At 38.0% G+C, this 260,188-nt stretch overlaps 10 protein-coding genes and 2 non-coding genes across 25 annotated transcripts; 7 read left to right on the top strand and 5 right to left on the bottom strand.

The window, feature by feature from the left end:
- Positions 1-35,213: 35,213 nt before the first annotated feature.
- Positions 35,214-36,059, bottom strand: LOC133531849 (uncharacterized). Its single transcript, XM_061870243.1, has 2 exons — positions 35,495-36,059; positions 35,214-35,419 (listed from the first exon to the last, which is right to left on the bottom strand). Exons 1-2 carry the CDS (start codon positions 36,057-36,059, stop codon positions 35,337-35,339), a joined length of 648 nt encoding a protein of 215 aa, XP_061726227.1. The 3' UTR covers positions 35,214-35,336.
- Positions 36,060-42,936: 6,877 nt separating this feature from the next.
- Positions 42,937-179,652, top strand: LOC133531916 (protein daughterless). Of its 13 annotated transcripts, none has more exons than XM_061870341.1 (16): positions 42,937-42,989; positions 56,443-56,538; positions 151,311-151,476; positions 152,703-152,827; positions 154,527-154,685; positions 155,362-155,481; positions 157,224-157,292; positions 158,199-158,301; positions 159,357-159,455; positions 159,906-160,005; positions 165,514-165,576; positions 166,616-166,705; positions 172,312-172,407; positions 173,291-173,436; positions 173,918-174,027; positions 176,294-179,652. In XM_061870341.1, the coding sequence occupies exons 1-16, from the start codon at positions 42,975-42,977 to the stop codon at positions 176,342-176,344; spliced, it is 1,608 nt and encodes a 535-aa protein (XP_061726325.1). In that variant the 5' UTR covers positions 42,937-42,974; the 3' UTR covers positions 176,345-179,652. The 13 variants fall into 13 exon arrangements, with proteins under 13 accessions (XP_061726325.1, XP_061726317.1, XP_061726319.1 ...); XM_061870333.1 differs by lacking the exons at positions 42,937-42,989; positions 56,443-56,538 and adding exons at positions 112,872-113,109; positions 136,105-136,622 and having other exon boundaries at positions 159,357-159,443; XM_061870331.1 differs by lacking the exons at positions 42,937-42,989; positions 56,443-56,538 and adding exons at positions 112,876-113,072; positions 136,105-136,622.
- A 1,404-nt stretch (positions 179,653-181,056) lies between these two features.
- LOC133531935 (KRAB-A domain-containing protein 2-like) lies at positions 181,057-183,581 on the top strand. Its single transcript, XM_061870372.1, has 2 exons — positions 181,057-182,615; positions 183,465-183,581. Exon 1 carries the CDS (start codon positions 181,078-181,080, stop codon positions 182,023-182,025), a length of 948 nt encoding a protein of 315 aa, XP_061726356.1. The 5' UTR covers positions 181,057-181,077; the 3' UTR covers positions 182,026-182,615; positions 183,465-183,581.
- A 1,509-nt stretch (positions 183,582-185,090) lies between these two features.
- LOC133531934 (zinc finger protein 121-like) lies at positions 185,091-188,109 on the bottom strand. The gene has a single exon (XM_061870371.1). The coding sequence runs from the start codon at positions 187,984-187,986 to the stop codon at positions 186,364-186,366; it is 1,623 nt and encodes a 540-aa protein (XP_061726355.1). The 5' UTR covers positions 187,987-188,109; the 3' UTR covers positions 185,091-186,363.
- A 164-nt stretch (positions 188,110-188,273) lies between these two features.
- On the top strand, positions 188,274-190,198 carry LOC133532224 (gastrula zinc finger protein XlCGF46.1-like). The gene has a single exon (XM_061870798.1). The coding sequence runs from the start codon at positions 188,483-188,485 to the stop codon at positions 189,896-189,898; it is 1,416 nt and encodes a 471-aa protein (XP_061726782.1). The 5' UTR covers positions 188,274-188,482; the 3' UTR covers positions 189,899-190,198.
- On the bottom strand, positions 190,148-192,026 carry LOC133532225 (uncharacterized). 2 transcript variants are annotated; one of them, XM_061870799.1, is made up of 3 exons: positions 191,880-192,026; positions 191,072-191,197; positions 190,148-190,568 (listed from the first exon to the last, which is right to left on the bottom strand). In XM_061870799.1, the coding sequence occupies exons 1-3, from the start codon at positions 191,911-191,913 to the stop codon at positions 190,165-190,167; spliced, it is 564 nt and encodes a 187-aa protein (XP_061726783.1). In that variant the 5' UTR covers positions 191,914-192,026; the 3' UTR covers positions 190,148-190,164. The 2 variants fall into 2 exon arrangements, with proteins under 2 accessions (XP_061726783.1, XP_061726784.1); XM_061870800.1 differs by lacking the exon at positions 191,880-192,026 and having other exon boundaries at positions 190,666-191,209.
- Positions 192,027-192,937: 911 nt separating this feature from the next.
- LOC133532222 (presequence protease, mitochondrial) lies at positions 192,938-196,849 on the bottom strand. The gene is made up of 2 exons (XM_061870796.1): positions 196,676-196,849; positions 192,938-196,423 (listed from the first exon to the last, which is right to left on the bottom strand). The coding sequence occupies exon 2, from the start codon at positions 196,387-196,389 to the stop codon at positions 193,345-193,347; it is 3,045 nt and encodes a 1,014-aa protein (XP_061726780.1). The 5' UTR covers positions 196,390-196,423; positions 196,676-196,849; the 3' UTR covers positions 192,938-193,344.
- A 431-nt stretch (positions 196,850-197,280) lies between these two features.
- Positions 197,281-220,406, top strand: LOC133532223 (nucleolar GTP-binding protein 1). The gene is made up of 14 exons (XM_061870797.1): positions 197,281-197,434; positions 197,521-197,673; positions 198,606-198,727; positions 200,523-200,658; positions 201,854-201,955; positions 203,435-203,527; positions 205,948-206,097; positions 207,552-207,706; positions 210,598-210,739; positions 211,305-211,485; positions 213,716-213,944; positions 217,957-218,090; positions 218,649-218,821; positions 219,785-220,406. The coding sequence occupies exons 1-14, from the start codon at positions 197,387-197,389 to the stop codon at positions 219,938-219,940; spliced, it is 1,974 nt and encodes a 657-aa protein (XP_061726781.1). The 5' UTR covers positions 197,281-197,386; the 3' UTR covers positions 219,941-220,406.
- Positions 205,719-205,853, top strand: LOC133532319 (small nucleolar RNA SNORA16B/SNORA16A family). The gene has a single exon (XR_009801679.1). It is a non-coding gene; the product is annotated as a small nucleolar RNA SNORA16B/SNORA16A family (small nucleolar RNA).
- Positions 212,890-213,023, top strand: LOC133532320 (small nucleolar RNA SNORA16B/SNORA16A family). The gene has a single exon (XR_009801680.1). It is a non-coding gene; the product is annotated as a small nucleolar RNA SNORA16B/SNORA16A family (small nucleolar RNA).
- A 434-nt stretch (positions 220,407-220,840) lies between the features above and the next one.
- On the top strand, positions 220,841-223,365 carry LOC133531957 (KRAB-A domain-containing protein 2-like). The gene is made up of 2 exons (XM_061870410.1): positions 220,841-222,399; positions 223,249-223,365. The coding sequence occupies exon 1, from the start codon at positions 220,862-220,864 to the stop codon at positions 221,807-221,809; it is 948 nt and encodes a 315-aa protein (XP_061726394.1). The 5' UTR covers positions 220,841-220,861; the 3' UTR covers positions 221,810-222,399; positions 223,249-223,365.
- Positions 223,366-235,516: 12,151 nt separating this feature from the next.
- On the bottom strand, positions 235,517-242,052 carry LOC133531945 (zinc finger and SCAN domain-containing protein 12-like). The gene is made up of 2 exons (XM_061870383.1): positions 240,323-242,052; positions 235,517-237,013 (listed from the first exon to the last, which is right to left on the bottom strand). Exons 1-2 carry the CDS (start codon positions 241,117-241,119, stop codon positions 236,023-236,025), a joined length of 1,788 nt encoding a protein of 595 aa, XP_061726367.1. The 5' UTR covers positions 241,120-242,052; the 3' UTR covers positions 235,517-236,022.
- Positions 242,053-260,188: the final 18,136 nt, after the last annotated feature.

Here is a 260,188-nt window from a genome sequence, read left to right as displayed (position 1 = left end):
TATGAAACGAAACTTTTTGAATGGGTAATTAACCTCTACATTGTCTGTGATATATTTGGCAGTAAAATCCAAAATGGCGACGAGCGATGACGAGCCTATGCATTTATATGAAGTTTTTTCAAAACTGTTTCAATAAAATAGCGAATAAACACAAGGTGAGTGAAAAAATGCATACCGTGGATCGTCTCGCGTTTCTCGATTGAACTTTCGCGATCAAGTGAAGTGTTTCATTGTGAAATTGGACCAAAGTGTTTGCGTGTTATGCCATTTTCAGTGTTGAAACGCAACAGCATTTTTTCAAAATACGCCCAAAATCTTCACCTCACGTGGTTGAAACGAATAATTTTTGTATATGCATTAGTCAATGTAGGTGATATGATCATCAAAAACGTTTCTACACGGGTTTGTAAGCCTGAAAAGGCTATGTTTTGATCACAGAGTGTATTGTCAAAATGTGCCTTACCATTGTGTCTCAGTTGGTTTTCAGAGCAAAGCTGAATTGTTTCGCGAGTTTTATTTACTTTGACGTAAACTCTGACGCTCCGACCAGGTAAACTAGGCTTTATTCACCGGCAGTATTGTTAAAACCGCCGAAAATTCGTGTTTAAAATGATGTATTCTCTCTATGTATTCTTGCTTCGGATGGAGACGATGGAGTCGTTTCTAGGGTATATTGATACATAGATGGCGAATTGCCGTTTTTATGTTCTCTTTATGCCCATGTTTACAGTATGAATTTGTTTATTTACTCATCGTACGCTCGGACTAGAGACGCGAATGTCGGACGCTATGTATGCATAGACTTAGTTACGTACTAAGAGTCGAGTCATAAACAAACTTTAAAAAAATATACAAGCGGTTTCATTATTCTAATGCCGAACAAAAATATCGAAACTTTATTTATGGATACTTATCTACTTGTTTGATTTATTGTTCCTGGCTGGGCAGAGATAAACAATGGATTTGTTTTATGGATCATAATTTTTAAATAGGCTGAATCATTTCACAACCTTTGCCAGATGAATCTACATTTTAAAATTTATTTAATTGTTCTAAATAATTTCTGTCTATTCTGTCTCTTTCATACAAAAGTATTATCACTTCAGTAAATTGACAGATAAAGTATTTTTTTATGGTTACTGACAGATTTTGTCTATTTTATAGCATGAATTTTTTTTTCAATTTGCCTTAAGTTCAATTGTTTGTTTTTTATGGATTTCCTAATATTATGTTGTTTTCTTACTTTGTCACATGTACACACATCAATCCTAAAATAGCTTTTAATACAATGTGTTAAGGCTTATTTTAATTTTACCAATTAACCAGCAAAGAAATATTAATTAATTATTAATTAATTAAATTAATTAATTTAATTAATTACACAGTCTAGCCCTACTTATTGTATAGTTTTGGTGGGCTCCAATCCAATGCTCTCAAGTGCAGTATAAAGTTACTGCTCACTACGTAAAACTGAAACACCTTGTTAAACTACTTTTCCACTAATAACATATTTTTTTAGTACTGTCAGTGGCAAACAAGCATATGGCCTGCCTGATGGTAAGCAGCCTCCACAGCCTGTGTATGCCTGCAATTCCAGAGGTGTTACATGCGCATTGCCAACCCTAACACTCAACACTCTTTTCAGCTCTGGCAACCTTTCTTAGTGGAGGAACACTACACTAACTATAACACCACAACAATAACATTGGTTGTAATCAAACTCCGCTGAGAAAAGTGTGCAATGCTGTTGGTTGATTCCCACACTTATTTCATCTCCACTCATCTCTGCCTTAGTGTAGTTAAATCCACAACCATTGTGCAGCTCCTCTACGAAGCCTAGCAATGTTTTCAGGTTGCACAGTGTGACAAGAAGCCTCATTTTTGGAGATGTTCTGTTGATGGTAAAAACTGGTAGCCTAGACCAAAACAATGCTACGGCAAAAGTTCCTGATTGCCAAATGGTACTACTTTTTGAATAAAAAAATATTGAAAATCATCTTTTTTTAACCGGGTTTTATTACAAATATAAAAACGAGTAAATTATAAGTTTTAGGTATATATTTTAAAATAACTCAAATACAACTGCGGCTTGCTAACTGCCTGCCTGCTAACCTCATATATTGTCTCCATAGGCATCCTAGTTGTTTGAGACTTAATGGCCAAAGGCTATGATCTCTTAAATTAAATATGATATGTCATTGTTAACATTGAAAATCCAAAGGATTAAGACTAACATGGTCTCTCTGAAATAATTACACTACCCTTTGTACCTTTTCCATTACTCCTGTCTACTGTGTCACATACTACAGTCCCTTTCTGCCTTGCACGCTTAACTGTGGAGTTAACTTTCGCCCGCAGTGTTTACAGACTGATATAACCTTCAAGAAAAGAGTGTACTCCCATCTTAATGTCCGACAACACATTTACAATAAAATAAAAAACTAAAATAAAACGAATTATAATAAAAAATAAACGAATTGTACTGTTCATCCATGTCAGTAGGCGGGTCCACACAGAGCGAGCATACGCTCAAGACAATTCCCTCGAGCACAAACAGGCCAGAGTAGACGTGCCTCGGCCGAGGCGGCGCGCGCGTTTTCTCCACTAGATGAGTTGTGTACCCGCCTAATGGGTATGTTTTCATAAAATAGGATTGCCATTACAATTAAACAACAAGCGTTTTTCGTATTGGCTTGACCCCTTGGCGGTGCGTAGAGATGTGGCGTGCGTAGAATTGTTAGGATTAACCCCTGCCGCTTTTCGCCATCATAGATCTTAGATGGTTCAGTCCTTTTCTGTGTGTTTCTCCAGAAACTTCCTGCCTCGCACAGCTAAACTGTGGAATGAACTGTCGCTGGCGGTATTTCCGAACCGATACGACCTTCAAACCTTGAAGAGAAGAGCGTACACCCATCTTAAAGGCCGGCAACAAAATTCAAAATTCAAAAATTTATTCTGCAAGTAGGCCTCAAGGGCTCTTTTACAAGTCAATACAACATCATATAACATCATAACATCATATAGTGACATGAAAAATACATAACAACATTTATAAATACAACAGCCAATACCTGGGTAAACATTACATTATAATAATCTTAAAATAAATAATTACTACAATACAATAGAGATGTATAGTCTCTATGGTTAAAAACACATTAAATCTGGAGATGTAAAAGGTCCCCAATGTCAGAGTACTAATACTAATAAGATTTGGAAGTGTAAAGTCTCTCCAAGTGTCAAAATAAAATTTGTACTGAATAAATAAATCGCGTCTGGTCTGGACTGTTAAGCAAGCAGTCTCATAAGCGAATGCTACAGAATACATAACTAGTATGTACCAAGTTAAGTATATTATACAATATGACAGAGACGTATAGTCTCCACGGTTAATACATTAAGTTTGGAGATGTATAAGGTCCCCACGGTCTGAGAAAAACTTACAACTCCTCTGGTGTTGCGGGTGTCCATGGGCGGCGGTAATCTCTTACTGTTAGATCACTTAACATTACCATCTGCTCGTTTGACTCCTATATCATAAAAAAAAAACAAGGAATATGATTTTTTCCTCGGTTTTTTTATACCTATTGTAATAACCTCTTAAGGCCCAGCCATAGAAATGAAAAATCCAAAATTTGCCACTGGAATTTGAACCTATAGTGCACGGAATACAGTAGATTTTATTTTGTTTGAAAATAGCACGAAACAAAAGAAATGCAACTGTGTCCTAATTGAATATGATTTAAATTTCATCGAACTGAATATGTCCTATAGGTAGGACCTTGGGCCTTACGAGGATAAGATATGGAATCTGCAATTTAGCGTGATCTAACCAATTTTTTTCTGATATTTGTATCATTCATATACTAGTCCATTAAAGCTTAAAGTTACTGTAAAAACGAGAACAAGGACATATGACTGATTGTCAGCTCATATTGATTTCAATAGGCTAGCTCTACGACAATTATAACATGCGCTGATGACCTTAATAAGACCTTATTATATCTGGTTAAGGTATATTGTAGAATGATGGCTGTAACATATAAAATTTTATTTATTTTAGCCACGTCGGAAGAGACGGTTTATGCGTTTAGGATTTAAGTTAACCCCCGACGCAAACGGTGTGTTATAAGTTTGACTGCTATGTGTGTCTGTGCCACCGTAGCTATTAAACGGGTAAACCAATTTGGATGCAATTTTTATTTTATATGAAATTAGGTTTTCTAGCGGTGGTGCTTAGATGTGTTTTATCAAAGTCGATTATTACTTTGGTTTCTTTTACTTATGTTCCGAATTATCTACAAAACGGACCAACCGATTTGGTTACGGTTTTCTGTATATGATTTGGGACATGCAAGCGATTGTTTTTAGGTTAGTTTAACTCAGCACAAGTTATTGTTTTCATTTTATAAGGGTTTTAAAATTTAGAATTTCTCCAGTTATAAAATGTATTATTTACCGTATCCATATTAAAATGTAAAGGCGTTATTATTGAGTTGTGCATGTGTTCCTGTCTGAATTGTGGCATGAAACGCGTAAAATTCAAAATGGACCTTAATGCATTACGATAAAGTTTAAAATCGCGAGCTTTAAAAATATTTTTAAGCAGGGTAGTGTTAACCGTATTTGACTCAGTTATAGAAATAATGACAAAGATGCGTATAATCGTTTATCGCGGAGAACTTTCCCTATCAAAAAAAAAGCAACGTGTTGCACTCCGGGAGTGCCGGCAGAAGTGAAAACTTGAATATTAACGTTGATATTTTGGAATGGTTAGGGAATAATTTTGCACGAATTGCTTTAATTATCAGTATTAAAGTACTATCATTTATTTGGTAAAATACAATATTCATTTAATGCGCTATCGTACACAAACATGACAATCAATGACATTGTAACAGTTTTTCGATCAGGTCACGTGTCCGTCTTACTAATTTTCAATCTGTCGAATCTGTCGGTCACGTGACCTGTCGCGAGTTTAAAAAAAATCCCCATCACAAAAGTGCACAGCGCCGTCATACTTTTCACTTCAAAATTACACATCGTTTATCGTCGGCAGTGGGACACTTGCCTTTGGCTGTCCTAAATGTCCTAATACAACGCGACTAGAGTCAGACCAAGCTAAGTTGGCAGCGATTTTGATACCCCAGCCTGTGCAAGTGTTAAATAACGACATAATTTCATAGATGTTTGACGTTTAAAATAACACTTTCACTGTATGGGCTATCAAAATCGCTGCCAACTTATGATCTGACACCCGATTTTTGCATGTTCGGCCGAATTTTGTCAAACATATTGAAAGGTGAGCACAGGCAAGCGATGATCACGTAGGTATTTGCGTTCCGTTAGGTAATTTAGGCGACCCCGTAGCATAGGAGCGAACTGTAGATCTTCAGGTTTATTGTAGATTAAACGTCCTTGACTTAATTATTACTTACCACCATCCGCACCGTTATCTGACTATTTTAAACCTTATTTTAAAGACAATAAGCTTCAACGATGGTCAGTCGTTTCTGTTAGTCCTGGCGGTTTCGTAGTCGTCGTAAATACGTTTTTACGCTCCCTTGAATTATCGCGGTTGTTAAAAACGATAAAAACTATAATGGGTGCTTACTATGGGCTAGGCATAGATTACCTCACATAGACACTGCATTATTAAGCGTTTACACACCTTCGGAAACTATGGAAACAAGACGTGCCCCAAACGCTCTGTGAGATACCCTTAACTTTTTGTGTAATTTTAATTTATATCTATTAATCCTAGTAAATGATTGGCAGAACGACTGAGTCACGTGGTTTTGTTTATTTATATTTACATTATTTTAACCTCGAGAGGCCGTGTGCAATAAATTGTACAGTATTCCAAATTCAAAACAACCAATGAAGGTCGTACCAAATAATATAATAATAGAGTATAATATACAATACTAATAATTATAATTTCATGATGTGGCAATCATTTCGTGAAATGTAACCGAACATTTGAAAAATGAAAATGTCAAACATAACCTAACCATAGTCATGAAGTGATCAATTATAAAATTGTATTTCATGTACGACATACATTTATATTCGACATATATGTGTCTGATAAAGAGACTATTGTGTGGCGGGTTTCTAGCAGTAGTTGAGGACGCAACCGGGATGAACAAAGATACTTATTCGGAATAGAAAAAGACAGAGTAAGATAGTGAGTTGGGTGGAGAAGCTTCTTCATTAGCTTAGAAGGCGTTATATCCGACCTCAAGGACAATGCAAACATCGAACATGAGTGGAGGGTATGTGTTAGAGCGAACATGATCGCCTGGAGGTTTGATAGGTGGTGGGACGTGAAAATAACGCTATTTAGAGCGTACTGCACGTCTCTCTATACTTGAAGCCTGTGTGCGAAGTACACTCAAAGAGCCTACAACACCCCCGTGCTCTGTTTAACTATACGTTCAGGGCGGTGTTGGGGCTGCCTCGATACTGCAGCGCGTCGGGCATGGTCGCGGAGACGCGCACGGCGGCGTATTTCTCCGCGAGGATGCGCGCGCGCGGTGCCGCCTTGATGCGTAAGGTGCGAGCTAGCCCCAATGCCGTCCTGGGCTGGCAGCATGGTTCCATTTTTATCACTTGTCACTATGTCCGTCACTTTCGCACTTACATACATGTTAGAACGTGACAGGCATGGTGACAAAGGATAAAGAGCCGACCATCTTAGCCCTCCTGGCCATGATTGCTGCAGAGTCGACTGTCCCTACATTCGACATTGCTGCGACAATAATTTTTCCAGTTTTAAATTGATTCTAAGCTTAATTTGTGTTGTGTTGTTAAATTTATGTTAATATTGTTATTGTTACTCGCAATAAACAAATTTTAATTTAATTTTATATTGCCCACCTCCCGCTTAGTACTCTGGTGATTCCAAGTTAAGCATGTTTCAAAATATTACATAGGTTTGGTATATATAAATAAATATGATAGGGATATTCTTACACAAATTGACTAAGTCCCACGGTAATCTCAAGAAGGCTTGTGTTGTCGGTATTCAGACAACGATATAACGTATAACGTACGTATTTGTATAAGATATATATATATATATATATATATATATATATATATCTTATACAAATACTTAAATTCTCAGGAACAAATATCAGTGCTCATCACACAAATAAATTCCCTTACCTGGATTCGATCCCAGGACCATCGGCATATTTGCGGTATATTTTTATCGATTCACTTTTGGGTCCCTTTTCAAACTGGGAGGTCTAAAGCTCGCAGAGGCATGACTTTAATTTGGGTTCGTTATAAAATGAGTTTTATTCGATAATCGCTACTTGGCCCGCTCGTCTCGTGGCCGCTGCGCCGGCGCCGTGGGAAAGCGTTTAATTGCGCGTAATGAATCACGGTTAATAGATACTATGTACTGCGAAGGCCGCCACATGTGTCTAGGGCATCATCTAATTCAAGATATACGGACAGTCAATGGCGGGGCGTTAAACATGCTTTACATGCTTGGTTGGCAAGTCACCTAATTTTAGGGTTCCGTACCCCAAAAAGTAAAAATGAAACCCTAGGATCACTTTGTTGTCCGTCCGGCTGTCTGTCAAGACCCTCTATATTTGAAAGATAGCTGAAATTAAAATCATAGGTCTACAGTCCCTTGAAGCTGTGAAAATATCAAACTTCTAAGTTAACGTATAACGAGTATTTCGACACTCCAAAGGTAATCAACATTTATATGGTAATTCCCGTTGACCTAGAACTGAAAGTCTGCAAGTAATATCGTCTTACACTACAAGTACAGAGAAAAATCTGAGAAGTACAGTAAAAATAATACAAGTTAAATTTGTACGGATCCCTCGGTGGGCAAGGCCGACTCGCACTTATCCGTTTTTTTTTCTTCAATAACTGTGTTGAATAAGGTCCTTGACCTCAAATTAACCAAACAAGCAAGACTGGGAAGTTCTATTGGCTATGTGCGAAGTCGGTGGTGGAGGACAAATAAGCAAAGCCAACGCACGGCGAGGTGAAAATATGAACTTCCGTGCGATGACATTCATACAGCTCTCCCTGTGCAAATGTTACCTATACACTGGTTACATGCCATTCGATAGATACGTACGTAACTATCGCCTAGTGCATCCGTGTCCTTTGGCTTTTTCCCTCGCTTTTGAATCGCTATTCTGTTGCCTGTCTTAGTGTAAGGCCTGAGTGGACGCTCCAAGCTGAGTGTTCGGCGAGGCGTGTAGCGTGGCGTCGGGCTCACAAGTTATTTGAGGCCGCTCCTATACGTTTGCTGTTGTTTAATATGCACGTCGCACGCCCCGCCCCGCTGCACGCCCAACTCGAGCGTCCACTCGGACACTTACTGTGTTGTCCATGATTCTTCCTAGCTAAGACCACCCTCCATTATATTATAATTGTGCGATTCGTTTGCCGATGTCCTGTACGGTGTATGGCGTCATATTTCACTGTTGGGTTACAATATTTACAATCAACATATTAGTAGAGAAAATGTTTTGTACTTAATTTGTTTTAAATAATATTTTGGCATATAATATGAATTATTATCAATAAATATATGAATATGAATGAAAGTATCTGACAATTCCTTAGCGATTGAGTTAATCTATCTTGATTCCTCTGATTAAGTCAGATCTTCACCATAACTCCTGTAAATTATTTGGCATGATTGCCAACGTAAAACTATTACTCCAAGCGTATCGCCGTGTTTACATATTTACTGCGTGTTTGCACAAGTGTTATTAATTTGTTCCGACTAAATCCACACGATTTGGTCACGCCCTCTATTCTGTCTTCTGGAAGGTTCTTTTTATGATATAGGAGACAAACGAGCAGACTAATCGTCCAATGGCAAGGAATTACCGTCGCCCGTGGACACCTGCAACACCAGACGCGTTGCAAGTGCATTGCCGTCCTTTAAGTATTCCTAATTCGTGTCTTATCGTTGTCTCTATTGCTCAAATATACACGAGCAGATAAGGATATTCGATGTTTGTTCTTTATTCCTCAGATACTAAAAAGATTTCGATTGGCCATTTTGCAACGAAATCATCCTGAGGGCCTACCAAGAAAGACGCCTCTCTATAGCACAAAAATGGAAAAGCGATAGACGCAGACAGCGAAATTTCGATTTTTGTTATTCGCGGTAGGCCCTGCAATTTTGTACTAACATGAGAGATCGGTTTGACAAATTGGGGCAATCCAATCGGACTGTAATTTTATTATTTTAGTATGTGGGCTATAAATATAAAAACAAAGTTAAGGATCCAATCGTAGACGAGCCCAGAATTACAAGGGATATTGATTTATTAAACTGTTTAGTCTCAGGAGAGATACTCCTTGTGAAATACCACAGATCTACAACGACGCATAAGCGTAAACGTAACTTAAAGATAATTGAAATGTGCAAAAAGGAAGCCATCACGTACATTTCGTGAGTGCGAAAGAGGCACACGAAAAGAAAAAAACGTGCGCACTTTTGAGCTCCGCGATCGCTAGTGGCCGCTTGAATTTACAAAAACGCGCTGAAACCTAAATGGACGGTGCACTAAGATAACATATCCGAATATTAAAACAACGGCTGAGGAATCAACTCCATAAATCGAAGTTTTCTCGAGGCACGACAACACAGGATTCTTGAATAATTATTAGCACTACTGGAGTTATGCTATATCTGTAGCCTAAGTAAACCTTACACTCGTTTTTTGCCAGACCGTGAAGAATGTGAAATGAGTTACCTCCTGAGGTATTCCCTTTGCGCTACCACATGGGTCTGCAAGCGGGTATTAAGGGTTCTCAAGTGTCGTTAACGCATAAGTGGGTGCTCTGATGTTGCTTATGTCCATGCGCGACGGTGCGGTCACATCAAGCGGCTTGTCTGCTCGTTTGCTATCACATAAAAAAAGCGAAAAACGTGACCTGATATGCCGTTAAGGGAGCCTGCCTAAGCAATGCGTCGTGTCGCGACAATCACTGCCATTGAGCATCTTACCTTATCCGTACGAACCCGTTATGGCGACCGACACAAGATAGGTGAGGAAGCGGACGCGGTAGCGGGTAGGCATGACAGGTAACGGGGGCCTGCCTAATCTCGTTATTTATAAAATTTAGAAAATCCGACATATTATATACATATATATTAAAGTCACTCACGTATACGAAGTCGATGATTGCTCGACATTTTTTGCGCCGAGTAATCGGTTGCGGAGAGCTGGCGCCCGCAGTCTGCGTCGGACCACCAACGCGTGCGCTTTTTGATTATGCTCCTCGTTATGGAGCGAAACACGTCGGGAAATCATCGACTTTACATACCTCTGAGTGATCCGGTTTAATATATTATATGTGTCAGTGTCTCACGGAACTTTTGTTCCTTAGAAAATCTGTGTTAAATTTTGTCTTTTTAACAAAGGTCAAAATAACAGACTGGGAAAAGATATTATGGATAAAGAGGTAGATTTGACACACTTTATGAATAAGGTCTGTGATGCCATAAGTGCGTATGAAGCACGAGTATGGCTTTCTGCGTTATACGCCTAAATCTAAAACTACATTCTAATAAAAATTCAGAAAGTCCTAAGGTCCGTGCATCCATAATCATATATGTGCATACCATGAAAGTGGAAGTAACTTGGTGACTTGGTTTATCTTTGATAGCTAAATAACTAAGAAAACATACTCAATACAATACAATACAAATCCTCTTTATTGCACAACCTCAGAACAAATGTACATGGAAACACATATAATTCATGAAGATAGAGGTAAACAACAGGCGGCCTTATCGCAATACTTCACTTACAGTACAGAAGTTCGATAGAGCTGAAAGAGCTAAGCTTTTCCTTTCTGTGTGAGAGAAGTAGGTACGTTAAGTATGCAAACACGAGAGTTCTTGCCCTCTATGATCGTCTTCTCAGCTAAAAATATTATATGCCGTTCTTTTCCACATTGACCTGTAATAACAATTCTGCATTTATTCAATGATTACTATTTATCGCTTCCGCCTGTAACTTGCGAACTTCGAACAAGTTTTACCATCCTTTGACATATTTTGTACCTGTAAATATTAATTTATTTACAGCATTACTTAGTAATCTACAGGATGTTCCGATTTGTTTTCTACAATTGTTTTTTCTTTCTTAATATGTTCTGATCTGATTTGGATTCTGATCTTTATTTATTTATGTTGACAATAAGCACACAGCTCTCCTAAATGTAAGCAGTCATCGTAGCGTTGCCGACCTTCACAATCGTAAGGCCGCTTGTATACGTTCGTTGTTTTCACCGGACAACGGATAGTGTTACGCGAGTACGTCCAGTTTTGTATATAGCTGCCGACAGCTATACCCGAGAAAACAAGACATCGTCGCCTAACGCTGCCTTTCCACTGAGGCGCAGATGAGAGACGTGCGGGAATCAACCAATAGCATTGGTTCTCTTCTCCGCTCCGCTGGATTACAACCTGCACGTCTCCTCTTATTTCGTCCTCAGTGGAATGGCAGCCTAACACGGACACCTGTCCGATGAAAACAAATAAAACAACGGTCGTATAGGTAGTACTCTTATTCTTACAGTACTAGTATTCGTACTCCGTACTGGTGAAAAATTTATGTTTAATGGCCTCCGAATAAAGACGCCGTTAACAATTATTTAGATTTTATTAACAGTATAGAGATATAGGTGTTATTGTATGATTGATTGAGACACGTGCCTTGACTCGTAATGTCATGTTAATAAAGGTTACATTTGCAAATCTGCGCGTCATCGTGGATGACACGAACTATGACACATCAATTTTACATGAAGACATTGAAGAGACTTGTATTTTGTTTTGAATTTATTGTAAATAAATTATGCGTTATCAGAAAATGACTCAAGTCAACAAAAGACTCGGGGTCACTTCACAAGTTAAAAAGGATTCGGCTTGTAACTTCTTGAAAACATACTCTACTTACATAAAGTCGGTATAGAGCAGAAGTGAAGCTCTTCTTTTCTGAAAGTGTCTGAGCGAAGTACGTATACGAATACTATAATTCTGGCCCTATAACGGTCTTCCTAACAAAAAAATATATATGACGATCTTACCCACATTGTAAGTCTGAAGAATTGACTCGATTCTGAAAGGACTCGAGTCTACAACACTGGAGCAGCCTGTGTATGTGCACCGTATAAGGCCCGGCACGGCGTGGAAAGTGTTACGGGGCTCGCATCCATCATGCGTCTGTCAAATGTTGCGCACAACTTGCTTAAATAACTAATAGATAGTGAATAATCAAGTAAATAGGTACAGTCAACATCCAAAAATCTCACGGTCGGAAGAATTTTTACGACAGTATAGACCATTAGGCCGATTTACGGCGTGCGTTGCCTTTAAAATATGGTTACAGTCGCGTCTAAAAATATCGATTCGAAATAAAGTCCCTAAAATATGTATACACGACGTTATTGCCTATATATTAAGGTGTATACATATTTTTGGCACTTTGTCATCCATATCTATATTTTCAGACCCGTACCCATAACCTTTATTTAGATGGAACTATAGGACTCACGTCCTTAAGTCACGGTTCTTCTCAAGACTTGCCTCTAAAAAAAATCTCCATTTGTGCCTTATTTAACCAATAAGACGCTTTTTCCATAAAGTTCAAATTTGAAATCAACTGCGGCTGTATTGCACCTTAAGACCTCGTTTGCAAAATTTCACTTGCCCCCCTCGTTGCACAATGTACTATTAGTAACCAACGCAAACTTTTAATAGTTTAATCCATGTAAAGGGTTAATAAACACTACAAAGTCAGTATGTCCTTCACTCGGTACCTTATCAACTAAAAGCTAGGCTATCTCGAACGAGGCCGTCATCGGCTATAGCTTATACAAAGCACATAATATAATGCCCTAACCGCCAGGAGTTTATACTAGATAATGTCCTTTTTATGGTACGACCGGCGTTGCTTGGTTAATTAGGTTGCAGTAATGGTTAGAATGTACATTGTAGAAACACTACATGCTTTAGATTGGAGTTTAATGTGTGACACGTAAGTTAGTGCTAAGTACTTTAAACGTACAGTATGTGTTCAGGCAAACAGGCCTTTAATGTGTTGTCAAATGATTGCTTTCCCTTCTAGTGTTCACATTTTTATATATGTTTTAAAATTGCGTGCGATGTTCGTTACATTTCATTTTTACGTTATTAATTTTCACACTTGTATCGTAATGTTATGTTTGACGACAGGTCTGGCCTAGTGGGTAGTGACCCTGCCTATGAAGCCGATGGTCCCGGGTTCAAATCCTGGTAAGGGCATTTATTCGTGTGATGAGCATGGATATTTGTTCCTGAGTCATGGGTGTTTTCTATGTATTTAAGTATTTATAAATATTTATATATTATATATATATCGTTGTCTAAGTACCCTCAACACAAGCCTTATTGAGCTTACTGTGGGACTTAGTCAATTTGTGTAATAATGTCCTATAATATTTATTTATTTATTTATTTATTCTGCCACTTTATGGAATTTAAAAAGTACTAGTTCGTGCCATTAGGTATGTCTATAACACAGGTCCTTACACATTTATACTTATTTATAAGACTTCACCGCCAATTTAGACTTATGATTGACAAATTTATTAGCTCCAGCTATCAGAGAGATCTTGATTGATCTTGTTTTTATCGTTTGTCGCCTCACTATTAAGGGCATAGCCTTTTAGTCGTGCTCCGAGTTCTAAGAAGTGTCGGTTTTACCATTTTTATGATTTCAGGAGGAAATCTAGTCCAATAAATAAATAAATTCATATTGCAAATGATAGATGCGTTTGAAATGTGGTGCTGGTGATGGAGAGCCCGCTGCACAAAAGAATCAATCCTGAACCAGCTGAAAATTCGAATACAATTCTCCGCTTTTGTACCTTGCGCATACTTCGATTCTTCGGAAACGTGGGTAGACGCGAATTTGGTCTGGAGGTATTGATAATGATCGGTCACGTAGAAAGGAAGATAAGTAGTGTAGTAGTAGGAGATTTGGACCCGGGTACCTCCTTAAACTACGTCCAAAAGAGAGGTATGTGCATTGTGAATGTCATCTCGCTTTGTGTGGTAGGGCACGGCACAGCGGATGTCATTCCAGATCTAGAGCAGAGTCCAACTGGGGAAGTACCTCCACCTTACAGAAAACCGCAACCAAATAACATTAGACCTTACTCATAGTGTTGTGTTACTGCCGGTGAATAAGGTTGCCAGAGCTCTCAATGAGGGTGCAGAGTGTTAGGGTCGGCTATGCGTATGTAACTCCTCTGGAGTTGCAGGCGTACATAGGCTACGGAGACTGCTTACCATCAGGCGGGCACTATGCTTGTTTGTCGCCGACATAGTATAAAAAAAATAGAGGAAGAGCGCCTACCCGATGGATAGACACAGTAAAGGCATATGCAGGACCCAAGGACTGCCTTGCCTGCAAATGACGCAGGATAGGAGTGCCTGGAAGAAAGTGGTGCTGAGCGTCTGTGGTAATCACGACCCTCGGCGATGAGGATGCGACTGGAAAGTAGACCTTTCATATGTATGTGGTGGTCGATAATACTTTCAATACTAAATTAAGTCAATGTTAATTAGTAATTACACAGCTTAGCTTAGATGAAACCTATTTTGGTATGATAATTGCTTACTAATATCTGAAAGGACACACTACTTTTCTCCCTAATATAATACACGGTATTTTTATTAAAGTCTTCGCGGCGAAAGTGTGCTAACGTCATGATCAATGTCACAATCAATTATTTACTATTATATATATCTATCTCGGACGATCGATATTGGAAATGTCATTGATATGTCATATTTTTCAATTGTTTGGTGGATTTACCTTACAACAATTTTATTAATTACTTGTTCGTCGTAAACGTTGGATTTAACAACCGGAGTCCCCTTTAAGAGCTTACCCCGACGAAAACCTCGGCCAATGGTCATGTATTGTATGGTCTGACGTTTATCCGCATACATTTGATGTGCCGCTCCCTCGCAAAAATCGGCAAACTGTTTGGCTGACTGTTTGGCTGAGAGCTATTCTATTACGTATTTGTATGATTTTATATGATATATATATATATATATATATATATATATTTTTTTTTTTTTTTTGATCAATTTTCTATAAAGAAAAGTAGCTACTGTATGTATGCATGATTTCTATAGTAATCTAAATTGTATTTTATTTTTCTTATTTAATGCATGTTAATTATAAGATGTAATGTTTTGAAAAGATGTGTCTCGCCGGTCCATATTGGGATACCCTCCTCCAATTGAGGGGGGATTTAAATCTTCTCGGGTCAGAGTTTAGGGTTGGAGCCGGTGTAGCTTTATTTGACGTTCATAAGCGCATTGTAATATGCCTACTTGAATAATAAACTATCTTTATTTTTGTACAGAAAATTACAGACATGGCGTCTCCAGTTGTTAAATCCTTCAAGTAAATTACTGTCAAAATCAAATGTTTACAAATTAATAGTTTAATATCATTAAATACCTAAAGTGATTAATATGACAACAATATTTTTATCGTACTCGTGACGCGTGTTAATTGTTATTGTCAATTAGTTCAATTACCCTTCGACCTATCGCGGTCGCGCTTGACTTTTGACATTTTTCTCATTATATATGAACAGGCGAAAACTATTTTTACAGTACATATGGCGCTACTTTACCGCACTAGTGCGATAATTAGCACATTACGTAACTATGTCGAAAATTTAAAAGGCCATATGTACTGTAAAACGTTGTACGATACATGTGCGAATAGGTAATTCGCAACTCGTGTCGATTTAAAACACTCCCTTCGGTCGTGTTTTAATTTATCGCCACTCGTTTCGGATTTCCTATTTTTCGCACTTGTATCGTAATGTACTAGTTTAGTTTTAAACGATCTTCAATGATATGATAAAAATATTTTTCGATCGCATCTAATACGATTATTCGACGATTGATAGATTTGTCATATAGTATGGAAATTTTAGATAATAATAGATTCGAAGTCATAGGTTTTTGTTAGTCTGGCAAGCCGGGTTTTGTCACTTTTTTTTTTATACTACGTCGGTGGCAAACAAGCATACGGCCCGCCTGATGGTAAGCAGTCTCCGTAGCCTATGTACGCCTGCAACTCCAGAGGAGTTACATGCGCGTTGCCGACCCTAAACCCACCCCCCCTCGTTGAGCTCTGGCAACCTTTTTCACCGGCAGGAACACAACACTATGAGTAGGGTCTAGTGTTATTACCAGTAGTAGTGTTACTATCAGTAGTTCAGTACGACAAAAACTACCTATATAATTTTGTTTGAGGCGTTAATGGGTACAGTTAGCATCAATAGTAGGGGATCAAACAACGCTTCAAAAGTATCATTCTGTAACAGCTTAACAAAATGTGTTGGTCCTATATGTAGAACAATTAAGACCGTAAAAGATATACCTTTGAACGTCAATTTTATAGATTTATCTATATAATTAACAAAAAATTCAGGTCTTTACTACTATCCTAACCTAAATAACACCCTATACTAGAAATTCACCCCACGACCCCCCCGACGCAAAAGTACCCATGACACTCGCCGCGTTGCCACGTTGAACGGCTATGGATAATCTTTGCATCAGGAAGGTCCCTGAGCGAGGATCCAACCCTCTCTCTCGCATGCGTCTCCCCACTTCCTCGAAAAAGGCCTTGGCCTCGGCACACCAGCACCCGGCGGTTTCTACAGCAAGCGGGACAAATAAATAGTTCGCAAGGACCTCATATTTCTCCCGCTTGCGAACCGCAGCCAACTCGGCCGCTGCCCCTGCCATCCTCACCGTACGGCCAATATGCGACGCCGCGAAAGTGCTGACACACGTTGCGTCCCACACTAAACATTTCCCCTTCTCCCAAGGAACCAACGTCAACCCATCAGGTCTCTTCCCATCAGAGCGACTGAGGCCCGGAGGTTCCAGCACGCACGGGACGTTTGCAGAAACTAGCGCTCTCCGCACGATATCATTAAGCGCGTGGTGCCGCGGAAACCTCCCTGCACACCGACCACAACTCAACGCGTGATGACCGCTGCTCTCCACCCTAGTACCGCAGATGCAAGCGTGGGGTTCACACACTGCACAGCCCAGGCGAAGAGCAACTGCAATCCGCGTCGAGTCGTTGTCAAGCAGTGTACCCAAGTGCGGAGAGGGAAGCGCGTGAAGCCACGCTCCCGACTCCGGCTTCGACACTGCGAGCATCCTCGCCCTGTCTACACCCACCGCACACCCCACTAAGTTACCGAGCACCCGTTTAACCCCCACGTCATCCCACAGACGCTGACGATCCGGTCTCTCCGGCGCCGTTGCCTCAGGGTTGAGAGCCCGCCAAGCCTCCAAAGCTTCCGCGGCGAAAGGTATGGATACCTTGTCACCATCTGGAGATAAAATTTGAGTGACAAGGTCCACGACTCCCGCCGCCGACGCCAGAAATGCCGGCAAGCTAACGTCCCGTACGCGCCTCACGCCTAGCCCACCCGATCGAATGGGAAGGGAGGCCAGATCCCATTGATCCGCATTAAGGGAGACGTTCAACATTGACTCTACCGAATCCTTTAAAAACGCTATCGAACGAGTCAATAAGCCTGGGGCATAGCCAGGTTGGCACAGTGCGCAAAAAGTAGGTGACTCTGGGAACGGCGAAACAGGACCTCAACAGAACCAGTGACACATGCGCAGAAATCTTCTTTAACTTATCTATATTTGTAAAAGTTATCCGGGATATCAGATACTTTTGACGCGTTGATTCATCCGCTATTATTGATGCTGACTGTACTATCGTAAGAAAAAGACATGATTCTCTATGTGTGTAACTGCCGTATGGTCCAGTGACAGCTGACTCTTGCCAGACTATAGTTTACGAGTAGGTATGGATCTTAATTGACCATATTTCTTAAAATGCTGCTAGATTACGGATTGTGCAGTACCCGTAACCAGTGTACGACTATAAATCACATTATACTTATTTTCGATCGAGTAATGACACACGCAAAGACAAAGAACTCATAAGTAATAATTAATTAGCATTCGTCTGATAAGCTGACATTCGACCGACAGACGTAGTAACCCCGGGTTATCGGTTTACATGATTTGATTTGTAGGCGAGTTATTACGTTTCATTGTGAGTAGTAAATAGAGATGTGACATTATGTGAGTAAGTCTCCCTGAATTTTACAACGTCCGAAAAACGTGTTTGTGTCATGGCTTTACGCGACATTTCCATATGCAGCACTTAGATCAATGGTGGGCAAACTTTATACGGAAAGTACGGAAAACGGAATTCGGAAAACCTTGAAGTCCTTGACTACACTCACTCGCGCCTCGCGCTCACCACAATCACGACTGGCAAGGTCGCCATGTGATGTGGGAGATGAGTAACGGAAACACACGTTGTCTGTATGATGTTTATTGTAATACTACTTAAATAACTTGGTTACATGCTTATATAGTAAGTAAGGTGAGAGGGGAACATACTCCACACTACACTTCATGGGGAGCCAGAAAGTTCAAGAAATTTTAGAATAGGGCCAGAATTGCAGCGAAAATGTATATTGATGTGCGATTATTGTATATTATACTATTTCATAGGACCACGGCGGGCCGGATTAAATCCTTTCGGAGGCCGGAGCTGACCCGCGGGCCGTACTTTGGCCACCACTGACCTAGATGGTTGGCAGTAATGGCAGTCCTCAACTGTGCGTTTTCCAGAAACCCCGGCCTCGGAATTACTGTGGAATGAACTGCCGCCCGCGGTATTTCCGAACGTACTCCCATATTAAAGGTCGGCAACGCCCTTGTTACGGGTGTCCATAGGCGACGTTAAATGCTTAACATCAGACGATTCATCAAGATACAAGATACAATCCCATCCCTTGTGACTTGTGTTATCACACGCGAGACTGTCCGACTCCAAGAACATGTAATGTTTATTTTATGTACTCACATTATCAAATACATGCGCTAATTTCTAAATAAAGTACGCATTAATTATCTTACGCATCGTGAATATAGTTAACTGATAACGGATAGTACAAAACTCGCACTTATAACAGAGCTTATAACTCTCTTTTTAAAATAATTGCCCTGAATGCCAGCTCGGACCCTTCGACTCAGTCCAAAGGCGCGCTGTGCGAATCGTCGACGATCCCAAACTCACAAGCGGTATTGAACCTTTAAGTCTAAGGAGAGACTTTGCCTCCTTGTGTGTGTTCTACCGCTTGTACAATGGGCTGTGCTCTGAAGAATTGCTTGACACGATGCAAACGGCCAGCAGGGTGGTCGGCAGGGTGTTCATCCTCACATCATAAAACCTAAATGGTCAAGCACTGTGCGTTTTTTAGAGGAATTTCCTCCTGCGGACGCTCCGGCTGTGGAATGAGCTCCCTTCCGAGGTTTTTAAAGGGTCGGCTACGCGCATGTAATTGTAGGCGTCCTTTGGCTGCGGTGACTGGCGCGCCATCTGCTTGTTTGCCACCGTCATGGTATAAAAAACAATACCCAAATCTGTTCAGTTTGCGAGAAATCGAGAACATAGTGAAATTGAAATCTGTTACTAAAAACAAATTAAACCACTTGTTAAAAGAACAATAAGAAAAGTAGAGTTGGTCCAAGATAACTCTGCAGCGCATTTGATAGCATCATAGAACGTCGAGTGCTATTTTAAACGTCATCATTTCATAGATATTCCACTTTTTTGGTAACACTTCCACAGTATGTATGTACTATCAAATTCACTGCAGAGTTATCTTAGTCTAACTCTAGTCAGTTTATTCCAAATAACAGTGTGAGGCGTTACTAATCAGGGACTTATATCTTAGGTTTTTTTTTTCCTGCTCGATAAGGTGCTCAACTATAACAAGATAGTCAAGCTGGTGGAAACAGTACTAAATGCGCCCTGCCTTTATTTGTGACCGTGGCCGGCAAAACGTCCCACTTTGTTTCTCTCGCTTGCCATAGGGACGAAATTTGCTTGTATGTTTATCCGAATAACCTGTCAAGGCGTCCTTATGGCAAGCGACAAAGTGGGACGTGTCGTCACATTTGCTAACTTAACTGAACTGAACCCTACACCGTCATTTGTGTACACAGCTGCTATCATTTACACCTCCTATTGGTCGAGCACTGCCTATTTTAATGATAATAAAATTAAAAGTGATATGACCTGATATTGTCTTAAACTTTCTAAACATACTTACTTACTTAATGGCGCAGCGACCCAAAATGAGTCTTGGCCTCTGACACGAGTGAACGCCAGTTGTCTCGATCCTGTGCCATCTCCCAACAGATATCGGCTTGGAGATCGCGCAAGTCCGCTTCAACAGCATCGCCCCAGCGATACCGGGGACGTCCGATAAGCCTCCGCCCCACCGGGCGTCCCAGGTATGCCCTTTTAGCGCCGCGATCCTCCTCCATTCTCAAAACATGGCCGAGCCAGCGGAGACGGTGAGTTTTTGTCTCGCCGAAACATGTTCTAAACATTCTAGGTTACAAGAATTACTTATTTATTTCTGTTTTTAGTTCACCTTACCAGACCAAGTAAAACCGTGAAAGGAAAGAACACTACTACAAACATACACACACATACATTACATACTTAGTTAATGTAACTTCACATGAAAAAGTTTAGGGTTTTTGATTAACACTCTTAAAACTAGAAACACTGATATGCCTATCAGTAAATATTGACGACCTGTCTGGCCTAGTGGGTAGTGACCCACGCCTATAAAGCCGATGGTCCTGGGTTCAAATCCTTGAAATCCTGGTAACGGCATTTATTTTTGTGATGAGCACAGATAATTGGTCCTGAGTCGCGGATGTTTCCTATGTATTTAAGTATTTTTAAATATTTTTTCTATTATGTATGTCGTTGTCTAAGTACCCACAACACCAGCCTTATTGAGCTTACAGGACTTTGTCAATTTATGTAATAATGTCAATGTCCTACAATATTAATTTATTTAATACAATGTATTAATAATACAATCGCTTTTTGTTCGCTCCATTGTAAACAATGAATAGAACAAAAAATGTAATTTTAGTGTTTAAACTGAAAACAGGATTTATCATAGGCATTTATGTGTTTTTCCCTCAAGCACACATTTACTTTTTCCTCGAATATATTTATGTAAAATCTCGCATCACCTGCAAGTCTGGCGTCTACATTTCATCGTACAGTCGGCTACCGTACCGTGTTTTTCTATGAAATTATGGCGTTTAACACCTCCACACTCTGTGCTATCAAACATGGTGCAGAGCTTAGATGGACTCTAGCTAAGCGAGTAAGGCTTTGCGGAGATACTTGGCTTCATACGATTAAATACAACTTATGCTCAGTTCATTTTGAACACCTCGCTCGCTTAGCTACCATCAACTTCCTGAACATTGCATACCATGTCCAACGGTTTCGCGTAAAATCGCCGGCCGGGTTTATAAGCCAGGCAATGTTGAAGAAGTTGATGGTACTTCTGCTGCTGATTGTGTCAAGTTCACAAATATTAATTAATACAAGCCAAACTCCCAGATATACATGTCTTTCGATGAGAGAAGGGTCCTTATATATGCTCCATGTGCATAAGGACCCTTTATACTTACTACTTACTTACTTACTCCGTTGGCTCAGCGACCCAAAATGAGACTTGGCCTCCGACACAAGACAGCGCCACTTTTCTCGGTCCTGTGCGACCTCTCGCCAATTGTCGACTCGAAGGTCGCGCAGATCCGCCTCCACCATGTCGCTCCAGCGATACCTATAGGGCGTCCGATGGGACACATATTTATTTACACGACCTTATTGTCAGTGTCTTAGACGCGTGTAAATGTATTTTGGAAGTTGGCTTGTGAAGTTGTGTGTGACTAGACTGTACCAGCAACATTGTTGACGTGATACCCCGCTGATAGATTTAAATTAACATAGACCCCTCCATATTAGGATTATTTTATTGCCCTTTACAATTAAATAGGTATTTAAATTGCTTGAAGTTATTTTACGATGGACAGAATAGAATGCAATTAACAGGGGTCGGACAAAAAGTGCGGATGACGTAAAAATGACGTACTTAATCTTGCACACAGGATGATGTTTGAGTTTGTATTTAAACTTCCGTGTGACATGTAGTAACAAAGTAGTATTAATGAAGTAACAAAATAATCGTAAATAAATCCATGGAATTAATAATACAGGTGGTAGGGTGATGTAGTGAATAAAATAAATTTCACGAAACTTGTTACCATAAGGTATAATTATTTGAGATTAGTTAGAACAAGTCTGTGGGATCCTCAGATAAATAGGTTTAATAGTCAAAAGTGGGAACAGTAGGTAAGATTAGCAGTATACGTGTTTGTCACGTACCTCCTAAAACGGAAAATTGCCACAATATTCGAGTAAAGATGATATTTTAGAGCGTTTTCTTATATATTAGTAAATATAAATTTTAGCTAAATATAATCGTGAGGATACAATAGCTAAACAATAACGAAGTCAATTTATTGTTCAGTCAGCGTCAAATACTTCGTAGCAGCCAAAGTAGCCAAATAGTTCGGTACACCATATATTTAGTATGGTGTACCGAACTATTTGGCCACTTTGACTGCTACGAAGTATTTGACGCTGACTGTTCATCTGATTGACAATGTGTCAGTCAAAAACGTACTTACTCATTTCAAGTGGCGATATCGTTTAATAAAGAGGTCAATAAAGAGATTGATAAATGATACGTGATAATTGTTTATGAAAATCAAAAATACTATTTGAAATCACCTATAAGTGGTTTGACGTCATTCGCACTTTTTGTCCGACCTCTGGCAATTAATTAAGGTTTTTTGATGCCACGAACCATAGAAGACAGTAAAGTGGTTCATTTAAAATATATTTTTAACCATATTTAAAATATATTTCTTTGTATCGTAATAATTGTTGTAAAAAAAATGAACCACTGGCTTATAACACATTCAACAAAATACAATAAAGTGAGTACTGTATATTCATTCTTACGTGTCTTATCATGTAAACAAACGTGACGTTCCAACAATACGATTCATAGACAATGTAGACATCGTAATGCCAGATGATCCGTTCGTTACTGCGACTATTGGTGAAAATCTTATTAGAAATTATATTTTTCAGTCGTTTTTAGTTGATTTCTATACTTTGTGAGTTTCTTTAAGTATACCACATTATTTTAAGTGATGATTATTGTGTAATTCCAAAGAAAAGTGTGATCATGTCTTCGAGAAGTGTTTCTTAACACGAGACAACAACATGTAAGGATGAATACACTTTATACCAACGAAATACTACCTTTTTATCTCGACTGCCAGTACCATATAGGTTTTGTTTTTTTCGCAAAGCATCTAATTAAAATTACCCATACCGTAGCCATTACCTTGCTATTTCCCTTAAACAAATCTAATTAATACGCACAAAAACGAATCGCATAGGTTACCTTATTCTGAAGTGCGAAGAACAGTGTACGTAGAGAGATATTTTAATTGGAGTATAGTTTTTGCTGCCTCGTAATTGATACTGGAGCGAGTTCTTGACGAGTTCTTAAAAAGATATAGATATAGTCGCCTTTATTGACAATCTACATTGTGGTGACTTTTCTGAAAATGTCAATAACGTCTGAACTATTTATTAGTATAATGTTAAGATGCCTAGTTGTTAATGATTTTGAAATAAAATGCAACGGAACTAAAACGATCCATTCTAAGGAGATCAGTAATTATTTTACAGGTATACACATCTGCCAATGTTTGTAATGAATTTAAAACATTATACTGAATTATTTCTTTCCTCCAGCTTTTATTTACTAATAGGCATATGGAAAAATTTGTTTAGACGAATAAAGCTAACAACGCAACTTTCAAATGGTCACCAGTGAGCATACGGCGTAGGTAGGTATAAGTCAAATTTGTGATTGGATCTTTTCTTCAATAGTTGATCAGTCCTTTTTTTACCAAGTGGATCACATTATAATTTAGCGAGGCTTCAAATGCCTTAAATAATGATAAAGGAAAGTCATGAAAAAGATTGGAAACGTCAAAATCAAAAGAATCAAATGCTCACAAAACGTCAATTACTGGCCAAAGCGGTCATCGCAAGAGTCCCATTAAAAAAAAATCGCCGAACCGCGGCAGTGATTCGGCTTTCAGTTTTTATTGCTTAATCGAAGTGACGTTTACATTAGCGCCCTCTGTTTGCTTAGGCGCGCAAACACTCTGGTGACCGGGGCAAATATTGCCCGCTTTAAGGGCAACCGTAAGCTTGCCAGTTAGAGAATAAAACAGGGGTTTAAAATTTCCCAATCGTGATTGAACCTTTAACCGGACCTAAAAGAGAACATCGCACTCCTCCTTTCCGCACTCACAAAACATCGTATTTTTGGCAAAAACGAGTCCTCAATAAAGTTTAAAGAATTTAGAAACTTCGAAATAAGGTCTTATGAAAGAGAGATTTTTGGAGAAATGATCGTCCATATCATGATGGAGGGTCTACATAGCGTCACGTCATCCTAAAATATTGATTTTTTTGTCTGAATCTACAAATATGAAATATTACGACGAGCATAAAATAAAATCAGACTATAAGTCAATGTTTATCGTCGCCACGTGTAATAAAAGTTTACACACACATTACACAAGCTACGGTCCTCCTAACACATCTTACACACAAAACGTGTTAACTCCTCTTAAAATCATAGTCACATACGTCATTCTGTTAATAAACTACGTATCTATACTAGTAAAAGGACATAAGTGGTTGCGACCAGCTCTACAAAGCTGCGTATTTAGAAAATGTCGTAACTCCCTTTAAAAACATAGCTACATACGCCATTATGTACGTAACTTAGTTATCTCCTCATTAATAAAAGGGCGTAAGTCTGTATGAATTGGTATGAAGTTATGTCGTTTTATTTTCAGCTAGTAATATGTCTATTACAAGTGAGCGGTTTAGTTCAATATTCTCAATGCATAATGCAAGCAAGATATATAAACCAACGAAGTTTGAGCTTCAAACACTAATATTTGCTAAGAATGTCGGGATCAAATTTATGCTCGCTTCGCTCGGAGCAAGGGTACCTAAGTCCAAGCGTGAAATTTGAGGCATTTATCATAGAGCCGATACGCCCCTAGGGGACCGATTATACGGGACCAGTGATGGGGTAACTTGCATTATCTGTGGTTTAGGTCAGGGTGGCCAGTTGGAAAAAATATTGAAATATCAAATTTACTCGATATTGTAAGTCGTAGTAAAACACTTAATTGAAATAAATAACACAGCAAAAGGCAACAAACTACTCGTGCATTCGTACTAAGGCGAACTTATCCCATTCTTCTCATAGCAATTGAAGGAGAGTCAGAAATTAGACAGACATACTATAAGTACAACATTGTCATACTACAAAAAAAAGATCAAAAGGCGCAATAAGTATTAGATCATTGTCGGCCAAAAAAATTAAAATAAATTTGGGAGTAACAAAGTTAACATTAAACACCAAAATGAAAAAATATATTTTAACAATTTGTATTTTTTTTTAATTGAACTGCTATTATAACTTATCTAATAAGATTTTACTGTCACCTGTGTATAACAATAGTAACAACATCAACTCACCCCAACTTGCAAAAAGGCGAATATCATTCAAACCTTCCCTCACTACCCCATAATCACTTCACGCTACAATATCACTAACGTGTAATGACAAACATCCCCCTCCCTTTCACCCTCATACGCACCCCCTAATGGTAGAGCGAGGCGGAAGCAGCGTAGCGAAAAATTACCGCTACGATTTGATTTTTATTTATTGCATCTGTTGGAGTTTTGCACGCGATTATGTTCGATTTTCGGCGGTCGGCTAACTGAAGAAAATTAAATTTTTACTTTTTGTTTAGTTAGTGCAATCAAACAAATGTATCAAGTGCCGTTTAAATTCGTATAGTAGTTCGTGACAATCAAAAACTTAACATAATTAAACAAATAACAAAAATAACATTAAATTTGGCGGTTGGCTGCTCATAGAGGAGTGTTGCCTACACTTATGTATGGTAGCGAAAGTTGGGTATGGCAGAAGAGGCATCAAAGCCAAGTGAATGCAGTGGACATGAGAGCGTTGAGAAGTGTGTGTGGTGTGAGATTACAAGATATAATTATTAGGAACAGAGTGATAAGGGAAAACTTAGGACTGAACGAAGATGTAGTGACAAACATTGAGAAAGGTATGTTGATAGACATAGACATAGACATAGACATAGACATTCTTTATTGGTAATAATAACTTACAGGTCACAACTTACATATTATTCAATTATTATTAATTAGTCGTTAGTTATAGTTTGGACACGTGAAAAGAATGAGTGAAAGAAGGCTAACAAAGAGAGGGAGAAGTAGAAGAGGCAGACCTCGGCGGACTTTCTCTGATCAAATTGGGGAAATCCTCAAGAGCATCCTAAGCCGGCGAGCGTGTATGAGGAACGTTATGAAAGTGAAGGAAGTGAAAGAGATATGTCAGGATCATAGCAAGTGGAAATCCGTTGTCTCCGCCTACCCTTCCGGGAAATAGGCGTGGTTATATGTATGTACATTTAATTACAAATTCACCGGTGTTCCCGTACAAAAAGCGTATTTAATTTATTTTTATGATAGGACGTAATACGGACGGCGTATGCTTAGATCTGGTAGAACCTAATAAGGATTTGTCTTTCACTATTCGGGCACGAAACACACACAAACAGACTTCCAAACAAAAACAATTTTTGAGAAACTTCTGTCACAATCTGTCAGTAAAAACAGAAATCTAACTAGAAAAAGCCATATTAAATGTGTCATCGCATATTTAGACTACGCAAACACATGCCACAAAATATACTCGAGGCACGTGCCACCATTCGTCTCATTGAACAGTTTGTACCAGCGGTGGGAACAGCGGCCATATTGTCAATGGCCATAGATGGGGTTTATGATGGTAGATTTTGGTCGATACGATTACTTATGGTATAAGTGGGTAACACAATTTGCGGAATGATAATATTTCGGTGCTGTCCTAATCGAAAAAAAAGTATGTTTTTTTAATGTTATTCTCGCTGGCAACTCTTCATTTGGGGTGGAAAATAAATACGCGAGTAAGTTGTAAAGGTGGGAAATTATTACGAGATATTTGTTTGACCTAGGCTGATCACAACAAGAGAGGAAGCTAGGGCAAAACTCTAAAATCAAGTTCATCTTCTCATAGAGTACCATTTCGTTTTAGTTATAATGAGGGGAAAGCGTGGTTATCCCATTCGCAGTGTGGCCCGTCAGGTCTAATTTTGCAGACAGTCTGTAAAATATTTAAACGATTTAATAAAAGTTCCTCATGGATTTGTAAGCCGAATACTGCATTTAGATCCTCACTTCGTTCGACTTTGTTCAATTGAAAATGCCATATAAATATAATCCTAGTTAGACAAATATTAATATTAGTCCAAATCCTTCGATCTGTCAAAATACATACATACACCTTCAATCCTTTACAATCATCGTCACTATTCCTCACATAAGTATTATTAAATAAATTACCCCCATTTATCATCAATAAGAACATTTATTATCACAAATTACTGACCTACACTGCCAACCCCACCATATTGCGATCTCGAAACGGCGCGCGACCGACACGTGCTTTCGCGCCAAATTTGTTTTCTTTTTAAACCGAAACGAGGACTTTAGCTGCCAGTATCACGAAAAAAGTATAAAAGCTTAGGCTTCACTATGGTATTTATGTCGTTTTAAATTTTCATCGGCACGTTTTGGTTTTCTTTTTGCTAATTCACCGTTAACTGATTTATTTGGTATCCTTTTGATGGTGCTTTAGGGGTGGATTTTTTATTTTTTAGGGGAGCAGTAGATTACAGATAAAACTTAATTGTTATTATTGAATTAATTAGGATATTTGTCGTTTTAGATCTTTTTTATCGGGCAATCTATTTTTTTAAGCATCGGGGTAGCATTGTGAGATGCAATCTCTATAATGTTTGCATTGTTTACTTAGGTTGTAATAGTTTACGTACATGTAATCTGCTTATGTTTGCATAATTAATCTCACTAATATCTCGGAGACTAATCAATTTAATACAAATACCAGGGGTTCAATCTAGCACCACGATAACCATATTGAAATCGAATAACAATTCTCAGGCATAACCACTTGTGTATAAACAAGCCGTATCTCACTTAAAAAAACCGGCCAAGTGCGAGTCGGACTCGCACAGGAAGGGTTCCGTACCTGTATCTATAAAAACGGCCAAGTACTGACCCCGCCCGACGTTGCTTAACTTCGGTGATTTGAGGAGAACCTCGAGATTGGAAAGAAATATTTATTTTATTCTGTTTCTAGTATTTTTTGTTATAGCGGCAACAGAACTACATAATCTGTAGAAATTTCAACTGGCTAACTATCACGGTTCATGAGATGTTATTAATAAAGTATAGTATCTATGGTATATAGTTTAGCGGGACCTTGAGCCAATTAGTGGTGAATAGCAATAGCGTCGTTATCGATATCGATACATGTGTTAAGTGCTTATTTCGTATCGATTTGAACCATTGGTTTGGCGCAAGTCATAGACTTATTATTAGTGTGGCGAGCTTCTAGCAGTCCGTACAGCGGGGCGTGCAGCGTGGCATCGAGTCAATAAATTTGAGCAGCGTGCACTGAAAACTGGTGCCTGAACACAGTTTCTGTTTCGGCATAAAAAAACTTGTTTTGATTCGACCGAAGGTTCTGGGCTATAACCGCGAAAATCGAAGTTGGTCAATTGCGGGCATTTTGCTCTGTCACTTTAATTACTTCTTAGTGAGAGTAAAAGAGAAAGATCCCCGCAATTTGCGAATTTCGGTTTTCGCGGTAGAACCCCAGTTTCTGCCAAAAATCTACCGAACCTTTCGGCCGGTCCGAAACATTGTTTTCGGTAGGTTTGGGCATAAACGATCCTTCGGTTTTGGTTTTAGCAAAAAATCCGGTTTCGGTCGGACCTACTGAGAACGCTCGCATACGTTTGCATTTTGTTTAATAAGGAAGCCGCGCCGCACGCGCCCCGTTAATCCGCTCGCGCAAACGTCCACTTCAGTTTGCCCACTTGGCACAACAATCGAAGAGTAGTTAACTAGTTATTTAAACTACTGGCTTTAAAACTTTTCATAGCACATGCTCTTATCGGGTGTTAGTCCTTGCAGGCGTACAGGGAAGTAGCATATTTTTGGTCCCTTGGAGTATGTTTTGTTACGCTAAGCACGAACAATTTCGTACATTGACCCGCCTGCGGTGGCAGCATAGTTCCATTTTTATCACGCATCACTATGCCCGTCACTTTCGCACTTCCTCACTTGTTAGAACGTGACAGGCATGGTGACAAATGATAAAGAGCCGACCATCTTAGCCCTACTGTTCCTTATCTGCTGTCAATGCCACTGTGCGAGCGGAACATCAATATAATTGCACGTGCGGTAGAGTTAGGAACGAACAGGCATTAAATAATGTAATTTCCACACTGTCATGGAAAATGCAGACTTAACTTGGTCCGACCACCGCTCTTCGGCTATAACCTGCACCATCACCCACTGTCACTTAACTATCCAATTGTCTTTTATGTAAATGACAATCTGTAATTCTGTAATGCCAGTGGGCGGGAATTCTCTGTAATTGCCCTTGGCTTATTCGATTTACAAGTTGCCCCGTTGACTAGCTTACAGTATTTCAATTAATAGGCGGACATTTTCACTGAAACTTTTCTTTTGATATATAGAGTCCTTGTTAGCTAACTTTGTAACAACTTGAAAAAGTGAGGCAGTGCCATTACAAACGTCATATTTTCATAGAACTTTGATATTAATGATGACATCCCCACACTTTTGCAAATGGCATACGAAGTTGGCTTGGTCTCACTTTTTTTTTACCCCTGTTTGTAAATGTTGAGATTTTTCTGTCATTATCTTTTATTTCTTCTCATAGTTTCATTTCTCTCTCATAACTTCTTTAAAAATAACACGTTTCTTTATTATATGTAGTGTACATATATAATAAATAAATAAATATTATAGGACATTATTACACAAATTGACAAGTCCCACAGTAAGCTCAATAAGGCTTGTGTTGAGGGTACTTAGACAACGATACATATAATATATAAATATTTATAAATACTTAAATACATAGAAAACACCCATGAATCAGGAACAAATAACCATGCTCATCACACGAATATATGCCCTTACCAGGATTTGAACCCGGGACCATCAGCTTCGTTGGCAGGGTGACTACCCACTAGGCCAAATCGGCCGTTAGTTTGGTATTAATACACCAAACATCGAAATAAATTACAACGAATCAATCTACATGCCTACTTTTTTTTTTACTTGGTTCCATTACCTAGATCAAAGTTTGAAAAACAAGTTACGTTTTAATGTTCCCCAAGTAATACCCCAAGTATTTCCATGTTGTAACTTCTTACTTGTTTTGTTACTTGATAAAGTTTTTAAGTGAAAAGGTAAACCGTGTTTCAATCTTTTAATGGATTTTTAAAGTTGGAGTTTAGTTGATTGTTCAGTTATCGACTTTATAAAAGTCTTTACGTTCGTAATTTGTCAAGTTTTACTGTCGTAAGGCCGCAATTAGACTATCATAGAAATGATCATATAAGGGGATCCTATCTGAGAGTAATCTTACAATTGGGTACTTGACACATGTTGAATATTATAACAAAATGTAGTTAAATGGATAGAAAATGAGCCATCCATTATATAAAACTAGAATTTAAAAATATATATTGAGATTATAAAAAATACAAGGCTCCAAAGTCTCAAAAAAATTATTTTTTTTGTTTTTCAAAAATAGAAAAAAAAAATAGTACCATACGATTCCACATATTTTATTGAAAAATAAATTGTATGACAACTATACACATAAACGGAATATTTCAGGGTCAAAATGGCAATTTCCTTGAACATGGAAGTTCAGTCACATTTAGGACAGACTTATATAATCATTTTGTTAGAGGCGTTTCAATCGTCGAGTGCGAGCGTCAGACTTTAACTCTCATTTCTGACCTTTGTGTTGATTAAATGCCATGAGTCCTATATAGACATTTGATCCTCAGGAAAATCAAGATCGTTTGACATTATTTACAAAAAACTGTCAAGTACCCAATTATGATAATATACGTCGAATTTGTTAAATTATACCATAATAGCTTTATCCATGAAACCGTCAATTTGTACTTGACTCTCGGTGAACGACCATGTCTGGGCACCGTAGGTTAGGACAGGCAGATTTCTTTAAAAAGTTACGTAAAATTTTTCTGTACACGACATCAATATCGTCCCTATACAAGTGTACAAGTCCCGACTCCTGACAGCCAGAAACGTCAATTCTATGAACTGTAATCAATGTCGTCCCCTCCGCTGCACCGTGTGATTTGTAGGGGACAGGGTGTCGTTCCAACAGCCTACCGGTACCGAGTGTGAACGGAATCTCAGGAATATCGCAGCCATTTAAACCTTTAACGAGCAGACGAGTATCAGAAATTACAGAAAATTTTACCCTGTCATTTTGAAATGAAGTTTAAAATCATTGTTGCATCTCCTAATAAGTTTCATTAAGTTTCATTCTCCACTACCTGAAGGTTATCTGGAAGAGATCGCTCTGTAGCGATAAGGCCGCCTGTTGTTTACAGGTATCTTCATGTATCATATTTGTTTCCATATAATTTTTTTCTGAGGTTATGCAATAAAGAGGATTTGTATTGTATTGTTATAGGGTGGTCATTTTGCCATATAAAATCGAAGTTTGCCTGTTTAAGGGTTAACTCAAGTTTTTACACTACACTTGTTTATCTTAAATGAGAATGTTTATATTATATCTGTTCAGAATCATGAGGTCTTACAAACCTAATAGGAGACACCACGTACGTGTTCCAATATTTCCATACATTTTTCGCACCTTCCGTTCCGTTACCGTCATACAAAGTCTATGAAAAATGGTAACGGAATGGAAATAAAAATCTTAGGACACTTTCCTATTAAGATCGAAACAGCTCGTGATTCTGTTCGGTGTAGAAAAAACATTAAATATGTGGTGCTCAGCAGCGGTGTGTGAAATTGCCCATAGGTTGAGATGCAATCGGTATAATTCATATTTTCAATAATTAGCCAGCTAATCCAATCCAAAGATAAATTCAGCCAGAATAAGTCAAACCAGTAAAAGTTTATCAAGACCACAGAGTGGGTACACTGGATCGCCCGGGGCAATAGGAATACGTGTCGAGGGGTTATTCAACAGCCGGGATGTCTTTTTGGCCCAAGTGGGATAACTGTCGCGAATTCGCTGGCTTTTTGTTCACTTGTTGGTGTTTCTGTTTTTGGGACATTTTCGCCTTCGCCATCGAACACTTTGGCGTTCTCATTTTTAGGGCATTTTTAGATGTATGTACTACGTAGTCACATTATTGTACAAAGATAGTTTCACATAAATTTAGATAAATTGAGGTACAAAGGCGAACTTATCTCTATAAGGCAGTGGTTCCTAACCTTTTCAGTACTGTCACCCCTTTGACGAACAAGGGAAATTGATTTTCTTAATATTGTTTCTTATAGATCTTTGTTTTCTTCGATTAGCTTATCACCCCCGTAAAATACCAGTTTTACCCCCATGGGGGTAATTACCCCAAGGTTAGGATCCTTTCCAGCTGACCTTAAATGAGTGGAAAATTCTAAGTTATAGTCAAACTTACAGAATGTACAATAATAGTAATTGTCGTGAATGTTTTTTGAAACTCAGTAGTAGATTTGATGTTATGGTTTTTTATTCATAATGTAATTGTTCTTAGTCGTAAGTGGCTGTTAATTTTTAATTTTTTTTGGTCTGATCAGTGATCACTAAAGTACAAAAAAAAATATTAGATATTCTTCCTAAAAAAATACCTGAAATGAAAGTCAACGAAACTTAAGCAATCTACTATGCACTAAAATAAATCAATTATGCCTTAGTGTGGCTTTCAATTTATTTATTTCCTTTTAATACATTTTTAACTTTACAGTATATAATTCGTAAGAGTAGGAAATGATTCCTCCGTACTAGTAAGAACTGTATGACGGCAGGATGCACCACCTCTCCCAGAACACACTTAATCTATCTAAGTCTAGACGACACAATATACACAGTCAGTATCTCCGCAGCACTAGTTATATATATTTATATAAAGATAAAGAGAATATAGTATATATACATATACAGGTTGCAAATTAAACAAATGGTATGGGAAATTCAAATAAGTGTTTATATATGCGCGCGCGCGCGTGTGTGTGTTAGTAGGCTTAGTTAATATCTTAATTTTCCAATTTTCTGTGCCGTAAAAACCCCTCTTTCGCAAAATATTAATCAACAATACAATAGACAAAGCGGAAAGGGAATGAGTGAGTGTATAATTTGGACTGTCGAGGGTGAGTGCCGGGGGTGGCGACTGGCGACCCTGCCGAGGTTATGTAAGTTACAATCAAAGTGTAACTTTTGATGTTTCGTTCATTATTGCGGCATTATCTGACTGAAGTAGTAGAGTAGCTGTAAATACATACAGTTACTACGAACCCGGGAACCGGGAACCCGATCATTTATTTGTGTGTTGATCAAAAAATGATTGTTGCTGAGTTATGGGTGTTTTCTATGTACATAAGTATTTAGTACCTGGGCGACCGAGCTTTGCTCGGTTATAACTATTGTAATATGGTGGTGTATAGGTGATAATCTTAACTACATTTTTTTACTAAATTATACTTGTCTAAAACAATAAAAATTAAAAAATTATATATAAATTAGATCATATAAAAAATAAACAAAAGTTAGTCACCGGGCGAGATTCGAACCCGTTACACTCGTTTCTAGCCGTCCGCGTCTTAACCCGCTGGACCAGACGGACAGTGGCCGGCAACACGAAATTAGCGACCATATTCTGCGTCGAAAGAAAAACGCATGAAAACTCGAAAACACGCGTTTTCCCAATAGATAGCTAATTAATAAATAAATTAACGGCCAGAAACTTCCTGCAAAACTTAGCACTTTATCTACCAGTTAAGCTTATTTGAAGATTGTGAAATGCTAACGATGACTTTATTCGTCAGATAAGTGGCAAGTGGCTTATTCAGGATTTTATTTGGACATTGTGAAACAGGCCCCAAGTAAACTAATTTGCTTCATTTCCAAAAACTGACTATAATTTTAAGTGACAAAGTACACAGTACTATAGTGAGCTGAGAAATTGCATGGAAAAATTATAAATGAATTCATTGATGGTACAATCATGTCTGAAAATATCGATACGAAAAATGTGCCAAAAATATGTATACACTACCTTAATATATGGGCAATAAAGTCGTGTATACATATATGTGGCACTTTTTTCGTATCGATATTTTCAGACGTGACCGTACATATCGAAATGAACTGCCACAAAGACCATCATTCGACGCAAGAGGTATAGTCCGCGTGGGAAACCATACAAAAATAAACCATACAATTTGTTGTTTTAGTTAGGGAGGTGGCGAGCATTTCGGTATATGATTTGCACACGTTTCACATCGAGGTAGATTGCAGTTTACGTCAGTACGAATCGATTTGGTCCAGTCAATAATGGTCCTACGTCGCTGCGTTTTCGCCTTACAGCCGATTAAAGTTGTTAAAAAAAAAAGGGGTATCAAATTATTTGCACACGTCTGCCTCTGGGGTTCATGGTCACAAATATCTTGGAAACGAAGAAAATCGAGGAGGCAGACATTCAGGGCTCTGCATTATCATGGGACGGAGTTGTAAAAGTGTTTGAAAAAAAAAACTCTACTAAGTCATTTGCACACGGTTCTCATTGCCCCCATTCGATTCATTACGACTCCGTGGATACGAAAAAACATTTGGCAGACACTTTGCTCACTGATATTTAACTTTATAACGGTTTGAAATGGACGTAATCAAGGGGAAGCGGGTATTGCATGTTATTATTGTGATTCTTTATAGGTTTATTATTATTATTTTGTTTATTGTTATTCGCTGAACTCACGGTGACAATCCAACTTCTTCTAGAGCTGAAATCTACGAAATTATTTGTTTTAAATGCTAAGAGGAAACGAAATGCGCTCGAAACTTTAATTGGAGAGTGAATTTTTTTCAATTGTAGTTTTTATTTGTATAAAATACGTAGATTTTTAACCTCGGCTCTATTTTCTTCTTTTTACAATAGAAAAGTTAACAAAAAGCGATAATATTTAAAAAGCGTCGTCATCACTGGCATCCGAGAAGCCTTGGCGATCGTTCATGTCGGCGCTTTCATCCATGTCTCCTTCCTCATCTGAAAAATACACAACGTGTTAAAATTTTTATGGCACGAAAGTTACATGATACACCTAAATGAAAAAATTATTACCTGATTGGTGTTCAGGATCTTCAACTTCGAAGATGACGTCGCTGTAGAACTGGGGCAGTTGTTCTCCTTTGAACCATTTGAATGTCAGCGTTCCATCTTTTTCTTCCCAGCCACAATCATTCGGGTCCAAATCACCAACAGGATTTTTTTCGTGGGCATTCTTCCAAATTTTCGTAATGTACAGAGTCCTCAGAAAGTGTTCCGTCAATTCAGTTTGACATGGTGGCAAATTGGAAGCGTCGAAATTGTAGGGAGACAGTTTGAAAGATGCGGCGGCGTTTGAGACGTCGTATGTTTTTAAGAAAATTTCGTATCGTCCCTCGTTTACTTTTTTTGTTTTTTTGACGTTGTACAAACGGCACACGAATTCCTCTAATACGCTGAAAACGCTCTCACAAGCGTCGAAATCGATATTCCCAATGGCGATCAGAGCTCTTTGCAATTCCTCGGACTGTAATAATCGTTCGAAAGGTCTTTTTTTACCCTTTCGGAAAAATGCGGGATTATAATCACAGCCGGTGATTGCGTGAAAACCAGGTAAGGAATTGCACACCAAAGGTCCCATCTTTGTATATATTTCGGAAACATCAATATACCGACGGGTATTGCCAGTACCAAAATCGATCCAAATCTTGTGGGAGCTTTGCAGAAATTCCATATTTCCGAGCATGATTATCAAGACGTCAGTATCAGCGCAGCGTATAACGATATTCGCGCGTCTTTGAATTTGGCAAACGTGATAAATGATTTTGGTGTCCGCTTCTTCGTGTATTTCACAAGAAAAATTTTCATTTATTGTGCGAATTACATGTTCATTTTCAATACGGAATTCGTAGCATTTGTCAGCATTGAGATTAACGGTTTTGTTTCCAAAAAATGGTGCCATTTCAGGATTCGCCCAATGTCGAATGAAAAAATTAACCAATGCCTCTTTGAAGTTCATGTTTTTCATCTCTTTTGCGAAATCGACGGGTCGTACTTGCTGGGGACCTGAAATTTGATAGTCGTGCTGCGTCCTACCGCGAAGAATGCGTTCTGAATCTTTGATCGAAGGCGTGAAATATCTATCAAAAATTAGATCGATTCTTTCAGCATCTCTTTGGCATATGGAATGTAAAATTTTTTTTGATAAATCACCGAATGTCCGAGGAATTTCTTTTAGTGAATTGATGAGGAAAAATCCATCGATAATTATGATGTCGACGTTTTCTGGGTCTTGGGAAATTACTTTCGACTCTAGGATTCTTAGTAATTGTGATTTATCGGTCTTACAGATTGTTCCATCCATATGAGAAAGCGATAAAGGCACAGGTGTTATTGGATAGCACAGCACCTTTTCAATAGCAATGTTGTTCTTCATTGACAATGCCAGCAAACGTCCGAATAAGTCTCTTTGCAGCCGTACTTCCTTCACTTTATCCGCAACGACAATTCTTTGTTTTTTTACGGCCTTGGCGAAGGTATGAACTTTATTTTTTTTTATAGGTAGTTCGTACCTTTTCGGATCTTCTGTACATTCGGAGAGGAAGGTTTCACGGGCAAAGTTTCCGTTTTTTTCAACATTTAAAAGAAAATCTTCAATTTCACGTGTCGCAACTTCACCGTTCGTCATGTTGAATAATTTGGCCTTGTCCAATGTTGGGTCAAACGGATTCATATATTCGTCGACGGATGTCATGAAATTGGACAAACTCTCTTCATTTTTCTTCATGACGCTTTTTTTCAACTCCGATACTACATCGTCGTTCTTTTTCAATCCAGCTTCATGAAAAATGTGGGAAATAATGGTCGTTCGGAGTCCATGGCTTTTTGCCCATCTCTGTCGAGCAGAAATAGAGTTCGTCATTGTTGTTACACTCCTAGCTGCATCTGCGTTGATTGTCTGCTCGAGTGTCAAGTCAATGGGAATTCGATTAAATGTTTTGTTTGTTCTTTTGACACCTAAACAACCTTTCTCTAATTCTTCTTTATTAACTGTTGATGAGCGTCTCGGAGAACCTGCTCTGCAACCTCTGCTGTGTACAAAGCCTTACGCTTTCGAGACGTCCTTGTGGAAGTGCCTGGGAGCGCGAGAGAGAGGGAAAGCGTGCAAAATAAGAGGGAAGGCTGTCTCCTGTTTCTTTCTATTTACTTCTATACTACCACATGTATCTATAGATGTAGGTATACGCTATATACATTTAGGTACGCAATACGGAAAAGGTCGGAACTGGGTTATACCGTTCTCACTCATATTCCCAGATAAAAGAGAGACACTACGAAAGGAACTATGGAGATGTTTTATACCTGCGGAGCCGCAGTTAACAGGCAGAAGCCAAATATTTTGAAGAGTTTTGAAAATCGTTCGTATAGATTCTATTAATTATTTTCAATAATATTCAGTAGATGCAAAATTTTGTATTTGCAGCTTGGCGCGAGTGTCGAGTTGAAAAAAAAAAAAAAAAAAAAAAAAATTCAAATGGTCTGCCTTTGGAATATCAGGGGTCTGAACGTCTGCCTCATCGATTTTTTTCGTTTTTATGATAAATTGAAACATCAGTCCAAGAGGCAGACATGTGCGCATAATATAGCACATCTTTTTTTTTTTACATTTTTGAAGCGCTGTCAATAGACAACGCAGCGGCATCACGCTGGCAGACTATTTTTCCGTGGTCCTTTTCATTGTTTTTAATCGAACAATTCAATTCTGCCAAGTGTGCATTTCATATACAGTTTTTTAAATAATAAAAATAACTTAAAAAATTGAAAACTTCAAAAGTCAGAGCCCTGGATGTCTGCCTCTTCGATTTTTTGTGTTTACAGGATGACTGTGATCATCAGCCCCAGAGGCAGACATGTGCAAATAATATCGCCCACCTTTTTTTTTTACATATTTGTCATATTTGAAACGCTGTAAATTGACAACGCAGCGCCACCGTGGTGGCAGACGAGGTCCTTTATGTTTCTCAAGGTATCATTATTGCTATTAATAACGTCTGCCATGTGTGCTGATGATATCGAAATTTTGCTCGCCACCTCCCTAACTATTTGGCAGCAAGCAGCGTTTTGGAAGGAAAACACTCAAAAATCTCGAAATAACGAACGTTAATCACCAAGCCCCGCGAACAGATAGCTTTCTTAATAACTCTTTACCACAACAAAAACCAACAATTACCCAAACGTCTTTTGTTTACAACCGTACTTTACTTTCACATCCTCTCATCTCAACCAATACTCCATTTGAAAATCAACCTTAACGGGTTTGATAAAATGTTGAAATTGATATAACATGCTAAGTTGGTGGAGATGCTGCGAAGGTTAATGCGCCAAAGTCTGACAATGGGCTATTAAATGGTCGGATTATGAGGAATATTACCATAATCGCTTCTGCTCTGATGGACTAACTTCATCTAATTCAGTTTTGCTTAATTTGGGAAATTGGCTAAATATTTTGACAAAAGGCAATTATGCGGAATGGCTTAGGAAATTACGAGGACTTGGGATGCTTTGGTCATGGTTTAGACAGTAAGGTTATTTCTTATTAACTAGGGGCTAGCGAGTCCAAATACGCCATTTAGTAAAAAATACAAATACTGAATATACCAAAAAACAAGTATATTAAAATTTGTTTACGAAGCGCTGGTGGCGTAGCGGTAAGAGCGTGCGACTTGCTATCCAGAGGTCGCGGGTTCAAACCCCGGCTCGTACCAATGAGTTTTTAGGAACTTTGTGCGAAACATCATTTGATATTTACCAGTCGCTTTTCATTGAAGAAAAACATCGTGAGGAAACTGGACTAATCCCAATAAGGCCTAGTTTACCCTCTGGGTTGGAAGGTCAGATGGCAGTCGCTTTCGTAAAAACTAGTACCTACGCCATTCTTGGGATTAGTTGCCAAGCGGACCCCAGGCTCCCATGTGCCGTGGCAATAAGCCGGGACAAACGCTAGGAAGATGATGATGATTTAGAATTTATTTACAAAAGTGAGAGTAGAGGAGAAAGGCGGGACAGTAATATGAAAGCATTTTCGCCCAAACTGAAACAGACCTTCGCTTCGCTCGGACAGTAAATACACCTTATGAAACAAAGTCTCCCGCCGCATCTGTCTGTACGTTAGCGATAAACTCAAAAACTACTGAACGGATTTTCATGCGGTTTTCAACTATCAATAAAGGAAAAATTCTCTAGGAAGGTTTAGGTGTATAATTTGTTAATCCGTGCGAAGCATCTATACAATAAAGTTATGCAGTATGTCAATCTGTATTGGCAATAGCAAAATTTATGCTATTCTGGGCAACATTGTCGCGTTTCACATCTCACTGCGTTCAGGGCTTCACCCCTCCTGTCAGTTGCACGGCGATTTAGCTGATTTAGACTAGCTCAATTAATGGGGGGGGGGGGGGGGACTAATTGCAGCTAAAGCCCGTTGTTTCCCCTCCCGAGATCCTCACCTCATATACAGGATAGGTTAGGCTCATGTGAGACATACACCCATTCACAGATCTGGACATCTAGAATGACGGTTACGCTCGAAGATAATTGAAGTGTGCAAAAAGGAAGCCATCACGTATTTGAAAATTTCATTTATTTATTTATTGAGGAGATAACACAGAAAACATACATGGGTGAACAAAAACTTAAAATAGCCTTAGAATGGCCTTAAATATAGATGCTTCCATAATATACGTGCTCAACGAGGGGAAGGAGGGTTATTAGGGTCCAAAGGAGTTACAGGCGTACATAGGCTACGCCAAGATATTAGTAATTTGATTATGAATTACTTAAATATTAAATAAAAATAAATATTGTAGGACATTATTACACAAATTGACTAAGTCCCACAGTAAGCTCAATAAGGCTTGTGTTGAGGGTACTTAGACCACGATATATATAATATATAAATATTTATAAATACTTAAATTCATAAAAAAGACCCATGACTCAGGAACAAATATCCATGCTCATCACACGAATAAATGCCCTTATCAGGATTTGAACCCGGAACCATCAGCTTCATAGGCAGGGTCACTACCCACTAGGCCAATCCGGTCGTCAAATTACTTCATGTAGAAAATACTTGATGTGAAATTGTCTGCGGTATACAAATATTAAAAAATAATGATTAAATCTATTGCTTTCAACGAAATTTTATCAAAAGATATTTTATCTGATGTCCAACCAAACTTGAAACAACTTAATTTATACTTTTCTGATATAAAAAGTTTAAAATGTATAGTCAAAAATACGCAGATACGCTATTTTCGTACTGAGGTTGACATAGGGTTGTCACAAAAGTATACACTCTGTTATTATCTCCCTATTGGATTAGTTTTATTGTTATCGACCTTTCAACTTTACATTCATTGCAAAAACAACTTTATTTCTTTTTAATAGAGTAGAAATTCCTCATTCTAACTTCCCTGTCAGTTTAGTCAGTGATACTTGTTTAAAAGGGATTATACTTCAACAATTTGTTTTGGGAATGGAACATTATGTCGTAATTTTAAGGCACATTTTTCTATAGCACTCTACGATTGTTGTGAACTTGCAATTTTTAGAAGCCGGTGAAATTATCAGATGTCAACTTTTATAACAAAAAAATGTGTATGTAATATCAACCTTACTCTCTAGTCTACAAGGTTTAATAATGTGTAGTAGAGACATTTTATATTTTTTTTTGTCGTGGGATTACTATCTGATTTACATACTTGCTGATTTTACGGACAATTGATTTTTGGTGGATAATGGACCACATGGGTCTCATTAAAATTTGGGTTACTATTATTATTACTCAGTCACTAAGCCGGGGACAACCCTAATAATAAAAATCTGCGTATATCTTGCACAATCTGCTACAAAGGTACCTACGCTACATATTTTGACGTCATTTTCAGGGCTTATTTGCGTTACAGTAAATTTGAGACTGCTCTATTCGACACTAGAGTTAGACCAAGATAAGTTAGCAGCCCCGACAGACCAAGTGTTATTTAGAACGTCAAACTTCTATGAAATTATGACGTTTACTTAACACTTGCACAGGCCGGGCTATCAAAATCTCTGCCAACCTACGAGTATCTTGGTCTGAGGGTGTGTTTCACAAAGTCTGAGTAAAATATTGGATAGCTAATTAACTGCCGCATAAAACTTCATGCAAAACTAGGCACTTTATCTACCAGTTAAAAACTTAATTTGAGGATTGTGAAACGCCAAAGATGAGTTTATTCGTCGGATAAGTGGCAAGTAGCTTATTCAGGACTTTACTAGGGCATTGTAAAACAAGCCCTTAGGGTCTGTTTCACAAAGTCTGAATAAAGTATTGGATAGATAATTAACAAATAAACAAACTGCCAGATAAAACTTCCTGCAAACCAGCACTTCACTTTATCTACCAGTTAAACTTATTATTGAAGATTGTGAAACGCCAACGATGACTTTCGTCAGATAAGTGGCAAGTAGCTTATTCAGGACTTTACTTGGACATTGTGAAACAGGCCCTTAAAGTTGTAGACATGTTAAATTGGGTGTCAATTATTCAGAGTTTTAGAATTATAGTAGTTTAGTACTAGCCGAAAGTAATTTCTTACCAAATGTTAGAATTTAAATAGTAACTAGTTCTGATATTTAAATTGTAATTGGTTCCCCGCGATACAGGCGTTGCTTAGTGCGGAGACCCCTGGTAATATTAGTATGTCTGTACTAAAAGACTGAAATAAAAGATCTTCTCTCTACTCTTACTCTGACTATCATACGTCGGGGTTTTCGGTGCGGGAATGTTTTCTTGTATTTATAATTATAACAATAGACAATTGTAAAATAATTACCAAACTATGAATTAAAAATAGAAGGTAAGCTTCAAATGCGCTTAGAAATATTAAAATAGTATTAGTTTTTATAGTTTTAACCTGTTTTTTGGCTAGTGTAAAACATTCCCGCACCGAAAACCCCGACGTATATGCTGATTATAAACATTTAGCGGATATTAAAACTAGAACTGTAGGATTGTAATATAAAGTGGCATAACACGTAAACGGTAAGTCGAAACACTTCACCATATTTCAATCGAGAAACCAAACGACACACTTTAAGGGTTCCTTAGCCAAAATGGCAAATACGGAATATTCTGTCTAATCTAACATTGCGCAGATGATGTAACAAAGTGTGGCAGTGACGCTATAAACGGCATATCGTCAAGTGAAAACGAGACGAAAAACACAGTTGCAGACTAAATTAACTACAACAAAGGCGAACTTATCCCTGTAAGGGATCTCTTAATATGGGGTAGTAATGAGTTTTGGTTGTCACCTGACGATATTTCATAGAAATTTGACGTTTTAGGTGGCACTGCATCACTCTGTCTTTGCAAATTCTGTGTAAAGTTAGATAATTCCATTCCGACCCTAGTTTCTTAATTTTTATATTTTTTGCGCTGTATTTTGGTATTAATGTGTAGTTTTTTCTTGCAGTCACAGAAAAAGCAGGCTACCAGTCACCGTATGGAGGAATGGACAATGGAATGGTGAGTTTTTTTTTTTATTTGTTTATGAGAAATTTAATAAAAATATTTATAAATCATCGTATAAGTAATATTAAATCAAATCATCCAAGTCATATAAAAAAACTCGAAGGTAAATAAAAGTAACGTTTCCTTTTACCACTAATATATTGGCTACGTGCATGTGTGTGCCCTGGCAGCTTTGGGATACATTAGTTATTTTATCGTAATTTATGTGGGATTGCGAAAGTATATTTTTTCCGCCCCGTGCATCATCTTTTTATTTCCCTCACCAAGTACTTTGCACATAAAGAACAGACGCTTTCCATATAGATTTTCGTACATTGACCCGCTTGTTGCTATCTGTGTTGCACGCGCATAATTATATTGCTGTCAAGCTCGCACAGTGACATTGACAACCGGCACCGTAGGCGACACAGCAATATAATTATGCGCCTGCAATAGACATAGCAACAGGCGGGTCAATGTAAGAGACTCTTGTGGAAAACGTCTCTGCTTTAGAGAAAAAATTAACTTCATACAAAATATGTGCCGCTTAACTTCAAACTCAGATAAAACCATTCGTCTCCATTAGGAAATATCTACCCTATTACTTTTTCAAAATAAGTACCAAAATATCTACCCTATTACCTTTTCTTATTTAATACCAATATCGCAAAATCTGACTGATGGATTTATCTGACTTTGATGTTAAGAGGTAAGGCGACAGCCGCTTCTCCGTACAAACGTAGTCTCCTGCTTCAAGCCTGGTTTTTATTGTTATAGCGTCTAAAATAACTTTCTCTCTTTGTCTAAAAATATCGCTAAAATATCTCAGTAAAGATAAAAACCTTATAAAGTTTAGTATTTCTTACAGTTTCCCAACGAGGGAAAACATAGATCCATAAAGAAATGGGACAAAAAGGAAACATGCAAAAAGGGCGCCGGCTCAGCGTTTACAAGGAATAAATCACGATATACCGCTGTTTCGGTAAAAACTGCTGTTTTCGCATATTGAGTGGGCTCTGTGGGGGTTGAATTATAAACTAATATTACTGGCTGTTTGATGTTATTCTGTGGTTATACAGGGTGATTCAGGAGATGTCAATGTGCCAATTTATTTTCATCAAAATCAATGATTAACCTTTTTGACGCCGTGCCAAACAAAAAAGCTGCCACTCAGACGCCACGTCATGTGTCAAAACTGAAATTGAACTTTATGCATATGCACGTAGGTCTATTGTTGCTCTGTGGTCTGTGACGGATTAGTTCGTCATTGATGTTAGACCTGCGGTTCGGATATATCCGTCGTTGGCGTCGAGAGGTCTTATGTTTATTAAATAGGCATTGTAGGGTGACCCACCGTACAAAATAGCATCGTAACGTACATTACGCAGCACGAGGGTAGAGAAGTAAACTTTTACTTGACAAATAGTTAAAAAACCGGGCAAGTGCGAGTCGGACCCGTTCCTTTTTTTTTTTCTTTTTATTATTAAAAACTGATCGGCGATTGGCTCTAGTCACACCTGATGGAAAGTGAAGACAGGGCCTAAGATGGAGCTCACCGATTCAGTAGTAGCCTATTCACTCTTGCTTTAAAGAGACCGAGGTCATATTTATCAGGGAATACAGAGGGCGGGAGCGCATTCCATTCTTTAGCCGTCCGTAACAAAAAAGAGGAGGCAAACCGTTTAGTGCGAACAAATGGAATGTGTACCACGAACGGGTGCATTCGCTCCCCACGCCTGGACGTCCGATGATGGAAAGGGGAAGGTGGGATCAGATCGTGCAGTTCCTGTGCACACTCCCCGAAATGTATCCGATAGAACACCGATAGGCTAGCGACTCGACGGTGATGCTTAAGGCTCTGTAATTTTGACTTGATAGATGGGTCATCGCCAAAAAGTCTATGAGCCCGGCGCTCTATCGAGTCCAGGGCCGCCAGCTGATATTTGGCGGAACCGTCCCATAGGTGGCAGCAGTATTCCATGCTCGAGCGGACCTGTGCTTGGTATAGGGAGAGAAGCTGTTTCGGCGTGAAATACCGCCTCACCTTAAATAGGACACCAAGTTTTTTGGCAGCAGTTTTAGCCCTGGACTCAATAGTCAACCCGAAGTTTAAGTTCGATTTTAAACTTAGACCAAGAAGCTCTAAAGTGTTAGTCACGGGAAGGGACACATTTCGGAAAGTGGGAGCCAAGGTGAACTGGCTCCGTTTTGTGGTGAAAAGACACGCCTGTGTTTTGGTGGCGTTGAATCCGAACAAGTTGGCTTCGCCCCATTCGGCCACGGCGTTCAAGGACAGATTCAAACGTTCCACCATGGTCTCCCTGAGGATCTTGGTGTCACCTTCACTGGCCCTCGCGTCAGAGAGGTATCTCTCCGTAACTGTGCTGTCATCTGCGTACCCAAAGATTGGCTTAGCAGCTTACCGGGCTTGAGCAGATCGTTGATGTGCAGCAGAAAAAGGGTTGCGGAGAGGACTGAGGACTGACTCCATTATTTATAAAAACGGCAAAATAATATTTTTGTTGTATGGGAGCCCCCCTTCAATATTTATTTTATTCTGTTTTTAGTATTTGTTGTTATAGCGGCAACAGAAATACATCATCTGTGAAAATTTCAACTGTCTAGCTATCACGGTTCATGAGATACAGCCGGGTTACAGCAGGACGGACGGATGGACAGCGAAGTCTCGGTAATAGGGTCTCGTATTTGACCCTTTGGGTACGGAACCCTAAAAACACGCGAAAGGTTTGGTAATTTGGTTTGGTAATTAATACTTAAATACGATGGAAAACGATTAATTAACATCTACAAGTGTGTATAGATCGGGTCATTCACGACGACGCGTGCCTTGACACGTAATGTCATTGTATTAAAGGTTAGATTTGACAAATCTGCGCGGCATCGTGGATGACACGACCTATAAAGTTGCCAGTGTTGGCCCTGTTCACGTCTCATGAATCACCCTGTACATGTCTTAGAGTCAATGTATGTATATATGTCACTTTATTGCACATAAACAGGTTAACAAAAAATAGACAAAACAAAGAAAAAAATTTTGTACAAAGGCGAACTTATCCCTAAAAGGGATCTCTTCCAGCTAACCTTTGAGAAAATGAGAAAGGATTAAACAGGTGAAAGACAAATCAATATGAACAGTAGCAATATGAGACTTTAGGCTACACATAAAAGTAGAAGGAGAACAAAAAAATAATAATAAAATAAAAAGTAGAAAACCAGTAGTATCCATACGCAAAATACATTATGTAGGTAAGCAACTCAAAATTTAAAATTAAAAAACTCCAACAAAATGTTTAAAATTTTACGCCTTTTTACTGACAAAATGTGGCTTTCCATTCCTAAAGGATCCTTATGCAAATGGGGCTTATGGACCCTTTAGGCATGGAACGCCACAAATTGGTTTCGACTATATGTTTGGATTGTTTTAATGGCATGTAAGTTTACCACAGGATATGTTTTTGCCACGGTCCTAGATGAGTGACCCGAGGGCTGTGTTTTACTGCAATTAAAGTGCCTGTACTCGCCGGGTGGACAGGTGTCATTACGGGTTTGGTCACATACGGGGTGGTTTTGAAAAGTTGTCAGAGCTGACATATCTGATTATGTTGGGAGCAGGTGCTCAAATACTTGATCACGGCCCAATTGTCGAGATATTACAGTGAATATTTATATATATGTCGACGCGCCTAAATACTAGTTGGTTTGTTTGATTTAAATCATAGTAATTAAGTACTCGTACCTAGTAATTAACAATAAATGTAAGTTCGGTTCTCCATACAAACGTAGTTCCGCTTTCATTTTAAAACGACTAGATAGATTACTCTGAAACTTTGTATTTACAATAGGATAAGGTATATAATAGCTTATGTAGCCTCAGATACCATAGTCGTAAGAACTATTATATAATCTGTGACCATAGTTTAAAAAATATAGCGAATTTAAAAAAAAAAAACAAACTTGTTTTTGCGGCCCGATTTGAATTTTGAGATACGTCAAACATTTGCTAAAGTATTAAATATGTGAGTCATAAGTGACGTTTTTTTTTTTGCTTATATACAAGAATTGCTCGTTTAAAGGTATAAGATAGGTACGGTCAAGGAATTTAATTTCCTACCCATTTCGTACCTTGTCACAGTGACAAACAACATGAAACTCGCTAGAGACCTCATACTATTGTCACTGTGACATGGTACGAAATGGGTAGGAAATTAAATTCTTTGACTGTACAGTCACGTCTGAAAATATCGATACGAACAAAGTCCCAAAAATATGTATACACGTCCTGCCCTAAGGGCCTGTTTCACAATGTCCATATTAAGTCCTAAATAAGCTACTTGTCACTTATCTGACGAATAAAGTCATCGTTGGCGTTTCACAATCTTCAAATAAGCTGAACTGGTAGATAAAGTGCTAATTAAAGCAAGAAATAAATAAATTAATAAATAAATGAAGCGCTGGTGGCCTAGCGGTAAGAGCGTGCGACTTGCAATCCGGAGGTCGCGGGTTCAAACCCCGGCTCGTACCAATGAGTTTATCGGAACTTTCGTACATAAGTTTCATATCATTTGATATTTACCAGTCGCTTTTCGGTGAAGGAAAACATCGTGAGGAAACCGGACTAATCCCAACAAGGCCTAGTTTATCCTCTGGGTTGGAAGGTCTGATGGCAGTCGCTTTCGTAAAAACTAGTGCCTACGCCAAATCTTGGGATTAGTTGTCAAGCGGACCCCGGGCTCCCATGAGCCGTGGCAAATGCCGGGACAACGCGAGGAAGAAGAAGAAGAAGAATAAATAAATAAATTAATTATTTGATAAAGTGCTAAGTTTTGCATGAAGTTTTATCTGGCAGTTAATTTATTAATTAATTAGCTATCTGATACTTTACTTGGACATTGTGAAACAAGCTCCAAGAAAAATGTATCCACATCGCTAACTTTTGTAATATCCTAAGAAAAAACGCCGGTATCCGAATGTTTTTTACCCATTATCAAAGTTTATGATGAGAATCGAATTCTATTAACTATCACAGTTTCGTCATCCGTCAGTAGTTACGTCAAAGGCATTAAACTTCCAATACTCATCCTCTTCGGTGACACCAAACTAAGCCCAATAAAAGACGCAACGTTAGCCATTAAATATGTATATTTCGTATGAGATCGTAAATCTGGGCGTGACTGTACAAAGAGTCTGGCGGCCATAAAACGGAAGACGGGGGATAATGTGTGCGACTGTACTTTGTATATATATATGTAGGGTTGCCATACGTGACGGTTTCCCCTGACATGTCAGGATTTTTCGTCCTTTGTTAGAGAGGCGATATTTTTGTTAAAAAATCTTTTTTCCGATTCCAAGTTTTCCATTCGTGAAATTAGCCAGTTTATTTTGTCAGTAGCATCCTTTCCCGAAAGCATTTTTAGCCATTTTTGTATATTTTCTTATTATATTTATTTTTCAACAGCTTAGTTTCCTGGTAGGTTTTCTAACCATTCGCATGCTACGGATAACTTCTCTTATATTAATGTAATGTAAATCAATATCCTACAAAATTTGTCGGTTCTGGAGCACTGTTTTAGTCGCAGTTCACCTAACGGAGTTCTATCCCTTCACTCGGACTCTGTCTAATGACACTCTTCCGTGATTGTAAACAAATTAAATATAGTGGGAAATTATGCGAGTGGTTAGAAATTCTGTCAGAAATAAGTTTTTGGCAAAAATTTCATTTTTAGTACAAGCTTTTATCGCTGACTGTACTTTTCTTTCCACAAGTAACTAATACTCATCGAGACAATTCTAAAAACCTCAAACACAATTAGGTTACATTGTTTTATCATAGAGTTCCTATGGCCACCTCCTGTCTCCATCATCAGATCATCTCGATGGTACCATAATATTGCATTGTCACCCGACTTACATATGTATGCAAATTTTCAGCTTCATCGGAAACCGGGAAGTGGGTCAAATTTAACTTGCAAGATTTGATTACAAACAGACAACGGTCAGGTGAAAGTAAATAAAATCTTGTAAAAAAAGCTATTGAAAATAAATATAATAGGAAAATATACGAATGGTTAGAAATGCTTTCGCGAAAGGAAGCTATTGAGAAAAAAAAGTGGTAAAAATTGCGAATGGCAGAAGTCGCAACTTGGAAAAAACGATTTCCGGAAAATAGCAGCACCGCCCCTTTGTCAGGGTTGCGGGGGGACTTAGCGAGTGTTAGGGTTTTTAGAAAATTCAACTAACCACTAGAAGCTAGCTAGACTCAGACAAAGATAAGTTGTTAACCCGTGCATGGTTATTTTAAACGTCAAACTTCAATGAAATTATGACGTTTACTTAACACTTGCACCGTCTGGGCTATCAAAATCGCTGCCAACTTATCTTAGTTTGACTCTAAAAGTTTGGAGTAGGTACGGCATGGTGGATTGTAGCTACAGCACATTTTTAATTAATGAGATGAGACTCCCGTGAGGTTTGGAGAACTAACCGTCCAGGAAATGTCATGATTTTTAGGGTGATGTCCGGACTTAGGAATTCCATTTTTCCTTGTGGCAACCCTACATAAAACCGAAGACAGAGAAAAGATAATGTGTGCGACTGTACTTATGTAGTGAGTAGACTATGTCTGGAGGGTTAGAGACTCGGACCAATTTGTTCTAAGTCTAGAGTGAAAGATCGTCCAACTTTGCAGTACCTGTGGCAGTATGTATGGTTGTTGCATCGTAAAGAGAGGTTATGACCTCCCTACTAATATTATTACATACATACATATAGTCACGCCTATTTCTCGGAGATCGGAGACCAGGGAGTTCCACTTGCTACGATCCAGACATGCTTCCCTCCTTCCTTCACTTCTATAACATTCCTCATTAATCCTCATACACGCTCGCCCGTTTTAGGGTGCTCTTGACGTGGCCTTTCTTCACGATTTCCCTGATTTGATCAGAGAAAGTTCGCCGAGGTCTACCCTCTTCTACTTCTTCCGTATACACTATCTTTGTTAGCCTTCTTTCACTCATTCGTTCTCCTATACAAAATATCAACATCAAATGATCAGGCTAGCCAAAATGTATAAAACAGATAATTTTTTTCCGCGATTTTCGGGTTGGTCCCATAATAAAAGTTGTTCAATATGACCTATATATATATTATTCACCCCGTAAATTATTACAGGTGACTAAATAAACATCCTGTATAATGCCGGCTGTTAGCCTGTTATGGCTCCTCTACACGATGGCCCAGCGTAGGCCAGTCCTAGGGATGCATTTATGCGTTAGAGGGAGCAAGTGATATTCCTATCTCATTTCACCGTATAGCTGCGTTCCTAAGACTGGCCTACGATGGGCCATCGTGTACAGGAGCGCTTACACCAGTGGTTCCTAATTACCCCCATGGGGTTAAAACTGGTATATTACGGAGGCTATAAGCTAATCAAAGAAAACAAAGATCTATAAGAAAGAATATTAATCGATACATAGTACTTATATTTCTTAGATATATAGATAACTAAATAGTTGTGTAAGTTTTGATACCTACAAGTAAGCATTGTAAATTAATCATTTCACTCAGTACTCACCTACTAAAATAAGTTTGTATAATGTATGAGTAGGTATGACACAACATTGTTAGCTTTATTTTGGAGCGCACTATTCACCAACAAACTGTCCACTGGCGAAAAAATATGTATACCTACCACTTAAGTTTTCTCTTGAAATAAATAACTAAATAAATGATTATGGAGGAGGGGTAAAATGAAGTTCCCAAGTTAGTCAGTGGGGTGACAGTACTGAAAAGGTTAGGAACCACTGCCTTACACACTCGCCGAGAGCTTATCTTCGAGAGTCTCGGCAGCGGTACCGCTCCGACCGAATCGGAGAAGGACGAGATGAGAAGGGAGCAGAAAACTCGTCGGCCTTTCTCAGGGTCTCTCGACGAGACGGCATAAAAGACTGATCTGAGTCCCGAACTTCGAGGTTTTACCAACATTTACTATTAGCGTGGACCGTGGAGGGTTCTCTGTTCACGGGAGTTCTCTGTCTGTAGGAATGTCATTATTAGCTTCTACGTTTATTTTCATTCTTAAGTAAGTCTTGTTTTTTCAGTACAACAACCCTCATCAAACAGAACTAGTTTGTATTTTAAAAATATATCTACAAGTTCCATTACATTCCAAAATACACTTAAGAGCACTAAAATCCAGTCTTAATCTATAAAAAATCTAGTCTAAGTGCCCTGTTTTTATTGAAGTATAGTGTACTATCGTGAAGGATTACTAAACATCTGCCGTATTGTCACGGACTGGTTTGGTATATCGGGCGGACAGACAGACGGGTTCTGTGTAATTAAGCTGTTAATACTGGCTTGATCGGAAATTACAAGCAATTCGTTTTAACAAGAAACCAATTTAATAGGAATCGAAATAAGATGAGCTTTTATTTTCTTTAAGAGGAGAAAAATGCCTTTTGTACATTATTGATAATGAATTGTACTACTTAGGCCCTCAGCCCACGGAGCGTAAGCGTAAGCGTAAGCGTATCGTAAAAACGTTACGAGTACGAGACGCGTAGAGTTCAGTACCCCTAGTGTACATTTATTCGATAGCGAAACGAGACGTACGCGTTTGCGTTAAGTCTCATTTTGTATAGGATTTAGAAACAGCGCGCCAAGCGGGACGTTTTGGAAACTCAAAATCCCATACAAAATGAGACTTAACGCAAACGCGTAAGTCACGTTTCGCTATCGAATAAATTTACACTAGGGGTACAGGGCACCAAGCGTCGCGTAAGCGTAATCGTTTCATAAGCGAAGTCTCATTAGTTGAAATCGGCCATCTCTCGTCAGATGAAGAAGATTTTTTATTGTTTGATTATATCAAAACGTAAAAACAAACTACTATCTCTCTCTCTTCTTCTCCTACCTCCCCTTCTTTTTACTTTATTTTGTTTCTCTATTTTCTTTATAAAAATCCTGAGCAACAAAAGTATATATATATATATTATATAGTATATATATATATATTATAAAGGCAGATATATTTTTTGACGACCGGTCTGGCCTAGTGGGTAGCGACCCTGCCTATGAAGCCGATGGTCCCGGGTTCCAATCCTGGTAAGGGCATTTATTCGTGTGATGAGCATGGATATTTGTTCTTGAGTCATGGATGTTTTCTATGTATTTAAGTTATTTATAAATATGTATATATTATATATATATCGTTGTCTAAGTAGACCCGCAACACAAGCCTTATTGAGCTTACCGTGGGACTTAGTCAATTTGTGTAATAATGTCCTATAATATTTATTTATTTATTTTATTTATGTAAATGTTCATGCCAAGTTTTATGTAATTTAAATATGTCGCTTTAAAATGAGAGCGTAACTTCGATTGCATTTAAGCGGCTTTTTGGCGGTGGATTCGTGTGATTTAATAAGCATATTGATGAATTGAAACATCATATTGATACAAGAGGTCGACAAGAGTAGCGTCTAAGCTAACTATGCCGCCTTTACTATGATAAAAGCGAGCGGAGTTTTTTTTTTTTTTTTAATTTATTTAGGATCACCAACAGACAATACATCAGAGAAAAAATAATTTTTAGCTTACATAACAATAAGGGTAGATGTTTGTCCAATTATAGGTAACCACAGCTTATTCCAGTATCTCCTAAACAACTTAGTTAGCTTGGTTTGTCTTTGTAGTGACGTTTCTTTGTCAAAAATCTCTTAATTCTAGTTGGCTATTATTGACCTTCCTACAGAGATAATTTCCGTCCTAAAAGAGGCCTACAAGTAGCCATAAGCCGGAGCGGACATGTCCCGAACTGCGGAGGCATAAAACTAAAGGTCGACGACCGTTTTTACTGTCGCATTCACTTAAGTGATCCGGATAGGCAGGCGAAGGTCTACAGTAGGTCTGCTTAAAATAATTTTGGCTTTTTCTCTTCAATAAATTCACTTTAACCTTTTAACAGCTTAGGATTCTTTATCGAGTGTGCTCGAGCCGCCGCAGGTACGACTTTGCACGAAGTTTTGTTTCATCAGAATGCGGCGAAATAAGCTGGATATTATATGTCTTAAATTTCAGTCTAAGGCGGTTAAAAGGTTAAACCAAGTTATCACTGACACCTGTTTTCACACGTCCACATAGACTGAATATATCATGGGACACAATGCTTGTAATTTAAGATCTTATATCACCATATGTTCATTGTGAATAAACGATTTCATTCATTCATTCATTCATAATTTTCTTGCAGAATCTTTATTTATTTATTTATTTATTTAATCTTCATTGCACAAAAGAAAACAATCTTATAGTACAAAAGGCGGACTTAATGCCACGAGGCATTCTCTACCAGTCAACCTTAAGGCTAAGCAGAGAGATTGAGAGCGGTGCTACAATTACAATAGCAAAACAAATCAAGCTAAAATACATAAAATAACATATACATACAAACATAATACACACATACATATATAAATAAATAAATATATATACATATATATATATATATAAACATATATATATAACGAAACATCTGAAGCCAATAAATAAATACATTAAGAATCTTTCATTCTGCTAGCAAAGAAAGCACGTAATGATTTTTTGAAAGCGAACTTTTACTTTTAGCGAGCTTTTTATTGGCATGTTCAAGCCTTCTATTTCTAAAAATCTGTATAATGAGTTATGACATCCTTAGTAAAATGTACCCAAATCATTACCTTTTACCCGCCCGTTTTCTGAAACGTTTTTGACCTGTTAACATTGGGCAAACATATATACTTGTAGAAATCAGCTTTTATATAGGTACTTCTACTGCAAAAATAGGAGATTCTTGTAATGCCCTTTGATTTTGACCCCGTCAATTTATTAATTTTCTTCAAAAACGGAGATAAGGGGGCGTCCATAAATTACGTGAGGCGTTCAAGGGGGGGAGGGGGTTAAGCTTAATCTTACCAAATCTCACTCGGGGGGGAGGGGCGTTTTTAGCAAATATCACGTAATTTTTTTCTTAGTGGAAAAAAGTGTAAAAGAATTGAATCGGAATAAAAAATTTTTTTTTAAAAAAATAGCAAATTTCACAAAATAGTGTTTGCCGTATCTGCCGGGACCCCGCAGAGCAGCACAGTAGCCCTTCGATTGTTTAACAGTTATCGACCAGCCGTATCGACACGTGTGACAAACGACGCAGCGTAAAGAGCCGAGTAATAGCGATGCTCGTACAAGTTTTGACCTGCTTCGTTTACCCGAGTAAATATTTCACTTAATAACCATTCTAGAGACGTTTTTAATGATTCAGAACTTCCGAGAATATTATAATGCTTACGTTAAAAGACACGTCTACAAGACAAAAATATGCTGTCAAGAAGAAATGGTAAAATTATGGAATACAGCAAAACAAAAGTTCCCGATGAAGAGGATTTGGTTAAACTTGTTCAACATGAGGTTAATCAGCTTCTTAGAGAAGCAGAGGAAAGAAAGGCCCGAAATACTCTGGCGTTCCTCTTTAAAGTAGGTTTAATATCTTCATAAATTTATATTATAAATTTGATTCTATGTGCAAAACATTTCAAGGTCGCGGTGCAGAAAAATAAACTCAAGCACTTTCAATAGATGTGTAAGTTTTTTTATAAATTTCATCTCCAGAAATTGTCACAAAAAAAAAAAGAAATGTAGGCCTGAAAGTGAAATTTTTAATTTAGATATGCTAAAAATACAGATGAAACGTATTAATGCACCTTTATTTATTATTATTATCAATTCATTATTTTTTTTTTATAATTATTATTATTTATTAGTATTTTATTATTATAATTATTTAATTTTATCGCATCGATTTTCAACTACCGCAATACTCTGAAATCTCAATTACTAGTCTTTGCTAGTCTTGAATAAAAGTAATAATATGAATTAAAGTTTTGCTTATTTTTTTATAATCCATCGCGATTACAGCCTGTACACAAATTTAAAAAATCTCACGTGAGATTAGGAGGTGTGTGGGGGGGGGGGGGCTTAAGAAAAACATGACGAAATCTCACCAGGGGGGGTGGGGGGGTCAAAAAATGTCTCTAGTTTTGTTTTAAAAGGCAGTGGCTTAAAGGACATCCAGGCCATAATATTAAAAAAACAAGAATTTGTTAATATTCGTAATGATAGGAAAACCCTATGCTGTCGATATCTATAACCTATAACATACTTCGACCATTCTAAACTAACTCCAATTGTTCTTAAGATTTGAACATTAATAAATGGTACCTAAGTACGAAGTAGCCCTTCTGTGCTGCTACAGTGTGCTTCCTTTTACGACCCTTAAGGTATTGGCGATAAGGGAGGGGCGTTTTTTAAACACCCTTTTACTTTATATTGCTGGATAGTGCAAGGTTTCTTGGCTCCTTTGAAACTGGTATAACTTTTGTCTCCGGGAAGTTGAAAACCTCTTTTAGGTAGCAATTTCAATACATTATATTTCGCCCTTGGTAACACAAAACTATGCAAGTACCGATTTGCTAAAAATGTAAAACTTGACGATAGACAGCTAAGAATTTGTTTTTTCTATAATTGGATAGACGTTGGTTCGATGAAGTTGAAGATTAACAGGTCCCACAATATTTTGTGCAGACTGGATAAGATAATACTAGCCTCCTAAGGCTCAGGGTCCTACCTATTATAGGTCTATAATAGCACTTATTAAGTTCGATGGAACGTAAATCATGTTGACTTGGAACAATTGGAACAGAGTTGCATGTTTTCTTTTCTTTCAATTTTCATACAAAACAAAAATCAACACTGTTTCATACATTGTAGGTTCAAATTTGACTGGCCAATTAGAATATTTTCTTGTATGGCTTGATTGACTGGGACTTAGGAGGCTAGACAAATTCGCGCATAGGTAAATCGCTTACTAGGATATATATACCTACATGTCCTACATCTCAACTTCGTAACTGACGACGAAATGATGAAATGTATGAATTCTTATCTTGCTTACAACTTACAAGCAATGCACAGTACTATACTGTATACATCATCTTATTTTAAATGTTGTACAATCACAATGATAATTCCGATGGCAATTTCAGTTACAAAATATTCTCGTACCCACTATTAACCGCCTAGTAACTGCACATGTATACTATTTAAACTATATTCTCATATATCTGATTTAAAGCACAAATTCTCATGATGTGACCTTCAATTCCTTTATTAACCCTTTGAACGCCATGCCTATAGACCATGTCATTCACGACGACGGGTGCCTTGACTCGTATTGTCATATTTAAGGTTAGATTTGATAAATCTGCACGTCATCTTGGATGACACGAACTATATCGTACGCGGCGCGTCATGGTGAATTTTGTTGGAATGCACTTAAAGGCGGCGGTCATAGGGTTTATAAATGTTTCCCCATGTCACTAACCACAGTACTTGTCACTAACCTCACGTTTGCACGTAGTACGGCGTGGCGGCGACCTGCGCCGCGCCCAACGGCCACCACCAGGACCGGCGGCATCTCCAGCACCACCAACATGCAGACGTGCCTCCGCAATGGGTGAGGAGCATCCTAGGAGTTGATGTTGAACGCTTTCACAGTTGTCACCATTAAGTTGCTGGTCCTTTCAGTCATTCCTTGTCCTGCACCCTTGTACACAGTAAAATAGACTTTCCTTATCTAATAGAAGGTATGCAATGTTTACCACCAAGACCGGCATTACCTCATGCAGGCGTACCTCCGCAATGGGTGAGGAGAATCCTAGGAGTCGCTTTCATTGAGATCCTTGTACATCGTACGCCTTTTCCTCATCCCTTGTCTTGAACCCTCTACAATAAAATAATTGCTTTCCAATTAAAGTTGCCTTGCGATCACCACAATGGGCGACGACGACGACTAGTTGCATCTTAGGAGTTGATGTTGAACGCTTTCATTCAGTACTTGTTGTGATTGTAACATCATCCATCTACAGGACATCATCATTAATTCTGTGATCCGCTTACTTCCCAATAATTTTCTTCTATTTATTAAGTTGTACCTGTGGCATTTACAGAATTCCTTTAACCTTGAACACCTCTCTCCCGCCCGCTTATACTCCTTTCTTCCTCTATTTCCAAATTGGCCCACGAGCGTAGACAAAATCCAAAATCCTCATTCACCATTCGAGACGGCTTGGACAACGCTGCTCATTTCCTATCATTTGTTTGTTCACCATGTTGGCACTTTTTGTTGATTATCAGCACCTGTATTTAGCACTCGCTTAGAGTTGTTAGAATAAGAAGAATTCAATACTTTCGTTTTTGGTTTTTGGTACTTGCTTTTTTTATTTTACAGGTTGGTTTTATTAATGACAGTAAGTAATTTAATGTCGTTGTAGTGTGTGGTTTTAAAATGTTCAATCAATTGTTTATTTTTATGTATCGTGTTACTTATTTATTTAGTTTTCAAATACAAAACGTAGGCGGTAATATGTAGATTGTTCTATTTTTGTGTTTTGTTAGGTGTTCAATTATAAAGCTTTGTACGTTTACTACAATTTCAATATAATTAGTTATTGTGTTAAAACTTTTTAATTTTCTATTGGATCTTAGATGGTGCCCTTATTTGAGAAAATGTTTTTTTTTTGTTATTGTGCTTTTTAAATCTACTTTTGTGCATTTGACAGCGAATTTTACCATTAGAAGTAATAAATATCAATAAGGTGACAGTTTAACACAAAGCTAAAACAATGATGACTGGATGAGCTATGTGAAACACGCGATTGACGCAATGTTGTACGGGGATTGTAGGTCTTTCCTAGGATTTAATCTGGATTAAAGAGTTATTATTGATCATGTCTGTATTCCAAGAGATAAAATCTAAGAAAAAACGTAAGTATCCCCTAGTTTCATAGGCGAACCAAATGGCGCTGTACTGCACCAAACGTTTTCTGGGCACTAAATTGTCAAACGTCGGAGTTTAACCACCGGTTTTGCCGCATAATGTACGGCCATCGGGATTTGAATCGATACGGTCCCTCTAAAAAGGCCTGAAGATTGCTAATTAAATGGCAGCCGTATTGTGATCCAAAAAAGCGCTAAGACTTTTAAAAAACTCCGTTTTCTGAACCTACTGCTCGTTAATGAATCCTTGCTCTGGGACATGTAAGTATAACAAACTTCGTAGTTCGTATGTCCATAAGTAAGTCTGTAGGACGCGACGTGCCTTATCCCCCTCGTGGGCGTTTACGATAACGTACGAACGTACCCAGGTACGTTAGGTTTTAGGTTGCTAAATGCGCGCGCGCGTGATTTCATTCAACTGTCGTATTGATTATAATAATAATAAGCAATGACAATGCTTCATTTTAGCATTTGATGTTCGAATTATTCCTTATTATATTAAATGGATATAATGATTGAAGGGCATTATTACACAAATAGACTAAGTCCTACAGTAAGCTCGATAAGTCTTGTGATGTGTGTACTTAGACAACGATATATAGTTATACTTTAATAATAAAATAATAATTCAGCCTATATACGTCCCACTGCTGGGCACAGGCCTCCTCTCATGTGCGAGAGGGCTCGGGCTATAGTCCCCACGCTAGCCCATTGCGGATTGGGGACTTCACTTACACCTTTGAATTTCTTCGCAGAATTTTTGTATAAGCGGTGGTGGCCGAGTGGATATGACGTCCGACTTTCAATCCGAAGGTCGCGGGTTCAAATCCTGGCTCGTACCAATGAGTTTTTCGGAACTTATGAACGAAATATCATTTGATATTTACCACTAGCTTTTCGGTGAAGGAAAACATCGTGAGGAAACCTGCATAGTTATACTTTATATAAGCTTTTTTTATATGATTGCGGAAGCAAACGAGCAGACGGATCACCTTATGGTAAGCGATTGCCGCCGCCCATGGACACGCGCAACACCAGAGGGGTTGTAAGTGCGTTGCCGGCCTTTGGGATTGATCTATGGGCCGGGGTTTGAACCCAGGACCATCGGTTTCATAGGCAGAATTACTACCGACTAGGTCAGACAGGCCATTCACTGCATATGTATGTGCCTCTTGTTTACACAACAATATTAAAATCAAAATATAATTCTACACAGTGGGCAATACTTTATTATTAATGTGCTTATTATATAGATGGCGGAGGACCGGACGAGTTGGACATTGCTCCACCGACAAGAGCACAGCTCTTAATTATGAAGAGAGAGAGATTATATAGATATAGTATACAATACTTATATTAAGATACATGTAACGTACATGTCTGTGACTGTCACGAATAAATGTATTCTTTCTGTTGGCACAAAAACACTGACATCAAAATGGAATCCCAACAGTGGGAAATAAGTATAATTAACAGTGTATTTCACTAGCGACCCGCCCCGCCTTCACACGGGTTACACAATTAACAAATTATACCTAAACCTTCCTCATGAATCACTCTATTGATAGGCGAAAACCGCATGAAATAAATTTTTGGCAAAAATTTCATTTATGGTACAAGCTTTTATCGCTGACTGTACACCATCACAGGCAACTAATACTCATCGAGCCAATTCTAAAAACCTCAAAAACAATTAGGTTGCGTTGTTTTATCACAGAGTTCCTATGGCCACCTCCTGTCTCCATCATCAGATCAGCTCTACGGTACCATAATATTGCATTGTCACCCGACCTACATATGTATGCAAGCTTTCAGCTTCTTCTGAAACCGGTAAATGGGTTAAATTGAACTTGCAAGATTTGACGCGTACATACATAGGTACGAGTACATTGGAAGTTAAATAAAAACTTGTAAAAATGAAAATCCGTTGAGTCGTTTTTGAGTTTATTGCGAACATATTGCTTATGTCCATGGGCGGCGATGACTGCTTCCCATCAGGCGGCTCGTCTGCTCGTTTGCTGCCTATTACATAAATAATTTAAAAAAATACATACAGACTTACAGACAGACGCGGCTGTGGACTTTGTTTTTTAAGGTGTAGTGATATGGATCCTAAAAGAATGTAAACCAAAAAAACACGTGACAATGTCATTCACCCAATGAGTTTGTAAATTTTGTATGTATAGATTAGAACAATGTTACTGTAGGAACGAGTGAGTATGCTGCGTTTCCACCAGAGATGTGCGAGGGATGTTTTTCTTAAGAACCAACGGAATCACTACACGCTGAGCGAGGAAAACAAATGAAGTTATTCTATTTGTTCTTAACAAACACATCCCTCGCAACGTATCCTCGCACATATCTGGTGGAAACGCAGCCTAAAAACCTGTACATTCCTTTTTTTTTAAATTACAGATGTACTTAGATTAGAAATATTCGGTAATTAGACTGATTAGGTTCCTAAAACTTAATTCGATAATATTTCAAAATATTACCTTGCCGCCATTTCCATTGAAAGAAACTTGTGAGTTACATCCAAACAGTGACGTGACGATAGGTTAGCGCTGATAGATCGCGTTCGGGTCACACTTTTGACCGCGTGCGTGACAGTTGCCAACCTGTCACGTGACCACCACACGTGTGACAGGTTAGTGTGATAACACCAAGGATGTTTATCAATTGAAAAAAAAAAAACTATAGATTACTATCTCGGGCTATCGTTGTTGCAAATTGACATGTCATAGTTTTCTACTGTTTGGTTGAGTTAATTATAATGACTTTTTTATAAGTACAATGGCGGTAGATGAAGCATTCAGTATTTTGTATAGAGAATGAAAAATCCAAAACGTAAACTAACTGAAAAAACATCCTGTAGATGTTTGTTGAAAAAGGAATTAAACTGTATCTAACTAAACTTTAAAGTAAGTACAAGGTAACAAAAATAGTGGGGATCCATTTTAAGGGCATATGTATTCTGTAATTTCGGTATCGTGTATTTTATTTTTTTCTTTTTATTTGCAGAGAAATAGAATACAAAGAATAAATAAAGTGTGAGATCAACAACATCGTCCACAGATTACTAGATTACCTACTGATAAATCTACAATATATAGCGCTAGGTAACAATATAAGGAATATAAAGCTAACATTAACACAGCTACGGTTACAACAAAGGTTTAGAGATACAGTTTAATGAGCGAGTCAAAAAGGCAAGGTCCACCGGGGCGACTTTTAGTAATGTTTTGTTTGAAGCAACTGAATCACATTCTTTTTATACACATGTATTACAAAAATACAAAATGAAATGAATGTTGTAATGTGTGTGTGAAAATTGACCTTCTTATTAAGAAAAAGTAGAAGAAAAAACTATTCACGCCAAAAATGTTTGGCTTTTGTATGGAGAATTGGCCTACTTGGATGAACTACCACATACATTTTTTTTAATCGCATCAAAATAATATTCTTCTACTTTTTCCTAACCAAAACACGATACCGAATATGCCCTTTAAGGGATCCCTACTATTTTTGTTACATCATATGTATCGGAGCGACCAAGGTGCTCATAAATATTTGAACACTCTAATAACTCCTTAATAATAGAGGCCTGTTCAGATATTTGCTCTGTTCGGTTTTTGTTAAATTAAGATTAGGTGACAAACTCATCAGAAATGCCAACGCAAGGGTAACGAGTTCCAATCCGTGCACGCCCACATGATAACGTCAATAATAACATAGTAACGGTAGAGGAAGTGTTTCCGTACGTGGGTTCGAATCCAGCGTCAGTACGTGGGACTAGGTTCATGTATGTTACAAGTAGATAAACACGGATAATAACTTCTAGGGTGATAGATCATTACGTACTTTCTGTGCTAACAGAATGAATGATTCTTAATCTATGTATAAGCTCCATATATTTTGTGTTTATTTATGTATCGGGGGGCACGGCAGTGCCCCCGCCAAGACGACCCAAGCGAAGCGCAAGGGCACTATTGGTACTACCTACCTTTTCTTGGAAGTGCTTCGTCGTTTTTTGAACCCTCATAACTTGGATTTGGATTTTCCCAGATAAACAAATTTTTCGGGATATGATGTCAATAGTGGACCTATTAAACATAAAAAGTTTCAATGGTATAGCTCTTATACTTTAGATTTTATTGATGTCTTGAAAAACTCCGATTTTGTCACTGAGTCACTCACCCCACTCACTCATTCAATGATGATCATCAAAACTCTTAGGGTAGTTCCTAAAGTTCTAGAAAGCTGAAATTTGGTATGTAAGATAGTATTAGTACCTACACAAACAACAACAAAAAAGTCCTAAAACTTAAAACTTTTACCCCTCAACCCCTTAAACTAGGGGATGAAATGAAAATTTGTATCCGGCAATTTAGATGCTAGAGGACTGAGAAAATTGATATATGGACTCCTTGTTATAAATAATAAAATCCATATTTCTGGATTTTTAGCAAATCACCCTCCACCCTTTAAATTTAGGGATGGAAGATTGTCATTAAAGCAACTTACAAAAAGAAGTGAAATGCCACCAAAAACATTTTCATGTAAAATGTTACCAAGACGAAACCATAAGGCTCGCACTGTCAAAAGGTTATCAGATCTCATGTAGAGCCAATCTTCTAACTCTACAATCCCTAACTCCACAAACTCTACAGCTACACTTTAGTCAAAATATGTGACTTGACGGCTTGCTTGCTTGAATGAGAATTTTGGGAAGGTTCTGAAATTTGTACATTGCTAGAGGGACCGTGCGCGTTGGAGGGTCTGCCATCTTGTGGCCTGAATCGGAACCATAAACATGTAAATTTACACGTCACGTGTTTTCTTGTGCATAGTAGGTTCTGCCATCTTTTGGGCAACATCGGAACAATAAACAACACATTTACGCTTCGCGCCAAAAATCTGACGGCTCCTGTGCTCCCTCCTACAGTTCATGCACGCTCTCTAGTGCTACGGCTAGGGTTTGCAATCCGGATCTGAAATGTATGAAATTATCCGGATCTGGATGCGAGCCATACAGTTCAGATCCGTCATGCAAACCCTGCGTCGTGCTACGACGCACCAATCTCTTTGAAAGACTTGACTTAAAAGACCATTTAAAACCGATATTTTTACGAGGTACTATATAGCGATACATTTTCATTGCTTTCGAGTGCAGATCTGCAGTAAACTAATATGAACATGTGTGATCGCTTGTGCGAATAGTCGTGGTCGTGGAATCCCTTTCCTGTCGCTATGTGTGTCATTTATACCTGTGCAGCACGCTCCCGGTTTTTTGTACCCTCCCCTACGTGTAGGGAGGTTATGAGCATCGATATCGATAGATGTGGAAGTTTATCGACTACCTAAATGTAGGAAGGGATGAAAAAGGAAAGAAGAAAATGATGGAATTGTGAATAGAATTTTGATTAACTGACTGTAATAATAACATTTATTGTGAGATTATAACGTAAATGCTAATTTACAAATTAAATTAACCTAATTGTGAATGCTTTATTCAGCAAATACATATGTAATTAAAATATATAGTAAAAACAATCTTTCTTCTTTTCTAATTAACACACTTTCTAAAAACAATGTTTTTTTTTTTCAGTCAGGCCCTATAATTAAATACTAGGATACAAAAATTACTGATTATTTTTTACTGCGCTTTAATCAACGAAATCACTTTCAAATTATCTACAATATAAATTGAAAGTATGTCAGCTACGCGATTTCGTATGAAGAATGTCTGTAAAATTTGGCACGAAATAAATAATTGAGTAAATTTATGATACAAAAAATGCAATCTTAATAATTGCATTACTCCAAATTGTAATGCGTTTCGTTGTTGATGGAGTACTGCCGTGTGTGGTCTGAATATTGAGTGATTTAAGAATTTTGCTTGTTTTTGTAAACGACTTTGTAAGCGTTTTATAATCGTGTGCTCTGGAATCAGTTTAATTTCTTGTGCTGCCCTCCCTCGTTTTTACTTGTCGATATAAATTATGATTTACTCAGCAGATGTTATTTATCGGAGCTTTTGATGAACCATGTTACATTTCTTATAAAATTTCTGAATTAATAATTAACATTACATTTTATTGGTTTGCTTTCCTTTAAATAGTCATTTCCTTTCCTTTAAATGTAATCCCATTTTATGTACCTAACCTTGATGTGTAATTATTAGCTTTATCAATAAAAATATGAATATGAATAACGTTAACCACTCAACGCCATGAATATCGATGTAGACAGTGAATTAATAATATTTGAACATTAACTTTATTGTAAAAAGCGTAATTGCGTATGACCTGGGCTGTTCTATACTAAATTTGTAACTATAACTTAGTTTTATATTATGAAAAAGCTGCTTTAAACGCACACATTTGAAGTCAATCGTCACTTATATAAGTTTGATATGTTAGACTAAGTTAGCCTTGTGCCTACATTTCTCCTACCCGAAGGACATAGATATATATGCGGTATAAAGTTCAACTTAAAATTACGAGGATGTTAAATATGTCTTAAACATTAAAAAAATAGGCTTCACCATGCAATCAAAAATGCCCAATGAATTATGTAAATATCGATAAGTTGCTAACTGTCCCACCACTACTCGCTTGGCGCTGCACCTGGCGCCGCGCGCCAATCGCGTGCCGACTCCCGCGCACACGATATTACACTAATAATAATATTCCAGGGAACTTTCAACCGCGGACCTTAGCTTTATTCCCTAAAGGGTCCCGGCGAGCAGAGACTTTCCAAAAATAAAACACTTGAGATTTAGAGTGCAAATAGCGTCGTTTAAATTCCAATATGTGATCTGTCCAATTTTGAGAAAAGAAACAAAACTTATAGCTGGCCCACATTAAGTTTTCATGTCAAATGCTACGGCAAGTATGGAGCTTATAGGGATATGTGTGCATTCTTAGCTTTATTCCCTCGGCTCCCTGGGCTCTGCAAACTAGGGCAAAAAAAAGAGCCATCTGCCTTCCGCAGTATAAATCACCAGCTTTGGGAATCTTCAGAGATGCAATTGTGGTATTCAATGGTTTATGTAAGAATTTTAAGTGTTTATTTTTTGGGTGAGTTAATATAAGGAAGGAAAGCTAAAGAAAAACGCCGATAGGAGAATTAACAATATTTTGAAGTGTATATTATTTGCACAGTGATATGGCATTATAATTATACACTAATAAATAATAATATATCCAGAGAACTTCCTACCAAGAACCTTTGATTTTATCAAGATTCAAAAATGTATTCGGCCAGTCGGCCTCAAGGGCTCAAATACATTTACAGTAACATCATTAGACATGCGCGAAACAGTGCTTCAAAAAGTAATGCTATATCACATCACTTTTTCGAAAACGTAATGTTTCACTGAGATATCACATCACTTATCACTCGAAACGAAACATTACCCGAACGAATACAGCGCGCGGGCGCGCGCGTGATGGCAACGTCACACTCATCACAGTACCAACTACATTACGCAGCCAGTGTTAGGACTCTAGGGCGTATCATATCGGCGCGTCGATCTATTACGCATTGCGTCTTGTCACCGCCATGTGATAGATCGTTTTTGTAATGTTTTTATTTTTATAGTCGTAAAATATGCATCATAGATAAAAAATAAAAGAAAATATCTGTTAATTAATGAGATTACGCCATTGAGAATCACTAGGTAGTATTATTATTTGGGTATATCAATAAAATTATGATATGATACTGATACGAGAATGCACTGTAAACACTAGCTCACTATTAAATTAAAGATAAATGAGTAACTTCACTCGTGCTTAATTTAATTTGCCGCGAAAGTCAACCAAACCAAACATTTCACAACAATAATAAACAGTAAATACGTTTTTGTTCGTCAAATTCAAACTCGCAAGCGAATTATCATTTAGCCGCATCCTTATAGGTAAAATACTAAAAACATTGTAAGCTCTATGGTAACGCATTACAGTTTTAAATCGATTGCAGGTGCAAAAATCCGTTATCGTATCAATTTAATGAAATTTGCAATAACTCAAATGCGACTGCTACGACCGGCCGAGCGGACCGATCCGAAGTGTTCCGAAAGCATTGCGGAATGAGAGCGAGCGAGCAGTGAGTGCGGGTGCGAGCGGGATAGCAAAGTAATGATAGCATGGCAAACAAACATCACACATCACACCATCACGTCTCATTGCTCATTATACATTACGCGGATTCTACTTGAACGGACCTTTCGTACCGACTACCGGCGCGTCAATCTATATTGATGCTTTACGAGTTTACGCGCGCTTCGGCCAGTCATATGCTCGAGTGATGTTTGAAGTAATGCTTGGTTTCTCGGAGTGATGCGTAATGCAACATTACGCGTTTGAGTGATATCTCATTTGTGATGTTACGCGCATTACTTACACATGTCTAAACATCATATAGTGACATGAAAAATACATAGCAACATTTATAACTACAACAGCCAATACCTGCGTAAAGATTACATTATTGTTATCTTAAAATAAATAATTAAGTGCTGCAATATAACAGAGATGTATAGTCTCAACAATTAATAATAAATTAACTTTGGAGATGTAAAAGCTCCCCAACGCCAAGTACTATTACTAGTAAGATTTGGAGGTGTAAAGTCTCTCCAAGTGTCAAAATGAGATTGATTTTAAATAAATAGATGTTTTCACCAAAGGGCCCCATAAACAAGGAAAGATAAAAAGATACCTTAAGATTTTAAATTGGATCATCCAAGGAGTGTCTGGAGTGTCGTATCGTAAAATACATAATCATTTCTATAAGTACCAATAATCTATTTACTTCCGTGGATGTTTTATGTTGACCACCCTATTCATATTTATTTCCAATCATACGCAAGTGAAATCATAATAAAAATAATCCATAGATAAATCCGATGTTCATTATTTTTTACCACCATCAATTGAATGCACTAACTCTTTCAACCCTCGATTTAATTACGAATTCCAACAATATTGAATACTCAGACTCACCCTGTTCTGAACAAGTAGGGTGCGCAGGCGACCCTTATGTATAGATCACTATAAGACAATCAAAAATCAACCTTATTTACACAACGTAAGATTCACTTCAGCTTGTATGTGCTAAGCAAAATGGCAACCTGTTACACGCTTTAACCTAATATCGACTTTATAGCGTACACTTTAAAGTTTCGTTTGAACTGGAGCATCGAGTCATGAAATTACAAAACTTTTATGACTATAGTTTTAAAGGTTCTTTTAGTTTAGTAATTTGGTTGAACCCGATTTGAATATTTTTTCAGCATGTACAGCACGTTTTGGAATTATAGCTTGTAAGCTGATAGTAATATGGTTGGTAATGGGTTGCACAAGATCTGTGTAAAATAAGGGGTGAGATATGCAAGTTGAATATAGTTTATTGGCTTTCAAGACAAGTTGTAACATTTTATTTGATCAGTAATGTCCACGGAATTGCCTAATTATTTTGAAAAAATATGTGCTTGGAAATATTGAACTTAAATTGTACTTACAACTTTTTACACTACCTACAGCAAAGCTAAAAGGAATGATGGTGATCTTGTACGTTTTTCCCGTATAGTTGGTGTCATGCACGATGACGATTTGACAAATCTAACCTTTAATTACATTACATTACGAGTCAAGGCAGGCGTCATCGTGTATGACGTGATCTATATATGGCCATCAAAACTATCACAGATAATTTTCATAAATAACTTTTCATCTTTATGTCTCCGGTGATAAAAAGGTAATCCTATAAATCCTATATATTTTAGCGACGTCCAAAAAAAAACGATGGCTGGGTTAAAGTTTTTCAAATTTAACTTATTATTAGAATTTAGGTGTTCACTTTGACGGTATGAAACACCTTTCGCCGTATAAAGAAAGTGCCTTTCCCATGGGAGCAAGTTTTGCACCTTTCCTACCTGCTCTTAGGGCATTTAATAACTGTCTTATTTTGCAAATCCACTGTCAAGGTAGTTTTGTAGCATTCAAATTAAAATTCTCTATTTGAATTATATCATACAATACACCTACCGCGTATTGTTTCTGTATTGAGGTGATGTGCAATAGAGAGTATTTGTATTGTATTGTATTATACAATAAATAATATGATTACATACAGTTTTTAAAACAAAAGTAGCCTCTACTGTGGACAATACTTAACAGCTTTCGTGTAACTCTATCTATCTGTCTGTCTGTGTGTCTTTCTGTTACATCTTTACGCTTAAACCGCTGGACCGATTTAGATGTAATCTTGCATGAAGATAGTTTAAGAACCCATCAACGTGCTCACTAGCGCCACTGCTAAATAATTGTGATTACTAAATTATGCGATAGATATTTAAAAAAGGGGGCCGCTACGTACTGTATTTTGTATTTAAGTACCTGTTGAATACATCATAATAGTTTTTACGTTGTTTTTTTTTATCAATCTTCATCAACATTCCCCGCAGACGAAGTCGCGGGCAAAAGCTAGTACCCAAATTAAAACAAGACTGGAGATCTCTACGAATTTTGATGTTTGTTAACCCGTCAGCTGGCATACATCATTATGACTTCTAGGAATTTTAACTTTCTGGCAATTAATTAAATTTCAATTTCGCATTCTCGCTGGGCGCCATTCATTTATTACGTAAGACGATTTAGGGAGGGGCGAGGGGGGGTCGAACATGTCTTATTTTTTCTTACAAGGAAGTGGCAGGGGTTTTCGTAGTTCTTACGTAAGAAGAAATATGCGTAAATTTTCAAAGTTCTATGAAATTATGACGTTTAAAATAATACTTCCACACTATACTATCAAACATGGTGCAGAGTTAGCTTAGACGGGCTCCAGTACCTTTATAGGATTTTTACCGAAAAATTATCTTTAAAACAACAAAAAAACAAACAAACACTGTCGCTCCAGCGGTATCTGGGCCGACCCAGGGACGGCGACCAGTCGGTCATCCCAGATAAGCTCTCTTAACACCCCGATCCTCACCCATCCTCAGTAAATGGCCGAACCAGCCAAGTCTGTGGCATTTCGTTTCGCCGATGATATTGGGTTCGGCCACTAACTCCTCGATTTCGTCATTCTTACGGATCCTCCAGGTGCCGTCATCGTCCCAGAATCTTCCGTAACACCTTTCTTTCCGCTACCAGGAGCTGACTCTCTTCTTTCAGTGTTTTCAGTTTCAGTGTTTCAGAGATAGATCATAAACAGGCAAAAATCATCTTATGTAATAATTGTAATAAATGCATTGCACCCTTCGGGAATTTGTACGAAAGGTTATAAGGCAGCTAATTAACCTACAAATGCAATAAAAATAAACTGGAAGTGCCCAAGTTCCACAGGTGTTTGGGACCTGTCGTCGTTAATGATAGTAATGCCACTTCAACTGTGTAATGTACTTCTTTAATTATTATAGACCAATAAAATGGCGACTATTTTTACACACATAATTTATTCGTGGAATGATTTTACAATACAATACAATACAAATCCTCTTCATTGCACAAGCTCAGAATAAATGTACATGGAAACACATATACTTAATACGTGAAGATAGAGGTTAACATCAGGCAACCTTTTTTTTTTTCGTGATAAATACTATCTGTCATATCATATGTTCTTCCCCTGGACTTAGAGGAAAGGAGACGCCCGCTTCTCCATACAAATGTGGAACGTAGTCCCCGTTTTTTACAAATTATGTAAAACACGCACAAATTATGTGTGATTAATTGCCAAGCTCCCATGAGCCGTGGCAAAATGGCGGGTCAACGCGAGGAAGATGATGAAAAACCTTCAAATTTAAACGCACAAAGTTGTAAAAATTATATAGGTATCGGTGAAATGTCAAAATACTCCAAAATTTCTCATAAATGCCTCACGATTGCCATTATCATACATACAATATTATACATACGATATAATTGAAAAAAAAAAATGAATAAATTTAAAAACGTCGAACACTTACCTTACATAACCCTACCGTTAAATAATTCCTTATTCGAATTTAAATAGCTTGCACCTGACAAAGACGCATATACGGGGGATATAACAGGTTAGAAAGAGACAGGTACTACGTATGTGTGGGTGCGACAGATGTTCGGTCGTATGCGGGTGTTTTTTTTTTAATGGGAGGTTTAGGGTCTATGGACGCTTCCTGGCGGCGTGGGAATTGTCTATGGGATGACACTGGTGCCAATTGGGGGTTGAGATTGCAGGTTTGTTAGGTGGGAAAATAAAAATAGAGTTTGGCTAGGGACTGTCTCATTTCAGACAGAGAGAATCATACTGTCTTTTGTCTTACGCTAGGACTAGCACCCGAAAGAAAGGATCAAGTATAGTTTTTTCACCACACCAACTGGTAAAAGGCCCTCTTGATTGTTCAAAAACTAATGAGAAAGTTGCATTTTATCCACATGTGGGGCAAAGTAATCAGATGAAAATTTTGAGTTGTTGCCTTATGTTAGCTGGTAGAATTGACTTTTAACAGTTTTAACTAATGATTTTGAATGATGTTTTTTTTTATTACGTTCATTTGGATTTGATTTCGTTTTATTTTTTAGATATTTTATAGTTAGTATTTTCCTCTCGTTGGTGTGGTGAAAAATGAACTGAAATAAAACATTTCAACCAAATACACCAAAATACTACTGAAAACACCTCGACACCAACTACGTAAAATAGTAGGATTAATTACAGGACATAACACACTTAACAAACACCTACACAATATGGGTAAAACAGACAGCCCCATGTGCAGAGCGTGCATGGAAGAAGAGGAAACAACAAAACATATTCTCCTAGACTGCAAACAGGTAGAAGTATACAGGAACAAATACCTAGGGACTCCGTGCACACTAGGAGAGGCAATTAGCAACCTGAAAACTTTGCTAGGCTTCGTGGAGGAGCTGGGTGGTTAGAGTAGCGCTACCTCGTTTCACGCAAAATAGGCACAATGTTTGTCGATTTGCGGAAAATGCCCAGAAGCACTAACTAACTAAAAACATTTCAACTGAAATAAAAGCTTATAATAAAAATTATTTTAATCCTTCTATTATAAATTTAGCCGTTAAAATGCTTCATATTTCGAATGACTGAAGCTTGAAATAAGTGCGCATTTTAAAGTCCAGTATTTACATAAAGCGGCAGATATTTGACACTTAAGTACCTATAATATCAGGAATTTAATAGACAAACTGGAAACTAGGTCCTATTTCTTAGTTTTATTCCAATTTCAACTTTAAACCTTGCTTCTTATCTTAATGTGTCAACCATTAATACCCATTTTTATGTATCTATAAAATGTATTTTAGTATGATCCTCATACATTTTATAGACTTTTGTATAGCTTATGTTGGGCGGTTGGCAAATAAGTTGTGCAATGTTTTTAAAGTAGAAAGCAGCTGATTGAAACTAAATAGTATTTTATACAATGGTGATATAATAGACAGCTTTTCAGTCGAGTACCGTGTTCTCAGCAAGGTTAGTGGCCTAAGTAAGGTACGGGCTTGATTATACAGAGACCCGTTGTTGTCTTTTGTTTCCAATTTTTTTTCTTGATTTTGGGATTTGTCCCATAGAAAAAGTTGCTCAGTATGACCCATGTATTCAGCCCGTAAATTATTGCAGGTGACTAAATAAACAACCATTAAAATCGACATCTAGTTTTACATTTTTACTTAACATAATACAAATCAGCTTCATGTATCCGAGCTTTCAACCAGCCTGTAAGTGTAACTGACCATAACTTCTTTCTTACCGACTGCCTCAGTTAAAAGGTAGAACTTAGACGCATCTACAATTCTACATACTCTAAATCTCTCGATAACAGAGTAACCAGCTTCTTACGTAAATTTAAATTCAATCTGAACTATCGGAGTAGTTAAATTTGATATTTATTAGATTTAAATTGAGGCTGTAGCTTTGTTTATGCGCTTATTGGAGCTATATAGTGTAGTTAATCTTAAAACTAGTGTAGTGTGTGAGCTGTAGACCTTGTGAATCCTTTTGAAAAAAATAAAAACAAAAATTGAATCGACAAAAACACGAAAAAATCACGACAGATCACGTTATGGGGGGGGGGGGGGGATAAGGAGACCTCACGTGTATTTTTCTACAGTAAACGAAACTAAGAAAAAATATCTACGACAAGTCAAGAGTAGATATGTTTTCTCGGTTTCGTTAAATATCATCAAATTCAAACAAAAATAGAAAAATAGACAGGATTTACTATTTTACTATTTATCCTAAAATTAGGTCGAATATAAAATTTTCAAAAATACACGTGGGGAGGGAGGGTTAGCGAAGAACCTCACCAACAGGGGTCGGACAAAAAGTGCGGATGACGTAAAAATGACGTAATCTTGCACACAGGATGATGTTTGAGTTTGTATTTAAACTTCTGTGTGACATGTAGTAACAAAGTAGTATTAATGAAGTAACAAAATAATCGTAAATAAATCCATGGAATTAATTAATGTAAATAAAATAAATTTCACGAAACTTGTTACCATAAGGTATAATTATTTGAAATTAGTTAGAACAAGTCTGTGGGATTGCCACAATATTCGAGTAAAGATGACATTTTAGAGCGTTTTCTTATACATTAGTAAATATAAATTTTAGCTAAATATAACCGTGAAGATACAATAGCTAAACATTAACGAAGTCAATTTATTGTTCATCTGATTGACAATGTGTCAGTCAAAAACGTACTTACTCATTTCCAGTGGCGATATCGTTTAATAAAGAGGTTGATAAATGATAAGTGATAATTGTGTATGAAAATCAAAAATACTATTTGAAATCATCCTATAAGTGGTTTGACGTCATCCGCACTTTTTGTACGACCCCTGCTCACCAAATATCACCAATTGGGGGTCAAAAAATAGCCGATAAAACCTCCTGCGATTTGTGCACAAGCCGTTTCATATTGATTGTCACTTGTGACAAAGGACAAGGTATATACGAAATGGTGCCGATATTATATTATGACTTTTTTATTTTTATTTATTTATTTAGAAAACAAACAGCCTTTTACAAATATGTCTAAAGTAAATGAACTAAAAATAGGCCTAAAGTTTCCTACATTACTAAGAAAACTATTACATAGAAATGTAAATTACGCAATTATAAATTACCGGTTTAGTTGTGTACTACATGCAAGTAAGGTAAGAAAACATACAAAAGTATGAAAAATATGACTGGAACCAAATTAATCAATTTCTAGAAAACAAAATTTGCCGAACTTTGTTCTTGAACACGGACAAACTATGAACAAAAATATCTATATCGTTAAGAGATTCATTATACAAATAACAAGTGCGCCTAAAGAAAGAGTTTTTAGCATACTGTGTGCCACAGGAGGAAATAGAAAATGTGGGTTTAGAACGTGAGTGGAACCGAGAGATTTTGAAGGAAACGCTATCTAATAAAAGGTTAGAATCTAAGTGATTTCTAATAATTTTAAATAAAAATAAAACATCAAGATATGCTCTTCTTTTCTCCAACGGAGGGAGACTATATCTAGCTGATGACGAACGAATTTTTTGTACTAAAAATATCAGTTTTGAATTATTTTCGATTTCACTAGACTTAAATCGACCGGAGATAAATTAAATTTTTTTTCTAATTGGTAAAATTGAATTTCTGTATTATTTAAGATGCTTTTATGTAATTTCAAATACGACGCATGTGGTTTATGAATAAATAAAATAAAATGAAATGATATGGACCGTGATTATCTCTTGTTTTTTAATATCGGTATCGGGAGCTCTTACAGTACAGAAGAGTACGGTCAACCAATTTGATTCCTAGGCCACTATAGAACCATGTCATAATGACTTCTACGACAGTGCTTATTGAGTGATGCATGTCATGTATAGAGTAGTTAAAGCGACAAGGTTCTATAGTGGCCTAGGATTCAAATTGGTTGACTATACAAAAGGTAATCGCAGTCGATTTAAGTCTAGTTTTGTATTCAAATGACAGCATGATTTTAAATGACTACATGATTTCAAATGACAGCATGATTTCAAATGACAGCTTGATCGGCCAAATTAAGTCAATCAAACTGCTAAATTAGTATACACGAACAAGGATTGGCGTGTGGTCAAGTTAACATGGGCATTCTACGAAGTCTACGAACCTCGCATGATCTTTCACCAACAAGCTTATTAACTGCAACCGAAAAAAACCGTATCAGAACGAAAGATTCAAAACTCGGAAACGGAACCGCACCAAACTTAATAAAACAACGTATAATTATTACATTTACACGGCGCTTACGTCGTTTTGTCTGAACATTTCATATGCGTGTGCGCGTCGAATCCCATTTTTTGCTCTCTCTAGGGAGCTTTGTTTCTCCATCGCTTTCTAACTTACAGTTTACGTATATAGCTGTCTCGCGAGGGTGTAGCTATGGGGGTGTAATGCGCCAGATGTTCTGAAGATTGTTTTTTTTTGAGTTCATACAATGGACGCGCGCTTTTAAGACATATGGTAAGGTACAGGTACGCGAATATTTCGGAGCGGTTATGATTATTTAGTTTTTGTATCAGTTTTAACGACTTTAACAGTGATAGTTTATACTTTAGTCGGTATTTTATTGTCTTTTAAATCTGAAGAGTAGCGGAGTTTTGTTTCGGTTCAGAGGAAAATGGGGACTGCGTTTGTACGGAGATGCGGTCGTCCAGCGTATTGTAAGGAGATGAGAATATGAGCAGTTCATTTTGACAATCTCACCCGCTTACTTAGTTGCGATTTGCAATGGATATTTCACATACATGTATTTGCATGTTTGTTTAGACGTATTAATAATAACCGTTTAGAGAAGGAAAGAGTTCTTAATACGTCGTAATAATCGTACGTAGTGTCGTCAAGCTCACCATACTTATTAACCTATCGAATGAGCTAATGGTTTTACGGATACTGGAAAGCGATATGTAAATGTACTACATACCTATACGAGGCCTGGATGTTAGTGAGATGACGATATGAGTTGTGCTGGTGTCCGACTTTATTACCTACATATAACATGAGTATCACATGATTATCCACCTGGTTTCTTGAGCTTAATAGTCGCCTCCAAACCTCCCCTTATAGCGACCCCTTTCCTCACACAAAGTTTACCTTAAGTTCATATTAGCCTCACTGGATCACTGTTCACTCTGAGTACTGATAACGTTGGTCACAATATACTAGAGACACATCATTATTCTAATAACACCATAAGAACGTTCTTGACTTGATCTAAAAGCAAATATCACTGCCGCGTCGATCTGTTCGCACACAACCTCCTTTTTCCTACTGTCGTTCTCATCTACCCTCTCACCTTCCCTCAAAAAATCCCAATAACCTCGAAGCGGTTACTTAAGTTAAACGTGACTACTAGCGCCATCTACTCCATGACGTTGGCAAATATTAGCGGGTTCGCAATACGTTGGCGACACTCCCGCCCAGAAAGAAAATGCTACTCTTAATTGAAATTAGATGTCTATAGGCAAACATATAAATAAATCAACAACTAGATAATAAGAACACTTGTGAATAACAATGTGTTTTCTCGAACCGCATGGTTCACCCTTTGCGTCGTGAATCGGCACGGCCTGAGACTTTGTGCAATTTCTGATGACGTTACAGAAATGTGCTGAGACACTGCGTTTCTGAGATCGATCCAATCGTGCATCTGGTCTGAGTTGAGTTGTGATTGTGAGTGATCTGTCTTGAGCTGATAAAGAACAGGATTCTGAGTCTGGTCTGAGCATTCATCAATGTTTGTGCTGAGCCAAATAATAACAGGATCCTAAGACTGATCTGAATACTGATCAATTTCCGTGCTAAACTGATTGAAAGCAGGATTCTGAAACTGGTGTGAGCGTCCATCGATGTCTGAGCTAAGCTGAGTGGGATCACGGCTGCGACCTGTCATACTTGGTCCATTACTGGTCTCTCCGTCAACCCATGACCAATGTTATATCTTACACTCCAGCGCGTACGGTTCTCGATTGCTCCGAGCAGTCTCTAGTTGCAATTTAGGTCACGAGAAGAGACCGCGTCATGCGGCCCATGTGTCAGAGAGTGGCAATGCGATCTGATATCAAATATCGGTATTATTAAACAGTGAGAGCTCCGTTCGCGATAGGTTTATCCCATCTGTAACTACCATCTGTGATTCGCTCTGTCACTTTGTCACTTTGCTCTTTTGACATCGTTATTAACATAATAACCTATTTCACCACTTCAAGTGTCACAACTATTACTACAGCAGACGTAAACAACTGTAACTGTTTTGAACACTGCGACGACCGCGAGAACGAAAAGAACATACGTTTTTGTATGCAATGATAGTTACCACACAGACAAATGCGGCCGTCTTATCCGAACGGGTGTATGTAACCTAAATTCCCACTACTTCTCTTTACTGTATATTACTCGCAGTAATCTACTATGTTAAGTATTCGCTTTAAATCTATTCGCTTATCCATTAAGGCCACTGTTGACATGTCCATCTCTGGGTGCACCCACTTCATGTCCGGCAGCCCTCCCCAGCCAAGGGAGAATCACGCTATTTTTATATGTATAATCACAAATGAGAATGTAAAATAGAATCCATCTACAACTCGACCACACTCCTTTTTTTTATGCTAATTGGACATTCAATAGATGTATCAAATCAGGCTCCCACTTCGAACCGTTAAATCCAAAACAAGTGATGTGATATTTAAGGCACCTTTTCTTACCGTTCATTTCGATTTATGAAGCAGATATTGAGTCAAAATGAACTCTGTTTGTTTGTTTGCAAAGTGGTTTTTATTCCTCTTATCATTCTCTGGTGCGTTTATATCGCGCCTGGTGTGAAATAATCTAGTTTAAATATGTTGGGACAGTCAAGTTGGCAGCAACTGTTTTAAACTGTTTTATAGGCTTAAAGTATTATATCGCGTCCGTGATTTTATTCACGTCGATTTACGCATAAACATTTTTGCCACACTTTATTCTGTCTAAATTGAGCTATACTGATACCGCCTTTGGGGGGTGGATGCTGGCGAGTACCTCGGTATTAATTCAACGCATTCAAAATGCTTTTCTTTTCTGTTTCTTGCCGTTCTCACATCACACCATTTTTAAACCGTTATAACCTATTAAATATGTCTGCCAGACCTACCTTACACTTTGCATCATTGCTTTTTGGAGTCATTCGCGATTAACAGCCGTCTTATCTATTTGAAAAACTTAAGATTTCGAAGGGTCATATACGTGGTGTCCTCAGGCTTAACGGCACGCAACACAGTAAGTCCGCTTTTCGTGGCAGCTTTCGATATGTTTACTCTTTGATTACATCCCCGTGCACATGCATCAGTCCTGCTAAGGATGGTAGAAACAGCAATACATATACTGTACATCCGAGGTACCGATCCATCTTCCTCATTCCGATCAGATCTTAAATTAAGCAAAATATCGCCAGCCTTCCGCACTACAGTGTTTTAACTGCTGTGTCCATCAAATTGACCCAATCTGTTTCTTTTATTCACGAATAATCACTTCACAACTTTAACAACCATGCGAGACATATAGATGGGTACTCAGTAGCAAATTCTCAACGTGTGCCAATTAATAAAGAATACAGTGGGTGCGGCGTATACTCTTTAAGGCTTTGCGCTTTATTGACTTCGCATTCGCAAAGGCTTTTGATTTCTTTAACTGGAGTTAAATGTTCAGAGTTATGAGAAATGGGGATACCGTAACACGTAATCCTTTTATAGTTGAACGAGGAGTGCAACTGTTCACTGAGATCTGTGAATAGACAATGAGTATAGGAAGGTTGTGAGGGTGATGTCCAAGTTGGTGGCCAACTAATCAATAAACTCAGTTTTGCAGATGACATGACTATATTAGGTTAAGTGTCCGTGGAAAATGAATTTCGGTTCTGCTACAAAAGATTGGGTATGCCAGTAATGAGTCCATTTTCAGGATGCAGATCCATACCTTATGATCAATAGAAATGAGACGAAGATGATGCATGTCGATCTTCCTTGTAAAATTAAGAGAATCAATGAATTGCACGATCTTGAGGCAAGTTGTTGGTTTACTTGGTATTTTAAATAAGTGATGATGGCATCTGCGACTAAAAGGTGATCAGAAGAGCTCATGTGGCCAAAGCTGCGGTGAAACGACTCGCCAGGATATGCATATGGAATAACATAAAACAAGGATCAGACTAATGCGGGCGCCTTGGTTTCTCGATCATATTCTTTACATGTCCGAAACCAAGACCATTGAAACTGAAACCCATCATAGGACAGATGCATTTGAGATATGATGCTGGCGAAGAAAGCTTGAACGTTACTACGGTGCAACTGCTTCAACTCTTGACAAACTCGACATCACCGAGGTTATCCACTGTTAGTACCCATAGCGTTCTTAGTTTCTTCGGCTATCGAGGCCGAACCAAGAAAGGAAGAGCCAAGGAAGCGTAGGGATGGACGTATGGTCACACGTCGTTGGGCGAACAGAATAACATTAAAGATAAATCCACATTACAGGCTAGCATACACCGCCCAAGAAAGAGCGGCTTCGAGTGCACTGGTGAAGAACCACACAGGACAGGTGTCCACAGTGACTTATGACGATACGGCAACGAATAAGACTTTGATAAATCTGTCTTGTGACTATTGCTACTGTAGGAGTCGTACATAAAACAATTAAGGCTCCTCTTCCCGCAAAATACCGTAAAACTAAGTTATTCAGAACCATATTTTATATTAAACATTGATACTTTCTGAGCAGCAAAAAACATATAACAATCTACAAGATATGACCAACGATATATTTTTCTGGAAATCTATTTTAATTTACACAACTATATTTCTTTCAGTTAGATCGGTATTACTTCTGCAAAAATATGGAACTTTACAATCATTCTCACAAGACACTATAAAATGATTTGGTTTTCTTGCTTTTTGCAATTTCATAAAACTATGCCTCAATTTCTAAAAACAATAAGCCTAAATTCCGCCTAGATTCCTACCATTACCCCCCTCTGCGGAGGCAGTGCGAGGCAAGTCGTATTGCTAGACGGACCTGTGCTGCATTGCACGCGCGAGCAAGCGATATTCTATTTCGAACGCATAGCCCTGCGCGCTCGATCTTTTGCAGTGGGTGGTGCGGTGAGGGGTATAAAGCTCCGCCCACACGCGCGAGGTCATTGGCGTCGAGTGCAGCCTTAACACTACGATATTTCACGGCAATATTAAAATGAATCAAGAAAGATATCGAACTTCCTTATATGACATCTGATTCTAATTGTGATTATGATTCTTGGGATCATAGTGTAGCTCCAGTCTGCATTTCAATCCGATTAAATCTGATAAACAAGCTAACAAGCTGAGGTGTCCCGATCAATTATTATCAATAATTATTTGGCTTATGATTAATCTCTTCCTTTTAAAGGTTTAATGGTCTGAGCTTTTGCATACTAAAATAATTAATAATAAAGTCCTTTTTATTGTTTCTAAAGATGATATTATACAAAATAGATGATATTATATCTGAATTACTTCTGTCATTACATTTATTAAAATAACACAATACTTGAGAAATTCTGATCTTATTCAGAAATGTATCCACCATGGTCTTCTACCGCCTTTGTAATTATTACTATGAGTATGAAGGTTGAAGGTACTTAATATGTACATCTACGACGAGTAGACTCGATTGAGTTGGCGACATCAATTAACATCTACTGCTCGATTCCACTTTCATTTAACAAAATTAAAATAGTTTTGCATGGCTAGTGACTATTCTTTAAATTATCTACCACTCCCTTACCTGTTTTTGTTGGAATAAAATACATAATAAAGAAACCACTAGCCCATTCAATTAGTATGCAATTCATTTGAAGTCTTCTCAATAATAATATATTTTAATATTTTTAACCCTAGGTTTGGGTCATCGCATGTACATGACATAGATACATACACAATTCAGAAGTTAAGTTAATATTTATCTAATTAGTTTATATCAAATCGCTAATCTGTGACTGTCCACACTATGAATCAATGGTTGAATAATAATAGGAAGTCCTTATACCTATAGGGTATGGCTTAGGTGCAAACATATATATTATAATAGCCTGGTGGCTTATAGTAAACAGTTTTGCGTTTGCAATTTACTGTTATACAAGTTGATATTTATTGATTCTCTGATGACAATCTCTAGATTGGAATGTTAATTGGGATTGAATCAAGATACTGTGCTGAGTTACATGAACAGAAAAAGTAAGTGAATATTATTTAAACATAATATTTATATTCGGCAGTTCTTTATTCGTTTACAATCCTTTTAACCGTTTATTTTTTAGGACAGCAATATCATGCATGCCAACTGTTAAATCTAGCGAGAGCCCCATATTGGCAGTTTGCTGGTGCCATTGGAGTGGCTGCGCGATTCTGATTGGGTCTCAATGATGGTCCTGGTCCTTTGAGTTTGGGTAGCCATGTACATATTATGACATCAAATTGTAATCTGATTTCAAGTGCCTCCTGCATTTTCATTAAGGCACGTTACAGGTTACTACATCTAAATGATACCTATAACTTCTAAGAAACCAACCCGTACCAATACCTTACAACTGTAACAACAAACAACAATGAGGCAAGACATTCCTTAACATCTCTTATGTTATGAGTGGTTCTAGTCCTTCAAACGAAGTGAAAGGGTTGATTTCGAATTTTGAATTACACGCAATGCGAATGCTTCTGATTTTAGCTTAGTGAAGATATGGATGCGCAAAACATACGATTATAATAGCCTAGTTTGGTTGTTTGGAAGATGTCGCTCTTCAGCGATAAGACCGCTTGTTGTGCACCATAGTTTGAGTTATGTGCTTAATCTGTATGTTATTTTCGTTTTTATATTGGTGAGCAACAAAGAATATTTGTACTGTATTATTTTATTAATCTTGATAAAATAAATTTTGTTTCATTCTAAGAGAATATTTATGGATCATATAAGTATATCGAACGAATGTTAAATCTGGTTCCTACCTAATACGTTAAACATGATACATTCGTTTTCTAAAAAGACACGCAGTATAAATTGTTTCCATCCACCACGCACACTTGCGCACACGACGAGTCAAATCAGGGCTGAGCTGATAATTTGTGATAAAGCGGATATTCTGCAAGCAATGCGTGTTATACAAAAGCATCATTCATAAGAGATTATGGTCCTTTTCACAAAATGTTATAAACACCAATATAACTAGATCCCGAAGTTACAGAAAATATACCAAATCGGGGGTCAGACCTAAACTGGTTTGTAAGCAACAACAGTCGGCAAGGCATTATATCACTATCCGCATGATAAATAAACTTTAAATTAGATACTATTAACTATAACAACTATTCCGCCAAACAGAACAATGAATGAGAGATTTTGATTCTTATTATTTTAATATTAAAATGTTAATTATTTTGTTAATGAATTGTTGATCAACAGCATGATTTGAATCTGTGATAAAGTCGCTGTTTGAAAGGATGTATCCTGGGTCACAACACAAATTGACCAGCAAATTTTAATTCAAAATGTCGTAAATGTTTATTAGTGCATGATTTTATTTAATTTATATCAAAGATTGGTCAGGCAACTAAATCTAAACACGTAGGTAAAGTACCTTGTCCCCTACATAATCAAATATAAATATCAAAATTAACATAACGTATAGGTACCTAAATATAGATTATAGTTAAACCTCTTGTTTAACTTAAACTTAGGTTTGAGCAGTTTGACCTGTTAGGTATGAGCAGGTATGGTAATGGCACCATTCATTAGACATTTAAGAGAACAATTGGATAATTGCTGACACTTCACCGATAATTGAAAAATTTCTACCGCTTTGGGCGTTAAAATTTGAGTTGAATGTCCTTTCACCTTTTATTATTTTCGACATGTTTAATGAAATATGTAGTTAGGTACTTGGTTTCAATATAATGAAATGTGAGACTTAAGAGTTCTAAGGCTCTTGTTGAAGGTAAAATGTTACTAAGTCAGTGTTTAAAAACTGATGATAAATACTTGTTTTATAGGATTTATAGTAAACACGAATTACGAATGTTTACTGAGACTTACCTGATTCATAAATGATTACTGATTACCTTTTATTATTCAGTAGAGATAACTATATTTTCTGATGTGACAATCTTTGCCACTCTCTCATTCTTTTAACATAGAAATGTTGAATCTGTTTAGTAACGTCACATATAATCATGAGCGTAAAAGTAAAATCTTGAGCGTTGCGAGTGTTTCAAGGCACGTGAGTTGAAAACAAACTTTGCTGCTCTGGTAAAACATAAACATTTTTATCACATCAATTATTGTCAAATACTGGTTCTAAAACATAAAAATTTAAATATTTATATCATTCAAAACCATAACATGAAATTCCATTCCATTCCACTGCTTATAGCTGCTATAGGGCTAATAAACACACTGTTTTCAAAGATTAAAGAGAGCTTTTTAATTCAGACTACCCTTTGTCGCAAAATATTAATAATCGTGAAAGTATGTATTTATATATCTGCTTTTTATAAACTATATTATGATACCTACTGACACTTGCAATCTCTTGTATATCAAAGAGCAAGAATGTTCAGTTAAAATGTATGTAGGTACTCACTCAATTGCCTATGTGCTCAGGTGAACCACTAACATTCGCCTGCTGAATACCTTTTTGGTAGAAATAATATAAATATGGGCTTCATGGTTGAATTAAAACATTAAATTGAATTAAATAAACCAAATATTGTAGCTCTTTAGTTGTACGCGCGTAAATAAATTGACTTTTCATATGTTAGAGATAAATATATGTTACTTTTGATGATGATAACAGTGCATGTGAATAAAAATTCCCAGCATGCTCCACCATGTCGTCAAGCTCACCATACTTATTAACCTATCGAATGAGCTAATGGTTTTACGGATACTGGAAAGCGATATGTAAATGTACTACATACCTATACGAGGCCTGGATGTTAGTGAGATGACGATATGAGTTGTGCTGGTGTCCGACTTTATTACCTACATATAACATGAGTATCACATGATTATCCACCTGGTTTCTTGAGCTTAATAGTCGCCTCCAAACCTCCCCTTATAGCGACCCCTTTCCTCACACAAAGTTTACCTTAAGTTCATATTAGCCTCACTGGATCACTGTTCACTCTGAGTACTGATAACGTTGGTCACAATATACTAGAGACACATCATTATTCTAATAACACCATAAGAACGTTCTTGACTTGATCTAAAAGCAAATATCACTGCCGCGTCGATCTGTTCGCACACAACCTCCTTTTTCCTACTGTCGTTCTCATCTACCCTCTCACCTTCCCTCAAAAAATCCCAATAACCTCGAAGCGGTTACTTAAGTTAAACGTGACTACTAGCGCCATCTACTCCATGACGTTGGCAAATATTAGCGGGTTCGCAATACGTTGGCGACACGTAGTAATACTAAGTAGTATTTATACCTTTAAGGGCCGCCCACACTAGCGTCTTTTGAGCGTCGGCGTCTGGTCAGCGCCATGGAAAATAGCGTCGCTGCGCAGTTGCGCCAACGTTGCGTCGAGCACCAGCCATAGAGATTACTTAGACGCCGACACTCGGGAGACACTAGTCTGAGATGGCTCTAAGTAGAACTTTATTTAGGAGCTGTACGTATTGGCTTCGGCTTCGCGCACGTCTCTTTAAATATACACAAATGTCCATGACATTGTGTGTAAATTTTACTTAAATGTTACGGGCAATACTATAAGGTTAAGTAAACTTAAGTTTACCTGGGTATATTCAAATAAATAAATAAATGTCACTTTGACGTTAGAAATATCGTTGATCTTATTGGGTCAATTTTGACATGTCGTTTAGTTATCGATCTTTTAAAGATCTTTCCAACATCTTAAACGTGTCTTAATCTTTCTTCGAATCGGGCCGTAAGCTTATTTCTCCGTGATACATCTTAAACGCATTTGTCGTCAGAGTGGACTGCCCACTGATGAGGCGTTGGAACCAACTGCATGAACCCAACGGCCCAACGCATCATCGAAATAGATTGTATTAATTAGTTTTAGGTATTTATTGTTTTGTTACACTAACTTATGAGTTTTTTGTTCGAAATAAAATGATTTCAATTCAGTAAACACGTGTGCCCCCGGCACGTGCCGGCCGCGCCGACGACCCACTGATTTTTGTGTCTCTTTGCAGGTAAGTGCCAATTTGGTCATTACAGCGGTAAACGGAACGTGACCTAAGTGTTGAGAGACTCGCGAAAAGGTAAGTGCGTTTACAGGCCGAAGCGATTTTAGGAAATAATATTATATATTGCTCTTTTCATCCTGAAGTTACATACACAATAGAACGTTAAACAGTATGCAATCAAACATTTATGTTCTGTTTGAATAGAGTCAGACCACGATATGTTATTGTCAGCCATTTTGACAGCCCAGACAGTGCAAGTGTTATTTTAAACGTCAAACCTCTATGAAATTATGACGTTTACTTAACACTTGCACAGGCTTGGCTATCAAAATCGTTGCTAACTTAGGTTGGTATAACTTTAGTTTTCTCTGCTTGGTCAGACGATTAGCGAGAGGTCCACTTTTCGTCTACATATATATACATTTTTTCTTTGTTTCGGCTCACAACTCTATATGTAAATGCGACGTCAAGGTTCATATCATTATTTGTCAAGGTTCATTTCATTTTGACCCTGCCTATGAAGCCGATGGTTCCGGGTTGAAATCCTGGTAAGGGCATTTATTCGTGTGATGAGCATGGATATTTGTTCCTGAGTCATGGGTGTTTTCTATGTATTTAAGTATTTATAAATATTTATGTTTATATCGTTGTCTAAGTACCCTCAACACAAGCTTACTGTGGGACTTAGTCAATTTGTGTAATAATGTCCTATAATATTAATTATTTATTTATATAAGTAGTGCGTCGATTATGACGAATTTCTGTCAGAATCGCACATAGCTCACAATTACACTGTTTATGGTGGTCCCACACTGGCTGCCTGTTTCCGCTGTCTGTTGCCCCTAGTGTCGCGATACCCGGATCAATAAACAGTTCAGCTTCATAATAAGCGCACAAGTTTCACTCACTCACTCGAATTAGTATGCGTTCTGAAAATACGTTAATTTTTCGGCAGTTGAGTAAAGAAAGTCTACATCATATTTAATCATTTTTGTAATATTTATGTGTAAATCGCTGCCTCCTGTGACTTCAGGCATAATAAACAGTTCGATCCCGGCTGAAATAGCCGGTCAACCGCCGCAAAAATATGCGACCGTTTCGGATTGGCGGTGCATGCTAATTCGGTTATGCAACTTGCACTCCGCCTTATCTTACGGTTTTTCCGTTTGCATCCCAAATAATGAGAGCCTGTTTTAGAGTCAGAATAAGCTTCTTGACGACCGATCTGGCCTAGTGGGTATAGTGACCCTGCCTATGAAGCCGATGGTCCCGGGGTCGAATCCTAGTAAGGGCATTTATTAGGATACCTGTTTTATTAGGATTTTTAACGTATCTCAGTTAAATCATAGACTGGATTGGATTTTCTTTTTCTGTTACATTACACGCATTGTACTTCGGTTTTCGGTGTTCACATAATCATTACATATGCACAGGTATCTTTTTGACATTCGTGCAGTAAAACAGGGTCTATACAGCTGTAGGCGAGGTATCCCCTTCATTCTACTCACCCCTACTATTTCCTTAAATTTATACTGTAAAGTGTCTGATGTGAACTTTATGCTTACTACTAAGGAGTTCTATCCAATGCTAAAAACGGACTAAGGGCGGTTTCAGATAAGCGTTTTATATTAGCATACGCTTACGCGCGTGTAAAAGCTCGTATCAACCAAATGTACGAGTAACCTCGTACCGGTGAAACGCGCAGAAATAAAGTGAAAACCGCCCCAATTGACTATGTAATGAAATCATCTAAAAGCTTCTTAGCACTATTAACCTGCCCATCCTTACGATTTCTTGTAATTTCCCAGGATATTATACAATCCCTTCTTGTGCTTTGAAATTCATGAAGTGGAACTGCTGATGAGGAAAACTTAAATAATCACGTGAATTTTCACAGCATCTGGCATCCCGATACATTCTCGTTTAGCATTTGTACTTGTACGATTGTCAACTTGGCTAGGCCACCTGGCCAGACTTTGCGACATACTCAAATTTCCCTCCATACAACACAATGTCTATATTGTCAACTTGTGCTCTGAAATCTCCCCTTCACCCTAAACACATAATTTATATCAAGTTCCAACACTGATAAGGTTATCAAGCAAATATTCAAGTTAGCACGTGTCACGGCTGAAAAAATCCAAGACACCTTTTATTTATCCGTTTTTTCGTAAGCAAGCAAATATTGGAGGTTCATAGAGGTCGAAGAACTATTTAAGGGTTATTTTTATAGTATTTTATGCAGCCGTAGTATAAGAAGGGTCAAAACAGGCGAGTGGCGTGGGTTAGGCCACGGGACCAAAGGGATATGCCACGAGCATTTATTGACCTACTTATACAACGTTGTAAACTTATACTTAACTACTTATAAATAAAATGCAAAATTATGATGATATGATGAGCGCGGGATACGTCAAAACGAGAAGTATCGTCTATGGTGAACTTTGTTTTTTTAATTGCAATCACTAGACGGTGATGACATTAACAAAAAATGGTTTTTGTAAGCAGCAACTTGTTTGAAAACTGTATTAATTGCTTTGGTGCGAACTGTAATGATGTGTAAATATATTGTAATAATAAATAATACTAATATGAATTCTAAAATTGCGAAATCTCTACATTTATAATTTTTGGAATCACGTCACGAAATTTTCCGTTTCCAAAATTCTGAATTGTGTCTGTAGGCTCAGGCCTGCATGTCTCACGGAAGGTTTATTATAAAAAAAAAAAAAAAACATTATTACCAATTCAGTCCTGCAACAATTCCTGAATGCATTTATAAACCTGCTTTGTAAAACTAAAGAGCCACCAAAGCACAAGGCGTAAACAAGGTAGGTATTTGAAAAAAATGCCTCGTGCTTGAAACATACTCCATTTCCCCAAGTAGAGCATCTAATATTCAGCCCGATGAGTAGTTAGCTCGTGGTTTATTTTATACGAGTGCCCTGTCATCAGCTAATGCTAGGCTTTCGCAATTGCGACCTTTTAAAGTGGATACGAAAAATTGTAGCAAGACAGATAGTTCAGTATTTACTGCCCTAGTATAGTTTCTATACTACGATAAAGATAAGTGATAGTGACCGACCGAACCGGCACGGTTACGGTAGGTAGGTTTCTGCTTGAAAATCGTGTTTCGGCCGACGCTTCGCTTTCGGCGCTTTCGGGCAAAAACCTGCCGAAACTTTCGGCCGCGCCGAAATATACATCATTGTACTTTCGGATCGCGTTGTTTTCTATGATGAGGAAAATGTTGTGTCCCGAATTAGATTCTTTATATTTCGGAACATGGCCAAATTTAATTCAGCCTAGTACCTACACAGGCTTAGGATTCCAATATTCGCATTCGTATATACGAATATTCGAATCATTTTAAACATTCACATCGACATTCGCATTCGCATCAAATGAAGCGAATGTTTTGCGAATGCGAATGTGCGCAAGCCCTGTCTCGCCCGCGCCGATCGCTCTCGTCGTTTTGGGCATGGCCAGTTCGCGCAAACTGATGTTTTCAAGTAATACCACTGATTCGCACTAAACGCTACGCATCCAGCTTTATCATGCGAACGGCTAAGGAGTGGAATTCACTTCCTGCAAATCGAGAGTGAATAGACATCTTTTAGGTAAGCATGTTCCATCCTAGACTGCATCGGCACTTTCCATCAGGTGAGATTGTGGTCAAATGCTTACCTTTTCGGAATAAAAAAAAAATACTTTTTGACCAGTAAACAGCATTTTTCAACACGTTATAACATCCCGTTCTAAGGGTTTTCTTGTATCTTTTTACTGAGGTGTGCCAAGTAAGAGTATTCTAGATAGAATACTCTTTATAAATAAATAGATTTCGTCTTAGATAGATATCTAAGGTGATATTTGATATATGTTTTATGTCCCTACTAATAGATTTTTTCGAATTAGTAATGAAATTAATAACTACATATTTCCGAACATTCCTATTCACATTCGGACAGTCGGATTCGCATTCGCGTATGTGAAGAATGCGACATACGTGACATCCCTGCACAGGATCCGAATTCCGAGCAGTCGCGTGCGCAATCAGGTACGCGGCCCTTTGTCTGAGGCCGGTCTGTCTTAACTTAAAACGCTCCCCTCGCGAATCTCGCAAAAGATAGAGACCCGCAGTAAAACAATTAGGAATCGATTAAATTTTCTAAACTTCATATCGTATGTGTTATATGTGTTTCCATGTACATTTTTTCAGAGGTTGTGCAATAAAGAGGATTTGTATTGTATCGTATAAAAAATCCACACACATCGCATGAAATACCATTTTGATAAAACGCATCCTTGCTCATGTTCAAATTAATACTAAATACTTTGCAAACTAAATACACAATGACAGTTTTAGTTAGGATTTCTACGAAGGTTATTTTCACTGAAATTTTAATAATTACCATATATTTGAACTAGAAATTGATATCAATAAAATATTTAAGTTTATAAGCTGTTGAGATCATGGATGTCCTTAAAACGTGCGAGATTACTAAGTAATGAAGTTGATTGGTTTGTTTACATCATACTCATTTTCTATTGGACTCATAAGTAGCTACTTATATTAAGGTCTATTTCACAATGTCCAAGTAAAGTCCTGAATAAGCTACTCGTCACTTGTCTGACGAATAAAATCATCGTTGGCGTTTCACAATCTTCAAATAAGCGTAACTGCAAACTTAAAGTTTTGCAGGAACTTTTATCTGGTAGTATACTTATATATTTGTTAATTAGGTATCCAATACTGTACTCCGACTTTGTGAAACAGACCCTAAGTGTATGATTTAGTTTTGCTGTTACTGTACCGTCGCGTGCGCAGTGCAGGCCGCGCAATTACCGCGGACCTTTTGTCCGAGGTCTTAAAAGGCTCCCCCTCGCTTGCTTCAGAGATCCTTAGAAAAAAAACCAATAAACCTTTAAAGAAATAGCTGTTTCACTTAGTTACTTCTTGGACAAAATTAAGAGGAATCCGGAGCAGGAGGCGAGGGCGGCGTCAGCTGATGAGCTAGGGGGGAGCAGCTTAGATAGCCAAGGGGAGGGGCATACATTTGGTTCGAAATTTTGTTCTCTGGAGGGGAGGGGGATGCTCGATGGTACCATAATATTGCATACTAATCTAACACTACCCACACTAACTAACAAAATTACGTACTAACAGGGCAAGTAATTCTATATCAAGTATATTTTTTCAAAAGCCTTACCATTGAAATTAGTATTGATCCCGGGGCTTGAGTTGTCGACGCGTGCGCACTTGCGCAGCGCGTTCACCGCTGGGCCTTTGTCTGTACCGAGGTCTCAAAAAAGGCTACCCTTCGTTTGCTTCAGAAATCATAAAAAAATAAAAACCTGACTGACACAGTCACAGCTTGGACGAAATTAGGAAATAGTTTATATTACATATAAGTTTACGTTACGAAATTAGGACAAAGAACATTTTGAGCGCAAAGTACTGCATTTGCTTTACCTCAGAGTCCTAAGATACAATCTCTAGGGATCTACAAGAATACATTTGGTAGGACACAGCACAGCGGATATCATTCCAGATCTAGAGCAGAGCCTAACTGGGGGAGTACCTCCACCTTACAGAAAACCGCAGCCAAATAACACTAGATCCTACTAATAGTGTTGTGTTCCTGCCGGTGAGTAAGGTAGCCCGAGCTCAACGAGGGTGCGGTGTGTTAGGGTCGGCAACACGCATGTAACACTTCTGGAGTTGCAGGCGTACATAGGCTACGGTTACCGCTTACCATCAGGCGGGCTGTATACTTGTTAACCACCGACGTAGTGTTAAAAAAAAGTCGAGTTGCCGACGACGCGTGCGCAGAGCGCAATTACGCGGGGCCTTTGTCTGGTCTGAGATCTTAAAAAGGCTCCCCTTCGCTTACTTTAGAGACCCGTAGACAAGAAAACCTATCTTCATATTTTCGTGTTCCCTGGGATTAATCGAAAAATCACTACTACAGTATTGAAGTTAGTTATAAGTATTTTGTGTGAAAAAAAAGTGTGTTTAGACTAATCAATGAAATTGGTTGTTTAAAAGCGATTTTCTCTGCTATAAAAGTTAACCAGTCCTGTAACGGCAACTATAGAAATGAAGTCAATGTTATGAATAACCAGTTCACCAAACAATACCTTCATGAGTTTTGTAATTGCTGAGATAAATCAAGATACCTGACGCCAAAATTAACAATGCGTCGTCTTAAACGAAAGAACCCTTTTAAAATAAAGCTATCTCACTCACCCGCCAAAACCTCGGTCATTCAACCCGTCCACTGCTCACTATAGTTCTTTATACCCTTTGAAAACTATACTTTACAGAGTCGCCCTTACGGCCTTGGCAATAAGCTCCTGGACTTGTTATAGTGAAGGGGTACCTTTTTAGCATAATTGCTTTTAATGTGAATTCAATCTTCGACTGGTTCCGTTTTTTATGTGTCTGAGATGGGTGTTCTACTTTTGATGTAATTTTATTGAATATAGTCTTGTTGGACATAGTGCTGTATTATTTAATTAATGACAATAAAGAATTGTTAAGCGATTTTAAGATTTAATGATATTGTAGATGGTTCTCTGCCTTTTCGTCGAAAATTGTATTGCCGAATTTCACTTGCCAACCAACTTTGCGCAGAATTTTCATTTGGGCGAATTTCATTTCCCAACTTTACATAATCCAACCTAACCTATCCCAACCTAGTACGCAATTTTCATTTCCCAACTATGGGAAATATTCTACTTATTCTATTAAACTGTTCCCAAATGAAATGGTTGCTAAATAATTATTTGCTTAATATAATCATTCGGCCAAATGAAACGTCTGCGAAAAATTTGGTTGGCAAATGAAATTCGGCAATACAATTTTCGGCGGAAAGGCAGGATACCATTCTAGATACTACACGACATAATTATATTATGAATAATAACAATATATGATTTTTTAAACAAAAAAAAAAGAAAAATGTTGTAATAAAATATTATATTCATATTTAGCAATAAGACCGCCTGTTGTCTACCATGTTATGTGCTCGATTTGTATGTCATGTTCTTTTTCATACTGACGAGCAATAAAGAATATTTGTATTGTATTATCACTTTGATATGCGCTAGCTGTTGATATGTTTTAAGGTATAATTATGAAAGCTAAACATGTTTTCGTGATTTTCTTTTATCGAGCCAACTTTAACATCAGGAAATTTTGGTTTTTGTAGCTCTTCCAAATAAACTTAAGTAGTATTTTTTTCGTGTGATTTTCTTCATGGCATTTGCCCTTAAAACGTTATATAAACTAGAACTTTGTCTTCTCTTGACATAGTAACGTCACAAGATATAGTGTTTCTCGGGAGGCATACGAATGTCCGCATTAAGGAACATCATCGGCAGATACAGGTTTCGATTCAAGTTATTATTAAGTTCGGTTTTCTGTGTAAGTAATCGAATATGAATGAATGACATTTGGCGGGCACATGGGAAATATGCGAAAAACAAATAATATTACAATATTGTGTTCAGAAACTGCAAAAATATTGTTCAGCACAAATGCATGGTGTAAATACATATTCTCATAGCTTAAACTTACATAGGTATAGAAAGAATGTGGTTAAGCAGAGATGATTGCGATCATTTATATACGTATTCTACAGTGGTATAAATTACCAGGAACAAATACCTAGGGACTCCGCGCACACTAAGAGAGGCAGTTAGCAACCTGAAAACTTGGCTTGGTTTCGTGGAGGAGCTGGGGTGGTTAGAGTAGCGCTACCTCGTTTCACGCAAAATAGGCACAATCGTTGTCGATTTGCGGAAAATGTCCAGAAGCACTAACTAAGTGGCATTAATTTACGGGACAAAAACGGGACGGGTAAAAATACGGGGCCCGATAATTAAATACGGTGACAGTGCCTTATATAGGGGACGTATGGCAACCCTAACTATTAACTATAAGTAATTTTGTAAGATAAATATTTAATTTAGGATTTGATTTGTAATGTTTTACAGTTAGTGTTATCATCGTATTGGTTTGGTGCATGTGTGTGGTGAAAAATTACGTGTTTCATTTGGCTTAAGAGCAAAGTTTGTTTAATCCTCGTACCTTGAAACGCTCGCAACGCTCTAGATTCCACTTATCGAACTACTCTACGCTCTTGGTTCAGTTGTGGAACTTTCGCTTGCTCGGGAGTTAAACGACAACTTTGCCCCCTTGTAAAACAAATAACTTCTCAGCAGAAAGTTTCCGGCGACCGGATAGATGTAATAATCAGGTACGATGACAGACAGACATCAATACGTCAATCAAAACTACATTTATAAAAGGAAGGAAGCCATATACCACAAATCGACAAAATTAAATCTGATCTTTATCACCCGTCGCCATAAATAATCAGCTAATAGTTCGACTAGTCGCATATGCTAATGTAAATATTTGCTTGATCATGAGCCTTATGGCGACGGGTTAAGGTGTATTAAAGGTCAGTTGGTGACCAGGTGGCTTATGGGCATGACTTTGGGTGACCCAGACGGGGCCCGGTTAGGTGACATCTTCTCGGTTTGCTCGTCGTTTATACATGTAGATAAGCTTTATTATAATCTCGGGAAATGAATCATTATATTGCATTAATAGGGGTCCATCGACTTGCCTTATTTTCTCTAACTTACTCGTATGTTACATTACAGCTCATGAAGAAAAGCAAAGCCAAAGTTTCGGATGACGCCGTTGGGTGATAAATAATAGTAAATTATTGCAGACGCCGAGAAAAGGCAATTCGTGGATGATTGGACACAGTGTGCCATTATCACCGTTTTCGCATCGGGTTCATGTGAATCTTGAGTATTTTATGCCACACTGAAAGGCCCACCCTTTTTACCACCCTCTAGAAAACCTTGCCTGTTCTTTCCCTACGACGTACTACGTATCGGAGACTGCAAATCCTATCACATAAGAAATAATCTCCTTGCCTAGTCGGTAATGACCTTGCCTACATAGCAGGAGCTCCCGGGTTCGAATAATATCCACAACACAAGCCTTGCTAACCTTTTGTCGATTGTATTGTATTGCATTTATTTAACGATTTAGTTTTTGTAAATTTTTCAAAAAGACGGAGCCATGGGGGATTGCGAGGTTTAAAGCTCACATAGCCACTAGTATTTATTTATTTGTTCTATGATATAAAATCCAAGCATAAGGGGTTTTTCGATATCTCCGTACACGTTATCGCACCCCGGTCGTCGACTCGCCCACCTGCGCACGCGCCACGACAGATGCGCGTCTTCGGCCGTCTCCGGCGCAAGTCGGGCGTCTTCGGCTTTTGAATCCTCTGATTGAAGGCTTTGCGGCCGTTGCGGGTGTTCTAAGACCCATTTAGACGGTTAACGAACTGCAATTTTCGTTACATTGCGGTATTTTATTATTATTAGGGGTATTGTGGGCCTTTGAGTGCCACGTCGACCAAGCAGTGATCTATTGTGATTGTGACGGCCCTTTAACGCATTCACTGCCATTGTTTTCGTAGAGCTACACGCGTAGCCCATTCTAGCGTTTTCCCGCTTTGTAGAGGAAAGCGACTACGAACAGAGCGCCCGCCGAGCGGATTCCCGGCACTCAATGTATTAAAGTTTATAAATAATGCCCGTTGAATCCAGGAAATTCCAGTATCTTTGGGCCGTAATGCTCTTTATCTCATAGGGTGTCGCCCTAAGCAGGTACTTCTTTTTGACATTAGTGGTCCACAGAAACAATGTGCATTGCAGTCTCCTCTCACTCCTGGCAGAACCTGCATGTTGCATCTAGTTTCTTTCCAATTTGAAACATGTGTTTGTTCAACCCACAGTGTCCAAGTCAATATTCTAGTCACCGCGCAGGTTTTGTGTCTTTTGAGCCCTAGAAGCTCCTTAGCAGTTTTGCTGTTGAACACTTTGATTAGAGCTTTCGAGTGTTCTTGTCCTTTGACGAACTTGCACCAGCAGAGCAATCGGGTCTCGTTCTTTCTAAGTTGTTGAGCAGAGAATATGCATCCCGTTTAGCGATTCAACAGAACGCTTCTGAGCCGACTAGGGGCGTGTCTGCGCCCTATCTAGCAAGTTCTTTCTAGTAAGTATGACTTTTTTGGAGCTAGCCAATTTTGGTATTTGGTCGATCGACTGAATTCATTGTACTCCGTTGTAAGCAATGTATCAAATATTGCAAGTTCTTGAACCGTCTAAATAGGGCTTTTTAGTTGTTGCAAATTAAACCGTCTTTGCAAGGCAATAAGGTGAACTTTTGTTTGTGTCTATGGTATCTAGATTTGGATAGAGTGTAGCGTTACATTTTAAGTGTTCTTTACGGTTTTTGTGAAACAAAAAGGGTCAAAAACTGTCTGTCATCTTTGACGCTTGGACATTTGGAGACAGAGTATATAGGTGATTGCAAATTTAACTTTGTGTCCCAGTACATTAGGTCGACATTTGTTTGAATAGATTTTGTAAAATAATACATTTTTCAGCATAGTTTTAAGCAGGCAAAGCCAAACTAAATAAAATACGTTTTCCGGGAACTCAAGAGGTTTTAGGGTTGCGACTTTGATTCCAGAAGTGACCCGCAATCTTCCGAATGTCGTCCACCCAACGAGCCAACGGACGCCAGGCACTATTTTCGCGTGAGAGCGGCCACCATTCCGTTAACATTTTGGTTCTTGATGGGATTGACTCATCACTAATCAGGACCGCGATAAGTGGCGTACTAGAAGAAAGGCCTATGCTCAGAAGTGGGCGATAAAAGGCTGATATGATGATGATGATGAGTTTAATTGCAATATTTATGAGCAATTATCATCGTACTAAATGATAAACAAAGCCATTTTCGAATAATAAAGTCCGAAACACAAACAAGAAATAAATGATTCAAATAACAATTACGCGGTGGAACTCTTTAATACCCCTGCATCGGTTTGATGTGTAGGGTTGTCGATTTCTAAATTAACGCTATATAAAATAAAACAAATGGCTTGTAGGTTTCTGTACCTTAAGTAGCTTCGATATACAGGTGTAACAAAAATAGTGGGGATCCGTTTAATGGCATAAGGGTATAGAGTTCTGATCAGGAAAAAGTAGAAGAAAAATTGTTTTTGACGCAAATAAAAATCTATACGGTAATTTCTACAGCTATCTTAGTCAGCCAACCCTCCACATAAAGCCCAAACATTTTTCGAGACATAAAATTTTTGCTTCTACTTTTTTCTTGTCTTTAAACCGATAAGATTAAATATTAGAATTGAATACACTGTGTTTTTATCAGGCATTCCAACGGATAAGTCGTAGAACGGACAGTATGAAATTCTACTGGATTTCCTTTCGCCATTTTTGCTACAAAATCCTAAAATCTACATTTTGATTTACGCAAAAGTAGTAAAGCCACCCAGTTTTTTTTATAATGAATTAATGAATGAAAATCATTTTTTATTTATTTTTCATTTATTTATTTTTTTATCATACCTATGTTATAACCTATTTGTTTTGCGATTAAATAATTATGTAATACGATACTCTGTCGGGAGTTCTAGCAAAAAACCAAATTAACAGTCATAACATAAGCATAATAAAACAATTAAGGAGTTTAAGGACACACACACACACACACATAGACAAGAGACGATCACGCACTAGACACTTACTTGTGTAGGAGCAATATTTGAGTGAGTTATATATTTTTCAATTTTTTTTTTCAGTAAATGTGTTAATTTTTTATTTATTTGATTTAGATTATCTTCTCGGGGCTGGCGCTTTTGACATTCATAAGACATCAATATACCTACATTGAAGAATAAAGACTTAGACTTTCACAAATAAACCTAAAATTAACGTAAGTAGGTAAATAAATGTAAATCCAATATCTGTCGTAGTTTAATATATCCAGACATCTGTTGGGTATTACGCAGACCTTTTAATCCTTATTCTACATTCAGGATTTACTCGAGCAATCTGTCATTTTAGTGCAAAATTGGTACGATTGGGCAGTAAATAGCCAATCGAACTGTTATTGACACAAAGAGCAAGAAACCCGAGCGAAGTACCTAAAGTGCAGTTCAATAAATGGCAAATAATGTAAACAAATACCTATGTCAGATTGTGTTAGCATTTGACATTTTTACTGTTTTATGAAGGCTATTAATAAATATCATATATTTAAACTAGAAAATATGTCTTCGTAATTAGATTGAAATTGATATAAATAAAAGATTTAACATGTTTTTTTAAAGGTTGCAAGATTACGAAGTATCTAATGAAGGTAAATTGGATTGTTTACATTATTGGCGACAGAAACTGCTTACCATCAGGCGGGTCGTATGCTTGTTTGTCACCGACGTCGTATTAAAAAAATCCTTTTCTATTGACCTCCACTTTAGCAGTAGTCTGGCAAACCAATTAGTCGATTCAGACTGAAAAAGTTGACTAGCCAGACTATTATACAAAAATTTGCAAGTGCCAGTGGTGGTTGATTATTATTGCACCGTGTTATTTGGGCCGATGCCGTGAAGGTGCGTGTGAATGGCCCCCACATACTTACTTGTGTATAAGACCACGCGCTTTCTTATGTCAAAGTTGGCTAGCCAGACTAACAAGCATTAGCAAGTGCCAGCCCTGGGCGGTTGATTATTATTGCACCGCGTTATTTGGGCCGATGCCGTGAAGGTTCGTGTGAATGACTCTTCAGTTTTTATACTTACTTGTATATAATACCACGCCCTTTTCTTTTCGGCTTAGTTCTTAAACGTCTGAAGGTTTTTTCAGGAATTTACCGAAAACAAGCTTTACTTTCAGACTTTTTTCTAGAAAAATAAACGTCGAGTTGCAGAAATTTTTACTGGCATATTTATGATTATGACAAAATACCTGCTATTACATCTAATCTATAAATTATAAAGTAGGGCTTCAAACTTAACCGTTGTTTTTTCATTTGTTTTCATAACAATCCAAGGTTACTTCAATCTAATTAATACAATATCAAGCCGGAACGAAAGTGAGCCAAGACTTTGAAAGGAGGAAAAAAAGTTAAAAACTCCCCCCAACAACACTTATGGGATCGATGCTGAAAGAATACGGAACTTGTGGACTTATTACGTGTGCCATTTGGCCTGGAGAATTCGCCCATCGGCCGTAGCAAACGTAGAAATAAGTGTATGTTCATTGCACCACATAAATAAAGTTAGAAACAGTCAATGCTATCGCTATATATATTTCCACTTAGCCATACCCTGCTTGATATAATATAGTTCATACTTCGTTCAGAACCCTGACATTTCTTAGGAAGCGTGCATGCACCGTAGGGGGCAGGGCAGCACAGGCGCCTCCTGGTTAGTGGCGTGAAGTGTAAATGTCAAGTTTAAGCTTCCAATATAGCCCACAAGATGGCAGACCCTACAGTGCGCAAGAAAACGTACGTGAACTGTAGAGGGCAGCACTTGCTTTGGCGTGAAGTGTCAAGGTACAGTTTATGATTCCGATTCAGACCACAAGATGGCAGACCCTCCAACGCGCTGGCTTTCAAGAAAACATCGACATTGCCTGATCAGCTGAAATGCATGAAACTGGAATTTGTTTGATTAGTGCTATACCTTTCAGACTTGTGCAGTACTCTTAGAAGTAGGACTTTTAAATGGCGGAACAAAAGTAGTAAAATCATATTGGGACCGTGCGAAGTGCATGGTGGGGGTAAGCAAAGCGATGCCAGCGCATAAGGTGGTAAAAATTTGAACTAACTGCGGATAGCGTCTTTAACATTTCGTACAATTATATGGCTCGAAATGAAACTTTGATTTACGATTACTCCTGAAATATTCATTTAAATTGAATGGTGTAAGGGACCATTGTAATCTGTATGAAATGCTTAATATAACTAACTTATTTATTTTGATAATTGTTAATAATGTATCCATGTAAATAGCTTTGCAAATGCCACATATTACGTGATCTTTTTCTAGAAGTTAAGAATGGATATAGTAAGTTATCCTTAAAAGATAGACATTTAACATCGCGGACTTTTTTGTAGACCTATGAATGAGAAACAACCCCACCATACATTGTGTTGTTATAGCTCAAACGGATTAGGCAGCGTTTTCGATTAAAGCTCCTAGCCTGCGTGATTTTTTCCGAAAACATCGTTATATTTCAACCAATTTACACAAAACCTTAACAAGTTATATACTTAAGCCTTCCTCAAGAATCACTCTATTGATAGATGAAAGTCGTATGAAAATCCGTTCAGTAGTTTTTAGTTTTGGAGTAGTTTTATAAGATGTAGTGAATTGACGTTTTCCCCTAGACTTGCGGACACTAGGTTGCGTGACAGTCGTGCACGCTCCCAATACTAAACAAAAGAGTTCCGGCCTCAGCCACCGGAGGACTTGATCACTTTTTCTATAGTAGGTATATGACATCCATTACAGTTTATATCTCTACAGACGTTTTAAGTAATACTTTTTGACCTGGTTAGTTAATGTAACGTTTGTTATTTTATGGCCTTTGGATAAACGCTTTCATAGCAATTGCCTTTAGCGATACATGTTTAACAATAGGGGACTCGACAGAGCAAAGTTTTAAACGGCCAAGTTGGAGCCTATGCAAGTTCAGGCGTGCATGTTTTATGAACTTGCCTGTGTCACGTACGTTTTTAGACTTGGCCGGGCCTTTTCGGGCTTAGTAAAAGTCAGTGTATTTTTTACTTTTTACGAAAGCCAGACGATACGAAATAATAGGTAATGCGCCAACGAACGTACGGTTCTTAGGCAGTGTCTTACCTGAGCGAATAACTCGCGAAACGGCGCGGCGCGGGTGAATTCAATCCTTTGATACAATTGATACCTATGGAAATGTCCTACGTGGGCGATCTCCGAATGCCGTTGGGCCGCCGCGCCGCGTCGCATTCGCGAGTCATCGCCCACGTAAGCCGCGCTGTTAGATAAGAGGTTCTCCATACAAACGTAGTCCCCATTTTCCTTTCTGGATATTCACACTATGAAAAATATTTTTACATAATTTGATGTAAATTAGCCATTGCTATGCCCCTTTGTTTACTTGCGTTTGAATTTTTTCGATTTTATGATTATTGTAGAAATTAGGAGCGAAAAACAGATTTCATAAAAAAAAAAATTGCTCGTAACTGTAATAATTATTATAAAATAGAAATAATTAAACGTGGGAGCATAGATGTGGTTGATATACAACAAACTGTGTTAAAATATTTTCAATAATGTTAATATACAGAGAGGAAAATGAGGATTACTTTGTGTGAAAAGGTGATTTCGCGCGGGCCCCCCACTAACATCTTAAACTTGCCTACTTTCAAAATTTCATACTTTAAAAAGTGTGAACGTGTTCAAATTTCGCGGCCATTTTTGCTAGTACGGTCACTGACTTTAATTGTTGATCCATCTAAGGTTCAAGCTATTTTGGTTGTCTATACTAATGGTATGAAAAGTCAAATGTAAAGTGAACTCTAAATGGTTCAACAATTTAAGTACGTGACTGTACCGACAAAACTGCAAGTTCATGAAAAAGGGGCCTTTAATTTATATACATACCAAATTTCATGACTGTTCTAGAGATTTCGAGGTTGGTCTTAATCCAATTGTGCTATTATGGATCTGAATGCTTAGGTATCAGTTAATTAAATTATGGAAACTTGGTTACAATAAAAAATGCTTACGCTTCTTACTAAATTATACGTCCTCGTCCTAATAATTATTATTAATTATATCCTCATCATAGCCTTTTCCCAAATGCATCCTGAAGTGTTGGCGCAGGCACTAGTTTTTGCGAAACCAAATGCCATCCAACCTTGCAATCTAGAAGGGCTAGGACTTTTTCGGATTTTTCCTTCGCAGAAAACCAACTAGTAGAAATTGAAGCCCGATTGTCAAAGCCGGGGCTCGAACCCGCGACCCCCCTGAAAGCGAGGCTACTATACCGTAATCATGTCCGTTCGTCAGTAAATCGTCTCGACAGTGTCTGCGGAATATCGAGCGAGACGCGTCTCGAGAACAGTACTTATATATTATATGTATATCTAAGCAAAGGCAGTGGTCAGGTCAGAAATATGTGAATGCTTGCTTCCGTCCCAGTGTCACCAGATGGCCACATTTTTCGTGACTTTTGGCCCTCGGATATGACATACAGTATGTAGGACTAGGTGCGTGACTTATGATTTGGTCGCACTTGGCTGTTTTTTTTATGCCCACCCTTACGGGCATAAAAAAAACGTGTATATATTTAATTTAATGTCCTATAATATTTATTTTATTATTTATTTATTATTATATTTAAGTTATGAGCACATGGATGTTTTCTATGTATTTAAGTATTTGTATATTATATATATCGTTGTCTGAGAACCCATAACACAAGCTTTCTTGAGCTTACCGTGGGAGTTAGTAATTTTGAGTAAGAATGTCCCTCTAATATTTATTATTATTGTAGAGGCAAAATTTGACTCATAAAAGTGTGACTCAAGAGCCCTGGCAAGACTGCTCCGCCCGCCTAGAAGTTATTAGAAACATTCTCCATTATCACCCATTGTCTGTCAGTAATATTAATATCTAAATAATTACATATATAGAATTAATTATAGTCGACCATCATTTAGTCAAGTAACGTCTACTTCTTTTAAAGTTGTCTTTTTGACCGAGCGTTAGGTCTCCGTTTTAGTTTGCGTTCAAATGCTTTCGTATGTCCGGATGCTCTCCTTTGCAGGTTGTATTTTCGGTAGTTAGAATTTTTTTTGACGTTGCGTATTTTTGAAAAAAAATTAAAAATTCGTGAGTTCACTGTGAACTGTGATAATGACTCGACGAAGTATTTTATGTTTTTACAGTACACATGGTGCTACTTTACCCCGCTAGTGCGATAATTAGCACATTACATAACTATGTCGAAAATTTAAAAGGCCATATGTACTGTAAAACGTTGTACAATACATGTGCGAATGGGTAATTCGCAACTTGTGTCAATTTAAAACACTCCCTTTGGTCGTGTTTTAATTTATCGCCACTCGTTTCGAATTCCCTATTTTTCGCACTTGTATCGTAATGTACTATTACATTGTTTTAGCTTATCGCGAGTTCTAAATACAGCTAACAGAGCCACTAGTTTTTAGTTTTTCTATCTTATTTAAGTACGTGATAAGTTTAACATCGAACTGTTCAGTACCTCTAGTGTAAATTTATTCGATGGCGTAACGTGACGTACGCGTTTGCGTTAAGTCTTATTTTGTATGGGATTTTGAGTTTCCAAAACGTTCAGCTTGGCGCGCTGTCTAAATCCCATACTAAATGAACCTTAACGCAAACGCGTACGTCATGTTTCGAAATCGAATGAATTTACACTAGGGGCTCTGATATTATAACATTTCAAACTTTCGCGTTTTGAACGTTTTAATTTTTTTTAACTGGGTCTATCGCTAACGAAACGTCGGAAATAAAGGCAACAAAATAAATTCGCAATAGACCCGGTTTTAAACATGTTTTAAAATGTGTTCAGATATTTGTGATCCCATACATTTGATAAAGACAGTATTTTGTTCATTACATTACTCGTATGTGTTGCAGTCATAAATCAGTGCTATCTGGGTACATATGAAATACATATGCTCTATATGTGCAACACTCTCGTTTGGAAAGTCGTTTTGAAACTTATCACCCTATCAACTGGTTGAACTGCAACTTTGCCTAACTGTCGTAGACTGGCGTGACAAAGTGTCTGAGTGCCATTATAAATGTCATATTTTCATTTAATAAAACTGCTTTTCACATCACCTATGAGGAAATTGTTATGTTTCAAAATATTATTAAAGCTAAAAAATAGTATGCACATAATCGATTATTAGAGATATTGTAATCGATTCATGCGCATACTATATTTTCATATTTCATTTTCATTGGTTTAATATTTTATACTGACAATAAAATCTTCTAGAACAGAAAAGTGCTAGTTTTATCCCTCCTAGCGGGGAAGAAAAAACCCTGTTCCGAATAGGTGATTTGTAAAAATACATGGAAATCGTAAATCTTTACATGACCTCGAAGTTTCAAAATTAAAGTTTTTTTTTTAAATTTGGCAATCCATTTCCGACAGATGAAAAAGGCGCAAAACTTAAAAAAAATATCGTTTTCAACCAATAGGGTACTTATTGTTGGTAGTCAATAAGGCGCTTTTTCCATATAGCTTCAGTTTGAGTTCAACCGACAATGTGGTATCTTTTTTTTTAAAACGTCACAAATGTTGGCGCGAAGGGTTATAAAATCCTCCCATATAACATTTGAATATCGCGCCTTTTTCTACTGACAAAGTGGGAGGCGAGCTTGCCAGAGTATAACATCAAAATTGAAAAAAAAAACAAGTAGTAGTCAAAAGATTTAATTTGGGACCCATTTCGTACCTTGTCACTGTGACCTTAGTATGTACTTACGAAATGGGTCACAAATTAAATTTTTTGACGAAGTACCATTCGATTCCTTACGAATTATTAAACAATAAGAGGCTGCAGGACTGACCCAAATGTACCAGGAAAACATAACCTAGAACAAATAAAGCAACAACCATAATAAAAGTCAAGCAAGTTCCCTTTCTAATATAGCAGTCCGTCTCGCTCTCGCGCGCCGTGCGCGAGCGGGAGGGAAGACAAGTTGTTTCATTACACTTGTGCAAGTTTTGGGGCTTGGTGGACTAGCTTTTGCATGTGGGTTCGCTTGCATTTATATGTAAACAGTAATGTAAATACAAGTAATGTTTTTTGGTTGAGTCATAGGTATGGGTATTCACTTGAGTTAGCTTTTTTGAGCTTTTCAGATGTGTGTGATAAATGATGTTTCAGCTGAAGGTGGGATAAAGGCAGGAAGAAGAAGACAGACACATATCTCTTTTTGTTAAGCTATTCGCCAATGGTAAATACTTTCGATCAATTAAAATATATTATTTAGGTATATTTCTTTACAATTATCAAATATAAAAACATATTGACAAAAATAGAAAATAAAACCCCCATCTCCCATCCCGTACTTTCATCGTAAATGCCGACAACGCACTTACAACCCCTCTGGTGTTGCAGGTGTCAATGGGCGGCGGTAATCGCTTACCATCAGGTAATCCGTCTGCTCGTTTGCCTCCTCTATCATAAAAAAAAAACTTTTCCGAAAGATAGAATTACCATAAAATTAAATTAAACCCTGAAAAAAGTGAAAACAAGTAAACTAAAGGGTTATATTTTAATTTATTTTAGGGCCGAAAAAATTTTTTTCTGGTCTTCCAAGTCTGCCAACCCTCCTTACAAAGGCCAAAAATAATTCGCGTCATTTTTTTTCTTCTACTTTTTCCTATTTAGGACACGATACTGAATATGCCCTTCAACGGATCCCCGCTATTTCACCTTGTATAGTGATAATACTTAAGTAAGCCTTCAAGAAAAAAGCGTACTCCCATCTTAAATGCCGGCAACGCACTTACAACCCCTCTAGTGTTGTGGGTGTCCATGAGCGACGGTAATCGCTTACCATCAGGTGATCCGTCTGGTCGTTTGCTACTATATCATACTTGGCTCACAAGATAACCGCCATGTGGGATGTTGACTCGACGATCATTGTCCCGATAGTCGTTTCAGCGAACGGTCTCATAGCGAAGAGTCTCGACCAAGCACCTTGGGAGACTCTCGCTGGGTGGTTGGATAGAGGGTCAGATACAGAAGGCGGTGATCTTGAGCACGGCGCGGATAGTCCGGCGGTTCCTCTTTCTGCGGCCCTGACTACCGGCAGCTTGGGCCGTGCCCCGATGCTGGCGGCATCCTAGGTTATATTTTTTACAATGTGTTTGTGTTTTTTTTTTTACTTTTATACCCATATTGTAAGAAAAACTCGTCACTTGAGAAGAAAAATGAATAAACAGAATCCTTACCTTTTGCAAGAAAAGTAGACTTCAGTATCTACGAGTATACTGTTAAAGCTCTAAAGAAATCATAATAGTTTTATTATAAATAATAAATAAATGTTATAGGCCCAATCTTACACAAACCGACCTAGTAAGCTCAACAAAGCTTGTAATGTGGGTACTTAGACAACGATAGGTAGTATATAAATATTTATAAAATACTTAAATACATAGAAAACACCCATGACTCAGGAACAAATATCCATGCCCATCACACGAATAAATGCCCTTACCAGGATTTCAACCCGGGACCATCGGCTTCATAGTCAGGTTCACTACCTACTAGGCCAAACCGGTCGTCAAAAAAAAAAACTACATAACAAACTTTACAAAGCTCCTTAAATGATTATTAAATTCTAACTATCTATCACTTAAACTTATCAATCTTATCAATTATGACCACAAATTACGTTTTCCACTCACACGCACATACTCGGAAAACAGAAAACACCCCATACCCCTATCTCTGTCGCACACCGCGCTCTCTCGCTCACAAAACGGGGGGGAGAAGTCTGGCAACGTCGCGCGCGCCGCGCCGCGCAAAACGTACTAAGTGCAAATGGACAATTATTCAGATACGTCATTCTTGCGTTTTGTTTTTAATTCTGAAGTGACTTAAGTATACATGATTCATTTATTTAGATACAACTTTTTGCAAAGTTAAATTTTGTTTTCTAAAATGACGTATTGATAAATGGATGTGTAGTTAACTTTTATTGGTTTGGTTTTAAAGTATGAATAGTGATGCTAAGTTTAAGAGTCGTTAGAGTTTTATTTTTAATTTAGTTGGATTATTTCAACGAAGTGTTGTGATAGAAGTTTCAGGAATCAGTAGGAGGACCTATTTGTTATTGTAAGATTTCGCTTTATGCTTAACTTCAACGTCTTTACTTTAATGTTATGGATATGTATTAAATAAAATAATATAATGCTCCACTGCTAACCAAAGGGGAGGTCTTATTTCTAATACTATTAACTAACTAACTGCTTTGGCTCAGCGATCCAAAAAGAATCTTGGCCTCCGAAACGAGAGAACGCCACCTGTCCCGACCCAGCGCGGTTTCCTGCCATGAATTGGCATTCAGCCGACGCAGGTCCGCCTCCACGACATCACACCAGCGGTACCTGGGGCGCCCGATCGGTCGACGGCCGGTTGGTCGCCCCATGTACGCTCCCCCATTCTGAGTAGGTGACCGAGCCAGCGAAGTCTGTGGGATTTAGTTACGCCGATGATATTGGGCTTAGCCACCAACTCCTCGATCTCGGCATTTTTCCGGATCCTCCAGGAGCCGTCGTCACTTCGGACAGGTCCCAGGATCTTCCTGAGCACTTTTCTTTCCGCTATCAGGAGCTGACTTTCCTCTTTTTGAGTTAGTGTCCAGGTCTCACAGCCGTACGGTCAACCAATTTGATTCCTAGGCCACTATAGAACCATGTCATAATGACTTCTACGACAGTGCTTATTGAGTGATGCATGTCATGTATAGAGTATTTAAAGCGACAAGGTTATGTAGTGGCCTAGGATTCAAATTGGTTGACTGTACATATGAATAGGCCGAATGACAGTTTTATAGACTCTTAATTTTGTACTCTTACTGAGAAGCCTGGACACCAACACTTTATGGAGGGCTGCACTACATCGTAGTGCGTTTAGAATGCGGAGTGCAATCTCCTCCTCCCGGGTGTTTGTATCGGTGACTGTACATGAGATCAAAAGCATATGTAGAAAATTGAATAAAAAGCAATCTAATCTCATTAAACTAACAAAAACCGAATTCTTAACCAGCACAAACGCATGAGTACACTTGAGAGCAAAGAAAACTGTTCACTTTCTATTACATCTCCAAACAAAAATGACCATTTTTTCAATGATGTTGTGTATAATATCAAGCCCAACTCTTTCGTGTAACCATTTTCTATAATTTTACGCGACCGTAATTTGGTTTTTACGAGCTTCTCGGCCGCATCACTTTCGGCCATTATAAACTCATTGTGGAATAAGGACGGCATGAAACTGTTGCGTTTCTCTTCATCTGAAACTTCATCTAGATCCTAGAGTAGAATAGATTATATTTTTATTCAGAATTACAAACGAAACATACATAATACATATAAAAAACCGGGCAAGTGCGAGTCGGACTCGCGCACGAAGGGTTCCGTACCATTATTTATAAAAACGGCAAAAAAAAATATGTTAGTTGTATGGGAGCCCGCCTTAAATATTAATTTTATTTTGTTTTTAGTATTTGTTGTTATAGAGGCAACAGAAATACATCATCTGTGAAAATTTCAACTGTCTAGTTATCACGGTTCATGAGATACAGCCTGGTGACAAACGGACGGACGGACGGACAGCGAAGTCTCAGTAATATCCCGTTTGACCCTTTGGGTACGGAACCCTAAAAACGCACAAAGAAGACGGTGCGACGAAATGACCTCATCAGCATTTTGCGGGCGAGTTCCAATCTGAATTCAGATCTTCCGACCGATGAGACAATCAAGGGAGAAAAATAAGGGCAAGTAACAACCAACAAGCCGAAAGTAAGAAAACATAAATAAACAAATAAATTACCTTTTACATATAGTGGACTAATGATTTTTTTTTTTTAAATCTTTATTTAACGAGCTTAGTCTAAAAGACGATGCCGCTCAGTAGTACACATCGAGAAGTGTTCTTACACTAAAACATTTAAAACCTAAACAGATCATTATTTTCGTCTTTGGATGCCCACCATCACCATACTGAACAGAGCTCTAGCCTCCCTTGATTGAGGGAAAGCTAAAATCCTGTTACAGCCGTCCAACTCCTTAATATTAATGCCTTGGAGCAAAAGATCATTCCTTCTGTCCTCGTTCCGGACAGAAGGAATGATCTTTCTAATGATAAAATAAGAAACGTTGCACTGCAGCGGTATCATGGTCGCATTTTTATCACCTGTCATGTCTTGCATATCTTTCGCACTTATATATTTGTTAGAACGTGACAGGCATGGTGACAAACGATAAAGAGCCGACCATCTTAGCCCCACTGGTCACAGACGAGGGCTAAAAGTCACGAAAAAAAATTTTTTTTAATACTACGTCGGTGGCAAACAAGCATTCGTCCCGCCTGATGATAAGCGGTCACCGTAGCCTATGTACGCCTGCAAATCCAAAGGAGTTACATGCGCGTTGCCGACCCTAACGCTTCGCACCCTCGTTGAGCTCTGGCAAGCTTACTCAGCGGCAGGAAGTAGGGTCTAGTATTATTTGGCTGCGGTTTTCTGTGTGTTTTCCTTAGTTCAGGGTGTGTGTTTGTGTGTAGTGTTTTGTAAATTTTCTTTTTATTTTATGATGTAAGGACAGAAATGTGACTTTTCACTAATCAACACGTAACTAACGACTCAAGGGCCCTGGGTGCTTAGCCAACGGGCCAATCGTCAACGCTCCGTGTCGTACCGTAATCACATCTCTCTCTACCACTCTTCTATATTAGTGCGTCAGTGATAGTTGCGTTTCGTTCGCTACGGAGCGTTGACGATTGGCACGTTGGCTAAGCACCCAGGGCTCTTGAGTTATTAGTTAAGTTTCGTTTAATGAAATGTTACATTTCTGTACTTTCTTTACATTATAAAATAAAAATCACGAAACATTACCCTAAACTATACTCTGTATTTTTAGGTATTTAAATAAAAGTAAACAAAATCTACCCTCAAATGGTTCCTTAAGCCAGTCGAGGGTAGATGAAAACATTACATGATCAAATAATATAGGTTAAAGTCTGAACGACAGTGACAGATCCAGGCGGTTTTATATTTGGTTGGTTAACCAATAAATGTTATAACTACCCGAAAATGTACAAATTATTTGTTTACTTTTATTTAAATACCTAAAGATACACAGTATAAAGAAAACACTAGACTCTACCCTACCCAAAGTGTTGTGTGCGCACGTTGGCAACACTGTTGTCGTTGCTTGTATTTCCCCGCCACACTTCGTATTCGCACATACCCAATAATTTAGCCGACATACTCGGTCATACATGCCCGAACATATTGAAATCATTAAAACATTTGTGTGCATGCGTCACACCGATAAGATAAGCCGGAAATCTGATACGTTTGAAGATACATATAATTAATTGTCAGTCGATACCGAATATGACGATAAATGTCATTATGAAATCGGTCAAAACAACCAATGTAGGGAAGTCATAAATATGTATACGGCTTTTTTAATGATATAGGAGGCATACGAGAAGACGGATCGCTTGCCGGGCTAGCACTACATAGACTACCCGTCCCTCTTTAATTAACGTAGTTAGAAAAAGACGGATAGTCTATTTCGCCGCGAGATAATGTCGCGCCAATCATGTGGTAGGCCTACTGATGGTAACGCAATTACCGTCGCCCAGAGAGGTTGCAAGTGCGTTGCCGGTGTTTAAGATGGAAGTACGCTCTTTTCTTGAAGGTAGCATCGTTCCGAAAACACCTGTGCGAGGCAGGAAGTTCCCATTTTTAGGGTACGTACCCAAAGGGTCAAAGGGACCCTATTACTGAGACTTCGTTGTCCGTCCGTCCGTCCGTCTGTCACCAGACTGTATCTCATGAACGTGATAGCTAGGCAGTTGAAATTTTCACAGATGATGTATTTCTGTTGCCGCTATAACAACAAATACTAAAAACAGAATAAAATTAATATTTAAGGCGGGCTCCCATACAACTAACACAATCTTTTCGCCGTTTTTATAAATAATGGTACGGAAGAACCCTTCGTGCGATATGAAACGAAAGCATTTTTGCCTAAGCTAGTACGGACCCTTTCAATTTACTTGGTCAATTAAATTGAGCTTCTCCTCAAAACTACGCAATAAGAAATTGTCTTTACTTAACAATGAAGATTTCTCAAATCCTTGTTTGCGCGCGCGCATGACTCACTGCGTTTCCGATTAACCGCACCTTCCGCTGTGATTTAGGCGTAGATCACTAAAATTAACGCTTTTAATACGAATATTTGAAGTCAGTGTCCAACTACGAGTACTTATTTATTTAATCGTATGGCATGCATGGTTAGGCAATCAGAGAACAGCTTTGAGGTTTGTAAGCCAGGTAACTACGTCGGGTGTCAAGACATATATGTAGATCCTCAGCTGGGCCAGGATAGAGGTGAAGTGGGCAGCGCCGAAATATGTGCTCAATGGTTTGTTCTTCTTCGCCGCACTCGCAGAGCGGAGCCTCCTTCCAACCCCACTTATGTTGGAAATAATTACAGCGGCCATGACCTGTTCTCAACCTGTTCAGACGACACCAGATCTTTCGAGGTAGATGGAACCCTTTTGGTTTTTTCGTCGGATCTAGGAGATAGAGGTCATCTTTTCCAACCGTAGCAGTAGACCATTCATCTTTCCACCGGTCCAAGATGTTAAAATTGCTTAGGCTTGGCGCTATAGCACAGGGTGGGTTTAGAGAGACCAAACGTTGTTGGGGAGTACTGTCTTCATCATAACATAACAGCGCATATAGGTTCGCCTTTGTATCTACAGTCCCTAAGATCACGCTTTATAGGGTCGCCTTACGTCAGGATTTCCCCTGACATGTCAAAATTTTTGGTTGTTTGTCAGGATTGCGGGGGACTTGGTGAGTCAGGGTGTTTTAGATTCCTCATCTGGCCACTAAAAGCTAATAAAAAGCTTGAAGTTGGCTTGACGATTTTAGGAGAAATTACCGTCCAGGAAATGTCAGGATTTTTAGAGTGATTTCCGGAATCAGGATATTCCAGTTTTTCATCACACATGTACGTATAGCTTTTTGATTTGTCTATCTATTCTCACCTCACCTGGCAACTGATGAAAGGTCAGATCGTGTAGAGGGCCCGTGAAGGTAGAATATTCCTTGCTTATGTGATGTAAACATTACCCAACTCGGCAATGGCGTGTTATTGACAGCTCTGATATAATAGTAAAACAATATCAGAGGAACAAGCGACTGTATCAGAAAATCGAACGTTTATGTAACTATATTAATCGTTATTAGTCACAAAAAAAAATAGAATAGAAATATTTTATTTGTCAACACAAACGAAACAATACTTAGTTACTAGTTTGGCGCAATGACCCAAAATGAGTCTTGGCCTCCAACACAAGAGCTCGTCATTTTACCCAGTCCTGCGCGGATTTACGCCAGTTTTCACTGACGCCGAGCCCACGGAGATCCGCCCACCGATACTTAGGTCTTACTTAATAGATCGTGCTGTAAAGCATATTTGGGTCGACCGACTGGACGCCGTCCTGTAGGTCATCCTATGTATCGGTAAACAAAATACATATAAAAAAAATCGACCAAAGGGCGAGTCGGACTCGCGCACAAAGGGTTCCGTACCATTATCTAAAAATCACTTTTTTGTACGGGAGCCCCCTTAAATATTTATTTTAATCTGTTTTTAGTATTTGTTGTTATAGCGGTAACGGAAATACATAATCAATAGAAATTTCAACTGGCTAACTATTACCGTTCATGAGATACAGCTTGGTGACATACGGACGGACGGACAGCGGAGTCTCAGTAATAGGGTCCCGTTTGACCCTTTGGGTACGGAACCCTAAACTGTACACTGCACCGTACACTGTATAGATCGTGTCATTCACGACGACGCGCGCCTTGACTTGATTGTCATGTTATTAAAGGTTAGATTTGACTAATCTGCGCCATCGTGGATGACACGAACTATAATAAATAATAATAATTCAGCCTATATACGTCCCACTGCTGGGCACAGGCCTCCTCTCATGTGCAAGAGGGCTCGGGCTATAGTCCCCACGCTAGCCCAATGCGGATTGGGGACTTCACATACACCTTTGAATTTCTTCGCAGATGTGTGCAGGTTTCCTCACGATGTTTTCCTTCACCGAAAAGCTAGTGGTAAATATCAAATGACATTTCGTACATAAGTTCCGAAAAAGTCATTGGTACGAGCCAGGATTTGAACCCACGACCTCCGGATTGAAAGTCGGACGTCATATCCACTCGGCCACCACCGCTTACACGAACTATAAAAGATTAAATAAATAGAATACCTATTGAATTTATCCGATTAAACTTCAAGAAGATGTACCTAATCTATATGATTAATAACTATGTACTTTCAACTTTACTCACTCTATTTGTAATCAATTTTAGATTAGTGTTATACAGCATTATCGTGTCAGAGTACAGCAAAAAACGAATATCGAAATTTGTTTATCTGCCTCTACCGCTCGAATATGCAAGAGCGACAGAAAGGCGGATAACGAAATTTAAATTTTTAATTTTTCGCGGTAGGGCCTCAGTTACCAATTGGATTTGACGCCAGTTTGCGATACATATCATATATCATATCAAAGGGAATACCACATCATATTGTTATTGTGTATTTTTTGTAAATTTGATATAGAATTATTGATTGGATGAAATCTATTCGGGTTTTTACCAATGAACGAATTTATATTTAAAGAAGTTTTAGCATTTAGTTATAATTTAAAAGTATAAGTACTCAATTAAATTATATTTCTATTGACACTTGAACGCAAAGTAAAATATTCGATTAGAAATCTTGATATTTCATTTGCATATTTTCCTACTTATGCCACTGCGGTCAAGTTCATCAATTTATAAGTTATCGACGCGAAAGAAAGCGTTCCATTGAACTTATTTCCAAATTACAGTACACTTTTTATCCTAAAAAGCTTTCGTAAAACGAATTTCATAAAGACGTGAATGAAATACGGCCGAAGGATGAACGCCTAAGCCACTGAAATTTAAGAAAAAAAAAGTTGCGTTCAGAAACTTTAACCTCATTATAGTAACGTTCGCGTTCTTGAGCGCGCATTTAGCGGCGGAGCGGCAACGTCGCACGTCGCGGGGCTGCCAGAGCGGGGAGAGCTTTTATTTACCCTACAATGGGGTAATTTCTCGGAACGTTATAAATTGCTCGGAACGTATTTAAAAAAAAAAAGAATATGTAGATATTCCAATGAAAATAATTCCTATTATTAAATATATATGCAGCTTTGAAAAAAAATATGGGGAAAATATTGCGAAATGATGAAAAAAATGCAGAATTTCTGTAGGTTAGTTTACTACATTAAAAGTAACAAAAGGTTAGTATAATTCGATAAGACGTGTTGTGAAATGTTTGTGGTTTAAATATGGGGCACGGCGGTGATACGAAAACAGTGATAACACACGTTTTATTACTTAATAAATCCATTGTTTACTATTAGTGTAAAACAAGTTTCATCCAACTTATCTATCATTGTTAAAAATGTAGAGGCATTGTATTATAACTAACATTTTTTAAATATTTTTAATACATATCTTAAAGATTTATTAAATTTATCAGCAGCCGTCTGATCAAAGTATAAATTATAATAACAAGGGTAGGATTCTTGTAATAACGACATCTAAACATATCACTGTTAGAGTCCTAAACTTGGCTGTGGATCATTTAATTCGTCGTGTTTTGTTTTATAGTAAAGTTTGCCAGCAACACATGGTGCTAGTTTCTTAAATCGAAGCAACACTAACATGCGTTACAATAATTACGACAAAACTAGAGTCAGACCAAGATAAGTTGGCAGCGATTTTGATAGCCCAGATAGTGCAAGTGTTATTTTAAACGTCAAACTTCTATGAAATTATGACGTTCTTTAAATGCTCGAATATGGTCTGTATAAGATAACGTTTGTACTTGAACAAAAAAAAAGACATTATAAACGTCATATTTTCACGCAGAGTTATCTTGGCTTGACTCTAAAATATATATTTTTGCAAGTTGACGATATTCTAGGGTAACCAATCCCCCGTCTGGCAACACGGCGAGTGAGCGGCAGTCGGCCTCAGGCGTGCGCACCGCTCGCTCGCGTCGCCCGCGCTCAACGAACGTACAAAGTTTCTGTGATGTAACTAAACGTTATCAAACTGTTTATACCTAAACCCCTCGGTTCTCTTGTCCTAGTGTTTACGTTCCGTTTCTGATTCAGTGTTCAATGTGAAGACGGTGATTTAAATTTCGAATTGTGATGAGTGTAAGTTTTTCAGCCAGCAAGTTTGGAGTGTTTCGGAAATTAAAAAAAAACAACCAACGAGTGTTTAAAAAAATTGAAACGTTCCTTTTTACATCGCATTGCTACAATTTGATGTCTTTAAGTTTTTCTTTTATTTAGTGATTATAATTTTCTTAAATATCTTCCTATTTGTTATGGATTATCTTTGTTCTCTATTTCGGATTGCTAGGGCGTATTTTGGTATTCGCAGTGGTTTTTTGAGCAAAAAGTGAGTTTTTTTTTTGTAGTAATGCTCGCTTGGTACAATGGATACGCATAGGCGAGCGTTAGAAAAAAAACGTTTTGTATGACCATTGTTGGTTTATCTGTAATCTTCGAATCTAGGTGAATGCTTTCATATTCGTTTCATACATTCATTAGAAACAGGCCATGTAAATAAACCTGAAAAAAAAAAACTATTTTAAACAATTGAAATTACATTAAAATTTATGCTTTAAACAGTTCCACACGAACCTCGGTCGGCAACGCGCATGTAACACCTCTGGAGTTGCGGGCGTTTATAGATTACGGTGACTGCTTACCATCAGGCGGGCCGTATGCTTTTTTGCCACCGTCGTGGTATAAAAAAAAAAAAAAAGAAACAATATGGTTAACTGTTTTAACATTTTTAAGTATTGTAACAACGATGAAAATAACCAACATTTATGACGACATTGCCACACTTTGTCATTGCTTGCTAGCTTGGTCATACTCTAGGTTCGGTACCCCAAGCAAAGAAGTCATGATTTCACGTTAAAGCCATCTAAACCTTATATTTACTTATTATCCAGCTACCTACAGTTAGGTACTTTTGATGGCCTCATAGCTTTAGACCATTGGTGGGCAAATTTTCTTGGGCCAGAGAGTTGAAGAAATTTCAGAGAACAGCCAGAATTGCGGCATAAATGAATTTTGATTTGAAACCGTTACTTAGTCTAGCTGACCGGAAGAAACGGCGGCGGGCCGGAGATGGCCCGCGGGCCGTACTTTGCCCACCACTGACCTAGTCGGTAGATTCTTGGAGAAAATCAGGCGCTAGACCTAGAGAGTGTCCTATAGGGCATCAAGTCCATCTAGTTAAGGTTATTTCTTGAACAATATTTTTTAGATAACGCGCAGTAAAAGTATTGTATTCAATAGTGATATAATCAAGCTTTTCAATCTCGTACTTTACTTAGGCAACTCAGCAAACACGGTACTCGACTGAAAAGCTCTCTATTATATCAGGATTGTATAAAATACTATTTACTTCTTTGTGATCGTATCCAACATCCGATATCGGATCGGATGTGAAAACGCTCGTGTTGCCAAAGTATCTAGATTTTCATTATTACCTATTCCTGTTTCGAAATTACCCCAACGCACCTCGCCAGTCTAGTTTTAGTTATTATAACACGCCCAGTCACTCTATTGAGTTGAGATAACATCTCGCCAACGATAATATTATTATAGAATAATATAATATTATAACATGTGACTAAAACTTGTGCAATATGTTTGAAAACCCTTTTGTAATTGGTCAAGTGCGTGTCAGAATTATGTGACAGTTGCAGAAAAAGGTACCATGTGGCGGTTTGAGTAAAAGGTACTATTGATAAAGGCGCCTGAAATAGCTCCCAAAAGATCCTTACGACGCATATTTTCTAGAAGAGGTTAAAAAATAGGCGTTTTTATTGTTTTAACCGTTATGCGAACATATTTTTTGAATTCACGACGATATACATTTACCTATTTGGTATATATGTATAAACTCTTTATTGTACAAAAGACAAAATATAAATATGGCACAGGATAAGCAGTACAAAGGCAGGGTTTGGTTTGGCGTTTGTCAATACAATTGTGATCTTCGCTAGGCTCTCAGGGGGCCTAACGAAGATGACAATCGTTCGCAGGGAAACGAAACGCTGTCTCTATCGCACTAATGTGGAAGGATGATAGAGAGACAATAGAGTTTCGTTTCGTTTTCTGCAAACGAGTGTCGTCTTGACTAGGCCCCCAGATGTGGTTGATGTAAAATAGACCATTCCTGGCCTCGGCCAGAAACGTGCCCGTACCCGTCAGTCAGTAATGAATTGTACGTCGTTACTGCATTATATACGAGTACAGGTAATTATTAAACTAAATAATTGTAGGTCTGATGTTCGCGTGCCGGTGATTATTACATCCAAGTTAGTCTTGGTAATTGTAATACCTTCCATTATTATTATATACTAAACTCTAAGGCTACGTTTCCATACAGATACACAAAGACAAAGCGCGCACTCCCATCTTAAATTTCAGCAGCGCACTTACAACCCCTCTGGTGTCCATGGGCGGCGGTAATCGGTTACCATCAGGTCCGTCTGCTCTTTTGCCTTCTATATCATAAAAAACAACGGGTTGCATTGGAAGAATAGCTTTTCGAATCTAACGAAATGACGGTAATTTTTCCATGAAATCATAGAGAAATAAGAAGTAATAGAGTGCTCACTTCATACATCAGTCTTGGTACCAAAATGATTATTATATTCGCAGTCGACATCTAGCATCAAGTAGCGGAACTCTCAGTACTGCTACTCGACAATAGATATCGCGGCAAACAAAAAGTCTAAATGCTCAACGATTTTCAGCTAATATTATAACCAGAGTAACCGGAACTCTATTTTCAACTCCTTGTTGTAATGTAATATTAGTTGTAAATGCTGAAAGCCGTTGAGCATTAGACTTTTTGTTTGCCGCGATATCTATTATCGAGTAGCAGTACTGAGAGTTCCGCTACTCGATGCTAGATGTCGACTGCGTATATAATAAGCATTTTGGTACCAAACGTTTTCCACTAACAAAATCTTAACAAATCACTTTGATTTTGATGTCGATCGCTTCAACATGATATATTCAAGGTTTATACGTTTAACTTTTTAGTTTTTTTTTTGCTTTGCAAGTTTTGAAAAAAAAAAGGAAAACCTATAAACGTAGTTTTTCATTGTGTCAATATAACATACTAAAAATCATGTAGAATGGAAAATATTTAGAAATGGAAAAACTTTTTCTTTTTTGTATGGACGATCACGTGGTATACTTCCCTCTCAAGTACAGCCGCCGTCAGATATATCGGAGCGTCCGAGGCGCTCACAAATATCTGAACACGCTTCTATTGTCAAGGCGTTAGAGTACGTAATCCGATATTTTTGAGCACCACGGCCGCTCCGATATATCTGATGGCGACTACAATAATTGCAAAGGAAGCTCCTCCTCAAAATGTATAGTGTTGTCGACCTGACATGGTGGTCTTACCCCCATGTAACTATAACAGGGGTTACTTTCAAATAAAATCTCCCCCTCCCGTTCACTCTTATGGCAAGTGTCGAGTGTCCCGTTCTGCCACGGCCTCCCCTCGGTAAGTGTATTATGAAATCAGGTTTTAACTTGACAAGATCGGGAAGATAGCTTTTTAAACTTATTTTATGTTAGTTGATTGTTAAATAAGTTCTAAAATAAGTACTGGGACTAAATTTAGACCAACGGCCTGTTCCGTACGAGTTACGGCCTGATTCGAACTAAGATACGTCAAACATTTCCTAAAGATACGATATGAATTGGTTATGTCAGTGTCAAAAGTGGACGTTTTTGTTTGAAGAAAGTTATCGTACGTTTGCCTTAAGGTTGTCTGGTAGATAATGCCTTTTGGAATTACGTCCGCTTTTTGTACTGTAAGGATATCTTTAACCAATAAATATTTGACCGACTGTAATAGAACTAAATGAAGCAGTGACACATTTTCGTAGAAATTTTATATTAATCATGACATTTTCACACTTTATCATTGCAAATGTCATTCTTAGTCGGCTTGGTCCGATTGTATTTGGCCTATTTGCAGAAAATCAATTTCTTTTTCATAAAACGAAAGTAATATTTTTCCCTACTCCCATTATTGGCCTCCCCTATAATTACCCGTAAATTGCATCGATTTTTATTCGCAACCGCATTAAATATGCACTCGAAGCTGACGTGGCGGCTTGGTAGAGGCAGGCCGGGAAACCAGGCATTACCACGTGGCCGGTAAATTACTGGTTTGGCACCTCAAGAATGGAGGTTATATGTCACTGCGGTTGACTATCGATCGAATGATAAGCCACTTTGCGTGGAAATTTCTTTGCAAAGTGTCCTGTTATTATTGCCCTTGAGTAGAAACTCAAGTAACTTAAACTTAGTTCAGAACGAGAAAAGAATATATGAGTCTTACAAATATACGAATATGTATGTATAGTCAGCGTCAAATACTTCGTAGCAGTCAAAGTGGCCAAATAGTTCGGTACAACATACTAAATATATGGTGTACCGAACTATTTGGCTACTTTGACTGCTACGAAGTATTTGACGCTGACTGTACCTATGTAAGTTTATTATACAAACAATTTTACACAAAAAAGCAAGACAAAAAAAATATATGCACAAAGACGAACTTATCGCTAAAAGGAATCTCTGTCAGCTTATCTCTGAGAAAAGGTGGAAGACAACTTAATATGTATATATGAACATATAATTCTGACCCGAGGACATACGTTAATCACAATAAAAAAAAATCAAAACCCTTTAAAAACATACTGATTCCACTGTTGAATTTCCTCGGTTGTTTGAGATAATAAATATATTTCGATTTTCGATTGGAACAGGGATTGCCTGCCTCGTGTTATTATACAGCTTCGCTTATTCACCCATTTATGTGACACTGCTTCCGTTGTCAATATTATAAATCATATTTTGATCAATATCCTTGAAACGGTTCAGTTTTTCCTTGACGTGACCTTTAATATGTTTTCATAGATTTCCCTATCGTTGACTCATTCGCTATTAATTTAATCAAAACTTATCTAGCTACGCATTGTCTAAGTATTGTTTTTATCCGGTTATCGTTGTAGCATTCAGTCGTTTGTCTCATGACTGAATGATTCAACGCTCTGGTCATCTTCGGTAACTTCAACTCAACTTCAACTTCAGAGCTCAACGAGGCCGAGGGTGCGGAGTATTAGGGTCGGCAACGCGCATGTAACTCCTCTGTAGTTACAGGCGTCCATAGGCTACAGAGACTGCTTACCATCAGGCGGACCGTATCACAGTGGATCGAAATGACTAAAAAATTAAAAATGCTTTTCGGTTGAAAATGATGTAAGGAATAAAAAATGTTATATAAAATTTTTCGAAATAAGGCTTATTTAAAGCAGAAAAAATTAAATCTGTTTTTTTTTTATTGTATGAAACTGAAAAATAGGTATCTTATTATAAGAAAACCTTTACCCATCCCGCTTCCTAACCTTTAGAATATTATTCTCGTACTTAAAAACAGTAGAAAATACTAAACAGCTTATCTCGGTAGGTGCCCGTTTTTTTTTATAGTCCAGTTAAAAGTCAGTACAAAACAACATTTTTCTTAGTGTTTTATTTTTTTATTTTCAATAGTTTAACGATCTATTAATGATAATTGCTAGAATGCATATGCATAGCTAAATTGATAGAAAAGCTTTGTTTCATAAAGAAATCAATCAAAACACCTTATTTTAGTGTAACATTGATAAAAAAAATAGCGAATTTTTGCGTGACTTCTTTTTGCGTGAGTTTTTATATCAATTTATCGCAAATGAATATTAGAAAGTAGATAGATGCGCACATATCTATGTAGTAATAGTGTGTAATGGTAATGACTAAATAAAACGCAATTGTTTTTTGTGCATATATCGAACCACCTTAAGAGCGATCGGACCGGTGTTCCGATAGGTCGCAAGTTCGAGTCTTGTCTGAATCTGTGAACTATTTTTTTTATATATATAAAATTTTTACACTTCGAAATCTGTGTTTTTCCAAAAGCTTTTTATCCGGAAACTACTTCTGTGGAGTTCGTTGTAATAAATAAAAAACCGGACAAGTGCGAGTTGGACTCGCCCACCAAGGGTTCCGTACTTTTTAGTATTTGTTGTTATAGCGGCAACAGAAATACATCATCTGTGAAAATTTCAACTGTCTAGCTATCACGGTTCATGAGATACAGCCTGGTAACAGACGGACGGACAGCGGAGTCTTAGTAATAGGGCCCCGTTTTACCCTTTGGGTACGGAACCCTAAAAATGCATATACAGCATTAGAAAAATGGTAGGCAATCTTGATGTGTGTTTTTATTGGAAAATGCTATTAAAAATAGTAACTATTACTTATGAAACCAAAAGAATGTAAATGATCATATATGCTCCTTATTTTTCAAAAGTGTTTTTGAATAAAAAGACACGCTCTTATCGTTTACCTTCTTTCTAATGTTAAGCAAGTGCGAGTCGGACTCGCCCATGAAGGGTTCCGTACCATTTATGACGTATTAAAAAAACTACTTACTAGATCTCGTTCAAACCAATTTTCGGTGGAAGTTTGCATGGTAATGTATATCATATATTTTTTTTTAGATTTTTCATTCTGTTAATTTAGAAGTTACAGGGGGGGGACACATTTTTTTACTTTGGAAGTGTCTCTCGCGCAAAATATTCAGTTTAGGAAAAAAAAATATTAGAAACCTAAATATCATTTTTGAAGACTTATCCATAGATACTCCACACGTATGGGTTTGATGAAAAAAGATTTTTTGAGTTTCAGTTCTAAGTATGGGGAACCCCCAAAATTTATTGTTTTTTTTATATTTTTGTGTGAACATCTTAATGCGGTTCATAGAATACATTCACTTACTAAGTTTGAACAGTATAGCTCTTATAGTTTCGGAAAAAAGTGGCTGTGACATAATCGGACAGACAGACGGACATCACGAATCTATAAGGGTTCCGTTTTTTGCCATTTGGCTACGGAACCCTAAAAACGAAGTATACTTAATAACAAAAAACAGAGAGAAACATGTAATCGCATATGTTACACGAATAATTTCAATGATAATAATTTATTATAACCTCCTTAAAATCTGTAACACGAGATCCTAAAGATTACCGTCACCATAATTTACATTTACGACACTTGCAGAAAAAGTGCATTATCCCCACCGGATGTGACGGCGGATGTGTCGCCGGATTCGAACCCGGGACTGTTTACAAAGCTTGTGATGTTATAGGAGCTTGCATATAAGTAGTTAGATGTCATCTATGTTTATTTCTACTTATCGTATGTTTATAAAACACAAACCAAAATATATATTGCATAAGTAGTTGTTAAAAACTAATTTAAAATATGTTTTTTTAATGTTTATCTAATCAAATAATTTACCATATATACATTCCTGAGAAGGAACTCTACTCGGGTTCTCGGTCAATGTCCAGACAGTAGAGACACGTTGTAGATAAAGTCACATTTTAAGAATGCTTAACGCATACCCAAAACAAGCAAGAAAATTTCTTTTTAATTCAGCCCCCCGAGGTGTGAAAATGGATTTTTTTAAAGTTCAATTAATTCAAATAAATCACAAATAAATAGGAGCATACTGTATTAGTCGTTCACAATGACGATAAGATTAAAGTGACACTAGTGACATGACACAACCCTCTTAAATTAAGTATTAATTATCGTAAATCATTAATTTCTCCGTTAATACTGTGTCGTTTAGAATGAGACTGTACATAGCATAGAAATACCCTAAGAATATTTACTTACTTACCCTAATCAATATGCCCTATTAATCTATGTCCAGAGGGTAGAGACACGTTGTATATGTCTGTTCTAGCTTTCAAGTCGGTTACTTAAAAAAAAAAATGATAAAGTATAACCAAATATTCGTTTTTGATAAACCATGCAGAATGTGTAATTGTAAGTTGCTATAAGCATTTTTGGGGCTAAATAATAGACGAATACATATAATATGCTGTTGGAGAAATTATCGTAATGGCCTGTTTCACAATGTCTAAGTTAAGTCCGAATAAGCTGCTTGCCACTTATCTGACGGGTAAAGTGATCGTTGCCGTTTCACAATCTTCAAATCAGCTTAACTGGTAGATATAGAGCTAAGTTTTGTGCGAAGTTTTATCTCGCAGTTAATTTATTTGTTAATTAGCCATCCAATACTTCACTTGGACATTGTGAAACAGGCCCTAAATATACTAATAAGTGAAGTAAATAACAAAAACCCAATAGCATCCAAAATATATTTGATCACAATTCGGCGGCACGTCCGTTCCCGGTACAATGTAAATGAGTCTCGCGAACAATATTAATGGTATAAGTATTCATGCCCGTCTGCGCGTGCGACGCACTGTCTGCCGCGACTCACTCTATCGGATGAATCGATTTATATGGAGATTCGATCACCGAACCAAAATATTAAGACTAAGGCCAATGTGGAGAAGACCGTCATAGAGCATAAAGTCTTGTATCTGTATACGTACGTCGCTCAGAAACTCAGGCACAGGAAGGAACAGCTTTACTTCGAGCGGAGTATGTGTTAAACGCAAGAGTTAAAAGCGGGAAAAGACCATGTAGACGGTCTTCTCTTATAGACCGTCTTACCCACATTGACCTTATCTCGAGTTTCTCACAGTATGTTGCGAACAATATCAATAGTATAAATATTCAGAGAACGTACTCGATACTCATCTGCGTGTGCGAACGCATCGTCTGTCGCGATGAATGAACTGTAGAATATAGATTTATGTGAGGATTCGATCACTGAACGGTGATTCTACCATGAACGCCGGACATAGCAGGCTACGGTGACTGCTTATCATCAGGCGGGCGGTATGTTTGTTTGCCACCGAAGATATAAAAAAAACACAGATTTTGATGTGGCCAGCAATACAGAGAATATAATAACAGGAATGCAATAAAACCTGAAATAATAGGCTCAAATTATATTTTCAGAAATTAAATGCTTTTGTTATGGCATACAGGCCAATTCGAGTTTTAGTTATTCGATCTGTTTCCGATATGGTACTGATATGTTAGTGTCAAAAATGACGAAAAGTGAGATCAGTATCATATCGGAAACAGATCGAATATCTAACTCGAATTGGCTTGATAATCTCTGAATGGTCAACTTGCCACATATCTATTCTACTATTTGTACTATTTTGTAAGAAAGAATGTACAATGATGAAATTAATGAAATACCAACAAGCAAAGCCACGTGTCCCGAACCTCCCCTAAAATGATACCAATTTATCCTCTATTATATTTTCACGCCTTTAAAAAACAATCTAGTAAAATATGTCACAAAATTATATACGATTAAATTCCCAAATAAACGTTGAAACAGCCACGTCATAAAAAATAATCTTAAATGCTTTAAAAAGATAGTATATTCCTTTTAAAATGTTATCAATTTTCTTCCGTTCTCTTAAGACACAAAATGGACCACTCCACAATGAACACTATCTTGTTTAAGGTGAATTAAAAGCATATTATACTATGAATTTAAATATCTGTTAACCCAAAATAAACCTTATTTACTTTTCAATACGTTTCGTAAATCTTTTACGTATTTTTTTTAGTTCGAAGGAAAAAAAAATTACAAAATGGGGTTGAAAATGTAGAGTAATGATTAGTTTACGCCCTGACGTGGCTCGCGGCGGTTAGTGCGAAACAGGGTTAATATTTAAGTATGTGTACGTGGCCTTCGATATTCTTTTTAAAATGTTATTTTTTACTGTTGGATATTTTTTTAATTGTTTGCACGAGGCCGGGGCGTTTAATTTTTTATTAAGGACGCGTATAAATGTAGAAATTATTCATAAATGTACTACATTGCACTATATATTATTCAAATTGAAAAATGTATACGTAAAAGACATCCTATGATACTTCAAAGCTTTTTTAAGAGGAAGTTAGATTTATTGATAAAACAAAATACAAGTAGATAAAACATAATAAAAACACTTAAAAACATAAAGTCCGTTGCTCGATAGGCGGTGTCCAGAAGGCTGGACGCATTACCCCGCTGCATAGCAATGCTGATCCGCTGAGCAAAATATTGGCCAGCGCTCTGGTCAACAGAAGCCTCTACAGACAGGATAACTAAGTATTAAATCGTACACACTTTATAATATGCTTAACTTCAGAAAATATGGTAATACTTTCCTAGTAGTCATCATTATATTCATTATCACTCATCTCATAGTAGGCATACTAAGTACACGGAACAACGTGTGTGCATCGGAATGCATAAGTTATTCCAACTGATGTAAATATCTCCACGTATGTACGTGTGTCTATCTGTCTGTGTACGGGACATTCCGATCGTCTACTTAATTACTGTGGACGTTTAAATAAACTGTCCGTTGTAATGTAATTAAGTTGTTTAAGTTTGTAAGCATCAATTTCTGTAAGATCTTAAGCATGTAAGTACAAATTCAGCTTATTACAGTTAATAATTCAGCCTATATACGCCCCACTGCTGGGCACAGGCCTCCTCTCATGCGCGAGAGGGCTCGGGCTATAGTCCCCACGCTAGCCCAATGCGGATTGGGGACTTCACATACACCTTTGAATTTCCTCGCGATGTTTTCCTTCACCGAAAAGCTAGTGGTAAATATCAAATGATATTTCGTACATAAGTTCCGAAAAACTCATTGGTACGAGCCAGGATTTGAACCCACGACCTCCGGATTGAAAATCAGACGTCATATCCACTCGGCCACCACCGCTTTATTACAGTTACCTAGTTATAAATCAACTATTATTTTCGATAAACACTCTTAACCCTTTTCCAGGCCGCACCGATCTACAAGGTTTTCCCAAAAAATCCAAATATATTCCAATTAATCCAGCTATGGTGATTAATTTGAAGACAAGTAACATTTTCTGAAAGTGTAATCTAATTTGAACCTTAAATCGGAATGCTAAAGTTAAAATTATAATGGCGCGTATGTAGTCGATAAATCGTACTACGCCTGGAATAGGGTTAAGAGTAAAACGGGTCATCTTTTATTAACTTTTTTACTTAGGTGTATCAAAATTTCTTTGAATTTCAATCACATTGACAATTTAACGATTATTGTTTGCTAACGCAATAATTTTCGACCACCAACGCGAGGAAAATAACTGTAAAACATTACAAATCTAATTCAAATGAACGTTATTCAATATTGATCATTTAAAATCAACCCTTCAAAGTAAATTCCACCTGCCGTAATACATGTGACATAAGGGGACCAGCTCAAAATTAGCATAACGTTACTTTGCCACTCTTTTGGCTAAAATTCAACTTTCTCATCAGGTTTTGAGGTATTCCTCAAAATAGGGTAATGTTTAACCCTTTACGAACTGACGTGGCGAAAACACATTATTTTCCAATAAATAAAATCTTATATATATTACGTTACGATACAAGTGCGATAAATAGGAAAGACGCAACGAGTGGTGATAAATTAAAACACGACCGAAGGGAGTGTTTTAAATCGACACGAGTTGCGAATTGCCTATTCGCACACATATTGTACAACATTTTACAGTAAGTACATAGCCCTTTAAATTTTTGACATAAGTACGTAATGTGCTAATTATCGCACATGTGCGGTAAAGTAGGTCCATATGTACTGTAAAAAAAATTTAAGAATATCTATAGTTTTTTATTCCTCTATACCACGTCGGTTATGAAGATATATGACTACAACTAAGTATCACTATCAGTCAGGAATGCGTCGTCACGGCGTCGTGCCGTCTGTCCGGTTATCTGTATGTGTGTCTGTGTGTCCGCGTTACCGGCCGACACTGATACATACACATTTATATGTTAATTAACGATGTAAAGCTTAGGCGATGGAATACGGGAGTTACTAATGAAGCTGTGGATTCGATTCCAGTACCCCTAGTGTAAATTTCATCGACATCATAACGTGACGAACGCGTTTGCGTTAAGTCTCATTTTGTATAGGATTTTGAGTTTCCAAAACGTCCCGCTTGGCGCGCTCTTTCTAAATCCAATACAAAATGAGACTAAACGCAAACGCGTACGTCACGTTTGGAAATCGAATTTATTTACACTAGGGGTACAGGTAGGATTTGTTGGTTTTTGATTTAATGGGTTAGATTTCATGGCCAAGTCAAAATGTTATTCCTTCAAGTAGGCCTAGCAACAAGCACTTTCGATAGCTAGTCATTTACAAACATCACCTCGCATACATACAAAGAAAAAAAAAGAGCGAGTGGAAGTTTTACACATTTACAAGACTTCTACTCGCTCTATTTTCTTTGTATAACAAATTTTAGCAATTAAAACTAGAGCCATGTATTCTTTGAATGTACATGTCAATTTTCATTTTATTTCAGAATGAAGTTTTAAAATGAGAGCGTTAAGCCCGTCACAGACGAAGCGATAATACATGAATATACTCTAAGGTACCGACAGATATCTTATAGCATATCTAAGCACCACACACGAGACGAAATACTCAAGTTTCGACTTAATGATTAGAATCCTGAGAAAATGAGTCGAGTTTTAAAATAAAGGACTCGAGCCTTGACCAGCACTATCTAAATAATATACAAGTAATTGTTTGCAATCCGGAGGTCGCGGGTTCAAACCCCGGCTCGTACCAATGAGTTTTTCGGAACTTATGTACGAAATATCATTTGTTATTTACCAGTCGCTTTTCGGTGAAGGAAAACATCGTGAGGAAACCGGACTAATCCCAACAAGGCCTAGTTTATCCTCTGGGTTGGAAGGTCTGATGGCAGTCGCTTTCGTAAAAACTAGTGCCTACGCCAAATCTTGGGATTAGTTGTCAAGCGGACCCCAGGCTCCCATGAGCCGTGGCAAATGCCGGGACAACGCGAGGAAGAAGAAGATACAAGTAATTGTTTCCAGACATTAGTATGTTTAGGCGTCAGTCGGTCTGTTCCGCCTGTGTAATCACTGTATGTATGTCCGTCTAATGAGCTCAAGGACCTGAATTGAATCGCAACCATCGGAATCCGATCTGCCTACGCAGTCATTAATATGTATACAATTAGCGTCTGCCCCGGCATTCACTTAAGCGTTTATTGTCAGTGTTGCCACTTGGACATATGATGCTAGCCGAGACTCGGCAATTTGCAAATCGGACGACTTTACTTGGGTGCTAAAATGTATGGAAAGAAGTTGCCGAATGGCAATTCTGTGTGCTAGAACTCATGTGATGTTTTTATGAAACGTTTTTTAAACCCGCATTTATTTTTAATGTCTAATTATGTACAGTTACATACACTGCCGTATCTACACCGTCTACGCACATAGGTATCACTAGACTTAAACAAAGTCCCCCGCCGCGTCTGTCTGTGTGTGTATGCTCGCAATAAACTCAAAAACTACTGAACGGATTTTCAAGCGGTTTTCACCTATCAATAGTGATTCTTGAGGAAGGTTTAGGTATATAACTTGTTAAGGTTTTGTGTAACCCGTGGGAAGCTGGGACGAGTTGCTAGATATATATAAATATCTATGATATTTATAGGAATCGCGCTATTGCGGCAATTGATCACACTCTGAAACGTCACCTCGACTGACATTTTCATAGATAAGAATGGATGTTCCTTCTGGAGTAGGTCCATGAAACTTTTGTATAATGTAGAATATAAACTAGTCCATTTTTGAAAAAAAAAATGGTGTGTGTACCATGAGCCAAACTTGATATACAGGGTGATTCTTTTTTATTTTTGTTTTTTTTACAAGAATTTAAATGGGTTAATATTTTTTTAGCACATAGCTTTTAGTCTTATTAATATTTGTACAAAATATTAAATTCGTCACTTTCATAGTTTAGGAAAAAATAATTAAAACAGTTTTGGGGTTAATCGGGTGTTGTTCACCCCCAGGGGGTAACAGAGGGATGAAACTTTGTGCAGAGTATAACCTCCCCAAAAGGCATCGTTTGATTACAGTTTCGGCCCAAAATCGCTGGGGGCAATTTTTCCTAGGCTATCCTGCTACACCCTTTGTTGCAACAAAACAGTTTATATTGAGCATCATAAATAATGGTTTAATTATAACACTTATGTGTGTAGATATAAGCATTATTAACAATCGACGCAAAAAGAGGGATGTTAATGGTTTATGTGTTTGACACCAATGTGTCTGTGGCATCGGATTTCTCCAAAAAATGGACTGATTTCGATGCAATTTTTTTACGTAAAAGCTAGTTTCGTTGTAGTGGTTCTTATCTATGTTTGATAGAAATCTATCCAGCGGTTTAAATAATATCAGGTGTAAGGCAATTTTGGCATAAAATAGTTTTTTGGCATATAGCGTACGGAGTTTTTAATTTTATTAATTGAATAGTTAGATTATTATGAGTTTTCTGACAATTCATTGTTGAAGTAATCGAAAAATAAAAACTGTATACGTTATGCTTCATTAATGTGTTGTTATAACCCGTTCGAGGCACCTGCAGTCGCCGCGGGTGTGACCCGGATTCCCGGGTACTTCGATAAAAACTGGCCGAAAACTCAATACAGATAGTTCATTTAATGGAATAAATATTACATATTTACAGTACATATGGTCCTACCTTACCACACTAGTGCGATAATTAGCACATACATATGCGAATAGGTAATTCGCAACTCGTGTGGTTTTAAAACACTTCCTTCGGTCGTGTTTTAATTTATCGCCACTCGTTTCGAATTTACTATTTTTCGTTGTACAGTAACTGAAGTATGTACAGTCAGCATCAAAAGCAGCGGATCAAATAACGCTTCATAAGTATCTACCATTCTGTAACAGCTTAACAAAAAGTGATCTGTTTAATATAGAACAACAAAGATTGTAAAAGATATACTTTTGAACGCGAATTCTAGAAATTTATCTATATTTGGAAAAGTTATCAGAAATATCAGATACTTTTGACGCATTGTTTCATCCGCTACTTTTGATGCTGACTGTACTGTAATACATTATTTTGTTGCTTAATCACGTAAAAATGGCTGACCAGATTTGGATATAATTTAGTATACATAACAGATAAGATACTTTTATCTTGTCTCCCATTTCATCCCCTATGGATTAAAAATTGTTGAGCGAGGGAGGGTGTCCTCCGCTTAAAATAACGTAAGCGCCATTTTTTACATAAGGTTTCCTCGTACTAAAAGGTCTTATACGTCTATTAGTTCCCTTTAAGTTAGGCCGATTTCTCTTGTACACACAAGTCCTAAGCGACTTATATGCGACATCCACTCCAAAATGTCGTAAGCGTCAGCGAATTCCATATAAGTTGTGCTGTTTTTGCGGTGGGGCTGCGCGGGCGCCGAACCCGCACCTGTCGGCGCGTGCGCATCTGTCCGACGTGTTCAAGGCTCGGCGGGTACGCGACGACCAGACGGTGACCTACGTGTGACAATCTTAAATACTAGAGCAACACGACTCAAATTAAAGAGCAATAATAAACCCGGCTGCGCTTTTTAAAACATGCAATCAATCTATAGATATGGCGTTATTATGCGAAATTCCATGTTAATTAAAACAAAAATATTACTTTGTTTTAATCGTCACATTACCCAATAGTTTATATTTTTGTTTTAATCGTCACAGTAACCCACACCACAGGGGGACACGATTGCGTTTTTTTAACCTTTATTTTGGCCAAAAAATTCGCTACTTATTTTTTACATCTACATGACAACAAATCTACTGAGGCCTCTTAAAGTAAATTAAATTTATTTTATATTTAAGCAATTAAAGTGTATAGATACATACCTTACAAACTAACATACATACTTACAATAACAAAAATAAAAAATAATTTTGGCGACACAGTGTTCTGTAGCGTCGCCTGTTCCGGTGTAGGATTCAGAAGATTCCCACGGAACCGCCTAAAAACTACATTCTTCCCCCAGAAGTCCGCGTTCGCGATGCTTCCCAGTTCTCAGTAGCGTAACGGCCACAGCACACGCACCACACAACCACCACACCACATAAGTTCAAATACTTGAAATCCGTCAAATGTGTAAACAAACTGTAGGGCCGTGTCACAAAATTAAAGTAACATAGGTACAAAGGTTCGATAAATATAACCGAGAAAACTATCGAGTTTGTGACCCTTTTATAGCACTTTATACATGATAACGTTCGGTAACTTAGCTTTAATTCAACGGTATATAATACAAATAGAAGATCGGTAGATTTTCTGCCGATTATTACGAGGGAAGAATAACTTTGCTATCCTAACGAAATAACGGTCCTTTTTCTCTGAAATTCCATTTCGGGAGAAAACGGTTTCTCAATCTTCAAGAAATCACTTTGATTTGGATGTCGATCGCTTCAGCATAATATATTTTAGGCTTCGAGCACCACCGGGAAGGGAGACGGCATTCATACTATTTCCCCTCTGCCAAAGCAAAGGACAGTTGTACTGTACCTATGGCGGTGCATGTTGTGACTCGTCCGTACACAAAAAGAGATCGAGGTATGCAAGATTTGTCTTTGACGTGTCATTTTCTTTGTATTTGTGTCGTCATTACAGATTGGATTTTGTATGTAATGAGTGAGAAGTGCGACTGTGTGCACGTTTCCCCCCGCAAAAATGGCAGAAAGATTTGTACGATAAGATATCGCTTAGGCTCCTCCCTTCCGACGTGTCGGAAGCCGGTGTTGCTCAAAGATTCTGGGTTTATCTGTAAAAAAAATTGTATTCAAAATTAAAAAAAAAACCGATAAAGTAGCCTATTTGTCCCAAAGTAGTGAAAACTTGTCGTGGGAAGTAAAATTGATAAAAATCGTATTACTTACTGTCCCAACTTACTATTTTTTTTTAATACCTTTATCGTTATCTTGCATATGAAATGCATCATTGCCGTCTCGTCGTTAATAAGTTATTATTTATCGAGTTCAAAGTACGCCCAAGGTATTTAAACCCATAAACCTGAATGAAAGATGCCGACACACCTGCCCGGTGCGGTAGGCGCGAACCCGGCTAATAAGGAAAAAATAAACTAACAGGCCATTTTTCAAGTTATAGCGTATGGGACATAAATTAATAGGTGATCAGTACATTACTATTTACCTTTTCCTTATAGTTGGTTTTATCACTGATTTGGCAATTTTCGATGTGTTTATAATTTAATTAATTTTGAATAGGAAAATGTTAAAGGTCACACAGTAACAATAATTCGCTTACTCACTAAATAAGTTCGGAAAATCTAAACTGAAAAATCTCCTTGAAGTGTAAATATGTTTCTTTCTTTGGTAAAAGCAAACATAGGTATGTACATTCATTGAGTAGGATGTGTATGATCTAAGACACTTTCGTGCTTCGAATTTGACAGGTAAACGAAATGGCACTGTACACCTCTATGCATTTTGCGGTATATTTGTCGTTGCCTCTCTGTCGCACTTGTAACTTCGTACGTAAGTGTGACATAGGCAACACGTCGAACGTGGTTTGCGGTAGGCCCTCGGGTTCTAAATAGTTTTCCTAACTAGAAATTGTAGGTAATAAATAAATTAGAGCCAGTAATATAAAATGTAAATTTGTTCACGCTCTAAATGAGAGCGCATCTTCGATTGTACGGGAGCGGCTTTTTGGCGGTCGGGTCGTGTGACTTAACACATTCACCGCTGAGCTACGGTTGTAGCGCTACGTCGTAGTATGTAGCGGAAATGCTTCGTAAAGGCAAAACGACAACGGGTCGCGATTAGCGCTGAATGGATTAAGTTCCAGGTTTAAGAGTTTGTCTGTTACCTATATTCACGCTTAAATAGCTGAATCGATCTAGATGAAATTGGGAATGAAGATAACTTGAGGCCCGGGGAATGATTTAAGGGGGTGGAATTGACTATGAAGTAGGTTATGGAAATATAATTCATATAATAATACACGGTGTAATTTTTTTAACTCCGCTAATGCCGAAACTGAATGGAATAATTATTATTTATGTAAAACACGTGTGTAAAATCAGCTGACTTTGTCAACAAACTTGTACCACCTGTCAGATGGGTCAGGCCAAATCAGGTGCACAATTACCTGCCGTCTGTTCATATGGTTGTAGTTTTTGTCATAATATATGCTTATTTTAAACGCACTTGTGGCATCATTGGAAGGTCAGCATTTAAGAGGAAATACCAGCTCAGATTTGAGAATTTTAGGTAAATATCTCTGTTGCGCTGATGGGGGCTCCTACAATTAGTGCGATAGATAAATGCAGCTTAGATGAAAAAATACTGCGTATAAAAATCTCAGAAATCGAGGTTTTGTTCACGACATTTTCATCCTCCAAAACCTAACCAATGGTAGCGAAATTTTGGGAATGGAATGAGAATTAAATGATCTATGTCTGTCTGAAAAATCTGAAATCAGTAGTAGTCAGTCAAATAGTAAAATCTGTCCACCGTAATGGTGTGGCCAATGCTTTAGGTCTGGGGTCACCAGATAGTTTCTTCAGGTTTTTAAAAATAAAATGTCCATTACGGTCAAAACACAGGAACACATAATAGTTCGGTGGTCCGGATCCGGTGACCCCGACCCTGCTTTAGGTAATTGGGTCAAAATTTTGGACGGAGTCGAGCTTTTTGTATGGGTGAAATTTAGTTTTTAATTTTTCTACTGAGATTTTTTTATTCTAAAACTAGAAAGTCATGCAATTAGCAGCGTGACAGAGTGGTCACAAACAACACAACGAAAAGAATTTTGACCCAATTGGAATTAAGAAAAAAGAGAATTATCCCCCCGGAAACTCCAGTTACCCTTTCTTATAACTTCTTACGGTATTTGCGGTGATTCCCACCGCTGTGTGGTCGCCACCGGCGACGACACCCGACACCGCTCGTCAGCTGATTCGCACGGCGTCTGATACGGCGCGTCAATACAGCTGGCTTCTTACGTGCTCATTTATGTCGTCGAAGGGCATTGCACTGAATGTCAACCTGGCGATTTTTATGTCGCATCAGTGGTGCTGGTGGCTTAGCGGTAAGAGCGTACGAATTGCAATCCGGAGGTCGCGGGTTCAAACCCTGGCTCGTACCAATGAGTTTTTCGTAAGTTATGTATGAAATATCATTTGATATTTACCAGTCGCTTTTCGGTGAAGGAAAAAATCGTGAGGAAACTGGACTAATCCCAATAAGGCCTAGTTTACCCTCTGGGGTGGAAGGTCAGACCAGACGGCAATCGCTTTCGTAAAAACTAGCGCCTACGCCAATTCTTTAGTTGCCAAGCAGACCCCATAGCCTCAAGCAGCTACCATAAGCCGTGGCAACATGCCAGGACAACGCGAGGAAGAAAAAAAATATATGTAAAAAGATCAAAAAGGGGCGTGTTATACGTTTGACGCCATTGTCTGTCTGTGGAATCGTAGCTCTCAAACGGATTGACGGATGGAAAATCGATCCAGCAGTTTGAAGAGCTTTCTTGCGTAGGGTTTTTTAAAATGTTTAATTTAATAGTTATGTAAAGTTCTTCAAAGGTTTTACTTATTTCTAAATATAGATGGCTCATTTGCAATCCTATACTTTTAAATGAAGCCGTAGTTTAAAATAAAAAAAATAAGCAATTACCCACTACGTAAAAACTTGTGACACCTGTGAAAGCCACTAAATTTTGTAATTTACTCTCTTCATTATAAAGTTAATTTTCCCATATTTAAATAATACAGGTTAAATATCCTTAACAGTTGGTAAGCGTATGTAGGTTACCGATGACTTGCCAACAACGACGTTTCTCAGAACTAAATACGTGTGCCTTACGACCTTATGAGCGGTTAGCCGAAAACACTTTGAAGACTTCTGAGGGCTTACCGCCGAACCACGTTCGACGTGTTGCCTTCCTGTCACACTTATGTACGAATTTACAAGTGCGACAGAGAGGCAGCACGTCGAACGTGGTTCGCGGTAGGCCCTCTGATTCCACCTGCCTTTCGAAAGCGTGCCTTACCCAACGGCGAACAGAAGGTTTGTGAGTTGTGAGTTTGTTTTGTTTATGCCGATTCTACAGTAGAATCAGCTTTTCAAAATATTGTCTTCAATTTTTCTGATATACTTCTCATAATAATTAAAACACAATTCTATATACATTAAAGCTCTCCAAGGGACCTCTACGTGTTGGATCTATATACCCACGCAAGCCTATCAAAAGACCGGTATTTATAGGCGAGTGAAATCCAAAAAGAATTAAAACACCAAGATAATTGGCAACACCGACAGTGCAAGTGTTGTTTTAAACGTGAAACTTCTATGAAATTATGACGTTTACTTAACACTTGCACAGGCCGGGCTATCAAAATCGCTGCCAACTTATCTTGGTCCGACTCTATGATGCGTTTGAGAATTAAATATATGTACAGTGACGGACTTTAATTGTTGGGCCATTTAGGGTTTACATTACATTAATAGACATTTCATACCGTTAGTATAGACAAGTAAATTAGCTTGAACCCTAGATGGATCAACAATTAAAGTCCGTGACCGTACTTACACCACAAAAATCAAACAAAAAGGTACCTAGATCGAGTTTTCTTTTTGTTATTCTTTTTCATCAAACAGGAAACATCACCGCACTTTTTTTTAAATAGTAAGTCTAAAAATATGGAAATGGCTTAACACAAAAAAAATAATTAGTAGTTGCTTCAAAACCCTGTATTGTTTTTTTTTCTAATTGTATCTAACGACATAACCATCACAACGAGTGACATAAAAAAGTTCCAAATCAAAATATAATAATAATAAAATACTTTACAGTACATATGGTGCTACTTGTGCGGGAATGAGCACTTTCCGTACATATGACGAAACTTTAAAGAGTCATATGTACTGTAAATCGTTGTACGATACACGTGTGAATAGGTAATTCCCAACTGGTGTCAATTTAAAACACTCCCTTCGGTCGTGTTTTAATTTATCACCACTCGTTGCGAATTTCCTATTTTCTGCACTTGTATGGTAAATAACTATCATTGCACACTACATAATAAAAGTTACAGAGAATTCATTGGAGTCTAACAGTGTAGGTAACAACAGGCGGACTTATCGCTAAACAGCGATCTCTTCCAGATCCATAATTACAATATATACGTCAATTACATGTTACTGGTTTAAGCGCGTGCTCTATACAATTGAACTGATAATCGTTCACGATTTCGTGTATTCAGTAAATAATTGCTGCTACAATATTACTTGACCATGTGGTGTTCAGTTTGAGTGTTATTTTCACCCGGCTTAAGATAATTCCGACATAGTTTTTTTTTTTACAAAAAACCGTAATAAATTATCCACTTAAATCTTCCTCAAGAATTGTTCTATCGATAGGTGAAAACCGGATGAAAATCTGTTCAGTATTTTTCGAGTTTAAGTGACGTTATATAAGATGTAGTGATTTGACGTTTTCCGTTAGATTTGTGGACGCTAGGTGGCGTGACTGCCGTGCACGTAGCGAATATCCCTGTCCCTTTAAAAAATTACAGTTTTCATTGCCCTCAATATTCAATAGGTAAGTAAACTGTACATATATTAATAGTACTCCTCATTCCGACAACTGGTAAAGTTAACCAAGTCAACTTTTTACCATTTTGAGCAGATGTTTATACGGCCAAGTCTCGGGAGAAAGGACATAACTCGGTAATTGTCATTTTTACGATCTCATAATAATACTTCATGTAAGAACGCAACTTGAAATTTCGGGTATTTTTTTGAAGTGTTGAAGTTTTTACCTGCGAAATGTAATGGAGTTTGAAATCTTTACAAATTCGTAACAATTGAGTTGCATACGGGTAACTAAATCCCTGAATCCTTTTAATTTTGTAGAAGATTTTGGGGTTTATTCAGTTTTGATAAAACTCAAATTCATAGTGAAGATTTATATGGGGCAAGGCGAATTTGTAAATGTAATAGGCAAGGTGCGTTGCGATTATTACTTTTTTTGACACCTTGTGTTGAATTACGACATTTACGAACACCAATTAAGCATGAAGAGATAATAAGTTAGTAATTAGTTTTTATTATACACCGTCATGTTTAAAATTAGGTAAAAACAGCAAGATAGATGAGAAAAGAAGAAGCTATTTTAGATTCGCCCATTACACAAAATCTATAATTTTGAATTTTATATTAGGATTCCTTTATATAATTACAATTTAATGCCGCCGAAAGCATCTTGCTGCTTGGAAATATAAATCAATCAATAAAAAAAAGAATTCTTTTGCAACTTCAATAATGGCCTGAAGTTTTCCCCGTTTTCTTCTTTCATTCATTTAACTTTTCATGTAACTTTATACCATAAGCATTGTCAAACTTTTAATGTCAATCATTGTACGCTTTTAAAATACTGTAACGAGTCTATTTGTGTTTTAACTTTTTTTTATAAGTCTGTATTCAATTTTGTTTTGATTCCCAAAAATATCTTGTTACTTTTACGCCTAATGGTGTGACCCTCGACACAAAGAGACGATCACTCCATCTAAATCGACTCGAATTTCAATTTAAAATTGTTACACTTATAAAATGTAATTCAGAAAGGATACTGTCCTTTTAATTTTTCTTTAAAGGAAATATGCACTTATCGCTTTGATTTTAAAGTATCAATTCCAATTTGTATTTTATTCATGCTGTAGAAAGTCGTATGCGCCAATTTTTTATAATTTCTATAGGTGTTCGATTTTGACGCTCCCTAGCGGATGCGTACATCTACACAATTAAGTTTTTATATCATCGTCAGAAGGTTCCCTTTCGCCTGGCTTTTGAGCCATATCTGTTTCTCATTGTCCCAAGTTCGATTCTGCTGGTCGGTTCCCATCGCAAGGTGTCTTTGAACTTAAAAAAAGTAATCCGTCATTTGTTTGAGATCTGCGGTTACGGTCTTTTTATTTTGGGTGGTCAATTTTGCGTTAAGTCTTGTACCGCCGCAGCTTATTTCGGATTGATTGTTATTCTAATTTTTTTTTAGTTTTTGTATAGGTATTGGTTTTTTATATACGTAGGCTACGTAACGTAGCCCGTAAAATTACCTGCACTATATATTTGTTAGGACGTGATTTCATTTGAAAATTCGATGATTTTATTTTAAAAACCGAACACTCAGTAATGTAAAACGAATCAGAGGCGAAACGAAAACTTATTATTTTTATTTCCAGTGACCAAAGTGCAATATCTAATAAATAAACCCAAAAGTGCAAAACACAGTGCAATAATGCCGCGGTGATGCGTGCAAACAAGTTCAAAAAAGTGAAATTCAAGTACCCAATGTGACAAAATGTTACGCCACGACGCAAATATGGACTCAAACTTCCTCACGGCAGACCCTCCACCTATCACCGACATGGATTATCAGCCAAAAACGGACTTAGCCACAGAATACTTTAACACATTCAATCAAATCTGTGAAAACTACAGACCGGAATCTGACGTCAATTTGCGACAAACTTCAGACTCTTTAAGACTATCTTCGGAAATATTAGACGGGGTTAGATCTGAGTTTATAACGACAGATTTCTCCGACAAAGTGAATGACGTGGAGAAGTTTTTGAACGGGAAGGAGCAGATCTTTCAGTTTGGGCAGCCTGATGCTTCGGCGCTGTTGAGGCACAGGGCCAGGCGGCGGTTCAACGAGGAACATGGGCTGCCGCAAGCGGCCACCAGTCAGGAAAGTGGGGTAAGTTGATGGATATAAGCTGCTTTTCTCAGGGTCTGCTTTCTTCTTTGACAGTTTAGGCCCACCCAACACTAGCATCTTTTGAGCGTCGGCGTCTAGTCAGCCTTATGAAAAATGGCGTCGCTGATTAGTTGCGCCAACGTTGTGTCGAGCAGCAGCCATGGAGTTGACTAGACGCTAACGCTCGGGAGACGTTATAGTTCGTGTCATCCACGATGACGCGCAGATTTGTCAAATCTAACCTTTAATAACATGACAACACGAGTAAAGGCACGCGTCTTCTTGAATGACACGATCTATAGTGTGGCCCCGTGCGTCCACACCGGAGTTGACTTGTCACACTGCAGTGACGTACAGCTGCGTTCGTGGGCCACAAATTGTCTCGCCGGAAGATCAGCGCTGACTTTCGGGTCAGCATTATGCTTAGGCGGGGCCATTTCGTGGTAAACTATGTTTTATGTGTTAACTTGTGTACTATGTATACTTTTGTATGGTGTTTAAGATTACCATGAACCAAAAATTGGTTGATTGGAGCAACACGGTATCTAATCTAATTGTTGACGTTGAATCCAAAAGGAATATCCGCATCGTAGTTAACTCTTGTGGAGCAACACTGGGCAACAATTAGTTACCGTGTTGCTCCAATCAACCAATTTTTGGTTCACGGGAATCTTAAACTCCATACAAATAAATAAATAAAATAAAAAATGCAAATACTATTTATTATCCACTCACTTGCTTTTGGTAACTGTAGTTACCAGCTGTCACCCTTATTTCATTATAATAATAGAAGTCACTGACTAATATGAAGTATGTGAGTGGTTAAGATATAAACCCATTACATACCAATTTAAAAATTATAGTTACAATTATTATTAATTACTATATAGTACACTAAACTAAGCTAAGATTAAAAAGGTGTACAGAGTACACAAGTTAACACATAAATCATAGTTTACCACGAAATGGCCCCGCCTCAGCATAACGCTGACACGAAAGTCAGCGCTGATCTTCCGGCGAGACGATTTGTGGCCCACGAACAACCATTTGAACTCGTGTTTAACGTCAATTTTTCAAAGTCACAAAGCACCTAGTACCTACATGTATATGCGTCAAAATAAAGTCGTAAATTTAGCCAATCTCTTTCGCGGTCTTTATTTCTGGACGATTCAATTGTGCTTCTAAATATAAACAAGAATGCATCAATGAGTCAGTTAAACAGGAAGCCCCAAGTATTTGCCCAAAGAGGGCCATCTTCTTGGAAATGCTCTATAATTGTATCAAATGTATCACAGTCATAAATACATGACGCATTACATAGCCGTTGTGAATTTTATAGCGGCCAAAGTTTTCAACAACATCTCATCTCTCTCTTGGTCGCTCCGATATATCTGATCTCAGTGATCTCTGATGGCTACTGTACGGTCAAGGATTTCTGTGCCACTTCAGTACAGTCAAAAATTTAATTTGTGACCCATTCGTACCTTGCCACAGTGACAATAGGATGAAGTCTCTAGCGATTTTCATGTTGTTTGTCACTGTGACAAGGTACGAAATGGGTCACAAATAATTTTTTTGGACTGTAGGTACTTTGTTACAATGACAATGAGATCCCTAACGGCTTTTACACTGACTGTCACCAGTCATCGGATTCTAGGGGGCAACATTTAATGGCTGGTTTAGAGAGTTCCTATATCGATAAATTAAACTATCGATACTTTTCCCTAACACTATTACCTGTCACTATATTTTGTACCAGAATCTCCCATGTCCGACTGTCACTGCGACGAGGTACGGACAGAGTGGCAATTAAATGAAATTCCACAGTTCAAAGATTGAAAATCAAATATGACAGAAGGTAAACAATCCCTTTTTGCTTTGATTTTATAGTTTTCAAGATTAATTCATTAAACAAAGAAGATAAATTTAATATTTCTATTTAAGGTAGTTCGCTTTCCATACAAAAAGTAATTAAGCATTAGTGTCATTACACACTATTACTACATAAATATGTTCGCATCTAACTGCTTTGCAGAAAAACTTCATACAGAAATCTCGCAAAAAACGCCATTTTGGTGTTACATTCATAAAAAATATAGCGTTTTTTTGCATGATTTCTGTATGTAAAAAAGTTTTTCTATCAATTTAGCGCAAACGAATATTCGAAAGTAGATAGATGCGCACATATTTATGAAGTAATAGTGTGTAATTATTTCATAAAACGCAATTCTTTTTTGTATGGAAAGCTTACCGTTACCACCTTAACTAAAGTAATACGACAATCTTTTATATGTTAACTTTCTTCCCGTGATTGATGATAGTTTATTGTTTTTTTTTTGTATAAAACCATACATTACATTTCAACACAAATATTTATTATCTTAATGTAAATCAATTTCTACATTTATTGCCTTAAGCGTGTCAGGTCGCCTACACTCAAAGAAATTAAAACTACATATATTATACTTGATCAATTGTGTAGGTCGATTAAAAAAAAAACAATCTAAAAGCTTATCGTCAAAGTAAGAAAGTTCAAATTGCAATAACAGTTTGTAAAATGTATATGTTTATATTGTTTTTAACAGCATATATTTAGAGCGGCCATGTACTAACGCCCACTATCTTCTAACGGCCAAATATATGTCCACGTAAATAGTTGTCTAAAAATATAGTATATTAGCTAAGCGTTGAGTGTGTTATGATATATGACTGGGTATTGCGTGTTTAGTCATAGTATTAGTACATTACTATAAAGGCTGGGAAACGAAGGGTTGCAGGCAAAGTAGAGATGACCGAGCGTAGCCAGTCAGGCCGGATAGGGATACGCGGCCGGCAACCCCGTTTCTCACCGAGATTTGTATAGTGCTTGTCTCAAACCTGCAATGAAAAAAAAAATGTAGTCAATTTGTTTTATTCGTAGTTATTCACAGCAAAAAGCAAATTACGAATCTACTACTATTTTATGCCTAAATTGCCAAGACGTTGTCACAAATTCACGTTTAAAAACAAAAGAAGGTTGCTTTACAGGCCTAGGTGTGTAAGGCTATATGAAATTACATATCATCTTCACACCGGATACGCAGTATTTCGAGCCTAATTTGAAGTAAGTCATGTCAACATTTCATTGCAAGTTTGAGAAAGAAAAATCAAGTAGCGGTACTGATAATTCCGCTACTCGATGCTAGATGTGGACTACGAAAATAATAAGCGTTTTGGTAACAAAACTGATGTACTGAGTGAGCACCCTATGTCCTTTTTTTTCTATGGTAGAAATAACATAAAAATCCCAAATTTGAAAGAAAAGTGCAGTATATACTGTAAATAAAAAGGCCGGAATTCATCGTTAAATCCTTCTGGTACCATGTAGAACCCAGTCCCTTTTAAAGTATTTGACGGCGTATCACATAACGGATCCATTAGGGCGTCAAGCGTCAAGTTTCGGGTTACAGGGTATTACGGGACCCGACGCTTACGACACTGTCTTTGTCTGTATAAGTCCAGTAACAAGAGAGTGATAGAGATGGAATCTCGATGTTCGTGGTAGCTACTCAGTTCTATCGTCGGGGGTTTTCGAGTTCACATCAATGGTTTGTATAGGTCCGTTTCAAGAATGCGTTAGCAATGATTTTCGTTTTCATATAAAATGTAATAAGTTTGAGTTCAATCATTATGATCATAGGTAAATTAGGGATTCTCAATAATTCATTTTTGCTCTCTTCCACTTTTTTTATTACTGTAAAACACTGAAAAGATTCTAAAAATGGGCAGCCATTTGAGTTGGGAGCGGAAAGATCATTTGCAGTCAAATTTACGTAGGCCAAAAATATATCTGATGCAAACATTATGCAAACGTTCAAGCTTGTGAAGTAGCTCCTCAGTGAGATCCAGAACAGCAATGTCCGCATAGTCGAGAAGGGGAATCAGCAGAGAACGTGCTAGCACGACTTTGTGTGGACAGGGAGGAAACTCTGGAGACTACTGTTTGTGTTGCCCCGAAAATAAACTATACTTTACCCCACGTTACCTTATTACACAAGAAATTAATGATTTAAAACTTTTAAACATCGGGTTACACTATATTTTTTTATGCATTTCGCTTCGATTCGCACAATGCTGTAGAAAACGGTAAAGTAGATTTGATATTATAGTATTATGTATCTATCGGTTTGTCTGATCCGATATCGGATGTCGGATGACCTGGAGAAAAAAAGCTGCCAGAAAATGTCCTATAGCATCAAGTCCTTTTATTTATGTATTAACACTTTCTTTTGAACTACAAACAATAATTAAATGTAGGTAAAAAATATAGTTACTTTGTTTCTTTGTAGTAGTATTCAACATACGATATCGGATCCCTACACAATATGGGTAAAACAGACAGCCTCATGTGGCGAGCGTGCATGGAAGAAGAGGAAACAACAAAGCACATTCTCCTAGACAGCAAACAGGTAGAAGTATACAGGAGCAAATACCTAGGTACTCCGTGCACACTACAGGAGGCAGTTAGCAACCTGAGCACTGCTAGGCTTCGTGGAGGAGCTGGGGTGGCTAGAGTAGCGCTACCTCGATTTACGCAAAAGAGGCACCATGGTTGTCGACTTGCGGAAAATGCCCAGAAGCACTAACTAACGACAAGTGGCTCCTCCGATGTTAAATATGTCCATAGGCGGCGATGACTGCTTCCCATCAGGCGGCTCGTCTGCTCGTTTGCTGCCTATTACATAAAAAAACGATATCGGATCGGACGGTGAGAAAACGCTCTTAGTTTTATATTGATGTTTCTGTGCGAAATTCTCTTCTCGTGAGACAGTCTTCTAGTTTTTGTTTAATATAATTCCTGATAATATAACAATTAGAATTAATGAGAGCCTTCACAATAAAGCGTCGTGAATCCTCTACAAAAAGAAAGTCCCGTTGGTTGAGGCGGTGTGACACACAAGCGGCAGCGGGAACGACTCGAGTCGAATTAAAAGCTATTATTCATATCTGTTTCTATATTAGTTATTTGTTTTACAAGGGGGCAAAGATGTTGTTTAAGCCCTTGTGCTAGTATTGATACCCGAGCAAGCAAAAAGTCCCAAAATTGGTTCGAAAAGTGGAATCTTGAGCGTTGTTAAGAGTTTCAAGGCATTAGGGTCAAACAAACTTTGATCCTTTGTGAAACACAACATTTTTCACCACACCAATCCTAAGAAAATACTACCTAACTATCAACAAACATTACAAATCAAGTTCAAATAAACGTTATTCAATATTTAGCAGTCAAAATCATCACTTAAAAAGTTAAAAGTCAATTCTACCAGCCGACATTAGGAGACAATTCAATATTTGCTTCAGATTACTTTGCCACTCTTGTGGATAAAATGCAACTCATTCATCAGTTTTTTTAATAATTAAGAGACCATTTACGAGCTGATCTGGTGATTATTTTCTGTGACATCTTCGGAGGCAGGGATCGCGGATGCCGATGACTTGCGCGCGCGCAGGAAGCGGGAGCGAGCGGGGGACAGGATGTAGCGTTATGATTATGATTCATGCAATACTCGCTGCCTCTCGAGCGCGCTAAGAAATTATAGCACTGTCTCTGCCGCATATCTGTAGTAAAAAACCAAGAGCGCAGCGCAAGTTATAAAGATGGACAAGAAAGGGGTCTCAAGAGATTACTGCAGTTGAAAACTATTATAAAATCCTGGTATTGTAGGTATGTGTCCGTTTTTAAGGCGGGCTGTAGTTTCCATGTGGCAAATAAAACTAAATAAATAGTTTTGATAATTGGTTGTGATAGACGGTGTGACAGACAGACACATTGATCCTATAAGGGTTAGGTATTTCCCTTTGACTCTAAAAATACAAGTGATATGATATTACATATGTTTTTGGCATAAGCTTTTATTGCTGACTGTACTTTTCTTTAAACAACTTATACTCATCGAGACAATTCCAACAACCTCAAACACAATTAGTTTGCGTTGTTTTATCATAGAGTTCCCATGGCACATCCTGTTTCCCTCATCAGATCAGCTGCATGTCATCGTAATATTGCATTGATATCCGATTTACATACGTAGGTATGTATGCGAAATTTCAGCTCAATCGGAAATCGGGAAGTGGGTCAAATTTGCTTGCAAGATTTCATCCACACTAACAAACATACATACTAACAGGGATAGTTAAATAAAAGCTTGTGAAAAATTATCTGACACACCTAACGTTATATACGACAACGATTTCTTCGTGTGCGTTTGCGCACAGACACTGTCACATGGCAATGTAGTAACAGATACTCGTCTATTCGTGAACCTTATTTATTTTCATTAAGGTTCACATTGGCTCAGCCGGCCGTGTGGTCTGTCTATAGTACAAAGAGTTTCTCATATAGGCTTGACCATAACTAGCTTCCTTGTACGTTTAAGGGTTCAGCAACGCGGACAATGGAGATAGCACCTTATTGTGCGTACACTCGCGGACACGATAAAGTTTAATTACAACATAATAGACCACATCTACGCTATCTTCGCACCAGCTTGAACAGAACAAAGTGTGGGAGAGATATTTATAGAAATGCGACAATAATGATGACTTTTCTCACGTTGACATTGCAATTTTGACGCAGAGTTAGCTTGGTTCGACTCTATGTAGATATTTTTTTTCAATGATCTAACGACACTCTTGCGTACCGGTCGGATATCTTTAAAAAATCGAGCTATATTAGATAATTTTCATCGAGGTTACATTGGTTACTACATTTGTATTTATAATGGCATTGATGGCTGAGAAAATAGATTTGTTTTTAAATGCGACATGTTTCATCTTTTCGGAATCCGAGAATCCTTTACAAAAACGAGTAAAAATTTATCGCATAATCAGAAATGGAATGATGGTTTTGACATATCGCTGTGACATGCGCAAAGCTAATTATTTTCATAGCCATTTGTTCATGATTAAATTAATATATGAAAACGTGAATTTTATTAATGACTACCGTGCAGAATTCTGATATATAAACCAATTCAAGTTTATAAATATTTTGACGTAACATATTTCGAACGATGCAAGTTAAGTTTAATCACAAAAAGTTTTTTTTTTTCATATCTCTAATTTAATAATAATGCTAAAACAAACACGAAAAGACGTCTATTTATGACGATCGAGCAATGCACAAATTATAATCAAAATTTAATTAATAGAATCAGGCGTTGAGTTGTCGGGTGTCAGACCGTCAACATCTCCAGCATCTCCTGAGGATGCCTCGTAGAGAGGCGAAACACGTGTCGAGTTTTGTACTTTTGATGGTGGGTTGTTATATTTATTTGCGTATTTATTTTTGCGGTGGGAGGGTGGGAACACGATATACATTATGTCTCCTTCACGCGTGCTAAACCAGTTTATGTCGCATACTTTTGATTATTTTATCATTCACATTTATTAGCTAAGAACTAATAGATACAACAAAAGAAAAATACATAAAATATTCCTATGGTAAAAAAGATAATGCGACATATTTGGCTAATTTGCCTGTCACTATCTGTTTGATGATGTAGGTATGTTTTTATGGCTGTATGCTTGACTATGGCTATTATGTTTTAATTAATAGATAGATAAAATCTTTATTCAACCACAACTTACATGCTTTGTGACACAAACAAATAACAAGAGAAAAAGAAAATTGTCAAGAGACAAAGAAAAAGTAACATACAATTTGACACTAATATCAATAACAATGTATTACGTGTCTTATTTTTAGATTAGTAGAGATATTAGTAGAGGGTCATGTGTTGTGGTAAAGAATAGGCGCTGACTGAGCATACATGCTGCGGAGACCACAGCGCTGATCTTCCGTCCGAACCTTAAAACCTACACTAATAAACGACCAGTGCAGCCATAGTTAATGTACTTATATGTATAAATATATATGCATATTACATATATTTGGACTATAAGTATGTAGGTACTGTAAATATTTGCAAGAAAGTATGACATATGGATAGGTAACGGCAGGTATTGGTGTAGTCAGGTGGGGTTAAATACGTTAATTTAATTTTGTCAATATCTTACAGATAACATTTATGAAAGTAAGAGCTTAAGAAAGTTTTTCTTCTTGTCAAGGTTTTTATCGTCGCTTCCGCGCACAGCCAATAATCTGTTTTGACATATACGCGTCCATATATTGTTTTTACATATATACATCTGTTAGGAGATAAGCCTGCGGACAGATTGGTCATCATACGAGAAATATGATAAGCTTGTGTTTCAAGGTGATGTGACTCACTGATTTGATTGTTCAGTTATTTATATTAAGCGTTTGATAAATATATAGTACTTACCTATATGTACAACCAAAGTAATAAAAAAGTATAGGTATGTTTACGTTATGCAAATTATGTATAGTATGATATAACGACCTGTAATTGTAGTATCATAGTATCAAAAAAGTCTGAATAATATATTTAATAAGGTCAGGTGGGATAAACTCGTTTTTTTTTATAAAATGGCGGAGTCATACATTTATTCAGTTGTAAGCTATGCTCGCGAGGTTTACAGCTCACAGAGCCACTAGTGAATAAGAATTGTCCTGGAGTGTAAAACTACAATAAGCTCGATTACTCGCTGCGAGCTTTCGCTCGCGGCCGTGCGTGCGCGCAGCTTTCTGCGCTAGGGTTGTCACTTCATCTTACAATCATTTTAATATTGACGACCGGTCTGGTCTAGTCGGTCCCGAATCCCGGTAAGGGCATTTATTTATATGATGAGAACAGGTATTTGATCCTTTTTTTTTTTTTTTTTTTTTTTTTTTTTTTTTTTTTTTTTTTTTTTTTTTTTTTTTTTTTTTTTTCTAGGGGGGAAAATGCATTCCGCATACCACCCGGGTGCGGGGGGTGACCCGAGTGGTTATGTGGGACTCCCGTCTAGGCTAATGAGGCCCACGGTATACCCACTAAAAACCCCCCATATGCCACCTCGCCGCCTTATTGGTGGGGTTACAGGAACGCTTGCGCACTCATCCGCGACCCCACCGGCGGCAGCCGCCCGCGAGCGGCTCCTACGCGAATGCCCGAAGGCCCTTCACGCGAGGCGCGCCAGATGGTTCGACGCGCCCTCCTCCTCGGTCTCCGTCCTGCAGTGTAGCGGACCCCCCCGAGCCCGCCACAAGGAGACCACGGGCGCCAGAAAACTCCCCAGCGCCCGGCGGCAGATGAGGTCCATGGTTCTGCCGCAAACCACAACTCGGCTGCAGAGGACAGGGAGAACGGCACACCGTAACACCGACACTCCTCTTCCTCTGCAGCCCCACCAACGCCGCTACAGCGGAACGGCCCCGCCAAGGTCGCAGGGGATAGGGAGAGTGGCGCATCGTGATACCATCACGCCTCTTCCCCTGCGATCCCACCTCGGCCGTCGAGGATAGGGAGAACGGCTCACCGCAATACCGACACTCCTCTTCCTCGACGGTCCACCTCCAACGCGTCACAAGCGGGCTTACTAAGCCCACTTGGAGCGTCCTCCTCGGGCCAGCCCGCACCTCAAACAGGCCGGCCCTGGTTGCCTCTTCGCTTCACCGTGGGTGACCAAGCCACGGTTACTAAGCCCCTCCACCACGACAAGGTGGGCAACCCGCGGGGGGAGGTATTTGATCCTGAGTCATAGGTGTGGTCTATGTATTTAAGAATTTATATATATATATATATATATATATATATATATATATATATATATATATATATATATAGGTATTATGTTTATCGTTGTCTGAGTACCCCCAACACAAGTCTTAATGAGCTTACTGTGGGGCTTTAGTATATTTGTGTATAAATGTCATATAATCTTATTAATTATTTATTTATCTGCGATACGTTATAGTCAAATATTTAAATTGGAATAGGATTTTGCATTTGTTATTTGTATTAAAATTATGCTACTGTGTACCTAATTATTTGGGTAGTAGGGTATGTATAGTTCAACCAATTTAAGATGAACTTTTTCAATCTACTTTACTTACTATTGAGTTGGTGCATAAATCATTGGACACTTTTATTTCATAAAAAAAAAAAAAAATCTAGGTTTCAATTCGGTTACACGCTAGAATAATCTATTATTCTACAGAATGTTCTAGGAGCTTTACGCCAAGGGGTATAAAAGAGCGCGCGCGTTCCTAGTTGTTCAATTTAGTTCAAAATGGAACCGCGTCAACTACGAGCGATCATGCTTTACGAGCATAATCTAGGGACGAGTGCAAGGCAAACGGCCGAGAAAATTAACACTGCGTTCGGACAAGGCACTATTGCTCATTCCACAGTGAGTTTTTGGTTTAAGTCTTTTGATAAGGGGGACACGAGTTGTGAAGACAAACCTCGCTCCGGTCGGCCAGTTGTCTTCGACGAAGACCTTCTACGCTCACATTTGGAAAGACATCCGGATGCGACTACCAGGGACTTGGAGAAGGAACTTGGGTACTACCATTCCACCATAATTCAGCACCTGCATGCAATGGGCTACCACAAAATAATGAGTCGGTGGACACCCCACGCTTTGACAGACAGCGAGCGCGCAGCACGCGTGACCATATACAAAAGTCTCCTCCTGCAACCACACAGACAAGACTTTCTCAGGTCCATTGTCACCGTCGACGAATCCTGGGTTCACTACAACAACAAAACGCGGCAGGCCTATTGGGTTCTACGCGGAGAAAGGGCGCCAACGGAACCAAAGTCAGATCGTCATGGACGAAAGATAATGTTATCAGTTTTCTGGGACTGGCAGGGCATATTGGGAACTGTTGGACGAGAAGCAGACTATTAACGCTACTATTTATGGAGAGCAACTGGAAAAGTTAGCCCCAGAAATAGCGACTAAGCGTCCAAAAAGGCTGTCTGTATCACTTCTTCAGGACAACGCTCGACCACATACTGCGAAGTCTGTCCGCCATATTCTGGAAAAGCTGAACTGGACAGTGGTACCTCACCCGCCATACAGTCCTGATATTGCGCCGTCGGACTATTGTCTGTTTCGGGCTCTAAAGTTACATCTAAGAAAGAAGAAGTTTGAAAACTATGAACAACTCTCAAGACGATATTGCCGAGTTTTTTGACCACCAGCCTCCTGCTTTTTGGGAACACGGCATAATGTCTTTGCCAGAGAGATGGTTACATGTTGTTGAACATGTAGCCATCTCTCTGGCTATGGTCATTATATTGTGGATTAATACAAAAAAAAATTAATAAATGTGTTTGAGTGTCCAAGAACTTATGCACCAACCCAATATAATAAAAAACCAGCCAAGTGCGAGTCGGACTCGCACAGGAAGGGTTCCGTAAAAACGGTCACCCATCCAAGTACTGACCCCGCCCGACGTTGCTTAACTTCGGTGATTGGATGAAAACCTCGAGATTGCAAAGAAATATTTATTTTATTCTGTTTTTAGTATTTATTGTTATAGCGGCAACAGAAATACATCATCTGTAGAAATTTCAAATGGCTAACTATCACGGTTCATGAGATACAGCCTGGTGACAGACGGACGGATGGACGGACAGCGGAGTCTCAGTAATAGGGTCCCGTTTGACCCTTTGGGTACGGAACCCTAAAACACTACCTCATGATAATATTTTTTTTTCAGTTATAAATTATCACTGATAATAAAATATTTAAATCGTTGGGTGACAACCCTGGATTGCCCCGCTAATAGCACAATTAGCACGCCGAGGCTAATTAACCTTTAGCGATATCTTTATGAAGCTTTTTCGGATTTTTGACTGTACTCCATTACATGGATAATTTGCTGGACATGTCGACGGACCGATTGGGGTCATTTATTTTATTTACGAGTATGGACCAGGGATCGGAACCGGTTTTTTGCAAAAACATCGAAATAACCATATATTTCGGTTTATTTTATACTCTAAATGTAGGACTCAATTGTGTTTTCAGATAACGACTTCGTATTATTAGATTGCCTAATTAGAAATGAAGTAATTAACAAAGAACGAAAAAATACCGTTTTCGTTCCCATACAAAAAATACCGGTTTCCGATCCCTGGTATGGACAGCCTAAATAATTAAAAACTCTGTATGTAGCATTTAATTTACCAAAGTTTCCGAAGTTGCCAAATTTCTATAGGAAAAGTCTCAAATTTAAAAGCAAACACTGAAAACAAGACCTTAATAAACACAGGCATTATTAAATATTTCTACTGCCTGTCTAATTAATATGTGATATATTGTAATATTAAAAACGTAACTGGTGGCCGAAGAGCGGCTTCCTCGCACAATGTATCAGTATTGCGATACAACGAGGAAATGCCGCCAGCATCCTTGGTACAATGCCTCAAGGGCCTATTGTAGATTTAAGCTAGCTATATTAATCCCCTGTATATCTTATACCTTTAAACGAGCAATTCTTGTATATATATTTCTGTGATCTCGGAAACGGCTCTAACGATTTCGCTGAAATTTGGTATATGGGGGTTTTTGGGGGTATACAATCTATCTAGATGAGAATCTAGAGAATCTTATGTTTGGGAAAACGCGTGTTTTCGAGTTTTCATGCGTTTTTCTTTCGACGCAGAAAATGGTCGCTAATTTTGTGCTGCCGGCCACTGTCCGTCTGGTCCAGCGGGTTAAGACGCGGACTGCTAAACGAGTGGTACGGGTTCGAATCTCGCCCGGTGACTAACTTTTGTTTTTTTTATATGTTCAAGTTTATATATAATTTTTTAATTTTTATTGTTTTAGACAAGTTTAATTTAGTAAAAAAATGTAGTTAAGATTATCACCTATAAACCACCATATTGCAATAAATAGTTATAACCGAGCAAAGCTCGGTCGCCCAGGTACTATTCATTATGTATAGTTTTGTAATTTGATTGTAAATAAAGACATTTGAAGTGAAAAAATTCAAAATAATACCTTTTTTTAATTCTTACAAGAAATTTTGTAAGTAGAAACTTGCAATAAATTCTCGTGTAAGTTTAAAGAAACTTGCGAAAATGTTCCTGCATTTTTAAGAATGTTCTGCAACTTGCACATTTCTATTTGTATGACGATAACGGACTCAATGAACGAAAAATGTACGGAATTTTAGGACAGTTTGTTTTTCTCTTATTAGGACCGAATAAGCTCGTGATTCTGAGTGGAAATAACGGTCTCAATCTAAAAGTAATATTTATAAGTATAGTATACAACTGTATTGTATGTAAAACGCGTCATACGAACGCGTACAAATATTGAAATCCTAAATTAGAAACCTGTACATAAAAGCTCCCCTCAAAGTCCATAGTAAAATTAATGAACAATTGTACCGTATGTTAAGTCTCTTGCGCAACAGTAGTTCCTTAAAAAGCTCACAAAAGCTTTCAAAATGGCCACCGCTGGACTGGACCGGGAACTGTGACTCACGGACAAGCTAGCGTACTTTTGTAATTATTATGTAACACGCACAAATGTACTGTGTACAAGATTGCCTGACAAATATCAAAAAAGCGACGAAAATCGTATGTCAAGTGTCATTGGAAGTATTGAATTCAGAAATATTACGTGATTGGGCAAATTATGAGCCTTTACAAACGTTTATTCCAGTTAATTGAATGACCTATTTAATGATGTGCAACACGTTGGTGATTACTGATTTTTTTTGTGACAATTAGTTACATGTATGTGTGTGTGTATCCCGAACTCACAAGGGGTATTGAACCTTTAAGTCTGAGGAGAGACTTTGCCTCCTTGTGTGCGTTCTAATACCGCTTGTACAATGGGCTGTGCTCTGAAGAATTGTTTGACATGATGCCAACGGCCACTTTCTATCACCGCACCGCTCGTCGTCGGCAGGGTGTTCATCCTCACACCTTAGAACCTAAATGCTCGTGTACTGTGCGGTTCAAGGGGAATTTCCTCCCGCGGACGCTCCGGCTGTGAAATGAGCTCCCTTCCGAGGTTTTCCCGAGGGTCTACAGTATGGGGCTCTTCAAAAAAGGAGTGCACAGGTTTTTAAAGGGTCGGCAACGCGCATGTAACACGTCTGGAGTTGCAGGCGTCCATAGGCTGCGGTAACTGTTTACCATCAGGCGGGCCGTATGCTTGTTTACCACCGTCGTGGTATAAAAAAAATAGGGAGTGCCCACCTTAAAAAATATTTCTTACAATTTTGAGTTACAGTTACAGTTTTTCCAGTAGCGGTTTACGAAATACACCTATGTATATTTCAATTTTAAAATTTATTGCCCCAGCACTCTAAATAGTTTATACCCACAAATTTGGGTATAAACGAGTAAATACGGTTATATTGACTAAATACTGAGTATTTAAATACTCACGGTTTACTCAAAAGTGCTCGCTTTGTGTTATTTTTAGTCTGCCTCTTTCGCACTCATGTAATGTTCATATACGTGATGGGCTTCCCATTCTCATACTTCAATTACTCTTATGCGTAAAGCATCATCTTAGATCTGTGGTAACGAAAAGACTACCAACCTCATGAATCATGTTTTTCGGAACAAAAAAACGTAACCTAATCTATTGAAAAAGTGTTAGTTATAAGCTCCTGTGTTATCTTGCTTTTTGTGAAACCTATGAACTCTGAAGGACAGGCTCAGCCTGTATCAGAGTTCCAGAAATAAAGAAAATAGTGTTTAATTCTGTCAATAAATAATTTTGTAATTTGTAATTCTATAACGTTTTTTTTTTCTTCTTCCACAGTACGGCAGCGACGAATTCGGTCACGACTCCCCGAGCCGATACGCCTCACCAAAAGGCGCGGGCGGCGGCGCCTACCAAGAACCTTACTACGCGGGCGGCGAGTGGGCGGGCGGCTACTACCAGCCCCCGCCGCCCTACCAACACGACACATACGGGGCGTCACCCGGTAAGAATCTATCTCTTAACCTGTCCAGACTCCTAACCGACAAACTTACTGCTTGAAAGGCCACATCTCACAGAAAAGGGGTCATCCATTAATTACATCACACGTATAGGGGGAGGGAGGGATCAAGAAAATGTGACATGTTACAAGGGTGAGGGGGAGTCACAAACTTTATTAATGTTTTCTATGTATTTAAGTTTTTGTATATTATATATATCCTTGTCTGATGTTCTACTGATGGTAATATTGAACTCCACACAGAGAAAAATTACGAAAAAGTTTGCATGGAAAAGTTACCATTTAAGTATGTTTCCTCTTAATGTACGAAATTCTTCGTGAGCGTCTTTTCTTCAATAGGACATTGTTACCACCTCATTTCCGAGCTACCGTAAAACATCCCACCTATAGCACAAGACTCCCAGCTGATGTAGTCCGAAATTAACTCGAATATCTTCGTACAGGTATGACTAATATTTAAATGTATTATGACAAAAACAATCTTGGTATTCTTAATTACGTCTCAGAATCTACCTTACAGAAAAGAAAAATCCTACAAATCCGAAGTTTGACAGCGATTCAGTGACTAGTCATTTTGTCCCTTTCTAATGTATGACACTATCCCTTTCGGCTATCCCTTTCTAATGTATGGCACTATCAAAGAGAAATTGAAATAGAGGTGTGTTGTCAAATAAAACTTTGTAGCGACGTAAATCTACTGCCATCTTTCGACACATAATTAAAACTTTTAGAACCCCATTTGACTTTGATGATCCCTATTCTTTGACTGATATGTGTTCAATTTGTTAAATATCAAAAAGTGGCGCCATCTAATAGGTCAAAGGCCAAAGGTATAGCAGCATCGTTTCGAGCGATGGCGCCATAACATTTTATTAGGTAGTGCCCGGTAAGATGGCGCCACTCTTTGATATTTAACAAATTGCACACATATCAGTGGAAGAATAAGGATCAAAGTCAAATGGCGTTCTAAAAGTTTTAATTATGTGTCGAAAGATGGCAGTAAATTTATATAATTCTCTTAAAAATAAAGATTAATACAATAGATTTTCGGCTAACTAGGGTTGTAAAAATTGCTGAGCCGAACGGAGCAAAGAATGCCCAAAAGGATCTGTTTCGCACCCCTGATTACGAGTTGAATTTCTGCACTATATTTGCAATACTATTTTTAACTTATTCCTATCCAACACTAACCCTTAATTCCCATGTTCCAGGTCTCCCAGGCGCGCCGAGCGAGCCCGCGGGGGCGGAGCTCCCCCTGCCGCCGATGTCGTCGTTCCGCGCCGCCGCGCCCCACCACTCGCCCACCGACATGCTGGTCTCCAAGCCCTTGCAGCCTGTAAGTTGACCTAGTCAAGTTCCTCTAGAATAGGCGAAATTAGGTAGCAATGACACAAGACCCTCACGGTTCGAAATGTATCCATAAATGCCCCCAAATACATGTCGAAGACGCTGTTCTCACAGGAGGGGATGCCGAAGGCCATGGGAAATGGACAACGAAAAGTCGAAAAGCGAAACCTGGGCTTCGACCCTGAGGATGCAACCGGAATAATCGCTGGGAAAACGGAGATAGAAAGTAACGCAGTGATCGTGGGCACTAAGTGAAACAGGATTTACAACCGAAAAGTTAAAGATATTTAAACGTCAAAACAAGAAAGTCGTTCTGGGGATATTGTATAAAATTCTATAACGAGATACCAAAAATTGAATTTTTATTTAATTAATGCATGTTATGTAAAAGATGTGTCCCGCCAAGTTTCTTGTCGGTTCCATATTGGCATACCCTCCTACAATTTAGGAGGGTTTTAAATATTCTCGCGCAGAGTTGTAGGGTTAGAGCCGGCGTAGCTTTATTTGACATTCATAAGCGCATTAAATTATAATATGCCTACTTGAAAAATAAACTATCTTTATATTCACTCATCGACCTCATCGTCATCTTATATGTATAGTCCGCGCATCAATTCTGTGCATTCGGGGGTTGAGGAAGTGGGAAGGGCGTACGCCGCGCCCGTACGTCGCATCACACCCCACACTCGCCCTTAAGTAGTGTTGGCAACGATGCGAATGCAAGTTTATCGAGTCTAAATACAATCTTCTAAATACAATTAAAAATAAATAAATTTAATGTGTAAATTTGTTTGCGCGCCCAAATCTAGATGATTTTTTAATGCTAAAATTATGTATTTTTTTAAATAATTATCACAACAACACGTTTTTGTTAATGCCATAAACGTCATATTGTTATGCAATTTGCCTCTAGCAGCAATATTTTTGCGTGTTTATTACCCTAGGGTTTTTTTGTTTTGTCTAATATCTTTTGTCGGGTCCTTATCGGCGTGTGGAAGCGATGCCATCTGCTTGACCGTTATGGACCGTGGAGTGGTCAGATTTATTGGCAGTCAGTCAGTAACATCTCGTCTTTCTGAGAGTGATAGTGTTAGTGTGTTGTTAGTTTCAAGTTATTTTTTAACTTTAACGTACCTTTTTTTAAACGTATTCTAGTTTTAAGGTATACGGGCCAATATTTGCCTGATAAAAAAGGTATTTGATTTGTTTTTACTTCATTATAAAATTTAGTAAAAGGTTATTTTTTCAAAAACACATTAATCTTTATTTTCAAAATTACCTATTTACCTTGCACGCGGCTGCAAAAAAGTTGACTATTGTTGATAACGTAATATCGACAAAATCACTACACTGTCAGGGCGTCCGACATTCCTAACATTCCTCATCCTTGCACGGAATTCGTGTGCGGATTGTACACGTCATAAATGTACTCTGCACTTTGCGGCTGTGTGTAACGTAATAAATGTTTGGAAGTTAGAAGTAAGGTCGCTTAGGACAAAACTGTTCAGGACAAGACGATTTCACATGCCGTATGCACTGCCTCTTTTGCTTTCATGCCATACATTTGCTACGGGCACCAGTTGGTATAGTTAGGCCACAAAGTTTTGTCTTGACGGTCTTACCTCTATATTTCAACAAATCAATCATATTCAACAACACTGCACGCATAAAGCTTGACCATCTTCCAGATGTACGCGTCAGCGAGCACACCGACGGTAGCGGGGGAGGCCGGCAGCCTCTCCTCGTACGGCTCCTCGCCGTCCACCCCCGTGCACTCCCCACCGCCGCTACCGGCGCGGCTGTACCCTCCTCTCAAGCACAGCCCCCACATGCACCATCACACACAGGTCAGTCATCATCAACCCTCTCCATAACTCCCAGACGTACCCTTCAGCGAGCACACCGACGGTAGCGGGAAAAGGAGGGAAGTTAAAGAAATTGCGTCACGTACTCTACACTTTTCTGGAATGTCCCTCCCTTCTATTTGTTTGTAGTCAATATAATGAAAAACATGGTATTAATAGGAGAAGGAAACCGGTCACGTTTAATGATTTCCACATAAATTACATTTTACAAACCGGTTACCAAATTTGATGGTTTCGATGAATGTGCTGGTTTTGTGTATTTCGTATTAATATTTTCATATTTTCCTTTTAACCGATATTATATGAATTTTGTATACAAACTGTAGACGACGTCTTTCTTTTTAACTACGACTTCACGTGGAAGATAAGTACATCACAAAAACACAGAGATTGATTTAGCTTGTATTCTAATGACAGTAATGACTTTCTACGAATTATAAAGTCTTTTTCTTAAAGATATATTCGTTCCCCATACAAACTTAAAATTTTTAAAAAGCTAAAACAACTCTTGTTATATTCTGACGGAATTTACATCTACAAAGCTGACTTCCCATGAAAATAATCGTTCCTAATACAAACTTCTATCTCCTTCTGAACCCCGACTGGTCCGCTGGGTCGCCTACCAAGATCGCATTAACCGGTTCCTTTTATATTGCAGGGCCCCAACTGGGTCGCGAGCGGAGTGGCGTCCCCCGGCAGCGCGGGCACGCCGCACCCGCACGGCGTCGTGCTGCCCAACGGCCACCAGCACGTCGCGGTCTTCCCGCCCAATGTTATGGTGAGTGGGGTGTTGTTAGGGTTGCTGTGAGGTCATCTGTCAAGGTCTAGTCTATACTGTTTTGTTACTAACCTCAACCGGTTAACCCCGGGTAAATGGGATGGTGCAAGTGGCGCTTAGACGAACATTAAGTTGAAATACCATTAGGTATTATTTCACGCTATTTTGAACGTTTTAGTATTTCTTTGGATATGACTACCATCTATATTATCTTGTATACTATGGGGCTTAAAAAGTCTGTTAACGTACTTGATATGAATTTTAATAAATAAAGTTTTCAAATGTTTTTACCAACGTATAGATAATAGATTATGCCAATGATCGATGACCTGCAATTTCCGTAATTCATAAAAATTTTAATTGATTTACATTTCCATTTGAAGATAGACGTAAACTTTGAAAGTGTCTAGCTTTTTGAAATAATATGATTTCCTAGTGATTTCTAATGATTTTTATTTTATTTAAGCATGAATCCTAGCATGGATGAATCTAATTTTTTATATATTCCTGTTGTAATGATCTGAATCAAAATATTAATAGGAAACACTATAAGTAAATAATAGACCTATAAAACTTGCTAAATGGAATCAGCAACTAATATTTTGATTCTGGACCATTTAGTGGCTATTTTTAGAGTTGTTACTTACTGGCTTCTTTCACAACGTACATACTCGTATATAGGTAATGCATTTTGAAAACAATTCTCAATGTTATGCAGAAAATTAATGACAAATATTCCGACTGCACTTAGTGTAGTTTTAGGTATATGCGTCACCTTTATTTTAAAATGTCTGACGTTGTGAAACGAGCCAATGTTTTAATTAATATTTAATTTGTTTTGTTTACGGTTTCAACGAAATACGGTATGAATTCACTTTTATTGCTAACTAATTAATTATTTGCAGAAACCGGTTATTTTTTCCAATTAACCGGTTTCTATTTTCTTACAAAGTCATACGTACTGTGTTTGTTGAAACTTTTTTTTTTTGTTTTTTTTTTTTTAATATCAGCGACCCGTGTGGAGCTTGTTACCATTGCCCTAGATGTAGTAGATAGTGTGGTTTAGTAGCTAGCTTCTCGTGTTCTAACAGGAAAACATACATACATCATTACAGCCACTGACTGCCTAATACATTCATAATAATTTTCTATCCGCGTAAAATATTTTTCTTTCGGTCATCTTCTGATTCAAATATTAATAAGAATACAAAAGCTTTTCTACATATAGACATCAAAATACAATTAATTACCAAAACAAATGTAAATTTATAGTTTTTTCCTACTCTTACATTAAAGATTACTTTTGGTGTAAATGTAAAATGAGTCGTAAGCGTTTAGCATTTTTGCGTTTATCATTGCGGAAAAATAATTTAATGTCAAACACATCAATTGAATAAATCGGTCAAAAATTTGAACGATTACTTGTAATTTTTCAATTTTCTATTTCAAAAGTGTTTCCTTTTTTCTTAGTAAATTAGTAACCTTCTTCCAATTATCTGTTTTCACAATCAGGTGACACTTGAGTCATAATTATTTATCTCTTTATTGACTTCTTTAGTATTTTGTAAAGACCTTTTGGTTGAAAAATGTTCAAATACCAAGTTTTGCGAAATATAAAATGGAAAATTAAAATAAAAAAACTTTCTCCCTCAAGTATATCGGATTGAAGTTAGGTCGGTAAATGGTGCCGGCTCCCTGGCGTCGTCCTCGTACTGGTCGAGCCACAACTGTGTGTGTCGTAGGGCGCGCCGGCGGAGCAGCGGCAGCTCGACGAGGCCATGGTGTTCCTCCGGGAGCACTCCGACGTGGGCGTGAGTATCACCGCACTAATATTTACCACAAATACCAGCCACACTAAACTAGTTCAATAACGCTGGTACGGTATAAACGGTGTAGGCTACGGCTTGAGTCGTTGGAATCCCACTCTGAGGTTACGAGTATCTTAGCCCAAGAAGACGTTTCAACTTGCCGTTTTTCGGGATACTTTTACATTCTGAATATTAAAGCGCAGCATTTGGAATACCAGAAAAATGAAAATGGAAGTTAATACCACCTAAAGGGTGGTAGCGCTACTGCAGGAAGTAAGACATTTGGAGTACTATTCAATCATTTCGATCCATCCAAATTCTTTCCATCATATTCATCAAATCATGTTTCAAATCCCATTGAATGAAATTCTAAGCTCACTAAGTATTGTCAAAAAGTAAGTTTTTAGTGATTGCGTGGCATGGTTTGGTTTGAGCTTAATTTTTTATTTTGCAAATCTAAAACAGTAAGTAGATAACTTAATTACATTGAAGTACTCGTATTTATTTCTTTAGTTACCGTACCCTACTCCAGAAATATTTAAAGAGTTTTTAAATTGCTCAAATTTAACTTTTACTGTCAGTTTAAGATACCCAATTTTTATAATGTATCTTAGGTTTAATTTATTGTAGAAAAGAGGCTGGTCTCTGACCCCGAGCTGGACAGCTGAAGAAGATGTCAAATGTTCTGTGGGAACTGAATTGATAAACATCATTATTTGGTAATCATAGTTACTGGATAATGTAGCCTTATATCGTCATCTACATTCATTTTCAAATTTGAATTACTTTTTGAAATTATATGAGGCTTTACACATCTTATACAATGAATTTGTAATATTGTAATATTTAAAAATGTAAATTTTATTGATGCTGTAATTTGACGTTGTGACGTTGTATTTGAATTGCCAGGGCGCCAGAATGGAAGAAAGGTTGGACGACGCCATCAACGTGCTGCGTAACCACGCGGAAGCCCCTGAGCTGTACCCACAGGATGTTCACCACCAGCCACCAGGTACTGACACTAGAATATTCAAATTTCCTTTTTTTTGCGAGTGCCATCTGAGTACTTTTTTATTATAAAATTGCCTACAGTCTGTCACTTCATTTAATAATTTACTGTTAACTGTATTAATGTATTTTACTATTTTTTATTTAATTTACTAGAATTTATAATAGTACATTAGGATACACGTGCGAAACATAGGAAATTCACAACTAGTGGCGATAAATTGACACGAGTTGCGAATTACCTATTCGCACATGTATCGTACAACGTTTTACTGTCCATATGGCCCTTTCAATTTTCGCTATATTTACGTAATATGCTAATTATCGCACTAGTGCGGTAAAATAGCATCATATGTTCCGTAATAGTACATAACGATATAAGTGCGAAAAATAGGAAATTCGACACGAGTGGCGATAAATTAAAACACGACCGAAGGGAGTGTTTTAAATCGACACGAGTTGCAAATTACCTATTCGCACATGTATCGTACAACGTTTTACAGTACATATGGCCATTTAAATGTTCGACACAGTAACGTAATATGCTAATTTTCGCACTAGTGCGGTAAAGTAGCACCATATGTACGGTAAAGAGTATTTCTGTCCATTATAAAACGGTGGCAGGCAATGAACGCTCAATTTAGAAATTGTTATGAAATAAGAAACGGATTTAGGTACTTATTCCGGTTAGTGAAAAATACCGGTTCCAATTTTTATTTTTTAAAGTTAACCGGTTATTATCAAATTTCGCGAAACATTACAAGTATTAGTTTCAAAGTGGATTTTTATTCGACTTAATGTATTCTATTTTCCTTGTATTTGTCATTATATATGTATATGTAAAGATCAAAAACGACTAGATTCTAATAGTAGGTATCTTAAAACCTATTCAAGGCTAGTCTCATAAATGCATTACTTTTATTTGGTTATTCATCTTTACGAATCTATCTTGTATTGTATGTATTATGAATTATGTACCTAACATGAAAAAGACGGTATAGGTTTTGAGTTTGTCAGTGTATTTTTCGCGATTATTCTTTACCAAGTTTTTTTTTTCAGTATCTCGGTTGGGCCCCGGGCCGGGCATTCCCCAGCTGCACAGCGAGCCGCCCGTCAAGATGGAGCGGCACGTGCTGCCCAACACCAGTACGTATCCAAGTAAGTGGCACTTTTAACAAACAATAATAACATATAGGCCAATTCAAACTTACATTTGACATCTAAATCATGGTCTTATTCGCCTGTACGTCTCGCTCGCGCTAATACAAGTACGAACAAGTCCGAACGAAATGAACGCGCGAGTGATAACTAGACAACATCATTTAGATATCGTTTTGATGCCAATTGTATGGTCGAATTGGCCTCCTACCCTCTGAAATCCTAGGTGTATCGGTTTTTCTTTTAATTTGCATGATTGTGCGACGGAGGCTATGTTAGTCGCTATTTACAATACTTTAAAAGTGCTTTAAAGTTGTCGAAATGCTTGAATTCGTAGATTTAAGCCAATAAACTAAGAGAATTCATCTGAAGTACATCCCATACAAAAACCAGTTCCTCTCCTACAAGTTAGTTTTTCAAAAGCTTTACACAATATGCTTTTGTTTACAGAGAAGCGCAAAGAGCCCCCGGATTCCGGGCTGGACTCCAAACCCTCGTCGTCGGGCTCCGCCGACCTCGCCAAGCCCGGCTCCAAGCGCTCCCGGAGATAGTGAGTCACATACATACATGCATGTCGTATAATCCATTCATACCTTCCCTATATTCACTAACAAAGGAATACTAATGAATCGCAGACGCAAATTGACAGTAGATGGCGCTGTACGACGCCATGTTTCATGATATGTATTGCCAAATAGAGTTATTAGAAGAATCTGTGTTACTGCATAATGTATTCGTCTTTCTTAGTGTTCCTCTGTAAAAATGAATTAGATCTTATGGACACTCTATGCTAAGTTTCAATGTGTTAAATGTTGTTGAATGGATTATTATGATAATGTGTTTAATACAATGTTAATCATAACTTAGAGATTCATTTTTAATATTTATAAACATGTCTTACGTTAATTTTATTTAGTAATCACAATTATATTATAAACGAATCTTTACAATTTTCCTCGAAACATATTATAATGTATGTATCTATCGTATTCGAATTACAAGGATCTGTGAACATTGAGAACTAACATAAATTCCAGACAAACTTATTACACTTTTAAATGAATATGATTCATACATACGGTTACAATAGTTACTGCTCAACATAATTTAAATCATAGATATTATTCACAATTACGTTGATAAGGTAAATATTGTAACCGGTTTTATTCTATCGCTAGTCGGTCGGAGTGACCCGCGCGACGCCGGCCGACGCTCGATATTTTACAAACGCAGTCCGAACCTTATATCAGTTAAATATTAAAATACAATCCGGTTCGTCCCATGAAAAACCGGTTAACTGTTAACACGAATTTTCATACAAAAAACCGGATTGCATTGTTTGTTTTAATTTAATGGTATTAAACCGATGCAATTGGTGAATCTATGCCTAATATTATCAATTTATTTACAACATTGGGGTGTTGTGGGTCGAATCTGTAGCACCAGCAACCGGCCTTTTGAAGGCGCTGGTTCTCAACTGATTGCATCCCATACTCTCACTAGTGGCTCCAAGAAGCTGTTATGCATGCAGCGGCCACACCCCGGTAAACTGCGTCGGTTCGCGGGCTAAACTAGTGAGGGGATCCTGCCTTTGGTAGGTTAAACAGTGGAACTCTCCCGCTTCTAATGCATAAAGTTTGTCCCGGTGGGGAAGGCAACTCAACGCAGATATGCATTCGAGCTTGGCGGACCCGGCGGGATAACAAGGCAATGTGGATGGCCTAGGGCGATGATAGAGGGCATGTAGGTATCATCGGCCAGACACATCATCTGATCTCATCTCCGGTCGTATCGGTTCTCCGTTCCACTGGGTCAAGATGGGTGAGGACGAGTAAGTGCACCTGGGTTTGCGCGTACGTTTGTGCACTGGAATATCTCCTGCGTACCTGACTGCTTCCGAATTTGGACTCCGACTAGTGTTAAAAGACCTGTGGCGATGGGCTGAAGTAGAGAGGTACAGTCCGATGCAGACTGGACTTTGTCTGACGCCTGCACACGGGCGGCTCCAGGGGTGTTGTAATACACCGTGGTCGTTTTCGTTCTGCACTGGGGGGACAGAAAGGATTCGGCAGCACCTGTAGCGACAAAGCAGCCCTTTTTAGGGAGGCACTGCTTTCCCCGCTCAGCCAGGGAGGGGGCTAGAAAAGGTGCCCTAAAAAAATGCTCACCCCAAATCGCTAGGATGGTAGTAACCGTGGCTGCCTCCGCATCTTTCAATTCGCGGTCGACGTAACAAGAATACAAAGAAAGTAACAACATCAAATATGATTTTCGGCGCGTGGAACGTTCGTACGCTCCTGGATCGTGAGACCAGCGCCTGTCCTGAAAGGAAGACCGCAATCATTGCTCGGGAACTTCGTCGCTACAATGTTGATGTGGCTGCTCTCAGCGAAACACATCTTGCCGATGAAGGACAGCTGGTGGAACACGGAGGTGGGTACACCTTTTTCTGGAAGGGACTATCTTCCTCTGAAACTAGACGGTCAGGAGTGGGGTTCGCGATCAAGAACCAGCTAGTTAAGCAATTACAGGAGTGTCCTATACATATTTCGGACCGCGTTACCACGTTGCGCCTCCACCTGAATGATCGAAACTTCCTTAACGTCATCAGTGTCTACGCACCTACCTTAGATAAATCTGATGACGTCAAGGACCGATTTTATGAGGAACTTACACGTTGCATCGATTGCGTACCTCCCAGGGAGCAAATAGTTCTACTGGGTGATTTCAATGCTAGAGTTGGTCGCGATTTTGAAGCTTGGCCTGAAGTTTTGGGCAGACACGGTGTAGGCAACATGAATAGCAACGGACAGCTTTTGCTTAGCCTTTGTGCGCAATATCATCTAGCGATTACGAACACAATGTTTCGACTTCAAGCTAAGCACAAGAACACGTGGATGCACCCTAGGTCCAAGCACTGGCATCTGATAGATTACGCAATCGTGCGGCAAAGGGACGTTTCCCAGGTCCAAGTCACCCGCGTAATGCGGGGCGCTCACTGCTGGACCGACCACAGGCTTGTAATTACAAAGCTGTGCCTTCGCCTCCGTCATCCTCGTAGGTCTGATAGATCGAAGCCGGTATGTTTCAACGTGGACAGGCTCAATGACCGCGAGGCCAGGGAGACATATGTTGAAGCCTTAAATTCAAAAATCAGGTCAGTAGACATGGATTTGGGTGATGTTGATGCTATCTGGGAGACTGTGTCATCTCATATACTAGACTCTGCTAAGTCCGCATTGGGTAAAAGAGTTCGTAAGCATGAGGACTGGTATGATGAAAATGACACAGCTCTTTCAGAAGCTATTGGCAAACACCGTCGTCTTCTTCTACAGCACGGTAGTGCCGGCCAAGGTGGAAGCATTGCGGAGCTACGGCAGAGTAACATAAGTCTGCGTAAACTGTCAAGGGAAATTAAAGACAAATGGTGGCAGGATAAGGCTCGCCACATGCAGTTGCTCGTGGACACTAACCAGTTAGGGGAGTTCTATAAGGAGATCAGGAACCTTACAAATAACATACCACCTGTAAAAGTACCTCTTAAGCCTTGTAATGGCGAAGGCCTTCTTAAGAGTAAGGATGAGGTATTAACAAGGTGGGCAGAACACTTCAACACTCTGTTGAATGTTGATCGAGCAGCAGATCTGGTACACATCCGGTCAATACCTCAACTCCCTGTTGCCATTGAACTGGATGAGCTACTGTCAGGTGACGAAGTTGCTCTTGCCATTAAACAACAGCAAAACAAGCGTGCGGCTGGCATCGATTTTATACCAGGAGAACTGATTAAATACGGCGGCGAGGAATTGCAATCAGCTATGTGGAAACTTTTCGTTCTTATATGGGAAAAGGAACAAGTCCCTCATGACTTCAAGGTATCTCGCATAAAGGCGTTATATAAGAACAAAGGCGACCGTTCTGATTGCAATTCTTACCGTGGTATTTCGTTGTTATCGGTCCCCGGGAAAGTCTTTGCTAGAGTTTTGCTGAACCGCCTAATGGATATATCCGAAAAGCTGCTTCCGGAGACCCAGTTCGGCTTCCGGCCTGACCGAGGCACCTGTGAAGCTATATTCTCAGTGCGTCAACTGGAAGAGAAAAGCAGAGAACAAGGTCGTCAACTGTTTCTCTGCTTTGTTGACCTCGAGAAGGCATTTGACAGCGTGCCTCGTGAAGCCCTCTGGATAGTTCTGGGCAAGCTTGGATGCACGGAGAAGTTTGTAAGGCTAGTGAGACTGCTACATGACGACATGGAGTGCTGCGTTGCTACCGATGACGAACAATCGGACTTCTTCCCCGTTACGTGCGGGGTGAAGCAAGGTTGCGTCCTAGCACCCACTCTGTTCGCATTGTATTTTTCTGTCGTAGTCCGAGAAGTCTTACTCACATGCTCTGAGGGTGTTCGCATCCGCTATCGCATGGACGGAAACATTTTTAACCTGGCCAGATTTAAAGCACGTACAAGAGTCTCATACACAGTGATCACAGAGATCATGTATGCAGACGACTTGTGCTTTGTGACTGAGTCCCCGGAAGGCATGCAACAGCTCATGTCCAGTTTCGACGAGTCCTGTCGCAGGTTTGGGCTCAAGATCAGTGTCAAGAAGACTGAGGTGATGTCGCTGGACGTTGTCAGTCAACAGACACTGGTCGTTAGACTCGGTGAGGACCAGCTGAAGCAGGTAGACAAGTTCCGCTACCTGGGGAGCACGTTAACATCCAAGTGCGACCTTGATGCTGAAATTAACAGCAGGATCGGGGCTGCGGCTGCAGCTTTTGGCAAGTTAGACCACAAGGTTCTCAGCTCACACGACTTAAAACTGGCCACTAAGATATCCGTTTATATGGCAGTCGTGCTGCCTAACCTTCTATACTCCGCTGAAACGTGGACCGTTTATCGCCGCCATATTCGCATGCTGGACCGATTCCACCTCAGATGCCTACGCAAAATACTGAAGATCCGATGGTCTGATCGTGTTCGGAATACCGAAGTGCTGCGTAGAGCAAATGTGGGTGGTATCGAGGTATACCTTATGCGACGTCAGCTTCGTTGGTGCGGTCACGTTTCACGGATGAACGACCAGCGTGTGGCTAGGCGCATCTTTTATTCTGAGCTTGAGGAAGGCAAGCGGAAACAGGGTGGCCAATTCCTCAGGTACAAAGATGTGCTTAAGCGGCACATGAAAAAGTGTCGTATAGAGCCCTCGCGATGGGGGCAGCAGGCAGCCATACGAATGGAGTGGCGGGCTACTATAAATGCCAAAGTAGCTGATTTCGAAGCTCGTCGGCGCTTAGAGCTGGACGCCAAGCGCGACGATATAAAAGCCAGACCACCCGCGGCTACGCACTATAATTACGAAAATGGTGTGCTCACATGCCCGCAATGTTCGCGAACTTTTAGTAGCAAGATCGGCTACATCAGTCACTTGCGAGCACACCAGAGACAGCAACGGAGTTGATAGCAGTCGCCGTGGCCGAATCGGCCGTGGAGTTATTATTATTATTTACAACTTTCAAATAACAATAAATTTCTTTTGGACAAATATTTTCTAAAAGCATTAATTATATATTATAGTTGTATCTATTAGATTACCTTCTTGATTGTTCCTGCGTTACAGTTTATTTCAATTATTTAATTTTAAAGTAAATATCAACATACACAGTCATTTACGATAATATCTTGCACAGCGAATCATTTAAAAAAATAATCTTAAAAAGGGTGTTTTGTACGTTTCGCTGTGAAAGGTATTATTGCAGGTAACTGTAACAAACATATACCAACTAAGAACAAATTGATGGTAAATGCGTCAAGTTTTTTAAACCCTGAATACATAATCCAGACACTGTCGACAAATTATTTGATATCTAAGTTTCCCGCTCTATAATTAATTTATCAAGTAGTTTTTAACTAGAAACTGTTAATCCCACAGGCAGACTCATTCTCGAGTGTGGGGCTATGTTTAGTTAAGATCACTTAATAAATAAATAAAATAATAATATGAAACGTAAAAATAACTGATAGTGTTCGGACTGTATAGGTAGTATGTGTTCGTTCTAGCGTCCCGCAAGCGCCGGCCTCCGACTTCGGCCGGTGTCGCCCGGGCCCCGGCCCTGATGCAATGTAAGTCACATTGCACACATACACAACTAAACATAATGCAATCCGGTTTTTTAGTTAACCGGTTTGAAAAAAAAAACAATATATATCAATAATAAATAACCGGAATTTGGATATAATCAAAATATTGTTTCGTTTTCGGAAAGTATTTATCGAGCCGTACAAGAAACTGAATTGCATTTACTAAATTTATAGTTTATTCACACTGTATTTTGCTCAATATTTAGATACGTAATTGAATTGACTTTAAATCTAAATGTTAGAGCAAGCTCTTGTGATACATTTGTGGTCTTAGTTATCATAAATCAATACAATATTAAAGTACTTAATTACTCAGTAATTTAAAGTGATAATTTGTATTTTACTAGTGGATATTAAACTAATGAAAATAGTCTTAGTCATGAACATGATGTGATGACTATAAATTAAACATTCAATAGTAGATTTTCATTTCTAAGTTGTAATTTTTTTCATCTACGCTTGTTTCTTAACACATGATTAAACTTTCACAAAACTGTTATGTTTAGAATTATGAATCAAAATGAAGTGCTTAAATTTTGCATTGGTTTCTAATAATTATTACCAATTTTGTATCTTAAACTATTTCTTGTTAACCCCTCGAGTCCCAGCCTTTTTTGGTTTTCTGATTTTTGGGACTTACGCCACAGTTACAAGACGCACATGGGTTAAAGGTGTTAAAACATATGTATGGGGCACTGAGGAACGATGCCTTACTTGTGGTTAGACATGAGAAATTTCTGTTTTTCGATGATTACTTTTCATGGTGTTAATAAATAATCGTCAAATGCTCAAGATCCTTACTAAATTTCATGATTTATTTTTATTTTTAGGATACTAGAAAGTTATTGTCTAAAAACAGAACTCTCACAAGTATGGCGTCGTTCCACAGTCTAGCGGTCCGCGTCAGTGTCGAGCGGACATTCCCTGGGGGGGTTAGAAGTACCTTCTACAACTCGATATCGCGTCCTTGGGACTCTCGAGGTTAATTTAGAAGTGTGTCACGATTACTGTGCCGTTGTAGCTGCTCGTCGGCGGACGAGGACGACGTGGACCCGGACACCAAGGCGGCGCGCGAGAGAGAGCGCCGGCAGGCCAACAACGTGCGGGAGAGGTGCGGACTATCACTACACTACACGGCCTACCACCGGAAACGAACATCGACGTTTGGTTACCTGCCTCTCTATCGCTCTTGCATATTCGAGCGATAGAGGCGATTAAAAAAACGATTTTCGTTTCCGCGGTAAGGCCTCAGGACAGATGGTTTTATCGTTGTTTTAAACGTCGCTGTTAAAAAAGTCACTTTCTCATACAAAATGTATTGGAATGACATGTTTTAAAACTGATACAAAATGCTTACAGTTAATTAGACGACTCTTAAACAATTACATTACGATTCCTTAACACATTCATCGCTGAGCTACGGTCGTAGCGCTACGTCGTAGCCGATAGAGGAAATGCTTCGTAGGGCAAAACGACAACGTGTCGTGATTAACGCTAAATGGGTTAACGTAGTAGGTAGGAATATGAAATAATTAAGGCACAAGTAAATGTCCTACCAGCGTTGAAACCACGCCGTAAAAGCGGGGCTTCCACCACACAGCTGAGACTGTCCTATTGTCACCTCGTATATTTATAATTTAAACTAAACTCATTTATATAATGTTGTCTAGGTTAAGTATAGCTTACGTGTGTAAAATTTATTTTTTATTTACGGACATAGATTACTTTTGTTTCATTCAAAACCGGATCAACCTAAATTACAAACCGGTTAATTTATATGAAGAATATACCGGTTCTGCTCTTAGCATGAACTTATCTAAATCTTCATTCTATAATTCTATTAATTTATTATGGCAAAATAATTATGCTATCCCGCCTATAATGCCGGCGGTCAATGCCACTGTGCGAGCGGGAGAGCAGTATAATTATGCGCGTGCGATAGAGACAGGAACATTGACCCACAATGTACGAATTTTGCTCAATGCATTCATAGTAATCTGTTATGAAAAAGTCACGTTTACACGTTAAAGTTAAAGCCATCTGTATCCTGAATTTCAGCATTTATAAACTTGTGATACTGGTCCTTGTCTATACCATGTTTCCATCCCTTGCTTCCCGAGTCCAAACAACAATTTGTCAATGTCAATTTCATTTAATGCTAATTATAAGTTTATTATATCTTTGACAATGCAACTTTTTCAAAAGTTTAGTTTGTATGTTCGGACTCTGCTTTCAGGTGTCTCTTGTATATAAACTAACATATGTATTATAGTTTCAGCATTCCATTTTAACAAGCGGCTGCAGTATGTAAAATATTACGCTCTTCTCACTATCATATCAGGCTCCAATTTCGTGTGAAACTTATTCTTTTTAGGTTATACTTTTCCTTTTTCATAGGGTTCCTTCAGGTGTAAGTCTTAATAAATACGTACATCAAAACTATAGGGACCGTGCGCGTTGGAGGGTCTGCCATCTTGTGCCCTGAATCGGAACTATAAGCACGTCACGTGTTTTCTTGTGCATAGTAGGTTCTGCCATTTTGTGGGCTACATCGGAACAATAAACATCACATTTACGCCTCGCGCCAAAAATATGACGGCTCCTGTGCTGCCTCCTACAGTTCATGCACGCTCCCTATACAATATCAATCAATTTTTCGTGTTATGGCTCCATCAAGGTGTTGATGATTCTGCCAATGTCGAGGTTGGATAAGACACGGCTAGTATATGAATCTTATTACGGTCATAGACAGTGTTCGGTGGAGCTATACAATATCAAAGAAACATTGTGAGATGCGTAAAATATAAGACAATTTCGTGCTTCGAATTTGACAGGTACTTAAACGAGATGGCGCTGTACAGCTCCGTACATTTTGCGGTAACTCTGATTGTCAAAAGTTGACGTTTGACAATTCATACCGTAAAACATATAGGGACCGTGCGCGTACCATAAACATGCACATGTACAGTCAGCGTCAAATACTTTGTAGCAGTCAAAGTAGCCAAATAGTTCGGTACACCATATATTTAGTATGTATGACTGTACACGTCACGTGTTTTCTTGTGCATAGTAGGTGCTGCCATCTTGTGGGCTACATCGGAACAATAAACATCACATTTACGCTTCGCGCCAAAAATCTGACGGCTCCTGTGCTGCCTCCTACAGTTAATGCACGCTCCCTATTTAGATTTTACCACTCTTATTACAATCAATTATCTTTGACAATATACAGTTAAAAACATGGCCAAATTTATCAATAGGTCACAAAAATGTTTGAACACAAGTAAAATTGATGCATGCCTCGTGGTTACGTTTCTACTTGTAACTTAGGAGTAAAGGTAAGTACATGTACATATTATAGGACATTGGGTACGCTGGTTCATTGACTATTATTGGCTAGCACTGCGACAAGGTATTTGCATGTTTTCTATCATTTGTCATCCATTTGTTACTAATATAGGGTTCTAAATCAATCAACATCATTTTATTTAACTTGTTTATTAAATGATATTTCAAGAGTAAAAAAAAAACTCTAAGGGCAGACGATCAAAAGTGATATTTTGATAAAAAACAATAAATTACTTACATTTTTTAAACAGCAATGCTATAGCAATACATTAAAACATATTTAGTGTATAGAAGTTTCAAGCGGTGACGTCACTGACAGTTACAGGTAGTCAATGTTAGACCGCCGGGTAGAACAGTCATACTATCTCTGATGAAGTGTTTCGAACCGTTGGAAATACATTATACCGTATGATTTACCGAGATAAATACAGTACATTACAACATATTTACAAGTTATGTAATGTATCATTTTATACAACATTTACTTTATTCTTAAAAAATACAATTTATATTGTTTTAACCGGGATTCAAAACAAACAAAAAATAGGCTATTTTGATTTTAACTTAACTATAAACTAACACTAACATCAAATCATTACCTACAACCTATTTTATAATCAATTACACGATACAAACATTTTATATGAAATTGTAAAACCTGCGTTATTTCTGCCATGTCGACGCACATTTTGCTTAGACAGATTACAGCTAAAGTAAGGACGCTAAGCACGAGGTATTTCGTACATTGGCCCGCCATTTCCGATGTCTATGACATGCGCGTAACTATATTTCTGTCCGGCCCATGCTGCCGGCGGTCAATGCCACTACGAGCGGAACGGCAATATAATTGGATACTTGACACATGTTGAATATTATAACAAAATTTAGCTAAATGGATAGAAAATGGGCCATTCATTATAATAAAGTGGAATTTAAAAAGACATAGAGATTGTAAAAAAACAAGGCCGCAAAGGTTCAAAAAAATTTTTTTTAACTTTCAAGTATAAATAAGAAAATTATACCATTCGATTCCTTAAATATTATTGAAAAAAAAATGTATGACAACTATATACATAAACGCAATATTTCACGGTCAAAATAGCAATTTTCTTGATCTTCCATACATTTACCATTACATTACATACAACCTGACCATGATTCTAGCAAATAAAAACTTTGAACTTTGAACTTTAGGACAGACTAATGTAATATGACGTCACATTACATTATCATTTTGTTAGAGGCGTTTCAGACTTTAACTTTCATTTCTGACCTTTGTGTAGCTTAAATACCATGAGTCCTATACAGACATTAAATTTGATCCTCAGGAAAATCAAGATCTATTGACATTATTTACAAAAAACTGTCACGTAGCCAATTATGCGCTTGCGATAAAGATGGGAAATGGCGAGTCAATGTACGAAATTATCCGTGCTTCGCGTCCTTACTTTACATTTGAAAACATTAAACAGGTTATCTACTTAAGAAACGTGTAAAATGTTTGTACGGGAGTGATCATTGCAAAATTCCATTCTCACTCTGGTTTCCGTTTGGGACTCGGTATTTTGTTGAAACAGGCGATCGGCTGTCTCTCTCGCGCGCCGCCTTCGTCCGAGGTAACTCAAATGTTTTGTGACTTCGTTCTTTGAACAAAACTGTGCCTTTTAAAGTCAAATTCTAAATGACATACAGTTAGCAATAGAAATAGCTAAGACGATGTGTTTAAAATCTTTTCACGTCTATATTGTTATGAGAACAAGAGTGTGTGTAAATAGTTTTGAATAACTTGCTCGCTTAGCTATATCTGCTGCACTTGAACACGTTGCACCTGAATCGTAACTTCACACCCGGTACAAAGTTTTTGTTCAAGAAGCGGCGATGTTTTAAAAAAGCATTTTAAACATTGCAAATATTCATATAGTAAATTAAATTTTTGATAATGACTTCGTTTAATATTTACAAAATACATATAAATATTTGCAATATTATTTTGAACATCAATCTAGTCAATTCAGTAAGAAGGTACTTCCCATTGTTTATTGCAAGTGAGAAATTGATAAAGTTTTCTAAGCTGCTGCTACCATGGCTCAGAACCGGTTTTAAAAACAGCTGTAAATACCGGTTTATTTTGGTTTTACTCCGAACCTTCAAAAGAACGTTTTAAGAACTTTATTGTTACGTAACAAATCGGCGTTCGACGAGACGGCCGGTCGGCCTGGTGGTGCCGAGTAAACAAAGACACCGACATAGGAAGTAACCGGTTTTTATTGTTCTAAACTGGTTAATCTGATAATAACTTTATGAAAATGTTCTCCTAATAACCGGTTTAAATATAACGGGTTCACGAACGAAACCGAAATTAAAAGGTTTTGCGACAAGTACATGATAAGGGTTTGGAAATTTAACCGGTTTCCAAGCCTCCGCTACTACTATTTCTTACCAGTATACCGTCCGTACTTACCGTTTTTACAGTAACAGTTACCCTCTACAATTATCTAATAGTAAATTTCATACAGTAAAATGTACTCTGGCAAAACAGCTTTGTCAATAAAAAGGCACCAAATTTGAAAAATGTATGCGCGAAGTTTTGAACTTCTGCCGACACGGGCTATTAGGTATATTTAGTAACTTTATTTTTGAGTATAATCACAGTGAGACACCTCATTCGGTTCTCGTATATTTCTTTTCTCTTAATGAATGTTTTAATTATACAGGATTTTCACTCTTGGAGACCCTATACATCTCTAAGGATAATTTGATAAACTATATAATCTTTTAGTTCTGACACTTAGAGACGTTTACACCTGTAAATCATTTTAGTTTTTTTTTAACTATTTGTTTTTTTTTATGTAATTTGATATTAAGAGACTTTATACACCTCTAAATATTTATAATACTTTAGTTTGAATTGATATTTGCAGTTAATTGTATTTTATAATTGTCGGTGTGTTTTTTTTAGCTTGAATAGAAATTTACATACAAATTTCTAAATTTACTAAATTCCATGTCGACGTGTAAACGTACCCTTGTGGCTTATTTGCTGAAAAAATGTTGAAGTTTGAAGCTTCTATACAAATTTTGAATTACGCCCCTTTTCCACTGACAAAGTTGGTTTACCAGAGAGATTTTCTTGTGTTGAGAATGCACACATTCACGACTTGAGGGTCGAGCTAGGAATGGCTCTTACCCTACACGTGAATATGTGTATGTGCATAATCGGCTTAGGCATCAAATCACAGTTTTATTTTAGCGACCGTACGTTTGTCGATCTGTCAACTGTTTCTAATGTCAGCTGGACGCAGTCTGTGAAACCAATGGGAGGTATCTTTAAATAATCTAGAATAGTAGTTACATGAGCTCGTTATACAGCTGTTCGTCGGCGGACGAGGGAGACGACGAGGGCGACCCTCAGGCCAAGGCCATGCGCGAGAAAGAGAGGCGGCAAGCCAACAATGCGAGGGAACGGTGAGTGCGAGCGGGACGAGAGTATTTCCATCATTTCCATGAGCTCGTTATGCAGATAAATAACTACTACTACAACGCCTATAATACCAGGAGACGTTTTTGGATGTCCTTTTCAGACTAGGTTTTAGGTAAATGAAACAGGAAGATTGGTACGAATCTTAACGAAATGCCTAATGAGTTGAGATAATATTTTACATACTGCTGCGAGATACTATATATGTGTTATAGACGTTATATTTATGTTATATTTTGTATATTTATTACGTTAGTATTAAGATCGATTTGACGGGCTCAATTCCCGTAGTAGTAATGTGTTATTGGACTTTTTATTGTTTTATTATATTTTATTTTTTGACGACCGGTCTGGCCTAGTGGGTAGTGACCCTGCCTACGAAGCCGATGGTCCCGGGTTCAAATCCTGGCAAGGGCATTTATTCGTGTGATGAGCATGGATATTTGTTCCTGAGTCATGGGTGTTTTCTATGTATTTAAGTATTTATAAATATTTATATATTATTATTAACTCTGTACTGGTTGTCGATTGTTGTTAAACGGACATACAAAGCCGCCATACCGAGGCCCCGGCCCCCGTAATTACAATGTCCGCTATTGTATGGGACTATATATGTACGTGGTACGTTTATTACCTATGCAGCCTAAATTTTGTCAAACGAATAAAAACCATAAACAGTTTTAAAAATTCCATTTATATATTATATATATCGTTGTCTAAGTACCCTTAACACAAGCCTTATTGAGCTTACTGTGGGACTTTGTGTAAGACTTTATTATTATAATGAATGAATCTTTGATTTACTATCCGTCTTACCCTTTGCCTCTTTTCTTTTCTCATTTAATTTTTCAATAAATACGTTATATACAGGATAAGAATACGGGACATAAACGAAGCCTTGAAGGAGCTCGGGCGGATGTGCATGACGCACTTGAAGAGCGACAAGCCACAGACCAAGCTGGGCATCCTGAACATGGCCGTCGAGGTCATCATGACGCTGGAGCAGCAAGTCAGAGGTGAGTCACACATCATTCATAAACGAAGCCTTGGAGGAGCTCAGCATGACGCACTTGAGGAGCGTCAAGCCACAGACTAAGCTGGGCATCCTGAAAATGGCCGTCGAGGTCATCATGACGCTGGAGCGCAAGTCAGAGGCGAGTCCCACATCATCATTCATCAACGAAGCCTTGGAGGAGCTCAGCATGACGCACTTGAGGAGCGTCAAGCCACAGACTAAGCTGGGCATCCTGAACATGGCCGTCGAGGTCATCATGACGCTGGAGCAGCAAGTCAGAGGTGAGTCCCACATATTACTTTGTGTACCAAGTCCGTGGCTGTATATTGAGCCATATAAAGGCCCTTGGTGTGAGAAATCGTATGCGTGTTTTCACATTTCCATCAAATAACGAAACTCATATGCAAGTTCCCACACCGTCTTCATTACCCTTATGGCCACTGGCTTGACTGTTGTTAATTCCTTTGTTTGTTTCCTTACAGAACGTAACCTGAACCCCAAAGCCGCATGTCTGAAACGGCGCGAGGAAGAGAAAGCAGAAGAGGCGCCCAAATTGCTCGCCGCTCCCCTCCACCACTACCAACCCATGCCGGTGAGTTCAATACTTATTCTTTATCTACTCTAGCACTCTTTTTTAGGGTTCCGTAGTCAACTAGGAACCCTTATAGTTTCGCCATGTCCGTCTGTCTGTCTGTCTGTCTGTCTGTCCGAGGCTTTGCTCAGTGGTCGTTAGTGCTAGAAAGCTGAAATTTGGCATGGATATATAAATCAATAAATCCGACAAAGTCGTACAATAAAATCTAAAAATTTAATTTTTTTTAGGGTACCTCCCCTACACGTAAAGTGGGGGTGAAATTTTTTTTTTCGCTTCAACCCTAGAGTGTGGGGTATCGTTGGAAAGGTCTTTCAAAACTAATAGGGGTTTTCAAGAAACATTTTTTGAAAAAGTGAATATATTCGGAGATAATCGCTCCGAAAGAAAAAATAAATGTGTCCCCCCCCTCTAACTTTTGAACCATAGGTCCAAAAAATATGGAAAAAATCGTGGAAGTAAAGCTTAAGAAAGACATTAAATGAAAACTATAGCGGACATGATCAGTTTAGCTGTTTTTGAGTTATCGCAAAAAGTTTTCCCTTCATAGTAAAAAGACTTACTTTAATTAGGTACTGATTATGCAAATTTGCCTATTTGTTTAACTCAGGTGAAAGGTACCGTTTCATCCCTTGGTTAACAATTTACTATACTTTAAGCTCCAGTTTAGCTTATTGTGACGGAAGAGTAACTACGGAACCCTACACTGAGCGTGGCCCGACATGGTCTTGGCCGGTTTTTATTTTCGATTATATTACTGCCAGTGGTACCGGAATCAACTGCATAAGAAGCGCGGCGGTTTTTTTGACTGATTTGTTTGTTCGGTCGTGTAATTGTGACGTTATTTACCTATTGAAAGGGACCTTGTGGTCAATGGCGCTTACGCCTTTATGAACGATGCTCCTATAGCGCTGCGCTACGCAGTGCGACGTAAGCGCCCTTGACAAAAGGTCCAGGTGTTATAGGCAACGTCACACTCAGAAAAAATCCCAGTAGTTACCACCAAACCGAATTGGAGATTAGGTTTTTTTCTTACACTACCTGTCTATTACATAACGAATAGAATCATGCGTCACTTTGCGGAAAATCTATATTAATTAAAACACAAAATATTACTTTGCTAATTCGCGAAAAGAGAACGTGCTAGTCAATCAGTGCTACCTATCCCGCTATACTTACATGTTCCCATCCTTCCACCGTAAAAATAAATACGCAAATAAATATAACAATCCAGCACCGATGTTTATGTATAAAACTCAACGCAAGTAAGTATAGCGGGTTGGCACTGATTCAGTAGCACGTTATCTTTTCGCGGATTAGCAAAGTAATATTTTGTGTTTTAATCTCTATTAGAATCATTTATTTTTTCTGCCCTCCGGGCGGAAAAATAGTATGTGTACCACGGGAGGAAACGTAGGACGTTCCATCCCGCGTGTTTGCCAGCCTCGCCTTCGGCTCGGGTAATAATTTTACACGCAGCACGTAATTTCCTACTTTTCCTCCCTTGGGACACAAATAACTATTTCATCACACTTGCTCGAAAAAGATCTTATTTCATGCAAGTGTACTGAAGGACAAAGGCCTATTTTGTTCCCGCGGAAGTTATGTATTGTGAAAAAAAGATATAACTCCCTAGGGAGTTATGTCACTTATTCATACAAACCAAGTAGCATAAATGAGTTTTACTTTTAAAATACTGACGTTTATAATTTAATATTTTTGTTTATGTTTAAAATTACTAAATTTGATTAATTTAACAGCCGTTTAAAATATTTTTACATAATTTTCAATCGTGGCTGAATGCCGAATAGGTCTGTGCCTTCGATGCTTAACCTGTCAAGAAATTACAAAATGGCGGACGAGTGTTTGATACGTCACCGTATTTAAGAATTATTCCGCTTAAAATTTAGTTTTTTCTTCGCAAGTGTGATGAAAAACATTGTGTGGAACTCTGGGGGTAATAATATTGCAAATTCGGGTCCTTATTTACCGCCCTCGTATCCAAAATCTCACTTACTTCCCTACCCCCTCGTTGCACAATGTACTATTGATGAAAGCTAAGTGGGATTCGGATATTCTCCGCCGTTATACCGAACTCCATATCATACGACCTAAGAAATAGATATTTGTATGAAACCTGTAATATAAGATAGTTTACTAATGTAGTTTTATAAGTGTCTTGTAACTAACAATCTATGGATCGGAGGAATCTGAAAATAAATAATTTTTATTATTATTTTTTATTAAGTAATGGTTTTATTTTCAGGGCATGGGCCAGCTGCCCGGGCAGCCGCCGTCGGGCCCCGCGCCGCAATAGCGACGCCGGCCGCGCGCGCCGCCCCGCACACCCGCACCCCTCTAACTGCCTGACAAGAACCTTACTGCCTACACGTTAAGGTTGAAGGTCAGTCGTAGCCGAGGCTGGCCAACTCCAGGCGAGGCATTGTCGCTCGTCTTGTTTGGTGCGACTTTCGAATGCACTTTGAAATGCGTAATACTAAAGTATTAAGACGTAGTGCTTGCTAAGACGAGCGGGAAGGTGATCAGTGCCGAAAACGCACATGTGCGTTCGCATTTAAAAAAATCTGTGTATAAAGTTTTGATAACACTACGGAATTAAAAGAAATAGTAAATTCTAACAAAAAAAATACACTGAATGTCACTGTTTAGACACCGGGCACCCTAAAATGCCATCTAGTGTATTTTTATTAAGTTAACATTATTTTTCTCTGATTATATTTGAAGTGCATTTCGAAGTTTCTCAATGAGACGAGTTGCAAATGAAGTATATTGTTTTGAAGTTTGAGGTAGCCAACGAAGCTATTTAAATGTAGTTAGTGACAAGGATAACCTATAGCCATATATCATTGTCACGGTAAACTTAATTTAAATAGATTACTGAACACTAATGTATTTTACTAAGGGACTGTGTTAGTATCTCGTGCTATGATTTAAGCCTTGAAGGCACAGGGGTGGACCCTAAATATTGGCCGGATTAGAGCATCATTCGAGTGCTAAATGCTAATGTATAGGCTTGCCCTCGCTCTTGACGACTATGTGTGTATTTCTTTAATTAATTTAAGTTTAAAATCAAACGTGTCGGAACGGCGGATCGGTCAGTTATATGTAAATATGAGTTTAGGTTTTCTTCACTTGAAATATCGGTTTGAAATCGGGTGTTAAATGCCAGGAACGCATACGTGTCGTTATAAAAATTGCTAATTAGACTATATCGGGTATAGCAATGTTGAAATATTAAAGACCAAGTTTGTTTTGCGTAACAATATTTCTGCAAATACGTTTGTGGCAGATGTCAGAATGCGATGGTTTGATTGATAAAAACCTTAACAAAAAGCGGGCTTAACGTGTTTATATATTTTTGATCGAAGGCCATTGCGATAAGTTTGTAAATGAATCTTATTGGCTATTGACATGTTTTTAATCTTGAATATTTAGAAAAAAACAAATAAATATAATCAAATACGTTAATTAGAATTTGAAATATTTTTTTATTTATATTGTGTTTTTGTTGTATTTCTTTGTAAATTATAAAGTGTTGTTATTAAATCATATGGCACTTTAGCAAAATATATTTGTATTTAAAATCTAGAAATTATAAAGATACACACATAGTTGCTTTAATATTTTTTGATAAAAAACGGTTTTTATTTTTTTTACCCAGTGACGAGTTACTAAAGTCATTTTAAAATCTCTGTACTTAAATATTGGGTTAAATTGGACTGTTGTCAAAAAAGTAATCGTCTTTATTTTGTATACCTGTACATTTTTTATGTTTGTTTTGTGTATGGCTAGTTCAAAACCTATTACAGATGAATTTGTATTTATTATATTGGAGAAAAATAGAAAGCATGTTTTTATTTGTATTTTTTTCTGCAAGTTCATCTGTATTAGGTATTTTTGTTTGTTTTTGTCAGTGACTTGGTACTCTCATATATAATTGGTACATAAGAAGGCCAAATGATGCATATGTCCCAAAGAAAGTAGCGGCATTTACCTCGGACTATACTAAGTGTAAAAAGGATAGTTTTCTAAACACACATCCCCAGAAACGAGATTAAAAATGTCTTCACCCCAAAGACAGCAGAATTGTACATTACTAGCCTAGCGTATGTATAGGTATATATAGTGTAATTGATAGGATATACGGAAAAAAGATATTTTTAATTACGATTTTAAAGTTCTTTTTTGCTGCCATAAGCGTAGTGTAGGCGGAGTTCCGAGTACATTTTTCAGACGACGCCTATAATACTCATTTTTGTTTTTGTAAATGCGTGTTCTAGGCCCTCCCCTCTTTAGTTATTCGCCACTGCTCTCACCAAAAATCGCTTGACAATAAAATACTCGAAAATGTACTCGGGATTCTTGACGTGATTTTTTTATTGTAAGTCACGTTTGATGATTTCTAAGCATGCTAAATCGAGCATGCTGCATAGGCCGCTAACTTAAGATCGTACTTAGTTGAGGACTCCAGTGATTTTTGGAGCTCTACGAATTTCGTAGTTATTTTTTTATACACGTTTTTTAGTTTTTATTCGGTAGCTATCGGAGATGAGGCAACTAAACGAAATTGTTGTAAGTTACCTTTTTATTGTGTAATAAAAAGAGTTATATATCGTACTGTTGCATTTACAATTAATTAAAATACACGTTAGAATTGATGGTGGAGCGTTCTAGTTCAAACATAAATTAATAGAACAAGATATAAACGTTTGTAACCACAATTAATTCTAACTCGCCTTAAATTATTATTGTAAAAGTATAAGAGCGTAATAATCAAATTATATGATGAATAATTATTTTCATAATACAATTATTTTGTTATTTGATCTCACGTGAATTAAATTGTAAAAATATATATTATTGCCAGTGACGACACATTGTCGTGATTTACGTATACAGTGGAAAATATTACGAATTTAAATTTATTATAGTAGGTATATTTGTTTGTGTAAGGTATATAACTCTATTTATTAGTTTCCCAAAGTATTTCGGTATCCCCGGTGAATGCATAATGTAAATACTTCGCTCAATATCGGCCATACTTTATTTACATTCGCTATTGGCTGGTTTCATTTAAGCATAATAAATTATTATTAATTATTTTGTACCGTATCATGACGATCTTTATAAGCCCATCTCTTCGTAACACCCAACGAGTATTGTGTGACAATTATAATTTGTACTGGTATAGTAATTATATTATGTGTAAAGTATAAAATTAATAGTTGTTTCATACGTTAGATGTTACGAAGAGGTATATTTCGTTCTAAAATGTATTATATAGATGTAAGGTCTTTTGACTGCGTTATATGAAGACATACCGCGATTTTCGCTTGCGTCGAGTTCAAATAACTTAGTTTTAACTTAGTTCACCCTTTTAGTTTAGTTTAGTTGACTTTATCTTCCAATTAGATTATGTTTAAGTTTCTTTTTGACTTGTTTGTGGCTCAGAAGGCACTACGCATCGTCCTGGAGACGTTCGTTTCCGACTCGTGAAGCATTTGATCTGTTCCAATCAAATGCATAGTTTAAAATATAACAAAAGGTCTAATTATAAAAATGAATAATTATAATTAAATATAAATGTGCCATTCATTTTGCTAATTTTGTGTTTTATTTTTGATAAACCCCATAAGTGCCAAAATCCTTGACGTCTGCCAGCGGCCGGCAAGCGCCAGCATAGACTTTATTTCATCGTCAGATGTTAACATACAAAAACAATTTTATGTTTTGTACATATTAATCGTAGAAAGACTAGAATGTCATATTGCTACCTAAAACGTAGTGTTTCATAAAGTGTATCTATGTTCTTGTCCAAATCTATGGTTGTAACCGTTACATTGGGAAGAACATGTATTGTGTCGAGTTGCACGTTCATTCGTCTAAATGAAATTATGCGAAAAGTTTGTGTGGCAAAATAACTTTCGGCAACGATTTAGAAAACCCTTATTATTACTTACTATATTTTTTTTAAAACAAAATATGTCTAAACTAAATAGAAAAATAGTATTGTACTGGTTTCAACGTGACGCATGTGTCGTCATTCAAGTAATGCCTGATATTATTTAAAATTAAGGCGCCAATGTTTAATATATTTACTGTTTCCCAATCCTGCAACTATAAACAGAAAGTGTATTGTCATCTGCCCGACTTGTCGTTGGTGCGCTTGCCCTTGAACTAGTATTTAGGGATGTTAGCGTCAGTGCAAGTAAAGTGATCTGTTTTTCCTGTTAGGGTGGTAATACACCTGTCCAATTTCTTGGTTCAATGTGTATTTGCGTCTCACATTTTGCTTAACGCATTCACTGCCACCGACGCATATATGCGTTCACTGTCATATAAGTTTGTTCCTAGGCCACGCCCCCTGGCAGTGAATGCGTTAATGAAAGTGAGAAGCAATGGAAATTGTACCAAGAAATTGGACAGGTGGAATACCACCCCTAGGTCCATAAATATTACCCTAACCTCCTTATTCCCAAAGCTTTACAAGCCTCAATTAGTTAACATATTCACTGCCAGACAAAAAACGGCGCACTACCCCAGAAACCGGTGGTCTATAGCTGCGTACAAAACATGGGCGGATTGTCCGGCATCTGAACAAAGTTCACGAGCGCCCACCAGGTAGGTTCCCGGCAGTGAATGTGTTAATGTATGTGTATTTTGTTCTTACAAATACATATGTTATAGTCAAAGTCCGATACACAGTCTCTTCGCGGAAGGACTGGTTTATCCTAGGTTTGGCCAAAGCCATCAGGCAATCCCCGAAATACATTTCAATTTCGCCCTTTGCCTGAAGTATTTTTAGTCAAACCCAGGAGCTCCTAACTTTTCAGTCAAACGTCGAAAGTAAATTATTCTGTTTCGGTTTTGGCCTAGTCAATCCTAGAAGCGACTGCAAAACTCGGTCAAACGTTGATCTGAACATGTTTAAACAGGTTCATAATGTCTCTCGCGGTGTTCCGACCGATTGTTTTGTCATTTCATGTTCGTTCATTGAGCGTGCGGGCGTGTAATTGTGTAAAATTGAAGATGAGTGAATCAAACGGTGTTGTTGTTACTAAAAACGTGGATAAAGAAGCTTTAAAAGTAAAGTTTAAAGAGAAAATTTCTAATTTGAATAAAAATAAGTGTTCATTTCACATAAAAAACAAACAGTTGTATGAGCAGATTATCAGTGAGGTAGAATCCGCTAAAGTAGCTGAAAAGAAAACGTCTTTGCAGTATCGCCGTCTCAAACGCTACGACGTTGTTTGTTTTGGGGACGAAAAAAAATTGATTAAGCCATTGTCAGATACAAAAAATATACAATACTACGTTACGGATGACGAGTTATTCGATGTGATTGAATGTGCTCATCAGGAATGTGGTCATGGTGGTAGAGATCTCACATTGAAAGCTTTAAATAAAAAGTATGCAAATGTCACAAAAGAGTGCGTAAACTATTACTTGGATTTATGTGAAACGTGTCACAAGAAAAAGAGTCAGCCTAAAAAGGGACTCGTCGTTAAACCGTTATTATTTAAAGAGACTCACGCACGGGGACAAGTGGATCTTGTAGACATGCAGACGTGTCCTGACCGTGATTACAAGTATATTTTAAACTACCAAGATCATTTGACAAAATTTGTGATTCTTCGTCCCCTACACACAAAAACAGCACAGGAAGTAGCGCACAATCTCCTTGATATATTTTGTACTATAGGTGCGCCTTCTGTGCTTCAATCAGACAACGGACGAGAATTCGCCAACCGTGTCGTAGAAGAGTTAAAAGTAATGTGGCCCGAATTGTCCATAGTGCATGGCAAACCACGTCATTCTCAAAGTCAGGGAAGCGTGGAGCGTGCAAATCAGCATGTACAGCAAATATTGTTCGCATGGATGGAAGATAATAAAACTAATCGTTGGAGTGAGGGCCTCCGATTCTGTCAACTGAAGAAAAATTGCGCACCATCATGGCATAAAACAATCGCCATTTGAAGTGATGTTTGGTGAGTATATTAGGGCGCGTTCTGATGACCCGCGCCCGCTTCGCGCTCGCCCAGCGTATCAGCACCCGCGTTTAAGCCGCGTCTAAGCCCCTTTGTGTTGTATGTAATTTGAGTCTTATGACACTTCAATTAGATCTCAAATTGAATTTATCGAAGTCCACCCGCGCCCGCCCCGCGCTTGACCCGCGCCTGTGCGCGGGTTGTGCGCGGGCTGTGCGCGGGGCTGCCGCGGGGCGAGCGCGCGTACAGTACAACGCGTGTGCGGGTTCTGCGCGGGTACGATACGACGCGGGTCAAGAATCTGAACATGCCCTTACAGGGTGTAACGGGTAGCTAGCCGAAACTTACTATGAGAAAGTCCTTTCATTCATCCTTTCAACATGACCAAACCATCTAATAGTTTAACTGCGAAAATAGAATAAACTTAACATTTTATGAATTCTTTTTTTTTAGGACGAAAAGCTCATGTTGAAATTGAAACACTACCAGATTCAATAAAAAAGGTTCTTCAGACCGAGGAAGAGTTAGAAAACGCTATTAACTCGTCTGGTGAGAAGCAGAATAATACTGATGACACTAGTAAGTAGCAACAAAAACCGTTTCAAATTACTATATTTTTAAATGTCAGCTGAGAGTAGGCGTTCCTCGAACATAAATTACGCGACGCGAGCGCTGCGCAAACGGTACGCTTGCGTCGCGTTCTATGAGCGGCCGGCCGGCCCATAGTGCGTCAGTCAGGCAGCTGCAATGCAACGCGAAGTTTTTTTTTAAATTATAAAATAGGCCCGCACTTGTCTGCCATCTCACCGTGGTAAGTGCACGCCAGTACAATTACTGCATGCTCATAAAACGCGACGTAATCGCCGGGTTGTCGCGGCGCTTACGCGGCGTTCGCGTCAAGAACACGTACGCCCGGCGAATGCTATGTGGGGACACCCTCACTTATAATTGCTATTTACAAGTGTAATCTGATTTAGCTAAATAGGTACTTAAGTATATGAATTTTAATATAAGATAGAAAAATATTTAGCTACTTCCACACGAGAAATGGCAAGTTATGCAGTTGTTAAGTGCACCGCCCGCCCGCCCCCAATTTAATGCAATGCAAGCGATACAATGCACTTGTACCACCACCGTTAACTTTTCTACACGTGTTTCGCCCCTAATAACGGTCTAACTGCTGCTGAGGATGCCCCGTGTAGGGGCGAAACACGTGTAGAGAAGTTAACGGTGGTGGTGGTGCAGGTGCATTGTATCGCTTTGTATTGTATTAAATTGCGGGCGGGCGGGCGGTGCACTTAACAAATGCATAACTAACTTGTCATTTTTCGTGTGGAAGTAGCTATATATTTTTCTATTTTATATTATGATGGACTTCTGCAAAATAACGCCTGATTCCATTAATTACTTATATAAATTTTATTTTAGTACAAAGAAATGAGATGGAAATACCTGGACCGTCGTCGTCAACTGTGAAAGAAGATACTTCTGTCACAGAAAAAAATAAGGATCACCATATTGACAAAGTTCCTGGATTGTTGCCACTATTAAGAAAGGAAATAAACTCTCCAACAGTTGAGATAACTTCTTCAGACATCGTTTGTTGTATTTGCCAAAAAGAGAGCTCCGGCGCACATACGTGCATTATTTGTAATCAGGTCGTGCATGTTATTTGCACTGACAGCACACTTGGCGCAGACTATGAAGGCTTCGGAAGTAAAGTTACATGCATACGTTGTGCGCAGACAGAAAATATAAAAAAAAATAAAGAAAAGGCGATAGAAGGTCTTCAAGCTCAGGCTGATATTATGAAACAATTATCTGATCAAAAATTTCCGCCAATCGCGATTGGAAAAACTGTAACCTTACCTATTCCCAGCTTTGACAGAGCCAAAGGAGATGCTCGAAATGTTTTGGGTATCATACAAGATAAAACAGATGATGGTTTATACAGAGTAGGCACGAAACACGGGACAATAAACACACTTTTTTCGAGGAATCAAATAAAAGAATGCAAAGAAAAATTTCTTAAGATCGAAGATGTGCCTGACGTTCGGCTGTCTCTTAGAGAAATCAGTGCAAAGGATTCAAAATTTGGTGGCCAAGGCTTTATAAAATGCCACTGCAATAAAAAATGCTCTTCAAAATTATGCAAATGTAAAAGATCTAATGTATTGTGCAATTCTAAATGTCATAATGCCTCACCATGCCAGAATAAAGATTAATTTTTCATTTTAATTACCTAAGAAATTATTAAAACAATTAACATTAACATTAATGCCTCACCATGTCAGAAAAATGATTAATTTGCCACTTTAATTACCTAAGAAATTATTAAAACAATTAACATTAAAGTTAATGCCTCACCATGTCAGAAAAATTATTAATTTTCCATTTTAATTACTTAAGAAATTATTAAAACAATAAACATCAAAATTTTAAAAATGTTATTTTTTTATACCTAATCTTACAAACTAACCTCCGTATATTCCAAAGCATTTATTTATTTATTTTATACTTTATTGCACATCGTACAAAAGGCGGGCCTAATGCCACACAAAGCATCTCAAATATAAAAGTGAAAATCACGTAAGCTGACCAATCAGGTGTCAGAACTGGCAGAGTTAAGCGGTTCTTAAGACTTGAAAGCTGCTTAAATGATAAAATGCTTCCAAATATACGAAGATAAGACACTTCATACCTATATCGGAGTTTGACTCGTCAAACCCCGATTTAATAAAATTGTGTTTTGACGTTTGCCTGACCAAATTAGTCTCTCCCAGGTTTGACGAAAATTGTTTAGTCAAAGGCCGAAAATTTACATTTGTTTGGGCTTTGACTAAGTCATTCAGTCTGACCTGAGGATTGACCAGTCCAACCTAGGAGCGCCGGAGCTTCGGAGTTTGCCTATAACATATACACTTATAGTTCGACCAGAGACATGTAAATAAACAGACTGTCGGTCTTTATGGCCATACAAAGATGTTTCGACTGTCATGTCTCTTAGATACGATTTAGATGGTGCCACTCAGCAAGATCTAAAAGTGTTACATACATTTCCACGCGCGTGCAACTGATATCTGTAGGTAAGTTTTGTTCAACAAAATGATAAGGGATGTCTTTTTTGTGGAGGTTGACAGTTCTTATTATGCAGTTGTCTCTGGATTACTATCGATGTAGAACAAAATTATAATATGGAGATTTGATTCTCTTCTGTACCCATCACATACTCTACACACAATGTCAGGTCTTACACAAATATAGACAATTCAGGTTTTTTACAGTTGCTGTTGACTGCATAATCTGTGTATTCATACAATCAAATTAGGATTCCCAAAAATTTTATTTGTGCTATGAAACTAAACCAATACCTTAATTAAATATTTTGTTCCTATTCCTAATTAACAACCACTAACAAAAATACCGCTCGTAATAAATCTACATTAAGTGTATAATATAAAGGCGCGTGTACACTGAGCGCATGTCGCCTTTGAGAGTCAACTCCAGTAGTTTAAAGTAAGGACGCTGAGCACGAAAAATTTCGTACATTGACCCGCCATTTTCTATTTGATTTCTCAAAATAAAGATCCAAAATAGAATATAATGGGCGACCTTTTTATCACACGCGCGTAATTACATTGCTGTCCCATTAACCCATTCAGAGCCAGCGACTCAGTTTATGGGTCATGCTTAAGAGTTCCGCAGGGCCAGTGACTCGCATGTCAGTCCTAAATAAATTTTAATTTAAACATAAACGAAACGTATTTTGACGTAATAACGTAAGTATCATATAAGTTAACAATTATTTTTATAAGGTATATTAGGAAAGAAGAATCTCGTTTTTTTAGCCCGTGACTCAGTGACCCAGTGACTCACAAGTGCTTGCATGTGAGTCCTGAATAAATTCTGATTTAAACATAAACGAAACGTAATTTGACGTAATAACGTAAGTATCATATAAGCTAATAACCATTTTTATAAAGTAGGAAAAAAAACAGTGGACAACAATCGCGGGAGATAGGAAATAGCGTGTTAATGTACTGAATTCTTCGTGTTTAGCATTCTTACTTTAGAATTAGGCAGGTGTCTGACAGGCAGCAAGTTTTTCCATTGTCACCAAGTGTTTTTTCTCAATACATAAATACTTCTTTTTATCCGATTGCCTCATCGATTGCTGATCAGATAGCTTTAGCTGCCTAATGTATCTATAGCTAGATAATACTAAAGCAAGGGAAGTAGCTAGAAAACCTAATAATAATGTAGGCATCGGAACCAAACATATGAATTTTGAACATGAATATAATAATCCTAATACCCTTACCAACCGCTATTGATTCTGACTTTCAGTGGCTTCACTCTTGAAATTCATTGGCTCTATTTGCATCGGTTCCATTTGCATCTGCTCCATTGGCATCTGGCCTTCAGTTTCCATGCTCTGCTTAGGTCGACCTGGTCTCCGAGATCTCAGCATTTCCCTCTTCCATTCTGCAGTTTCCATGGTTTCCGGAGTTATAACTACCTCACCAGTAGCGGGGTTTATAGGGTATAAACCTTCCGGAGTGTGCTTCTTTTTCGCCATGTCCATACCGTGGCGACGTTTCATATGTTTGTTATAATTCGGCCAGTTTGTGAAGTCCCGTTGGCAGAATTCGCAAGAATATGGTTTAATACCTGTGTGCTGACGGACATGTTGGTTTAAAATGGTTTTGAATCGGAAGCTCTTACCACAGTACGAGCAGATGTAAGGGAGCTCATCTGTATGTACTATTTGGTGGGATTTCAGCTGTTTTGGTAAACGGAAACAACGGCCACACTGATCACAAGAGTGTGGCTTGTTGCCATCATGAACTCCAACATGGTTCCGTAGCTGGCCTAGTGTTTTAAAGCCGAACTTGCAGATCTTGCATTTGTATGGTCTTGTATCATCATGCAGGAGCATGTGTCCGGCTAAATTCTGCTTGTTAAAGAAGCATTTCCCGCATTTTTCACAGGTGTGATCCCGTTTTCTATCCGTATGTGTCAGAAGATGAGACGTTAAACTCCCTTTGCTTTTGAACTCCTTTTTACACAAGACACAAGTACGGTCATCGCTGACCAACTCTGGTGGGACAATTCGAGGAGCTCTCTTCTCCCTATAAAAGATGCTCGTATGTTCATTTAACTCTTCTAGATTAGGGAAGCAAGTATTACAGCCTTTGCAAATGTGCTCTGAAGTTCTATGCTCATTTTTATGATTACTCATTTGATTCTGCTTCGTAAAGCTTTTGTGGCACACATAGCAAGACAATTTCAGATTCCGTCTGTGCCTTTTAACATGAACTAAAAAACTATCCAACTTTTGTTTCTTAAGGTTACAATCGCCACACTTAAAAGCATTGCAGCAGTGATGGTACTGCATAGAGTGGGTCTTCAGCTCCTCAGCAGACTTGTACTGCGTTTCACAGAAGGAACAAGTCCAGGAATAGTCCTTCCAAGTCAGTTTAAGTTGAGAAAGAGGTAAGGAATCCAGACTTCGACATTTCGTAGTTTTCTTCTTCTTTTTCGGTTCGCCTTGATGTGCAGAGAGCGCTACCGATTCTGATTCTAGTATTTCAAGTTTAACTTTAATGCTGTTCGCTATGGTTTCCGCCTGCTCTTCCAAAAAAGCCTCCTCTCGGTCAGAATCGTCAGACAGTTCCTCCTTTTTAACATTTCGCATTAATATGGTGTTCAACATCTCCTGAGCGTGTTCCACGTTCAAAATAAACTCAAAGGCTCTGTCTAAAGAGCCGACGCACACGAAACAAACCGTTTTAGGCAGCACTTCATCAGTAAACAACCCTAATGTCCTTGCGTTAAGCCTTTTCAGCTTCTTCACGATTTCAATCCACTTGTCGGCCTCAGATTGCAAGTCAATGAGTTTGTCCAGTGGTTTTAACTCGGCGCACAATCGGCAATGAGCGTTTTCCATACTCTTTGCGGTTTAATGCGTAAATTAGGCGAAATTAATAAATTATTTTTGTTTCTTGGACGACATTTGACGTTTACTTTTCTTTTGATCATGACATTCATGACCTATTTGTTGTTTCGATACTAACGATTAATCGATTAACTAGGAATAAAAATGGATACAATTTTTTCTTATTAATACTTTCAACTCGTCTTCCTATTAATAGCCAATGGCTATACCGTAATTATTTGATTTTACCGTTATTACGTGTTTTTTATAAGACAGTATTTATTTGAAAAGTAGTCGAGCCAAAGTCGAGCGGAATCAAATGAATCGATAAAACAATAGCTGTCAAATTGGCTAAAATAAGGCCCCGTATTTTCTTATAAGAATAAAAAAAAGTATTAAACAAAACAAAGTCGGAATTACTTCCAAATTAATTTTAGGATGTTATTAATTAATTGGACTCCAACGTTATTTGATTAATCATCACAAAGGTGATATTTGATGGAACAAAATGAACGAATCAGACAAATCCCATTGCCGTCTTTGTGCCGAAATAAAACCAATAGAAAAGCTTATCAACTTGGAATCGGATATAACTAGGCGTCTTGATATTGTTAAGAAACTAAACCGAGTCAACACAAATTCAATGATTATATTTCAAAGGGACGTTCTTCCCAAAACTGTGTGTTTAATATGTGTCAATTCTCTAGATAAAGCCTATGAATTTGTTGAAAAAGTTGAACACGCCCAACAGGTACTTATTAATACCTATAAGAATGTGAAAAAGGAAGAATGTATATCAGATGATGACAATACAGAGCTGCTGTCTCCGGACACTCCTATTAAAGAAGAACCTGTGGTCCTTGTGGGTAATTTAACTAAAGTTTCTGAGAAACCTGTTAAAAAGCGCATACAAAAACCTCAACTTACATGGAAAGATTATATATGGACTTGTGCAAAGTGTGGAAGCGAATTTACAACCATAGAAGAGTTTAAAACACACTCGATGACATACCATGAATGCTGCAATGCATTTAAATGCACAGATTGCAACACAAACATTCTCCGACTAGATAAATTCTTACTCCATGTGAAGCGGCATAGGAAGTATTTAAAACTATCATGCTACATTTGCAATACGAAATTTTCATCAGGTAATAAAGTTACCTCACACAAAAAAGTCCATTCAATGTCCCAAAACATATGCTCTGGTTGCAACTCTGAATTCCAAAATGTAGATGATTTAAATCAACATATAAAGTTATACTATAAAAATCGAGCAGGTAGTACTATAGCAGTCACGGACACATCAGATGGCCTGACATGTGTGATATGTAAAAAGACATTTAAAAATAAAGGCAGCTTAAATGGTCATTTACTTGTTCACACACAGAAAAGTCCCAAGAAAAGAGCGCACATATGTGACCGCTGCGGTAAAGGGTTTTATAACAAAAGTGACTTAGCAGCCCATGTAGCATCACATGAAGAAGCCCGTCCATTTCAATGTGAAATCTGTAAAGCCGACTTTAAAACCGTAATTCGTTTAAAAGCTCATATCAAAGTCCATAATGATTTTAAGCCGTACTCGTGTCTTCAATGCTGTCGTCGTTTTCGACTCAGGAAACAACTAAAATCCCATGAAATTATACATACAGATTCCTTACCATTTGTGTGTCCGTATTGCAGCAAAGCATTCCGTTTTAAAAGTATTTTAGATTTGCATTTACGGCAACATACAGGTGTAAAACCTTACTGTTGTGAGTTGTGTCAAAGGAATTTCACAAATTGGTCCAATTACAATAAGCATATGAAAAGGAGGCATGGGACTAGCATGGTCAAAAGAAAACCTAATATAATAGTAGAAAGTACCCCAGTCACTGGTATGGATTATGCACCTCTGCCAGAAAAAACGTTACATTTTGTGTAAAATGTTGTGAGATAATACTGTAGATAGAGCACAGATAAACTTTCATTTGGCCTGCTCCTTATAATGTAAAAACCCTCTCATGTTTAAAGTAGTATTTTTAACACGAATATTAGAAGATCAATGAATAGTTTATTTTATATATTTGATGAATCCCTGAATGCAGTGTTGATTGGGACTACTTATTTATTTTTAGTTGCAAGTGTCATAAAAATGTAAAAACATTCCAAAAGTACAAAATATATTATATACAAATGTTAATATAGTTTTTATTTACAAGCCAATAAAGCTAAACACCTTGGGGATATTCTTTCATTTACAATTCTTTTAAACTGACAATTTTTCAGTCCCTTTTCCTTTAAATAAACTATTCTATCATACAAAATAAGGTTCTCAATTACTGGCTGCAAACAATTTTGGATTAAAATAAAAATGGCGACCTTCTTTTGAACCATAGAGCTTGAATTATCCTTCCAAATCGATCTTAATTGGTCTAAATCGATACTTAAATCTCCTGCTTCTGGAGAATCTACTTTATCCTTGAGCGTATTAGGTCCACTATTGTGGGACAAACGGAATCCAGTGCAGGCATCTTGTATGTAAGTCTCGAAGTTTCTGTCCATGGATTTCGTTTTAACAGCTTTTCTTTTGTTTCTTCTTAATTTGCAATTATCTGAAAATAAACCACAGCATTATTTCAACGTACGAGTAACGATATGGTCCTTCGAACCGGATAAAAGATCGAAGTTTTCCATAATATTTTAACTCACGTTTCTTTGCATATAATTGTAAAACTCCTCTAGCCAGTAAATTAAACACCGAATCTTCTAAATTATCTTCAACTAAGCAGGGTGGCTGCGCTCCTAATCTCAAAAATGGCACTGCCATATACTCAAATCCATTCTCCTTCTCAAAAACTTCCTTAAGACAATCACTTAAAGGAAAATTCCTAAATCTACCCTTTTCCTGTTCCATTTTATGATAGCAACATGGCATTATGACCATCACCTTTGCCTTTTCCATTTTTATAAACAAATCCAAGGCCACGACCGTCAAATCGGCACAAGCATGGAGTCCGGCTATGCAAAAACCGTTAAATTTTAAAAACTTATCTATTAAATACTCTTCTATTTGCGAGTCGGAATTTTCATTTATGGTATGTTTTATGTATTTTACGTTTTCTGTGGAGTTGGCATGGTATTTGCTTTGTCTTTTCTTTGCTCCGACGTAGTGAGAGAGGTTGCATTCTAATCCTAGGACTTTCAGGTGCGATGTTTCGAAGATTATCTGATCTAAGTAGCCCTGGAACAGAAAATAAATATGTTATAAACAAGTAAATCGGAGAAACCGATTTAGTCCCATAGTACCTATAGGTACATGCATAGTATCCGCCAAATAAATCTAGGCTGACAATGCTGATATTGTAAGTTATTATTTACTGTAGGTCTTACGTTCTATCTATCTTGAAACGCGTTTACCACCATTTTGGAGTCAACGGCCGGCATTCCACGTGCGACTTGTGAAGTCCAGCTATTGCTTTACAAGAGCTGATAATATCACCGTACACTGTCTTGTACTACCCGTACAATTTTAGTTGTATTTAAAGCTCCTAATACCCTGATATTGGCGAAATACACCCACTGGACTGTAGCCATAATTTTAAAAGAATGAATGAAAAGGGAAAGCGAATTTCCGAAAACATCCGGTCGTTGCGGTCCAACATTATTTTTGAAATGAGCACCTTGTAAATTACACAGACACAGAAAACATCTGTGAAAAGCAGGTGTACTAATAGCAAAGTTGAACGCCACTATCGTGTCAGGCGCGTCAGCCTAAACCTTGTCGGAATGCATGAAGGTTGATATTGCGTTGTAGCCGCGCGCGTCTTAACGTTTTTGGCGGTCATAGGGTTGGCTAACCGTTGATGAACCTTATATCTTTGCAATAAGGTTTATGAAAATAATTAATTTACATGTGATCTTACCAATCCAGATCCAAAATCCACAACCACATCGCATCCGTTTTCTTCGCAAACATCTTTTACCTCTTTCGCCAAATACACTATTTCATGCCTCTTCTTCGGACTTACTGGCACTTGAACTGAATTCTCCAAACCATTTATCTCTTCGAACACATTGTGAGTTGCTTTCAAACGATCCAATTTCATAAAGAAATCTTGAAGAATGTCAAATGCGGGTAGTTTGAAGTTTTTGTCAAAAACGTCCACGTTTTCAAAGTTGACTGCTTCTATTTTTTCCAAAACGTTTTGTACGAGTATGTCCGTGTTTGGGAAATTGTATAAATATTGATATTCTTTTAAGAATGGGATGCATTCGTCGAAGAAGTCTTTTGGAGTTTGGAATGCTTTTGGTAACGCCATAGCTCTGGAAAAAGAACAATAATCTAAAACCAACATTTTTTTTAGTAGAAAAATGGGTGGTATGGTATATAAAGTATTATCTTGGAGTGTGTTTAAACTTCCTGATCAACCTTTTAACTGCCGCAGACTGATGATATATTAAGACATACAATATCCAGCTCATTTGTGTAGTAACTTGGTACCGGCGGCGACATGAGCACACTCGATGAAAAAAGTTGTTCCAGTGGAAAAAATGCATAAAAATTGGTCAGGATTTGGTCAGGATCCTTATCAAACACAGACAAGAGGTTACAACTTTGTTAAGTAGCAGTTTTCCAATAAGCACTTAATGTAAGGTCAACGTAACGAATAAAGAACGTAAACAAAAGTTCAGGGATTCAAACTTCACTGGACACAACAACTCGGCAACGTTCAGAATGTTCATTCATTCTTTATCCCTTAGGCATAGTACGATTTATCGACCACATACCTACGCGCCATTATAATTTCTACTTTAGCATTCCGATTTAAGATTCAGTTGGAATACATTTTCAGGAAATGTTTCTTGTCTTCAAATGAATCATTTTGTAGATCGGTGCGGCCTTCATTGGCCTAGCTTTAGTCCAATGTCCTACACGTCGTGACGTCACGACATTAGTTTTGAAAGGAAATAAAACAGTTAATAAGAAGAATACATTTATTTACAACAGTATTTAAACTCCACAAATAAATACTCTGTAATAAATAACAACTACAATATGTATTTCAGAGAAAAATAGTTTTAGAACAACAATGAATAAATTGAACCATACATTTATAAATTAAAATACGTATCTTTATACTTCCTGGTGATGGCTTAGATAGGAACCAGTACTTAATTATTCAATAAAGATAATCTCCAATAAGTATAATACTTGGAAGTTTCTGCTTAGCAGACGTTTCATATCTTTTCTATTTCACACGGATATTCTCAAATGCGACACTAGTCTTATATGCTTCTCAGACAGCCACATTACTTTGAAATACATTATTAAGGCATTTCATATCAAAATCCCTTTTAAATTGAAACTAAATTCAAATTTCTTTTATTTTACTGCTGAGGTCCACTAAGTTTCTCCCAAGTCTCGCCTTGCTTACTTATCTGTTGTCCTGCACCTTCACCAATAACGCACTTTCCAGCCCATTTATCAGGGGTCAAGTATTTCTGACACACCTCAATTAAATCCTTAGCGTCAACCGCCAAAACTCTCTCCCTTTGCGTCTTCCAAATATCGTAAGATAATCCAAAGAGGAATAGGTCAATCCCCTTCATGTATTCAGCAACAGGTTGGTCCATTTGCTGAAGAATAGATAGTTTGGATTCAAATAAATTCTGATCATCAACTAGGGAAGAATTTTTGGCCATCCACTCTGCTGTTTCGTCAAAAACGTCAAGCGTGGTCCTGGAGTTAGGGTCTCTATAGGAGTAATAGCTGAAGATTCCGTCTAACGATAGAGCAGCTCCTCCGCCATATGCGCCGTTTTGCTCTCTGACTATGGGATGTAGGTATTTTGAGGTCAAGAATTTGGACAGTACGCGTAGCTTGGGATAGTCTGGGTGAGTGTACCCTACAGTTGGAATGACTTTTGAGCAGAAATTCACTGGGATATTCATGAGGACTTGAATTCCGCGTTGCGTTTTTGGCATTTTCTCTGAATCTATCCAGTTAATTCGATTCAGCTCTTTGGAATCTTTACACAGTTCTGTGCAGAATTTTTCAACAGCTGGGAGGACATTTGTGTTTGTATTGCAATAATGAAAAGCTGCTCTGAGATTGTTCCCATTTAAGACTTTTGACGCGATACCATCCATTATATTTCCCACTTCATCAATTTTGTATTTCTTCTGAACTTCTTGCATGTTAATAACATGTTGTATGCCTTGAAGTTGCTCCTTGCATTGGTCTACAGAAGACACCAGCGATTTTGCCATCTGCATGGCGTATACGTGTCCACTATCAATGATTCCACTAGTCAAAGAAGAGCAGTAGTTTGTCAAGAGCATGCCAAGTCTTTCTTTATTCTGGTAGTTTGGTTTGGCAAAAATTTCCTTCCAAATATCCAGCATTTTTGGTAGATTCTCATCAAGACAATGACTTGAAATGAGTGTGCCTTGTTCATATTGGTCTGGTTGATCAATATGCTCTGTAATATGGCAGTTGACAGTCAATCCAGATGTAGATTTGCTGATGTATTGATCAAACTCTCTGTAGTTGTAAGATTTTGTGTCAAACTTGTCAAGAATATAGTTGAAGAAAGGCAGCATTTCCAACTGTTTCTTGTTGAGGCTCTCAGTACCAAGTACACCTTTGAAATAGGTGACTCCATTGGTATTTGCCTCTAATAGTTGCAAAGGAACTGTGCCAGACATGGTGTGTTTGATATGTGGAGCTGTTTTGGTTACTGTAATTTCTTCTAGCTTCAAACATGGCAGGACATCTAAATTCTGCTCTTTCTTCTGAGCTCTTGATAGAGCTATTCCATCTTCAAATATAGCTTTCTTATCTTCATCTGTGAGAGCTGCTGTTTTGGTCTTTAGCAGTTTAATTTCAGCTTCATTAAATACATCATCAAATTTAGGATCAGGTTGCATGGTCATTACCAGTTTATGGTTGTTTTGAAGGAAATATTTCTCAACAGTGTCTTGTATATAACTTGGCTTTGTCAAGTTCTGCTTAAGTTCTTTTAACAAGCTGTTCATTTTGAGGGCATCTAGGATAGATCCATTGTGGTTCCACATAGGCATCAAATTGAAGAGCAGATTCAGCCCAAATTTAGGAGATTGATGCTTAATAGACAGCTCAAAACCGTGAAGTACACTCTCAATGTGATCCTTTTCAAAACCCTTTTCATGTATTTCTTGAATGGTCTTATTAACAATATCTTCTATCTTTCCAAAGTTTGAAGTCTCAACATCTCTCAATCCAACTACAAATAAGGTGTCTCTTATTTGGTTATCATAACCTGTAAGACCATTGTAACCTCCAGAAATATTCTTCTCAATCAGACTTTTGTAAAAAGCAGAGTTGGGTCCAATCATCATCAGTTCAGCTAAGGCAGTAAGCATGAAAGTATCGAATATGTTGGTAATATCCGACATAGCAAAGCCTATAGCAATTTGGTTTTGTTTTTCAATAGGACCTCCATACTGATCAACTCGGCAGCTTATGTTTGCATGTTTAGGCTGTTTCCATCTTTCTTGTGGTGGAACTACAGTATTTGATGGGTCTAAATACTCATAGTTGTTCAGATACGTCTCGTTTAGCATTTTCAAGTTCGATTCTAGAGGGAAATTTCCATAGGAGTATATTTTGGCATTACTTGGATGGTAATGTGTAGCATGGAATTTCTTTAAATGCTGATGAGATAACTCTGGAATGCACAGTGGGTCTCCTCCGGATACATATCCATATGTACCTTGTGGAAGAATAGTGTTGATAAACTTCTGACCAAATAGTGAATTAGTCTCAGAGAAAGCTCCCTTCATCTCATTATAGACGACTCCTTTAAAGTTTAAGCTAGAGCTTTTATCCTCCAAATTTGTGTGCTCTAACCTCCATCCCTCTTGTAAGAAATCCAACCGTAGCAAATTTGGTTTGAATACTGCATCTAAATACACTTTTTGGAGATTTCTATAGTCAACCTCATTCTGTGAGGAGAATGGATAAAATGTATAATCTGGCCCGGTTAAAGCATTCATGAATGTAGCTAAAGATCTGTTCAACATTTTGAAAAACGGGTCTCTGACTGGATACTTCTCCGACCCACACAAAACTGTATGCTCTAAAATGTGTGGAGTACCCATAGAGTCTAGAGGGGTAGTTCGGAACCCGACTGAGAACACATTATTAGCGTCATCTCTTTCTAGATGCAAATATTCCGTTTTAGTTTTCTCATGAGTGAGCAAGTATGCAGTCATGTTGTATTCAGGAATAGGCTCAACATTTCTGCACATAAATCCATGGAGAACTTTACCCGGCGCAACTTTTCCGTGGAAATTTTCTTTTTTCTTCAATATACTTGCGCTGTAATTCTTTGCTGACGTGAGACGAGTTTGAATGCCTTTCCAACCGCAATTATGGAGTCTGGAGTACATTTTCGAGTTTTATACGCTTCGGGGCTCACTTTTCCTGCAAATACATACAGCACTGACTGTTTTTAGTGATTAATGGTTTCCTATGTTATGAAATCGTGAAGTCGCAGAAGTTTATTTTAAAATCCACAGCTAATGCAAAATACGTTACATAAATGTTATTGGTGGTAAGAAGCAATCGTACTTAAAGTCTAAACGCCTATTTTAGTTCAACAAAACATAAAAATATTTGTAATAAATAACTATCGGAGAAAACAAATGAAAAATGGTGCAATATTTTTATACTTACATGAAAATAATAAAGGTAGCGTAAGTATTCTCTGTATTTTTCTGAGACGAACTAGTTATTTTCCTTAAGGTTTATCAACTTTATGACATTTTTAGTTAATATTCATTCTAAATTCTTAACCTTTTACGGCCTATCGGCAGTTCTGATGAGTGATGACAGTTCTTTTTGAAGTTGCCCGGAGGCAAAATGTATATAAAAACTGAGCATTCAATATATTCATATAAAACTAGCTATCCAGATCTTCTTAGGTTTATTTGCACTATTCCCATATAATCTAATGTTTCGACGAATAAATATGTTGTAAATATATTCAACTGTAGTCATAGAGGCATTTTTTTCTTATTTTATTGGAAGTTCGAGAGAATTTTATTTATAAGTATGGCAACACGCTATTTAAGCTGCGTTTAGATACTGCACAACGTTACAAAGAAGCAAGATTAAAGTATACATTTCAAATTAAATAATGTTGATAGATTTTTTAATAAATTCCTGAATATTTACTTTTCGTAATTATACACAGTTTTATTAATTTTGTGAACAAGAACAATTTGAAAAAATTATCTAAGATTAATTTTTAAACTGACAACTAAAGTAGCAGAAATCGAGACGCAATATTTTGACATTTCTTTTTAAACACGTGTTGTACGTGTGATGGACTCTTTCCGAGTCCAGTTAATATTTACTAGAAAATAACAATATTACAACTACAAAATGAGTTTGTACAACTTTAAAAAGATCGCCGTAGTCCCTACGGCAAAGGTAAATATTTAAAAATATCTTTTTCATCATGATATTTACGTGTAGTAAAAGTAACCTTAAAATGTGGTACTTTCTGTGTTTTTCAGGACTTCATAGATATAATTTTGTCAAAAACACAAAGGAAGACTCCTACGGTGGTGCACAAGCATTATAAAATATCCCGGATACGTGGGTTTTACATGAGAAAAGTGAAATTTACGCAACAGAACTTCCACGACAGACTGTCCCGTATTATACAGGTTTGTTCCAGCAATATGTTATATAAAAGTTATTATAAAGTTATAAAACATCAATTTGAGATTGTAACGAGTTTTATATATACTATTTACTCATAGCACAATGTTAATTTCTTATATTTATAAATGTTTTTTGAGACAGATAAATAAAGATAAGGGTGCCATTATCTTAATATGGTGTACTTGAATGTTGCCTGTTATTTAGAAATATTTTAATATTTTTAATGAACTTTTAGCTTACTCAAGCTCACTGTTTGAATGTGCTAATAACTAAAGATAATTAATTATACTTACTGCTTAACTTTTATCTGTCTGCCTTAATCATTATACATTTAATGACAAACACTTATTTTTCGTCAAAGGCCCTGTCTATGGATAACTGTCATACTTAAAAAAACTATAAATAAATAAATATTATATTATAGGACATTATTACACAAATTGACTAGTCCCACAGTAAGCTCAATAAGGCTTGTGCTGAGGGTACTTAGACAACTATATACATAATATATAAATATTTATAAAATACTTAAATACGTAGAAAACACCCATCAATTTGGCAATATGTTATTGTTGAAAATAGCTTTAGTTTTAGCATGTACATAAGTTACTCATAACCCTAGGCAGGCTGCCAGCTTCTGACCGATTACATCATTTTAATAATTAAAATAAAATCAAAATAAAAAAAATGACATGCCACTTAAAGGGTATATATAACCCAAGGGCACTTATCTCAACTTGCTTTCATAACCCCATGTAAGCCTCGGAGCAATTTTAGAATTATAAATTATTTTTGATTTATAAATTTAAAACTATCTTTTATTTCTTTTAAAGTTAAAAACTCAAGTTTAATTTGTACTTGTATGCAGGGTTTTTACAATGATAAAATAGGTGTTTTACTATCATTTGATGTCTTTGTTTATCTTTTCCCTCAGGAATTCCCGAAGCTAGATGATGTGCATCCTTTCTATGCTGACCTAATGAATGTGCTGTACGACAAAGACCATTACAAGCTGGGTCTGGGCCAGCTGAATACTGCTCGCCATCTCATTGACAAGTAAGTTTAATTTTCTTTTAACTGAAAAATGCTTCTTAGGAAGAAAAGTGAACTGCAAGAAAATCTCTAGTTCTAGAAATCTCAGAGGTATAATTGTGGTTTCAGTGGTCTGTGGTAAATTTTCTTGTTTTAGGTTTTAATTGTTAATTTTTGCATGGCTTGCCAACTTTTTTTTTTATATCAAATTGGTGGCAATCAAGGCCCACCTGATGGTAAGTAGTCACCATAGCCTATGGACGCGTGCAAGTCCAGAGGTTTTACCTGACCCTTTAAAAACCTGTACACTCCTTTTTTGAAGAACCCCATACTGTGGACCCTCGGGAAAACCTTGCTTGTTTTGCCAACCTCTGACCTTTACAATGTTTTTGATTTCAACAAATTTGTATAATCTTCGAAGTAGGTCTAACAATAATCACATCGAATCATTAACATTGGGTGTACGTAGCCTTTGGGCCAAATATTTTTCACAAAATTTCACTTCACAAAAAAAAATATTGCTGTAATTTCATTTCCCAAATTTACTTTTCACATATTATTCAGTTGCCCAAATTATCATTAGGCATAATTTTACTGTGGAAAGTTTTATTTGAGCAAACATTTTCTTTTGACTAATATTATATTGCAAAAATTCCAAAAATGTTTATTTAAATGTCACTTTGCACACTCAACTTATAAACAAGTTTGGCAAATGATAATTTATTTTTACTAATATTAAACTATAAAGTATCCAGGAAATCCTAGTATAAAACGAACAAATGCCAGAAATATATTTAATTGCATAAATAAATAAACATGAGAATTAGAACTGTGACACCATCAGAAATGAACTGCGACAAGTATCAAAAGTAGGTTAGGTTGGAAATTGTTAGGTAAAAATATTTAACATATGTATATATAATAAATTATTTGTTCTAGGTAAAACAAACATTCAAGTAGTATGATATTTTCTAAATTAGGTTGTAAGCTCTTAATATTACCGTGGGAAGAGTATTTTGACTAAATAATACTTGATAAAATGAGACAATAAGTTGCCAAAGAAAAGTTTTAAAAAGAGACAAATGATTTTTAGGCAAATGTTAATTTGGGTAAAATAGTTGCAAAGTTTGAGTCCTCTGCTTTAAGACTCGAATTACTTTGCACTCTCTAAATCTTTATAGAGACCTAAGTCTTGTGTTAAGACTTGAGTCCTTTAAGAGAACTCTGAAATTACACAAACACAATTTTTAAAAGGCATTGTCTCCACATTAAATTCATGGGTTATACATTTAATATTGCTTACCGGGAGACACCATCCCCTAAATTATATGTACTGTATTTAATGAAATAAAGAATTTTGTAATTGTATTAAATTCATGGGTTATGCACAAATCATTAAAAAATTTCATTTTTCCTTTGTGTTACTCAGATAAAACCTATAAAATTTTAGACGAAGTCTTATTTGAAGACTCGAGTCCTTATAAGTTGAAATTAAAAAATTCAATAAAGGACTTGACTCGGGAGTTAAAAGACTCAGAAGTTTTTTAATCGCAGAGTCGCGTAATAACGACTGGAGTTCTTACCAACTGTATACTTGGGGAAATGTTTTTGCCCATTTATTAGTAAACCTTAACATTGACGTCCAACCAGCTAATGCCAAGCCCATCGTGTGCGGCGCGTCACCGTAGACATTGTCGGAATGCACGAAAGTTGATATTGCGCTGTGGCCGCGCGTGTTAGTTGACGTCTTTGGCGTTCAAAGGGTTAAAATATTTATATCTCAACTGGCCTTCTCATAGGTTATTGTTTTAAATTCCAGTGTAGCAAAAGACTACGTACGCCTGCTCAAATACGGCGACTCGCTGTACCGCTGCAAGCAGCTGAAACGCGCAGCGCTGGGCCGCATGGCCACCATCATGAAGAGACAACAAGCCAACTTGGCTTATTTAGAACAGGTAAGCTCCTTGGAAAACTGGGTCATTTGCTTGACTCCATGGTTGACTGGTAGAGAAGGCCTTAAGGCAGGGCCACCATCATGAAGAGACAAAAGACTAGACTTGATTGAATCTGTTCTGGACGTCGGCGCCAGCGGCGGCAATAGTACTATCGTACAGAAAAGAAACTTCCTACAAAAACGAAGTTTGACAGCGATTCAGGGACAAATCATTCTGTCCCTTTCTAATATATGGCACTATACTTATCGAGCGGTCGGGTTGAGCTGGAGCGAGGCCAGAGGACGAGCTGAAGATAGGAAGGCGTGGCGCGAGCTTGTGAAGGCCCTTTGCACCTCTGGGGTGCTTTAGGACAACAACATACTTATCGGCTATTTAAGATTGTCAAAATTCAAGTCATTATCTTAAGAGTATCTCTGGTTGTGCACGCAAAGGGACGTCAAGTTGTGCCAGCCCTAATAGTTGCTCGGAGTAATGCTGAGCGAATGGAGCCGAGAATGACCGAATGCTGCAGTTTCTCCCTCCTGTCACTGCCCGCATCGTAATGAGGGCTACAGTTTTTATGCTCACAAGTTATCGCTACTGTAGATGTATGTAGGTCCAGAAAAACAGATCTCAAAATTGTGCAATGCTATTTTTTTTAATCAATAAGTTCTAATATACACAAAAGTATATTAACGTCTAAATTTACCGAACCGAACTATATCTCATGTTTACCATGATTAATCGAAGATGGAAAGAGATTTACCACAATTATGAATAAGGAGTGAAAATTCGCGATAGAAAAGCCTGCAATCCCCAAAAATTCTATGCATTTGACATTTTGAAAGACCTCCTACATTAGCGCCCCTAGAGGCGTAATAAATGCTGTAGCCTATAGCCCTCAGTCACTGCCTAATAGTAGGGCATTCCACAGCTAACCAGCTCAAATCGTAAATAGGTGGGTCCACAAAAATAGCCAGTGTAGACGTGCCTCGGCCGAGGCGGCGTGCTCGGGGAGGAGAACGCGCGCGCCGCCTCGGCCGAGGCACGTCTACACTGGCCGGTTTGTGCATGAGGAAATTGCCTCGCGCGTCTGCGCGCTCTGTGTGGACCCGCCTAATGAGTCATTATAATAATTTATATATTTTTTAAATAATAAATATGTTGTTTTTTGTGGTTGAATATTTATTTATTTATTAGTTTAAATTGTCCGCAGGTCAGGCAGCACTTAGCCCGTCTCCCGTCCATCGACCCGTACACGCGGACCATCATCATCTGCGGCTTCCCCAACGTCGGCAAGTCCAGCTTCATCAACAAGGTACGTATCGTCAGGTGACAAGTTAAATTCACTAATTACTAAAAAATAATCAAACAATAATCAACCTTATTTTAGTAGTAATATGGTTCATTATAAATATTAATAACCGGTTAAATTTCCAAACCGTTATCATGTACTTGGCGCAAAACCTTTTAATTTCGGTTTCGTTCGTAAATTATTTGTAAACTGTTATTTTTAAACAGGAGAATATTTCCATGAAGTTCTTGTCAGATTAACTGGTTTAGAACACTAAAAACCGGTTTCTTTCTATGTGGGTGTCTTTGCTTACGCGGCACACCACCAGCCCGGCCATAAAATGTTTGCTTGAAACTTCGCAGTAAAACCAAAATAAACCGGTGTTTACCGCTATTTTTAAAACCGATTCCGAGTTTTGGTTCAAACCTAGGTTGTACTGCATAGAGCAGAAAAAATAGTTCGAAAAAATTAACTAAAATTTTGTTTTAAATCCTTTTCATACACAGACAAGAAGTTAAATGCATTAAGTTGGTTTTAATGACATGCATATTGAGAGTCCAAGTGTTGTACGCCAAATTCTGGCTGATTGTGATGCGAACAAAATACTAACCCTACCACCATTTATAACCACTCACATTCAAACAATAAATAATTTGTATTTGTATACATTTCCCTACAAAATATTTTTTTCCAATTTTTGGTAATGTTTCTGAGATAATAAATAACAACGGTTGTTTAATTGATAAAAGTGCTCCACGTTAAGTTTTGCGCGTCTATCCTCTTTGTTTCATGTGCTCATTTAATAGTAGTAGTAAAACAATAATTACAATAAAGTGTACAAAAATGAAAACGAAACAAGAAAAAAAAGCGGCCAAGTGCGAGTCGGACTCGCCCATGAAGGGTTCCGTACCATTTATGACGTATTAAAAAAACTACTTACTAGATCTGGTTCAAACCAATTTTCGTTGGAAGTTTGCATGGTAATGTATATCATATATTTTTTTTAGATTTTTCATTCCGTTATTTTAGAAGTTACAGGGGGGGGACACACTTTTTTTCACTTTGGAAGTGTCTCTCGCGCAAACTATTCAGTTTAGAAAAAAAATGATATTAGAAACCTAAATATCATTTTTGAAGACCTATCCATAGATACCCCACACGTATGGGTTTGATGAAAAAAGATTTTTTGAGTTTCAGTTCTAAGTATGGGGAACCCCCAAAATTTATTGTTTTTTTTTTCTATTTTTGTGTAAACATCATAATGCGGTTCATAGAATACATCTACTTATCAAGTTTGAACAGTATAGTTTTTATAGTTTCGGAAAAAAGTGGCTGTGACAGAATCGGACAGACAGACGGACATGACGAATCTATAAGGGTTCCGTTTTTTGCCATTTGGCTACGGAACCCTAAAAAACACTCACCATTAGTACAAAGGCGACCTTATCCCTTAAACGGATCTCTTCCAGTTAACCTTTGAGCAACTGAGTAATAATGTTCCAGATAACCCGAGCCGACGTGGAGGTGCAGCCATACGCCTTCACCACCAAGAGCCTGTACGTGGGACACACTGACTACAAGTACCTCAGGTGGCAGGTCAGTTCCTACCTGATACTTTATTATTCATATGATCTGGCTGGACGTCGTGATGCAGACATGGAAGAGAACAGATGTGATTAGATTCATTTATTTGTTATTGAACATGTACATTATATGTTACATTTCAAAATAAAATTCATTCACAAAAAGATCGTTGCAACACAATAACAACAATAATAATAAATAAGAATCGAAATGAATAAAGAATAATAATCTAAAAATAAGAATAATGATACTGACCATTTAATTAATAATAATAAAAACAACCGTAAATAATAATATATGGATCAGAATCAGAATCAGAATCAGAATGCTTTATTTGTAAAACATAGGTATAAATAGGTCTTAGGTATATTACATTTGAACACTATGTTTCGCCGGTCGGCATACAAATACAATGTTGTAACTTATAAAATAAAACAATTAAAATGAATATTACATTACAATTAAATTAAAATACAATTAAAATACAGTTCAAAATTCAATAAAATTAAAATATATCATTAGTCATGGTTATAATTACTATTCATGTCATAATCATCTAGATATTCTTTTATGGAGTAATATGCTTTATTTACTAGGAATTTGAAAACTTCTTTTTTGAATATATGGATGTCCTGTAGTTTCCGTATGCTTTCGGGTAAATTATTATAAATTCGGGGTTCCATTCCAAATATACTTTTAGAGAGAAGAGCTGTTTTATATAGTTTTTTTTTTATGTTTTTTTTATGTGTTTTATGTGGAGAAGAGCGATAGCAAAACAGGCCCTGGGGCTAGGCCGAGAAAAGTCTAGCTTAAAGAATAAGAAGAGAGAGTTCGGCCGAGATAAGTTGGCAGCTATTTTGGCAGCCCAGCCATGTGTTATTTTAAAAATCAAACTTATACGATTACTTAAAACTTTCACAGGCTGGGCTATCATCGCAGCCAACTTTTCATTTCATTTTATTTCAGCATACTTATAAGCATTACAGTATTGTACCAAAGTGCTTACATACTAGTCATTTAAAAACATTCAATAAACAATTTAACACACGAAATTAATTCAATAGCAATTCCATAATAACATCTTATAATAAATAAAAATGTAATTAATATAATTGGGTGAATCAACTTTTTTTGTTTTGTTATCCTGTCCCGTTGTCCAAGGGACAACAGTGGCACGGTTTGTTTGAAGAGACGTTGTATTATGGACATTGGTTATAACGACCACAAAAACGCAAGTTTAATACATTTAAGTACCATAAAATCAGTATTTCAATGAACTTTTGTCCCCTGGACAACTAATCGTAACCATGGCAACGAGTGACGCTAAAAAGTTGATTCTCCCAATTAGCAATGTAAGTTAAAATAATTAATACTATCTATAAATTACGGATAGCATAATTGTTTGTAAGTGACCTCTGTGAACTCAGTAAGAGAACAGCTAAACAAATCTATTTCAGTCGAGATCTTATTTAAAATATTGATTGCGGTGACCGTTGGTGCTCTAGCGAGTACGTTGGTTCGCGCGGCGGCGCGGCCCGCGCGGCACCACCAGCCCCGAGGCACCCAGCACTTCCGGATTGTGCGCGACCCCCCGCCGTACTTTAAATATATAAGGTGCTAACGACAAGTTCCGCCTCACTTCTAATTTTGTATAGCCTACCATGCCGAGAACGAAGAGAGTCGGGTACATGAGTGGGTAAAAAGGATATACCCCATACTTCTTGAAATACAAATATCTGGCGAATTTGTTTTGTATTTTTTAGACCATCGCGGAGTACTTATTCTCATGTGGGTTCCATAAATTAACGCCACTCTCTAGCCTGCCTCTAACTAACGCATTATACAGAGCCTTGACTGTTGCTGTGTTGTAAAAGTCCTTTGTCTGACGCAGTATGAAGCCTAAGTTCCGAAAAGCTTTCTTACATGTGTCTACTATGTGCTTTCTGAAGGACAGATCCGACTCAACGTGCAATCCCAGATCTCGCACAGACGACACGCGCGTGATCCCTTCTCCTCTTATATTACACGAGTGGAGCAATGGAGAGACGGCTTTGCTATAAGACACTACATTACATTTGGACACATTGAAATAGAGTTTGTTCTTATGGCTCCAACTCACTACCCTATCAATATCGCTCTGCAGTGTCTAACAATCATGAACATCCTTGCTTATTTACTTATCTTGGTCCGACTCTACAATACTCATTGGCCCGATTGAAGCTGAGTCAAGCTACATGTTTGACGGCAGTCAAAGCGCGGCCTACACTAAGCTTTGATATTATGGTCGCCCAACATATAATTAATATATGATCGTGCATTACCCATATCAAATACAAGTTAAATAAACACTCATACTGTACGGCTTTTAGTACAAATGACACTTTCGCACGTACATCAAACAATGTTTTTAATATTAATTTTTTATATTTCAGGTGATAGATACTCCCGGAATCCTCGACCATCCCCTAGAAGAGCGCAACGTGATAGAAATGCAGGCGGTCACCGCGTTGGCGCACCTCCGCGCCGCCATCCTGTACTTCGTCGACCCCTCCGAGCAGTGCGGCCACAGCATCGAGGACCAGGTCACACTACTTATAATAGTCTCTCCGTCTTTTTAGCATAAGATAGAAAGCAGAGCGCTGGGGGCCTAGAGGTAAGAGAGTGCGACTTGCAATCCGGAGGTCGCGGGTTTAAACCAGTATAAAAATATTTATTTATTTATTTATTTAAACATTATTGCACAATACATGAAGGATACAAATGGCGGACTTAATGCCAGAAGGCATTCTCTACCAGTCAACCATGAGCCAAACCGAAAGATCCTAATTGGGGAGTAAAATGACAAAAAAAATATCACAAATTTATATAAAATTATACGTACATAAATAATATGATACAAAAATATGACAACAAATATCCAATAAATCAAAACAGCGTCATAGATTATTTCTTCCTCTTGCAGTTTCCAAAATTTCATAATGATTGTTTGCGTATTGGAGCTAGGAGGATACAGTCCAGAAACCTCGATTTTTGAGTTTTTTGCGTGGGTATTTTAGTCCGAGCTGCAGTTGTCCTTATCGCACGCACTCCCGCCTACCGCAGCGCGACAGAAACAGCTTTAAAAATTCGAGATTTGAAAAGTTGCTCAGCTAGGAATTGCTCTTAAAAATGACGTTCAGATGACGCGAGGTTATGTATCTAATCAAGTCCTGGCGAGCCACCTCAACAAGCCAACAACAACAAGTCAACTACGTCCAAAAGAGAGGTATGGGCATTGTGAATGTCATCTCACTTTGCGTGGTAGGGCACAGCCAGTGGATGTCATTCCAGATCTAGAGCAGAGCCCAACTGGAGAAGTACCTCCACCTTACAGAAAACAGCAGCCAAATAACACTAGACCCTACTCATAGTGTTGTGTTCCTGCCGGTGAGTAAGGTTGCCAGAGCTCAACGAGGGGGGGCGGGTTTAGGGTCGGCAACGCGCATGTAACTCCTCTGGAGTTGCAGGCGTACATAGGCTACGGAGGCTGCTTACCATCAGGCGGGCCGTATGCTCGTTTGCCACCGACGTAGTATAAAAAAAAGCCCGTGGGCGGCCAGGTCGGATCCCTTTGTTTGAAATAATTATTGTAAGTCATAATGTAACGATAGTCAGATTATCATTGGTCATAATACTGAAACCGTTAACTTTTCAGGATTTTCGTAAGGTTATCCTATAGGTAGGTTAGGTCAGGTTTGCTTTATGGCAATACTGAAAATTCACGCGTTTCTCAGAATAACCAAATTATGACTAACGAAAATGCGGACAAACAATACATGACTTAAAACTCTATGGGAAACAATAGAGACCCGCTGCAGGTTGCGTATAGCTGTAAATGTGGCTTTCCATCACAGAAGGGTCCTTATGCTTAACCTGCGATAAGGACCGTTTTATCAGAATTTATATTGGAATTTCAAATGCAAACATCCTTACTGTGATGGAAAGCCACAAGTAATGTCTCGATTGTAAAAATCCTTTTTTTTAAATTTTAATTTAGATATCTCTCTTCGAGAGCATAAAGCCGCTGTTCAGCAACAAGCCCCTGGTCGTGGTGCTGAACAAGATGGACGTGATCCGGCCTGAAGACCTCGCCCCCGCCAAGAGGCAGCTCATCGAGGAGCTGGAGGCCCGCTGTGCCAAGAACCCGGTCAAGTGAGTATCCTTAATAACCCTCATGTCTGTCCTTAACAGACAAGTTTCGATTAATAAAACCACATTTCTATCGGTTCATCCATTGCATACCATTGGTTACGATACCACAGACAGAGGCACAAAACTCAAATACACATATTTAACACATAATTATGATGCTAAAGTTGTAAGTTTGTAAGGCCTTGAGCCAAACTTGGAGCTTAACAACAGAAAACACTGAAAAACTGGCCACTTGCCAACGAGCAATGGAAAGGAGTATGACAGGACTAAGGCGAGCAGACAAAGTTAAAAACACCGTCATCAGAAAGAAAACAAAAGTGCAGGACATAACCAGAAAGATCAAAAGGCAGAAATGGAAATAGGCAGGTCACATAGTCCGAGGAAAAGACAAGTGGAGCAAAATAGTCAGCCTATGGTATCCACGAATAGGAAACAGAAAGCAATGCAGGCCCCAAAAAAGACACACTAGAATGAAGCCACAGACAGACTAGAATGGAGAAGACTGGAGGAGGCCTTTGCCAATTGGCAACCAGATGAGCAACATTATAATAATAATAAATAAAAAGGCTTTGAGCGGGCGCCGCTGTCGTCCTAAACAGATTCATCCAAGTCTATATATTGTGTTCGTGCCGCTGTTCGTGCGTCAGTGTCAGCCGAACGTTAATTAGAATTGAAAGTATTAAAAATTGTAAACCGTCACGTATGGGCGTGGCTACCGCTAGGGTTGGTACCGTCCGAAGCGAGTGCCGTTAACGTACTAGTTTAACTTTCCTGCAGTAATAATGCATTCGACTGTAGCAGTATTGCAGCACGACAATACTGCTGCATATTTGTAATGGTTAATTTTCAATATTATCAATTCTAATGAACGTTCGATCCACACTGCCGCGGCCTCACGCCTCTTTGATTGGCAGACATAATAAATTCGACAGTTTCTTTTTTACTTACATTCACACAAGTTTTAGTTATAAAATAAATAAAACATTATTACACAAATTGACTAAGTCCCACAGTAAGCTCAATAAGGCTTGTGTTGAGGGTACTTAGACAACGATATATATAATATATAAATATTTATAAATACTTAAATACATAGAAAACACCCACGACTCAGGAACAAATATCCATGCTCATCACACGAATAAATGCCCTTACCAGGATTTGAACCCGGGACCATCGTCTTCATAGGCAGGGTCACTACCCACTAGGCCAGACCGGTCGTCAAAAGTTTAGTTATATATTGAAACATTTACCCCCTTATTTATAAACTTCTACTAAAGTTGACAAGCCGCTAATAATCGTTTGTCCCTTTCCGGCGTATCGGTATGATGGAAAGGGACAAACGATTATTAGCGGCTTGTCAACTTTAGTAGACGTTTATGAATAAGGGGGTTAGTGTTTGGCCCGATCGAAGCTGAGTCAAGACTCGTGTCTGGCGTCAGTCAAAGCGCGGCCGACAGTAAACTTTGATATATGGTCGCACAACGTCTAAATAATGTACGATTGTGCATTACCCATATTAAATACAAGCAAATACGGTCTTTGTTTTATTGTATATGTATCTATTGAATATACAATTTATGCCAAATTTAGATTTAACTTTTGTATTATCTATCAGCTGTCAAGATAGGAGGAACTTTTTTTTCTTAATTTTTTTTATCACGCTTTTATTAATTGGCAGCTGTATGTAGTTCTGATGACAATACAATAATATGGTACTGTCGAACTGATCTGATGATGGAGCCGGAAGATATGAACTGGAACTTTGTGATGGAACATCGTATCATAGCTGTGTTTGGATTTGTTAGAAAAGTCGGGTTATTCCCACTAGTTACCACCAAGTTGTTACCAGTGGTAACTACTGGGATTTTTTTTCCGATCTTTTACCACTGGAAACTACTGGGAAAAAAATCCCACTAGTTACCATCAACTCGGTTTGGTGGTAACTACTGGGAATTTATTTCCCAGTAGTTACCAACTAGTAAAAGGTGGGATTTTTATTTCCCAGTAGTTACCACCAAAATTTTGTTTGAGTTCAATGCTAATAAAAACAGTAGAAATAGTAAAGTATAAAATAATAAAGAGTGTTTAGTGCTTACTTAATTAATTATTGATTAAAGCACTCTTATTTTTATTAGTATTGTTTAGACTGTTTTTATTAGAATTGAACGCTAACGAAATTTTGGTGGTAACTACTGGGAAAAAAAAAACTCACCTTTTACCAGTGGTAACTACTAGGATAAAAAATTCCCAGTAGTTACCACCCCATCGAGTTGGTGGTAACTAGTGGGGTTTTTTTTTCCCAGTAGTTACCACTGGTAACAACTTGGTGGCAACTATATAACTCGAAAAGTTACAAGACTTTGACATGAACTTTGACCACGATTAGGTTTCAAGGTCTGATGATGAAGCCGGAAGATAGGCACTGGCATTCCATGATGGAATATCGTATCATAGTCGTGTTCCACTTGTGAGAAAGGTCTGGTAATGGACTTAGAACACGATCAGGTTTTTTTTTACGTGCATTTATAAAAGCGTGTTTTTCTAGTGTTTATTAAATTATTCTTCAATTAATACCTATTTGACTCTGTGAAACTCGTGTTACGAGGTAGAATTTAAACCCAGTTTGGAAGTGTATCTTAGACCGTCATGTAGAATGCTAATAGTTGTGATTGTTGAAGTGAAACATCTTATGCGACTTGCAACAAGGTTGCGTTAAACGTTTAACGTTATAATCGGTGACATAAAGTACTAAATAAAAACAGTCGTTATTTATTCATAAAGTAAAATTTGGCAGATGTTAATGTTAACTCTAATGTTATGTTAATGTTATTTGAAGTGAAGTTTCATTTCTTCCGCGCGGAGGGACTCCACGCACAATATTTTTGCAGCGCGGAGTCCAACTCGGAGCTGTCGTCGGTGCCCGTGATGCGCGCGTCCACCGTCACGGGCGAGGGCGTGCAGGAGGTCAAGATCGAGGCCTGCGAGCGGCTGCTCGGACACAGGGTCACTGAGAAAATGCGCACTAAGAAGGTATACCAAAACTTCATACTTAGGCAGGACCGTCTTAACCAAATTGAACGTTTGCGGCTGACGTGAATCTATAGACTCTCGTTTGCAATATTCCCCCTCCCCCCTCCCTCGTTGCAAAATCTACTTTTTTTGCATCACTCTTGTTCGAAAAATGTCTTATTTCATGCAAGTGTACTGAAGAACAAAGGCTTATATTAGACTTAAATCGATCGGGATATATACCATGATTACCTTTTATATTGTTTATGAGCTCCCGATATTTCGACGCAGTTATATCTTGTTCACGGGTAACTGGAGATAGCGGGCGGGTGTCCACGTTGTGCAGACCGCGCTCGGTCTACCCTCACTCGTGCGCGTCGGCTGCGTTCGCTTCCAACGTTCCCACTGGTCGCGTCCACACCACTAACCGTGAATCATTCAAAACTGTCAAAGGCTTATATTGTTCCCGCGGGAGTTATAAATTGTGAAAATAACCCCCGCTTCCGAAATTTCACTTATTGCAATATACAGTTGCACAATGTTTTATCTATTTGTCTATGCCTACATAGATTACCTTCGTCCTCAGGTGGACGGCATCCTGAACCGGCTGCACGTGGCCACGCCGGCGCCCCGCGACGGCAAGGCGCGGCCGCCCGTCATACCGCCCCAGGTGCTCGCCAGGAAACAGCTCGCGGCAGACAGAGAGGCCAGGAAGAGGAAGTTAGAGAGGGAGATAGAGGTGGAGGAGGGCGACGATTACGTTTTGGGTGAGTTTTTCGTCTTATATATATATGTAGTAGGGAATAAAATCTCCATGTACCAAAAATTTTCATCAAAAAACCTTAAATAGCTTGTTGTGGCGCTACAATACCTAGAATACTTGAAAAAAAAAAACAAATCATAGACGGCGCACTTCACTCCGTCAATAACGCCTAGGTTCTTAGCTACTCTAGCGCTACTCTAGAGAGATTTGGAACTGTTACTTAGAGCTGACAGGTGGACACTTTTGCAACAGTTCTACCATAAGAGATTTCACTCCTTTTAATTTCACACTCCATAGTCTTATACGGTTACCTGATTGCGTACAAATGTACTTAAGATTTGGTTCACTATAACTACATTTTAATGTACTTTTTTTGGCTTTTGGAGGTAAGTGAATGACATCCAATTAATAGGGTTCAAGCAAACATTGCTAGGCTACCAGTTAGTACCAGTTCCTATACAGAATGTAGTATATTAATATGTGACGTTCCACATGAAAAGGTACCTTATAGGGACCGTGCGCGTTGGAGGGTCTGCCATCTCGTGGTCTGAATCGGAACCATAAACATGTACATTTACACGTCAAGTGTTTTCTTGTGCATAGTAGGTTCTGCCATCTTTTGGACTACATCGGAACAATAAACATCACATTTACGCCTCGCGCCAAAAATCTGACGGCTCCTGTGCTGCCTCCTACAGTTCATGCACGCTCCCTATAGTGGCTGGTGTATACGCTGTTATTCACGACGCTCTTATACGAATACGCTGCTACGCGTCGTAAACGCCAACCGCCATAAGGTACAGTCAGCTGCAGAAAACAACGAGTCGTCATAGAATGATCACTTGTACCCCTATTTTGGTGCCGTATTACTGGATGTATGACTATATACTTATGACTATAGCATTGTTTGTACCTATTCAGTAAAATACTTGAGTTATAAATGTAGCCAGTTGTCAAGTAAATACCAAATTAAAATATTAAATTTTCACTTGTAATACAAATTTCTTTATTTTTTTCGTACTATAATTGTATACACTAGCTATCTCTGGTAATAAAACAAAAAATCCATTAACCCGCATGTCATATCAATGTGGTTCAGTGAAGGGGACGGACTGAAAATCAGCGCTGCGCCATCAATTTGTAATAAAATGGCTGACGCAGCGTACGCTGAGTCCGTTCCTTTTGCCGCGCATGCCTATTTTTACTATTTTTAATTGAAACATTGTATTTTGTGTGGCAATAAATGGTTTCTTATCTTATCTTCTTATGTACCGGACCAACGCAGTGCCGGATTATCGAGATTTCACTGTATTTATGTATTAAATATATTGTTGTCTAAGTACCCACTTAGGAATGAGGAACTTAATCAATTTTTGTAATAATAGCCTATAATATTTATTTATTATTTATTTGGCCCGATCGAAGCTGAACCAAATTACATGTTTGGCGTCAGTCAACACGCGGCCGACATTATTGTTTGACATATGGTCGCACGACGCATCACCAATATGAGATCGTGCATTACCCATGTCAAATACACATTTTTTATTATTTCTCCCTAAGTTTACTAGTGGCTCTGTGGGCTGTAGACCTCGCGTTAAGCATAGAAAATGTAAGAGTTTATTAATTCGTTGAGTCGTCATCACCATGAACTCACAATGGTCTTAAAAGCTATAGACGCTATAGACGCTATTGGCGCTCTTTTATGCCAAATTTCCAAAAACTGGATCGACAAAAACAAAACTATTTAATCATAGAATATGGTCACAAAGTTTCACGAGTATCGGTTAAGGATTGCGATTTGTAGAGGTAAACATCCGGACATAGGAAAGCAAAATGCCCGAGTCAAAACTGCGACCTGCGCTAACGCTACGGCCAATTACAGACAAATTAAACATCGATGAATTTAAATTAACATTGAGCAGGGCAAGGTCCGAATAGTGGTTCTGTATTTTACAAACTGTTTTTGACGTAAAACGCTTTCGGGCTTTCCCATAATCCGTTTCTTTTTAATAGTTTATATTAGAACTTTCTGGTTAAGAACTTTAACTTAACTTCTTCTGTATAACTAAATATATTATTTAATTACTGCACAGTAAAAATTATACAGTTACAAAGCGGACTTAATGTCACAAGGCATTCTTTATTTTCGGAGCGAATCCGAAATAAACCGGTTGTAAGCCTAGAAACAATTAAAAACCTTAATCAAAAATTTATTTTATTTCTATTTTTAGACTTAAAGAAGAACTACACAGAGATCGCCGAAGAGGAACGCCACGACCCGATCCCAGAGTTCTGGGAGGGCCACAACATCGCCGATTACATCGACCCCGACATCTTCGAGAAACTCGCAGAGTTGGAGCGAGAAGAGGCGCTGAGGGACGAGGGCGGCATGTACGCCGTGCCGAAGATAGAATTAGATGAAACTATGAAGGAAATCAAGCAATTAGCTATTCAAATCCGGTAAGTTTTTTTTATAAAAATGTCTTTTTTAATTAATTAATTTATTTATTTATTTAAGAGATAACACAGAAAACATACATGGCATGAACAAAAAAGACTTAAATAGCATAAATGTCCTTAGATACAGATGCTTCCATTTACGTATCTCACGAAGAACATATACCTAATACCACTTAATACTTAAGTCTTAATGTCTGACAATGCTGTTTTTTGTCACTGGTGATCGATGTTGTCAAGCGGTGTCGGTATTTACCACCATCGTCTTTAATATGGTATAAGATTAAATGGTAGCTCTCACGATTGCGGAGGCAGAATATATGGGTATACAGATATAGACAAATCTGGTGAGATTTCTATGAAAATTATTTTAAAAGGGTTGGGAATGCTCATATGACAGCTTGCTTGAGTCATTAGCAATTTCAGCAAGTGTTTGGCCTGAAAATGCAAGAGTTAAAATGTGGACGTTTCGTCGACAAGGCGCAAAAAGACAGGAAAAGTAGGCGTAATATATCCCGTCAGCGTTCTTCAAATTCGTCTCTAAGCATTGCGTATCAAAATGTTCGAGGTCTCAACACAAAACTGAAGGCTTTTAGGCATATTACTCTTGCTCTCGACAGTGATATTGTAGCTGTAACCGAATCCTGGCTGTCTGATTCGGTTGAGGACTCAGAACTGGTCGGTAGTGAGTGGAGCGTGCTCCGGAGGGATCGTACTGGAGGGCGTCAAGGGGGAGGCGTGCTGTTGACGGCACGGCCAGGTGTTAGACTGCAGCGCAGACCGGACCTTGAGACGACTAGTGGCGAAGATCTCTGGGCTTCGTTCTATCTGGAGCATACTTTGTGTCATGTGTGTGTTATATATATACCTCCTAAGGCTGCTGATGATATCTATATGAGTTTTTTCCACAAAGTTGAATCTGTTATTGATTCCTTAAAAGGTGTTGTGGTGATTGTCGGCGATTTAAACCTAAACCCGACTTATTCTTCTGTTAATATTTTAAGCTACTTTTGTTATTTTACAACTGTTTGTAATTTGAATGAGATGAATGATGTATCGAATGCATTTGGAGGAGTGCTAGATGTGGTGCTGGTGCGTGGTGATTCTAGCTGTGTAAAAGTTTATGAGATGGAAGATGGGGGGCTAGTCCCTCATCGTGATGCGTACCATCCACCGCTGGAAATTGAAGTGCCGCTTACAGGATCAGGGCACAGATCTGTTTTCATGACACCCAGCAATGTCGATTTAAGCCGTGATTGGAATTTTTCGAAGGGCAATTATGAACTCCTCTACCTGTTATTATCAAAGGTGTCCTGGCATGATCTTCTTGAGACTCGTGATGCCAATGTGGCTGTAGATCTCTTTTATGGCATATTATACGATATTTTCGATGCATGTATACCTAGGAAAGCAAGACCTAATAAGCCAAGTAAGCGTTATCCTGTTTGGTTTACGTCTGATATTATTATGGGCCTTAAGAAGAAGGCTAAATTGCATAGGGATTGGAAACGTTCAGGAGACGAGTCTATATATGCCACCTTTTCTAGGCTTAGGGCTAGTCTCAAACTTCGTATATCAAGTGCATACGATGACTACATTAATAACTTGCAAGTCAAGCTTGCGTCCAACCCTCAAGCGTTTTGGCAGCATATTGGAAACTTAAAAGCTAAAGGAGGGTTCGAGTCTCAAGTTACCTTCCAGGGGGCAGAGTTTGAGGGGACAGAGGCAGCCCAGGCCTTCGCAGATTTCTTTTCATCTGTCTTTTTGTCAAATGTTCCAAATCTTGACTTTGAACAAATTGTTCGCGAGGATTTGTCTTGTAATTCTAATTACGTTCACGTTAACCAAATATCTCCGCAAGACATAGAAGCCTCAATAAAACGATTAAAACCATGTAGCTCCCCTGGACCTGATAATGTCCCGGCCTATATTTTAAAAGGGTGTAAAGAGTGGCTTATACAACCTTTATGCCACATTTTGAACATATCATTGTGTACTGGAGTTTACCCGCATCAGTGGAAAGTCACACGAGTGAGACCTATTCCTAAAACTTGTAACTCAACTCGCGTGGAAGACTATCGACCTATAGCCATTCTTTCGTCGATTGCCAAGGTATTTGAGAGCATTGTAAATAGGCTCGTAGCTCCTCAAATTAAGCCCTTTCTTAGCGATTCCCAGCACGGTTTTAGGCCTCGGCGTTCAGTGGAGTCGAATCTTCTAACTTTGGTGGACTCGGTTTCCGATCATATGGACAAGGGTATACAAGTAGACGTGTTATACTTCGACTTCCAAAAAGCATTCGATCGCGTGGATAACGATGTGCTATTGAGCAAGTTGTGCGATATCGGTTTTTCCCCGCAACTACTCCGTTTCTTCGCTAGTTATCTCCGCGATAGGAGTCAATATGTGCAACATGGCTGCTTTATATCGAACACTTATCAGACTAGGTCTGGGGTCAGTCAGGGATCGGTACTGGGTCCTTTGCTCTTCGGTATAATGATTAATGACCTGGCATCCGTTCCGAGTTTCGCTAGATGCCTTCTTTATGCCGATGACTTGAAGTTGATCTATGGAGTACAAGGAATCTCAGATTGTGAATCTCTTCAAAAGGATCTTGACCAACTGCGCGAGTGGAGCGTAAAAAATAGACTATCCTTTAATATCTCTAAATGTGCGGTTATAAGTTTTAGCAAGGCACGAAATCCACTTAACTACACATATATTTTGGGTTCAGACGCAATAGTTCGTGTTAGCTCCATCCGTGATCTCGGTGTCATTCTAGACTCTCGTCTCAATTTCCATGAGCACCTGAATGCATTGACCCGTAATTGTTACAAGAGGTTGGGATTTGTCATTCGAAATGCCAGGGATTTTACTGACTCAAGAACAATAAAACTGCTCTACAATGCCTTAGTGAGGAGTAAGCTTGAGACGGCCTCTGTCGTTTGGTGTCCCTACGAGACAACATATGTCTTACAACTGGAAAAAGTACAGAAAGTGTTCTTGCGCTTCCTATACAAAAAAATGTACGGGTATTACCCATTCCTTTATCCTACCAAGTTTTTGTTGGGAATGATGGGATTTAACTCCCTAGAGGTAAGACGCAGCTCAGCACTTCTCACTACAATCTGTAATATCTTACGCGGTGACTCTGACTGTGTCGAGTTAACAACACAAGTAGTGCGTCTGTTTGTCCCAACACCTTCTAGATTTGAGTTTCGGCCTCGTAATCGCTGTCTTTTATCTGTGCCGGGTTCCCGAACTGTGTCGCGCAGGAACGCTCCTTTTGTTCGAGCTTTACGCAGCTTGAATTCACTCCTCGCATCAGCGCCTGAATGTGATGTGTTTGCAAGTAGATGGATGTCAGTGCGTGATGAATGTCTGAGGTTCAGCGAGATGATGGATATTCGTCCCTCCTCTGTGTTATAAGTGTCACCTGTATTCTAATTAGTATTTTGATGTTTCATGTCAACTCTTTCCAATTATACATGTCTAGATTGTCTAGGTTCAATATGTAATTTCACAGTGCTTTAGTTTTAACTGTTATACTGTGTTAATTAAAATGAATAAATAAAAAAAAAAAAAAAAAATTAGTAATTTATACCATCAAGCTGTGTGATTTTCTGCTGCCATTGTCTTACTATGGTATGATTCGTGTAGCTCTCACTACTGAGGAGGCCGAATACATGGCCATACACTAAAGTGGGTTTCAATAGAAATTGCAAATGGTGTAATCAAATACGACAAATTTTGTTAGCATTTAGCGTTAAATCTCGTATACGAAATAATTTATAGTTTGGTTAGTTTTTAAGTAAATTTTCAAAAAGTGAAGTTTTTAAATATAGATCTTTATTCGACGACTTTAATCAATAATTAATTAAAGTCGAATTATTAATAAGTTAATCTTTAAAATGTATTTTAAGATTAAAGCAAGTCAAGTAAAGTATTTTGGAGAGGATCTGAAAGTCATTTCTAGATCATCAGCGTTATTTGTACCATATTTCGTTTGTTAAAGCAACAAGAAGGCGATCCTGAAAGACGAGTCCCGCATCACCAAGCAGAGCACGAAGCCCGTCATGCCGCGCAACACCCGCGCGCGGCAGCGGGACCGCTCCACCACCAAGCTGCGCGACGAGATGGAGAAACTGGGTATGTTATCAATACAGAACAGAGTAGAACAGAAGGTGATCCTGAAGGACGAGTCATCAATCAGCAGAGCACGAAGCTCGTCAGGCTGAGGAATTATCTGATATCACTAAATTCAGAGACGAGATGGAGAAACTGGGTATGTTTTGAATAGAATTTAACCTGTTGACCGCCAAAGCGCGGCGTTCAAAGGGTTAAAAAGAAAGAGCGGGAAAATGGAAGAAAGGATTGGCAATGTAAACGATAGAGTTGCGATTAAAAAAAATCTCATTCCTATTATTCCATTACTGTCATACAAAAATTGCGGATAAATTGGTCGTAATATAGACCTTTTATTTGTGCAACAACATTTTCGCCGTAATTAGTAAGACTGTGAACTAGGGTGACGTTGTAACAGAAAGAAAAAAAATGTGAGAATATTAGCTAAAATTTTTTTATTTAATCGAATGAATTTGTGATTCCAAGTAGAAATAACATAAACTTTAATAAAAACTTATGTATTTTGTTTTATATCAGCTTACATTTTCGTAGGATTTTTAGTAACGCAAAGTGTACTTACAGGTGTGGACATGTCCTCGACGAAAGAGGCGCACTTCACCCGCACCCGCACCCGCACCCGCTCCCGCTCCCGCTCGCTCTCCGCGCCCGCCGCCAAGAGAGCGCGCGTCGACGTGTCCCGCTCGCGCTCCGTCTCGCGGCCCGCCCGGGACGAGCAGGGCGTCAAGGACACGCAGGTAAGGGGTGACACACTTTATAACTTTGGTTTTAAGTGACAATTTAGTCTAGCGCCAATGACGACACCTATGCGTTTACGAAAACTAACAGAGATAATAGCTAATTTTCACATCACCTTTTAGGAAAACAGCTTTTTCTTCCCTGCTAGGAGGGATCAAAGCGGCACTTTTCTCTTCTAGGACACTATTTTTTTATACTATTTTTTTTTACTTAAATCATTCCCTAATAATTTAATTTGTTACATACTCCTTGTATGTGTCACATAGTAGAGAAATTATTTTCACGCTGGGCATTAACACTAATCCCTCACTACGCCCAAGATTCTAATTTTAGAATCCCTCGCTACTCTCGGGATAACAATATAAAATCCTTCACTTCGTTCAGGATTTAATATACACCCTCGCCATCATGCCCGCACCTTCACATTAAAAATACTAAAACGAATTCGTTATGAACTTTATGATTTAGATCAGTGATCATACTATTCGACGTAATATTATTTTATTTTGGACACCTAACATTATGTGTGGAGAAGGCGTCAAAAGTCCACAATATTTTTTGTCTTGTTCCTGACCATTATGCCAGTTCTAATGTGTCTTACAAATAAATAAGGATAACAGAACACAAAACCGATTAGGATTAAAAACGATTATCATAGCAAAAAGTAGTTATTAAACTGTGCAGCAAATAAAAAACAAAAACCGTTACAGATAAAGTTAGTGACGTCACAAAATTTGTGAGTCCCTCCTCCCCCATGTCACATTTTCTTTACCCCTCCCCCTAAACGTATGACCTAATTAATGGACGATCCCTAAAAGCTTTGACCTGCATACCAAAAGTGTTTTATTCTCACGTCTATGATACATTTTTTTATTAAAGTGCTAAAGTTATCTAACATTCAATTCTGCTTTTGCAATTACAAATATTTTACCTTGCCATAATTACACTATTTTCTTCTCCAGATGGCGAAACGCGCGAAGAACATGGCCCACGTGGCCATCGCGAAGAAGACGAAGAAGATGGGTCTCAAGGGCGAGGCCGACCGCTTCATCGGCACCAAGATGCCCAAGCATCTGTTCGCCGGCAAGCGGGGCGTCGGCAAGACCGACAGGCGATAATACTTTTAAGAATAGTTTTGAGTGTAGAAGTATGGAAGGAATATTTAATTACCTTTTTATCACTATATGTTTCATTTTGAATTATATTGTAGCATGGAAAAAAGAGAAACTGAATGAGGCAATATTATATCTAAATGCCAATAACGACACAGGTGCGTTGATGGTGAGAACGCAATTTTCATATGAGTTTACTTCTGTAATGGCTCCTCTACATGATGGCCCAGCGTAGGCCAGTCCTAGGGACGCATTTATGCGTTAGAGGGAGCAAGTGATATTGCTATCTCATTTCACCGCATAGCTGCGTCCCTTGGACTGGCCTACGCTGGGCCATCGTGTAGAGGAGCCCTAATACATTTTTTTTGTTAAATGAATACTATTCTCCACCCAGTCCACCCATTATCTTATCTATTTTGAGTATTCAAGAGAAAGTGATTATTTATGTCTAAAATAAAGTTGTACAAAATTGTTGTTGTCTCATTTATATCCATTTCTCAAACACCTGTTTGAATAATACGATGATGGGTCTCAAAGGCGAAGCCTAACGCTTAATCGGCACCATAGTTTATGTATGTGTTATAGTCAAAGTCCGATACACAGTCTCTTCGCGGAAGGACTGGTTTATCCTAGGTTTGGCCAAAGCCATCAGGCAATCCCCGAAATACATTTCAATTTCGCCCTTTGCCTGAAGTATTTTTAGTCAAACCCAGGAGCTCCTAACTTTTCAGTCAAACGTCGAAAGTAAATTATTCTGTTTCGGTTTTGGCCTAGTCAATCCTAGAAGCGACTGCAAAACTCGGTCAAACGTTGATCTGAACATGTTTAAACAGGTTCATAATGTCTCTCGCGGTGTTCCGACCGATTGTTTTGTCATTTCATGTTCGTTCATTGAGCGTGCGGGCGTGTAATTGTGTAAAATTGAAGATGAGTGAATCAAACGGTGTTGTTGTTACTAAAAACGTGGATAAAGAAGCTTTAAAAGTAAAGTTTAAAGAGAAAATTTCTAATTTGAATAAAAATAAGTGTTCATTTCACATAAAAAACAAACAGTTGTATGAGCAGATTATCAGTGAGGTAGAATCCGCTAAAGTAGCTGAAAAGAAAACGTCTTTGCAGTATCGCCGTCTCAAACGCTACGACGTTGTTTGTTTTGGGGACGAAAAAAAATTGATTAAGCCATTGTCAGGTACAAAAAATATACAATACTACGTTACGGATGACGAGTTATTCGATGTGATTGAATGTGCTCATCAGGAATGTGGTCATGGTGGTAGAGATCTCACATTGAAAGCTTTAAATAAAAAGTATGCAAATGTCACAAAAGAGTGCGTAAACTATTACTTGGATTTATGTGAAACGTGTCACAAGAAAAAGAGTCAGCCTAAAAAGGGACTCGTCGTTAAACCGTTATTATTTAAAGAGACTCACGCACGGGGACAAGTGGATCTTGTAGACATGCAGACGTGTCCTGACCGTGATTACAAGTATATTTTAAACTACCAAGATCATTTGACAAAATTTGTGATTCTTCGTCCCCTACACACAAAAACAGCACAGGAAGTAGCGCACAATCTCCTTGATATATTTTGTACTATAGGTGCGCCTTCTGTGCTTCAATCAGACAACGGACGAGAATTCGCCAACCGTGTCGTAGAAGAGTTAAAAGTAATGTGGCCCGAATTGTCCATAGTGCATGGCAAACCACGTCATTCTCAAAGTCAGGGAAGCGTGGAGCGTGCAAATCAGCATGTACAGCAAATATTGTTCGCATGGATGGAAGATAATAAAACTAATCGTTGGAGTGAGGGCCTCCGATTCTGTCAACTGAAGAAAAATTGCGCACCATCATGGCATAAAACAATCGCCATTTGAAGTGATGTTTGGTGAGTATATTAGGGCGCGTTCTGATGACCCGCGCCCGCTTCGCGCTCGCCCAGCGTATCAGCACCCGCGTTTAAGCCGCGTCTAAGCCCCTTTGTGTTGTATGTAATTTGAGTCTTATGACACTTCAATTAGATCTCAAATTGAATTTATCGAAGTCCACCCGCGCCCGCCCCGCGCTTGACCCGCGCCTGTGCGCGGGTTGTGCGCGGGCTGTGCGCGGGGCTGCCGCGGGGCGAGCGCGCGTACAGTACAACGCGTGTGCGGGTTCTGCGCGGGTACGATACGACGCGGGTCAAGAATCTGAACATGCCCTTACAGGGTGTAACGGGTAGCTAGCCGAAACTTACTATGAGAAAGTCCTTTCATTCATCCTTTCAACATGACCAAACCATCTAATAGTTTAACTGCGAAAATAGAATAAACTTAACATTTTATGAATTCTTTTTTTTTAGGACGAAAAGCTCATGTTGAAATTGAAACACTACCAGATTCAATAAAAAAGGTTCTTCAGACCGAGGAAGAGTTAGAAAACGCTATTAACTCGTCTGGTGAGAAGCAGAATAATACTGATGACACTAGTAAGTAGCAACAAAAACCGTTTCAAATTACTATATTTTTAAATGTCAGCTGAGAGTAGGCGTTCCTCGAACATAAATTACGCGACGCGAGCGCTGCGCAAACGGTACGCTTGCGTCGCGTTCTATGAGCGGCCGGCCGGCCCATAGTGCGTCAGTCAGGCAGCTGCAATGCAACGCGAAGTTTTTTTTTAAATTATAAAATAGGCCCGCACTTGTCTGCCATCTCACCGTGGTAAGTGCACGCCAGTACAATTACTGCATGCTCATAAAACGCGACGTAATCGCCGGGTTGTCGCTGCGCTTACGCGGCGTTCGCGTCAAGAACACGTACGCCCGGCGAATGCTATGTGGGGACACCCTCACTTATAATTGCTATTTACAAGTGTAATCTGATTTAGCTAAATAGGTACTTAAGTATATGAATTTTAATATAAGATAGAAAAATATTTAGCTACTTCCACACGAGAAATGGCAAGTTATGCAGTTGTTAAGTGCACCGCCCGCCCGCCCCCAATTTAATGCAATGCAAGCGATACAATGCACTTGTACCACCACCGTTAACTTTTCTACACGTGTTTCGCCCCTAATAACGGTCTAACTGCTGCTGAGGATGCCCCGTGTAGGGGCGAAACACGTGTAGAGAAGTTAACGGTGGTGGTGGTGCAGGTGCATTGTATCGCTTTGTATTGTATTAAATTGCGGGCGGGCGGGCGGTGCACTTAACAAATGCATAACTAACTTGTCATTTTTCGTGTGGAAGTAGCTATATATTTTTCTATTTTATATTATGATGGACTTCTGCAAAATAACGCCTGATTCCATTAATTACTTATATAAATTTTATTTTAGTACAAAGAAATGAGATGGAAATACCTGGACCGTCGTCGTCAACTGTGAAAGAAGATACTTCTGTCACAGAAAAAAATAAGGATCACCATATTGACAAAGTTCCTGGATTGTTGCCACTATTAAGAAAGGAAATAAACTCTCCAACAGTTGAGATAACTTCTTCAGACATCGTTTGTTGTATTTGCCAAAAAGAGAGCTCCGGCGCACATACGTGCATTATTTGTAATCAGGTCGTGCATGTTATTTGCACTGACAGCACACTTGGCGCAGACTATGAAGGCTTCGGAAGTAAAGTTACATGCATACGTTGTGCGCAGACAGAAAATATAAAAAAAAATAAAGAAAAGGCGATAGAAGGTCTTCAAGCTCAGGCTGATATTATGAAACAATTATCTGATCAAAAATTTCCGCCAATCGCGATTGGAAAAACTGTAACCTTACCTATTCCCAGCTTTGACAGAGCCAAAGGAGATGCTCGAAATGTTTTGGGTATCATACAAGATAAAACAGATGATGGTTTATACAGAGTAGGCACGAAACACGGGACAATAAACACACTTTTTTCGAGGAATCAAATAAAAGAATGCAAAGAAAAATTTCTTAAGATCGAAGATGTGCCTGACGTTCGGCTGTCTCTTAGAGAAATCAGTGCAAAGGATTCAAAATTTGGTGGCCAAGGCTTTATAAAATGCCACTGCAATAAAAAATGCTCTTCAAAATTATGCAAATGTAAAAGATCTAATGTATTGTGCAATTCTAAATGTCATAATGCCTCACCATGCCAGAATAAAGATTAATTTTTCATTTTAATTACCTAAGAAATTATTAAAACAATTAACATTAACATTAATGCCTCACCATGTCAGAAAAATGATTAATTTGCCACTTTAATTACCTAAGAAATTATTAAAACAATTAACATTAAAGTTAATGCCTCACCATGTCAGAAAAATTATTAATTTTCCATTTTAATTACTTAAGAAATTATTAAAACAATAAACATCAAAATTTTAAAAATGTTATTTTTTTATACCTAATCTTACAAACTAACCTCCGTATATTCCAAAGCATTTATTTATTTATTTTATACTTTATTGCACATCGTACAAAAGGCGGGCCTAATGCCACACAAAGCATCTCAAATATAAAAGTGAAAATCACGTAAGCTGACCAATCAGGTGTCAGAACTGGCAGAGTTAAGCGGTTCTTAAGACTTGAAAGCTGCTTAAATGATAAAATGCTTCCAAATATACGAAGATAAGACACTTCATACCTATATCGGAGTTTGACTCGTCAAACCCCGATTTAATAAAATTGTGTTTTGACGTTTGCCTGACCAAATTAGTCTCTCCCAGGTTTGACGAAAATTGTTTAGTCAAAGGCCGAAAATTTACATTTGTTTGGGCTTTGACTAAGTCATTCAGTCTGACCTGAGGATTGACCAGTCCAACCTAGGAGCGCCGGAGCTTCGGAGTTTGCCTATAACATGTATATATATATATATATATATATATATATATATATATATATATCGTTGTCTAAGTACCCTCAACACAAGCCTTATTGAGCTTACTGTGGGACTTAGTCAATTTGTGTAATAATGTCCTATAATATATTTATTTATTAAGTTATGGCTGTATTTCTACCAGGAATGTGAGAAGATGCGTTGCGAGGGACGTGTTTGTTATGGCCTAATAGGATATTGTCATCTAGAGCTGCGCTGACCGAGGATAGGTAAATACACACACATCCCTCGCTCGCTACGCATCCTCGCACATCGCTGGTGGAAACGCAGCCTAGCTTTTGTGCAACACAAACAATAGGTAACTTTACAGATGTGCAAGTTGCGGAAACTTTCCAAAAAATAGGAAAATTCTCGGAAATTTCTTGAAAATTATAAATATAAGAAATTTCCATTTTATATTTCGGAAACTTTCAATCCCTATACAAAATAATAAGAAGTTTCCGAAACTTTCCAATGTAGAAAATTTCGCAATTTTGGAAAGTTTCCTTCGGCACTTCAGTAGGTAACTTACCTTATCCCCACATCCCTTGATTTTGTAGATTTCCACTTTTATAATATAGACGTTATTACTTATTAGGTATAAACATGTAAATAAGATGTTTATTGTATAACTATTAACATTAATAACAAATTGGATATTCGTGCCATGTAACATATTATATGTATATGGTGGTTGGCAAAAATAGGTATACATAGGCAAGAAAGTATCAAATTGTAGATTAAGTAATTTAGAGTTAGACCAAGATAACTCTGCAACGATTTTAATAGCACAGACTGTGCAAGTGTTCTTTCATAGAAGTTTGACGTTTAAAATAACACTCACATTCTGGGCTATCAAAATCGCTGCAGACTTATCTTGGTCTCTACTAACCAAAGTTTCGAGCTTTCGACGCCAAGAACGATAACTGTCAAACTCTGAAAGTATCTGCGTGGTTAATTGCAGACGTCCACAGTCATCGGTAACCGCTTACCTTCAGACGGGCCGTATGATTGTTTGTCACCGACGTGGTATATAAAAAAAGTAAGATGTATTCGGGAAACACCAGGGTTTTTGAATTTCAAGCACTCGATTTCGTCATTTGAAAATCCGGAAAACGGCAAAATGGTATTTTTGAAATACGAGCGATAGAAATTGTGAATCTAGTGGTATTGACCACTCGTCTGTCGAAGCGTCTACTTCTATTAGTAAAATTTATATATCTAGTTGTGGAGATATTATTAATGGGGTCGCAACTGTTAAAAGGTTTTCATAGATGGCGCCAGCATAGGTTTTATTTTACCGGAAGCACAGAAACCGCCTACTCGTATTAATGGATGGATGTCATTCGATACCTCCCCCACGGGAGGTATGAGTGGCCGCTTACGCCTTTTCGACTGTGGCGGATCGCTCCCCACCTATCGGTGGGGAGGTCAATTGGCCGTCGTTTGGAGGACGGTGTGTGTGGCTGGTGAGGGCCAGCTCTTCGCTACAGATCGTCACCCAACCCCACGACCCCTAGCCTGGTGATACCGTTTGAGCGGGGCCGCGGTGAAGGCGACCGTTAGCTTAGCTGGCGTGTGCGGCGTGCTGGTGAGGCTGTGTCCGAGCGTGTGTTGTGCTTGCTGATGCTATGCTACTGATGTAGGAGGGCTCGGGGCAAGTCCCGAGCCCACCTCTCCGGAGGTCTGGTGTTGTGGTGCGGCGCGATGTCCCGTAAATGGTCGTGGCCGGCGTTGTCCGCGCGGTCAAACGTGGACGGCGCGAGACGCTCGACGAACTCCTCCAGGCCGCGCCACTTCAGTGTCTCGGTGAGGGCTGCGTTACTGACGTAGTGACTCGTATTAATTGGCGCGATGCATTATGTTGTTTCCATTTTTAGATTTAAGCCACTAGATGGCAGACCCTACTATGCGAAATAGAGCCAACGTGAAGTGTAGGGGGTAGCACCTGCTTAGAAGCGTGAATTGTTTTCGCTTTCGATTCAGGTCACGATATGGCAGATCCTCCAACACGCTCGGTCTCTATTTCTATATAAAATAAAAATATTTCAGGACATTCAAAACGTTCGTTATAGTAAAGAATAAAGATACATGTTAGTTCCTACATTAAAATAATTGTAAAACATAATTAGCATTACAGAGTGTACATATTTACTCGTATAGTAAAAATTTACAGTATTATTTATCTATGAGATTTGACTCAAAGTTAGCATCCAGGCCATAAAATAAATAAATAACAAGAATTTGACGCTATTCTTGAACTGACAAGTAAAATTTATACTGGTGCCACCTGTAAAATACTTCGACTGAGCCCCGCCATTAACATAATGCCATTGACATGTATATCCAAGGACGGGCCTTACGGGCACTAAGAATGGCGCTAGTTAAGTGGTGTCACTCACGATTTCGAGCCAATCGTGCAGTCTAACGGAACTTGTTGCGACCAATCGCGCGCGTGGTCCGAACTCATCAACCAATCGCGTTGCGGCGTTAGACTGCACGATTGGCTCGAGTTCGTGTGCCTGACGGTCCTGACACCGCTGTACTGGCCCCATTATTATTGTCCGTAAGGCCCGTCCTTAGATATATATGTCAATGCATAATGCACCTTCAATTAATAAGTCTTTGTATGTAAACACACGCAAGGCGTAAGTATTGAAATAAACGATTTTTTGTTATCAGAGACAAGTAAAAAGTAAGAACTGCCACTTTACTCTTTTCTTGGCAATGTATCTTATAAGATACATATTTTTACCTCTTTTTTTTCTAAGATCATTTCTTTGCTCTATCAGGCGCAAGCGAGGCTTGCTCACGATTGTTTATATTTTGCCAAGAAAAGGGTTAAACAAAGTTCCTGACCTTATTGAAGTTGTAGATGGCGCCACATAACACATTTGACGTCTGTTAAATAGTTTAGCGCCATCTATGAAGCTCCGCGACCGGTAGGGTGGAACAATTTTTGTTATTATTCTGTCACGTTGTCCGAGGGAGATGGTGACATTAGTGACACAGTTGTATTTAAAATATTGTATCACGTTCTACTCTATTTTCTGATGTGTACCTAGTGTTTCCAATAATGTGTAACATAATGGAGAAAAAATTTGGTAAAACTTCTGAAAGAGGTGGTTGATATTCTCGCGAAACTTGCAAGGTGATTATTTATAAGCTTAGAGGCACAATTTAAATTTATTTGTTGTCAATAAATGTATTTCGTAATATAGTTTAGCGTTTTTATTTTTAACCCTCGATGCAAAAAGAGGGATGTTATAAGTTTGACCGCTATGTGTGCGTGTGTGTCTATCTGTGGTACCGTAGCTCTTAAACGAGTGAATCCTAAATTGTTACATGTGCTCATTTTTTGAAAAAAAAAAAACGAATGAAAACAATCCATAAGGTTATCTCATATTACAAATTAACCCTTTATAAGGCACAGGGAATATTCTTCCCACCAAACGTTTGAGTGTTTTTTTCTGAAACTATTGCACCGCTGGTACCGCTGGTGTGATGTAGTGGAGGCGGACCTGCGTCGGCTGAATGCCAATTCATGGCAGGAAACCGCGCTGGATCGGGACAGGTGGCGTTCTCTCGTTTCGGAGGCCAAGATTCTTTTTGGATCGCTGAGCCAAAGCAGTTAGTTAGTCAGTTATTGCACCGATCGGTTTTTTATCTATGGCAACAATATTTGTGGACATCCCCTTAAAATGATTGGTATACGACTTTAGAACGGTCGTTATATGTTTTTTTTAGTCTGTGGCGGTTAACGAGTTGAAAACAAGTGAATTTCGGCACCAGTTGATAAATCTTTATGCATCTCAAATTTCCGGGACTGTTTCAAGGTATGTTGCTATTTTGTTTATTTTCTAATATGCATTTTACTATTATTCACTCATATTTTTTATTTGAGATTAGAAAGTTTTTTTTTATTTGCTTTTTTTGTGGTGGTAAATATATTCCCTCTGCCGGTGTGAGCGTTACGGATGGTGGTAAAAATATTCCCTCTGCCCGTGGAGTGGGCATGTCATGCATGGTTTTTTGCGTGTTTCATAATATTCTCAGAATGAATAGAAGGAGCAAAAGAATACTCAATAATTTAGAGATAACTAATGAATATAGAAGATATTTTTGGCCTCGTTGACAATCCCGAAGTGTCCGATGATAATTTAGAATCGGATGAAGATGAGGTTCAGTACAGTACCGCGAAACTTGCAAGGAGTCTTTTGAAAACTATGAAGAGTCAAATGACGGGCCTATGGCACCAACACCGAATACCGTCTAGCAGCTCAATACTTGAAATCTAGCCTTGCAGTGCTTCGTCCATTCAGCTTCCACCTAATCCAGTATCCCAATCATCACATTATGATCGTCCTACGGGAGTAACAAGAGTTGACGTTTTATCTAGTACATCGGGTACTCAGCAGACCTCTCAATCAAGGAGAAGATCTCCAGTTAATGTCTAAGATGATGCGGAAACCGAAGACTGAGACGGCGATGAAGTAAGAATCTTGGAAAAAAGTAAGTGAACATCATATTAGCCAACGCCTAGTTCCAATAATGATGCCTCAACCAATGTTTACCAGCCGAATAAGACCTGTAACTTTGTTTCAAAAATCTTTACTGACGAGGTACCTATTCGAAAGAGAGAGAGAGAAAGAAACAGAGACAAGACAAGAGGTCTAAAGTGTCTTGCCAAAAATGGGGAGTGGTATAAGTTGTGTTGTGTATAACACCATGCTTCGCTCCATTTCACCAGGAGTAGGGTTTTGTACCTACTGTAGCAGTGCAGAGTCAGGCAGGCAGAGGGAATATTGTTACCACCGTGTTTTTTTTATTTTTTTAAATATTTTTTTTATTTGGGAAAAAGAATAAAAAAATTAATCTAGAAACATAAATAGTTTTATTGTATCACCCCTAGATGCTTATGCCTTATAAAGGGTTAAGTTTTTATGTTTTCCGAGCAAAGCTTGGTCTTCCAGACATTTGCCAGTATGGGTCGTACGTAAAATCAAATAGACTAATGCTGTTTTCTTACGTTTTAGAACTAACTGGTTGTGTATTTTTTTGACGGAGAATAAAAAACGTGTACAGTCAACGACAAATATAAATTACAAAAGAGTGAAGCAAAAGAGTAAACTTATGTTTGAAGTTGACTGGACTTGCAAACGTTATTTGATTATCATTCAGTTTATTATGAATTATTTAAATAAACTCAATATCTACAATTTTCATAAACATTGTATCAATAAGACCAGAGAAAGGTAAATAATAAATACTATCAATCTCTATTAAAAATCGCATGCTTAATATTGTATAATAATTATAGGCCGTGATATCTATCCTCACAAACATTTAGGCTGTTGTCACACCTGATGCGATTCGCAAGTCGCTCCGATGTTTGATCGAGACAAGGCTATTTTTTTATGTTAATTGGAATTTTAACTGTTCAATTTAGCGACTATCAAAATCGACATTTGTATAATTTCAAAGACAGGAAGAAACCGACGCGGTCACAGATGGGAAGGATTCATTCCCACTTTTCCCCGCCGGCCGCAGATGGGAATGGATCCTTCCCATTTGTGCCCGACGGGAACAGATGGGAATACTTACACCGCTTTAACTACAGCATAAACATTATAGCATTACCACATCAGTCAAAGAAAAAAAAAATTATGGTTAAGACATACATTATGGCCCTGCGTACTCCTCGGCAGTAGCAACAGCCAAATTAGTAGAATTGCGTCTTCAAATACTGCCCAAGCCACCATATTCTCCAGATTTGGCACCATGGCGTTTTTTCATATCCCCAAAAATAAAAAAAATTACTCAATAGGAAAAGATTTTCGTCAAATGAGCATTAGCTTACAACTTTTCTTTTTTGAGGAGTTGCAAAAGCTGTAACAACGTTGAACTAAATGTATTGTGTTGAAAAGCGATTATGTATAGATAAGTAATAAATCAATTCAATTTTTTTTTAATATATTCAGTATTACTTATACCAGTAATAACTACTCAATAAGTATCAAGTAGGTATGTACTAAAATTATCATGACAATGTCTAACCCGGTCTGTAACCTCGCTAAAAGCTTGTCACACCTTCCTAAATTTAGTAACTGACAAGGGGGACGCCACAATACGTGACAAACGATAGGATATATCACTCATCAAAGATACATTGATTGAGTAAGATGTGTAAAATCTATGGCTCGGAACCGGTTTTTTCATACAAAAAATACCTGATTTTTTACGTTCTTTTTCGTTCTTTGGTTTATTATTTAATTTTTAATGGGACAATCTAATAATACGAACAAAAATATCAAAATTTTTATATGGGCATAATATACTAAAATCAAATACAGATTTCAAGTGTGCACTATCGGCATATCACGCATATGCTTACGCATGGCTCCGCTACGCCGTGGTGCCGTGGGGAGACAGTACCGATTCCAAAAAACTGTTTGTGATGCAAAAAAAATGTATTCGTGTCCAGGCAAATGTGCATATCCCCAACAGTTGTCGCCCTTTCTTTATTGAATTTAAATTATTAACCTTGCCTTGCATCTATATTTTACAAGCCGCTCTCTTTGTTCGGGAAAATCCAGATTTATTCGAACTAAAGCAAGATAAGGAAAATACTAGAACGAAGTATAGAAATAAATTAATATTACCAAAAACCAACTTGGAAATATACAGAAATAGTCCTCATTATAAATGTATAGTTATAACTAATAAAATTCCTGATTATATAAAGCTAGAACCCCAGTTGACAGTATTTAAAAATAAATTAATTAAATTCCTTATTGACAAATGTTACTACTCTGTTAAAGATTTTTTAAATGATAATAATTTATAGCCTATAAAAAAAGATATTATATGACATGTAATAATTGACCTATAGTATAAGTTTCTCGTTCTTGTAATTATTTTGTTAGTTAATTATGTAGGTACTGTTATTAGCTTTAAGTAATATTGTATGCCCCTACGGGGTGTCATGTTCTGACTTGTTCATATATATAACATCTTAATTGAAATGTACATGACTTCACAATGAATAAATGAAATGAAATGAAATGAAATACATGATTCAGTCCTACGTAAAGAGCATAAAATAATAAAATATTGGGCTATTTCGGGGTTTATAAAAAACCGGTTCCGAGTGCTGGTAAAATCTAAGACAATTTTGTGTTTCGAATTTGACAGGTAACCGAGAACGCTCTGTGCAGCTCCATAGATTTTGCGGTAACTCTGATTGTCAAAAGTTGACGTTTGACAATTCAATTACCACAAAATATATGGCGCGGTACAACGCCATCTGTTTTGGATGTCAAACTAATGGGCACGTTTTTTTTTACTTTACCTTTCTATTACAATCAATTCTCTTTGTTCTATCGCGCTTCACATATTGCGGTGTTCCTGTTGTCAGTTACTAAATCATAAAGGTACAAAAGCTCTTAAAAATCGCAACTGTATATAGAGATTGACAGTCTACATTATTTACCTGTCTATGCATACTGTCATAGAGAAATAAGAAGTAAGCATAGAGCCCTCACTCCATATATCAGTTTTGGTACCAAAACGCTTTTTGTTTTCGTAGTTGACATCTAGCATCGAGTAGCGGAATTATCAATTTACAACTAATATTACAAGCAAAAGGAGTTAAAAATAGAGTTCCAGTTAATCCGGTTATAATATTAGCTGAATATTGTTGAGCATACGATTTCTCGTTCGTCACACCATCTAGTGTCAAGTAACAGTACTGATAGTTCCGCTACTCGAAGCTAGATGTCGACTACGAAAATAATAAGCGTTTTGTTAATAACAAAACTGATGTATGGAGTGAGCACTCCATGTTTACTTCTTATTTCTCTATGGTAATGTCTACTGTGTATTAACTAGGTACATATTGCAAAAATACTGGGATTATATTTACAGAATTACGAATCTCATTGCTTAGAAAGTACCTAATTTACTTTAATATTATACATCAAATATATACAAGTATTACAACTATCACTACAAAATGGTGGGTAACATTACTTAAATGTTAAACATCGATGCCTAAAATCGTTAACTTCAGAGGCCATGCCGCGAAAAAAGAAAATAGTTTTTCTATCATTATCTCTTTCACTCGAATTGGGTACTTGACACACGTTGAATATTATAACAAAATTTAGTTAAATGGATAGAAAATGAGCCATCCATTATAAAAAAAGTGGAATTTAAAAAATTATATTGAGATTATAAAAAAACACAAGGCTCCGAAGTCACAATTTTTTATTATTATTTTTGTCTTTCAAAAATGAAAAGAAAATGGTACCATTTGATTCCTTTCATTTTATTGAAAAATAAATTGTATGACAACTATACACAAACGCAATATTTCAGGGTCAAAATGGCAATTTCCTTGATTTTCATACATTTGGGACAGACTTATATGATGTGACGTCACATCACCTTATCATTTTGTTAGAGGCGTTTCAATCGTCGAGTGCGAGCGTCAGACTTTAACTCTCATTTCTGACCTTTGTGTTGCTTAAATGCCATGAGTCCTATATAGACATTTGATCCTCAGGAAAATCAAGATTGTTTGACATTATTTACAAAAAAACAGTCAAGTAGCCAATTGCGAGTACGATACAGACGCAGATAACGATATTCCGGTTTCGCAGTAGGCCCCCAGAGGCCCATATAGCGTCTTCACATTGGATGCGTACACGTCGCTCTGGTGTGCGAGCGGGACATCGCTATATACGCGCATAGCGCTGTCACTCACATACAACGAAGCTTCGTCCGTATTCGCATCAGTGTAATGACCGTGTAATGTTAATACAATAAATAAAATATACATACCTATTGGCAAAGAGAATTTGAAATAGAGGTGTATTGTCAAAGAAAATTTTATAGCCACATAATAAATTTTTTGACCATGATTAAAACTTTTAGAACGCCATTTGACTTTGATCCTTATTCTTTCACTGATATGTGTTAAATTTGTTAAATATCAAAAAGTGGCGCCATCTTACCGGGAATATCAAAACCAAAATAACTCTCGCATGTTCACTTTTACTCCCGTTGTTAGATTACGCTGATACTGCTTTCTTGGACCTTAGTGAGGAGTTACTGGACAAACTCGAGCGATTGCAAAATATTTGTATTCGATACATTTTCGGTCTACGTAAGTTTGATCATGTATCCCAGTTTCGATCTCAGCTTGGCTGGCTTCCGATTCGTCGTCGACGAGATGTGCATGTCCTATCATTGCTTTTCAATGTTCTATTTAATCCTGCTTCGCCACCTTACCTTTCCGAAAGGTTTAGTTATTTAGCTGCTGGTAGTGGTCATCGCCTTCGATCAAGCACCAATCTTTTACTCACGATTCCTTCCAATACGACGCGCACATACAAGAAATCCTTTACTGTCCATGCCGTCAAGTTATGGAACGAGATTCCGGTGTCCGTCAGGCAATCCCAATCTGTAGCATCACTCAAGGAGAAGCTTAAAAAATTGTGGCTTTCCGATACTTTGGTTACGACTTCCTAGTTCTTTGGAGTACTTCTACTTTTTTAATTTCCTTTACTTTTCTGGTTCGAATTCATATTTATTTATATTATATATTGAATATTTATTTATTTTTATTTATATATATATGTATGCATTATTTTATGGTTATTTTTCTATCTATGTATATTTGTATCAATGTGTATTCAAAACGTGCATTTCATTAATTTCAGTGATTGTACACTTTTGTTTGTGTTTGTCATTCATTCATCGTTACTTCTGTTTTACTCATTTCCTCAAAGGTTAACTGGAAGAGATCCCATACAGGGATAAGTTCGCCTTTGTTGTATTTAATTTACTCTGTAACTGTGTTTTTCGTGTTTTTATTTCTATGTACAATAAAGTATATACATACATACATAATATCCCAAAGGTTGTGGCGCCATCGCTCGAAACGATGCTGTCATACCTTTGGCCTTTGATCTATTAGATGGCGCTACTTTTTGATATTTAACAAATTTAACACATATCAGTGAAAGAATAAGGATCAAAGTCAAATGGCGTTCTAAAATTTTTAATCATGTGACGAAAGTTGGCAGTAAATTTAAGTTTTCTTAGACGATACACCTCTATTTCAAATTCTCTTTGCTGTTAGCGTTTTTGTAAGGCACTATTATGAAAATTCAATTAAACATGATTACCTAGAGGACGCCATAACATGTGGCTCTCCATCAGAGAAGTGTCCTTATGGTCATGGAGCATAAGGACCCTTTCGGCATGGATCATCACAAATAAATTACATGTGCTTAAAAAAAATAGTATTAGGTTCCTGCCTACTTTACAAATTTATTTAGAATAGATTCATCGATATTGAAAATGGACTTTAAATATTGCATTGTCGATGATAGTTAATTTCAGTCTTAGGTTTTTTTTTTAATATTCATCATTTAGTTATTTATTATTTAATTTACTTTAAACTTATACACATTGTACAGAAATTACTCTAGAACAGATAACAAAACTCACCATGTTTAACACTAGGCTTAAATCCTTTGCACTTAATATTTTTTAGTAGCTGCATTACAATTTTTTTTTATTATGTACCTGGGTTTTTCAGAAAGGTCCTGTTTCACAATGTCCAATTATTAGATAGCTAATTAACAAATAAATTAACTGCCAGATAAAACTGCCTTAAGTTGTAAAGGTATCTACCAGTTAAGATTTGAAGATTGTGAAACGCCAATGGTGACCTTTTTCGTGAGATAAGTGGCAAGCAGCTTATTCAGGACTTTACTTTGACATTGAGAAACAGGCCCTGATTGAGTTTCTTTTGATTATCTATGTCATTTAAATACATTATTTCTAGACTGAAGCACAAATTAAATAAAACTCATTGTGTAATAGATAATAATAATAATATAATAATTTAGCCTATATACGTCCCACTGCTGGGCACAGGCCTCCTCTCATGCGCGAGAGGGCTCGGGCTATAGTCCCCACGCTAGCCCAATGCGGATTGGGGACTTCACATACACCTTTGAATTTCTTCGCAGATGTATGCAGGTTTCCTCACGATGTTTTCCTTCACCGAAAAGCTGGTGGTAAATATCAAATGATATTTCGTACATAAGTTCCGAAAAACTCATTGGTACGAGCCAGGATTTGAACCCGCGACCTCCGGATTGAAAGTCGAACGTCATATCCACTCGGCCACCACCGCTTGATAATGCACTAGGAAAAAAGACAGAAGTCAGTTTGTCTCACTCTCGCATGTACGGTTACGGAGCAAGTTCATTGACATCGGCATTTTGAACGAACTGTACTCCAGAGAACTTACTATCATCCCTCACGCTCTCGCACGTGTGTGCGCTCTCAAAGTGTGCAGGTACCCTCATTTCATCATCCTCCCTTTTTATAACTTTTTTCTTTCCCCTTTTAGCAGGTATCATAATTTTATTCTTCCACTCATCCATTCCAGCGTCCTGTACTTGCAGGATCTGCCCCGTTTCAGGGTTAATAGGAAACACACCTTCCGGAGTGATCTTTTTTTTGGACGTATCCGTCCCGTGTCTGCGTTTCATATGCTTATTGTAGTTCGACCAGTTGGTGAACTCCATTCCGCATTGATTACAGGAGTATGGTTTTGCGCCTGTGTGTTGGCGTTCATGATTCTTCAGAATCTGCTTAAATCTAAATGCTTTATTGCAGTATTGGCATACATGAGGCATAGCATCAGTATGGATAATTTTATGGGCGTTCAATTGATACTGAAGTCTAAAACACCTGCCGCACTGTTCACAACTATATGGTTTGACTCCGGAGTGCATCTGCACATGCCTCCGAAGCATGTTAGGGAATAAGAATGACTTATTGCATATCCTACATATGTGCGGACGGATCTGATCATGTGACATTATATGTGATGTTAGCGTACCTTTGCTGTAAAATGTTTTACCGCAGCGATCACATGTGTAATCTCTTTTTCTGTCACTTCGATGTAATTTTATATGGTCCCGAAGACTGTTAGGGTTCTTATAGACTTTCTCGCATATGTTGCAGGTAAGGTCGGCTATGGTGATGGGAACGCCTCGTTTTCTCCTCGGTTTCCGCTTGGGCTTGGAGGAGTTGTAGTCGAGGAGGTGTTGCTGCAGCGCCTCCTCGGTTTTGAGGAAGTCACCGCAGGCGGGGCAGGTGAGATGAGACTTGAAGTGCGAGGCGAGGTGGGGAGGCAGCTCGACGGGGGCCGCGTCGCAATAGTAGCATTGGTTTCTGAAAATAACAGAATTATTCATGTCATGCTTTTTTTGACGTGATGAGAACGTGTGCAAAGGTTTATGCAGGGTTCACATCAAACTGCTAGAGTCGGCGCGTGTCTAGAGGCAATTGAATTTGACCCTTATTTCCCACACAACACACAATAGTTAGATTCCATATTTATATTTGGTTGCTACCATTTAAGATATCTCGGAGAAGGAAGGGTAGGGGAAGACTTTCCAACTCGTTTAGATTTTTTTTGTATCTGTTTGTTTTTTTTATTACCTATTATTATTTTAGTTATACTTTGTAATTGTATTTTATATTTAATTGTTGATTGTGCTTGTTTTTGTTTGTATGTAAATTCCATGTTGACGTGTAAAAGTGCCCTTGTGGCCTATTTGCTGAATAAATGTTGAAGTTATTAACACTAATCAATGTGTAAACAGGCCCCAAATTGAAGGCCAGTCACATTTCACTATATTGACCTCAGGGGTCATCCAATAATTACGTCACACGAATTTCATGTTTTTTTTTTATCCCTCCCCTCCTCCTTGTCAGATATGGTCACATGTGACGAACCACTCGCACCTGGGCGGCTACCGGGAAAATCGAAATTCGTCAATTGCGGGCATTTTTCTCTGTCACTCTAATGACGTCTTACTAAGAGTAAAAGAGAAAGATCCCCGCAATTTGCCAATTTCGGTGTGTCCCCCTGGTGTGTCGTGGCAATTATTTTTTTACCGAAATCGGCAATTAGAATTTATTTTATTCACTATCAAATATTTTTGATTGATAAGATAAGATAGATATTACATGAATAAAGCGAACCAGGGAACAAATCAAATTATTTTACGAAATATTTTCCCGCCTCGGCCACGGTGGACTTGGTCACTTTTTCTTTAGTGTATGATATCTATTTAAGTTTATAATAAATAAATAAAATAAAATAAAATAATGAATAAAGCGATTATCATTAAAGTTAAAGATAGTTTATTTTCCAAGTAGGCATATTAAAATGCGCTTATGAACGTCAAATAAAGCTATATTGCATAAACTAGTTCTTTAACTGTGTCACGAATTAAAAAAGTACAATTTTCGGTGACAGATAAAGTGAAAGTGACGTCACAAAGTTTGTGACTCCCCCCATGTCACATGTCAGATTTTCTTGACTCCCTCCTACCCCTTAAACGTGTGATGTAATTAATAGAAGACCGTATAGGCTTTCCTTTCCAGACTAATATTATAAATGAGGAAGGAACTCTGTCTGTCTCTCTGTTACCTCTTCACGCTTAGATATTTAGATGAAATAGAGTAGTGAGATTGTCGGTCTAGCTGGAGAGAAATAAGTGGACTGCATAACTTTACTAAAAATATAATAGAAACTATAAATCGACCGTTACAATAAAACAGAGCGCACGCGTACAGGATATCGCGAGCGGGACGTGCGCGAGCCGTCGTGTTTCGTGTGTCGCGGTTGGTGCGAGAATGTCGTGAGCGGTGCGCAGGACACGGGTGGACGACCGGTTCGGCTCTGATCGTGCAGGGCCAGAGATAGTTTGAGGCCCGGGGAAGGACTTAGGATAGTGTTTATCAATCATCATCATCCAATGCAGAAAATCGCGGGCAGTAGCTAACACTAAATAAGCAATAAATATTTTATGGCTATCCTTACACAGATTGACCCACGTCTGACTGCTCTGTCATAATATAAGCTATGCTTAGTTTGGGGCTAGCTCAATCTGGCTAGTACAGCGATTGATTAGTATTGAAAATGTTATGATTGTTATGAAGTAAAAAAGTGCATTGCATTTTGAAAATATATTATGTCTCATCATTAAATGGGTTCTTTTGACATTAATCACATCTGTGAGCAATGTGAAAAATAATTTATAATTACTATAGTAAGATTATATATGATTTCATAAACTCGGCGACGTGGCGCGCTCGGGCGAGAAAAACGCACGCGCCGCCTCTGCCAAGGCATGTCTACACTGGCCGGTTTGTGCATGAGGAAATTGCCTTGCGTGTATGCTTGCTCTGTGTGGACCCAGCTAATCATCTTATTGTCAGTGTCTTAGAGGGCTGTAAATATGTTCTTTGGAACATTAGCTTGTCAAGATGTTTGTGAACTCTAACTGCATACCTAAAGTAATCTTGTAGAAATGAAATATTATGCGAAAAGTGTGTGTAAGTGTGTTTGTCAAATAGAACTTGAAGTGAAAAGGATGTCTGAGGCAGGGGTCATCAATTAGTATCTTTAGGGTTACGGTTTTTATAATAAAATTATCAATGCTGTCTGCTTTTACTTGAGTTTATTAAATAAGCAAAAAAATAAAATAGGTCCGAATCCAGACCGCAATTCGCCATTTGGTGTCCCCTGGTCTAGGGCATGCCAATTATTTAATAACTTCTTAGCCTAGTCAGTGGGAGGAGGTTACACAAGCTGCCCAGGACCAGAGTCAGTGGAAAAAATGGTTCGAGGCCTACACCCCAGCAGGGGGTAACAGGATGGCAAGAAGAGAAGAAGAAGCCTAGTCAGTAGCGTCCCTGTCTATGAAGTTAGGAGGTCCCCGGTTCAAATCCCTGTCAGGGCATTTACTTGTGTATTTATCACAAATAATTGTTCCTGAGTTAGGGATGTTTACTATTTAATAATAATAAATTTCTTTATTTAGATAACTAGGATCCATTGGGGTTAGGTACATAGTGACTTAAAATCTATTGTTAATATTTAAAAATAAATTAATTAATTAAATTGAAATTCACATATTATAAATAAATTAACTTAAAATTCACAATAAAATAACTAAATTAAATTAAAATTCAAAATTAAAATTCACGCAATTAAACTACCCATAATCATTAATTTATTAATATGTTTGTGCATGGGAGAATCAGGCTTTCCTACAAACCATGTATGTACAGTGTAAACTCCATATAGCGACACTCAAGGGGCCGGAAGTTTTTAGCTGCTATAGAAAGTTTTCGTTATACACAGAGAAATGAATACTAAAGTAAATCAACTATAGCCAACAAATATCAACATTATAGGGTGTGAATCATTATATCGAGTGAGTTATAAGGAATTTACATTGTATACTGGTGCCTAGTACCCTGGTACTGTCAGCCGCAGAGAAAAAGTACTCCCCTGCATACAAAATTTCTATGCAGGGGGGTACCTTTTCTCTGCAGCTGACTGTACAAGCTTTGCTTAGTTTGGGGCTAAGTTAATTTGTGTCATTGTACCCAAATATTAATAATTTATTACAACCTAAAAGTCAAGAATGGCTGTTATCTTTAAGATGCACATTATATACTTACAATAGGCTCTTCCGGTGTTTAATAACATGATTAATAAAGGCGTTAAAGCTCTTGTGTCCGTACGACTTGCAATCCACACATGTGAACGCAGAACACTTGCGATGCACCAGCTTCGAGTGCTTCCTCAGGGTTGCTATATCCTGAAACTCTATGTTGCAGTGTGCGCACAGCCACGGATATTCTTGCCAAGTATTTATTACTTTTTTACTAACATCGGACATTTCTTTAGCATAAATAGCTATGTTAGAGGTAAAGGGGCCTCCGGACATGGCTGCGTCGATGATATCTTGCACATTAAGGCTGTCGTCGAAGTTTGAAGGGCTTGGACTGCGACCCGTGCTGCTCATGTCATCAGTGGGCCCATAGCAATCAAGTTCTTCTTTTGGTTCAATTTTAACTGAAACTTTTGAGTCTGTTGTCGATGATTTACGCTTTTTAATTCCAGAAGTTTCTTGCTTAATATGTGTTTCAGCATCATCGTTAATCAAATCATCAAAAGATACTTTATCGTCCGTTCCATGATCAAAACTAGTGCTTTTTTTCACTGCGTAAAGATTTAAAATGACGTCTTGTGCTTGTTTAACTTTGTTTAAGAAATCGTATGCATGATTTAGAGAGTTGTAGCATACAAAACATATCGTTTTAGGCAGTGTGTTGTCGGATATATCAACATACATTGCGTTGAGGAATGTCAATTTAGAGACAGTGGCTTCAATATCCATTTTAAGATCGAAGAGCTTGTCTTCATCCCTGGGCTCCGCACAGAAGCGGCAGTAGTTTGATTCAGTCCTATCCATCACAGTGAGACATTATTTCCTTCCAATAATAACAAAATAGCGAAGTCGCTTGGAATTTACGAAACAAGATTTTGTACAGATAAGATAAAGCAAGTAAAATGTCAGGTCATTGACATTTGGTTTACGTTCGGAAAACAGACTAAGTTTTGATAATCATTCAACCCATTCAACAAATATCATCAATCATCAAACATTTTATAAATGGACAAAACACAAGTGCAGGACATTGATGTGCAAGTATCAGCTATAAGCTGCCTGTGCATTCATAAATAATAAAAAATAATAAATAAATTCTCACATTATAGTCTGTCAAGTCATTTCCTTCAGCAGAAAATAGCGGCAAATTTAAAAAAGGTTGGCGCCTACATTTTTTAAATTACCGTGCCATAGAATTTTTTTGATTCGCGCCCTTTTACCTGACAAACGTGTTTCCGTAGAAAAAGGTCACTCTGACCTTGGTCGGAGTGCAATACAATGGGGTTGGCCGGTTGAAGTATTTTACAGATGGCGCCACCATAGGTTTTCCTGGTAATTTCTAGCCAAATCTCAAGAACAAAACAAAAAAAAATCAGGGAAAACTTGTGCTGGCGCCATCTATGCAAAGCTTTGACAAATTTACAGTTAGTACCAACCCTATTCGATTGCCAAAGGGTTTTGGATTGGCGGTAGAGTGTCGATAGCGGGCGGTCGTTTTTTGTGAGATTTCATAAGAAATATAGATTAAATTATAGTAATTATAGTTGCTAATCCATTTTAAAGTGCAAGGCGTAGCCGTAAGTTTTTTTTTATACTACGTCGGTGGCAAACAAGCATATGGCCCGCCTGATGGTAAGCAGTCTCCGTAGCCTATGTACGCCTGCAACTCCAGAGGAGTTACATGCGCGTTGCCGACCCTAACCCCCCCCCCCCTCGTTGAGCTCTGGCAACTTTACTTACCGGCAGGAATACAACACTATGAGTAGGGTCTAGTGTTATTTGGCTGCGGTTTTCTGTAAGGTGGAGGTACTTCCCCAGTTGGGCTCTGCTCTATATCTGGAATGACATCCAATGGCTGTGCCCTACCACACAAAGCGAGATGAAATTCACAATGCCCATACCTCTCTTTTGGACGTACATAGTTTAAGGACGTACCCGGGTCCAAAAGGACGTACCCGGTCCAAGTAGTTTTGTGTTTGTGAATAGAAGTAGTTTACATATAATTGTGTCAAGAGGGTAGTTTTATGGCTCTCAAATCAGCATCCTCATGGACGAGGATGCTGGTTCGGATGATGCCACAGGTGATATCTCCAGCCTGTTAAAGTTTAGTTTGGCTCAACACGAGGACTTTGAGAGATCGCAATCACAAGCTGGAGATTTCACTTCAGCCATGACGCGGAAAAAGAAACGCGACTTGGAGAAACGAAAGGAACGCGAACGGGGGGTAAATCGCAATGAAAAGAAAACATCTCAGTCATCATCAACAGTATACAAATAAGGTGTTTTTTACATTTCAATTTGTAAACGATGTGCTGATATTTGGTTATTTAAATGGAAAAATATTATTTCTCAGGCCCGAAATCGATAGTGTGGATCTAATTGGCACAGTCAGGATATTCCATGTTTTCATATGGCAACCCTATTCCTGTATATTATTTGATTCATTTTTGTCCCGACATTTCCTTAGACTTGTTAAATCTTATACAGTCTACACAGCGAAAGTAAAAACTCAAAACTCGGATGTGAAAAAGCGAGCCGTTTAGTTTGCGAATGGCGGTCCAAAGACGCAGTCGTATTATCACAGACTACTAAACCTAAAGGGCCCTCCACCCTCGTGCGCGAATCGAGGCGCGAAGCCGCGAACGCGAGTGTGGAGGGCTCTAGCGTCGATTTCGCAGATTGTTCACGCCTTATTCCCCCGTCAAAGGAGACGCGAAGCGCGAACTTGCAAGACTCCACACTCGCAATCGCTTCGCGCCGCGATTCGCTCACGAGTCGGTTAAGCTGTTAAACTGTCATACTCATAACCTTCTATGGCGGCTACTTGGTTATATTGGGTGCAACTTTATCAACCAAAAATCAATTTGACAGTTCCCAGTTTGAATCAGTGTACATCAGGGGGCCTACCGCGAAAACCGAAATTCGCAAATTGCGGGGATCTTTCTCTTTTACTCTCACTAAGACGTAATTAGAGTGACAGAGAAAAATGCCCGCAATTGACGAATTACGATTTTCCCGGTAGCCGCCCAGTGCCTTGCCGCAAACTAAATCCGATCAGCTGACCCTTCGGCGCCATCTTGCCACGAACCAAACTGCGAAATCGCCGTGAAGTTGTGCGAGTGTGGAGTCTACGTCAATCATAGAAATAGCGAAGCGTATGACAAGTCTCTGACGTCAACGTCGCGGTATGTTCGCTCCGCGAAGTCGCGCCGCGATTCACGCGCATAGTCTGGAGGGGGCTTAATGAGAATGACGTAGCTAATAGTGACCCCTTCTGTCACGCTTACTGTGAATTTACTCCATCTCGGAGACGCGCCCTGTTGCTAACTTCAGTCTGCGGACTGCGCTCGTTCGAGAAACATCTCTAGCTCGTGAAAATTTTGACGTTGCTTTAGTTATAAAAAATGCATTACTGTTGCGTGAAATTGTGTGGCAAGACCACGAAAAATTCGAGTGTACAAAAAGATGGCACTTCATTCCACAGGTAAGCCGATTTTTAGACATTTTGGTAACCATAAAACTTCATTTAAGCGTGGAGTCTGGGGTGTCTTTCTATCACGCTGCACGCTATATGTACACCGTGTTTTAATTGAATTCCGTTAACTTCGGGGTATCGGTAAGTATTTAAGGAAACAAAATGGCATAGTTAATTTTGTCAAGAAAAACTTTTTTTGTTATTTTTTTTTCTATGTTTATTTTGACAAAACACACCAACAGAAGGAGATCTCCAGGAGGAACCAGCTGGGTTGGGCGGCATTCAATAAACTGGCGGACATTCTCAAACCCGTTAACATTCCATAATGCCTGAAAACTCGCCTCTTTAACCAATGTGTCCTGCCCACCATGACCTACGGTGCCGAGACATGAACGTTCACTAAGGAGACTGTGCATAAAATTCGAGTGGCACAGAGAACCATGGAGCGCGCCATGCTCGGCATCAAACTTCAAGACCGAATGAGGAATGTCGAGATCCGACGCCGCACCAAGGAGCAAGACGTCGGACACGTCATTACCAAATTAAAATGGAGCTGGGCGGGACATGTTGCCAGGCAGAGTGATGGCAGGTTGGCCAAAATGCTAACGGAATGGTGGCCGCTTTCAGACGAAAGGAGTGCCTGGCGTCCGTTGGCTCGTTGGGTGGACGACATTCGGAAGACTGCGGGTCACTTTTGGATGAGATTGGCTCGGGACCGGGATAAGTGGCGTACTGGAAGAGATGCTCAGCAGTGGTGATGACGATGATGATGATTTTTATAAAAAGTAATTAAATGTTGCATATAGCGTTGTTATAACACGGACATTACATTTAACTCGACTAAACAATTGAAAACTGTGATATATCAATGTAATTTCGAACAACGATCGTCCGAGATAGTACTTTACGTTTATAGTAGCAAATGTATGAACTCGTACTAAACACTAATCAATATGTAAATAGGCCCTAAGGCAAGTGTACACGCTCGTAATGGCCTTATATTATAAGATAGAAGAAATTGATTATCTCCGAAATTGAGTTAATTAGAATACCGGTGTCTTTGAGAAAGTTACTTAATCTAAGCTCAGGGATGCACCCTTGAAATCAACGAAAAAAAAAGCGGCCAAGTGCAAGTCGGACTCGCCCATGAAGGGTTCCGTACCATTTATGACGTATTAAAAAAACTACTTACTAGATCTCGTCTCGTTCAAAGTTCAAACCAATTTTCGGTGGAAGTTTGCATGGTAATGTATATCATATATATTTTTTTTATTTTTGATTCTGTTATTTTAGAAGTTACAGGTGGGGGGGGGGGGTGGGGGACACACATTTTTTCACTTTGGAAGTGTCTCTCGCGCAAACTATTCTGTTTAGAAAAAAATGATATTAGAAACCTAAATATCATTTTTGAAGACCTATCCATAGATAACCGACACGTATGGGTTTGATGAAAAAAAAAATTCTTTTTTAAATTTTATGACATATTAATAATGGTTTCAGGATGTTGTTGGGGCTGCCCCGTTTCTGCAGCGCATCGGGCATGTTTGCACAAGCTCGCACAGATGATTACTATGCCATAATAAGAAAGAGGATTGCCTCGTTGCTCTGCAGAGTGCGGGCCAGCTCCAACCCCATCCTGGCTACGGTAGCGGGCCGATACGACTCACCTGTTGTGCGACATTTTGAGGGTATCATGACCGCTACCAGGTGATTGTTTGTTATTGTTTGTTATTTTGTTGCTGTACTTTTCGCTTTTCTTTTTGTCTTTTTGTATTTGTTGTACTAACACTTAGTTTTAAACCTTAAATGTTACTAACCATTATGGACCGTTGTCTTTTGAAATAAATAAATTAAATTAAATTAAAAAAAAAACTACTCACTAGATCTCGTTCAAACCAATTTTCGGTGGAAGTTTGCATGGCAATGTATATCATATATTTTTTTTTAGATTTTTCATTCTCTCATTTTAGAAGTTACGGGGGGGGGGGGGGGGGACACACATTTTACCACTTTGGAAGTGTCTCTCGCGCAAACTATTCAGTTTAGAAAAAAATGATATTAGAAACCTCAATATCATTTTTAAAGACCTATCCAAAGATACCCCATGGGTTTGATGAAAAAAGTTTTTTTGAGTTTCAGTTCTAAGTATGGGGAACCCCCAAAATTTATCGTTTTTTTTCTATTTTTGTGTAAACATCTTAATGCGGTTCATAGAATACATATACTTACCAAGTTTTAACAGTGTAGCTCTTATAGTTTCGGAAAAAAGTGGCTGTGACATAATCGGACAGACAGACGGACAAGGGTTCCGTTTTTTGCCATTTGGCTACGGAACCCTAAAAAACACGGGTGTATAACGCCTTTCTTGGTTTTCATTACATGGCATTGCTAAATTCTAACTAGTGATGTCCATAGAACTATCGATAAGATTAAGATTTCGTTAATAATTCATATGTGATACCTTGAATCTAAGGTAGTTGTTATTTATAATGCATTTTATAAGTATCCTTTAATTAATGGCGTAAAATTGAAGGGAAAACCTTACGGCTTTATGTACTTTGCTGCAATATTGTACCATTCACTTACAAAGCATTCTTATTAACAAAAATGTATACCGTTTGTTTAAGATTCCCCAAATGCCTAAGAATGAAGGAACTGTGGATGAATGCTGCAAACCGACCACAAGATTGGTTTCCTCGTCCGACCAGTGTAATATGTTCTCGGCACTTTAAGTCGGAATACTTTATATCAGGAAAGTCCAATAGGCGAATTTTATCTCGCAATGCCGTTCCAACGCTTCACCTGCCAACTGTGGTAAGTAGGTATACACAATACGGTTGTTTCCATCTACTTACAAATTTTAGGGCAGAATTGTATCCCAATAAATTCTTTTGGATTATAAGAACATATTAAACTACTTTTAGGGGACCTGTAATGACCATATTTTTGTAAATATTGAATTTAAAATACCTTTTGGCACACGTCACGTGACCAAACTCGAAACGTCATTGAAGATTCTGATGACCTCACAACTCTCGGATTGACACTGTTGACAGTTAGGCGATAAACATATAATTTATCGCCCCTGTTTAATTTTGTTCAGTTTAAATTTCATTACATTTAAAAAGAAAAAAAAAACATTTAAGAGTGAAGTAATATTATACACGTGATCGCCCATTCAAAAAAAGAAAACGTTTTCCACTTCTAAACATTTTCCATTCTCCATGATTTTTAGTAGGTTTTTTTTTATACTACGTCGGTGGCAAACAAGCATACGGCCTGCCTGATGGTAAGCAGTCTCCGTAGCCTAGTACGCCTGCGGTTTTCTGTAAGGTGGAGGTACTGCCCCAGTTGGGCTCTGCTCTAGATCTGGAATGATGGGGAATGGTATTTTTTTCCACATTTTCCTTCATAAATCCATTTTTTTTCCACTATGAAAAAAAAAAGTTTTGTAATGTTCAATTTGAGCTATTTCAATGATACCCCACTTGACCTAGTAACTAGACTTTGAAATTTTGCCCCCTCTTTATATTGGGAATTTTCCATAATTAATACAAATAAAATAACAAAATTACACATCCAATATGTCTGGGTTAGCGTTACTCATTACTATTCCAAATTTCAAATCGATAGCTTAAGTACTTCTCGAGATATTTAGCAATGTGACAGACGGACGGACGGACGGACAGAGTCGCACCATAACGGTTCCTTTTGCACCTTTTCGGTACGGAACCCTAAAAAGGATGGCATATATTTCTTTCAGTGAGTTATGTATGACGCACAACCGGACAATTTTAAATTCGAACGTCGAATTTGTTAGTACCTACAATGGAAACGGAAGTTATTCAAAACACCACGGCGAATTTTAGTTTGGTTTTTATATAATCAAAATAACGCAAGTAGTGCACCGTACCCCTTCTCGCTCGACTCGCTCAGTGGTGCTCATGACATTCCAAGTGTGAGACGTTTATTGCCACGCAACAAAATGCCTCATTGTAGCATAATTAACTGTGCGAATACGACGAGAGTGGTTAGTCGTGTGAAAAATGACGTTTCTTTTCATAAGTAAGTAATTTTGGTATTTAATATCGCCTTATTTAATTTAAAGATTTATTTTCAATTTGTAATGATGTCGTGACGTTTCTACCAAGATAGTCAAAAGATAGTGTCTTTACGAAGTACGGCATCCATTACTACGGCTTATATTTGATGCGTCACTAAAGGCATTTTATTTGTAGGTCGCAATGGACAGCAAACAAACGATACTTTCGTACATCCTTTAGTTGTATGGTAGGAGGCATTTCCCTCTTATTCTGTAGAGTTTAAGCCACTAGTGTTGTACCCTGCGATGTTTCATGCAGTATCACTGTGCAATTCGATTTATAATCGATTTTAGTGACGGTTTCGTATTACGAAGATCTTTATGAAGTTTAAGCCTATGTATAAAGTGAGGGATTATATAATATTGTTATTCTTCATACTAATAAATAAGTATATATTCCAGGTTCCCAAATGATCCCATTTTAAAACAAAGATGGATTGACGCAACGGGGACTAAAAATTGGTTCCCTACAAAATTTAGCAAGATTTGTTCGGAACATTTTAATAAAAATGACTTCTGTGGCACAAACAAGCGACGCCAATTATCAAAAACCGCAGTTCCGACCATAAAAATACTTCGGATAGTGAGTGAAGGAGAGGTAAAAATCATTTTTTTTTATTACACTTTTTAGTAGTGTAGTAGTTAACTAAGGAACACTCATAGTTTCGCCGTGACCGTCCATCAGTCTGTCTGCCCGCGGCATAAGTAGAGTTTCTATTTAGTGTAAAATTTGGAACGGATATAGACATTGATTATAATCAATGTCTATATCCGTTCTAAGTTGTAAGTAAAACAAAATTAACACAAAATATGTGTAAATCTGTGTTAACCTGAACAACATCAACATCGTGGTAATAAACTAATAAAGAAGTATATTTTTTTGCAAAATTAGCACAACTTACTATTTAACTGTTTTATCAAATATTAAATAAATAAATATTGTAGGACATCATTACATAGATTGACTAAGTTCCACAGTAAGTTCAATAATAAGGCTTGTGTTGAGGGTACTTAGACAATGATATACATATAATATATAAATATTTATAAATACTTAAATACATAGAAAACACCCATGACTCAAGAACAAATATCATGCTCATCAGCTCATCACACAAATAAATACCCACAAATAAACAAATAATAGGATTTGAACCCGGGACCATCAGCTTCGTAGGAAGGGTCACTACCCACTAGGCGAAACCGGTCGTCAAAAAAATATTACCACATAAAACGCATTACCTCTCCAATACACAATAAGTGTCGATTCATTTATATTAGCGCGAGCCGTGCGGCGTAGGTATTACCGGACAAATGTTATGACAGCTTATTGCGTCGAAATACGGTTTATTATTGGCCGGGGGACAGCTGTGTTGTCGATATATGGTACCTAAACAGTATTGTTATTTTAGTTTAGTTGGAGCGCATCGCCAACAAACTGTTTTACAGTTTGGCGAAACTTTAATTATAAGTAGGTAAATTGTATATTGTGATTTGTGAAATAAATTAAAACAAAAAAATCGAAAATACATCACTGAAAAATAGTTAGAATAAACGAATGTGCCACTTTTAACATGGAAATTAAAGAAAAATAATCAATTCTAATATTGTTTTCATGCCATACAAACTCGTACTAATGCCGCTTGACAACGACCCAAAATACGGTAGGCCTCATTATACTGCGATTTGACTTTTTGTCATAATCTAAATAAAATAGATTCAGAATTAGGATTTCGTTTCGAGGTCATTTAGACTACCTACGATCACCTTTTCTGGCAGGCGAAAGTCAAATCGCGTCCCCGTGTCATTCGCGTGTCGAGGCGTCACCCTGAGGAAAATACGAAGGATATAGTGGAAAAATTTGCAGCCAACGAGTACCTAAGTCCCGGAAGCTCAGTTAATAAAGCAGTGGGAATGCCTACCAAATTCACGAGTATGAGTCTCTTCCAATTAACTCCCTGCTTAATTTTTTTAGTAGGTACGCTTTTTTGTGAGGTAATAAAAAAGCAGAACAGCTGAATCTCCTTCGGTTGTTGTCGCAAACATCCGAAGTATATTTCTCAAAACTGGAGCACCGACTGTGCTGAAATCGCTACCTATGCATTATTTTGTCCATAAACTCAATGTATATTCGATAAAAGAATCGATAGTAAATGAATCATAAAAACGTCGATTACCTACGTCTTTGAATCGGATCACCACGGCGGTAGCGTTGCACATCACTAAATCGCTTGCGTGACGTCATAATAGGCATCAAAAAATTGACACGCTCAGTCCCCAGACTAAAAAGAAACGTTTATTCATGTTTCATGCCTTACAACCATTGATGAAAGTATAATTAGGTAACTGGATTCACAATCAGTCAAAAAAAATGGCCCCAGAAAAGTAATGCTCGAACGGCCTGAGCGTGAGTTTTGCTCCCAGTCTCGTCTCGGCCGTCGACAACGACAACTGTACTGTCTAACATGACGAAATGTGCTGTGAAAAAATGCGCTTATAATAGCAAAACAACAAGAAAAAAGGATGGCATATATTTCTTTCAGTGAGTTCTATTGATATTTTAACAGAACTAATGTGAATTCTTCGTAATATTATGGTATTATATGTATAATTCATTTTGTTGGTACAAATTAACGGTTGTCACGGAACAATAATCTATGGAGTCTACATTAGATTTTTTTAATACCATGTTGGTGGCAAATAGGCATACGGCTCACCTGGTGGCAAGCGGTCACCGTAGCCTATGGAGTCCTGAAACATCAGGGTGTCACATACGCTTTGCCGGCACGTTTTTTGTTACGTTAAAATTATTTTGAATAGAAATCATAATTAATATAATGTTCCAATTTAAGATTTCCAAGAAATCCTCAGCGGCGTGCACAGTGGGTCGCTATCATCGCTCGAGATAGGCATGAGGAACATTTTAAGCCAGGCAAAACGGCTCTCGTGTGTTCGACCCATTTTCCAGCGTCCGACATATATACCACAAGAAAAGGCTTTCATAGGCTTACTGCAGCTGCCAAACCTATCCTGAACGTAAGTTCATTCCCTACTTTCTCACATTCCTTCTTGAATTAATTAGTTTTTTTTTATTTTTTATTTATATACGCGGTCAGATGGCAGTCTTTCGTAAAAACTAGTGCCTACGCCAAGTCTTGGGATTAGTTGTCAAGCGGACCCCAGGCTCCCATAAGCCGTGGCAAAATGCCGGGACAACGCGAGGAAGAAGATTTATATACGTAGTAAAATGTTCTTCTATAGTGTGCAGTGAAATATTATTTTGGAAATTAATGGTGAACTGCAGCGTAATCGACTGTAAAAGCCACACGGAACGTTTGGAAGAAAATGTCAGCTTTCACACGTAAGTACAATATTTTACACTTTTCTCTAAGCGCAATATGTGATAATAGCATGATACAACTACGTCGATCTCCAAATCTTTTAAAATTAGACGATTACCATCCAAATACTATCGTTGTTTACAGTTCAACAAAATATTAGCTTCCTTGGCATTCATTTTAGGGTTACCAGGTAATACGACTTAAAGGTACCCTAATTTTCGGGTAATTTATTATTGGGTATTGTAGTAAGTATAATCTTATACTTGTTATTACATAACATTCGTATACATAAGTAATGCTAATGGGTGGGTGAATCTATTCTTATCTTTACTCTGCACTATTAATAAAGAGGTAAAGTTAAGTTTGTATATAGCGCGTAATCTCTGTAACAACTTACTTATCCGAAAATGTTCACCAGGCTAAGTACATTTTATCCGGCGTCTCCGGTTGCGTTGTTTGATACTGGATCGAGTCGCGCGGCCAGCTAGTATTAAGCCTGCCACACGCTGGAGCGGCCTGCGGTGGCGGCCCATAGGAAATTCTCATCAACTGTCACAAATCACTATCGGCCGCCACCGCAGGCCGCTCCAGTGTATGACACGCCTTAAGTAAAGATACTTGAGCATAACAACATAACAGTTAAGCATAACAGTCCTCAGCAGATAAGATATAAATTGTCACACCTGTCATTTCCAAAAGTTTTATAGCTCACTGGTAGATAATTATAATGAATTAAAACGTCAGGTTTTAGAATTTACTAACACTTCGCTGTCCGTCAGTCTGTCTGTCCGTCTGTCACCTGGCTGTATCTCATGAACCGCGACAGACAATTGAAATATTCACAGATGATGTATTTCTGTTGCCGCTATAACAATACTAAACAACAGAATAAAGTAAATAAATTTTTATAGATAATGGTACGGAACCCTTCGTGCGCAAGTCCGACTCGCATTTGGCCGGTTTTTATACACTATTTTCTTGAACAATTGTATTACAATTTTGTTTTTCTAGGTATGCACTACATGACGCTACGCCAGATAGATGGATCGCGGCTACAGGGCGGCAAAATTGGAAGCCAACGAAATCCAGCCGAATATGCTCGAAGTATTTCGAAGCGCATCGCTTCCGCAAAATGCTAACAAGAGTTTTCATAATGAAGTCACGCCTAACTTGTTTGTATGCTAGTACTTTCACCACCAAAAAGGGATGGGTATAGCTTGTCATTTCCACTGTTACTGTGTTTTTTGGTTTGCCTGACTATATTATATTTGCTAAAAAAAAAAAAAAAACATTTTATATGGTTTTATCATTTCGGTCCTGAGTCATTATAATATAAATAATACTTTTTCACAGATTCGAATAATGACAAACTTATAATAATACCTCTGACGTAAAAAAGATAGGATTGTAATTATTATTCCTTTAAACATTAGTAAAAACTACGTATTGTTTAAAATAACCTTCTTTACCTTCTGGAAGTAATGGGTAAATTTTTGGCTACATGCGTCACCCCGCGATAATCATTCCGTCCCTCGTGGAACGCGCCTAGCTGCTGTTTCAAATTGTCCCTCTGCGTTGTAAATCGTATAAGGCCCTCCACACTCGTGCCCCACATTTAGTTTAGATAAAAATGATATTAGAAACAATATCATTTTTGAAGACCTATCCATAGATACCCCACACGTATGGGTTTGATGAAAAAATTTTTTTTGAGTTTCAGTAAGTAAGGGGAACCCTCAAAATTTATAGTTTTTTTTTTCTATTTTTGTGTGAAAATCTTAATGCGGTTCACAGAAAACATCTACTTACCAAGTTTCAACAGTTATAGGTCTTATAGTTTCGGAAAAAAGTGGCTGTGACATAAACGGACAGACAGACGGACTTGGAAAGATGTTTTATGATTATAGCGAGTTTTTGCCATTCCACTTGTGATTTAATAATTTAATGCTTATTACAGCTTGACATTTATATTATATTGATTATATTCCCATTGTTAGTAATGATTCATATACTGATAATTTTAATAATTAATAAGGTAACACACACTATGTAATACCGACCTGTAACAATTGTTACCAATAAAGTTTTTCATTTTCATTTTTCATTTTCATTTTATTTTTCATTTTTCATGACGAATCCATATGGGTTCCGTTTTTTGCCATTTGACTACGGAACCCTAAAAAGCTTAATTTAAAACTGTTTTTTTTTTACAATTAAGATAAATATATATTGTTTATTCATTAACCTTTTTGTCGCCAATGACGGATATATCCGCACCGTAGGTCCAAAGCCGAAGACGGATTAATCCGTTACCCAAGTAGCACGGAACTGCTGTATAGTAGCTGAATTATTGTCCCCAATAGAACCCTAAGCTGTATAAACCAGCTGAATAAGAGTGTTAGAGGCGCTGTAAGTGCTTATATAACTCTATTTTGGGCACAAATTAATCAGCTGTCAAATATTGCACTATATCAGCATTATATCAGCATTACTAAAGGTAACAGTCACCCTAAGAGCTGAACATTGACTGATTAGTGGATCACGTGTTACCTATTTACAGCGCAATGATTGATTAATAGAGTCCCTGTTACCATTTCTTCAGCACAAAGTACTTAAAAGGATGGTGTTTATGGAGGAGGTACAATAAACGTTAGTTTCGGTAAGTACAACATTATTATTTTTTCCATTTAATTTGTGTGAATTTCGAATGGGAAAGAAAGTTTATTGTCAAATACTATATGAATGTAGATCAAATTTTACACGCGCCCTCAAAATATCACTGTTTACTTGAACATTTTAGTATTAAATAGGTCGATAATATGAACAAAAATACTTTTTTATTTATAAACTCGTATAATTTGACGATAAGCTGTTACTCAAAAAACCATTAGATTTCCTATACAAATCCGGTGTCGTTTTCGTTGACTTAATTAGGATAAATTAATAATATCATATCATTAAAATCTAAAAAAATGGCCGAAAACCTATGTGTACTGTATTAACCACGATAAAATGGTATAAGCTATTTTAGTGTTCACTCGAGGTACATTGACCAGTAATGAGCTGTCTAAGTGTCCACACGTGGTACGTAAGTCAGCAAAGAGCTGACACGACGAGATCTTGTGTCAAACAAATCAGCCACAGATTCGTGTATAGCATAATTGTGGGCCACATTGTACGCAAATAGTGGCACAGTTAGCAATGAACTACATTAGCAGATTAATAGCCCACGCTAGTACAAGTATTCAGCTCCAATTGGGTTCACGTGCCACATGTGATCTAATAACCAGCAGTTTGCTGTAATTCAGAATTATATGAATTCACCCAAAGCGATCATGTGGGCTTTATAAGTGCTACTATAAGATTGCGTGGAATAAGCTGATTAACACTACTAAAGTTCCACTACATGCAGCAAGACGCATTATATCATTGTTAATTGATGTCACTGAATAACTGATTGCAATGTAGTAGTTCACATGTTCTTTCTTAAAATGCAAGCGTTTAAGGGTACACTTGTGGCGTCCTATTCAGAATATAGCTTAGTTAAAGCCCACAAAAATGCGCCATTAAGCTTACAGTTCCTCGTTTCAGCTCTCAGTTCCATTAATTGCTAAAAGCTGTATAATATAGAACTGTTTTCCTATATTAATGCTTGCAGCACTACAGTGCTGCCGTGGTGATGCATAATATCGTTATTATACAGACGAGAGCTTAATTTTCAGCTATCGCAGTTGGGATGTCATATTATAACTATTATAAATGCTAAAGTTACCGACGTGAACATGTTGTGACACCTTATAATGCAGTTTGGTGCTACTTGGGTATAGACCACAGCGCAATATAGACCTACGTGCGTTTGCATAAAGTTCAATTTCAGTTAATATGACACTTCAATGATTTGGCGTCCGAGTGAGAGCTTTTTCACGAGATTTGACACAACGTCGAGAAGGTTAAAAATATAATTTTATTAATTTGACATATAAGCTTATTTAGCAGGTATGTAATTTAAAAAAAAGTGCCTTTTTGATAGGCGTACGATATATTTTTCATCGGTACAATAATTTTGATACTCAAAAACGATAATTCACTTCCGCTCACCTGGCAACCCTGCCGGCAACAACTCGTTCAGTCGCTCGCCGACGCCCTTGGCATTCGCCCGTCCGTGTGTCTAAAACAACGCAATCAATAATGCCGTCTTGTGTGTTAAGAACTTGTAAAAATCAATCTACTGGGAAGAAAAAAGACAGCGGCGTTACGTATCATCGGTAAGTACACAAAATAAAACTATATGTATGTTTTTTTTTTACTACTATATGTATTATTTTCTGCATGCCGACAGTTTGTTTGAATACCATAGATTATGAAATGTGACACATACATGTAAAGTTACAAACTTTTCAAAAAAACTAAAAAAAAAAATTGATTTTAAGTATTTGTACAATGCATAGGTACGATTTTTTCTGTAAAATATTCTAACGCCAAATTATTAATAAAAATACAGTCAAGGGTATTTTTAATAGGTTGGGTACGGTGACACCTGTCCTCAAAATACATTTTTTTTTTAATAAATAAATAAATAAGGACATTATTACCTACACAAATTGACTAAGTCCCACAGTAAGCTCAATAACAAATGCAAGATGAAACTTTATTTGCCTTTCAAATTCGTATTGAGATGTGCAGTGTCACCTTACCCAAGTTTTAAAAAGAACAACATGGCGCGTCAGTGAATGTATTCTTTTAGGTTTCCACGACCCGGTCATGAAAAAAGGGAAGCATGGATTAAACTTGTTCAAAGAAATCGCCGCGACGAAGATTGGCTTCCGACCGAGCATACACTAATGTGTTCAGATCATTTCAAAAGTGAAGACAAATACTTCACAAAGACAGGTCGACTGTATCTCAAGAACGGTGCAGTGCCATACGACGAATATCGATATTCAATAGCTGTAGGTATCGCTATTATCGCCAGGAGAGTTGAAGTCATTGAACTAATTATTATTACGTATAGAACCGGTACAGGGTTATAACCGCGAAAATCAACCGGTTACAATTGCGGGTATTTTTCTCTTTCACTCTAATTCCGTCTTAGTGAGAGTAAAAGAGAAAGTTTGGTTTTCGCGGCAGGCCCCCAGAGAACCAGTATTTTGCGCCATGAGTTGTTGCCGGCCGACAGCCCGACAACAACTGTGTAAGCGGGGCGTGAATCTCGCCGCGACCAAAACGTCGTAAGCGCCATGGAATTCGTGGCGCTTATGTCGTTTTGGTCGCGTTGGACACGCCTCGCTCTCCTCGCCTACTTGCGATTGCGTCATGACTGCTGAGTAACGAAAACGTATGGAATTTTCGTATCATAAAGTCGGACCAAGCTAAGTTGGCATTGTTGGCAACGCATTCTATTAGTATACGGGACAAAAAGGGGGCGGGTAAAAATACGGGACACGATACTTACATTCCCTTATATAATATACAGGAAGTATGATAACCCTTACACGTTACATTTCATGTCAATTGACGATCATGCTCGCTCCCTATCTCCACCGCGTCTCCCGCACCCCTGCATTTTTGGCAACATCGGTTTAGTTTCTTTAAAGTAACCTCAGATCGTAGAAAATTATAAATATCTGACGTAGGCGTGGCGCGAGTCACCGCAAAATGCCCAGATTGAGCTTACTCTGTCCGCCGCTAGGTAGTCGCAATTTAGCTGTCACAGAAGAAGGTTCGCGTCAATTTGCTTAAAATGCCGGGTTGTAGCGTTATTTCTTGTAAAAATAGGAGTGAATTCAAAACCTTTAAAAATCATGGAGTTACATACCACATGTAAGTATTTACTTTATTTTACGTATTTATTAACCAAACATTTTATCAAGGTGAACCCAGTGACCGATTATTCTGAGTCGGGCCATTTTGTGATACAAACACGTGGCAATTTGAATATTCATCCTACACTGACGGCTTAATACGGAACACAATTTGTGATGTGCTAAGCGACGGCGCAATGCATTAAACCGCTAGCGATATTCACAATGCATGACTGTTACTTATTACGACTGCCAACCGCTCATGCCGCCACTTGGCTTGCCGCACTCGTACTAGCAAAACTTAGTGATTTGCTCTTTGCTAGCAAGTAGCAACTATGTTATAGTTCGTTTTTTTAGCAATAGAAAAAAGGTAAACAACCTTGGCATGTTTTTTTATTGAAAAACGCTTTTTAAAAATCAGAAACTATTGCTTATGAAAGCAATATTTATAATTCTTACATAGGTATTTGCCGTGACTTATTTTTCAAAAGTGTATTTCAATAAAAAGACACATCAAAATCGCTTACCTTCTCAGTTCTTTCTAATGCTAGAAAACAGACTATATAGTTATCGATAAAAATGTCTGGATATAGTGTGTACTGAAGTTATTATTTTTCAGTTTGTCCTTTACTACCTATTATTTGGACACTAAATTTGTAAACTTCAAATTTAGTGTCTTTATTTTAACACAAAATAGTGTAGGTAGAGGTACGTCAGAGAAAAACAAATTAAATAAATAAATATTATAGGACATTATTACACAAATTTGACAAATTGACTAAGTCCCACAGTAAGCTTAATAAGGCTTGTGTTGAGGGTACTTAGACAACGATATATATAATATATAAATATTTATAAATACTTAAATACTTACATAGAAAACACCCATGACTCAGGAACAAATATCCATGCTCATCACACGAATAAATGCCCTTACCAGGATTTGAACCCGGGACCATCAGCTTCGTAGCCAGGGTCAGTGACCCACTAGGCCAAACCGGTCGTCAAAGTTTTATTTACTTATTAAAGTATAGGTTTATAAATATATGTATTTTAATCAGGTTCTCAGCAACGATTCTAATAACTTCATTATAATCAAATAAATTCATGCTGGAAAAATATATTTGTAAAAAACGCGTCATTTTTTCAGTTTCCCGAAAGATCCAAGTACTAAAGTAAAATGGATAGATGCTACAGGTAGAGGCCCTGACTGGTTTCCGAGACCGAAAAGTGTGATTTGTTCGGACCATTTTCAAGAAACATGTTTCCGTTTCCATAATAAAAGCCGCAGACTTTTCGAGTGGGCAGTACCAACCTTGAAAATCCGACAAGTTTTTTTATCGGTAGGTAAATATATCTTTAAAAAATTTCAGTTAGTATAAACATTTTTAATTTAAAATATAAGTTAATATATTGAATACTAGCAACCTGTATCATTTTTGCATACTTTGAAGTCTTCTAACAAAATATATCTAAAATAATTCTTATTACTTAAATTAAGTAAGTTTTCTTTGCTTTCGGGATTTCTCTAACTGTGATACTATTGAAATGAAATATATTAAGGAATTCTTCTTATTTAGATCTTGGAAGTCAATATTTATAGATAAACGACACGATAGAGAGTTAATTCGTTAAACGAATTTAATCAAACTCTTATCCTTCATTTATTTATTGAGAAAATATATTGAATACTTACCTACTTTATTTACACACTTATTTACATGCATCAGTATTTTTATTTCTATCACACTTGCTCGAAAACGGTGAGAATGAGCGTAATAGATTTTTTTTTAAATTTCATTATGGACAGGACATATTGGGCATAATGTTTTTTTTTGTAAATTAATTATGAGTTTTACTTTTAAAAATAAATACTGACGTTTATATGATCCATTCAATTGGTAATTAAAGCGGAGTCATCATAAACGGATTCCACTTAACAGTCCAGACTGGGGTTTGCAATTCGCATCCGAAATGTATGAAATTATCCGGATGCGGATCCCCGTACATTTCAGATCCGTCGTGCAAACCCTATTCCGGACCAAGGTCGCGACCCAGTACCTACCTGGACATAGTCTATAAAACAATATACTTAGTCCTTCGCAAAGCCGTCTAGACAGGGCAATCGTGCGGGGTGCGAGGGGTTTTTTTTTTTTTTTTTTTTTTTAATCTTTATTTAACGAGCTTAGTCTAAAAGACGATGCCGCTCAGTAGCAAGGGCGGATCCACCGTTGTGGGCACGATGGGCATGCCCACAACCCTAATAGGGTGCCCTATTGATTCGCCTGGTAAAATTACGCTGATTTTCGTTTCGCAGACGCTTTGGCAGAGGACTGTTTGGCAGAGGACTGTTTGGCAGAATTTCATTACGCACAGTAGACAGTTGGCAACTCGGCATAACATTGATAAGCAGATTTACTTTTCGTAGAATAAGCGTTTATTAACCGTCACAATTACCCGAGAAACCCTTGGTCGAAACACGATAGTTAGAGTGATTTTTAGTATTAATTAGAAGTTCGAGCATGTTAATATTAGCTGATACTTATTTACAAGAATAATAATTATTTACTAACATTACAGGGGCCATTGTTTTTAGCTTAAGGAGTCTTAGAAACCTGAAACATTTACAAATATTAGTACAAATTTCTAAAAATAATACCAGCTTTTAATTTTCAGGCGTAGGAGTTTTTTAGCGTAGTTATCTATCTAAACGGTTCCATGGACTGCAATAAATTGCTTGCGATTTCGGATACATTACTTTATACGCCGATAATATGTATGTAGTACCGCAATTGCTAAACTAACTAAACTGTTATTATTTAACTGTCACTTTATTCGAAATTAAATTAAAAAAAATGTTACGTGAGTAAAATTTGTTTAATCGGACAGATTACTCTGCCAAATGAAATTCTTAGGTTACTAATGGATTACCAAGTTTTTTGCTAAATAAGAAAGTAAGGAATAACGAAAAAAAATAATACCAATTCAAAGACCCAAAAGTTTATGCTTGATTCTCATTTTCCAAAGAATCTATCGCAAAAACATACACGCCAAATAAGTTTTTTTTTTGAAAAACAATGTTTAGACATTTACGTATTTCAAAAATTGTTTGTCACCATTCCTCGAACTATTTAGTTGCCAAAGAGTATAACCG

Source organism: Cydia pomonella, chromosome 26 (assembly GCF_033807575.1).
Source record: "Cydia pomonella isolate Wapato2018A chromosome 26, ilCydPomo1, whole genome shotgun sequence".
In the NCBI taxonomy this organism is placed as follows: Eukaryota; Metazoa; Arthropoda; class Insecta; order Lepidoptera; family Tortricidae; genus Cydia; species Cydia pomonella.
The sequence above is the reverse complement of the archived record's forward strand: the minus strand, read 5'-3'. Positions and strand labels throughout refer to the sequence as shown.

Coding starts and splice junctions, on each gene's coding strand:
- LOC133531945 (XM_061870383.1), bottom strand. CDS start 241,119: ATGGATAGGACTGAATCAAACTACTGCCGCTTCTGTGCGGAGCCCAGG. Junction 237,014..240,322: donor AAACACCGGAAGAGCCTATT/GTAAGTATATAA, acceptor TGTTATTTTCAG/AAACCAATGCTACTATTGCG.
- LOC133531934 (XM_061870371.1), bottom strand. CDS start 187,986: ATGGAAAACGCTCATTGCCGATTGTGCGCCGAGTTAAAACCACTGGAC.
- LOC133531935 (XM_061870372.1), top strand. CDS start 181,078: ATGAGTGAATCAAACGGTGTTGTTGTTACTAAAAACGTGGATAAAGAA.
- LOC133532224 (XM_061870798.1), top strand. CDS start 188,483: ATGAACGAATCAGACAAATCCCATTGCCGTCTTTGTGCCGAAATAAAA.
- LOC133532222 (XM_061870796.1), bottom strand. CDS start 196,389: ATGTACTCCAGACTCCATAATTGCGGTTGGAAAGGCATTCAAACTCGT.
- LOC133531916 (XM_061870331.1), top strand. CDS start 136,224: ATGTTACGCCACGACGCAAATATGGACTCAAACTTCCTCACGGCAGAC. Junction 158,302..159,356: donor TGTTCACCACCAGCCACCAG/GTACTGACACTA, acceptor TTTTTTTTTCAG/TATCTCGGTTGGGCCCCGGG. Junction 160,006..165,513: donor TCCAAGCGCTCCCGGAGATA/GTGAGTCACATA, acceptor TGTTCGTTCTAG/CGTCCCGCAAGCGCCGGCCT.
- LOC133532225 (XM_061870800.1), bottom strand. CDS start 190,918: ATGGAAAAGGCAAAGGTGATGGTCATAATGCCATGTTGCTATCATAAA. Junction 190,569..190,665: donor ACAATTATATGCAAAGAAAC/GTGAGTTAAAAT, acceptor GTTTATTTTCAG/ATAATTGCAAATTAAGAAGA.
- LOC133532223 (XM_061870797.1), top strand. CDS start 197,387: ATGAGTTTGTACAACTTTAAAAAGATCGCCGTAGTCCCTACGGCAAAG. Junction 203,528..205,947: donor ACAAGTACCTCAGGTGGCAG/GTCAGTTCCTAC, acceptor TTTATATTTCAG/GTGATAGATACTCCCGGAAT. Junction 211,486..213,715: donor GGGCGACGATTACGTTTTGG/GTGAGTTTTTCG, acceptor TTCTATTTTTAG/ACTTAAAGAAGAACTACACA.
- LOC133531849 (XM_061870243.1), bottom strand. CDS start 36,059: ATGGGACCTTTGGTGTGCAATTCCTTACCTGGTTTTCACGCAATCACC. Junction 35,420..35,494: donor AGATCCTGAACACCAATCAG/GTAATAATTTTT, acceptor TGTATTTTTCAG/ATGAGGAAGGAGACATGGAT.
- LOC133531957 (XM_061870410.1), top strand. CDS start 220,862: ATGAGTGAATCAAACGGTGTTGTTGTTACTAAAAACGTGGATAAAGAA.